Genomic DNA, 280,246 nt, shown 5'->3' on the forward strand with positions numbered 1-280,246 from the left:
CAGGCTGGGTGGGGAGAGGTTTTTTCTATGTTCGGTTTGCCTTTCACAATATTATAAATTCAGGTCCTGTCTGGACCCAGAGACTGTCTGGAGGCCAGAGGGCACTGCGGCTGCCAGCAGACGTGAGGTGAAGGAGGGGCAAGATGGATCCTCCATGGTGAGCCAGGCACAGAAGAGGGCTCTGGCAGGGCAGACGAAACCCAACCTGGTGCCCTACTACGTGCTCACCCTTAATGCAAGAAGGGGCTGTCTGGGGAGGGCAAAATCCCTGGGGAAGGGGGTTGGGAGCGAGGGATATGTGGGGCAACCAGAGGGCTCAAGACTGCACAGAGAAGTGTTGGCCATGCCAGTCTTGGAGCCTCTGTCTACGTTGGGGGGAGCAGAGAAGCAGGAGGACCCCCGGTCTCTGCAGACCACGTCTCTCCTAGGTCTGCTGCTGCCAGTCCCCAGCTGAAGTCTGCCCAGCTCAGGCCATCTTGGCGGGAACTGTCTGCCTCACTAATTTAATGAGCCCCTAGCTTAATGCATGGCGAATCCTGACATAAATAAAATAAAACATGTCAAAGTGGAACTTCTTTCCAATTACAATTCATTAGCGAGCTCTGAGCCGTGGGCCTGACCACAATCAATACTCTTGGTTGGGGAAAAAGCAATTTGTATCCCTCCCCGGGGACCTCGGGAGGAGGGAGGTCCACCCCACACAGGCACGGTCGGAGCAGGGCCTACCTCCGCTGTGGGGTCCCGCGTGGGTCCCATCTGGCCTTGGACCTCTGTGTGTGGCGCAGGGACAAGGACACGGTCCTCCTTCCCTCGCCTCGCCCCTCCATGGTGCAGGAACGCACCCGCTGTTGGGCTCTTGGTGTGACCTGAGGTGGGTTGGCCGTAGAGGACGTGGGCTCCTGACAGCTTGATGGGGACCTGCCTGGGCTCCCCACGTACCCTCTTTTTGTAGGAGCTGTTATACGACTGAGGAGCTGGTGTCAGGCACTGCCCACCCAGATGTCTGTCATCCCCTGTCCACTGCCTTCCTGGACAGCCCTGGGAAGGCTTTTGGCCATTATCCGTTGCCACGGCCACTGGGTGAGGAGGGTCCAGTGGCCTGATCTTTTATGAGTGGGGCTGTTGTGTGCGGTGGCTGAGACATGGACCTCTCTGCTACCCGGGTTATTTGGAGGCTTTGGAGATGAGAGATGGGGCCAGAGGGCCCAACGCTGCTCTGGTCAGGAGCTACTTTCTGCCAACAAGTGGGGAAGTGTCTCCTTCTTGGAAAGCTGAGGTCACTCTGTGGAGCACAGCGTGCCAAGGTGGGCTTGTGGACATGTAATTGCTGCCTGTTCCTCATCAAGCACTGTCCCTGCAGACCAAGAGCCATTGCAACCTGTGGTGGCCCGGCTGCCCTTGGGCAGCGCTGGATCCAACCGAGGGCATCGTCCCAGCTGTCCTGGCTGTCCCCTGGGGTTTGCTGGCTGGGGAGCTGGGGTGTCCCTTGCCTGCTCCTGTCCCTCCTGCCTACAGACTCTGCAAATGCTCCCATTAAATTCAGGGACAAAGTCATTGGGAAATGGTGGTATCTCCTGCTAAAGAGGTCTTCAGATCTGGATTAGAAGAATTTTGGCAACAGACGTCTTGGCCAGTCATGAGATAAGTAGGTGCCTGGCCCACATCATATGGGAGGTCAGCCTAGATGATCTGCTTGTCCCTTGTGGCATCAAGCACCACGACGCCGTCAACACGTAGGGGTGGTCTTGAAAGACTGAGGAGAGACGGGATAGGTCGCCATCTCAGACCTGCCCATGCTGTTATCTCCAGGCACGTAGGCCTTTGCCCCGCTGATCCTGTCGTGTTTGAGTTTAGACGGTATATTTGCAGACCAAACACTTCTCACTGAAGATTTTTTTTGTTCAGCCATTTCCAAGTTTTATGCTTGATTTTGATGCAATGTGATGATCAGGATAGCTCTTGCACATGTCCCCAGTGACTCCCTCCGTGCACTTTGGTCCTTTGTTCCTCCACCAAATGGCATAGATTAGGGATGCAGCCCGTGCTGCCAGATGAAATTGTCCTCTCTGGGCTTTCTGGCACAGGGTTGTTTCTTTCCAGACTTGAGCATACAAAATGTTCACTGACAAATTACAGCTACAAGGAAAGTGCTGTGCCAAGACCAATGCCTCAACCTCGTTTAAGAACAGTTCATTAGAGGTGGAAGTTTTTTTGAAGGAGGTGTATTTCATCTCAGGAACGTACCTGCCTGGCCCAGGTACAGGTCCATGGAACAGAATTGTTCTGTGCTGTCTCTCAAGGTGCTCGTCTCATCTGCCAGAGCCTCTGAGGTGGGTTCATTTTTGCAGTGAGTGACTCCAGAATGATTCTTCTCCTTTATTAGATCAGCCCAAAGTGCTGTGAGTTCTCCCTCGGTGCTACTGAAGAGAGTAGCAGTAGGTTTAGCCAAGCTCGTTGGAGGAATGAGTTACCGGGAAATGTGTGGATTCTTCTGACTGTGACTATACCCCCACATTTAAAAAAAAAACAACAAAATAGCTTCTTTAAGGCAAATGCTTTAAAAACACTTTCCCCCTGCCAGAAAGCATGGAGAGGAAATACCACTTTGAAAGGTTCTTTCTGAAATGAAGCATTAGCGTGGGGGAACAACTTGAGGTGGGACGGTGTCTCATTTACACGCGGCTGAGCTCCGTGAGCGCGGGGAGACGGTTCCCAGTGCACGAGGGCGTTTTGAAGGTGCGTGTGTTAAAACGTGCAGGCTTTTAAATTGCGGAGTCACCGCTGTGACTCCGGCATGGCATCAGCAGAGAGCCGGTAGCACAACCGAGACATGGAACATCATTAAAAAAATAGCCACACTCCAATTGTCAGCTCTGAATTATGATCTGGGCAGCTGCTGCAGATGCCATCAGCAATTTACTTTCCAGAGGGAAAGTGCTCAGCGCTTCCAAACATCACATCCACGTTGAAGTGTCTAGAGGCAGATGCCCCAAATCAAAAGCATCCTGACACAGCATGCCTAATCTGAAGCAGGTTAGAGCACGTGGCTGAATATGCTGCAGCCGGTATCTGTCAGCAACAAGACACAAAAAGCTTGCAGACACCTTTGGGAAAACTCCCAAGGATGTCCCGGGAGCGGAGAGGAGGGCTGGAAGAGACTTGGAAATCCCACAGGGAGGCAGGATCCAGCACATCTGTGTTACCCCTTAAAAGCCATCCCACTTTCATGTAATTTTTGTGCTGCTGGTTTTCAAAACAACTCTTAATAGAGAAATGACTACAGATTAAGAGATGAATACATTAGTTTTATTTTGTCCTTGATCTAAATCTCGTGTTTCCCTGGTAAGCTTTCAACGGAGGTGTTTTTCAAAACGGCTTTCGTTCATTTTCACTCTGCTGCTGCAATACTACTGATTGGTAACTGGAACTATTTGATGGGATTTACATCTATTTTGAAAGAGAAAAAGAATAACATCCAAAAATATCACAATTTTTAAAACGCAAATGCAGCAGGAACTTAATGAAATCATTTTCTTAAAATACACTGAAAATATCCTATGATTTTGAAAGAATCCTCTCTCCCAGAAACGTTTGCTTTTGGAAAGGATGCGATGCGAGATTCAAACATCCTGACAAGCTCTAATTGTAGCGAGGTCTGTAACTACGCAATAACTGCCCAGGCAGGAGCAGCTCTTCAGCACACGCTTAAATTTCCCCGGCAACACGTGCCAAGCGTTTGCGGCAGCGGGTGGTACTCGTATTTCCCTGCCAGGCCCACCTCACTCCCTGTGTGTAGGATGGTTTCTCCTCCAAATGGCTGGCATTTGTTTTTATCCCCATCGGTTGCTGTGTGGGTCTGCACCGAGCATCCAAACTCTGCCCTGACGGAGGATGAGCTCCTGCAGTCTCTATTGACACCATCACGTCTGATTTCCCCAGTAACGTCTTACATCCTCTGACACGATCTCCTGTAACCATAGATACACAAAAGCGGTGCACAGCAACACTTTTCCACGGGTTTTTTTGGTTTTTTTTTTTTTCCCCTCTTAGATGCTGTCAGCCTCCTCGGGTATACGATGACTCGGGCTGTTCCCAGAGCAAGGGCTGAAAATTGTAAGCAAATACAAACGGTGGATTTTTCTATGCAATGGTGGGGAGCACCCTCTTAAAGCTTATCTTTGCTCTGAGCATCCCACTGCCTGTGAAGCAAAGGTCTCTGTCTCACCAATGGGCACCTCTTCCCATTTAATGAGAAGCCCATAATGAACTTCTGACCCAGGCTTTGCTTTGACACATGCAGCCCAGCGGCTTCTCTCCTGGCAAGCCGGTCCTGACAGCCTCAGGGCAGGATGAAAGAGAGGAGAGGGCAATATGTGTGGTGGGAGCTTTGCTGTGCTGCACATGGGGTTTTAGGAGCTGCAGACAGCTGTCTTCTGTGACTTGAGGGGAAAACATCACCAGCGTGTCCCAAAGCTTGTGCCAGCAAGAACCTCCCCTCACCTGGTCAGTCCCCTAAGAGCTTTGGAGAGTTTTCCAAAAGACAGGGCTCTTCATGGTCCTTCCAGTGTTGGGGACAGAGGTTAAGGCTCCCCAGATCCCAGCAGGAATGGTTTCTCTTGGATATATCATGCGCCAAAGCATGCTTGCTGGGTAAAACCAGCAGGGACCCGCAGGAGGTGTGAATTTTGTAGCAGCTGTGACTCATCCTGGCCTTGGCAAGTGCAATGGGGACGGATCTCAAACGGCTCCAGAGCTCGCACGGAGCAGGCGCCAGCCCTCGAGGACACCTGGGAGAGGAGGCACACGGCTCCGGCGGGCTCCTGCCTCTCCTGTTTGCCAGTTACATCCCTGCACCTTCTCCTGAAGGCTGTGCAGCCCCTGCAATGCCTGGGAGATGCAAGAGGAACCGGAGGAGGGGAGTAAGGTACGATTTGGTCTGAACACATGATGGTCGCTCCTGCCTGTGGCTTCGGTGCCAGCCCCAGCCTCCAGACCAGGCTGGCATGGTAACTCCTTTGCAGGATCCCAGAATTTTCTTTCCCTCCGTGGCACAGATGCAACTGTGTTGCTCTGAGATCGCCTGTTTTCAAAGCAGACTCTGGGGCTGCATTTATATCCTCTGCACCCGGGCAGGGGAGGGCAAGGAGCTGGTGCTTTTGCCCGCTCTCAAAGCCGCAGGAGTGTGAGGCAGGAAGACGCGGCCCATTTGTCCTCCCCAAACCAAGTGTGCCCTCTCTGCTGAGTGCCCAGAACATCCTTCGGGGAGTGCCCAGGACCCACCCTGGGGAAGGGACCGGCTCCGGGGAGCTGTGATGCATCTGGCAGTGTGAACCCAAACCTCCCTGGGAGCTGCTGCTTTACGGAGGGGAAGCAGAGAGAAAGCGGCTCCCCTGTGACAGTCCCCTGCCAATGTGGTTGTGGCTTCATCCAGGCGCTGCTCTGGGAGGGTTTCAAACCCCTCCCCGTCCCAATTCGTCTGTGCATATCCGACGGTTCCCCGAGCTTGGTTGGCCAGACGAGGGGTAACACCCCACAGGTCCAGCACGCAGCGAGTGCTTAATCTGCTCTGCAGGAGCAAAGAGCTTGGAGAAAAGGGCCTTTGCAGGAAGGCGTCTGTGCTAACGTCAGAAGCGACACAAAGAGCACTGCACAGGCTATTGCAGGGACCTTCCCTGGGCACAGCTCAGGGTCTCAGCACCCAGTGCCACAGGGATAACCCCCAGTGGTCCCCAGAGCCAGCATCCCCTGGGAAAGAAGCTGGTGGGAGGGAGCATCATCAGCTGCTGTCAGTGGTGAGTCCAGCACTGCTGAGAGTGCTCGGCTGGGCGCTGTGGCTGGGGGTCCCACTATGGGGACCATTAGAAGAAACTTGAGTGTGTGCGTGCAGGACACAGGCCCACCAGCATGGACTGAGCATCAGCAGAAGCTATGCTGACCCCATCCTGCCCACCAGCAGCGCCCACAGCTTTGAATGCCCCTCTAATACATTTATGGCTCTGTCTATCTATTCTGTACCATTGCAGAGGACAAAAGTCCAAGTGACACATTCCAGCCTGAGAAGATGCCGGGACAGGAGATGGGAGCATGCACAGGAGGCTCGAGAGCTCAAAGCCCCTTTAGGCTGAAACAAAGAAAAGGGGAGCACGGTCACCCTCTGCTCTGCTCCTGGGCTCGTGCGGGAAGCCAGCTCTGGTGCATTGCTCAGGAGAGCAGGAGGGATGGATCCAGCCAGGGGATGGCTGTGGTGCAGTAGCAGCAACTGTGCTTGGCTGCAGGGATGGTGTGAGGGTGTGCTGGTAGCACTTAGCTAGAGAGGACCAGCAGCTCCATCACTGCTCTCCTGTCCCTGCTGTCACCTCGTGCTGGCCCCGCAAGTCCCCTGGAGATGCCCCAGCAGGACAGGGGAGCTCTGCTAATCTTTGACAGCAGAGCATGCTCCCAGCTGGTGCTGAGCACAAGCAGCAGCAATGCTGTAACTCCCACGCTGGCATTTCACAGGGATCTTACCCTGACCGAAAAATCCTGTGGGGCCTTAGCCTGGATCCCTCCTGCCTGTCCTAGCAAGTGGTCTGCTTCAAGGCCGTGTCCCCTTCCCCGGCATCCCCTTGGCTGTGCCTCCTCCCTTGCCCCTCTGCTGCCCAGAGATGCCACCCACACCCTCCCGCTCTGACCTCTGGCAGCGACATCACCCCCTTTGGTCCTACAAATACTGTGGTACCCCTGGGACACTGCTCTGTGGCTCCCATGCACTGTCCACCTTGCACAGCCACCCCTCCTCATGGCACCCTGCCGCCCTGCACCCTCCCTCAGGGCCACCATCCTCTCCGCAGCACCACTCCTTGTGCCCCCCTGCACCACCGAAATTCCCCTGCATCCTCAGAGCAGAATCCCCCCCCAAGCACTGCTCCCTGCTCCACGACCCCCACACCTCCCGTGTCCCCACAGCAATCCCTCAAGTCACCACGCTGCCCTGCATCCCTACTCCTGCACATCCCCACAGCGCTGCATCCCTGGCACCCCCAAGGCCATGCCTGCCCCCTGCACCCCATGGGCACTCCCCACGGCACTGCCATCCCCCGGGCCATCCCCCATAGTAGCGCATGCCCCTGCAGCCACCTTACCCCCCTGCATTTCCACAGCAGCCCCATGGCACTACTCCTCCCTGCAGTGTCCCCCCCCCCCCGCTGCCTCCCCAAGGTCCTCCTACAGTACCGCACCCACTGCAGCCCCCGGCACCCTGCAGCCCCACGGCCCCCTGTAGCACCACATTCCCCTGCATCCCCCCCCACCCCTGCATGACAGCACATCCCCATGCATTCCCCACACCCACTGCGTCCCCACGGCCCGCCGGGGTACCACAGCCTCCTGCATGTCCCACACCCCCTGCAACCCCCATTGCACCTCATCCCCCTGCGTGTCTACACCCTCCCGCACCCCCCCCACACCCCCTGCATCCCCAGGGTACCCCATCCCCCTGCATCCCCCCACCACCCTGCATCCCTAGGGTACCACATCCCCCTGCATCCCTCCGGCATCCCCTGCATCCCCAGGGTACCCCATCCCCCTGCATCCCCCTGGCATCCCCTGCATCTCTAGGGTACCCCATCCCCTGCATCCCTCCGGCACCCCCTGCATCCCCAGGGTACCACATCCCCCTGCATCCCCCCGGCACCCCTGCCTCCCCAGGGTACCCCATCCCTTGCATCCCCCCGGCACCCCCTGCATCCCCAGGGTACCCCATCCCCCTGCATCCCCCCGGCACCACATCCTCCACACCTTCCTGCATCCCCCCCGTTATCCCATCCCCCTGCCACCCCCCATCCCTCCCCTGCATCCCCACGCTCCCACCTCCCCCGCATCCCCGCACGGCCCCCACACCCTCCTGCCTCCTCACAGCCGCTGCATCCCCCCCCCCCCCCCCCCCGCACTACCACACCCCCCGCATCCCTCCACCTCTCCCGCAGCCACACTCCGCCCCCCCCCCCCCGCTCCCCCCTCCCCCGCCAAATCCCGGGCCCCACCCCGGCCCCCCCCCCAGCCCCCCCCTCCGCCTTCCGCAGCCCAATCAGGGCGGCTTGGACGAATTCAAACCCCGGCCCCGCAAGCGCCGGCGCCGGCTCCGCTCCGTTCCCCCGGCCGGGGAAGGCTGCGCCGTTAAGCGGCCGGGAACGGGGCCGGTCCGGATGGGCTCGGGGAGCCGCGGGGCTGGGTACGGCCCCCGCCTGCCGCCCGGAGCGCAGGTGAGCCGGGGGGGGGAACCGTGGGGAGGGGGGGGCTCCCGGGAAAGTTTGATCGCGGTATCACCGGGGCGGCGGCTGAGCGGAGCCCCGGGGCTGCACCGGGCACCGCCCGCCAGCGGCTCCGCAGGGGCGGCGCGGAGCGGGGGGGGGAGAGCGCTCCCGGTGCTGGCTGACCCCCCCCCCCCTCCCGGTGCTGGCTGAGCCCCCCCTCCCGGGTCTGAGCCGCCGCTGGGTGAGGCTCCCGGAGGCTTCGCCCGCCTGCGGGGCACCCTGCGGAGAAGGGGGGGGGGGGCCGGGAAGATGGGGTGGTCCCCGGGGTGGATGTGCTCCCGGGGGTCTGTGACAGTCTGGGTGGAGGGAAAAAAAAAAAACCAAAAGGGATTTTGGAAGAAATATCGCTACTAGAGGAGAAAATCGGGATGGGCATTCTGGGGAAGAAGAAGTCGAAAACAGGGAATTTCTGCAGCTGCTGCAAAACCGCTGATTTTAGAGTTCTTACAGCAGGAAGCGATGGGGCGTCTGCGAAAGACCCCTTGTGCTGAGGGGCCTCGGAGGATGCCCACCCCCCGGGTCTGGAGAGCTGGTGTGGTTCTGAGAAACTTTTGAATTAAATCGAGCTGATTTCTCCCTTCTGGAGCTGCGGGTCTGTGCGGAAGCAGGGGAGAATTGCACAGAGCCTTGGGACAAAGGAACAAGCCAAAGAGCCAAAGCAGCCCCACGAAGGAGCTGGTGTAATTTAAATCTCAGGCCCCCTTGGGAAGAGTTGGAGCTGCGGGAACTCGCCATGCGATGCTGGGAGTGTCGGTGAGCCCTGCCTGTGGCAGAGGGAATTCAGCTCGCCCGAGCCCTGGGAAGACTGGGCTTGCCGGAGACAGTTTTTGGTGCAGAGCCTCATGTTAAACATGAGGATAAAAGCTGTTACCAGTGGCAGCTGTGGATTTGACAGTGGTTAGGGGCTCCCCAGCACTTGACTCCCATCCTTACCTTCCTGCCATTCCCAGAGATGTTCTGCTTTCTCCCAGCTATGATTATTTGCCATAAATTTGCCCAAAAGCAGAGGAGGTAAAATCCTTAGGCTGGCAGGGCAGACCTGTTTGCAGTACGTGCGGAAGCATGACTCCAGTTCTGTCTACTTGACCAGTCTCCTTCTGTACGCACTGCAAGTGCCTCGTCACCCCGAGCTCGGGCTGCGATGCTGTAACAAGGCACTCGAGGCCTCCGATCGCCTTCCCCAGTTTAGTACCTGTCAGCTTGGGGCACAGACCTTGAGCTGAACAGAACCGCCGCACCCAGTGGGAACTTGTTGTCCCAGTAATGCCCAGTTTGGGGCTAGGCAGGCAAGGCCCCTGCAAGATAAAAAAAAAAAACAATGTGGTGGTGTTCCTCGCTGTTAATATCGTTAGGAGTGTGCGGGTCCTTGGGTTTGCAGCTGGGAGGTGGCAGAGTTGCAAACATCCTCCGGTTTTGCCCTGCGGGTGGTTCTGGTGGTGCCTTGGCCGGGCTGGTGCCTGGGACGGTAGGTGGGGAGGGTTGTCCTGGCAGGCAGACGGGGTGGAAGCAGGTTCTGTCTTCTTGCACCTCTGGTCTTGCCTTTAGCAGCACAGCCCCAGCCTGCTCCTTGCGGGCGGTAAATGTGCAAATCTTTGGGTGAGGCTGTGCTCTTCCCTGAGCTCCAGGGCACCCCTGGGGAGCCTCTGTGGGACACGTGCTCAGGACGGCTCCCCACGGCTCTGGTTCCAGGAGGCGAAGGGAGAGACCTGGCATCATCTCTGCAAGCACATTGCATGGGTAAAATGCCCAACCTGCAGGTCCCCCTGGAAAGGATTTGGCATTGCTCCGGGGATGCACAACCATGCTGTCTGCCTGCCAAGCTGCTCCCCAGGCTGGGAGAGGCCGGCTGCTCTCATCGACGTGCCGTTCACTTGTTGCAGGTGGCTGGGCAACGTAGGCAAGTCCCGCTGCCTTCCTCGCTGTGCTTCTGCCAGAGAAATCTGCTCTTTTTTCCCTAGCAGTTGGCCGGCTCTGCTGCGCTGTCTGCAGCGTTGCTGGGGCAGCCTTCCCAGTCCTCAGCGGGGATGAAGTGGGCTGCACACCAGTGACCAGCGCTTCCTCGGTGAGGACAGGGCTGGAGCAACGGCAGGCCGTGGGCGGATGCCGGAAAGCCGGAGGGTTATAGCAGCAGACCTGTTTTATCGGCTCCGTGATTTCTTCACGGAAGCTGACATGGGTGACAGAAGCGGGTGGCATCCTCTGGCTTGTGGCTCTGAACTGTCTCGTATTGCCAACTGTCAGTAAATCCTGAGCCGATGTGTTTTCTGAACAGCTGCTCCTAGGAAGAAAACACTGTTGGGCTGTCAGGCGCCTGGGAGCTGCTCTGATTTTACTGCAAATATTCTCTACAAAGTAAAATTGATGGATCTGAATCTAATATTCTGAAGGGGAACTTAATGGCCATTAGGCTGTTTCTCTCCAGCTTTGAGTGCAGAGCTGCGCCATTTAACTGAAGGATTAAAGGCATAAAGACAAATGAAGAGGGCTGCCAGATGGGTGGAGGGTGGCAGGGGGCTGGCTGCTCCGGGGCACGGGGCCAGGAGATGGAGCACAAGGACCTAGAGCAGAGTCCGGGGAGGCTGCTGCGAGGTCTGTGGCAGGAGCACTCGTGTAAGGAGGAGCTGCTACCTGCCAGGGCAGAGCTGTGGTGACTTCAAGAATGACCTGTAACGTGGGTCTGAAATGGCCAAGCCTCCAGGGATCAGCATCCCTGAAGTCCCTGGTCCTGGCTCTGCTCTCAGCGGTGTTCTGCTTGTGGCTTGTGGACCCTTTTGGGGACAGGAGTCAGTCCCAGACCTGCTGCCCATCCTTTTGGTTGCACTGTTGAGACAAGCAGACCAACTCCTTGGGCAAGGCTCAGGATCTGCATGTGCCAGGAAAGCCAGCATAAACTCTCTTGTCCTGGGCTGTCAGTTGGCCCCTTCCAGGCTGTGCTGTGGCTCCTGGAGTGGCTGTACGGTTCTCTTCCCTGCTTAGCTGGTTGCCATTTAACTGGCTTTGAAGCAGAGAGCTTAGCCCAGCTTCAGGCATGTCTTTCGCCCACTCCGATCTGTCCCTGCTTGTTGACGTCAGGCCAGTTCTTGTTCGTGCTTCCCCAACTAAAACTGAAACGTGCCCCATGAATTTGCTGTTGTCCCTGTGAGTATAATCGGGGCTCTCGCCTCCCCTTCTCTCTACAGCACCCTGCAGTCAGGAGCAGACTAGCAGCACCCCATGTTCCTCGCCTACCCCTGCGGTCACGCTCTTTCCCCTGGGGATCACTGGCAGCCCTTCCCTGCACACCTCCATCCCTCTGGGCTGCCGACCCTGCTGCAGCGAGTGTCCTGCCGGCAGGGCTGCGGAGCTGAGCTTGCAGCAATTTCTCTTCTATTTAATCAGGAAGGGGCAGTGGCCGTTCCCACTGCAGCCTTTGCCACCCAGCGTGGTGCTCGCAGCATCCATACAGTTGAGAGTGTAATCGTCTGAGTCTGAAGCCGGTGGGGAACCTCTGGGAGTCCTTGCCTGCCCACTGCTGCTGGCTCTGCTTAGGCAAGAACAATCCCAACCCAAAATACCTTTGTGGGCCAGGGGCTGGCCTTGACGGCAGGGCATTTCCCCAGCGTTTCTAGTTGGGCAGTTCAGAGATCTGTGCTAGTTCACTGAAGTGCTACAGGGTCATCTTGGAGACCTGGTGTCGTGGTTTAACCCCAGCCGGCAGCTAAGCACCACGCAGCCGCTTGCTCACTGCCCCCCCACCCCTGGGATGGGGGAGAGAATCAGGGAAAAAAAAACCTCGTGAGTTGAGATAAAGACAGTTTAATAGGACAGAAAGGAATGAAAAACAATGATAATGATAATAATAATATGACAATAGTAATACTAAAAGAATTAAACTATACAAAGCAAGTGGTGCACAATGCAATTGCTCACCACTCGTTGACCGATGCCCAGTTAGTTCCTGAGCCGCGATCCCCCCTCCCAGCCAGCTCCCCCAGTTTATATACTGGGCATGATGTCATATGGTATGGAATAGCTCTTTGGCCAGTTTGGGTCAGCTGTCCTGGCGGTGTCCCCTCCCAGCTCCTTGTGCCCCTCCAGCCTTCTTGCTGGCTGGGCATGAGAAACTGAAAAATCCTTGACTTAGTATAAACACTACTTAGCAACAACTGAAAACATCAGTGTGTTATCAACAGTATTTTCCTACTAAATCCAAAACACAGCACTATACCAGCTCCTAGGCAGAAAATTAACTCTGTCCTAGCTGAAACCAGGACACCTGGATGTGGGGGGACTCGCACCCTGTACTGATGTCATGTTTGACCAGTGCGACAGAACCTGGCCACCCACGCTCCGGCAATGCGTGATGCTGGCTCCCGAACAGTTATACCTGTGATAATGCTGGTGTTGGATCTGCCTTCTCCAAGGTCTGTCTAGAAGACCACTGGGCACACCTTGGGCATCCTGAGAGGGGAACTTGTCAGACCATTCTGCACCCGCTCTCCAGCATAGGCTGAAGGTTTCTGTTGTGTGGGGAGGCAGGATGCTGCTGTGAAGCTGAGGCAGAGCTGAGGTGTAGACCTGGAGCCTGGGAAGCTGCCAGGATCCAGCAATACAGATGTAGCTGTGGATATTAATGGCCTCTCAAGCTCTTATTTGCCTTTCTCTTCCTATCCTGGCAGGGCTTACTGCCTATGGGGTCTTTACATCCCAGACACCAAGGCAGAACCTCCTTTGGGGAGGATTTGTGTAGTCTAAAACACTGTATTTGGAAGCACACTTAGCTGCTGCTTGAATTACTCAGTTAATGTAAGTATTTAAGAGCAGAAGGAGTTTGAGCAGAGATCATTGTGCCCACAAGAGAGTGATCACTTGAGTCCATGGAAAGGAACAAACAACTCCTGGGAGCTCCAAAATAGGCAGGACATGATTTACTGAACATCTCTTCCAGCCTTGTTTGGGCTCTGTAGCACTAAATGCCTCTGAGCAGCGTTAGAAGGCTGTAGAGCAGAAGCAAGCTCTGTTCTCCTCCCACATTCCAGGGGTGTCACAACTCACATGCGTAATATCTGGGGGAAAGGAGGTGCTTTGGGCACGGGATGCTGTCGGTCTGTCTGGCAGTGTGCTAGCACTGTCGTTGATCTGATTGTCCAGTCTTGCTTTCCAACAGAAGGTGCAATGATGTGGGTGCAAGGAGTTTGCTACAGCTTCACTTGCTTTTCTGCACCTCTGGGTGGGATCTGAGGGTAAACTGCGTCTGGTCCGGGTCCTCAGAGCTGGGGGTCTGAGGAGTCTCCTTCACCTTTGGGTGTGACTGGCTTTTTGAGGAACCTGGCCATGTCCAGACCTGCATTAACACTCCTGTCCCTTGCTGCAGGGGCTCTGAATGTGCAAGGTGACAAGGCAGCACGTGTGCTTGACACAGCTCTGGACGTGGTGCCATCGGGATGCTGACCTTGCTCTGCGAGTCCCTTCAGCCCCACTTATGCCCAGAGGCTCAGGGAACCATAGGGCAGTGCTGCTTACAGCTCCTGCGAGCCAAGGCTCTGTTCCCAGCGTCTTCAGCATAACTTGCTATAGCCTAAAAAAGGAGACATTGCAATTGGGCAGGGATTCATGCCACAGCAGCCTCCTCTGTGAGATGATGGTCATCTTCAGACTCCTCTTAACAAATACCATGGCCTGGAGCAGCCTGCCTGATGGACAGGCTGGTGCTGTGGTGCTGCAGCGGGGACAGGCACAGAGCTATCAAGGACACTTTGAAACAGAAGGTGGTAAAGTGCTGGCAGGGCCCTAGATTTGGGGCAGCACACGCTCTCCTGCCCTTCCCTGAAGCCGTGTTATCTTCGAGAGCAAGGGCCTGGGGATGCTCAGCCCTGCTCCTGAACAGGGCCATGGACACCACACTGGTAGGACCCCCACTCTTTGGGTCCACAGTGTCCAGGAGGTGGAGGGAGGTCCAGGTCTCGCCTTGCCTCTTTCCTGCCTGCTCAGCCCCATCTGCTAACGATGCTGTTCCAAAGCATCACCGGTCAGTCGGCGCTGAGGCAGTGGCTGAGGGGTAAAGGGACAATGCTGGCCATGGGAATGTATTCCTGACAGTTGTTTCTGTCCACAGCACAGATCAGGGTTGGAGCCGCGGCTTGATGGCTTTGGAGGAACAGGGCAGCAGTGTGGGACCCGGAGTCTGTGGTGGTGGGAGTCTGTCCTGCCTGCAGAAGACTGGGAGGTGTTGCCCACACACTCTCAGGGACTGGTGTCTGCCACGGGTGTCTGCACACCTTAGTGCCAATTTTGCAAGGGAGAAGGGCGTGAGCAACAGGACCTGGAACTCCCCATCTGGCCTCCAGTATGGAGATGCTGGAGATGCCAGCACTCCTGTCATGCTCATCCCGGGCGTGGGCTGCGCTGATCTCATCTTCAGGCTCTTCAGTGAGAATCTGGAGCAGCCTCCAGTCGGAGCGCTGCCTGGGGAGGAACAAGCTGGTTTTAGGCTAGAGTGTGGAGTTCCCAGGAGGGATTACAAGGTATGGTGGCTGGTGGCCAGCAGCCCCTTCCAGGGCCAAATTCCTAACTCCTGACCTGGAGAGTGGCTAGCTCTGGGATAGGGCTAGATCACTGGGATAGTGTTATCACAGCACCTGGATCTCTCCATGGGCATTTCATGTGTCTTCGCTGACAGCTGGCAGCAGTAGCCCTTGGCTAGCTGGACGAGGTACCCCAGATATAGGCTTGTGAACTGTGCCCACCTCCTGGGGAAGGGACAAGCTCTGGCAGCATCACATGGATGTCACCCACTCCCTGTCACGAAGTGCTTTATGATGTGTGGCTCCACACAGTCGGAGCCCTTTGCCTGGAGGAGCTCTTCCTCCTGGTTTGTGGGGAATGAGCTGAGGCAGCAGGGATCCGGACACACGGAGAGTCAGAGCTGTCACCCCTGGGCTGCCCATGCCAGGCTTGAGATGCCTTCTTAACTGTGATGTTAGGAACTCTGGCTGGGGACACTGGTGGCCAGGTTTGTGGTAGCGGGGACACCACCTGCACCCCTGGGATATAGGGGGTCGGGCTCTGTGTGCAGCTGTCTCTGAGGAAGGGCAGGGTAAATGACAGGCAGAGAAGCTCTCCTCCGCTCCCTCCATCGGGCTGGCCATAGCACTCTCTGCAAGCAGAGCCCGTGCTTCGAGTGGGACAGGATCCTGTCTCCCCATGGCCCCAGCTGCATCTGCAGGTTGCCTTTCTCCAGCACCGATGGTTGAAGTTGGCACCAGCTCTGAGCAGTGCCAGCAGCTGCTGCTGCCCATGCTGAATCTCCGTCCGGCAAGGGTGCTCTCAGGCCTGATCCTCAGCGTATCCGAGTGGGTAGAGCTCCACTGGCTTCGGGGGAGCTGAGTGGATTGACGGAGGAAAGATGCTCCTGACTGCTGGATCTGCTGGGATGGGCAGCGCGACCCCCACGGGATGACAGAGGGTGTGGGTACTGAGAGAGATGGGGGTTAAAATATAGCCGGTGCTGGGGATCAAACATCATGAGTTCAGGTCCCAAAATCCTGGAATGGGCTTAAAAAATCCTTTTGCCTACAGAAGTGATCCAAGCAGAGTCTACTGCCTGAGGCTGCTGGGATCATGCTTTTCTTGCCCAGCCATGAAACGCTCCCTTTTGTAATGATAGTTGATATTCTTAGTACCAGGAGCCAGTACGGATACTAAAGCACCAGCTCTATAGTCCTGGGAGCCGTCAGAAGCAGCATGCCGAGTGCTGTGTGTGGCAGATGCATGGGCTAAGGCAGCCCTCTCCTCCTGCTTTACAGTCCTGCAGTTGCCACGAAGAGATGAGTGTTGCCCCAGCCTGTCCTTGCAGTTGCTTTGGTTTCTTGTGCTGCTGGAGTTGAGGGGGATCCGAGTGACTTCTTGTACCTCTGAGAACAAAGGTTCTCCTACATCCTATGCAACATCTGCTGAAGGTTCACCTACATCCTACGCTTCATGTAGGATCTTCCCAGACTAGTTTGGGCTCAGCAGTGGGCTCGGAGCTCCCCGTGGGAGCTGCTCTGCTGCACAGCATGGGGAGGCATCCCTTGGCATGACTTTGCATGGCCAGGCTCTCCTCCAAGCAACTACTTTTTGCTGTGCTGTGCCTTTTCATGTCCCATGAGAAACCCTATTCCTTCCCCAGGTATGTCCTTTCTCTTCGGCAGATGTTGCTGCTTCCCTGGAAAGGCAGGAGGGACGGGGGTGGGTGCCGGCAGCGAAGCCACAGAAGTGAGCACATCTCTCAGGGGATCCACGAAGACACAGGGCTTAATGCCATAACAGATCTTGAGCAGCCTTATTTCCCTCTTCTGTAGATCCTGTGGGACCTGTTCGCTTGATTTTTTTTTTTTTTCCCCCTCCCAAGATCTGCAGTGATAGCAGCTTTGGTTTGTTAACTCAGACTAAGTGCCTCTATTTTGCCTCCAAGCTTCTGGGTCCCCTGCAAACAGCAGTTACCTCACAGGCTATTTCTCCAAGAAAGGAGACCGGTGGTGTTTCTCCCCGTAAGTTCTGTCACTCACAGTCCTCATCTCCCTGCTGTCTGACTGCCTCCAAAACAGGCATCGTCCCTGTTCGTGTGTCACGGGGGTGTGTGGCTGCTTCTTGCGGCAATGACCGCCTGTCCCCATCACGCAGCTCTCCTACCCCAGCAGCAACAGCAAGCCAGACCTGCCACTGCAGCCCGCACAATCATCTGGCAAGGTGGCTCTGAAAGCATCTCTAAGTGCCGATGCTCTGAGCATATCAATTCTTCAATGCATTAAATAAAATAAAGAAATAAATCCAAGGGGATAATAAAGCAGAAAGTGATAGGCCAAGAACAGCAACAATAAATGGATAAACACTCAGCCTTCGGGGAGAAGCAGAGCCATTCATTACTCTTCAGCGCACATCTGAGCGGAGGCATGCCGGGCACGCGGGCAGATATACATACCCATAAAAACGTACATAGGTATCTGTGGCAGTGCATACATGCGTGGTCACACACCGCCTCCGCAACCTGTCCAGGGGTGGCTTTGCCATCCCTCCTCATTCTCCAAATTTTCACCGTGGCATTGAGCTCCTGGGTAGCCCAGCTCAGGGGGATGCGGGATGAAGGCTCTGCTTGTGGGCTGTGAGATCTTGGGGTGGTGCCAGCTCTGGCAACGCTCACGGAGTTAAGGTGAAAAAGCACTGTGAAGCCCACAGTGCTCTGCCTTGGAGGAGAGATTTTGCCGGTCTCGCTGCATCTCTCCCTTTCCTGCAGCCTGCTTTGTACCTCACAACTCTGGTTCATGTTCATGCTCCTGCCTGCATATGCAATGGGGTGGACACAGAGCCACCCTTGCTGCTGCAAATCTGTGATCTCAGCGCTGCCTGGGGCTGCCAGTGGCCAGCAGCACCCTGTTTCTAGCCCCTGCCAACATAAATGATCGCAGACAGCTCTGCCCGTTGAGCTGGTGGGCACCTGGGAGGGATGGGGAGCTTGCATGGGTCAGCCAGGGCCAAAGGCTGCAGGTTCTTGGTGTTTTCGACAAAGTGTGGAGGTGACAGAGTTGTTGGCACAGTTGCTTAAGGCACCGGGAGATGTGCTTGCTGAACATGGGATGCTTGGGTAAGGGGGGCCATGGACTCATCTCCCACCTCCTGGCAGGGACTGTAGGAAAATACTGAGGCAAGATGTAATGGCACTAGCTTCAGGCTGGGATAAACCTGCCAGCAAGTTGTTCTGCATCTTGCAGGGTTGCAGGTTCTTAAGGCCAGATGGGACTGCCCCAAGGAGCCGTTTTCTTTTGCTGTGGTATGTCGCTTTTTATTATTTGTGTTGCCATGGTGTTTAGAGACTTAGCTGCAGCACAGGGTCCCGCTGGGGAAAGCGCAGGATGCAGGCACAGAGGAGGCAGTCCGCCCTGGAGAGCTGGTGATCTAGAAGAACGAGGAGACCTACAGGCCACCATGGCAGGAGCGCAGAGACCAAATGACAGGAAAACCATCGCCTGCAACCCCCACCAGCCCCAGCACTCAGTCTCCTGTCTGCCCTGTCCTCATCGCCTTGGTCATTTGTCCTGGCCTGTTCCCACCACGACACCGTCCCTCCTGGCACTGGTCACACCTTCCGCATCCGTTGCCTGTCCCTTTGCTCCTGCTGGTTGTGTGTAACCAGCTCCAGCTCTGCTTGCCCCAGAGACCTCCTGCGGCTCGGCCAGCCTGCTCCCATCCCTCCTCAATGCTTGGGGCTCCTCCACAGAGCCCAGTCCCCGAGCGTGGGGGGCAGCTGGACCTGGGGGCCAGCCCCATAGAGCTGCACCGCATGTGAAGTGCTTCTCAGCTTGGGAGATACCAGTTAATGCAGAGATGAATTCACAGGACCCTTTGTTGGCGCAGACGGTCTGCATTGCAGATTTGGGAGTTTGTCTTTAATTGTATCAGGCATGTGTGCTAACGAAGGGATTAAGGCCTGGAAGGGTGAGCAATGCGGGCCAACTTTTCCTTGCCTGTTTCAAGGTCTTGTGTTTTATAATATTCTCTGTCTCTCCTCTCCTTTCCCTCCCTCATCCCTGTCCTCTGCCTGGAGCAGCCTCCTGGTTTCCCCCCCCCCACTGGAATCCAGGGATGCTGATCCATGTGCTGGATATGGACCGCTTACCCCAGACCTCCTTCCCCCACCAGCTGGCCAAGCCTTGCCCATGGACAGAGGGCCACGGGGACATTTTGCATGAATCTGGGCACCGTGTCACTGAGGTGACAGGGGAGGAGCAGGGTACCACCTTGCTGTGGCTGTACAGTGGGTCAGAGCAAGGATGATCCACCTACAGACAAATATCAGAGGAATAATGTGACCAAAAGGGTAAAGCGGGGAGGATGGAGGCTGCTCGGGCTGTCCTACGTTATCTCCCCTGCTTCCAGCCTGACTAGAAAGCCATGCCCCGTGGCTCCTGCTCTGCTCCTGCCGTTTGCTGTGTGAGCTGGACCTTGTTATTGTGGGAGAGGTGAGGACTCTCTTGTAGTGCAGCACCGAAGGAAGGGAGATGTCTGGACATAACAAGGTTCATAGCCAAATGCAATATAATGCTTGTCGATCCCTGCTCTAGAGTGCAGAGCAGGGGTCACCACGTCACTGCCCGTCTCTGGTTCTGCAGTCTGGTGAAAGATTAGCTTGGAGCAGTGACTGAGGACAGAGCTGGTTTCGGTTCGGAGTCACGTTCCCATCTGTCCTGGGACTGCTGCGAAAGAATGTGGTGCAATGTTTAACTCCTGCTTGGGTAGACCCAAGTCCCTTTGTATGCTTCTAACTTTGGCCAGCAATAGGCTAGGTGTTCCCTTCTCCCTGGTTTCTCCATTGTGCATTGGCAGCTTGGAGCACTTCTCCAGCAAAAATCAGGATGTACTCCAGGGCTGGCCGTGTTCCTGGGAATGGGAGAAGTGGTCAGTGATGCTCTGTCTCCTGTGGGGAGCAAGGGCTGCTGCAAAGGAGGCTCTCTGACAGCCTGCTATGTGCTGCGGAGAGCCACAGAGCAGGGAGCTGTTCTCATTGTCCAGCCACGAGATCCTCTTCATTCCGGGTCAGGAGTGCATGGGATGCCACCAAGGCTTGGGGGAAGCGTCAGCTCCTCCGATGAACCCACTGGGGAGCTGGATGGTGACTGAGAGCTGCTGCTGTGGGTACAGTTACACCAGTAGACCTATCTACTGTCTTTGCTTGATGGGGCTGGCGTAACCGATGGTGGAGACTCAGGAGCTGGGGGGGGGGCAGGTGGATCAGTAACACTCCCCGGAGAGCAGAGCTCAGCTCATCACAAGGGAGAGAACCTCATCCCCATCAGCCGAAGGAACTCTTGTCCTTCCCTGGAGGTGCCAGGGTTTAGGGTAGAGACCGTGTGTCTCTGGGTTGTGATGCTCTTTTCCAGTAAGAGCAGTCTCGCCAGAGGACCCGGATCAGCCACCCTTCCTGGTGTGCCAACATGCTTCCAGGAATGAGCACGAGGATGCGTTTCTCGGCTGTTACATGGCGGGGAAGCAAATCAAGAAGCAACGATGACAAGCGCTTGGCATTGAGATGGCACAAAGTGTCCTGGCACAAGGGGAGTACAGACAGGACCAGCACTGCCCTCTGAGCTTAGATATCTGGCACTGGGCCGGAGCCTAGCTCAGTGCCAACCCAACTGCCTGCAGCCCAAAGCTGGTGGGTGGATGGGACACAGGTCTCCACTGAGCATGGCCCTTCTTCAGCAGGGCTGATGGTTCATAGTTGCAGACAGGCAGCCCTGTCTCTCCTGTCCGTCCCTGCCTGTCATTCCTGCTCTGCACACACAGAATAAGGCTGGCACAGTGGATGTGGGAAGGGGGAACTGTTTCAGCAGTGGGCTGAAAGGATTTGGGGTCTCTGTTGCCTGAGGCTCTAGTTTGGGGGATGCTCCTTCCCTCCCACCGCACCTCGTGCCCTGTTTCCCAGGCTCAGAGATACAGGTTTGACCCTTCAGGAATATGGGACTGATCCTGAATTTCCCCTCCCTGGTGGGAAATGGCAGCAGTCACAGGACTCAGGGTAAAAAGCAGCATGACCTGCAGCAAAGCTCTCCGACAGTGAGTGTTGAACTTCGGGAAAGGGCTCCCGGTGGTGAACCCCACACAGAAGAAAACATCAGACAGGAGCTAAGTGCCCTTGGCTGCTCCGCAACGTGTGTTGGCTCCATGGCAGGGTGCCCGATGCGATTCTGGTGAGCCTGGGCTCCTGATGCGGACAGCCTGTATCTGCTGGGGGTCTGGTAGGCAGCCTGACGTGGGGGTCCCTGACTTGTGACCCAGGTGAGAGAGAGCTTCAGTGATGCCTGTGCTGAGCTGCAGGGCTAATACTGCTGCTCTGGTCCCCCAAGCCAGTGTCCCTGCTCCTGAGAGGAGGGCAGCGTAGTCTTGTTTCCCCCTGATTTTACATGCTAAAGTCCAGAGATGCAGAGTCCAGCTGTGAGAGCAGCAGTGGGATGCAGAACTGTTGTCTGTGGCAGCTGGGTGAGATATTCCTGGTGCCAAAACTTCTGGGTATCAACCTGGGGAAGGGCTGGGTCCGTTCTGAAACCCCGGGTCTTGCGGTGAAGAGCCTGTGTGTCTGCTTGGCTTCAGCGTGAGCCTGCTTGGCTGAGCTCTCTCAGCAGTACTGACCTTGAGGGAGGCAGGAGGGCTCTGGCGGGGGCTAATGCCGGTTCTGCGAGCGGTGGGCTCAGGAATTGTGCAGGACCTTGTGCACCAACCAATAAGTACCTGCAGATTAAAATGTCTTGACAGTGCTCCTACCAGGTCTAGGGCAGGGGGAAGTGACTCCATTGTAAGGCTGCCTTTGGCAATAGTAACAGGACAGCTGAATCTCTAGGAGCTAGCAAACTCTTTCTGGTCTGAAGGTGATCTTTTGGTGCCTCTAGAAGATCCCCGGGGTTCATTAGCACCAAAATATCTGCCAACAGCAGATGAATATAGCAGGCAGCATCAAACATCAGGGCTATCTTTTGTACTGCTGAATAAGTTCACAGTAGAGATTGCAGAGCCTTGCCCTGTGCTGGGTGGATATCTGAGCTGGCTCTAGTTAGAGGTTTACAAAAGCAAGGTCCTGGGCCTCCATGAGCACTAAAAAGCCATCAGCCAAGGCAGGAGGGTTTAGCCTGGCTGTCCTGTTTGTGTCACTCATCCCACCATTCCAGCACAGATGCATCCTTGGCCATGGTGTCGTACGCTGGAGAAGTCATGGGCAGCTTTGGCTACAGCCTGGGGTAAGGAGATGCCAATGGGTCACAGGGATCTGCTCGAGCCCTTGCTGTGATCCAGGGCAGTGCTGTGTCTGTAGCGGGTTCATGGTTGCCCTAGTTCTGTACATCTTGCAGCTGGTTTCTCATGCTATATATCAGCTGTGTCCAACTCCCAGCACATCCCTGGAGCAGGCTCTGGATCTGGTTAGACTCAAGAGGCTCAACAACCTCAGGGCAGCCACCTTGATCCACACAGTAGCTCCCAGTTCCTTTGTCTGCATGGCTAGTTCGCTGCTTGTTGAAGTATAGGTTGGGCTAGGGGAGTGCTTCAGACGCTGGGAACTGTGGCAGATGCTGGGAACTGTGGCAGAAGTGAGATTTGATTAGCACCTTCCCTAAGGGAAGCAGAAATGGGATACCCTGGCTTCCTGCAGCTCTGTGTCTCTTGCTGCTGATGGTAGATAACATTACTTTGAGTTAGTAGCAATCTGCTCCAGTCACGGGAACAGCATCGATCTACACGAGCTGGAGACCTGGCCCTGGAATCGATCTGCATTTTTATCAGCTCATCTCAGCTGACTGGAGATGTTCTGACACTGCTGCGGAGGAGCTCTGTTCTGGGATTGCTGTTGTTGGTTGCCTCAGCTCCTCAGGTCTTCTGCGGGGTCCTGCAATGTCATGCACCTGCCTGCAAAAATTGGGAGGGATGTTCTCCAAGTTAGAACTCTCCCAGAGGACTGCAGTTTGGCTGGCAGCCCCCACGCCCAGCCTTGCAGGCTGTTAACAGCTGTGGTGCTTTGTGGAAGAGGTAGACCAATTCCAGCAAGGTTTTGCCTTCACTTTTCTCCCTCCCTCTCCTGCTTCCATTTGTCTCTGAACTGTATGGGTGGAGGGGATAAATTCCAGAGGATTCAACTGCCAAAGGCAGGGTGTTTGCTTTTTTTTTCTCCTGTGGTGTTCCTTAATGAGAGCAATTAGCCCATGTCGGCATTTGAAAACTTCATGCTCCCTTTGGATTTATTATTGTGTGGGGATGCTGGGTTGGAGAGCACTTGTCAGTCCCATGGCAGAGGAAGCTCTTATATGCTATTTCATCAACTTGCCTCTTTGTAGGGCTGTGGCTGTGCAGTTTGTCTGCTGTGCCCCCTCCAGACCTGCCCTGTCCTGGCTGCTGTTTTCTTCTCTTCTCGCTGCCTTCTGAGTTTGGCAGGAGCCACTTGGAGCTGGGTTGAAGCCATTATTGTCCCTGCTGGAACAGATGGGATAGTCCTCTCCAGTGGAGAAGTCTGAACAGGTCTGTGAGCCAGCAACAGGGCTGGACTTCTCATTTGGAGAGCAGGAGCCTTGGGAATTTAATACCAGGACTCCTTTCCAGTTTGAGAGGACGCACTGCCCATATGTGGTTCCACGAGTGTTCCCCTCTGTTCAGCAGTTGCCTCCCTTTACCTCCTGGCTATGCCCTTTCTAATGCAGCCCAGGATCCAGGATCTGGATCCAGGAGCTGAGTTACAGATGAGTTCCCCAGCACTGTGGTGAGCTCCTCAAGCTGGGTTACGGCTTGGCCATCTGAAGATGTCAGCAGTGTAGGGTGGGCTGCAGCCATGTATGTCCTGAGCTGTGGATGTTCATCTCCCACCACAGCCAAGAGTAAGGGTGGGCTGACCTCAGCCCAGTGTGGGCAGGATGGGAAATGGCCTTGGGTGCCTGCCATTCTGGTGTCTGCTCTTTAGCTGTCGGGAGCCCCAGGAGATGTTTCAGATACTGTGTAGATGCCAATAGTGGCCGGACCATGGCTTGGGTGGATGACATGGAGTTCTCAGCTCTGCTGTGGTGAAGCTGAGCTGCTGTGGTCCTCAACGCAAGGACAGATGTCAAACAGCCCTCACCAGGGCATGTTCCTTCCTCCTCCTGGTGCCTGCTCACAGCAAGTGGGCAGCAACTCTGGGCTGGGATCCTGGCCTGGCTTCTGGAGGCTTGGCTTTTGGACCCAGCACTGCCTCGTGCAGGCTCTGTGGAGCTGTGCATGTTATAACAAAAAGCAGAGTAATGTGGGACAGCGGAGTTAGAAGACAGAGCGGTCTGGGAGACTAGGACTGAGGAAAGCCGGTCCCAGGACAGAAGAGATTTTGCTTAGTGAATCGAGGACAAAGAAAGGGTCTGACCACCATCTTCAATGGGCAGGGCTATAACTGGCAACGGTAGGCAAAGGCTAGTGCTGGCAGAAGAGCAAGCATCACAGCCTTGCTGCGAACACCTTCTAGCTGGAAACCAGCCCATCCAAACAACAGGTTTTGGAACAGCCTTGGTGAACAGAGGCTGAGCTGGGTTTGACAAAGCAGGATCCATTTCTGGAAGGATTTGTACAACCTTTGATTGCACCAGGCCAGACTGGCTGGCTCCTGGGTCCCTTCCAGTCCCAGGTTCCTTGTTGCTGAGCAAAGGAATTACAAGAACTCCCCAGGAGCTTGCTCTGCCACAGCCCTTGTTTTTGCTATTACCTTGGGTTGAGCCAAGGGGTGAGGAGGCACAGTCCTCGCTAGGAAAAGCATCCTGTGCAATTCCTCCTTGTTCTTTCTCCTGCATGCTCTTGCCTGTCGGCAGATGGGAAGCCCAGAGCAGTGAAAGGGGATGGTTTCACATGCTGCCATCGCTGGAATGGATAAACGGAGCACCTCTGGGCAAAGCTTGAGCTATCTTGCCAGGTCCTCAAGGAGATGCTTGCTGATTTGGAAACACGTGCTGATGCACAGGGCTGAGGGGTACCACCTGATGGGGGCAATGCATTAATTTAAGGCTGCCTCTGTTAATGTTATCTTTTCTCCTCTGAAACTGGAGCTGCAGTCGAACACGCTGCCTGGCAAGCGCTGGGGTGGTGATGCTACTATCCAAGCAGGAGGCTTGTCAAGAAATGATCCAATTTCAGCCCAAGAGCAGACACTGCCAAGCTCCAACTCTTCCCCTCTGACTGACCTCAGAAGGAATTGTCTCCCCTGCACAGTGTGGTGCAATCCAGCCCTGTCTGGCTGCGTCCCAGGCGAAGTAGAGTCAGCCGTCCTTCCACCAAGCAGGCTCAGTGCTGTTTGGGATGGGACAGGATGAGATGAGATGGGATGCTCCTCTTGCAATTGTTATCTTCTTCTTGGGTTGTCCCACATTCCACCAGACCTGAGAAATATGCTCTGCAACTCTGGGAAGCCATGTAGAAGGGTGGAAGCAGGAAGCCTTGGCAGAATTTTTCCTGGGTGGCCTGGTTCCTGGCCTGAGATGCATCCCTCTGCCATCTTTCTGCAGAGCCCTCTGTGTTCCCAACATTCCTCCCACCCTGCCGGAGAAAACAGCGGGACTTGAGAGAGTTAAGAAGGACCAGGAGGGCTGACAGAACAAGCTGAATTTGATTAGCAAAGAAAGAGAGTGAACTCTTCCCAACACATAAAGCTGTTATAAAGTGATCAATTGTTCTTTGCGTCAGCTGGGACAAGATGAGAAGCAATCAGTTTAATTTGGAGCTAATGAGATTTAGGTTAGATATGAGTGAGATGCAGACTGGCAACGAGGAAGTTCTGGGAGGATCCCCTTCGGCTGCGTTGTAACGAGGAAGTGACTCTTCTGAGCATCCTTGGACTTATTTCAGTGCTGGGGGCAGGTGGTTTTTGGAGATCCTCATGCTTTCATGAGTCCAGGACGTTCCTTGTTTAAAACCTTGCTGACGATAGCTCTAGGGTATCTTGTTGCAATTTTGTTGATGCCAGCTGCACACGTGGTCCTGTGCAGACCCACGGTGCTGCAGGACGGCAAGGGAGCTGGGCAGGCTGGGCTGGGCGATCCAACTCCTGCATGTTAACAGCCAGCCTGGATTGTTCTTCTGGGGAATTCAGCTCCATCATCCACAGAAATACCCAGGCACTGCTATGCATGCTGTTGCACATGGATGGTGGCAGGCAGGACAGCAACCCAGACAAAGAAATAATTTAAAATCACTTAATTGCAGCAATGGATTTCTTTGGAGTAGCGTATTTGCCCACTTGCTAAATAATTCATAGGAGAGCCTGGTAATTAAATGCTAAAGACCTGATTTGCTTAGCATTGTTTGTACTTATATTACTATTTAAATGCAAGAAATTACCAAGTCATTTAATTGCTAATGAAAAATAATACGGTTACTTACCATCTTATAAGAATTAGTCAGCATTTCTGTGTATTGTTTGCACAGAGCATAAACACTCATACTCTTTTTTTTTAGGCAGTTATCTTGTAAACTTATCCCTGTATTTGTGCTGATGGAAGGCATGTACCCTATCTAATTTTAATGGCTATTAAAAACACGAGGAAAAATGCAAATTAAAAAAAATGAAGCAGTGCAGGCTGCCTGTTGAGAATGCCTAGCTCTGTTCCCCATCTTCCTCTTTCATTTCCCTGCAGAAGGTCCCCTGGACGCCAGCCCCTGCTGCACCTGCACTTATACAGCTCTCTGGCTGTACATGGCCTTGGATGGTGTGTAACGCACAGCACTGGGATGAAGGTCCTGGAGAGAGAGCAGTCCTGAGCATCCAAGAAGTTGTCTTCAAGTTGGGAGTGACAAATAGGCTAACAAGGCATTTTCTAATCCCTGAGAACTGAGCGTGTTGGGAAAGGCCCTGGAGGAGGCAATGGGATGTGCTGGGATGTTCTATATTGTGCAGAGGCGTTAGGATGGTGAATTAGATGTAAGACCCAGGGGCTGGAGGGCCCGGTCTTAGGGAAGACTCTCAGAAAGAAAAAAAAACCCAGGGCTGCTGGATCAGATGAGGGATTTGGGTGCAGATCAGTGGTGCATTGGTCTGGGCTGTCCAACGAGTAGCAGTCTGTGTAGGCATACCGGAGTGTGTGTGTACCCATCGGGGATGCGTGGGAAGGAGAGGATGTATGTGTATGTACGTGGAGGTGGGGTATGTACTGCATATGTGTTGCATGCCTGCCCGCATATGGAGGCTGTGTGCATGTGTGGTGTATACAGTGAGTGCTGGGAGTGTGTGTGTGTGTGTGTGTGTGTGTGTATCGGGGGGTGTTTGGAGCATGCAGGTGCTTTTGGGGGTGGATTTGGGTATTTGGATAAGGGACTGTGTCTGTATTTGTATGCGATCCCCAAGAAATAATGACTGGTTCTCAGCTCTTCTGAAGGGAACTTGAGGGATGTGCTAAGGCCTTGCTCCGATGAACTCATCATTAAATATTTGTAATGAGTCACACGCTCCCAATCACGAATGCTTACTCAATGTCAGTTCATTACCCAGCTTCTTCAAATGATTCACTCGTAGCTTTTGATACTGGGAGGAGGACAGGCCACATTCACAAGGCCAAAGCAAGGCTGGGTCCCTGCAAGGCGAAGTCTCTGTGTCCCCTTTCTGAGGTCTTCCATGCACGTATGTGCAGACATGGTCGGTACGGGTGGCCTCTGCTGCCTTTGAGAAAAGAGGGCAAGTTCATCCCTTCCTCACCTGGGGTGCTGTATGGCTGACCTGCTCGAGGGTGCCTACCTACAGGGCATCTTCCCCACATTTGGTGGACCCAGTCCAGACCTAGAGTGGCTTCTCCAGGACAGAGTGAATTAGTGGTAGTGCTGGAAGAGGGCTTGCATTTCCTTAGACTCCTATGGATGAAAATTTCCTGGCAATATTTTCATCAGCATCCTGATGTTTTGGTCAATATTTTCCATGGGAAAATGTTGACTTGGAGAAAAAAATGCTGTTTTCTTTTCTGAAAGAAAACATTCAGTTTCAAATGTTAATTAAGATGACAGGGATCTGCTTTATACAACATTTTATTACAATGTTTAATGCTGAAGTGGGGACCAGTTTTGTTCCTGTTAACAATGGGAATGTTTCATTCTGGGAATCTGCATGTGGAAATGTTTCTCTCCCATCAGGCTGATTTCACTGGGGTCTCTGAGGACATCAGCCCTGTCCCCAGATGTACTCTTGTCCTGTCCTTACACCTCCTCCCAGATTCAGTTGTCTAGAGCAGAAAATACGGGTATCTGTAGCCCAAAGAGGGGCCTGGAAAGGGGCTCTGAACTGGCCAGGGCTCCAGTTTACTGAAGGAATCAAATAATCGCTAATAAGTCTGCCAGTTTCTCTTAGACTGGGTCATTTCCTTCTATTAAGTGATAATCAGAAATTTGAGATGATGCCTGTCTTCTAACTGCTGTGTGCAAGCAACTTTTGCGGAAGACAGTTTGCTTTCCACCCTCTTGGGCTCTGACCAGCAAAGAAGTGACTGGGACTTCTGGAAGGGGCAGGAGAATTGGTCCTGACCACAGCGAGGTGTGCTGCTGTGTGTTGTCCCAGGGCAGCGGCATTTCTGGAGGCTTTAACTGGTAGTCTGAGTTCTTGGAAATTAGTCCTTTAGGTCTGGCACCCTCTGCCCTTTCTACTGCTCCCTCATTTCACTTGCCAGTGGAGCTCTTCTCCTCACCTATGTTTTGGTTGATGGGTTCAACTGACGCCTCCCCTACATCATACAGCAGTTGGCCTTCATCTCCTCAAGGGCATACAGCTGACTCCTGGCCAACATGTCCATCAGGACCTCCATGTCCTCTGCTGCAGATCTGCGTTCCAGCCGTTCGGTCCCGGTGTACAGCATTATCCTGGCTTGGTGGCAGGACTTTGTATTCTGCTGAGGTTTCTGGTAGTTCTTTCCTCCAGCTTTCTGAGGTTTTGAGATTACATCCGCACCAGTATTGCCCTGTGCAAAACATCACTTGTAATCAACTGCCTGTTCCACTTAAACAATTGACCTTTGAGTCCAACAGTCCGTGTGATTTTTCACCCACCCCGCTGTCCACTATTCAGCCCACATCTCCTCAGTTTGTTTTCCAGAACACAACAGGAGACCACCAAAGATGAACCCTTCCTGTCTGCATGTTAGCTAACTGTGAGATTTCGCCCAGTCGGTGATGGTATCACAGCACAGGTATCCCATGTGGTATTGCCTGGCTGCCATAAGAACCTGTGTTGGATGCAGTGGGGGTTAGGCTTTTTCACAGCTGGATCAGCTGGAGGACTTCAGAGACACCCCTGAACATGAGCTAACTGAGAAGAGAACTGATGGACTTCAGGGGGCTGGGCTGATGCTCTTCTGGATGGACACCAAAAGCAGAGGATGAGTGGTTACTCTAGGCTGGACACTCGTGCAATGTATTGATACAGGCTGAGAAATAGGTCTGAGAGGTAACGACCACGGGTGGACCAGCACCGAAGACTCAGCTGGGTTCTGCAGAGCTGCTTCTCCTCGGTGATCAATGGCCTGGAAGAAAACCAAAATGTGATCTCTGAAAAAATATCTGGTGGATATAAAGACTGGGGGAGCTGTATATATGTAATTAAGATGGCAGTTCAGTGATATAGAGAGTTGGATCGCTCGTTCAGCAGTGCACCCAGCCAACGGTGTGTGTTTTGTTAAAAGAGGTTTGGGGAAGCAGGGTGAATACCAAATGGGATCCGGACTTCCAGCGTGTGGCCGTGACTGACGCTCAAATGAGATCCTTGGCTGGAGAATTGCAGTCTTGAGCAATACTAGGGCTATGACTTTACTGCCATTAGTCACCGGGGCTGATCAGAAGGACGTCAATAAATTGGAGAAAAGTCAGTGAAGAAACTGACTGATGAGTGAAGATGGGAAACAGAGGCTTTACAGTGAAAGCTTGGGTTATCAGAGGTGTCCTAGTCACAGGGTACTAAAGCCTGGCTGGAGAACCACCTTGTTCTACCCAGCAAAGCTGTACCTAAGCCCAGTGGCTGAAAGATGAAGCTAAATAAGCTCAGGCTAAGTACAGGTGCAGGTTTTAAGGATATTATTCAGTTACCAACAGCACAGGCACTTTTCAAAGAATAAAGAAATTCTTAAATATCTGCTATGAAGAGGAATTACCTCAGGGCAGGTTAAGCACTTCAGCTTCCTGACATTCACTTGGCAACAAGCATATACGGAAAACAATCTACTGAGTGCTTATTTGTGGTCTGTTTTAGCTTTGTTTCGTATTTCTAGCTGGACTCTGACAGCTGGTGCTGGTTTTAAAAAAACCTACAAACAAAACATCTTCCTGTGACACCAGAGGCCTGGCATGAGACTTCTGGCATCACAAGAGGTACGAGGAAGTGGTGAGAACTGGCAAGTACTTCTCGCCTGAAGGACCTGAAAATTGGGAACCAGCGTGGGTGTGATTCTGGGCTTTCGGGAGAGCTCTGGCTTTGCATGTGCTTCCTCTTTCAGTGGGTTTCCTTTCCCCTTGCCAAGCTCAGCCATGGGCTGAGCAGAAGCTAGTTCTGCTCCTGCCTTTGGAGCTACTCATCCCCTGAACTCTCTGGATCTGATTCCACCTCCCCCTTGTCATCCCCTGCTCAGAGAGGGACACCTGCGGGAACAGTTTTATTGGCGTTGTGGGGGAGCTAATCTCCTCGTACTGCCTTGATCGCGCATCCCTCTTGCTCTTATGTCCAAGGTGCTCCTGTGAGATGGAGCCGTCTCCTCTCCCTCTCCTCCTAAAAGCTGTCACTGCTGTAGGATGCTTGGGGTTGCAGCCTGAAAGACTGATTCCTGCACTGAAAAATCTGTGTTTTGGGGCTGGTGGGGAAGACCTGAGATGGGCATCCCTCTGGAGAGCTCCTGGGAGCTCAGGAAGTGGATTTTGGCTCTCCTTATGCCAAGCCTGAGGAGAGGGCACTGCATCAGTTCCTCACCTGCAGTGTAGTGGCAGAGACCTTCCCTGCCAGCACGCTCATTAGGGTGTTTTAATTATTGAGACACTCATTCTAATTGTGTCCCCTGGTTCCTGTTCTGCTGAGATTACATCTGCTTCTCATTTTCTGCACGCTGGCTCTTCTCCAAGCCACTCCGCTGCGCACATGGAGCGTGCACAGGGGAAACTTGCCCAACAGACCAGGGAGTGGGATGCTCATTGCCCTCCTCCGCCTGCCGATAACCACCCGGGAGGAGAGCTGGAAACAGTAGGGAGGGCCCCAGTACAGCCCTGGTCATGGCTTGGTGACAACTCCTGTGTCCCCATGATGGCCTTGCCGACCGACCCTCTGCTTGTGCGTGCAGCTGTATGGTCCCAGTAGAGATGCAGCCATCCTTGAATGCAACGCTGCTGTGGTACTAGCAGACCCTCAGGAGAGATGCAACTTCTTCTGAAGGACAAGGAGATTTTGCAGGTGCTTTGTATACCCAGCCCTAAGAACAAGACCAGGGTTGTTTCTTTTCCTCTGTGACCATCTACATTTTCAGTTCCACTGCTACAGTATTGTCAGCTAAGTTGTCAGCATCTGTTTTATGCTCCTGAGTGCCTTCGCTTTGCTGACAAGGGTTTGGAGTGCAGACTGCTCTCCGACATTGAAGGTGGATAATGGGGAAACAGCTCAAGGTAGGAACATCCAAACCTGCCGTCTGCTACAGGTGGTTTAGATGGGTCTATTGGGTTCATTCAGGATCTTCTGGGTAGCAGCCATCATCTGCGTCTCTGAGGCATCCGAGGCATTGGGAGGTACCTAGAGAGACCCAGCAGTGTCCAGACACGCAGCTGTGTGTAACCACCACTGCCACACCAGAAAATCTTTTTTGGTGAGCAGATCAGGGTTCCTGTGCCCAGGTCAGGATGTCCTCAGGATGAGGAGGAGTGCTGTCTGATTCCAGCTGAAATATTTCCCTGCTGGCCTAGGACAGTGTGCTTGAGCTACTCTTGGCCGTTACATTTATCAGCACTTCACCCTCTCTGCTCCTTATTCTCTAGTGGGTTTTTTTAGACAGCAGTCATTACCTCTCTGCTGTTTTTTCACTAGGCTGAGCTCTTCTGGTCTCCTATCGTAAAACTTCACATCCCATTGATGACCTGCACAGCTTTTCCTGCATCCAGCCCTGTTTGAGACCATGTTTTGGACCTGCACACACTTTTCCAGATGAGGTCTCATAAAGCCTTACCCTTATTGCTTCTCTCATCTCATTATCCTGGTCCTTCAGACCACCTCTTCTTTATGGCTTAGGCTCCTCGATGACCCTATGATCTTTTCCAGTGATGTCCAAGTCTTCCATGACCTCAGTCATGCCTCTCAAACTGCCATCTTCCATTTTTTTTCAGCACATTTCTTACTTGGTTGTGTCTGGCCAGTAACAGAACCTAAATGCAGTCCGTCTTCAGGAATGGGCTGTGAGGAACTCCATTAGAAACATCCCTGCACACTCCCTTTTCAGCAACCCCTCTCACATCTTCCTCTCTGGCTGACAGCTCATCCTATTTTGTTCACCATCACCCCCAGCCTGACTACGGATTTCTCACTGTACCAAGTGCTTTGCTGAAATCCTGGTAGATGACATTAACTGGAATTTTTTCCTGTAAACAGTGATCTTATTGAAAATAACCGTCAGCTTGCCTGGCATGGGCATGCTCTGTTAGTGCTGCAGCATTTTATCTTATTTCACATATATGTCTTTGTTTTGTTCCCAGCTTACTTTAGAAACCTTGAGTGCTGTTGTAGCTGGACTCTATGGAGTCTGTAGTTGCTTGTGTATCTATTGTTCTTTCTTCAGTCCAGGAACTATATTTGCTGTTCTCCAGAAAGAGAAGGAGAGTAATCAGTAGCCTGTAATCACATATCCTGACTCAACATAGCCATTAGCAATCCCAACTAAAGATTCCTGACTCTAAGCACTAGTTTTCCAAGGGAAACACGGCATGGATTATCTAGTCCTGCTGATTAAAATGTGTTAGATCTCAGACTGATGCTCAGCTTAACCAAGCTGTTCCCCCTGGCCCAATGCCTGTCTCTCTCTCTGAATTGGCATCCTTTTTCTGTCCACCTGGCTGCAGCTCAGGTTCCCAGAGCAGTTAAGGTGAATGCACGAGCCCTTCGCTCTGAAACCCAGCAAAGCCAAGGTATCTGTGCCTGCCGTGACCCAGCTGGTCCACCTGCCAGTGAGATTTGCCTCTCCGGTGATTTCGAGGTAATCTGAAGCAAAATAAGGCACCAGCTTCCCTCCCCTTTGTCGAACAGCTTTTCACTGAAGTCCAAACTCTCTGACTCTTCTCCCATTGGTATTGCTGAGTTTCTGGGAAAAGGAACCATAGCCCATAGCTCTCTGTGGTTTCTGGAGTCCACAGGACATCATAAGCACATGTTGGGTGGATGTGTAGGAACCTGAGTTTTTCCATGGGTGATCCAGAGGAACTGCACAGGAGCAGACCCATCACTGTTGGGAAAACTGGGTAATGCTGGGGAATACTGGGGTTGTTTCTTAGCTCCTTGAGCATGTTGCTCTATAGATCAAGGCCCTTTTGCACGATGAAACTTTGATAGACACATTCTGCTGGCACCAGCCCTCACTGTAACGATGCCTGCACCTCTGGGAGCTGCAGGCAGGTGCAGTCCCTCCAGTATCTTTATATTAGGCACCCTCCTGCTCCTGGAATAGATTCCCAGACAAAACTGGGTTATGATGCAATTAAGACTGAGAATATGAATCAGTGATTTAAGGGGGAAAAAAAAATCTAGTGAGGGAGGTGGCAGTGATCCCACGCCGAGCTCTGCTCACTGTTAAGGCAGAGTAAACTGTATAGAGACAGTGGTTAGATCTGAGCACCTTAACTCTGCCCGGGAGCTGTGCCAGGCTATAGCCAGGCATTGAAGACCACTGGGCTATAGCAGCGAGATTAGAAAAGCCGTGCCGTAACCTTGCGGTTAATGTCGATGCAGTTAAGGTACATTGCGGGTACCATGGCAACCTGCACTGGCCACCGGCTTGCTCTCGGAGTCGGGATGCTGCGGGAGCCGGCAGGCTTAGAGGTAGATGAGCCGGGAGTGCAATTGCACTGGTGAAGCGTCAGCAGGGTGCAAAAGCACCGTGCGTGGGTTGGTCCCCGCCAGAGGTGGGTTTGTCTCCCCACTGATGTGGCTGCACTTCTCATTCAGGCATGGCTGTTAAGTGTTTGAGGATAAATAGTTCAGAGCACTGGACTGGATGAGCCCTAAATTGACAGACAAGATAATGGGAGAGGTGAGGCAGCACGGGCAGGTCAGAGATCAAGAGCGAGTGGCTTGTAGCATTGAGAATGCCCACATGCTCCCCACTGGCAACAGAGCAGCAATTTCCCTCATGACATTAGGAGAGGTCATGAGGTCTTCAGGGTGGTGGAAGTGTCTCTGCTGTGCCTGAAGGAAGATGCTGAGGTCTCCGGTTGTATCGGGATACAGACAGAAGACGACAGAGGAGCAGAACTGCCAAAGCCGAGCAATTAGCATCAAGAGCTTGCAGTGCTCGCACTCTTCCAGATTGCCAGCACAGCCCCGAGGAGCCAGCTTGGCAGTCAGAGTCCCGATCTACAGAAGCAGTGACTGTGCATCTTGGTTTCACCACCGAGTTTAATGAGGCTGAGTGCACCTATCCAGGGCTGGAGCTCCCATTGCCTGGGGCTGGGTGACCCCCTGCTCCCCCTTGGTCCAAGACTTCTTGTTCCCGGTCAGGGCACAGCAAACAAAAGCTTAGCGTCTGCAAAGGTTGCTCCTTCTCCTGGGGAACTTGCTAATGAGATGGTGAAGGGCTGTTGCTTTTCAGAGCAGATGTTCACTGGGAGCTTTTTTCAGCCAAGGAATTGCTGAAGTTGTTTTACACAGCCCTGCTCAGGGACATGGAGGTAAAAGGCAGGAAGGTTCCTGTAAGCAATTTACCCACTGTTCTCAGCCAGCACAGGGTGGAAGTTAGCTGGTTTTGTACCAAAGTGGTGGAAGACCTGTTCCTTGTCATTTATGGGGTGTTTCCATGCTTATTCGTGGGTCCTTACTGGAGATGACACCAGCTCCAACCCTGGGCTGAACAATTCCCCAGGTTCTCATCCCTGCTCCTCTGGGTTCAGCAGAGATGGACGCTGGAGCTGGTGGTTTTGGTGAGATGTTGCCACAGTTTGTGGCACAAAGCCTAGTTAAAAGCATAAGCTTCCTCACTGTGGGCCTCAGAGGTGCCGCTATGAAGGAAAGGTTCATTAAATTGTGCATGGGCTGATCAGGGGTCTGGCAAAAGCTGGCAAACTATCCTGAAGCGTTGGAGACGGCTGTTGTCCAATGTGCCAGCGATTAAGTTCAGAGAGTTGTTGCCCTGGCCTTGGAGCTGGGATTGCAAGTCAGAGAGTTGAGGAGAGTGAAATACATTTATGTAGTCTTGGCTGAAAGTCCCCTGGGGAGCTCTGTAGCTGGGTTATCTTCATGTGGTCAAAGCTATAGGCATGAAGAAGAGCTATAGGCATGAAGTGATGTGCAAGATGCGGATAACATTTGCTTATTCCCAGCTTGAAGTTACACTGAGCTGGTTTTTTGCTGCCTAAGCCCTTCCATCTGCCCTTTCCTCCTTTCATTCCCAAATAACAGACTCTAGAGGCATCTCAGTTCCTTCACGTCAGAGCCAGAATCTGAATTAATAATGTGCTAAGAAAATAAAGATAGTTCAACAGACTTTAAATCAAGGAGAACAGCATGTTAAAGAGTTTGAACAAATCACATTACTTTGTGTGCAGTTTTAAGGCTGGCAGAAATAAATCTCCCAGCAATTTATTGATGGTGACAAATTCTTTCAGAAAGAGCCTGCTCAGGGAATGCTTCTCTTTATCACTAGACTCTCTGTGTGAATTATCTAGGACCAGATTAATGTGTCCCTGTGAAGGTGTCAACACAATTTGTGTCCCGGAGCCTCCACGTCACCTGGGCTGACACATCATTTGAATGTATCTGTTGAAAACCATGTTGCTTTTCGAATGCTTCTCCCTCCGCCGTTGTGTGGGCCTGGGTTTGGCAGAACCATTTCCAGAGCCAGGCAGATGGGTCTCCCCAAGTGGAGGAGGATGGGTCAAGGACACAACCTGTCTTAGCCTGGACAAGAAATCTACTTGTGTAGACCCATGGCAAGAAAAGAACAACCAGAAAGCTGCAGGGTTTATGGCTCGGTTGCTGCCAATGCGTGTCTGACAGAGCCGGTCACCAGGGCTGTCCTCATGTGGCTGGTGGGACCAAGTGCCTGGACCCTGGTTGATGTTGCTGTGCCCATGTCCTCCAGTGCTCTTCGTCCCTCTGCACAGCCAAGACTCAAGGAAGGACTGAGGGGCAGGAGACACCCATGTAATACTTGGGTGTGCCATTGGGAGCGGGGCTGGCTGGGGAGCAGCCTTGCATTCATTCTTTTTCGTTTACCAGCAGGTCTATCAGAAAACCACTCTGACTCAACTAGAAAATGGCTGGTTTTGACTGAAAGCTGTAGGAATTTGTTCTGGAGGTTGATTGTCTGCAGCCGTGGGTGCATTCCCCCTCTGTTGGTCTTGCTTCAGCTCCTAGTTCCCCTGTTAGTGGGCTGTCTGAGGAGACCTCAAGAGTCTTCTCCCTGGGAAGGTCTGGGTTTCTTCCTTATGTTTGTCTGCGTTGCCTGGCCCCTGGAAACTGTTGCTCCAGGACCTCTTTCCCCTTCTCAGCCTCCTCTGGACTCTTTTCAGCTTCTCAGCTTCTAGCCAGTGTTCACATCCCAGCCCAAGACAGACTCCCCAAGCAGGGACCCTTGCCCATCACATGAGGCCACCCCTGCACCTCTGGGAGGAGCGCAGGGAGACATGGGGACAGTTTGGGGCAGCTCTCTGTGCTGCTCTAACTGGTGCTGCACGTTTGATCCGGTGTCTGAGTAGAAATGGGGAGGTAAATCCATCTGCATGAATGAGTTGGGCTGCAAGGCATGAAGATGCTTGAAGATGCTTGTTCAGGGTGATGGTGGAGAGCACGTGTGCATCCGTGGTTGTGACAACGAGGGACAGGGAGACCCCAGAGGTGCCCAGGTTCCTGCACGTCTGGACTGCAGACCTGCAGCATGGCTGGGCAGCGAGCTGAGGGAACCCAGCAGAGACCTCCAGGGAGCAAAATTCAGCCTTCATCTGCTTCAGAGCCTGGCCACGGGGGTCACAGGCTGGGCACTGTGTGCCTGCCCAGAAACCACTATTTGCTCAGCAGCTACACTCCAGCTTAACGGGGAGGAAAGAAGAGAAGTTAATTTATTACTGCAAATGACTTTGAAGTAATTAATTGATCTTGTCAAAGGCAAGGGATAATTCCACGGCTGTATAATCCCAGCAGAAAGATACTTCTTGTCCCCTGACAAGGCAGCTTTGATAGAGCTATTTCACTAACACATGCTGAAGTCAGGAAGGGGACATTTTATTTAATGATTCACACTAATTAGAGTGAAGCAGGCGTGCTCCCTCTCTGCCCCGCAGCACAGCAGTAGCCGGGTGTTTCACATCAGCCCTGTGGTGCCAGCCCCATTCCCCGTCCTGCCTGCGGGCACGCGGCTCGTCTCAGCCTGTGCCACCCAGGAAGGAAAGGTCCCTGGTGACCAGCAGGTCTGGGCGTCTGTGTATGGACCTGCCCGGGACAAAACGGAGCTGGAAATGAGAAGGTTCCTGACCATCCGATGAGGGGAAGGAGGATGAAAGCAACCTCCCATCTCAGGAGGAGCGGAGCTGCTATTTCAAGGACTGTAGCAGATCCATCGTGCAACGTGGCACGTGCAACGGGGCTCCTGCAGCTCTGTCTTCCTCAGCAGTTACGTGCGCTAGATTTGGGGTAAAAAGACCAAGCCTTCCCTCGTTTTCCTGTCTCTTGTATAGCCAGGGTTGCCTAGTGGCTTCTGTTGTAAAATCATATATTGATTGCTTGTCATTGTACCCAGCTCTACCTGTTTACAAGAGCTTGCTGTGGATCTACCGCAGGGTACATTTTTTTTTTGGAAGGAAAATTTCGGCTTAAATGAAATTGGAAGAAACCTGTGTTTCCTTCTTGTTGCAGTTAAAACCTCTGTCTTTTAGAATAGAACCCGAAACAAAACATAGTGATGATTACCTCTTCATTGGCCCACATTTGTCCCATGGGAAGAAAATGTCAGTTCATACATCTGGCGAGATGAGACTGAAACCAGCAACACATTCCTCCAAACCCCCCGTCTGTCCTCACCCTCTGTCCTGGGGGGGTGATTCTTCAGCGCTCCTGGAGCTTGAGTCCACCATAGCAATTGCAAAGGGGTTTCAGAGTCTTGCAGTCCAAACAGGGTTGGATGGAGCATGTAGAACAGCAGGGCCAAACAGTGAAAAAGGAAAATAAGCAGAGCCATTGAACAGCTGCCCAGGCATAGGAAGAAACAGGGAGTGATTTTGTCATTAATTGCTGTATCATAATGCTGTTACAGAAGGGGGCCTAATTAAAGTGGCTGAGACAACCTTCTGTCTGACAAATCCCAGCTTTCAAGTGGCTTGACCTTGCAACATCAATAACATTCCTTCGCTGTGGATTTGGGGACTTAATTCAGCAGCTGCCAATGACCTGGCCAACCCCTCGGCATTGCTGCTTGGTGAGGAGAAGAGAGTCACTTCTCTGGACACCTTTGGGGGTGCAGGAAGGGCTGCTTCGGCTTTGGCTATGCTGAGTCCAAGGGATCTTTTTCCCAAAGGAGGGTCTGCTTCAAAAGACAGCAAACACTTACTTAAAGCCTGCTCTTTGTCTGGTGACAGCTCCAAATTTGCATCCCAGCCTTGAGTCGGCCCCACGAGCCTTTGTGCTCTTTCTCTTGGTGACTGGCAGTGGAGCAGTTTATCTTCAAGAGAATTCTATGGACCAAGCTGGACAAACTTAGATGATCAAGTAGGAGATCTCGATAGTCCATCATCAACAGTCTGCTGACCGATGCCAGCCATCAAAGCCACAGCAACTGGTGACACATCCATCCTGAATTGTCTTAAGACTAACTATGTCTCTTTTAGGCAGAAGTTGTGACAGCAGCAGCCCCTGGGAGCAAAGAGGAATGACCTTTGAGATGCTTCTGTCTTACCCGATGCAAACAGACAGGGAATGTGCGGGCTTGGGGCCCAGGGCAGCCCAGAGGTCTTACCACCTCTGCTTTGCACTGCACTTGCCTGTTCAACCTCCAAGATATGGCCTAGGAACCGTATCCCCGTGCCCTTTCCCTGGCATGACTTGGTCATCCTCAGGGCTGACTGTGACTGTGGCAGTCCCTGGCTGCAGAGGACTCAGAGATGACACTGTCATGAACTCTACAGGTGCTGGAGTATCTGAAGGACCACGGTTCTTCTCCTTTCCTCTCCCTAAGAGTTAAGGGAAGCTCTTGGTAGCTGCTGGGGCCAGGAGGCTGTGCAGGGAGAGGTCACAACACTTGCAGATATCAAAGAACAGGCCAACTATAAAGCATCATTCATGTTATCCCTAATAGCTTTGCAAAGCTGAACTTGGCTCGCAGGAAAGAGTAACGAGGTGCAATTCTCTGCTTGATCAGCTGCCGTTACGGAGGAGTCAGCTGCTCCCGAGTGCTGTGGATGAGCCTGGGAAAGGACACTCTCTTCCCTCATTGTCACCCAAGCATGCTGAGAAATGTGTCCGCAGCCCGCGGAAGGAAGGTTCAGGTCAGCACTCGGTACTTTCCAGGAAAGGGGATGGGAGCGTGCCACCAGCCCTGCCAGCCTCAGAGGATTAAGAAAGGGAGTCGGTGCATCTGACCTGGCTCCGTCCTTACCACCTCGCTCCATGGCAGTCTGCAGCAGCTCAGCACATTGCCTTCAGACCAGGGAGAGGCGAGAAGCCTTCCTGATTGTCCAGCCCTTCTGAAGCAGCAGCAGCAGCAGCAGCAGCAGCACTTGCTGCAATCCAGTCTCACAATAAGTCAGAAGTTAATTTTCATTAGTTGCCATTGGCAGTTAAATTAAAATCTTTAATTGGTGAAACCTGCATGAATAAAGAATGGTTTTCATTGAGCCATGGGCAACTATTTTTGCCTTGAAATGAAGCATCCAAGTGTGCGTTTGTAGTCACTGTCCTCAAAGACAAAAACAGTCATTCCATGCCACAGGGTTTTACCCAGTGCAACCACTGCAGTATTTTACAATATCACTTCATCAGCACTAAAAAAAAGTGCTTAGATCCCTTTTTGAGATTTATTGCATTTCATAGGTGAATAGATTTTTGATTAGAGAAACACTCTGCTTTTTTCTTTCAAAAGTGCTTGGCCGAGTGGTGAGATAATGCAAAGGCTGAACCTCATTTACTTATCAAGTCCTTTAAGTCCAGGCAGAACAATCTCCCTTGCTGTCTCCACAGTGCAATTAGTTTAGCATAACCTACAGCCTGGACCACCCCTCCTGGTGCTTTGCTGGGGCAGTGACTGTGCAGGCTGCGGTGCGGTATTAAATCCGTGCTCTGAAGTGCAGTCAGGATCGCTATTTCTGAATGCCAGAGCCTTCCATGTGCCTCAGGGAACTTGTGTCCCGAGTTTCCCTGAGGCTCATCCAGCTTTTTCTGTTGTAAGAGGCAAAATCTTCAGCAGAAGGATAACCTCCAGCTCTGAAACCCTCCCAAGAAGTGAGGGCAGAATGGGAAGCTCCCCACATAGCGATTCCCCCAGGCATGTACTTTTTAACAGAGACTTAAAGAGAGGGGGAGGAATTTCAAGACAAAAGTATTAGAGCAGCTGGAGTTAAGCTTCCAGCACAGACACGGCTCCTCTTTGTCTGCTCAGGGACGGAGGAAGAGGGTACGGTGCTGGGAAGGGCGAGGATCAGTGCAGGACAGCAAAAAAAACTAGGGGAAAAGAGGACTCCGTGCTCTCCAAGCCTGGGACACGTCCTCGTGTGCGCAGGCTGGCCGGGTGCGTGCGCTCGTGGGCTCAGCCGTGCTGGGGGCTGCGGGAGATGTGCAGATGGCGTGAAGGGATTGCCCAGGGGAGCAGGGGAAGCTCTGCGTCTCTCAAAGCTTGGTGGGCCACGGTCCACATGTGGACTCTGCCTGCTCCAGTGTTGCTCTTCTCTTCGTGGGGCTTTTTCCACCTCCTGTGGCACCAGGCGGAGGAACCCCCAGGCAGCAGCTCCCAGGATGATGTTTGTCTTAGGCTAGGTGTAGACACGGTGGCATTGTCCACTCTTGGTTTCCCAGGCTCTAACGTTTGGTTGCCGCAGTGCAGCCCTTTCTGGTGTGCAGGTGCCAGCACACGCTACGTTGGCTCTCAGCTGCAGTCCACAATGCAGTGTGCCTATCGCACTGGTTCCACATCCTGGTTAAGATGTTTCATTATTTTGTTTCGTTATTTTTTAATGCTAATTGTTGTAAATGTTTCCCACCTGTCTGGAGCATAGGTGGCCAGCTCAAGCAGTGATACAGCTGAAATCTTTACCTCCATGCAATCAGCTTACACCTATACTCATCCAACTGCCTGCAGGTGTCCTGGGAGACATAGGATAGATATTCTGCATATGCTACAGGTCTTGCTCTGTGTTCTGTAGGGCTGCTATCCTGTGTATACTGGACCTGGGATCCTGTGTACACTATGGCTTGACTATAAGGGGATACATGGGGGACTTGCCCAGAATCATTGGTCTTGGGGAATCCGCACTTGTAGTCACTAAAGCCATTTTGTGCTTATCCTGCTGCCAGCTCCTTGAAGGAGAGAGATCTGCTCTCCCCACACAGACCCCAGAGCTGGGGGGTCCCAGCACAAGGGCTGTTGCTGTGGTCAGGAAGCCTTGCTCTGCCGGGCTCTTTGCCTGCAGTGCTGGAAACTTCTGGGCCAGAGGAGACCTGCTTGGTCTCTGCAAGATGCCAACAGTAAAAACTGCTGCCGCTGTTGCAGCAAGGAGTGACCCCCATGCCTGGTGTGGTTTTGTGCTCCTCTGGGAAGACTCCAGAGCAAACCAGGTTGCAATAGCGAGGGTCTTCGCTGCACCCAGGCTCTGCTGCTGCTCGCAGATACTCTGTTATTCCCTGTGCTTTTGGGAAGGTGTGGGCTGGGAGTGCTGCACACCTGCATGCTCAGCACTCTCCCTGCTCCTCCTGGCTCTTCCTCAGCGCGAAGAGACCAGTCGGTGTCACAGATGCAGCCTGCTCTGCTGGAGACAATCCCAGCAAGGGAAATCCTGTCCAACCCATAACATGGCTCGGCTCACGGAGAGCCCTCAGCTGAAGTAATTGTGTTTGCACAAACAACCCTCATCAGTTTAAAGGAGATAAAATCAGCAGGAGCTCATTGAGATGCAGCCACAGTCTCCACCATGGAGCAGAGCTGCTGTCACAGTCTGACACAGGAGCGGCAGGACAGAGGATGCCCTGGGGCACGGGATGGTCCTTTCTGGGCTGCTGGAGGGTGCTGGCGGGAGCCTGGGTCTCCACAGCAGCTCTGTGCATTGCACCCGGCTGGCTTCTGAGAGAGGAGAAAGGCTGGGGGAGGCGTTGAGGACCCCTCTCCACAGATCGGGCTTAGAAACAGTAGCACAGGCTGGAGCAGACCTCTTCACAGAAAGCATGCAAACTGCCAGGGCACCTGGAGAGGGCTTGGTTTGCGCTCCCTTGTCATCACAGCCCAACAGCCTGGGGCAAAGGGTGACCGGGAGAGACACAGTCACCGGGAGAGGGATGGGGCGGTGGGCAAATGAGCCACGGGGAAGCTTGCAGAAATTTGGGTCTGAAAAACAAGCAACAGCTGGAAATGATGCAAACTCGTGCCATCATCTCAGGGACCAGCTGCTGGCACGAGTTTGGGCACTGTGCTGGTGTGCGACCAGCTCAGAGGTCTCATCCCGGCTGGGAGCTGTGATGTTCAGGACGTGGCAAGGTTACTTGGCTAATCGTGGTGCATGAGACACATGAAAATCATGGCTGTGGGGCCAAAGGGAGGGTTAGATGAGGCTTGACTGGGCTGGACTAGACTGCATTGAGCTAGGCTGGGCTGGAATGGACTGGGCTATACTGGGCTGAGGTGGGTTGGGGTGGTCTGCATGGAGGGAGGATGCTCTGCCGGTGGGTACCCATCAGCAGGGGGGCTCCGAGGATCCTCGACACGAGCAGGTCCTGTGGCTTGCCAGGGACACAGCTCCACAAACAGTGCAACCACAGAGCACAAAAGGCTCCCATGACTCTTCCAGGAGGGGATGTGAAGAAGGCCCGTAGGAACTGTTCATTCACACACTCCCAGTCCTGCCAGAGGACAGATGACTAACAAAGCAATATTAATTTTGCAGGGAGGCCACTAATGTGGCCTGTTTCCCCTCTGCCCCAGGCAGTGAGCGTTCCCTGCACTGATTAAGTGTGAGAATGCTCTCTGTAGGCACCTTTCAGAAAAGCCATTTCAATTAGCAGCTAAGATGGATAGCGCAGGAAATTGGGTGGTTATTTCCAGATACTTACAACGAATCCCCTCGTTGTAGGAAGGGGGCATGCTGCCCGGTGCTGAGGGGGCTGGGGATCACAATTATGCTCCTCTGGTACCGTTACACATAGAGGGGTTCGCTTTTATGGTTTGGTGATTAATTTTTGCAGGATGAATTTTTGCACTGGGGAAATCACTGAAATTGTAAAGAGGAAGCAACATGGGGAGGGACTGCATCAGCTCCCAGCAGCTACATGCAACCTTGGCATCTAATCCACATTTCTAGGTGCCTCCAACAGCCAGTTGGAGTCTTTTCTGTCCCCTCCCGAGCACCTGGATGAGGAGGGATGAATCCTTTTTTCCCCAGAGCAGGTAGCAGTGGGTGTTCCCCCTGGTTTCCCTTGCATGTCTCCTCCTCCTCCTGCCTGCCTCTATCCCCTTGGGGTTCCTGTACACCAGGACCTGAGCTCTCTTCTGTTCTCTCTTTCATGGGGATTTGCATGTGCAATGATCTGCTGTTCAGCAGGTGCCATGAGCAGGTCCACACTGTGGACAGACAGAGGTCTTGGATGTCTTGGAGTGATGCAGGCGCGTTGCCCTGGGGATTAGAGGGGCTTTTGGGGGGGAACACAGGGATCCAGGAGCCGTAGCCTGGGGACGGGCAGGCTCAGCCCCCAGCCCTGCGCTCTCCCACGGTCTGACTTTCCCAGGCAGGCAGCTCACGAAACTTCTCTCATCTCCAATTGCTGTGCTCCACCTTTTATTATAATTGATTCTGCATCGCCATAGGAACCCGCTCCAGCGTGAGTGAAGAGCAGCTGCCTTCCCTGTGCGCTCTCCAGGAGAGAGGCGGCTGCTCCTTCCCTCGAGATGGCAAGTGATGGAGCCGGGAGTCCATGCCAGCCAGGTACCGTCCATGCCCCGTGCCCTCTTGAGTGCTCACGCTGTGGGGAGCAGAGACAGGGAGTGCAAGGGGGGGTAGTTCCCTCCGCGCTCGACTGCCAGGGACCCCCCCACCCCTCACGGTGGTGGGCTCAGGAGATGGGGCTGGCTCTGTTTGTCTGGTGCTGGGGTCCAGTATATCTTCTGATGGTGGTTGTCAAGTCTGGATGGAGAGGGCAGGAGGCTGGGCTTTGGGGTGGGACGGGTGGAAGCAACCTTTCCTGGGGGTTTATCTTCTTCCCGGGTGGCTTGGTTTGGCAGTGGTGGGATTTCCATGTGTGCTGGGATGACCGCGGAGAGGAGGCATGTGGAGGGTGTGCTGCAGAGCCCTGCCCTTGGCCGGGCTTCCCGTGCCCCCCCAGGGGGACCAGGGATGACAGAGCCTGGGATTTGGGGGCAAGCATCTCTGCTTAGCTGGGGTGGGCTAAACCTCCTCCTTGGCTGAGGGGCTGCCCCCTTCACTTGCATCAAAGTGGATGGGACGTCCCTCACATTCAGTGTCTCACACTCCTGCCCTGGCCTGATCCGCTCGGTTCTCCTCTCCGTGTCCATGCTCTGCTCATCTTCCCCCAACTGCTGGACACGGCTGCAATCCTACCCGGCAGAGCTGCCTTGCTGGGAGAGCCCCTCCACGGTGGCTGCATGGGTCTGGAGAAGCGGTGGTGGAGAAGGTGGCCTTCCCGTTAGCCATGGGCTGGTTTAGCAGAAGACTGGCCAAGCTCTGACATCAGGGTTTGGGGTACAGACGTGCTGGGCTGGGCTGGAGTCCCAGCCTGTCCTGCCATTCCTTGTGGTGGAAGGTGCTTGAAGAGAGATGTTGCGAGCAGGCTTTAGAGCATGAGGGGACGTCTGTCTACATCAGACCAACTGGGGAATCCTGCTGAGACTTGGGATCTTCCTTGGGCATGGGTCCTGGCAGTGGGTCCAGACCCATGGCAGGATGTCTCCCGGGCCCCGTGTGTCTTGTCCATCCACACGCTGAGCCCTGACAGGGCCAGATGATGGAGAGGGGCTGAGAAGGTTTATGAAGGAGCCCCCAGGATCCTGCTGTAGGTAACAAGGATTAACAGACAGGGAGCCCAGCCTGTGGTACCTCGGCAGAGACCGGCACTGCCTGTCCCTGGGCAGCTGCCTGGTGCTTGCCTGTACAGCCAGGGTGAGATGCACTCCACACGTGGTTCAGACACAGCTAGGCTGAAGGCGGGGGGGGGTCTCAGCATCCCCCCTGGGGCACAGCATTGGCTCTACAACATATGTACCCACCTCGGCCAGGGCAGGAGGGGCTCTCCCTGCCAGGGACGTTCAGCGGAGGGTGCTGGGGTTAAGGCTCGGGTGCCTCCCTGGCAGCAATAAGAGGGAAGCTGGGAAGGCGAGGTTGCACACGCTGCTCTCCCGGCAGACTGGATTCCTGAAATGAGAGACAACTTTTTTCCTGCTGGGCCTGGCTGTCTGCTGAGGAAAGACAGAGGAGACGGCCCCTGCGTGAGCCCTGCACCAGCAGTTGGTGGCAGAGACAGGAGCAGATTTCCAGGGACAACGCAGCAATTTGGCTTTGGGATGCATAGGAAGGGAAGACAGAAATATATCTGGATAGTCCCAGCCCTGTTTGCTCACAGGTCCAGGGTGCATCCCATAAAGCGGCTGGAGAACACAGCCCCGTGTTCTCAGCGTCTGCCAGCCAGGAGGTTCACAACGTGCTTTAATATGGGGCAGAAATACCCCTGAGGACGCAGTGCAGCTCTTCGCTCCAGGGGCCTGCGTCCCGTTGGCAGTTCAGCTTCCCCTGGCAGAGCCTCTGGTTGTGCTTACGCTGGCAGCCGTGCAGTAAGTGACCCAGTGAGATTTGTTCGTTTGACCCAGCAGCAATGCTTACTGAAAAAGGCAATGTAAACCCTGCAAAGAATTCAGCTGCCTCGTGAGCTCCATGTAACGGTGCCAAGCACAAGGGTGCACTTCCCAGAAAGGCGTCCAGCCGCCTCCGTCCCAGCAGGGGCGAGCGGACTCGCCTCGGACAGATGGACCCTCTGCTTTGGGAGCTCAGAAGTGGAACGACGGAGGGAGCACCAACAGCCCTGCTGCACTTGCAAGTAAAGCCTTTTCCCATCTCTAAGGAGCTTAGGTCCTAGAAATCCTCCTGCTTAGGCAGAAACTTGTTTGCCTGCAATCCTCGCGAGGGCGTTTGCTTTCCTATCTCCCCGGCGATTGCATTTGCTGTCTGGTTGCAACAGGCGGTTGTGCACCGTGTGCAGCGATGCAATGAATGTTAACCAAGGGGAGCACGCGGAGCCGGGTCCTGTGAGACCCCTGGTTCCCACGGAGCAGCAGATGTGCTCTCAGCCCTTTGCCAGAGCCCTGTGTTAGTGCTTATGCTACACTGCTCCCCTGCCCTGCTCATTTTGACCACAGAACCATCTTTGTTAGACATTCCCAGGACCCTGGGTGCATCTATCTGTTGAATTTTTCTCCTAGATGTCTCAAATAGATTTGTATGGGGAGCAACAGTGGAGCAGTGCTTTTCAAAGCAGGGTTATTTTAGCACCATCCTAATGAATTTGCTCCGGTTCTTATTCTGTGTGCAGTCATTTTATTCTGGTCTCTACGAAAGCTTCATTTGAATGTAAGCATTTTAGCCCCTCCTAGCTCTCCTCCATCAAAACTAGCTCCGCTTTCTCCTTTTAAGACATTAGTCTCATTTCTCATTGTTATATAATTGTAAATGTCTATTTTTGGTTATAAAAGTACTAAGTTGGGTATATTTAAAAGTGTGTAAACTGAGTAATTCCCTAGTTGTTGGACTGCATCCACGACACCATGCAATTAAACCCCGCTCCACTGTGGCTCATGTCCTGTCATCCTCTGGTTTCATTCTTAGAGCAGATCAAGCTTTTCTGGTGCAATTCTGCTTTATTGTGCAAATCATGTTGGTCGTCTTTAATTCCTGCTGCTAAAATGCACATCTTTCAGTGCCAGGTGTTGCAAAGCTGACTTTTAACCTCCCAGCACCCTGAGACAAATTTACCCATGACTTGGGAAGCTACCTTGTCACTTGGACCCCGGATCCAGAGCTGGGCTCCCTGCTCGCCGTCCCCTGCACGCCAGCTGCACGGAGCACGGTCTGTGCACTAACGCAGAGCAAAGCACGGCTATGCCAAGGCTCCCGGCTTCATCTTTTCTTTGCTGGTGGGAGTAAACTGTTTGAAGGAGGAACAGATTTTTTTTGAGCAAGGTTACGCCACTGTAAATTGGAAGTAAGCAATACCTGCAATGTTAGTATCCAGAAATTGCTTTCCGGCTGGCACAGAAGACTTTCTCCAGTTGCTTTCCCTAATTAGGCTCTGATTCTGCTTTGGACGCTTCTTAGAATCACAGAATGGTTTGGGTGGGAAGGGACCTTTAAAGGCCAACTAGTCCAACGCCCTGCCATGAGCAGGGACATCTTCAACTAGATTGGGTTGCTCAGAGCCCCGTCCAACCTGACCTTGAATGTTTCCAGGGATGGGGCATCTCCCACCTCTCTGGGCAACCTGTGCCAGTGTTTCACCACCCTCAGTGTAAAAAATTCCTTCGTTGTATCTAGCCTGAATCTCCCCTCTTTTAGTTTAAAACCGTTACCCCGTCCCCATCTTTCTTATAAGCCCCCCCTAAGTATTAAAAGGCTGCAATAAGGTCTCCCCGGAGCCTTCGCGTCTCCAGGCTCTTGTGCTTTCCCATCCACTACCTATCTCTAGGTCTTGACTCCTGGTCAAAAACCTGCAAGGACTTAAAGGGTGGAATAAGCTGGCGCGAGCAGGAGTGTCTGGGCGCAGTCCAGAGAGCAGGCTGAGTCATGCCAGTGCTGTGCAGCCCCATCCCTGCTGAGAGCCCGTAACCTGCCTTCACTGCCCACTCAGATTCCCAGTTTGGAGGTGTCTGCAGTGGGAAGGGTGAGCCCTCCATACCAGATGGCATCCTCCATCGGTAAACGCTGCTCCGTACTTCTTTTTAAATAAATCTCTCATTAGATATTTGCCATTCCCAAATTAACATTTAACTCGTGTTTCATACCCAGAAAAATCTCACCGCAGCGTTGCTGAATTGTTGACAGTGATCCTCTTCCTTTGTGAGTTCTGTCCCTATTAGGCAATTTCCTTGCTCATGTATTCTTTTTAGTTACTAAGGGAACATGAATCTTAATAAAACTCAATCAAATGTTCCTTAAATAACAGCTGCCTTCATTTAACTGTCTTATCAGCGTTTTTTTGCTCTGCTCCTCAAAATTCCCGGGAAATTAAGATCTGATTCTTCACACAGTAATGAAAGAGCAACACATCCCAAATGTGAGAGCAATCCTTTATCCTGGATACTCTAGGATATAATACTAGGGATACTATTGAGCAGAAAATCCTGTATGTTGTCCTGAAGGTGCCTGTTCCTCCCTGCCCTTTTGCTGTGAGTCAGCTGGGCACCTCCAGATACATGATTTGTGCTTGGGTCACTTATATTGCAGCAGGGCCTTTCCTGAGCATCTCTGGCACCGAGAACCATGAAGGGAGATTTTCTTAACCCAGCTGTGTCCGTGGGAAGCATGAATCTTCCCTGAGCACAGAGGAGTCCAGCGGAGAGGCAGCGATGCCCCGGCAATGTAATGCTTTCAAAGACCAGGGGGTTCCTAAGGGCTCCCAGGGCACTAGGAGCTCTGTGAGGAGATGGAGGCTGTAGAGAGCTGCGCCTGTCCCCAAAGACCTCCGTGGAGAGGAGCGGGATGCTCTGTCCCATCAATGCTCCTCCATGGGTGGGTATTCCTCCCCTAGATAGGGCCACATGGAGCCATCACCTGCTGGCTGGGGACAGGAGACCCAAGTGCTCCTCCCTGCCTAGGTAGAAGCTCCTCCAGCTCAGTTCACTCATCCCCATCCTCCTGCCCTCCCGATGTGGTACTCGTGCCGTGGGAACCTTATCTGACTTATCCCTGCACACCCTGCACTCCATGCTCGGTTGGGGATATAGGGGGTGGGAGAGATAAACGCCAGCATGATGGAAGCTTGACAGTCTGAGGGGCTTCTGGATGGAGTCACACTAGGGGTGGCCAACTTAACGTGACGTGGGATGTAGGTACAGCTTCCCTTTGGGGAATTGCACTGGGTACCTCCCTGCAATCGGGTACGTATGACAAAGCAGGGCAAAGCCCCCCGCTCAGCCCCAAAGGACACCTGGAGCCTCAGCAAGTAATGGGGAAGCTGGTGTTAGTGGAAGTGCCAAGACAGCTGTTTTGGGGTGGTCAGTGTTTGGGGGTTCAGAGATACCCTGGCCAAATATTGATGCAGGGATGCCAGCTCAGGGCTCGCCACCCCCATGGGCAGCGGTGTTACGGTGGTGCTTTGTCCCAAGGGAAAGCAGGGCTGGATGGCCTAGTGCTGTACAGACACCGATCAAGAACACCCCGTGTCTGGTCTAGACACGAGAAGCCGTGTCTGGGAGGGGAGAGTACCAAATAACGGGGGTGAAAAGCCAGAGAGCAGCTGTGCTCACCTTGTTGCTGCTCTTGCCCTTTGTTTTGCTGCTGTTATATGAAATTATTTTTAAAGCCTGCAAGCACTGTTCTTCATGGTGTCGCAGGAGCTGCAGATAAAGGAAAGTGAGCAAGTCCTCAGCGTGAGTGAGACCCATGCTGAACCTGCTCTGGTCTGTATCTGGGTGCCTTGGCCTTGGGACTGGACTCTGCCTTTTACTTTCCCACTGATATTGCTCCCAGACAGAGACAGTATTGCTGCCTGGGAGGGCAGGGGATGCTTGGGCTGTTTCCTGATATCTCCCAGTGGGGCTTTTTTTTTTTTTTTTGGAGTCTCCACAGCACTGAGAGCACTCGGGCTCCAGGATTCTGCACGGGAGGTTGGTGTGGATGTTCCTCTAGGTGAACTCCATCCAGTGCTGGTCTGACAGGAGACACTGAGAGCTTCAGAGGTGCCTTGTGGTGTTTTGCTACGGCTCCTAGTGACTGTGGTCCTTTTAACCGCTTTTGCTATCTTTGTCCTTCTGCTTTGCATCCCTAGCCCAAGAAAGCTGGACCCTGGAGATCTTTCCTCAGTGATGTGGCTGTTTGGACACAGCCTTCTCCTCCTTCTGCTGCAATAGCAATGCTAGTGTCCCCATGCAGCTGCAGTGAGGTAGGTGCCCTCCTTCTCCATCAGGACTCAGCTCCTTCTAGACCTGGTGCAAAACCAGAGGCAGTCACTGTGCTGAGGGAAACACAGCAGCTGGACACGTGTCCCTCAGTAGGAGTGGGCAAACTCTAAGCTTGTGTCCATCTTGGGAGAACTTCAAGACCAGACTAGATAAAGCCCTGAGCAGCCCACTCTGACTCCACAGCTGAGGTCCTTCTCAGTGTGAATTTTCCTATGATTCAGGGTACCTGGTCCATAAAGGGTCCTGCAGCACTGGCCTTGACAGGCGGGCACCCTCTCCAGAGGATTGCTGGGGATTTATGACCGGAGAGGCAAGCTCTGCACCAGTGCCCTGGGCTGCCTGCCCATCCCATGCCTTCATGCCCCTCATGAGTGGCTTCTCGAGCTTGCTAGAAAACCAGGGATCCACTTGTGCCCTTCCCTGCCCCTGGTTATTTAGCAGAGTTGGTGTAGCCTGTGGCCAGTTCCTCCTCCCTCACCGTCTCTGCTTTCCCCCCAGGAGCTCTTGGCTCGGGCAGGAGCGAATCCCGAGCTTGGCGTAGCAGCGCCGGTGGCTATGGAGTAACCTGTGCTCTGGGTGCGTGGGCACAGCGGGAGGCTGAAGCTGGCTGCCTGGGCACCGGGGCGGCCGAATGCGCCCTGCCCACACGCTCCTCGCCTCTGCCATGAATGATGCATCGACGATGGATTATGAACTGCTCTCCCCCTCCTTGGTTGAGCACCCAGCCAGCACTGCGGGTATGGATGCTGAGCAGAAAACCGTCTTTGCCTTTGTCATCTTCCTCCTGGTCTTCTTGGTGATGCTGATGGTGCGCTGCTTTCGCATCCTGCTGGACCCCTACAGCCGCATGCCCGCCTCCTCCTGGACTGACCACAAGGAGGGGTTGGAGAGGGGCCAGTTTGACTACGCCTTGGTGTAGAGGGCAGGGATGGGGCGAGCCTGGGTGCTCTGTGTGCCTCCCACCCCAGCTGGCCCCGGCCCCGGCCCCCCCTTCCTCTGTGGTGTTGCCCCGGGCCAGCAGGGATGCTCTGGGCAGGGAGGTGAGGTCGGGCTCTCGTCCGGGGTGGGTTTTCTAGGGGTTTCTCTCTTTTCTAAGCACTTTTCAGTTCTCTTCGCAGTCTGCAGGACTCTTGGAGAGATGTGTTGGAGGGGTGATGTGACTCGGTGTGGTCCCTGCTGCCCACCGTGCCCCCGGGCAGCGTCGCGTGCTGCAGTGAGGGGCAGGAGGCGATGGGGCAGGGCATGGCGGGACCTGCCCTCAGCCACGGCCCACGGGGCTCCTGGTCTGGGTGGCTCTGCCTGGTGCCAGGCCAGAGCTTTGACCCCCACCTCCTCCTGCCCCCCATGTCGCCCTCGTCTGTGTCCTCTGGGGAGTGCTGACCGTGGTCCAGTGCGTGTGTGTGTGTGTCCCTGTAGCTGAGCTGTGTCTGTCAGGGGGTTTATAGGCACCAGACCCAAGTGCTGGCTTTGTTCCTCTCTGTGTGGCAGCCCCAAGTGCCTCCCCCCACAAGTGAGGGGGAGATGGAGACCCCCCCATGCGCAGCCCCCTTTTTGGCATCCAGCCCTGCAGCCTGCTCTCCGCTTTACACCGTAGTGACCTGTCCCTGCCCAACTGGTGAAAATGGTCTGAGCAAGGTGCAGTCATGCAGCTACCTGCAGACCTGCCTGGGTGGCCCTGCTGGGATCCCAGGAGGGATCAAAGGTCCCACACGACATCTGGGAGATGCTCCTCAGCCAGCCCAAGCCTCCCACCGGTATCCCATTCCGGCCAGTCCCTGCTCCAGCAGGATCTGGGTGGCCTCCCCATGTCCAGGGGGTTGCTGGGGGTGGCCAGCCCTTCCCTGGGCACCCTGCATCTGGGTATCAGAAGGGCTGTGTAAGTAGCCGAGGGGAAAACAAGGCTGTCCTCCTGCCCCTCTGTGGGAACAATACCTGTTGAGTAGGGGTGCTGCAGCTAGCCACAGGGCTAGCAAAAGCCATGATGGGTTATGGCTGTGGGCCACTAAGAAGCTTTGTACTGAAGGATTTGATCCCATGGGGGAGAACCTCTTCCCTCACCATGGAAATAAAGCTGCACTGTGCTAACCCCACACAGCTCTGCCTCTGCTCTTTGACGCGTTCCCAGCAGGCACTCGGAGGAGTACCGGCAGTACACACAGCATGCCCAAGCAGTGATGGGCTGCCCCGTCTCCCTCTGTCTGACCCAAGACCCCCCCACATCTCCCAGCACAAGCTGGAGCAGCTCCAGAGGGGATGGGTGCCGTGTGGGACAGGAGCATCACCACCAGCCCACGGTGCTGTGGGTGCTCCGTACCCAGGCACGTGCTCTGCCAGGGACATGCAGAAGGTGCTCCTTGGCCACAGCATGGCAACTGGGCCGGTGTTGCTGGTCAGGGACAGTCACAGCCCGGCCACGTCTGCTGCAGGACCTGTGGGCCGTGCCTGGCTGTGTCTTCTACATCAGCCTGGGTCTGCATGACAAGTGCAGCCACGCAGGCACAGCAGGCAGCAGCCTGGTAGGTTCTGCTGCATCCAGAGCAACCTTCTGGATGTGTGGGTGCAGGTCACCCCCGGAGAGGGGCCGCATGAGCACTGACATGGAGGAAGTTGCAAGGAGTCACTGCTGGGTGCCGCAGAGAAGTGACGTGGCGGGACGTGGGTACCCAGGCCCAGCGCACCCCGCTTCTGCACCTCCTCTGGCACCACTCTTCCCAGTGTCGGACGCAAGTCTAACACCACTCACCTACTGCAGAGCCCAGGAAGCTGTTGGAGGGACGGTTTCCAGCTGTCTGAGCTCAATGGGAGCATGTTTTCCTCTGCCCAGGTTTGATTGCGTGATTGTCCCCCCCCACCCAGTGGTGCCCCTGCTCTCCCACCACCCAAGACGGTGGGCTCCCTCCCGGTTGCAGGGATGCTGCGGGCCTGCCTGCCCTCTTGTGGCACATGGCTCTGTGTCCGGAATGGGAGGCCAAGAAGAGCTTGCTAAAAACGAGAATGTCAGCCTGGAACTAGGGTTTGAGCTGACCTCAACCAGCTGGACCTGGCAGCTGGACCTCCTGGACACATGGCACAATCTCTGGCCAAGCGACTGCATCATTGTGCACCCTGCACATCATAACGTTCACTGCACGATCTAGACAAGCCCTGCGTTGCACGATCTCTGCTTTGCACAACCACTGCTCAGCAAAACCACCGGCAAGCAGCAAGAGCGGTGCTGCTCCTCAAAGGGGGATGAGCCAGGAGCCAAGGGTGACCACAGCACAGGCAGAGGCAGCGTCTTCCCTGACCACAGCACCAGGCAGGGTGAGCAGGGCAGGATCGGTGGTAGCAGTAGGTTTGCCTCCGCTCTCCTGCATCCCCTCTGTCTCCTCTCTGCCAGCCCTTCTTGTGCCCCCCCCCATCCCTGTCCTGGCCCCTGTAACCACTCCACAGCCCAGCAGCAATGACGGGGTGCAGACACCCCTCCTCTGGGCTCAGCGATCTGGTCTCCAGGCTCAGCTCTCCGGCGTCGCTCTCCTTCCACTCCCCTTGCTGGGAGAGAGCAAAGGATCAGGAAAGACTTTGCTGATGCGTCTGTCCCTCCTCCCTCATCTGCCTTTTGCTCTGAGGCTTTGGGAAGGACCCCAAAGCCCCCACGGGTACTGAGTCATGCAGGGGTGGGAGAGCTGGGTGAGGCAGTACGAGTGAAACTGTCCCTGAGGAGAACAGAGAAGAAACCAGCCTGGGCTCTCTCCATGTTGGAGCTAGGACGGGTCCTGCCACGCTCCCAGGCTGCCTCCAACGTGGCCTCCCCGCCGCCCCTCGACCCCGGCAGGTGAGCACAGTGCTGCCGCCGCTGCGCCCAGACGAGGAGGGAGACACAGAACCACTTAACCCAAAATAATTTTATTGTTGCTGTTGCTTCTGATACAAAAAGGAATTCCACAAAGAGCCACCTCTCTGTGCGGGACAAGGGGGCACAGGTTTTGGGTTTTCAACGCTTCCCCAAAAAACAACCAGCAAGAAATGTCAATACAAAAAAAAAAAAAAACACCGCACCAGAGAGGAATGAAGGAAACCTTGAGCTTTTTCATTTGAGACTTTTGGCTCAACACACACACACAAACCCATCTCTGCTAATTTATTATTATTAATAGTTTTTTTTTTTAAAAAAAAAGCACCTGTTGGAAAAACAAAACAAAACAAAACAAAATAATAAAAAAACCCCCAAACATCAGGCCACCCATCCTGTCACAAGCTCTGGGACTCTTGCAAAATCCAGAGTCTGGAGCTGCATTATGCAAAAGAGTTTTCAAGTTTGACATTAGCCCAAATACAGTATACATACACTTCCCCCACCCCATGTGGTGGCAGCGTACCAGGAAAAAAAAACAACCCCCCCCAAGTACCAAAAAAAAAAGCTACAGGAATATGCACTCCTCACAACAACGAGCAATCATAACTTTGGTGGTTATACATAAATATGAGAGGGTGGATGGATACAGTGCACTAACGCTGACGATTCAATACCAGCACCAGCTTCTGAAAGCTGAAAGCACCTTAGATGTGTCGATAAGGTAGTCTTGTGTGTCACCAGAGTGAATTAGCACCTTTCTTTCCTGTGATGATGCACAGGGTTGACGCAGAACTGAAACCAGATTCATGCAAAACTAGGAAATGGCATTGCAGAGACCAGCTGTGTGAAGAACACTCTTGAGGGAGGAAGAAAAGCCCACCTGGACAGAACGGTCTGGACAGGCTACTTCAGGCAGCAGGGAGACCTCAATTCACTGAATTAATATTTTCCAGACTCTTTTTAGTGCATTTCGTTTGTCTGCATTAACCAGAGACTGTCCACCTCGGTTGTCACCTTGGACTGACCAAGATGTATGCGACAACCAGAGGGGAGTGACTTGCAGCCCCCGTTTTCAGAAGTGCTGCTGACTGGGGCGGGGGGGGGGATCTGGCCATAAGCACCAGAGTCACACAGGTGGGGTGGCTCGGAGTCAAGGACTATTTGCAAAATGAAGCTCTGGCTGTCCCTGCCTCTTTCGTCCTGCCAGGCTGCAGAGAATCCCCTCATCCCCATCTTGCTCCTGCTGGTGGGAAACTTTTCACAGGATTTTCAAACACTCACACTGGTGGTGGCCGGGCAATGGGCCCCTGCAGCGTGCCACATACGCCCTGCCAAGCCCTCCATCCCCTCTGGCACGGGAAGCATCCAGATGCTCTCTACCAGACTCCTGACATTTTTCCTGCCAGTGTAGTTTGTCCAACCACATTCAACAATGCAATTATTTGCCTTTTCCCAGAGCTCCTCCTCATTTATAGAAGGACACCTTAACCCCTGGACTTGCTGGAGCTCTGGAAAAGCCCTTCCAGCTCCAATCTTTGGAGGGCATGCACGTGTTCAGCATACCGCAGTGTGAAAACCCTAGGTTCCCTACAGGAGCCTGTGGTCCCGTGGCCTGGCTGCTTCGTGATGTGAGGTTAGCAACCTGAACTCAGAGGTGACCTTTTCTGTTTGACAGAGGAGCCCAAAAGGACCAGAGGACGCGGAGAGGACAGAGAAAGACAGAGCACAGCCAGTGTAGGTATGGGATGGTTTCTGCAGCACCATCATGACAACGCAGAAGCAAAGGAGGAACAAGAGCTGTTGGGAAATGCACTAATACCACACCGTGCCATAGCTCCTTCCACAGCTGCCCCCAGCCCCCCCCTCACATTTCCTGGGCTGTGGGGTGGTATATGGCCTGTGACCATGAAGGACAGGCAGCTTCCCCATGGTACCGCCCTTGCCAGCTCGGACTAACAGTATCTTGGTTAAAGGAGACGGGCAGGAGCTGAGCGGAGGGAGGGAGTCCCTGCTAACAAGGTTTGAACCTTTGGCAACGCTTTCAGGAGCTCTTTTGCGGTGTGGCTCGGTTTTGACTCAAGCACCCCATGAAGCGGAGTATCCCTGCATGGCCAAGGTGAGTGCTGAGCCCAGAGGGACATTTCCCATCAGTTGTACAGTGCAGTGGGGGAGGTGGTGGCAGGGGGTGCAGCGAGAGAGGAGGCAGTTGTTTCCAGGTGTGGATGGCAAGGCTAAGGACTGTACTGTCGGTTGGGTGGGTGGATCTCGTGGATGTTAGTAGAGCTGGAGCTGGAGCTTCATCCTCAGTGCTTGGCCCAGCTCCCCTGCTAAGTAGTTGAGGTGGTTCTTGGCCTCTAGTTTCTGCAGTTCCCTCTTGCGGTACAGGGGCACGCTCACGATTTCCAGCAGGTAGGTGCCAGGCACTATTTTCTTGCGGCCGAGGTGCAGGTAGCTGAGCCCCTCTTTTTGGTGGATGCGGAAGTAGCCATCCTCATTCCCGTGGGAGATCAGGTACCGCACACGGTTCTCCAGGGGCTCCACAGCTGGCAGGAGCTCCAGGATGTGCTCCTTGTGAGCCAGGTCAGAGAGGTTCAGCATCATGGACAGAGGAGCATCCACATCCATGCTGGCCAAGTTCACAGTATGATCCTTCGAAAGGAACCAGGCATGTTACTTACAGATACCAAGAAAAGCTCATGGCTAGGTGGAGGACTTGATTTAGAGGAGTTCTGCCCCATGGGCCACCCCAAAGCAGCTCTGAGAAGTGGCTATGACTTCTACGGTCCTTGCTTTCCTTCAAGTGTTTCTTGCTACCCTGTTTGTGTCTCCGAGGCTGAACCAGCCAGTACAGAGCCCTCATCTTCAGGGGAAGAACCAATAACTTCCAAGGCATTTTCCTCCCAAGGCCTGAAGGGCCCATAATGACCTCCCAGTCCAATCTGTCCTTCCCAGGCCTGTGAACTTCTTGGGGGAGCCTTGGACAGAGGCCAGAACTTCCCTCCAAGGAATAACCTGTATTTATAGTGACAGGTCCAGTCTGGAGCCAGACAGTAAGTGCTGACAGTCCTCTATGGCCCTATGGGAACTGCTCCCCCGTCAGCTCCCCTTGCAAGGAAACGTGTGTGCTTTGTTTCTGGGTTGCGTGTATCTCCAGACATTTGTGGCCAAACCACACAAGTGTGTGTCACTTAAGATTGTCCTCGCCTCCTCTAATGTATTGTGAAAGACCTTCCATTTCTGCAGGACTTCTGGACTCAATAGCATCCACAAACCCCCAAGCACCCAGCATGGGCAGGTACAGAGTGAGCTGCTATCTCTGGCTGGACTGAGGCAGCCCCACAGGCATGCACACTGCATGGGATCCACTCCAGGCAGCTGTCCCCCAAGTGACCCAGCTCTTGCCTTGCTCCCCCCCATCCAGGATGCCATGGATTTCTTACCTGGTGCTTCTCAGTGCCATTGACACTGCGTCGCTGCCGACCCCTCTTGGGGTAGCCATTTATCTTGCACTCATAACAGGTTTCGGGGGAGAGCAGGTTGTCTTCATCCTCTTCTTGCGGGGCAGGAAGGTAGGAACCTTTCCCAAAACCCAAGCCAGAAATACAGTGTCTGGTGGCAGAAGAGCAGAGAGACCCATCTCAGATTCATGCTTCAAGAAGGAAATCTTACCATTGCCCTCACAGGTTCTCCATGCGGCACCCAGAAACACATGGAGGACCACGGCTGGTTATAGGACATGGCTTGTACAGAATGGCTTGTACACAGGACATGCCTGAGAGAGATCAGGCCACATCTTGTTCAGACGTGGCCAGTTTAATCTGTCTGCACCCTGGACTAGATGGATCTGCAGAGCATCTGCTACAGTGCTAGCAGCTGCACTAACCATTGGATTAGGGAAATGGAAGAGGAGATGCACATCAGCATGAGGATCTTGTGATGGGTGAGGAACAGTCTGGCATGGAGAAGCTGAGGACTCATGTGGGAATGGGAGCTTACTGGCTCCTGGGGCTCCTTCAAATTGTATTAGTGGCAGAGAGCAGAAGTGTGGTGATGGAGCATGTCTGGGGGCACCAGGCACTTGGCAGCCTGCAATATCCCCTAGGAATGTACAGGTGCCTGTGGGGACTACCTGCTGCCTGCTCTCTTACCCTTGTCCTGCTCGGAAGTAGCCTCCAGGACAGCCGCAGAGATAACCTCCGTCTGTGTTGGAGCAGCCGTAACTGCAGGGGCTGCCGCCCGCTGAGCATTCATCCACATCCTGGCACCCACCAAAGGCTTGGTCAAAATCGAAGCCGGATGGGCAGACGCACTTGAAACTTCCCAGAGTGTTGTAGCAGGAGGCAGAGCCGCAGGCAGTGGGGCTGGAGCACTCGTTTTCATCTGCACCCAAAGACAGCAGAACTTAGTGTCAGAAACTTAGTGGAAGGGAGCTCCTGTGCTGCTGGTGCTCCCCACCCCGCGTGGCCAAGGGAATCTGCCCACGGGAATTGCTGAGCTGGCAGCAGGCTCCCTTCTCCTGGCTGCCTGTGAGACCTCATCCCATGCAGGTCCCTGAAGGACCGCCTTGGTTGTTTTATCCTCCTGCAATGCAGGGAGCTGCTGGCGTCAGGGGCGCTGGGAGCTCATCACTCTGCAGAGCAGCTTCCTGACGTTCCCTGTTGCAGAGAGAACCTGGGGCAGTGCAGGTCAGGGCAGGGGCACCGTCTCTGGGCACGGGCACCGTCTGTCTCTGGGGCAGGGCGGGAAGATCAGTGCTGGGTTAGCAGAGATGAACCCAGAATCCAGTGTCAGAGATGGCCAGGGGTGGTTGGAGAGGGACTTGGGGGGACTTTAGCTGCCCTCTGTCCCCCATCCCACAGCTCTAGGGTACAAGAGCCCCCATCCCACACTCACCCACACACTGATTCCACTGGTAGTGCTGCACGTAGCCCTGCGGACAGCCGCAGCGGTAGCCTCCGAGCACATTCTGGCAGCCGTGCTGGCACCGATGGTTTCCATCACACTCGTCCACATCTGCAGCAATGTAACACAGATGGTGGTGAGACAACTTCTCCCTGTCTTACGGGCAGCGCTGGGTGCACAAGAACCATGTGCACATGGTACCTGCCTGGCAGCCAACATCCTTGAGGGTGCCCATGTGGGTGGGCGGTTCTTCTGCCTAATTATGTCTCTGCAGCTTGGAACTGAATGACACTCTCAGCCCCAAGGCCCACACACATCCCCTTGCAGCCTCTGCCTGGATGTTTTTGGATTTAAGGTCTGGCCTGGACCGTTACCAGGTCTGCTCTGCTTCAGGCTGCCTGTGCTGAACATAGGCTTTTCTTTAGCATAGCACATGGTGGGTTTTGGCCGGTACGAGATCTCCCCTGATGAGATACAGGACCATTCCTTTCCCAGCCTTGGCTGCTACGGTTGCAGCACTGAGACCTTCATCTACTTGTCCACGAGCCAGTGTTTCTCCAGGCAGGTCAGGCACTGACCTCTCCTTTGCACCAGGGCTTCCCGTGTGGGTTTCTGGTGCCAGACAGTAAGGAGTAGTCCCTTCTCAGCTGGACTGAGCTGCCTTAGAGACTGTGAGCGAACTAGGAACTCTTCTACATGAAACACGTGTCTGTCAAAGCCCCAGAGACACAGACCCACCTTCACAGTTGACACCAGAGCTGTCCAGGGAGAATCCTTTCTGGCACTCGCAGTTGTAGCTGCCTGGTGTGTTCAGACACTGTCCTTTGGCTCCACACAGAGAGGGCTGAGCTGTGCACTCATTATTGTCTGCAAAACACCAGCGGCCGCTTGTAAGTCCATCCCCAGTGATGTGGCTGTGTGCAGCTTTGCAGACAGCTACCTTGCATCGTGGACCTTAGCCCAGTCTGAGTGGCAGACAGACAAGTCAGATGCACAACCCCAGGCCGACTGGAGAGGGGCAGTGCTCTAGAGCCAGAGCTGGGGGGCTGGAAAGACTCTCCTGGGCTTAAAGCTAACCCATGGGGACCTTGCTGGTGCTGTCTGGCAGAGCAGCGAATGCCTCTACTCACCGATGCAGGACGAGTGGTGCTGAGTGAAGCCTGGGGGGCATTTGCAGTTGAATCCTCCGATAATGTTCACGCAGAGAAACTGGCAGTTGTGCTGCTTGGTGGAACATTCATCCAAGTCTAAAGCAACAAGCACAAGAACATACGTCTCAATTTATCTTACTGAGATATCTTATCTTTGTGGTCTGAGTCTGTGACACCCGCATGTACACGGTGACACGCAGTGGTCCTGGGCAGGCCAGGACCTGACGTAGACCACCTCAGGAACAACACGCACAAAATTCTTACATGAGAATAACAAGTCCAGGGAGTCTCTCCCCACCTCAGCTGCTGATCATATACAGACACCCTTGAAAGATGCAGAGATTTTTCTCTGCCTCTCCTGTAATCCACAAATCCCAGACTCTCCCGGATTCTTAGGCCGCCCTCCTCGCAGCCTGATACACCAGTACTGCGAGAGGTGGGCAAAGCCCCAGCCTGGCAGCTGCCAGCACCAGGAAGGAGCCCTGACGGTGACTCGGATGTGCACAGCCCACTCGTAGGAGACATGCAGGTTCAAGGCCCCTGATGCTCAGCACAGCTTGGGATATGCTGTGCAGTCTGTAGGAAAGGGCAAGAAGTATTGGTTTTTTTCCTGATGAGACAGGTCTAGAGTGTCTGTGGAAGGATGAAACCCTAATGCATCAGTCCACGAGGGTCCAGCATGGCGCCTTTTCCCACATCTAGCCTTGTCCTGTGGCCGAACAGAAGGACCTGACTGTTCTGTCACACGTTACTCAGCTCTTGCCATCCCCCCTGCTGCCAGAGATGAGGCAGGGTCTCTGCTGCCTTCTCCTGGGTGAATACCTTTGCAGATCTTCCCATCTTCTTGCAGAATGTACCCTCGGGGGCAGGAGCACTGGTAGCTGCCTTCTGTGTTCTTGCAGATGAAGTTACATGGCTTAGGGGACTGGTTACACTCATCCAAATCTAGACTCGAGAGACAAGACACATCAGCATTCACGGGTTGTGCTGCTGGACTGGGTCCCCACCACCCCTTGGACCATTCCGTCTACCAAGGGGCTTGTGAACACAAGGTGATCCCGGGTTTCATGGCCCCACATAACTACGTGGTCAGATGGCCCTACGGATCCTGGCACTCCCTGCCCCAGATAAATGCATCTTTTCCACTCTCCAGGAAGCAGGTGAGCGGAGACAAGGGCTTTGAGGGAGCACCTCAGTTTGAGCCAGCACAACAAATCTAGGAGATCTCCTGCAGGAAAAGAGCTGAATCACCTCCCTGCTCAGGCATGGGATGTTGTATGACCTGGTGGATCTGAGTGACATCTTTCCCAGCCCCTTCCTAGCTGAAGAGATGGGTAGATGCTCCTCCTGAGTTCTGGGAACATCAGGGATGGGGCCAGCCCTGTACTTCTGGAGCTCTGTCACCTCTGCCCAGCAGGGAGTAGCAGCCATGGCTCTGACAAAGCCCATAACTTTGAGCTGGGCTGGAGGACACAAAGCTGGAGAAAGGGCAAGGATGTTTAGAGAGGAATCCTGTCCTGGTGCTCAAGGTCATATGTGCTCTACTCCTGGGCACAGAGCTTGGTTTTCGGGAGCCAAGGCCCCTTTTCCACTCTGTGTCTAGGACACACAGCTGCTGGCATGGTCCTGAACACCATCTCAATACTGGAAGTACGGCACATCCCCAGATGCCTGCAGCTGTGATTCCAGGGGTGCCTTTTATGTCAACATCTGGATTCCCAACGTGGCACTCAGGCTGGCTAGAACCAGCTGCCCTGCCAACGAAAGGTTTGGCTGCTCACAGACTTTCATCTCTGGATCGCACTCCCTGCCAGTCCCTGTGACTCCTGGGGTCAGAGGCAGAAGACAAGGACCCTCGGTTTTAAGGAGTTAAACAACATGGAGTGACGACTTTGATGTATAGAGGACCATGCAATAGGGCAGAGTGTCCAGCGCCCTGCTACGGATATGCAGGACAGTATGGCCAGAGGTGAGGGCAGGTCCCAGGTGGGGGTTACAGGACCCTCTCTTGGCATGCTGAAAAGTAGTTGTGGAAGCCTGCCAAGGCCAAGGGCTGTCCCGAGACATGGGTTTCCTTCTCCTGACTCACCCACACAGGCTGTGCCTGTGATATCCGCGGTGTAGCCCAGCCTGCAGTGGCAGCGGAAGGAGCCGATGCTGTTGATGCACTGTCCATTCTTGCAGAGGTTGGGCAGTACCTTGCACTCGTCGATGTCTGCAGGAGGGAGGGAAGGACCTGTTAGTGCCCATGCTGCCTCTGTCCCCATGCTTCCATGCCAGCACTGTGCCAGGGCAGCTCAGACTCTCCCAGGGAGCCAGAGACTCCATTCAGGGAGTTGTAAGATAATGCCGCAGAGGCTTCTTGTCTGCTGCAGGCACTGCGTAGGTCTGTCCCAGCCAGTTCCCAGGGGAATTCTGCCTGGACCCACATCTCTGTTTTCTCCCCTCTGCATTGAAGGTGATTTGGGCCCCAGCTCACCTCTCCCATCAGTGGAGTACCCTGGCCCATGAGGACACATTTTCTTGTACTGGGCAGTTCCAGGAAGGGGGCAGAGCTCACACTGGGGGCCCCAGCTGCGCCCACTGTTGCAGCAGCACTCGGATTTGGTGACCAGGTTGCGGTTGGTGGAGGACATCTGGCACATGGTTTGTAGTACTTCAGTGAAGCAGAATCCTTGGCGGGTGTCTGGACAGAGAGAGTGGGGATACAAGTTCAGGATCTGAGCCAGTGTCAGCACCAGGGATAACAGCAGCCTGTCCAGCCTGTGCCAGTTCCAGCATGGAGGGCAGTGTGGTTTGGATAATGCTAAAGGTAAAGGTGATGCCCCAAGAACCTTTCCGCTCAGAAACCGTCAAACAGCTGAAAAGCATCATCTGCTACTAAAGAGAGGCTGCTCAAGACCCACCAGGACTTGGTAATTACCAATACACTCTGTGCCAGAGGGGCTGACTTCAAAACCTTCGTTGCAGTCGCAGCGGTAACTTCCCACCGTGTTGATGCAGCGGCCGTTGGGGCAGATTCCAGGCTTGGTGCGACACTCATTCTCATCTAGAAAGGAAGGAGCCACAAAGAGCTGCAGTGAGGCACAGGACAAATTTCAGCTTTCCATGAGTCCCCACGCTACCGCTCAGTTTGAAACGCCCTCACATAGTCCTTGAGGACCACTTCCACATCCTCAGGCAGCTGAGAAACACATCCACCTGCCCTGGACCTCTCCCAAAGCACGGTGGCTGAGTCCCAGGCTTTCCCGATTTGCACATTCTCCACCTGCAAGTGGCCAAGCTGCTGGGCTAGGAGTGGAGCTGGGCTCGCTCTGCATTCCTGCTGTGCCTAATACTGTGCAGGTCCGAGCTGTCCAGTGCTGGCCCTTCCAAAAGCAGCTCAGTGCAAAGAAGCTTGACACAGACATGGAAAGACTCAACAGAAAGGACACATGGCATGATGCTGTGTCATCCTGTGCTGGAACTGTGTAGACCCATGCGTCCAGAGAAGAACAGAGGTTTTGCGTGTGTAGGCATCTAGTAGGACATACAGGAAGCTCTGACACATGGGAAATGCTGGGGAGGAGCTGTTTGACAGAAGGACATAAAATAAAGCTACATGGACAATGCCTAGAAGAGGATGGTCTCCAGCCCCACTGGGAATCCCTCCCAGCCTGGTCCTTGGTACCTGTGCAGCCCTCTCCATCGGGCCTGCGTTGCATTCCTGGTGGGCAGATGCACATGAAGGTGCCAATGAGATTCTTGCACAGCATCCCTCGAGACTCGCAGTCGTGCAGTCCCTCTGCACACTCATCCAGATCTGCAACCGAGAACCTCATGAGATCATCTTCAACCTGCCAGCTCTGCAGCACTGTGGGGGCAACTAGGAACTGAGCGCTCACATCTGCACTGCTCCACCAATCCCTACTGCCTTGGTCCAGGCTGGCTGGCACCCAGCATAGACACCAAGGTAGGTGAGAGTGAGCACAAGCCTAGAGATGCCAGCTTAGAAGTCCTGCCTTCTTTCTGTACAGCACCAGAGACCGGCTAGGTGCAGGGGGCTGGGGAGAGTGTGGGAGCTCCCCTGATGGGCACAGAAGGGGGTTTTACCTCTGCACATTCTTCTGTCTTCTCGGAGGGCGTATCCAGATGGGCAGGTACACTCGTAGGAGCCAAAGGTGTTGATGCAGCGGAAGGCACAGAGCAGGGGATTCAGTGCGCATTCATTGATATCTGGGAGGCAGGAGAGAGGAGAGAGCTCGACTCTGTGCTCTCAGCAGAGTCAGCTGGGCAGTAACGGTGGTGGACCTCCCCAAGACAGACTTCCCCCCTCCCCATACATTCATCTCATGAGAACTGTGTTCCACCAAGGCTTCCTGTCATGGTCTTCAGGTGCAGAGGGACAGACACCTGGTGTCTCAGCAGCTTTGATGGGGACAGGGTCCTGGCTCCTTGGTGAGGCAGCTCCTGCATTTAGGCAGGTCTCCAGACCTCCTCCTGGGCTCCAGCCTCAGAGGAAGCCGAAAGGGACCAGCACTGATGTACGCACTCATGTGGAGATGAGCCCCAGCCAGCTTTTCTGCACTGTCCATTGGAGGCTGACCTGACTGCTGCTCACCCAGGCAGTGACCCAGTGGGGTCACACACATGGCCCTGTATGCAATGGGGGTGAAGGGATTGCCCCACAGCAGCATTACCTTCGCATGTCATCATGGGACCTGGCTCAAAGCCCTCATCACAGGCACACTCGAAGCCTCCCACCACGTTGGTGCAGGTGCCGTTCCCACAAGGGTTGCCAATGGAGCACTCATCGGTATCTGGAGGAAGCCGAGACCATGTTAGGTGGATGAGTTAGATAGGAAAGGTGCAGGCTGGTCTCTTCTTGCAGCCAGAGCATTCAAACAAGCCCAGCAAAGCCAGGAGCCAGGGGTAAAAAGCAAAGGGGCAGGGGAGAAGCAAGTTCCTTCTCTCCACACGCACACACACACACATGCACGCACATGCTCATAGCCTCTGACGTGAGGAGGATAAAAGCAAGAGGGAGCAGGTACTCCCCATGCAGACCCTTACCCACGCAGTTGACTCCTGTGTAGTCCAGGTTGTACCCGAAGGGGCACTCGCAGCGGAAGGACCCATCGGTGTTAATGCAGGCCCCATTTATGCAGACACCCAGGTTCTCTGAGCATTCATTAACATCTAGAAGGGAAACCAAGGCAATGAAACCTCATGTGAGCATGTAGCCAGAAACATATCCCTGTCCTCTCAGGACTGACCCCGCAATCTCAGATACTCCCTCTCCAGAGCTGGGGGCTGAACCTTTGGTGAGCAATCAGAGACCATGAGCTTGGGAAGGCACCCAGTCCTACGTCCCTCCCCTCCTGCCACTGGGATTCAACCCTACTCTGCAGATAAGCCTAAGTTTGGTTGCTTCTAGGCAACCACCCCACAAAATAAATTTCTTCTCATCCCTAGATCAGACCTTACCTTCTCGGGTGTCACCTGGGCCTGGGATGGCTCCATGGCCATAGGGACACAGCTCCTGGAAGGCAACTGGAAGAAAGCAGAAAAGTGAGATATGCTTACACGTGCTTCTACTCACGGAAGCTGAAAGGTGCTTTGGAGGCTTCTAGAGCATGACTGAGAGCTTGACAGCTCACTGCCCGTGGGAGGCCACAAAACACCGGCTGGCTGGAAAACACCTGGGCTTGCCTTGGATCTGGAGGCACTGAGATGCTTTTGCCTTATCCAAAGCCCTGCAGAGAACTGAGAGCAGATCCAAAGCAGAAATAAGCCTGACTGTGGTTGCTGGAGACCCAGGGAATACTGCAGTCCAGTAAGGGCTTCGAGGTTTCAAGGCAGTACACTCCAGATGGAGGAGCCCACTTTGCTGGACGGCTTGCATTGCTGGTTGTCTTGCCTGACCCGCACACCTTCCCCACACTCTGCACATGTTGGAGACACACACGGCCATCTCTCCCGTGGAGCTAGGTCCCGGCACACCTACCGTTTCCTTCCTGCGGGCACAGCTCACAGGGGTCTCCCCAGCCTTCTCCTGGCATCTTGCTGCAGCAACACCGAGCCTTGGTGGTGTTGAAGGCCTTGGGGACAGAGCACTTTCCATTGTCAAAGCGAGTGAAGCAGAAGCTCTGGCGAGTATCTGTAGGAGGATGGGGAAATGCACAGACATCCAGGTCGTTGCAGACATCCAGGATGGTTATGCTCCCCTCCCCACCACGATGAGCTGCACTCACCAAAGCACCGTCGGCCGTTATCAGACAGCACAAAGCCTGGAGGGCAGACACACTGGAAGCTGCCAGGGGTATTGGTGCATGTCCCGAAAAGACAGATGTTGGGCTCCTCTTCACACTCGTTGATATCTGGGAGCACCGGGGACATACTACTTACAGAGCAGCCAAAGGTCACTCCTTTCCTCATTGCATTAAAACCAGCTGAAGCTGTGATGTCTGGGGAGCTCTGATTCCTGCAGGACATCGCCCCGGCCCTAACCCTTAACCCACCCTCAGGGCAAATGGGACAATGAAGAGGCCAGGGCACAGCAAAACCCCTGAGCCTCCTCCGTCATGGGAGCAGGCCTTGCCTTGCTCTGTATCCAGTTGCTTTCAAGAAGATATTTGGGGGTGGTGATGCATGCCCCAGCCCACTCAGGAAGAATATGGCTGTTCTGGGAATAGTCCAGGGTGACTACATGCTGTGCTGGAAATGGAGGAGGCGGAGAGCCAACATTACCGATGCAGTTGTCGTTCTGCACCTCGTACCCGGGCGGGCAGATACAGCGGAAGGAGCCCTCCAGGTTCTGGCAGGTGCCCGGGGAGCAGGTCCCAGGCAGGCTCACGCACTCGTTGATGTCTGCAGAGGAGGGGAAATAACCAGTGATAGTGTCTGTGCTCAGCTCGGAGGACTTGGGTGCAGGGTACCTTACTGCACCCAGGTCCTACCTGCAGCTGCACCCTGCTTTGCCCAAAAGATGCAAGGGAAGCAGATAAGACATTTTCCAGGATGCTCTACCTCGTGTACCCTGGGAACATGGACTCAGCCCTGCAGGACCTGGTGCTGCAGGAGGCAGAGTGGTGGACACAAGTAACGGGAGTACAATGTGCCTGGCTGCCCTCACAGCCCCTGCCTGCAGGATAGTTCCCAAGGCATCCCTGGTACAACTCTGCATGCTTTAGGGGCATGGACAGGACAACATTTCTCCTCCCTGCCTGCAGGTCTCAGCACACGGAAGGGGACTGGCTTGACTGTTTCCTGCATTGCTGGAAGGGAGATGCAGGCATACTGGGGCCCAGTCCAGCTCTCCATGGGCAGTCAAATGACCAGGCTTTGGCTCCAGAGGACCTGGGGCCTTGTGAGTAGTTCTGGAGAGTCCACTGCTCAGTTGCCTTTGATGGGACCAGCTTGGGGACCACATCTCATAGCACTGCACAGTGCCAGCCACACCAACATAAAGCTCAACCCACTGAGAACGGCCAGCCTGCTGCCTGGACACTCACCTACACAGTTCTTCCCATCAGGGGTCCGGTCATACCCCTCTTGGCACAGGCACTGGAAGGAGCCGATGCTGTTGATGCACTGGCCGTTTCGACACACCTGCCCCACCAGGGATGAACACTCATCAATGTCTGTGGGAGGGAAATGATAAGCACAACGGGAAGAGATATGCACAGCATGTGAGTGTCAGTGTGCCACCTTAGCCAGCCCTACACCTCTGACACGTACAACTACCCCTACAGCCACTGCCAGCTGACACCCAGAGCTGACCCCCTGTATGCCACTGTGTGACACCCCATGCCCCACAGCCGTGGCCACACTGACCCCAGTCAGCAATCCATGTGGTCAGGATTTCATGCAACTCACCCATGCAGTCGTTATTGTGTGTTAGCTCAAAGCCAGGGAAGCAGAGGCAGTTGTAGGAGCCAACCGTGTTCTTGCAGGTCCCGTTTCCACAGGGCTGTCGGTCACACTCATCAATATCTGCAGAGAGAAGGTCACAGCTGATTCAGGGGCTGAGTGAGCCGAGAGCCACTGTCTTGGGTGTGCAGACAGGGTCCAGGCAGCAGCACAACACCCCTGTGGCTTGCAGGGGCAGCCTGGGATCAAGAGGACACGGTGGCCCTTGGCTGTCCTTGGCACTGCCCAGCGGGTGCTGGAGAGAGCTCACGTCCATCCTGATATCTGATTCACGGCAGGGCTGTGACAGTCACACTGACCCATGCACATGGTCTGCTCCCCCGTGGCCTTGAAGCCGTTGTGGCAGATGCAGACGTAGCTGCCCTCCGTGTCAACGCAGTCCCCGTGGCTGCAGACATTGGGGATCTCCTGGCATTCGTTGCGACCTAAAACAAAGCAAAGTGGGCACTAGTGAGCAGAAGGGATGGACCAAATGGGAAGAGCCGAGGCACCGGCCTTCTGCAGACCCCTGCCTGCTGGTGGGAAGCTGTGTCTGTGAGCAGCAGCACAGCAGAACAGGGTCTTGGTTTTCTGAGAGGTGGCTTCACAGAGAACAAGATTTATGTGCTGTAATCTCTAAAAAAATAAATTTCATTGGAGAAAATGGCCTGAGCTGCCAGACTAAAGCTGCACTTCACAGTGACCTTTTCTCATCCCTCAGGAGCCCACAATCCCTGGGAAGTGTTCCAAAAGTACAGGTATGCCATAATCACAGCACAGCCAAGTCATAGTCCCCAGGCTTGACAAAAGACCAGGACCCCATGCATGAGACCGCCATGTCCTTCATCCTGTCCTTCCTTGGGTCCACACATGGCGGACAGCAAAACCATCTGAAGAGCCTAGGCAGGGGTGTCAGCGCCTCGCACGCGTGTCTCTGGAATAGGTAGCAAAGAGCTCCCATCTTACCCACGCAGGCTCCGCTAGGCGACAGCTTGTATCCGGTTGAGCATTCGCACCTGTAACTGCCCGGGATGTTGATGCAGTCGGCGTTGCGCTGGCAGAGGTTCTCCCCGCTGCTGCACTCATCGATGTCTGTGGGAGGAGAGCAATGCAAACCTTGGCTGTGCGGAGCGCCAAGCGCTCACCAGGCACCATCATCCTGGTAGGGCTGGAGTGGCTCAGCGGAGGCAATGGAATTTTAACCCTTGGTTTGCTCCAATCAGGGTCAATTTTCAACCTTTTTCTATTGCTTTGCAATAAAATAATGGGAATTTTAGTTGCAACTCAAAACTTTGAAACACTCACATTTGCAAACTTTTTCTAAAAAAAACCCAAAAACCAGAAGAAGGGAAAACCAGACAGGAATAGGAATGAAAATCAGCAATTTTTGTCCAACCATTGATGCGGAAAATGAAGATTTCAAGAAGGCTGAGAACATGTAGACTCTGTCCATGTCTGCTGACAGCCCTCACCCTGGTGCCCCACGAGGTGGGGAGATGCTAGTGCCACGCTGAGAACCCCCACCCTCCTGGGTGCCCTTGGCGGCATTGCCCCGGCTGCCCCGTTACCTTCGCAGATGAGCAGGATGTTGTTGTAGCTGAATCCAATGGGACACTCGCACCTGAAGCTGCCAATTTGGTTGATGCAGACACCGTTCGTGCAGATAGCAGGGATCTCACTGCACTCATCAATATCTGCACACAGACAACATCTCTCAGCATCCCGGGGAGGCAGCAGGGAGGAAAGCTTCCCCCATAGCTGGGAGACTGCTGCCCTTGTTCATTCTAAAAAGAAGACTAGCAGGAAAAGGCCACCAGACCAACAGTGGAGCAGCTCTTGGGGGACTGATACTGGATCCTGCAGATCACACCAGGCTAGGGCCGCTCTGCAGAGGTCTGGGTACACAGCCACACAAGACTCCAAGTCATAGGAGCCACGGGATTGCTGGCAGAGCCTGCACAGCACATGTTGGGAGGGATTCTACCCAGGACATCCACCTTGTTTTCTCCCAAGTGTGTCTCTGCAGTAACATGGACGCTTGCTCAGGCTCTGGGACCGGGCTGCAAATGGGAAGTCCAGGGCGTCACTGAAATACTGAGATGGCTCCAGGGTCCCTGACTCTGTCGCTGTGCCCAGCACAATCCACCACCAGCCCTGCCAGCCCTGCACTGGTACCCTCTGTTACACTTTCTTCCTGGGAGCAGAAGATTAACTCATCTCCCTCCTCTTCAGTCCCCTTGTTGGCACTGCCAAGGCCAGGTGAAGCAATGATTAACTCATCTGTTTGTCTCACAAACTAACACCGAGTCCATCTTTCAAGACTGCGAAACATCGGTAGACAGCCCACAAATCCCAGGACTTTCAACAGCTCCTCTGGCTTTCCATCTACCAAAACACAAACCCGAAACCTCGGCTCTCAGCGGTGCCCTGCTGCTGTAGGGCCGGTGCTGCTGGCAGCGTGAGTGCCAGGGCTATCACGGGTCTGGATCTACCTGGCCACTGGCCACTGTCTGTGGTCACTGGCCACGTGTCTCTCCAGCTGGGACAGAAACCAAGGCACAATTGCAAATGCGGGGAGGTCCGAGCAGCCCAGCCACTCAGGACATAGGCTTGAAGGCTTGGCCAGCGGCTTGCAGTCATGTCTGCCACCGCTTTTCCTTGTCTCTCCTCTGCTCAGGGCTTAATTTACTAAGGGAAGGGAAGGGAACAAGCTTACAAGCACCGTGGGAAGAAAGCAGAGGGGCAGAGAGCAGACCTGGCTCTGCAGGGCATGGGGGCTCTACTCACCGATGGGCTTTCCTGTGTGGATGTCGATGATAAACCCAGGGGCCTGGTTCCCACACAGGATCTGGTACTCGGCTGGAAGGGGAACACCAAGGTCATGGCCATGGCCGGTGGGCAGAGTGGGGTGCAGCGAGGGACAAGAGGGACAAGGGCCAACTATGGCTGGAGTGAGTGAAGAGGGGGTCTGACAGGCGGGAGGGGATCTGCACAGTGCTCGGCCAGGAGTTGCAGGGGCCGGCACATGGGGAACCCCAAGAACACGTATGGCACCAGGCAAAGGGCTTACACGTGCATGCACTGCAGGGCACGTATACACACACAACAAGAGGCATGCAGACACATGGCATCTGTGTGCCTCGCAGGCAGGTACAGACTCACTCCTCCACGCAGTGCATGGCCAGCACTCCCCACTGCAACGCAGCCACCCACACCCAGCCTGCCCACGCAGCCCAGACCCACTGCCTCCCCACGCAGCCCACACATCATCTCCTCTCCGCAGATACTGTCCCGGTCCCCTGTGTCCTTCTAGTGCAATGCATGTCCCCACAGCGCTCACCCACAGGTGCCGCCTGCCAGACACGATGCTCTCCCTTCTCTCCCTCTGTTTTGTTAGTGTCTGTGCCTCAAAGTGCACGGGATCGCCGGAAAAGCGAGGGGGCATCCACGGTATCAAGATGCCCTTCCAGAAAGGTTGACTTACGGCTGGCTGGTGTGGGGCAGGGCTCGCATGGCTTGTTCCAGGCCTTGCCAATGTTGTAGGAGCAGCAGCACATCTTCTTGGTCATGTTGAAGGAGAGCTCATTCTCACACGTGTCGTTGTAGTTGCGATAGCACACGCTCTTCCTCATGTCTGCAAAGGCAGCCCAGACAGCGTCTCGTGCCAGCCCCAGCAATGGGCGCTGCCAGCCCCAGCAGTGGGTCCTACCAGCCCCAGCAGTGGGTCCTACCAGCCCCAGCAATGGGTGCTGCCAGCCCCAGGGCACTCATTGCTGGGGATATGCCACCCTGTCCTGTCCTAGCGCTCAGGGACTGCAGGTGACACACAAGGGAGCTCAGCAAAGCGCCTGCAGTGATGGGCTAAAGCCCTGGAGAGCGTTAGGTCCTGCCCCGTAGCAGGCAGTGGCGATGCTCTGCTGGGTCTCTCACCACCCCATGCCAGCTGCTCTCCCTATAACTGCTGGCAGGGCGAGCGTCAGCCCCTCCGGCACAGGCAATGTGCACGGCGTAGGGGCAGGGATGCGGTGAGGCACTGGCGAACTCAGGCATCCCGAGTCCCAGCCCCTGCTCCCAGCGCTTCTGCTCTGTCCACTCAGCCACGTTGCCTACACCGTGCTGCCCACAGCACAACCCAGGGGTTGCGCACAGGCAGGGCGCTGCCAGACCCCTTCCCGCAGATTTGGACCAGGCCGTACCCATGCAGTTATTTCCTCCGTTGACTTGCATGTACTCAGGGGGGCACACGCAGGTGTAGTTGCCGAGGGTGTTGTAGCAGGTCCCAGGGCCGCAGATCCCAATGTGAGCAGAGCACTCATCAATATCTGCCGAATAAAGGAGACTGGAGGTCAAAGCACTGGGCACAGGTAGAGAAGGGCCTGACGTGGGGTTGGGGGTAGGCTTGGCACAAGGTATGGATGGGCCTGGCACAGGGACCAGGCTGGCCTGGCACTGGGAAAGGGGACAGGGTTTGTGATGAGGATGCGAAGTCTGGAAGAGAAAGGGGAAGGGATTCTGCCAACCACTCCTCGGGCAGCCCAGATACACGCACGACTCCGTTGCACACACATGCACACATGCATGCACACACGCGTGCCATACACGCCAGGCACACAGACAAGCACAGGCACCACGGTGCAGCTACCTTCACAGATGCGTGTGTCCTCATTGAGGTAGTAGCCAAGGGGGCACTCACACTGGAAGCTGCCAAAAGTGTTCACGCAGTTGCCGCCCTGGCAGAGGCCCGGCAGCTCCTGGCACTCGTCGATATCTGAGGAGGGAGAGCAGCCGGGCGGTGTTCACTGCCTGCTAGACCAGCCCGGGCAGTGCCTTCACCCCGGGATCTCTGGTGGGTTCACCCCACCACCTCCAGCCCCTGCTGGTGCCCGAGCGGCTCGGCCAGGCGGCCGGAGCACGTCCGAGGAGAGCACACACTCGCTGTTTGTCATTCGGTGGTCAGGGGCTCGGCGGGCACCCAGCCAGCCCAGTGCCACGGCAGACAGTGCCCGTGCAGGGCTGGGCTCCTCCAGCACCCAAGCTCCTGGTGAGGGGGCATGGGGGTCGGGTCGGCTTACCTTCCAGGATGACAGTGATGGGGTTGGGCCGGAATCCTTCTCCTCCAGGGCACAAGGTCTTGTACTCGGCTGCGGAAAAAGTCAGTCAGGGGGATCCTGAGCTGAGCGGGCTCCCATGAAACAGGAGGGATAGGGAGAACCAGGAGAAACCCAGGAGAAACAGGCCATGAGGATGGTGACAGTGGTCCAGATGGAGCAGCCTGACTCCCATCGCATGCCAAGCCAACTTAACCGCTCTGTCTCTGCCTGCCCACCCTTGAATGGGGTTATTCCACATCCACTGCCCTTCCCCAGCCCACTGGACTAGGAATGAAGGATCCCAACCTGGATCCCCCAGGCACAACCAGCCTGGTCTCCCCCACCCCACTTCACCTCTCCCCTGCCCTCATCCACCTGTCTAGCCCTGCACTGACACAACAGGGTTGCCTTCTTCTCCCTCAGCTTCCCTTGCTCCATCGTGATGATAGCATATCCTGGACCCAGGACCCCCAGCCTGAGTTGAGAAGCCATAGGGAAGCGGCCCCGTCTTTCTTCTCTGCCCTACGCTGCCCATCCAGCCCATGCCCGCGTTCACCCCAGACATTTTCCCAACTCACTTGTGTTGGCTGGAGGACAAAGCTCGCAGGGGTTGCCCCACGCACGACCCAGCGAGCAGCAGCAGGATGCCCGAGTGACCCCAACTCCAATTTCTGCGCTGCAGGAGATCCCACCATCTCCTCGATCCTGGGTGTCCAGGAAGCAGTTCCCAACACGGGTATCTGCACAAAGACAGTAGTGGGTGAGCAAAGCCTCTCCAGTAAAGACTTGTGTGCACAGGAGGAATGAATGGCACTATTGCCTCAAGAAGTAGGCAGAGGGATAAGGCCCCAGTCCTGTCCCAGATGTCCACACTGTCAGCTACCTGTGTTGTAGTAAACCACATCCAGACTGTCCTTGCAGCTCATGACTTTGGGAACCCTTCAAGAATAAAGTGTGCTCAGCTTGTCCGGTAAAAGCCACACTATATCACACAGAGGTCATAGCATGGTGGCCTCTCTTCTGTACGGCTAGGGAGCATGACCCAAATAATGCTATCAGTAACCCAGGGCCTTTCAAGAAATAGACACTTAAGAATAGCTCCAGAGCTCCCAGAAATAACATTGCTTCAACCAGGAAAGCACCCACACTGGTGACACAAGGTGGGCCAGGCTTAAGAGGAGGTAGGTACTCTTCAGCTGCTGCAGGATTAAGTAAGTCCATCATCGACAGCCAGGTATCTGGCAGGGCAGATAGTGGTCAGCCATCCCAGTCTCTGGTAGTGGCCAGTTCCAGCTATGTGGGACCAACAAGAAGGACCACCAAGGTCTTGGATGGAAGATGTGCTCTCCACACAGGTCCCCACTCACCCACACAGCCCACACCAGTGGGGTTCAGCTCGAAGTCCTGTGGACAGTTGCACAGGTAGCTGCCAGGGGTGTTGACACACAGGCCGTTGATACAGTTCACAGGGTCTGCACATTCATTGATGTCTGAAAGGATGGAAAGATGAAGACTGAAAAAAAAAGATGAAGACTGCCACAGAAACCACAGCCCCAGCCCTAAGCTCTGTGCTGTGTGTTCAGGGTGTACCCCCACGACTGTGGTGGTTCTAATGCTCTTCATGTGATGGTAGGCAAAGCCCTTCTAGAAACAGACCTTGCCTTGTCCTACCGCACACCACCCTGCCCAGACTCAGAAGAAAGGAGCAGAGCCACACCGAGTTTTCCCTCCTATCCACTGAATGCCCACCTTCCAGCAGCATCGAGGCCTTGCCAAGAGCAAAGACACGTCACCACATCACACAGGGACACTTAATTGGCTTTAGGGTGCTACTGCCACTCCCTGTCATGGCTGGGGCAAGCTCACACCAGCAGGTCACAGAGCAGTGATCGTCATCCAACAGCCCTGTGAAAGTCCTGTACCTGTGCAGTTGCCTCCACTCCTGTCCAATTCATAGCCATCATCACAGGCGCAGCGGAACATCCCGGGCAGGTTCTGGCAGGTCCCAAAGACACAAATATTCTGGAAGGTGCATTCATCAATGTCTGCAAAACAAGGAGAGCTGGGTACTCAGGATCTGGCAGAGTGAGGGCCAGGACAGGCCTCTCCTGCTCCCATCTCAAAGTAGAGCCACAGCCCAGCTGCAGTTAACTCATCTCAGGATGGTTCTAGTGCCATGGGATACCTTCTCCTGGGTGAGCAGGACCAGGCATGCTGTGTGTATGCCCTCTCCCCTCACCCCTGTTTTGCTGATTGTCCACATCTTGCATGGATCCTTGGCTTAGCCCAGCCTCTCTGCAGGCTGGGGACCCACTCCTGTAAGTGGAAGAGCTGGCTTCTCAGGAGCCTTGCACCACCAGGTGATGGTGGGTCTTGCTTAGGTGGGTCTTGCTTAGTAATGGATCAGGTAGTGACAGTGCAGTGGAGAGACCAAGGCCAGAAAGGAGGTGGACACTGGATCTCCTGGAGCAGCAGTCAAAACTCTGGGCACTTACCCTGGCAGGCCTTGCTGTCCTCTGTGGGATTGAAGCCCATCTCGCACTCACAGCGGTAACCCCCAGGTGCATTGAGACACTGTCCATTCTCACACAGGTTCACATTGTCCGCACACTCGTCCACATCTAGAGAGAGTCAAGCACGAGACTGACACGGCGTCCACCCGAAGATGGGAGCTTCCCTCAGCTTGCCCAGGAAATTCCCACAAGCTTGTTCCCACCCCTCTGCTGGGAGGCTCTGAGGAGGGGGCTGCAATACTTCTCATTGCCTTGATCCTCCCCAAACACCTGCTGAGAAGAAGGTGGATCTCTGCTGAAGGTATCTGAGCAGGCTGTGGTGCAGGGCAGGCTGCAGTGGCTTTTGGGGGACATCTGGTTTGGGGAACCCCAGACAGAGGCAGCCAGGTCCTGAGCCAGGCTGGTGGTTAAGAGGGGATGACTCCATGTCCCAGCAGGATGCCCAAGCCACGTTCCTGCTGCCAACTGAGTCTACGGGCCTCACCTGAGCAGGAGAAGCCATCCCCGTTGAAGCCTTCTCGGCAGGCACAGCGGTAGGAGCCTGGTGTGTTGACGCAGTTGGCATTCAGGTTGCACTTGTGCTCTTCAGTTGCACACTCGTCCAGATCTGGGCAGGGAGAACACCTTTGTCAGTGTTTTGCCTCTGGCCTTTCCTCTAAGCCTGGGCAGCTAGTGTAGGGTCCAGGGGGGCACGCAAATGGCCCAGGAGACTGCAGCCTCCAGGTACCTGGAGCAGTCATGAGGCTCCAACACATCTCTGTGAGCCTCTATGGCCATGACACACTCCCCTGGCAGCGCTGACACAGACAATATGGCAGTGAGACACTTTCACACACACCCCCCCACATTCCCTGCACCTCCCCAGTTCAGACACATGTATCCATACACATACCCTTACATCCCTTCATACACACCACACACGTGCCAGTAAGTCCCTGCACGCATATACACACACCATATACACACCAACACATCCCTACACGCCTCCCACACCCGTGTATCCTTGCACGCATACTACACCATGCCCCAACACATCACCACACAGCCACATCGCTAATCTGACAATGACATTCATCCACACACATCTCAATACCATGCCCACACACTACACATCCCACAAATACGTGCCCTCGCTCCCACACTCATGGCTCATATCCTTCACAGACATGGTTGCAGAGCCTGTCAGTGCAACACCCGTACGCCCACGCCTACAGTCGCCCTCTGTCACAAACCCACATTTCTCCACACTTCCATAAATCCTCGTGCAGCACTCCTGAGGCTCAAGAGCATTTTAAGTGCAGGTGCCAGCTCAGCCCAGCCTTCATAGGTACCCACAGAGGACACACAAACTTCCTCTCCTGGGATGAGAACTCACCGTTGCACTTCAGCCCATCTCCAAGCCAGCCTGTGCGACACTTGCATTTGAAGCTCCCGGGCACGTTGATGCAGGAGGCGTGCATGTCACAGTTGTGAGCCCCGATCTCACATTCATCAATGTCTGCAGGAAGGAAGGACATCAGAGCTGACGCAGCTCAGCTCCCCCAGGAGAGGAGGGGGCAGCCAGGTACAATCCTGCTAACAGGTCTGGGTACCAATGGCTCCTGGGAGTCCGAACCCCAGGGGATGGGAACGAGGTGCTTTGGGGAACGGGCTGCCTGGAGTTGTACCCTTGAGCTGAAGAGCTGATCTGTGCTCACCCCTGGAAGATGAAGACAAAAGGAGGGGCAGGCCCCTGGCTTGGCTATAAACTAGGAAAGTATCAATTCCTGCCCACAGCCTGCCTTCCTGGCAATCTCTGCCTGCCCAGGAGGGGCTCCCAGCACACAACCACATCCCTAGGTGTCCACAGCATCCCCCAGTACAGGGATGGTGTTCTCTCCATGGCAGCTGCAGGAGGTGTTTGTGAGGGCTCCCAGCAGCACCCCTAGCTCCAGGGCCGGTGAGTTCCCACCTGTGCAGCCTGTGGTTCCCTTCTTGACAAAGTAGCCCAGCTGGCAGTGACAGATGAAGGAGCCCTTCGTGTTTTCACACTCGCCGTGCAGGCAGATGTTAGGGTTGAGATCACATTCATTCACATCTGCAGGAGAAAAAGGACTTGCTTGGAACACCACAAGAACCATGACGTGACTCTGGGGCAACCCTCTGTATCCCTTCCTCTGTCCAACAGCAGCCTTGTGAGGCAGCGTTGGCACATGCCCAGGGCACAGCCTTGTCCTCACCAATACAGGTCTTCATGTCCAGGGATGCCATGAAACCATCGAAGCAGAGGCAGCGGTACTCCCCAGGGATGTTAGTGCACTGCCCACCGTCACAGATGTCTGGGTTATCCTCACATTCATCAATATCTAGAGAGAGGAGACCATTGCCAAAGTAAAGACGTTAGAGCCAGTGAAAGGGTATTGTGGGAGTGGGAGGGGGCAGGAGGGAGTCACAGGAGGGGCTTTGCTCCAAATCATGTAGTTACAGGACTCTGGAGCCTGTAATGAGGGGCTGGACATCGCAGTGCAAAGCAAAAACATCTGTCCAGGGAAATCACCTCTCTGGAAGTGACTTAAAAATGAGGTCCCCTCACCCTGAAGCCAGCACTATGGCTGACTGGCAACGGACGCAGATGTCCCTGGGGCAGCACCTACGAGAGCCAAGCTGACCGCTCACCTGCACATGATCTCTTGTCTGGCATCAGTGCGTAGCCTTCACTGCAGCTGCATTCATAGCTGCCCTCCGAGTTGGAGCAGTGTGTGTCGCAGCCGCCGTTGGTTATGGTGCACTCATCGATGTCTAGGGGAGAAAGGCGAGGTCAGGCAGCCGCTTGGGTCGCGGGCTGGGATACGTGCCTTGCAGCAGAGCTGCTCAGACACAGTGCCAGTACACAGAGACAGGGTGGGAGAGGTGCTGAAGAGGAAAGAAAGCTCCCCCAGCCAGAAGAAAGCACCTCTTGCCTTCTCTGCCAACCACTTGCAGCTCACAGTAGTTTCACAGCTGGTGACAGCCCCCTACCAGTAGTGCCAATCCGGCTGTAGCTCAACCAGGAGGTTCCCCCTTTGCCTTACCCTCAGACACCCCACCAAGCATTATAAGAGGTATGAGGCCAGGAGGGTTCTGGATGCCTACTGGGGTCTTGACACGGCTATTTGGCGAAGGGGAGCACTCACCAACACAGCCTTGCCTGTCCAGCGTGGCCTGGAAGCCCGAATCACACGCGCACTGGTAGGTACCAATGACGTTGACGCAGCGTCCGTTGCGACACAGGTTGTCGCTAAGGGAGCATTCGTTGATATCTGCGGTGGGAAGAACAGTCTGAGCCGCCAGCCATGCTGATACCACGTTAGGCATCATTTGGTACCCACCCCTGGATACCCCCCACCTACTGCTGTCTCCAAACAGAATGTGTCATTGCCCCATCGGTCAGTCTTCAGCGAACAGCAGGTAGAACAACAGACATCATAAATGCGATGAAACCCTGGGCATCACCTCAGTCCCTCCTGGATGAGTGTGTTCTGCCCACACATGGGATTGGAAGGAGAGATTCATGTGCCCAGCATGAGATCCAAGTCTCCCTGTATCATTACCCTTGAACAGGCTCTGATCATAACATAGCTTTTCATCATCTCACCTATACAAGTGTTCCCTTCAGAAGTCAGCTCGTGTCCAGGGGGGCAGATGCATTCAAAGCTGCCATCTGTGTTCATGCAGATCCCACCTCGGCACAGCAGTGGGTCCCGCTCACACTCATTGATATCTGCAGAGAATGACATGAAATACGGTGGATTGTCCTCTTCGGCTGGGTTTTCCAGATAACGGGGTGGTGCTGGTGCCATGCACCACAGTCCCATCACCAGGATATATCCCAAAAGAAAGGGACTTCACAAAGTTAACAGGGCAGCGAATCCCAGGGCTTGGGTGAGTCCAGTGGACTTATGGTTGAAGTATGCATTTTGGGAAATGGCAACTCTTGCCTTGACCTCAGTAGAACATAAAGTGTAACATCAGGAGGAAAGGAGTTATTAGCTTCATGCAAATTAGCCAGCAAGGACTAGAAGGATAGTTCCTAGCTCGCATCCCACCTATCTTAGTACATTTTCACAAGTCCCATCAGCAGAGGGAGAGTTCCTCGGAAAACGTGTGGTTTGTTTGATGGAAGACTAACAGACAGGCTTTCTTGGTAATAGCCTTCAGAGTAGTTCCAGTATCACACACAGGGCTAGGAAATAGTCTGTACATTTCTGAAAAAATCATGTATGGACAAAGGGATTGAATTTACTAGGAACTGGAGAAATTCCTGAAATAGATTAAACTGCTGTGAGAGAGATGTGATCCAGCTAAAGATGAAACCAGGCTGCTGGCATTAAAAATGAAGGGCGGGGGGGGGAAGTGATAGAAAAGTTTATAAAAGCCAGACTAAAAAACCCAAACAAGGGAAACTACTGGAATGGTGCACTGGTGATGGCTGGAAACAAAAACCAACAGAAGGAGGAGATGAAGCACTGCAAGTATCAAAACTGGGAAGCCTTGTTATCGATTCATTATCTATGGCCCCTGGAGAAAGGTCTTTGTGATCTACTACGATATTGTAGAGGTAACAGTCTTTGTGATACTTGTGGTGTTTCACAGTGCAAGTTATGCTCTTTGGAAGGGCAAGTGCTGGATGAATCTGATCCGCTAACTTTGGAAACAGGAATCTGAGAATGAGGTTCTCTGTTTTGGTCCCAGAATAGATTCAAAAGATTTTGCATTCTTGCATGCCCCTAGAATTGACTCAAGATGTCCTGCACTGACACTATGAGAGCAAAAAAAGGGAATCCTCCCTGGAACTGCTCAGAGGATTCATCTGTCCACAGCTGTACTCTGAGAAATGTGCATTCAGAATACAAAGCCACTGGGTGTAACATAAATGAACTGAGGGAGCTAAAAAAATGCCCCCAAGAACCCCTTAGTGACAGCAGACAAAGGGAGTGATGTCAGATATATTTAAAGAACCCATTTTCTTCTCATATCTTTATTTTACTGATTCCAACCTTGTAATTAAGAATGGAATCTTTCACCTTACTTGAATAAAACACTGTGTTGAGATTTTCAGCTTATCTACAGCTAAAGTGGACTGGAATACATCTGACAACGGGGGTGACGGGCCCCTATCAAACAGTGCCACAGGACCCATGCCTCCGGTTCTCCATGGTGGGAGACTGTTCCTAATGAATTGTAGGATGCAGGTTCAGTGCTGATGTTGTCTACTGCCAGGGGCTGGCAAGAATTCCCCCCTCATGAGGCTGAAGCCAAGTTCTTTTGCCAAACACAGGCAGGAAGAAGTTAATCCTTGACCACGGGAAATGCCATGGTGTCACAGCACCCTTTGGGGTGAAATGACTCAATCTCCTGTCAGCTAGAAAAAAGGATAAGGTGGAATTGTGCAGATAATAGTGACCATTAAAAAAAAAGAACAATGAAACACAAGATCCTGATATAAAGATATCAGAAATATCATTACTGCAAGAAGTTAGCAGGCCATCAGTGGGGACTGTGACATTCTCAGTATCTCAGAAATGGAGGAGGAGAAGGAGGAAGATGCTCAGTGTGAGCTGTGGTAACCCATGCTACAAATTGTATGGAAAAGGCAGAAAACCATGCCAGTGGCAGGGCGGTGATATATTTTAAAGAACCCAGAGAATCAAATATGAAAAATAAATAAATGGTATTGAATCATACCACAGATTGAAGTGGTTTGAAAGTCCAAGCCAAAGCAAAAAGAGTCGAATATTAAGACTAGGTCAGTCAGACAAGTTAGTCTGGCTAGACAGATGAGAAGAGGAACATGGTATGCCAGGAATTAGAGGACAGCAAGAGTCTGGCTGACTTGTTGGAGACGAACTGAGGTACTGAGGTCATTGATGGGATTTTTTAAGCTACAAACAAGAATTATTAAATTGAAAACAGATGAGAATCTGACAGAATAAAAACAAGCATTGGCCAGATGGGAGGAGCTGTAAAGAATTATCTGAGGATAAAGGATGATTAAATGGGCAGGTGAAGGGGAGCCCTTACAATTATAACTGGAAATGGAGTCGGGTAGAAGAAAGCAGATGGTCTACCAGAACTACTCATGAAGGACTTGATCTGTGCAAATGTTTGGGGAACTGGACAGGGGCCTGATGATTAATGGTTGAGGCTGGTATGAAAGTGCTGCAGATCCCAAGGAAAGGTGCAGAAACAGCAACAGTTGATTAGATATCACATATAAGTGAGACCAAGTTGAGAGTCATTTTAGAAAAGATTCAGTGGAAAGCAGCCCAAGAAAAATTGGATGAATCAGCAAGATTCAGAGCTAGAAGAGACACAAGCTATCAAATGGTGAACCTCTTGCTCAGCAAGGTATATCTCCATGTTCTCCTGCCAGCGGAGGCATTTGATTTAATGGCACACGGCTGTAGGACGTGCAATGACAGCAGGAGACCAAGCAGTGCTATAAAGACCAAAGCTTAATATGTCTCCTAATATAGGAGTGGAAAGAATAGGTCTACTAATCTCAGCAGTGATCTAATGATGGTATAACTGACAGCTACTTGCAAGGAACATATATTACCTAGAAAAGGAACCAAGCTACATGTAACTGGATTAAAATGACTGCTGTGGTATGCGAGACATCATTTAGGGCAGGGAGATGAACCAGGTTAAGAAGATAACTCTGGTGGCATGGATAGGGTACCACACAAAAAGTTCTACAAGTTGAGAAACATTCTGCAATGGTGTTTGAAAATACATGGTTTAATGTAAGGGTTGAACATACGATATTAATAATGTCTGGAGATGGGTGTACGTTTAGAATGTGGATATGTAAATAATCAGTGGCAGAATAAATAATAGATGGGTAACACAAGGCTGAAAAGAAGCAGAAGGAGATGAGACGTCACACAAAGGAAACAGCCAAGTGTGTATGAGAATTGGAGCTCACAGCCATTGAGTTCAAGCTGCCGGCCTGGCAGAGCTCCACTGTGTACTAGCCAATCCCCAGTATAAAGGTTGCCGTCTCCCTACGTAGCAGGAATGAAAATACCAGGCATGGATCCTGTCCCAGCTCAGTGGCAATGCCAGGCTCAAGCTCCAGCTGCTGGTGGCTGAAACAAGAGGAAAGGTTAGTGGCCAAGGTTTGGTGCAAGGGAAGGTCCAAGTGAAGGAGGAGAACAAAATGAAGAATGAACATTGTAGAAGTACACGAACAAGTACAAGATGAAAAAGGAAATATGAGGCCTTAGTCTTATGAAAAAAAGGAAGGCAACATTGCACTGGGATTGCAGGGAAATGCCCTTTGGGTATAGCGAGCAGGAAAGAACTTGAGAAAAGCTGGTTGGTGGCCCCATGGGCTCCCAGCATGGGCTCCCACAGCTGAGGTAACGGTGGCCAGGAGGTGGCAGGGCAGGACCAAGGATGTCCCATGAGTGTCATGGCAGGAAGAGCCCAGGATGCTCCCCTGGGCCTGGCACTATACCCAGAGTCCTCCCTGATGCTGGTCTGGGCTGCCAGTCTCCTTCCTCAGCTCATGGGGCACCACCAGCCCAGGTGCTGGGCACAGGCTCTGGCCTCTGCTCCAGGAGGTCCTCATAAATAGAGGTCTCTGAGGGAAGGCTCCCAGTTTTCCCCCAAGTCTGGCAACCTTTTCACAGTCTGTCCTTGCTCTGCATGGCACAGAGCCCTGGGGCACTGCTAGCAGAGACAGCATGGGGCCTGTCACTGATGTACTATTGGCCCACGTAAGGCACAGCATCCACGCCGGAGGCAGAGGCTACAGTTCTGTCTCTTTGCCCTGCTTCTCTGGAGGGGTCTGGGGCTCAAGCCAAGCCTTGCTGGGGACATGGCCTCTCCCTTTATGTCCTCCAGCTTAGAGAGCCTGTGCTGTGTCTCATGAACCCCTGACTTCACTTCGCATATGCTTTGCTGTTCTCCCAGGGTTATATCTACATCTCGGCTACGCACACAGCATTCCTCTCTCTACATGTGCTGCCCTTCAGCCCAGCTCTGCCTTTGCAATCAAAGCAAGGCAGAAGACTCACTACCCTGGGGAGAGCAGAGGCTGCCAGGGCTCTCTGCAGCACAGGGACTCCCACAACTCCCCCAGAGGGCAATGAAGAGATTTGACTTGATACCAGGGAGCAGAAAGCCAGGCAGACAGGTAGCTGGAGAGCCAGATGCCCAGAGAGCAGCTTGGCATGAAGCCCTTTGTCAGATCTGGCACCAGCTACTTTCTTCCCTGTTGCGAAAGAGTAAGGGCGCTGCCCTGCCCCGGAGACAAGTCCTTACCCATGCAGTTCTTCATCATCATGAAGCCACTCTCGTAGCCTTCGAAGCACTCACACTCGAAGCTGCCTGGCGTGTTGACACAGGTGCCATGGCCACACAGGTCTGGTGAGATGCGGCACTCATCGATGTCTGTGGGGATGAAGAACCAGCTAGTGGAGGCAGGACAGACTACAAGCACCACTACAGCTGGCACTGGACTGCCTGTACTGCACATCAAATTCAATGAACAAGAACTGACACGTCTGACCCAGCAGACCAAGGAAGTCCTCTTCCCGAAGGGAGAGACAGAACTTAAGCTTTCTCTCTGGTGCAGGACTGATCCTTCATCCCATGAGCAGGAGGAGCCTTCTACTCATGGTCCTGCCCTTGGCTTCTCAGCATGTCCCTAAGACAACTGCCGTGACTCCTCTGGGTACCACCATCATGCTAAGCATCCCACAAAGCAGGCAAGGCAGCAAGATGGGCAAGAGTGGTCCGGAGTGGGGCTACTCTTCCCTTACCTGTGCAGTTCCTTTCTTCAGCATCCAAAGCAAAGCCATTGCCACAGATACACCTGAAGCTGCCAATGGTGTTTCGACAGGTCCCGTGAGTGCACAGGCCAGAGAAGACCTTACATTCATTCACATCTGTGGGTGAAGGCAGAACAGCAGTGATTCAGGGAGGGGATGTCTGCAATGAACCTAGGGTCCCAGGGCAGGCGGCAGGTTCCTTGGGCTGTAGCCGAGATGGGCTGAGCACAGCCCACCATCAGCAGCTCCCCTCTTTCTTCTCACCTTTGTAGAAGGGCCTTCCTGAAAGCACGTCTCCTCGGTTGGCAAAGCCAGGTCCCCTTGGGCAGATGGCCTTGTACTCGCTGGAGCCGATCTTGGGACATTCTTCACAATCGATGCCCCAGGCTGAGCCCACAGAACAGCAGCACATGTCGATCCGGTACTTTCCTGGCAAAGGCTCCGTGCACTCGTCTTCATCCCACTTCATGTAGCACTGTTCCACACGCACGTCTGGTGAGAGAGCAGAGCTGAGCCCTTGCCTGCAGCACCTAACCTCTGGTAAAACCAGAGATATCGAAGGTTCCTGGAACAGGTTTGGCTGGGGCATCCTCCAAACAATGCCCAGGTATGGGCCATTTGGATGAGGCCACCGTGTTTGGCATGCTATGAGAGATGTAATAGTATGGACATGGCCAACCTGTGACTGTTGGCAACAGGGCCAGAGAATGGACGTGTAGTTAGTAGTGCAGATAGCCCCAGTGAAGGGCAAAGGTTTGTCACTGTGTGCCCAGAAAGCAGCCAGGAGTTGTTTTAGGGCTGCTGGGCCATGTCATTAACCGGTTAGGTTCTCTCTTTGGCTGAAGTCCACCCAAGGAGAAGGACTGCATTACTGGCTGGACCTGGGGACATGAAGTTATGGCAGCCTTGCCTTCGTTAGGCTGCTGGGTTTGGCAGCCCTTACCAGGTATGACGTGCCATCACTCAATTCCCAAGACTGCTGCATGTGGTGGGTAGGGGGTGGTTGGACCTCTGTAGAGAGAGCTGAACAGAGGCCAGGGTCTGGATGAGATGAGGTGTCCTTACCCACACATGTCCTAGCAGTGCCGTCAAGGGTCAGTCCTTCTGGACACTCGCACCGAAAGGAGCCAGCCGTGTTCACACAGCGTCCGTTTGGGCAGACGCTGGGGAAGACCTCGCACTCATTCACATCTGTTGGCACAAAAGCAAGAGACAGGCATGAGAGCGGCACATGGCCAAGCCCAGTACGGCCTTGAGGGGCTCCTGGAGGAGGCAGAAGGAGCCCAGAGCTGCCCACCAGACTAAAACTGGCAACTTCTCGCAATGAAAAACACGTGCTCCATGCACAGCCGCAGCCATGCCCAGACACTTTTGCCAGGAGGCTGCATTACAAAGCCTTGTCAGAGACAGACAGACAGACAGACAGGGTGGTCCTGTTGCACACGTCCATAGTTGGCACAGCACTGACAGAGTGGCACCAGGACTCACAAACATGAGTACTGCTGATGGAGCAGCTAAACCTGGAAACCCATTTCCAGGCACATGAATGACAAGAAAAGCATCAGCAGTAGTCGGCGTGGATTGACCAAGGGGAAGTCATGATTGACGAGCTTGATAAATTCTACGATCAAATGACTGGCCTGGTAGGCGAGGGAAGAGCGAGGGATATTGTCTACCTAGCCTTCAGTAAGGCTTTTGGCACTGTCTCCCATAAGATCTTCACAGACAAGCTGTTGATGTAGGGGCTGGTTGAGCAGACAGTGAGGTAGATTGAAAACTGGCTGAACGGCTGGGCCCAGAGAGTGGTGTTCAATGGCACAAAGTCTAGTTGGAGGCCAGCAACTAGCGGCGTACCCCAGGGGTCAATACTGGGTCTGATCCTGTTTAACATCTTCATTAGTTCTCTGGATGATAGGGTAAAGTGTATCCTCAGCAAATTTGCCGATGATACAAAACTGGGAGGAGTGGCTGATACACCAGAAGGTCATGCTGCCATCCAGAGGGACCTTGGCAGGGTGGAGAAATGGGCTGCCAGAAACCTCATGCAGTTCAACAAGGAGAAGTGCAAAAAGCCCTGCATCTGGTGAAGATCAGCCCCATGCATCAATATACGCTGGGGGTCACCCAGCTGGAAAGCAGCCTGGCAGAAAAAGACCTGGGGTCCTGGTAGCCACCAAGTTGAACATGAGGCAGCAATGTGCCCTTGCTGCAAAGGCGGCTAATGGTATCCTGGGCTGCATTAGGAGGAGGGTTGCCAGCAGGTTGAGGGAGGTGATCCTTCCCCTCTACTCAGCACTGGTGAGGCCACAACTGGAGTAATGTGTCCAGTTCTGGGCTCCTCAGTACGAGAGAGAGATGGACATACTGGAGAGAGTCCAACAACGGGCTAGAAAGCGTAGATCCCCCACCAGACTCAAAGATGCAGGATAGCAACAAGCAAACAATGACCATGTTCCCAATAAAAACCGTCTTCTGTGTCCTGCAGCACTTTACCTTCACACGTGACCCCCTTCATCCTAGCATATCCCCGTGGACAGGCAGTATCTGCAAGAAAACAGAGGAACGTCAGCAAAGAAATGGGCTGCCTCCTGCCTCCCTGTTCTCTGTGCCGAGCAGAGCCTTACCGATCTCACAGCGCTCACAGGGGCTGCCCCACGCTGCCCCCAGCGTCGCACAGCACTCCGATTTCAGCGTGGCCCCGTTGATGTTCACCTCGCAACGCCCATCCTGGATGTTCAGCCAGCATGTCCCTTTCATGCTGTCTGTAGGAGCAAAGACAAGGCATGAGTGAAGAGCTGCTCCTTGACGGAGGTCCCAGCTTCATGGAAACTAGGCTGCCACGAGAAGCAGCTAGGTGAAACTGTCCCTGAGCTGCAATGTGACTATTGCTCTCCGGCGTCACTTTATCTTTTAGGCTGTGGGGCCAAGCGCTTTGCAACACGACACAACTGTGCTGGTCCCCAGAGTCCTGTCCCACTGCTGTGCTGTGGAGCAGCATTTCCGTGCTCTCTGATACAACTGCTATTGCGTCCGTTCTGTGTCCTGCCCTTTCCCTACTCCCAGCCTGCTCCTCTTCTGGGCAGAAATAGCCCTTTCTCTCCAGCTGCCCCTGCGATGCTTTGCAAGGCCCTGACCATCTAGGAGTGGGAAGTGGTACCTTCTTATCATCTTGATGAGAAGGGATCTACTTCACCTTGATGTGCCTTAATGTCAGCACACTACAAACCCACCTGGTGAGTGAGAACCCACCATCCTGATGCCCCGCAGGATCCCCTGGGACCCCACGTCTGTGCTTTGTCTTGCTGCAGCACAGTCGGGGATTTCTGTGTCTGACACACACTGCTCAGAGCACTGCCTGAGGTTGCAGCTTTTCAGGCTCCCTGGATGCGTAAGAGAGACGTTAATTGTTACCAACAACCAAGGAAACACTAGGCGAGAGAGAGAGGCCTCAAAGGATCCCCATCCCTAAGGCAGGAGTATGGGACTTGCTTCAGATGAACACCAAGGGGTGATGATGGGCACCGCTGATATCAGAGCTGCCTGTAGAAGGCCACATCCTTACCCACGCAGATGGTGCCACTGGGGTCCAGCTTGCTGCCTGGGGAGCACTCGCAAGCAAAGGAGCCGGCATTGTTCCTGCAGACACCGTTCACACAAGGGTTAGAGGTGCACTCATTGATATCTGTGGGAAGAAAGGGACTGTCACTGTAGCGAGTGCCATGGGACCCAGTCTTCTGGGCCAGAGACTGGGCGAGATGAGAAGCAAAGAACATGCAGAAAGGAGTTTTTCAACTGTTCAGAGGATCACCAGTCCAGGCCATGGGAGTCCTGCCTGTACAACTCAAGTATGCACCATCTTGAAGGGGATGGGCACGGAGAGCAGACACCAGGAAATTAGTGAGCTTCTTCAGGATTAAGGGAATGGAGGGATTGAGGCTGGTTGGCGCAACTACTGGGGAATGATGGATTTGCTCGCTCAGGGCTGCTCCTGGCTAAGATGGGAGCAGCCACAGTGCTGAATATGGCCTTCATGTACCTGTCTGAACCAGATGTGAGGCTACAGAGCATTTGCCATTTTTCACCTTCTTTACAGAAAATTAGGTTTTTTCTCTAAACAGACGTTTATGTGCAAAGTGCCAGTTCTCAAACGCTTGAGGACTTTGTGGTCAGAAAACAATTTCCCCCTCTCCAAACTGTAAGCTTTCCATCAAATCCCCCAAACTTGCAATTTTGGTCAGGTTTTAGCTAAAATTTTGGGGGCCTAGAGGAAATTGTTCTGGTTTTCAGTCACTGAAAAGCCCACATGTTCTGGGTTTGGATGTCCACTATTTTGAATGAAGTGTGAAATTTCCCCCTAGGAAAAAAAAAACAAACCCACAAACCCAAAGCCTGGACCTGCTCCAGTTCAAACCACTGCGGTCAAAAGGAAACCAAAGACACGTTAGAGCTTGAGCTCCCTTTCAGGCAGGACCTCAAGCCACAGTTCAGTCTTTACATCTTGTGAAGATGTTCTCCGTTGCCTTCAGAGTCACATTACCTTCACAGGTATCTGTCTCCGTCCTGAAGACAAAGCCCTTGGGGCAGGTGCAGGTGTAGCTGCCGGGTGTGTTGCGGCACAGTCCGTTGTCACACAGCAAACGATTGACAGTGCATTCATCAACGTCTGTGGGCAGAGAGATGGGGTTTCTGAGCTACAACACCAGCGTCCACTCTTCTACTCTGCCAGCCCTACAGAGCTCTGGCAGCCTGAGAGGCACAGAAATACAGTACCGTCCTCAAAGCAACACAATGTGGAAAGTATGTTAAATCACGTATGTGTAATTTCTTGCATAGTACCTCCTGCTCTTCCATGTGGACAAGGTAGCCCTGAATGGGGACAGTGCTCGAGGGCATCAGCTGCTGTATCATCTCAGGCTCGTGGAGGTGTGCAGCTGGCTCCCAGCCTCATACGCCCAGTGCATGCCACCCTCTCTCCACCAGCACTGAGCTCCTGGTTCCCTATGCCACACTGAGCCTGGGCTGCCCTGAACTCACCCACGCAGTTCTTGCCCGTGGGGTCTGACTCGTAGCCCAGGTTGCAGATACAGCGGTAGCTCCCACGCAGGTTCTCACACATGCCATTAGGGCAGATGTCTGGGTTGAGGGCACATTCATTGATGTCTGCACAGAGAAAGAAGTCAAATTGGATGGACCACGTCAAACACAAATACAGAAAACTTCCACTCCCTAATTCTTCATTGCTCCTTGGTGTCAATAGCCAGCTGGGGCACCCCTCTGCAGAAATCCCTCCTTCCTGTCCTACCTACCCTCCTGGTTTGACCCAGTAGGTCCTGGAGAGCCTTGTTCCTCTCCTCCTGGTGCTGTGGAGCTGGGCATCTTTGTCCTGGGGATACACAGCTGATCTAGCATAGGGCTCTGAGCTCAGGAGAGAACTGGATAAGGAGTTGAGATAAGCCCAGACTCAGCTCCATATTAAGGGCTCTCAGGTCCTTCTGTTACGTTCCTGAGTCTCCTTACAGTATCTCTATCCCAGGTACTCAGGTCAGACCATTTAATTATCCCTCCTATTGGAAAAGGTGGAAGGAAGAAGCTGTTTGTAAGGTGCTGTGAGCAGGACACTGGGGCCAACTGGGGTAAGGGCAGAGCGTGATGGACAACCTGCCTGTGCATACACAGCCTCACCACTGGTGACCATTGCTGGGGGCAGAACAGGGCAAGGGGTACTCAGACGTATTGGAGAGCACGCTGTGGGCAGCTGGGCTGGCAGAGGGTCACATCCGTGGCTAGATGGTCATAGCAAAGCCCTTCCGATGGCAAAGTGCCTGTATCTCCTAGGCCAGCCATGGTCCCCAAGCTGAGAGCTTGCAAAGACTCCTTGACCACACAGCTGCCAGGCTGGAAGAAGTCCTGATCAGGCCAAAGTAAATTTCCTTTCCCTATTGCTGACATAAAGAACTGTCTGAAAGCAGCTTGGGCAGCCTGGAAAGAGAGAAGTGAGGACCTATGGCCTCTGCCTGGTTCCTGGCCCGGAGAACGTGTGGCGGTGGTGGGGCAGGGCTAGAGAGGAGTGTTATGTTTGGGTGAGGGCAGGGCCTGGGACAGGGGCCAAGTCCTGCAGGGTGTCAAAACCTCAGCTTCAAAGACTTGCAGAGTGCTTTGGACAAATCTGCCTCAAACCGAAAGATTTTTGGGCAGTTCTGCAGCAAGGTGCGGTGGGTACCACAGCCCCTGCTGCTCATGCGCATGGTGGTTGGGCTCAGGTCTGCAGGGTGTCTGGCAGGGAGAGCCATGAGCATCTCTGCCATCACCCACCTCCTGCCTCCCTCCCCTGTCAACAGCACTAAGTGCCCAGTGCCCGTGGACAGTAACCCAGAAGAAGGGTGGCAGCCAGGTGGGCAGCATCTCTTCCTCTGCATCGGCATCATCTCACTGCCTTTTTGGGGTAAACCTCTGGTGCCCAAGCAAAGAGATTTTACCCTGGCAAGAACCAGCCTCCCCACAGAACAGGGCAGGGTTGTGTTCGTACAGCAGTGTCCTCGCAGTGTCATAGTGCCAGATGGCAAGCAGCCCAGGCCAGGGCTTCCCAGACACTGCTGGCCTTTGTCTTCATGCAGCTGGAGTTCAGTTACATCCCCAGGGAAATGCAACCCCGGAGAGCACTGAGTGCATACAGTCCTGGCTGCGGGCAGCGACGGGCTGACCAGAGCATGTCTGACGTTAGCTTCTTGCTAGAAAGCGTCTTATCGTTAGCCTGAGGCTGACTTCGGCCAAGACACGGTGCCCTGGAAGGAAGCCCAAGAAGCCACCAGGGTTTTGCCTCTGGCTCATTCCCATTTGGAAAGTTTTGAAAGGCCGTAGCTATCTGGCTGCTTTGTGCTCTTCCTGCTGATCCAAGCACTGCCCAGGGCTGGCAGCGCAGCCGCCTGCCTGACCTCTTGCGCAGCTGTCTAATTCAAAGCAGCCCCTTGGCAACGCATCCCAACACGCGCTTATCACCTCCCTCTCCCTGGGAGACTACGAACCCTCTTCTCCCGCGACCAAGGGAGCTGGAGGGCAGAGGAGGGAAACAAGCAAGAGGATGCAATTGGTCACGCTATTCATTCCCATCAAAGCAGGGAGTAAAGCCAAACTCTGCGTGTGCATCCCCAGAAATGTAGTTCCCACAGGGTGCCAGGAATCAACCGCTTGATTCAATACACAGTCCTCAGGGATGCTTGCTCAACATTAACTCGTGGTGCCTTAGGGAGGAGAAAAGACACACAGCACCCCTCTCTCCCCCTGTGCCCAAGCTCACGTCCCACCCACAGACACTCACTAACACAGAGGTAAGTTCTTGCATGCGCTTACACCCACCCAGGCTATGCAAGCTATCCTGCGCTTACTCACAAACAGGGCGTAACGTGCTAACTCTCCAGCACACCCTCAGCGGTGCCAAGTCGCTCATGGCACACGCTCCCACAGTCACACAGATGCACGCACACTCCATTAAAAGCAGCTGAAGGAAAGCCGAGAGTGACATTAGATGTGCCTGTCTAGAATCTGGTACATGGGATGCACATACCTCTGCCGTCAGCTGTTATTCCAATGCCGCTGCTGCAGAGTGCCTGGAATTCGGCTGTGTAGAAAGCACAACAGAGCTGTTAGCTTTTCTAGACAGTTCACACACAGTGACATTAATTCTGGATAGCGTTGGATTTATTGTTTGTTTGTTAAAATGTCAGCTGTGGGCTTCCAAGCAGTGTCTGTTTATACTTATGCAATGTGTATTTTAGAGCTGATACTCGCAGTTAGTAGTCCAACACTGTGAGAATCCCTGCAATGAGATCAGCACCAGATTGTGGATCCAGCGTGAATTTGTTGACTGCATGGCATCCCTTTCCCCCTGCCTATGGCTTTCCCATGTCACTGCCAAGCTGCCTAGGCCATCTCAGGGACATGTCAGGGACCCAGAATGTCCCTGAGCACCTTCCGGGCTTTTCGCAAACTGAGATGGAAGAGGAGCTCACCAGAGTTTTTGGCCGGACAGGGTTGGCAGGGCTCTCCAAAGCCATGGTCTGGGTTAGCACAGCAGCACTCAGACTTGGTGACTGCTCCCGGAAAGGGACGAGCACACGTGCCCTTTTTAATGCCTCCATAGCAGGTGCTGCGCATGTGGGTGTCCACACAGACTCGTCCATCCACCCCGATAGCCAGGCCCCCGAGGCACTCGCAGCGGAAGGAGCCCTCTGTGTTAATGCACCAGCCATTCATACAGATCCCTGGTGTCTCGCACTCGTCGATGTCTGAAAGAGGAAGCACAAAGTGGCTGTTACCCACCCACAGGCAGCAGGACACACAGACAGAGGCTTTGGACTACTTGGCAGGGAGACTTGGCGACTAAGAGGGAGCCAGAGGTGCAGTTCAGAGCATCACATCCCCTGCGTGCTCTGCTGGTTGTCCCTGATGGTTCAAGGGAAGGAACAGGGATCTGGGCTTCTTCAGTCTCCTGAGACCCAGCCCCTTCTCAGAGTAGCAGGGTCTGGTCTCTGCTCTGTTAACAGGGCAGCGACCCAGAGAATTCACCCCGTGTCACAGCAGCATATGAAGAAATGCTATGTTGTCCTCCTCCTCCTTTCTCCACTCTGCCTTCACATCCTAACCTTCCTGGCTTTGGGAGGTGGCACACAAACCGTAGTGGAATGTGCTGTAGCAGCTGGGAAAGCTGTGGAGATGACTGCTGCCAGCTCACATTGGCCATACAGAGCTTCACAGCCCTGCTTAACCTCCTTCAGAAAGAGGATTTAAGCTCCAATTTGTGCTGAAGCAGTGGAGGTGCAAGAACATTTTCCCTTGTGCCCATTCTGCTGCGAGGGGGTAATTTTGGGTGGCAGAGCAGGAGATGCCTGGCAACAGCCTTGGTTCTTCTCAGCTCCCCTTGGCCTCAGACACATCGCAAGTCCCCAGGAACATGGACAGCAGGCTGGAAAGAGGGCAGAGACCAAGCTCAGGGACCTACGCACCGACACAGTACCGCCCGTTGGGAGCCAGCACAAAACCGGGCTTGCAGATACATTTGAAGCTGCCGTCCTCATTGATACACATCCCGTTGAGGCACATGTTGGTCGTGGCACATTCATCATGATCTGGGGAGGACAAACAGAAAACATGAGCTCAGCCTGAGAGCTGCGGCAAGACTCTCCTGTGCTCAAAAACTCTCTGTTCCCCATCTCATCGTCAAATTGCTTCTTATGGCAGTGGGTGCTAATCCTCAAGGCAGAGTTCCTACTGCTTCTCCTGGTGAGAGCTGTCCTGCTGCGTCCCTGCTGCTCTTGGTACCCTGGTCAGCCGGTGCAGCTCGTAGCAGGACTCAGACGCTGGCTGCTGGAGAATGTTCTGCTTCCAGACCCAGCCCTGCTCATGCTCCTGGACCCCAAAACCTACAGAAGGACTCCAGGAGCACTAGCACCCTTATAAAAACACCTTCCTATTTCAGTCCTCTCACTTTAAGATGCACTCTGCCCTAGAGATGAAGGGAGTACAGCACAGATTAAAGTAACCACCAGTCCCCAGGGAGGACATAGTCTCAGCTCAGTCCCAGCCTTCTTCCCAAGGCACATCAGGAAATAGCTTACCAACACAGTTCTTGCCGTCAGGGGTGATTTCAAAGCCAGCGTTGCAGATACACTGGAAGCTGCCATCAGTGTTAACACAGCGGCCGTTCCTACACATCACTCCGTTCATGATGCACTCATCAATATCTGGCAGGGAAATAAACATAAGAAAGTAGCAGCAGGTGGAGGGAGAAGCAGTTCCAGCTTAATACGCTCCATGAGAAAACCAGGCAAGTGCTCTCAGACACTCAGAGCGTGCCCTGCTCCAGGATCACACTCTTCCCCTCTGTACAAACTACAGGAGATGGAAAAGATGGGGGAAAAGCTTTCTGCATGCTCTGGAAGCAGCACGACATTTGTGAGGTTAGAGCTCTGGGATCTCAGACCCTCCATGACGTCTTTGTCAACCTCCTGCCTTTGCAACTCAAATTATCCTAGGGCTGTTCAAGTCCCTAGTAGACAGCAAAAGCCCTCAGACCAACAGCCACGGACTCAGGCCTGCCACAGAGACGTGGTCCCAGTGCCTCAGCAAAATGAATTCCAGGACAGAAGTTGGGGTACAATATGACTGAAGTACGGCAACAGGGGAGGTGCTGTGTCGCACATCGAGAACATGATGTCCACTTGCTCTGGGAGACAGGCCACTGAATGCCTCTGGGTAAAGATGAAAGAAGAAAGGAAGAGGGCTGTCATCTCAGGTAGGGGGTTGTTACCGACCCTTTGTCAAGAGCTGCGGAAGACAGGATGAGCTATTTTATGAGCAAATTACTGAAAACCAGCAGTCTGGCCCCAGCAGCAATGGATGATCCAGACACTTCTCCTAATGTGAAGAAGTTAGCTTGAGAGCAGCCTGGCAGAAAAAGGTCTGAATCACAGATGAAATGGGGTGGCCCTGCACAGAAGGAAACCTCTTTTTGGGCTATATCAACAGAAGAGCTGTGTGTTAGTCACATGGGAGAGCTTCTTGTCCTGACAGCTAGAGAGGTCACAGCTGAAGAATGACATCCAATTTTGGCACCACACATTAGAAAAGATAAAGACAAAATGGAGGAAGTTGAGAAGATAAAAACAAGGACAATGAAAAGCTTAGAAACATTACCAATGAGAAGAGATTAAGAGGCTTGCATTTGTTTAGTCTAGGAGGGAGATGACAGGGGGTTACAAGTTGCAGTTGCCCAACATGTAAAAAATGTTATAAAAGTGATGAACCAATTTTCACGGCCAGAAAGAGAACCACAAGAAGAATTCAGCTTAAAAGATTTAGTTTGGAAATTACAAAAGCCTTTCACGTTGTCAGGCAATTGGAGGGTCCTTTGGAAACCCCTTCATCAGAAATCACTCGACGGAAAAATAAAAAAATCAAAGCTCAGGCACTGACAGGGAAATCTGCCTTTGCTTCTTGTTCATGTGGGACATATTACCTTCCCATCATTCTTTTTGAGCAGTCCCTCATCTAGAGCACCACCTTGCTGCAAGGCACCGACAGAACAACTTTGCTAGAAATCACAATCCCTACATGGATACAAACATGCCTCAAAAATCCTATCTTTTGTCAAAACAAAATGTTGTCACCTTTAAATAGAGTTCTGCTCCTGAAAAGGACTCTGTAAGTTCCTTGATTGCCGCTAGCCAATTTTAAGGTAGATAAAGGTAGAGGAAACTTCTCCTAGACGGATTTCAGGACACTGCTGGCAGCTCAGCTAGGTTGTTCTGAAATCCTATCACGCACCTGGCTGGGAGGTTGCTTGGTGCTGGGGACTCCTCACTCTGTTTCCCCTTTACAACCATTTTCCTTTGGATCCTAGGTCTCTGATAACCCTGCTGACACTCCCGCAGCACACTGCGTCCTCCCAAAAGGAGAGACAGAAAATACTTACCGATGCAAGCCTGCTTGGTGGGGGTGCTCTGGAAGCCTTCATGGCACTTGCAGTGGTAGGAGCCAGGTGTGTTCACGCAGTCGCCATGCACGCAGGGGCTGCTGGAGCACTCATCCACGTCTGCAAGAAGAAAAGCCTAAACCCGTGAGTCACCATTATACACAGCAAGCTACCAGGACAGGCAACAAAGGCTGCCTCCTGTGAGCTGCTGAGCCCGTCCTTTCAACTCCAGTGCTCAGCATCCTGACAGCACGGCCAGCAAGGTCCCTCCGGATGGCATCTCTTCCCTCGAGTGAATCAACTGCACCGCTCAGCTTGGTGTCATCTGCAAACTTGCTGAGGGTGCACTCAATCCCACTATCTATGTCATTGATGAAGATATTAAATAGTATTGGTCCCAGTACGGACCCTTGAGGGACACCACTCGTTACTGGTTTCTACTTGGACATTGAGCCGTTGACTGTAACTCTTTGGACACAGTCCTCCAGCAAATTCCTTATCCATCCAACAGTCCATCCACCAAACCCATATCACTTCAATTTAGAGGTAAGAATGTTGTGGGGAACTCTATCAAAGGCCTTACAGAAGTCCACGTAGATGACATCCGTAGCTCTTCTCTTTTTCACTGATGCAGTCACTCTATTGTCAAAGGCCACGAGATTAGTCAGGCACAATGTGCCCTTGGTGAAGCCATGTTGGTTGTCTCTAATCACATCCACGTTCCATGAGTTTCAACATATCTTACCTTCTAAACAGTTTATAGCCATCAATTGCAGTGCTCCAGTCGTGTGACTAGTCCCACCCCATTTCAGTACAGCTTTCTAGCTGCACAGTGGCTTCCAGCTCCTCCTGTTTGGTACCCATGCTGCATGCATTGGTATAGAGGCACTTCAGCTGGGCTATCAACCTTCTCACCTTTTTAGAGGAACATGCCCTAATTCCTTTCAGGCATTTCACAAGTGTTTCCCTGTTGGTTCCTAACACATCAGCAGCCCCTGGCTCTTCTTTGTTGCGCAAAACTCCATCCCCTTCTCCCACTAAATCTAGTTTAAAGCTCTCCTTATAAGTCTGGCCACTTTTTTGGCAAATATCATCTTGCTCCACTTGATCAGGTGAATCCCATCAGCTCTCAACAGACCCGGCTTCTCAAAGGTAGATCCATGATCATAAAAGCCAAAACCTTGAGTATGGCACCAGGCATGGAGCCAGTCATTCACCTGTTCAATTCCTCTCCTCCTTCCTGAACCCCTTCCTCTGACTGGGAGGATAGAGGAGAACACCACATGTGCTCCAGATTGTTTTAACACTGCTCTCAGTGACATATAGTCTCTTTTGGTGGTTCTAAGTTGCCTTGTCGCAGTATCATTAGACCCTACATGGAATAGTAGGAGTGGATGATAATCTGGAGGGTTCACCAGTCTTGGCAGACTCTCAGTGATGTTGCAAATGTGAGCTCCTGGTAGGCAGCAAACTTCTCTAAGAGAAATTGGCTGGATGGCAATTGAATGCTTTGGTACCTCTCAGTAAGGAATCTCCAATTACTATTACTTTACGTGCTTTTCTGGTGGCACTGGTTCTAATGCATGGGGGGGGCTGGATCAAGGTTGCATGGTTGGCTTTTCCTGGATCTTGTCCGTTACCCACGTGCTCCTCATTCTCCAAACCCAGAGTGTCGTATCTCTTACGTAGGGGCACTTCAGAGGAAGGTTCTTCCTTCTGCCCTCAGCAGAGACAAGGGTCCAGTCTCCTTCATCTTATGAGTTACTTGTGCCAGTCAGCTCAAGGTTGAATTCAGGCTTACCTCCCCCTTGCACAGCCTTAACGTAGGGCTGTCACTCAGCCTGGGACAGCACACAATACCACGTATCAATCTCTCACATTCCTGGATACTGCGCTGCCTGTTGAGCTCTTCTTATAACATAGCTACTTGTTTGAAGAGTTCTAGCTGGGCACACTTCCAGCTATGACATCCACCACTGCGTTCAGGTGCTAGGAGGACTTCCAGGTGCTGGATCTCCATACAACCTAAGGTCTGGACAGTTAATTCAGCCCTTGGGAGGCCTGGCTGGGTGGAGATGTCAGCATAGGAAGGCTGTTCTTCGCAGATGCAGTGGGTGGACACCATTTTCTTTCAGCAGGACACGAGACTTATAGTTCTCAGAAAAAATAGCCCACTTACTTACTTATAAAATGGTAATTCTTTTGAAAGATGCCATCCTTCTAATTCTAATTCCTTGGAGAACTCAAGCTCCTGAATAGGCTTGCACAGCCACCAGCTAGCTGGGGTGACCGTCGGGGCTGCAGCCTAAGCCTGCAGGGTAAGCAGAGCAGGCAGCAGCCCAGTAACTGGCAGAGCACGCTGCCCTTCCTGCTGCTCCCTGATCCCCGGTGTTCCCCAGGGGCTGGTTATATGGGGCTTCCCAGGGTGTGAACTGGCCACGGGGACCACCGGCACTGCCTCGGTGCTGGGACTCTGTCCAAGCAGTGACAAGCAGCTAAGGCAATGGCAATGTTGTGGCTACCACAGGAGAGTTGTCACCCTGAGTGTTCCTTTCAGGGCAGACATATCCTTTCCGTCACGCTGCTTCGTTACCTGACACGAGCCCTCTATCTCCAGCCTCTTGTGGGGAGCTCTGACTGGGATGGGGGCTGTTGGGGCAGCAGCTCGAGGTGCTGTTAGGAGCAGGCCTGGGGCACGGTTGGAGCTGACCCGTGTGCGTGTCAAGCAGAGCCTACTCACCAATGCACTCCCCACGCACGTCCTGCTTGTACCCCATGTTGCACTCGCAGCGGTAGCTGGATGGGGTGGGGATGCAGCGTCCGTTCAGGCAGAGGTTAGTGAAATGCTTGCAGATGTCAATGGTCTGATTCAAAGTGGCGGTTCCTGGAAAGCACAGAGACAGCATCAGGTAGAGGATTACAGCTCCCTTGGTTGTCCCCAGGAGGCAGGGTCGGTAAGTCCAAACACCGTGACAGATCAGTAATGCTCCTGGGCCCTGAACAACCATGGGGCTGCAGACACAAATTCAGCTGCCTCAGAAATCTCTGCAGGGTGCTGCAGTACCTGGCATGCCTCTACCCCACTGACATGCACAAGATGGCACAGCCTCTCAGAAGCAAGGTGGGAATCAATATATTTATTGACATCCAGTGCATTTTCACAGGCTTCAGCCCTTAGCAAGGCGCTATATGGGGATGGACATGAGCGGGGTGTCCAGGGTGCTGAGAAAAACAGTTTTGTTTTGGGGAGGCAGAGAGTGAGGCGGTGACGTGAAAGCTTCATTCCTATTTGGTAATTAGAAAGATATTCTGCACTGGAGCTAGCCTCAGCTCCCTTGCTCTGCCAGCAGATGCTGTTTGATCTGCTTCTGGGCTCAGCATCCTGCACAGCATTAGTGTCACATCTCATCACTCCCCCCGTGTCAAAATAAACCTTGTAGCTGGCTAAGAGCACGGGCGCTTTGCTCATGTGTGCACAGCTCAGAGAAGCGGGCCGGCATGCAGGCAGACACGCTGCCTGTGTTCTGAGACAGGCAGCCAAATTGGGTCAGCACAGTAAGAAAGTCATTTTAATTACCAATGCTTGAACTTCCTGGGCCCATTCCAGGCAGACCTGGGATCCCGCCTTGTCCATTTGCCCCATTTGGTCCAATGCCTCCAGGCCCGTTGAGTCCCGGCCCAACACCATTGGGCCCGAATCCAGGAATTCCTGGAAAGCTCCCAGGGAACCCTGGCACGACTGGGAGTCCTTCGATGCAAAGCCTGCGGTACTCATCTGAAACAAAACAGCTGCCTTAGCGCTTTTCCAAGAGTGCCTGAATCCCCCTCCTGCCTCTGCCAGAGTGCAGAGAACAGAGGGATGGAGACGGACCGGCAGGGAGCAAAGAGGGTGGGTGCTGATGGGAACAGGGCAGATGGGTGAGGAGGGCTTTAGCACCCTTCACTCTGGAGCAGATGATGAGACACAGCTTGCCAGGGTGTCTGGCAACGGCTTCTCGGGGTGCGTGGGACAGCTGGCACCGTGGGCTCCCTTCATGCAGGAAAGGACAGGACACAGGAGGGTGCCAGACACTGTAAAGCTCTGCCCTGCTCAGAGCTGATGATGAAAGAAGAGAGGCAAAGAGATATATCTACAGTGCTGTGCCTCCTCAAGGCCTCCTGCTGCCTGGGCTCACCCTCATTTGGCCCCGAGGTTCAATTATGGTGGGAGCCAAAGAGAGCTGAACGGGTAGGGGAAAGGGATAAATTCTTGCCTTGGCTGAACTCATCTGGCTCAACTTCAGATGAGACCCAGGCAGGAGAGCCAGCATCCCCGTGTGACCTTTCGCTGGGTGTTGATGATTCTCCACGTCAAGCCTGGGGTACCACTAGGGCCATCAGAGCCACAGGTTGGGCAAGCAGGAGGTGGAGGTCCTTTGTGTTGCACTTACCAGACCCCCGGACAGGGCACATCTCTGGAGTCTGACCAATGGCCCAACAACGCCCTGAGTCACAGCAGCACTGCATCTTGGTGTACTGGCCAGGAAGGTCCCCAGCACAGCGGCCCCCGATCAGAGCAGAGAAACACGTCCCAATCCTCTGGTCTGCAGAGAAGGAGAGAAGAAGGAGATACATTCATAACGTGCCATCACCACACTCTTGGTCAGGTCCTGAGTGTCCATTCCCAATGGTGTCTCTTCTGGCCATCCAATGTCCCAATCTGACCTCCTGTTCTGCCTCATCCTCCCAGACCACGAGGTTCTCCAGCACTTCTGTCTGGAGCACATCAAGGCTGTAGGGCCAGGCCTCATTCCCCAGCATTAGATCTCACATTCCCATTTAGGCTCCTAAATACTACAAGCAGCCTGACCAAGAGCCAGAAACAGGCAGTCGGTGGGCAATCCCTCTCCATCGGATTCTCCATCGGGAGCTGCCTTCCTTGCCCTGCAGGAAGGACAAGCTGACCCAGCAGATTACAACAGTAATCCAGTAACCCAGCAGTACAACAGGCCCTGAACTTGGCCATGTGGAGGGCAGTGTCTTCTCCTCTCTCGGGCTGTTGGACCCAGCATGATATTTTTTCCTCTAACTTCTGCCACTAAAAACACTTCCCTGTGATAAAAACAATCCAGCACTGCCTGCTACTATTTTGAGGGTTCCCAGACAGTGAGCGGGCATTCCCCAGCCATTCCTGCTCTAGGCTGAAGCCTTGGCTGCAACAGTCCTTTCCCTTGTTGTCACTTGTTGCAGGACAGAGCTGGCAGACCAAGGTGGTCGGCCATTTCCTACACCACTTTGGTCAGGCTGGGGATCCAGGTACAACCCTTCGAGCGTTAGTCAGTGATCCCCGATGCTGTGCTAAGCAAGGACCTTTCCACAGCCACCGCTGTCCAGTGTGGCCCTGCACATCTCAGGCCTGGCAAGGACCTGCCTCTCCTTCCCAGAACTGATTTAATGGCAAATGTCCCACGTCCCAGGCTTCCCATGAGGAAGGATTCCCTGCCAGGTCCCAGTGGTCCCAGCATCTCTCGCTAAACAAATGGACCTGTTCCCAATTCCACATCCCTCCAGCCCAATCACTCCCATTCCCAGTGGATGCCTGTTTCAGGTCATGGGTTAGTTCCCACAGCCTGGACTGAGCTGGGAGGAGAACGAGCCCTGGATGGTGGTTAAAGTCCGCGAGCCTGGCCAAAGCCACAGACACCAAGCCTGGCACCGGTGTTTGGTGTGTGTGGCTTCTGGACAAGGCCCAGGAGACTGAGGGTTTTTCACATGTCTAGCAGGCTCCGTCTGGCACCAAGTCCTCTACGAAAACCTGGAATCTTCCACTCATTCATCTCCCGTCCTTGTTTCTCAAGTAAATTAATGAGGGGGAAAGTCTAGTCTGATTTGTCATCTGTGCCTCTAGACTGACATTAGCCAGCAGGCTGACACTTTCCTGAAATATAATTGAAATTAATTGCATGGAGCTGTTTGATCTGTGGGCTGTGGTTACATTTCTTCTCTAATCATAGCTCAGTGACTTGCAGAGGACAGTGACCCCATTCAAAGCCAGGGTGACTGAACCAGCAGGTCTCTTCTCAGATACATCCTTTCCACCATTCTGCAGCACTGACTTCAGCATGAACTATTCCCTTTTTGGAAACTTTATCCACCAAAAAGAGACTTGCAGAAAGAAAGACAGACTAGAAGAAGGGAAACTTGAGTGAGGGGACAGAATGCAACACTGGATTAGCTCCTAATCCTAATGAAGGGAAGTACAAACCACATGGGTGTTTGGGTCATCCCAAGCCCTTGACTCCAGCAAGTGGCAAGAGTGCAAGAGCAATGCCCACGTCTCTGCAGGTTTCAGCAGATGCTGGAGTGTAGAAGAGGGCTGTGTTTCCACAGCACGTTGGCAGGCTGATGTTACTTAGCATCAGCATGTAGCCCCCTCTTATTCCAGAAAGAAGCTGCTCTCTGAACAAGCCAGGGCAGGATAGTGGGGCCATTTGGAAAAGCTGCACCTCAAACCCTTGATGGAAGTTTAGCTAAGTGAGGGCTTAGGGCTGAGCTTAAATGAACTTCTAGATCTGAGGGTGGTAGTTTGGAATAAACTCTTTGGACATTAGAGAGGACAGATCCCACCCAGCTCCTTGTGTTCTTCTGTGGGATGCTCGCAGTCCCAAAAGCTGTGATACAGGGTGACGGCCAGCCACTTAATGGGCAAGGAGTGACTTGGGGAACGCAACCTCCTTCCCCACAGACAGACATGTGCTGACAAGTTTGACAAGGCAGGGAGGTCACAGCAGTTTGTGTAACGGAGGGAATGGTCCAGCCCTTATTCATCTGGACAAATGTTTATTAAGTTCAGCTGTCTTTGCTGCAGTTTGTAATAATCTCTCTCAGAAACGAAGGTCAGAACTAATTGAAAACTCATCTGGAGCTGCCTTGGGCAGAGAGAGGGGTGGATGGAAAGAACAGTGGGTCCCTGCAGTCCCTCTGTGACCTCCTGCAGGACCACCCACACGCTGGAGGTACGAGCACAAAGCCGTTGTGGTTTTGTTCTGCCTTCCTCTGCAGCTGTTAAGGGAATAGGTTTGCACAATAACCTCAGTAAATCAGACAACGCTGCAGGCGAGAAAGGAGGTAAAATTCCACATGAGATTAGACAGCACACAGAGGTGGGGGATAGAGCCACAGGTCTGTCGGAGGTCTCTGATTCAGAGAGGCTGTGGATGCTTTACAAGGTCCAGCCAGGAGCGGTAGAGCAGGAGATGGAGTTTGGCCTGCTTATCATAATGGGACAGGAGCGACTCCAAGCTGGACCATCCTGGGGTCTGGCAGGGTCTGCACCCGTCTGGCTGGGCCATGATGCCCCGGTGTGTGTGTCCTGATGCCCAGGAGAAGCCCCCCACCAGGAGCTGCACCCTCTGAGTGACGATCCAGCATGGCTAATCTCCATCTTCCCTTTCAATGTGGACATCCTCTTTGTGGTCTGCACAAGGTGTCTAAGATCTGTCATGCCCCTGCAAGGGATTTTGCAATTTTCATCTTGATGAAAACCTGGTTTGTTTCTTTGGTGGTGGGGTAGGGGCAGGGAGAGATGGAGGAATAGAAAGTACTGGTACTGCTTCCCGGGAGAGAATTTTAAAGGGTGCCTATTATTTCTCTCACTTTGTGTCTTGTCATGGACAGAAACTGAGAAGCTCAAGTGACCAAACCCAAACAAACTCGTGGTTGCAAAAGGCAGTTGGCTCTGACTACAGAGGACCTGAGGGCTATGAGCTCAGAAGGGAGCTGCAACACAGCAGCATGTAAGCCAAAGGTCTCCCACCCAAGATGTCCAATGGCGCTTGGTTTGCAAGGAAGAAGGGTGCAAAAAGGAGCCTCATACTGTGGTGAGGACAGTCAGTCTGGACCGATGATGCCATCATATGTTCTCCGTTTCTGGAAAACTGACTGATTTCATTCTTGCCTGGGTACGATTAGATGGTGGTGTCTGTCTCAGTGAAGAGTCGTGCCAGAACGAAGGCACAAAGCATCCCTCTGTGCACAGCTCCCACCAAACTGCAATATCCACGGCACACCTTGGCCACCAATGCTTCTGCTGTCTCACTGCAGGAGGGCTGCAGCGCAAACAGGGAAGCTCTGGGTGTTATTGCAGGACGGTTTCTTTGCTGGGAAGTGCTATAATAAATTCACTCCCTCCCTGGCTGTTCACTCTTTTCCAAATTCACCTCCCAGTTCAATGGTTACAAGGTTGAGGTATAAATGCATCCCTGAAATGATCTCATAAAAAATGATTCTCTCTAGGGGGAAATGCTTTACAAATGTGGACTGAATGGCCCGGTTTGCAGTCGAGGTTCTCACACAGGTTCACACTCCGGAGCGACTGTGGAGCCTTTCTACACCCTCTGGTCCCTGCAGATGCCCAGGCAGACCTCTGCTTGGCAGCATCGCCAGCTCCCTCGATGCCTTGGGAGCTGTTGAGGGGGCTCTGCTCAGGGTCCCTCCCCAGCTCCTTATCAATCTGTTTGGAGCCTGTGACCCTCACACCACTTCCCTTTCGTCATTTCTTGCCCTCATAAATATCTCCTCATATTTCCTTTTTCCTCTTGCTCTTTCCTTTCCTGGATAATGACCAAAGAGGGCAAAAAGGGTTCTCCAGGCAGGTAAAGTCCTCAGTAACACCCTCACAAACTTCTCTGAGCCCCGGACTTTGCAACGATAAGCAAGATCTGGCCCTACCTGGAACTTTAGGCAGTAAATCTGCTGATGTTGCCCAAGAAGAGATAAGACCGAAATCTCTCAGAGCTTTGCTGCACTATCAGGGAAAAAGAGCAAAGAAAGCAATGTGCAGGAGTGCTGACTTGCAACGAACAAGGGAACACCATGTGCATGTCTGGAAATGCATCTGAAAGGCCATTTTTCTCATTTGAAAATTACTCTTTTAGGCAGTTCTTGAAAAGCAACCCATCGTACTGAAAAGAAAAAAAAACAACCTCACAGCCTGCTGGAGCAGATCCTTCTGCTGCCTGCAAAACACTGAGCCTGTCTTTTACAAGCATAAATGAATGAAACTGTTATGAACATGTGTGGAACTGGATTCTTTGTGTCAAGCACAGGTGGTTGAATCATTCAATAAATGTTCGTTTCAAACTATGACGGACTTTCTCCAGCTACGCTGCTGTTTGCATTTTACTGCGGAAGGCAGTGAAAGCAGCTAATGAGATTTGGGATCAACTCAAGCTCAGTGTCTTGCTGTTTCAGCTGCAGAAACTACAGGAGATTATTCAAATGCAATAAAAAGGTGTTTACTTTACTAAAAAGGGAGGGGAAAGGGATGGGAATATATCAAGGCTGCCACCATAAAGTCACCACATAGCCAGTGCTGGTGCCCCATGATATATGAGACACTGCGGTCACTTCCAGTCTAAACGTCTGAGAGGTGGCAATGTGACAATCTCTTCTACTCTCTCCTGATGCTGCTCGTGCTTTAAGGGTGGCCAGATTATTTATTAATTTTCAATTTTACAAACTATTTATTTGATTTATTTCATAGGACGTAAATTGTGCGCTTAAACTACCATAAACTCTGAAAACGAGCACGAAAACTCCCTCAAACGATAGAAGCAGGGTTTGCAAAATATGGAACCTGGGGCAACAACACCCCAATAGTAACTGTGCATTTTGCCAGGAAAAATATTGTCTGTCCCAAAACGTGACAGCACACTAGCAGCCTATTAGCTCAGGGAAATGGCTAGAGCATGATGTATTGAGTTCAGATGCAGTCATAGTCCACTGCAGCTAACTAAGCTCTGGACTATTTTTAAATTTGGGCTTTCTAATTTTATTTAGTTTTTCTTTCTTGAAGCACTTGGTTTCAAGGAAAGTGGGGAAATGTCCATATGACTCATCCGACAGCCGTCACACCCCTCCGGGCGTACAGCAGGGTCTGGGAAACAGGGAGGAAAAGAATTTCATTCTCATTAAAATCTATCAGATTCCCAAACAAGGTGACTCGTACATTATACTTTACAACATTTTTCTTTCCAGAACTAGAACATGATTAATTTTTACTCCAGGTTCTGTGGATATAAAAGAATTCGGAAATGATTTTTTTCTGTATTAATTTCCAGGACTTTCAACAGAAAGCTGTACCTGACATTTTCCATTACACTAACAATGATCTTTGCCTTTTCTGTAACAGTTCCTCTTTACAAACCCTTGCATCCTTGCCTTTCTAAAGGCGAATGAACTTTCTGAACAGTGAGACAAACCCTGGGATTCATTTTGACTAAAGTAAGTGCCCCTGCTGAGAGCAAGTAAACAGAGAGCCGATCTATTTATCAAAGAAACTGTTGTCTGTTACAAAGAGAAATGGACCATCAAATATTTACAAGGCTTGGAAAGGAATTTTGATCTGTTAAACATGCAAGATTCGCTCCAGGCTCTGTAGTCTGGAGGCAGGACAGCTCGTCAGTCTGGGGAAAGCTTGCCTGGACTCACGCCTGTTCTGGGAAGCTTTGAAATACAGACACCTTGAGCCAAACTGAGCCAGGGGTGAACAGGTACGTCAGAGCCGGCGGAGCGGCGCACGCCAGCCCCACCAAGCCCTTCATGCAGTCTGCAGGATGGGGACTGCAAGACTGTGATTTCCATACGAGCCTGGGAGTCATTTTGTTGCCAGAAATGGGACACTGTGGGAGGAAGGCGGACTACAAGGTAATGTGCAAGAGCTCCCACGACAGCCTTGTAAACCTGCACGTTCAGCATGGGTGCAGGAATAGGTGTCTGCAGTGCCCTGTGCTGTGCTTGGGAGGCACCTCCTTCTCTCCACTGGGTACAGAGGGGATCCAGACAACCAGCTCAGTGCAAAGCAACTCACTCCCAAAAGGTTGAGTTCAGTGAGATGAAGCCAATTGAGTCCACAGCCCTACTGATTATTAGCTTGGGGCCGTAGGGATTTATGAGCCATTACCTGTGGTCTAAGCAGAAAGGAGGAGGAGATGATAAAAGTCACCATTTCTTTACATTGGTTATGCAAACACTTGGAGTAAACCTTTCCTCCCTTCAGCTCTGCAAAGCAAGCGGATGAACGTGCAGTTGTGGGATGTTCCCCATCACTGGGTCCCTCTTTGCTCCAGGAAGGCTTGCAAGCTTCCCTTGGACTTACACGCTCCACAACCACACACCCTGCCTGCAGTTCAGTTGTAGGGGGAGTACTGGTGTCTCTCCCCGGCTGACATCTAATGCAGGAGAAAAGGGGTAGCGTCTGGGATTCTCCCGCTAGCTGGTGCAGTTCTGTGAGTAGGAGCACAAGGATCCTTCCTCAAACAGACCACTATCCCAGCCAGACACTTTCCACCCTAGTCCTCCTCCTAGTGTCCTCAGCAACCCCTTGTCAAACACTTCAAGCACTGAGGCACCTGCAGCCCGAGTTACGGAGACGGAGAAAGCCCTGGTCTGCAACAGCATCAAAACCTGTGACCGGGAGGGACCATGTCAGCCATGGCACATGCAAGGACAGCCCACGGAAAAGAGCATTTTCCAGCTATTGCAGGAACAATGTGCCCTTTGATTTGCAAATCTGGTGATCACCAGATAGTGATTTGCAAATCACCAGGTCTGGGTTTCAGAGGGTGATCTCTTCCTGTATCTGTGGTCCTGAGATCTAGTTAGCATCTTACCAATGCAGCGTGATCCATCAGGGCTGGTCATGAAACCACGTGGACATGTGCACACGTAGCTGCCTGCTGTGTTGGTGCACTCGCCGCCATCACACACGCCAGAGATTGCGCCACACTCATCCACATCTAGAAAAGAACAAACCAACAGTGATTACGTTTCCCTGCAAACCATCTCCTTTCCTGTCTGCAGTGTGGATCCAGGACCAGAGCTGGGATCACAGAGGACAGTAGCTGGTCTTACAGGCTGTCATGGGATGCTTGAGACCATGAGTGGCCTCCTAGCAGTGGATCAGTATGGAAAACAAGGGTGATACAGAGGGCTTCATGGAGTCCTCTGCTTAATCTCTGCTGATGGTGTAGGTCTTTGGGTAGGCTGATCTAAATGTTGAGCTCCCTGGAGTACAAAGGAAGCTTCAGGACAGAAACATGTCTGTGCAGGTGCATGCCTGCCTGGGCAGCAGGTCCCTCCGTGTGGCTTGGAGGCCTCTCTGAAAGCAGAGATGCAACATCAGAGACAACATCACGTTTTTAAAAAGCACTGGGCTCATGCATTATTCGCCAAATTTCTCCATACAGGAGGGATTTGGTTCAATTTTAAGTACATTCAGGCCTCTCAATGCAGGTGAAAAGGCCTCTGTACTATCAGTTAGGCAAGGGGGGTCTGGACATATCATTCTATGGGTTCAGCTCCTCAATCAGCAGTCCTATTTTAGTGTGAACTGATTTGCATAACAATGCCATAAGCATGCCATAGTTTGAACTATTTATCTCGTCACAGGGAAGATTAGTGAGATAGAGATATATTGAGTCCTTGGAGAGATCACATCTAATTATCCATGGCAATCAAAGAAACACCATCCATGTTAGCAAGCCCTGCCACACACCACTTCTGCAGCAGCCTGCTTCTCCAGCAGCCCACTGCCATGTGTGTGACAATATGACATACCAGTGAGGTGCATCTCTCTGGATTTAGGAGCATGGAAAAGAAGGACATTGCAACAAGATTTCGTCAAGCGCATCAGCTGGACTCAGACGTCAGACCAGGCAGCCCCGGTGCCCAGACATACGATAATAATTGCAGAAAGGTTACAAAAGTACCAAAATTCAGAGGCAATCACCCCAGTCTTCTCCCATTTGAACTCATGATGTGCTCTACAAAAATCTGTCTCGTGTGGAGATATGGCAGACCCTCACCACAAGCTGAACGTGGAGACTAGCCCCATTGCCAAGGGTCTGGATCCTGAAACAGAGCATCTGTATTTGAAATCTTGCTCAGAGTTAGATTTTAATCCACGCTGGAAGAACTGAGTTGGAAAGATGAGACACTACAGGGTTTGCTTGAGAACTGTAGAGTTCTCCAAACTTTCCAGGCCATTTATATTACAACCTTGAGACAATTCTTGAGCAGAAAATTCAAGAAGTACCTATAGAGACGGCACAGAGAGAGACAGCCTATAACTTTTGTGCGCAGCTATCATTTGGGACCTGAAACTTGGAAAATCAAAGGGAACGGAGTGGCAAATCAACTATTTTGGAAAGGGCAATCTGTTTTCAACAAATTTTGACCAAAACATCAATATAATTAAATGTACAGGGCCGAGCCATGTTTGTGGGGCACTTGACTCTAAGGACTTGTGTGGGAGCAGGGTTGTAGATTTTTTTCTATTGCCAACTGAAATCTGTTTCAGAAGCTGAGATGGAATTAGATCCAACCTCTAATTAATCCACCCAAAGCAGCCAGTTGGTGGTCATGGTCCAGGTGGTGGTAAAAGACAGAAGGAATATTTGCCCGATAGCTTTTATAGTGGCAAAAAAACCCCGTGTCTTGGCAATTGGCAAAATAAATTATTTCTGCTAAGCAACTTTATTTATTGTATTTTAAATCTATCATGCTGTTGTGAATGGATAAGGAGATTTTTATATGCAATTCAGATGCTGCCTGGGGCTGGCAGGAAAGTAATGAAAAGGAACTGGTCAAAGTCTGCTCCTCCGAGGGGATTTTTCTGATGTGAACAGCACAACAGCCTTGCACAGCCTGATGGCATTAGCATGCGTGGAGGTTAGAGTTGCTGCAGGGCAACGACTAATCTGCGAAAAAAAAAAGGCAGAACAGCAAAGAGCTCTCATCTGGGAGTGGGGATGGAGGATGTCTTTGGAAGGGCTCATCTAGCAGACCTCAGTGATGAAGGCAGCATATACACATGGGAAAGAGTTACCTGAACCCATCCCATCAGGGGAAGGGAGGGACCAGAAGAAATCTGTGCTGGGAGCCAGAAGACCTGGCTCTGACGATGGATATGAGCCACAGTGACAGATCTGAGAAAGGGGCAAGAAATTTCTGTAAGAAACGGGTGTGGGCTACCCAGAGGGGTGGTGAGCTGTGTCCTGTCCAGTGTGAAACTGAGAAAAACTTGAGTTAGGAAGGAAATGTCTGACTGCAATCTCACAGTGCCATGCAGTGGCTAGCGATGCTAGTGCAGCCCTGAAGATGTATGGGAGAAACACTGAGCAGAAGCAGGTAGGTGATGTTACCTCAACTAGGATTGTTCCTGGATGCCACAGCTCTGTGTGGTGCCAGCTCTTACAAGAGGGTGTTAACAAAATGGAGGGGTTCAGAGTCTAGGGAGACGACTCAAGGCCTGGAAAAACGTGCCTGACATTAAGGGACTAGCAGGACTCAATTACATTTATCCAAGAAACTGTGAGGATGTGATGGGATCATAGAAAAGAGACACGCAAAGATGATGTTGAGAGCGCAGTGCTCTGCAGTCTCAAAAAGAGAAGATGAAAACTGAAGCTGAGACATTATAAATTCAGGCTGGAATGAAGCGGACAGATTTACACCAATGGTAACTAATCTTTGGCCTATGTACCCAGGGATAGGGCTAGTTCTCCAAGGCTTGGGATGGATTCAACTCACCTAACAATGTCTGTAAAAGGATTCCCTCGCATAGGCACAAATCCAAGGGAGGGCAAGGGGGTGTGAAATCTGGCTGCACAGAGGTGACTCTCAAGTACTAAGCGTTGCCCTCCGTCCTCCAGAAACATCCTCATAAACTTCATCCTTCTCTCTAAAATCAGAGAGGCTGCCAGGAGCCTTCTGCTATTGCATCCCCGGCACTGTGACTCCACTACACCAGCCTTTGGCTGCAGGGTGGGACAGCCATGGACATCTGATGATGACAGTTAATTCGCATCACCCCAAAGCCCCCACCTTGCTCTGAGGGAAAAGAGGTATAAGAGGGTCTACACTGTTAGACCTCTAGAGGAAAAGACTGCAGAAATGATCTGGACAGTGGTGCACGTTCAGTTGTGGTCCGATGTGTTAGATGGTTACAGAGCAGGCATCTCCATCAGAGTTTTTTCTAGATGCCATTTAAACTCAGCAGAAAGAGATAATCTCATCCAGGCAGTAATTCATCACATCTGAATGGAAATGTCGAAACAGAGCAGAAGAGTTGTACCCTAACAGTGATGATTTTGCCCTGCAAAGTGAGGCACAGTGATATTCATCCCACTCGGCTCAGCGACAGACACGGACAAGGTATGTGTTTAAGTAAGATGAGCTGAGCTGCCTTTTGAAGTGAGGCATATGGTACGGACAGAGACCCCCCACGGGTGCCTCATGTGGTCAAAGAAATAATCTTCAATCTCTCCTCCTTCCTCACACAACCTGTTACAAACACAATTATCTTCTGTTTTACTTTGGCTGCAACGCTGAGTCCTGAGGAATCAAGTGAAACCTCGATTTCAACATGCACAAAATTAAGCTCAAGTGTATAGGGCAGGTTATACACTCATATATCAAGAGGGGAAGATGCATTCCTGTTTGGCTTCTTAGGAACTCTAAAATTATGCTTTCAGCTAGCCAAAGATTTCAGCCGCCTTTTGCGAACAGCAGAGCTATCGCCTCTGTCCTTGCAGTGCTCCTTTAGCTCTTTGATGCTCAGAGCCCCTCCAACAGACAGACAGGACTTGAAACCTGGCAAGGCAGCAATGCAAATCTACAGAAAACACTTCCCCCACCTGGGCCCCTGCAGCGAAAGAGATTTTATCACTACAGCCTGCCCTGTCATTTAATTACAGGCCTGTGTTTGGTTACAATTTGCAGAACACTGGAAGGGAAAGAGCTTTATGAAGCAAAAGCTGGTTGTACTGTTGGAAATAACAGCTTAAAACTTCTGCATAGCTCTCCTCAAGTTTGTTGTATCAGAGATCTGGAGGCCAGCTGACAGGCAGGCATCTTATTAGATCAATACTTATGACATAGCGTCAGTCCTCCAAGAAAAAGTGTACGTGTTTGTGGGGGCAGCAACTGCATTCCATTCTTGAGGACAAACAGAGTTAATTCAAAAGGTTAAATCAAACTGCAACATTTTTTTCCCCTTGAAAATCCTAGCTCAGATGAGAGCAGTGTTAGCAACCCAAGAAGCAGAAAAAAAGCCAGAGTTTCTCAAGACCACTCGCACATCCTGTACTTTGAGAAACTGAGCTCTGGGCTTTGTTGTTGTTTCAGTTCTTCCCCACCACATTTGCCTTCTTTATTTTCTCTTTGTAAAGTGTCTCATGGTTTTGATTCATTCAGAGCTGAAGTCCACGGAGAGCTTGACACAGTGGGACGGATACGTACACCTCTCATTAACACCCAGCTGCCAGCTCTGGGTAGGGAATTCTTCCAACTCCAACCTGGCTACTTCAGGACTTTTCCAACTCTCTGTTAAAAATTAAAGCAATATTCTGTGTACTCTGCTCTTCAGACAATGGCAGAATTCAATGCAAACGTTGATTTTGGATCTGCTCTCCAACTCGCTGGGTTGGAGTTGGCCTGATCATTAAGGCTGAAAATGCTGGAAGCCAAAGGCTACAGAGCTTCAGAAGGAGAGTTGCAGTCTGCAAAGCCCATCCAACACGGGTGCCCACAGACATGTTGAAACCCCAACCTTTCCATCTGCTAAAAAAACAGAACTTGATGGAGAAAACATCTCTGTGTCACGTAGCAGAGGTCATGTCTCATCAGCCCTCTCTCGTGCAGCGCACGGGACTCTCAGACCTTCCCTTCCAGAAAGCACAAAGAAACCACAGAGGAGAGTAATGGAACCCTCCAAACCACACCAAATCCATGGAAATGAGCTTTTAATGGATCCAAACAATGAGCTCTTCTGTAGACATTTTGTAAGAAAATTGAAAACACGCTAATAAAATGGCTATCGTGTTCCATTCGTGAGGAAAGTGGGCCAGCCTACCCGCTCTGCTCATGGAAAATGCAGGAAAGCTCCCTCCAATTCAGAAGCATGAATGAGATTCAACAGAGTAAAAAACAGAGCCTCGTCTTCATTAGAAAATTTGGAATTTTGGGTGGTGGTGACAAAAGACTAGCCCGTGGGGACATAAGTAGCATCTAACATGTCACCCGACAAATACTAAATAGAAAGGGGTGAGGAAAAAAGAGGTGAGATTTGTAATTAAAGGATTTGTTCTCTCTTGGCAGAATCTGTCTCCTGGAGACGCCGAAGATGGTCAAAAAGGATCTACCCTGGATGGATTTGAACAGAGCTTGTTGCACAAAGCCTTTCACTCCCTTGCCTGGTGTTTCTCCATGTACTTTTTTGTATCTTGTATGTTATCATCCTGGAACAGTTTTGGATGTGAGACACTTATTCCTTTCAGGGCATTGGAAAGCATCCTGGGTGAGGTACTGGCATTACATACTTCACTGATAATGGAGCTGGCTTAGCATTTTGTTATGCAGTAGAGGAAGGGCTATTAAGAAAAGAAGTTAAATTATTGGCAGAGAACCACTAAAATTATGGAAGGAAAAGCTTTATTCAGTCAGTGATTCCACCCTTAAGAACATGCCGTGGAATTGTTCCCTTAAGTGTAATTTTTATGGTTGCTTCCAGGATAAATTAAAAATGTCACTCTGTGTAACAACCCCCCACTTCCCTGCGATTTATTGATAACGGTCTCTGCATCAGGAGGATGTGTCTGATTTCAGCTTTGATGTCTCCTTTCCTCATTTTGCACCGTTAGTGCCAGGAGTGCTTTCTGGTGTCCTCCTCAAAAATTCTTTTCTTCCAGCAGCATTAAGAAGTCAGCTGGATATAAGGATACCCTTCTCTCAGTGCTCACACACTCCTCATCCCTCTGCAAACCTCAACAGATCCTGCTCTTCTCCAGTTTCCCCATAAGCCAGGCATAGTATCTGTCAATTTAGCCCTAAGCTGGCAACATCTGCCCTCCTTGCTCATCTTTTCATACAAACACAATATCAACGCAATCCTTTGGCACTTGCAAAGCTGGCCTTGTCTGCAGTGCTGGTTAAGAGAGCAGCCTTCCCCTTCCCCACCCTCAATCCACCCCCCGATCCCCCCTGCTGTGTTTCATAGACTGCTTCTATCTTTCAGAAAGTGAGCAGGCAACTCTCTGTGCCAGAAATTTCTCATTATATGTTGCACAGCCCCAAGCTCAGGAACTCTCGATCCCTCGAGCTCCCTCAGAATACAATGAACAAAGGCATAAAATAAGCCACTATTTGAAAGTGTCACATTCATTAGAGATGAGCTGCAGAAATAACTCTGGAACTGAGCAACCCTGAACTTGGAGGATATTTAGGTTCAAATCCAAACTTGATGTCGTGTGCAAGTTTTCACATTTTGCAGATAGAAAAAGGACATCATTTTCCTTCTGGGGTTGACCAAAATTCATCCAGTGTATCCAGCTGCAGCCCCTTCACATGCTTGGGAAATCAGGGCCTGAGCCGGCCTCCGTTATCAGCGTAGAAGATCTTGCATAAGAAAAGCATCTTTATTCTTCAGGGATTCAGGGACGGAAAATGGAGCCTTAATTCCAGGTGCCATTTGTGTTAAGAGATAAGTATCACTATGGGAAACCAACGACATTATCTCTACTCCTGCCTATTCCCACCAATAAACAGCCCAAAGAAGATTAGTGGTACATGCTGCTGCGTTAATGAGGGAGACATCATTAATCAGCAGACACAGTGACACGGGCTCTGACCTTTGGCTCAAACGCAATCCCATCTGCTGACTTCACTCCCCAGGAGGAATCTTCTAAGCAGAAAATACAAGCTCCTGGGAACTAGGGAAGAATTTAACATAGACATTTAATCTAGTTTTAATATTTCCTGGATGCTAGGCTTGGATAAGGAATCTGAAAACAAGAGGAAACCATCTCCTCTTCCTAAAGCAAGATGGTCTCAGTGCAAGCTGAGAAATCACTCCTTTCGCCAGCTATAAAGTTCGCGCAAACAGACTCAACAAGGGAACTCCTGCAGCTTTGAGATTTTAGGCCTGGAGCACACCTGGATAAAGAAAATATCCTCTTACACTTGTGGTCGTTATTTTGATTAAAACCCTCGGCTCAGTGAGGAGGTTACTTGGACTGACACAGCTACTTTGGCAGGACAGACAATTTCAGCAAATCAGGAATTCGGTGCTCTATCATCAGCTGCACCAAACAGTTCGCTCCTGACTTACCAAAGCATGCAGCAAACTCTGAGACAGGGCCCAGATCCTCCTATGTTTATAAAGTGTTAGCATCAGATGAACCCCTTACAAGACGCTGGCTCTCTATTCCCCTATTCACATAGTTTTAGTGACTCACACGGGGTACGTGTCCTAGAGGGGAGCAGCGATAGCCCAGACAAAGGTATATCCTCTGCACCTTCTGACTGCCTGGTGGGGACGTGCTGGTGATTCACATCTGGGAAACAAGCCCTCGAAAGCTCTCTCAGCCCTGTCAGTTTAGAGCATCCCTCATGTTTATGTCATTCTCACAGAAGGACCCCTAGGTCAGGAAATCATACCAAAGGAAAGCATCCTCTTTTGGTGGTCTTCTTAGCAATTGAGGTAAGATAAGTGATGGAACAGACACCGTAGATGCTGGAGATGTCTCTTTTTATGGCCATCCAGGAAGGAGAGTGAAAGGAAGCTGTTTATGGCCATATCATGCTGCTTTTGCAGGCGTTCTGGGAAGTGGGGACCCATGCAGAGGCCCCTCGCATCTGGATGACAGATTCAGACAATGGATTGTTTTTAATCTTGGTATATAGGAGATTCCAGCTAAACTGATTTCATATGTGCTTTGCCTGGTCCCCAGCCAGCATGGGTGAGGCAGACCAAGGCAAGAAGAATTTTCTGCGTTCTGAGGACGGGCCCATGGTTCCAGTGCAGTCCAGCCTTTGCCCATTGGCCAGCCAAATTGCACGGGACATCACTGGATTTGGGGAACTGGTTCTTCACCCGAGATGTGTGTAAAAGGGCTGGTTTGGATTCTACTGGTTCCAAGTCCTTGGACGCCGGAGCGCTGCAAGAAACCCTTCTGTTAAAATTTTAGAAAGTCTCGTGGCACCCTGCCAAGGAAGATCCACAGACACAGATGTCTTCTCAACATAAAAGAACGTCCATCCCCCACCGAAGGATTAACCTCTGTAGCTGGTGTCTCGCTTTGGAAAAGTTGTTCTGAAGGGCTGAACCCCGGTCACGCGGCATGCACTGACACAGAGACTACTAGAATTATCCTAGCAAGGAAAAATGTCTGGATTGCAGGAAGGTGGGGGTATGGGAACAGTCACCTGGAAGCAGTGATGCTCCTTTCCCTGAGAACTGACTGTTGGGAGAAATCCCATGGGACAACGTACGCTGTCAAACCCACAGTGCCATGGAGGTGCTTTAATGCTTCTATGGTGACTGCTTAAGTTACCATGCTTCTGTGGTGGCCGCTGTAAGTGCTCTCTCTGTGTAATAGTTACCTGCCTGCAGTTCTGCCACTGTAAATAACTTTGCCACCCGGAAACAAATCCCAGGTTAAACGTCTGGATTCTAGTACATTCTTCATTCCTTGTCTTGGTTACCGCAGAACCTTGGAGAGGAATGGGAAGTGGAGCTCCTGAAGCCCAGCTCCCAACTCCACTTGAGAAGTGGAGTTCCTGAAGCCCAGCTAGGTGGGACGCAGTCACACCAGCACAACAAACACATTTCAACCCTAAAATGGCAAACACAGGCCAGCAGGGTTTCATTAGGGTATGTGGGAAAGAGCTTTTACAACCAAGGCAGGAAAAGTTTAATGCTGTTTTCCTTTTCATTTGCCAGATGTTTGGAAAATACAACGAATGTTTATTCCCCTACTTCTGAGAGGTGCAGCCTGCCTGGCAAGGTATGCATCTGGCCCACGAGAACTGCTGCAAAATGCTTGGGGAGAGCATGTCCTTCCTACAGAGGTCTGCACACCTCGGAGACATGCCGAGCAGTGATAAAGGAGATACTGAGACTGGACCTTAAGGAGCTGGAGCCAGACTCTCAAAATAGCATGAAGAGTGCTCAGATTGGTGGCACTGTGAATGTTTAACATACTGACTGCACCTCACCCTGCCTGAGCTCCACACTTTACTACAGAAGTATGTGCCTTACGGCATGGAGCAAGACATTGCCTTGCACTGCCTAGGTGAGTCCTGAATTTAACTAAGACAGTGGACCAACTTATCCTGAGTCTGAGAGCAAAGAGCAGTTCCAGGGGCTTCCAGAAGCAGGCAGAGTTCTGCCTTAACTGCCACAACTAGTCTTAACATTGTTAAGTTTTCACACCCCAAATGAAACTAGTCCTCTGGTCTGAGCATCAGGTATTTGGCCATTTCTAAGAAACTCTGCTAACCACCTGGAAAGTATTTCGCTTGAAAACGGCGGAGCTCTCTGCACCATCTTACCAGACCCTGCTGAGCTGCTGAGACCGATCCTTTCTGTTTCCTGCAGCCCTACCTCCAGACGTGGGGGTCTGACTGCCGACACTGCAGATCAGCTTGCCCACACGTTCAGAGCGGAGTTGCACCTGCACATCTGGGCAAAGCATCTGGGTCCTCCGCTGAAGTGTTTTCAGAAGGTAATTAATACTTAAACTCCTCCAACTTCTGTGCTGAAGAAGAGGCAAAGAGTAGTTTCTGCAAAGTCCCTTTCCATCGGGTTGGGAACTTCTCTAGGGAGTTTGGAAGTTGACTGCACTCCCCAGGCTGCCCACAGCACCAGGCTAAATGCTGATGCTGCAAAGAAGCAGCCTGCATTCCCCGCTGCTTGGCTTCAAGCTACAGTAGCTCCATAGCTACTGCGAAGGCAGTAATGTTTTAGAGCATCCCTAACTGTAAGCACAAACCATGCCTCTGAAGCACTGTCTCATTTCCAAGAGAGATGCTGAGGCTGAAAAGGTTACTCCCATTTACAACTCAGTTGAAGATGAGCACGGTGCATCCTACAAAGTAACCAGAAAGACAGGAAAACCAGGCACAGCAGGCAGGCTGTCTGCAGACAACCCTGGACTGGCAGGGAGGTATGCTTCCCCTCTGGGGCTGGGACAGTATCAGGCCGCTGGCTCAAAGGAGGGATGCTCACAGGCATGCTGCTGACTGGCATTTCATGCCTCTAATACCAAATTTTCATTTGTGCCTGCTTTGTGCTCAAGGACAAGGTTCAGGTTCTGGCCAACTTGTCAGTATGGAAAAATATCACCAAGTCAGTGAAGCAATACTGCATTTACTTGCTCTATACCCTCATCTCATGGAATCAGATCTTCTGCATTGCACCGAGAGCCATGGCGTTGTTTCTGGTTGTCTTACTCCATCACTACCCCAGCTAGTCAGACTCCACCCGCTTTGCCTGCCTTCCAGTTACTCTATTGAACTAGAGGCAACAAGTTGCAAGCTGCCAAAAAGATAAATATCGAGTGAACATAAGGAAAATATTCCTCACCATGACAGTGGTGCAACCCTGGGACAAGAGCCCCAAAAGAAAAAGCTTTGAGTTTTCAAAACTTGATCAGACTGAGCAACCTGATATAGCTTTGAATCCAGTCCTGAACTAAGCAGAAATCTAAAGCCCTCCAGAGGTCCCTTCTGCTCAATGACTCTGTGTTGCCATTAAAATATCTTTCAGAAAACACCTGCATGAAAAAAAACCTCTTTCTAGTTTAAGAGAAGATCAGAAGATCAGGCAAGCTCTATTCCTCATTTCCTTGCCTTGGACTCTGGGAAGCAGATAAACAGATGAGAAATTCATTTTGCAGTACATTTTCTAACATGATTTGATGGGATCAAGGCTGGCATGGGAGCTCTTTCACATCTCTACTTTGCCAGCCTTGGAGATGCCCTGTGAGCAGAGAGATTCTCAAGTTTTTAGATGCCCTTGTGCTCTCAGAGTGTGTCTGGGAACCCAGTGCTGAGCAGTTTGGTGAAGCCGTGCAGAAGTCTGCAACCTTACCTTCACATCTGTGGCTGGTCTCGCTCTGCTTGTGTCCCGCAGGGCATTTGCACTCGTAAGAACCCACGGTGTTGATGCAGTTACCACCTTGACAGAGGCCAGGAATGGCTTGACATTCATCCACATCTACAGGAAGAAGAGCAAAGATGTTAGAAAGTGCAGCCGTTGCAACAGATGAACGTTCAACACCAGCATGGCCCGAGTGCTATGAGAAAGAAGAAGCTTTGCTCCATTTTGTAATGCAATTACCCATCAGATTACATTAGAGATAAAGTGAGGGACAGAAAATGGACATAAAGGTATTGCTGGCTTATCTACACAAGCAAGAGGGAGACAAAAGTATAGTAATGCTTTCCAAAGCAAACATCCATGTCTCTACCCCCCTGTGGTTCGTTCCAGGCTGGTAGCTGAGTTGGAGAGGAGAATTGGTTTGGCGGGATGTCCTCCTGCTGCCTTCAGAGAGCAAGATCTGCTGCAGGGCAGAGAGGGGAACCTATGGACTGTAAGGTGTTACTCTTCAGCCCCATCCCAGGAAGGCTCACCCTGCAGCCATGGTCTCCTCATCGGTGAAGGGACCCTGTGCTTTCCAAAGCACCTCAGGAAGGCCTCAGTACTTGCTGCTAGAACCAGCATGCTCATGTGCTGCAGACATTATTTATACTCCAGTTCTGCTTGCAGTAACAGTGAGTGACAAATCTATTAAATAGGCCAAGCTCTCCTGAAGATTACAATAGACAGCAAGAAAGGTCTCCTCTTCAGCCTTCCCAATTTTGTCCTACAGGCACTGGCCAATGTGGGATTTGGACTGCAATTTTGGCTTTTGATCATGGCAGGTAAAGGCTGGAATTAGTTGCAGATGCAGAAAGGAATTCATGCAACCCTAAATGGAGACCCCTGCAACCCACCACTAGGGAGAAGCAGTGGCAGCTCCAGAAAGGCTGCCAAAGGGATCTGCTGATGGGAGCTCAGTGGACCATTCTGCTATTTTTGCCTGGGTGTCCCAGACATTGAATGCAACCTCTGAGCATGTGAATTATATATATTGTAATTGCCTGTGTGATCTTGAAGGAGTCATGGCCTCTGTTTTGAACCAATAATACAATTCACAGAGCGCTAGCCACCTGATATAAGTGCTGATCATGTTCCAGTGCTGGGACAGAAGCTCCAACAACAACAGCAGCACCACAGAATGAGGGCATATGGAAGGCTGTAACTTAGTTTTAAACCTGGAGAAACACTAGCCTGATTCACTACATCTTGTGGGGTGGAGGATGTCACCTGAGAACCAAAGCATGGCCAGAATCTTTAATTGAACTAAGATGATCTTAGATGATCCCATGGGAGACCCAAGGTCCATGGTGATGCTCTGCAACATACAGTGATGGATTTAGCAAAGTTAACACAGAGAACTGTTCTCTGTATCGGGGCTCCTGGCAGGCATTCATCACTTGCCCTTTCAGCGCACATCAGGATGGATAAGGGAACATCCTTCAGATGTTCATGGCATTTACCTTGGCAGGCTCCAGTACGAATGTTGGGAATGAAACCTCGGCGGCAGGGGTGAGGTTGGGCAGGGCACATCTCACATGGGTGACCCCAGGCCCGTCCAATGGTGGCACAACACATGGTCTTGGTGCAGACGATCCCACTGAGCTGGCCCTGGCACATCTGGTTATTTACTTGGCTAAAGCAGGGACCAGTACGATAGTCTGAAGGAGAACAATAATATCCACAGGTTAGATCAAGACACAAACACCAGGTTTTCTGTCTAACACACAGAGTGCCTATTCCCCTTCCTACCAGCACAGCCATTCAGGTGCAAAGTCAAACAAGTTCTGGGGAAAAAAAAAAATCTGCAATCATGAAAAGAACAAAAACTTAAGACCAAGCTGGAGACCAGTACTGGAGGTGGTGACCTTCTTTCTGCTGTGTGTTTCATGTGATCATCTAGAGGTTCTCCAAGCCAGCTCTTCCTAGTGTCCCTCAGGCTCATCCCATGAACTATACTTATTCTATGCCTTGGGTCACTCCCTTTAAGTACTGGCCCTAGAATGAACTCAAAATGTGAAGTCAGGCAAAGAGGCAATTTCAGGGCTGCAAGTTCCCCTGTTCTGTGGAACTGCTGGTGTCAGCAAAGCAATCAAACTTCATTTTAGTTAGGGGCAAAGATGCATATGGAGATGACGTGGTACAAGCATCTCTCACGGACAGCCTTAGGGCCTGACAGTCCATATAACGTAAACATAGAGGATGACGGAGATGTCTTGCTGTCAGATGACTTCTACTTGGCTTGCAGAGTAAGAGTCCTAGATCTCACCCACAAAACATTCTGGGAGAGAATTCCCAAACCTCTCCCCATGATGTCTACTGTAAATCCCACAAAGGGATTTCTACCCTCTCTGACAGTCTCTGTAAAGCACCTCCTGCAGTAATACACGTCATTGTGATTAACTTCTTTGGTTTAACTCTTAAAGGTCCCCTTGCAATTTTAACTAGATCTTTAAAACCCAGATGCTGCAGAAACAACCAGCCTGTTTCCCATTCCCAACAAGGATCCTCCTATCCCTTAAAACCAAAAAGATTTTGAAGGGCTTGTTTGCACTAAGGAATGTGGTTTTGCCACTGTCTGGGCTCTCATGACCCTTGATTAGGGATATTAGCACAGCAGGCATTCATCAGGAAACAAAATTCTTAAACGAGTTTTTTTCCTGCTACTGGGAATAGATGATTGCATGCAAGTGTTTGATCTGTGGCTGGAAAAAGGACCTTTAACCATGTTACTGTCAGACCAGAAAATTCCACATTAACTGTCTAAGGAAGTTAGGTGTTGGTCAAATAGCCGTTATTTCAGATAGTCTGGCTGAGATTTGCAAAGCTGCTTAGGGAATTTTGATGCTGGAGTGCCCAGTAACTAGTCATTGACTGTGAACCCAAATCCCTGCATCAGTACCCAGATTAGCCCACAGCTGTCTTTGCAGCGAAACGTTTGGATTTGACATGTCAAGTAACAAAAAACTTGCGTGGAGGGTGGTTATACCTAAATCATGAGCCACGGGCAGCACTGGCACCCACATCTAAAGACTAATAGTTCTGTTTCCAGAAATGTCTTAGTATAATACAGACACTCAACAAAGCAAAGCTCCACTTCTTGGCCTGCAAGTTCGCAGATATAAGTCTTTCCACACATGATCTTTGCAATCAGCTCCCTTCTATTTAAATCCTGACACACATGTGCAAAGAATAAAAAGCAAGGAAAACCATTAAATAGAGGGTTTGAGACAGAAAGCTTTCTCCCATAGGGTATGTTTGCATGACAGCCACATTGGCAGAACCTACATTTGCATGAAACCATGACAGAATGCCTTTATCCCGGGCTGTAAAAGATCATCTGGAAACGCTGGCAATTACTGCAGGCTTTAGACTGCCAGTGCCTGCGCTGACGTGCCTTCCTCAGTCCTGTGGCTTGTGCTGAGTAAAAACCATGTGAGGTTCATCTGTGTTACAACTGTCCCACCTAGCATCAAGGTAAGCATAAGCTACATGAAAACCACACAAGAAATCCTCCTCTGTCTCTGGGAAGGAATCAATTAGCACAATAATTGCTTATTTCCAGCTTAATGCTGCCTCTGATTTGTATTTCTTGAGCAGCTGAGAGCACAGTCGTACTTAAAAACTAATCCTGATAAAAGTGTCAAAAGAAGTTTGGTCTGTGGATGTCACTGAGAGGTAAACAGCAAGAAGGATTTGAGAAAAAAAAAAGGGCAATAATTTTGAAGTTACATTGGTATAAAGGTGACATAATCTCATAAAAATGCATTTGTTTGGAAATCAGAACAGAAATATGCACTATGTTTGCAGTGGTGAGTTACCAAATAATCATAATCTCTTTTTGACCCAAATTTTAACAAGATACCAAAGCACATGGTCCTCATTAATGTCTCCTGCCATGCCAAGTTTAATGCTTTAGTTTGTTCTACTTTATTCCTAGAAAAGAAATCAACAAAATTTGAGTTGTTTTCTCACCCATTGTCTTTTTTTTATAAAACTGAAAGGCTCTTGCTCAAACTTTCAACCTGGAGGAAAAGACCAAGGAGAGCTCTTTGCAACCACACCAGTGAACCATTTAAATCTTCTCAACGATCATACCCAAAAAACTACGAAAGAAATTGCTTTGTGATCCTATTTCAATGGAGCGATCGACTCAGCAAAGACCAAAAAAGCTAACAGACTGTACGAAAGTATTAGGAGAGGAATGAAGAACAACAGAGAGAGCATCATCGCTGAACTCACGGTTTGCTTCCAGCCTGAGGGCTGCTTGCAGCCCTAGCCCCCGACTGAGAAAGCAGCTAGCAGAATTGGGAAAGGAGCAGACAAGGGCAACAAGGACGATCAAAGGTGTGGAAGGGCTTATGTATGAGGGACAGCTGCACTGGGTAGCAGTCCTCAGTCTGAAAAAGAAACACCTGGAGGAAGACCTGATAGCAGAGGGTACAAAATCACGAGTGGCCTGAGGAGGAATGGTCTACTCACTTGCACAGCCAGAGCCAGGAGGCACCGCAGGCAGATAAGAAGTGAGGCTGGCTCAAAATAAATGGAGGAAAGCGGTTCTTCAGGCAACATATAAGTTAAGGGGAATTCTCCTAACAGAGGATGTTGTGAATTGTCAAAGATTATGAGCTACAGGTGCCTGGTGCCCAGGAAAGCCTTACAGAGGAGGATCATATAGGATTGCCCTGTTCCTGTACTGTTCCCCAGACATTAGCTTATGGATGCTGCCAGAGCTTTGAGGTACAAAGTCATCTCAGGCAGGGGCCCTGAATCCACCCTCTTACCGCTTCGTAAGCCATCCAGGCAGTTAAATTTTAGAGTTGTTTTTGGTTCAGCATTGTGCTGCAGCATCATTGCAGCTGGAGCCTGCGTGTTAGATAACTGCGGTTAGGTGGGCTGCAGCCGCGGTTAAACGTGGCAGTGCCTATGTGCTTCCAGTGCAGTATCATATATTTTATGAGCTATTCTGAAGCCTTGTTAACCCTAGGACAATGCAGAAACACCTAATAAAGAGAGCGTGCTTTCCCTCTTTCCTAGTCAAAAGGAGCATGGAGAAGAACACGTGGCTGATGTCACTGTGGTTGTACCTGCAAAGGGCTCTGGTTGACTTAGAAGGTCAGATCACGTAGATGTATAACCCAAAAACTGAGGCATGGCAGCGCTGTACAGAGAGGAAAGGGGTAAACTTGCACCTCCCACGTTATCCTGCTGAGGCATGGCTGGAGGCGATGCAGCAAGAATTCCTTGAGATTGATAATGAAAGTGCGATTGTGAGGAGAACATCCCCTTTTAAACAAATAATTGACAAAAATAGATTTTCATATGTAGATTACTTCTTTGGAGGGAATGAAGCCAAGGAAATTGCAGTCTGGAGTCCAGAAAGCCTGGCTGCATTCCAGCTCCCATCTGTTGCTAATTTTAATGGTCAAATTATTAAATTTTTAATGAGGCACCAATCAGATTTTATTAAGGAAATATGCGCACTTAGGAGATGTCTAAAGCCCTTTTACAGTCTATGTATGGGATCCCATCTTCCAGGAACCCTGTTGCAGGTAACTGTCCTTCAGAAGTTTGGTCTTTGCTGGTACATTTCTTGGAAACACAGAGATGAGGTGGCTTCCTCGCTGAAAGCTGCGATTTCTGCCTGTTCCCTCTTTCAAGCTTCCTCAGTCTTACAATAAGTGTCCAGTGGTAGGATACGGATGAGTTCCACCTTTCCGTCTGCAGGTAAAGTTCTCATTAAAGAGATCGCAAGAAATACTGGATCAGGCTTTATTTTGGGAATCAGTCAGAATCTTTTCACCTCTACAGAAGAGACCTTTAACACAGCAGGGCCATGCATATCTGAGCCTTTACCAATCACTTGTAGCTGCAAAAAACAACGTGCCAGCTCACTGCCTGACTTAACCTCTCCAAATACAGTTTTGCAAACAGTAAACACACAGCATAGGACAGACATCAGCTTCTCTCCCAGCATCTATCATCAGCCTCATCCATGCACTGATCTCATTTTTCTTTCTTGCCCCATTAATTTCCAAGTAGACCGTGCTCAGCACGTTCAGTCTGTAGATTTCTTATCACTGTAGAGGTAGATTAGGTTACTATTCATGCCTACTTGTCTTGAGCAGCCAGCAAGGAGAGAGAGCGCGCTCAAATTGCAAAAGGCACCACGGAATCAGAGTTGAAGCATCAACGTGTTTGCATTAACCACAAGAAATCTGACTCCTCGCTATGCTCTTTGTTTTCAAACCCTCGCCTCCCCCCACGTATGGCTTTGAAGCACCACCTAGCCTGGACTAGGGACTTTTGCAGATGCTGCAAAGCCATGCTGGGGCTACGGTGAGTCTTATCTACTCAATCCTGCAGCCAACACAGGCCCCAGATGTGCTCAGAAGAGGAAGCGTAACAGGAATAGACCTCATTCCCAGTTTCCATGTTTGGTTGGTTGCCATGGAGATCGTTAGGAACCCCTATAGCTGATGAATGGTCATTCCCGACAATTCCAAGCCGCAAGCCCTTGGGGAGTTAATGGGTGGGATCCATGCCATTACACATGCTCTTACACTGAGCCACGCTGTTCCACTTGCAAGCAGCTTCCTGCAAATATCCCTGTAGACATTTTTAACTTTCCTAATTAGCGTGTCTAGGATGTAAGTGGAGGAACACTTCACGGTTGCTGTGGACATCTGCCTTCACCCACGTGCTGCATGGAGACCTGCTGGAAGGGGTGGGACATTAAAGTGCAGTAAGTGGGTTCAAGTACTTCTGGTTCAGCCACGCCAGCACACAAAACCTCGTTGTTTCCCGTTTCCAGCACGTCGGGTGCTGTGCTGACCAGGGATGCTGCCCTGGCTTTGCCTACCCTACTTAACCCAAGCGTACCTTGCCAGAACCTGTCTCACCTCCTACAAGAGGTAATAAAGAACGATGCACTACTCTTTGCCAGCCACGGCTATAATTTATGCCAGAAATGCAGCTTGGACTCATTAAAAGAGAATAATCAGTTTCAGACTATTTAAAATTACCACTCTGAGGCTATCAAACATTTATGTACAACAGTTGGAAGGCACTTTCTCTATTGCTCAGTTTCCCCAATGCTCAATGAAAACAATGGAAACCTTTTGTAGGGAATGTTTCCCTGGGATATACAGCATAACTCAATGCCATTATTTTGCATGGAAACGTTAATTTCAGCAACTCAGACTGATTTCTTTGAAGGAGATCTCAAACGGAACACTTCCATAAACAAGGGCATTTTTCAAATGTTTTGTAACACCTGGATTGAAATAGTATCTGAACCTGAAATATTTACAACCTTATTTCATATCCAATTTAAATTACTGCTTTGCTGTGGGGGGAAGAAAAAAAGGCATTTCAAATTAACATTTTACTCCCTTTTAACTGGTTCTTACTGTTCCTTTGGGAAAATCGGTAGTTTTTGACAAAGAACTTCTGAAGAGAAGCATTTTGTTTGAAAATTTTCACAAGAAAAAGGATAGCTTCCTCCACTTTTATAACATCCAGCAGAGTGTCACCGAGTAAATTAATGCTTGCAATGGGAATTCAGCTCCCTGGGTAAAGATGCAAAAGCAGGAACAATTGCACTACTTTCCTTGCTATTTAAAACACAATCCTAGAAACACGAATATGCCTGACCCCAGCCGGGTAAGCAGATCTGCAGGTCCAGGCTAAAAGGAAGGCGAAGGGACTGAAGCTCCTCCGCACTCTCACCCTGCCTTTCAGCCTGCCATTTCTCTGGCACCATTTGGCTGGAATCCCCTCGTGAGACAGGCCGTGGGCTGGGTGAATTCCTTCTTCACAAACTAAATAAATAGAGCAGCAAGGGAGAAGAGATTTTTCTTTGCTAAAAATCAAATTCCTTCTCATAATAAACAATGCTTTCGCTGAAGGCTTTTTCTTAAAACAGTAAGGACAAACGTGGCCTGTAAGTAATCCCCGGGGAGCTACAGACCTCGCTGGGATGAGGTCACTACAACACATGCCCCAGGCTTTGGCAGGCTTCCACGTTGCTTTCCAAAAGCTCCGGCAACCGAGTACAGGAGAGCAAGGAGAGTGGATATCAAGCCCGATATCTATTTTTCTATTTTCAATGAATGATTTCCATCAGCAGGAGGCTTGGTCCCCCGGCCACGGGAGCACAGCCTTGCAATTCTTTCTGTCTGTAACCTTCTGGGCTTTTGGAGCAAGACAAACGGCCAGCTCTGGGAGTGAGCGAGAGCCGATGCAACCGAGGCAAGGCACTGATCTGGCAGATCCCTCTGCAGATTTCTACCCAAAAAGATTCCCACACAAACTCTGGCTGCTTGTGATGGGGATGTTCCCTGGAGAGCCCACGGAGAAGGCTGGCTGTGCCCTCTGGGACCTGCCGGGAGAGCTGATGATAACTTACAAATTAAATGCTTAATGGAGCAATTCATGCCCTGCTTCTAGAGAGACCACAAACGTATGGGAAAGTACACAGGGGAACAGGATCCAAAAGCCACCAGCCAAACAACCAACTGAAAGGAGCCAAGCAAAAATCCTGCGATTATTTCTGTTGCACTAAATGTGAATGCAGAGATTTTACAACATTGATCGTAGGTCTCGGCACACAACGCAGCTCTAAATATCTGCTAAGCCTCTCAGGCTGTGTCGATACGTGACAGCTTTGGTGGTGGGGGGGGGGGGTGGATGCAGGGAGAACAGGGTGAGGGTCTCCGTAAAGGGCTCCTTTCTCATGGAATACTTTCTCCACCTAGTCATTTCCTTACCTCATACAAACACAGCCACATTCCTGATGTTTAACTGTTTGGACTTTTGCAGAAAAGAAAAAGCTGGCTGGGGCAGTTTATAAGGCCAGACATTCCAAGTGCTGAAAAAACATATTCAAAGGAAATAGTAAAGGGAGAACTTTTTTAAGTTTTCCTGTCCTATTTTTACAGTTTCCTGTCAAAGTCTTAGCCTGATGAAACCTGAGATAGAGCCCCACGCACAACCCTCCTCCAAGGGCTCTCCACTGCAGCAGCATCTGAGGCACAAAGCACACACACGGCAACACGGGGCCAGTAGTTCCAGCAGTTGTAGAAATGTCTGGGAGGGTTGGAGCAGGGGGGCTGGCACTGCCACGCTGTGTCCTCCGTCCTGGAAGAGACCACGGGGTCAGAACGCTGTGGGCTGTTGAGGAGCTGCCTGGTCAGTTAGTGCAGAGATGGAGGTGCAGGAATGGAGGTGCTGGGGGTGGCATGGGGGTTTGGTAGCTCCAGACTCTTCCCCACACACACGGCTGCCCCAGGGGGAAGCCTCGCACCTCTCAGACTCCTTTGGCAGAGATCCTGGCTGTGGGCAGGCTCCTGGATATCGGAGGAAAGAGTATATGGAGATGGTGGCTGGGCTGGGCTGAGCTGCGACTGAATTGGGGGGGATTCCTCCTGGACAGCTGATTGTGTGTTCCCGACAGGACTGAGTAAGGGAAGGAGAAATTGGTGTCTGCCAGGTGGGAAGCATTTTTGGGCAGAGGGTTTGTGGACTTTGCCTACCTTCCTTCTGGGACAATGAGCTGGGAGGAAATGACGGCAAGGACAGTACTAAAGCAAGGACTTCCAGACAATGTGGTTGGTTCTACAGGTCTTGCCTGATTGTATCAGTGTTGCCGTGCATAAGCTGCAGTCATCTTCATCTGTTCGTTGCTGCATTCAGCAAAGGTTCTGCATTTCAAAAGTAGCAATGCAATGCTTGTGCTAGGCAGAGCAAGGTGTTCTTTGGAAGAAGCTTATCCGCAGCTAAAGTATCTTGAAATAGAAGGAGGAAGTCTCAGAAATGACCAAGCAGACACAAATAGCATGTTATTAGATTCTTCTCAGACTCAATTAATGGAACTGGAAACATTGCGCTCTCCTTAGCAACCCTTATCCCACTACACTCTAGCAGGCTTTGCCTTTGCATTCAATGGGAAGCGTTCCAAGTCCCTGCCACAAATGGGGGCTGTGGGCCCTGCTTGGTTGGACAGGCCTGGAGCTGCTGTGCCACCATGAGCTGAGTGCCCATTCACAGAACTGCCCAAGGGTCTTGAGTAGATGTGGACCAAGCAATGCCTCTCCCGCCAGTCTGCGTTCCTCCTCGTCCATCTTCATGGGCTTACAGAGAACAGAGGGTTGATGCACAGCCTTGATGCACAGCTTTGGGTTGGTATCAGTGCACGGGAACCGCAGCCGTTCATGCATCTACCTCCAAACACGCTCCACGGAGCCTGTGACTGTGATGTGATGGCCCATTGCACTCCTCACAGCCAGCTGGCAGAGGGCTGCTTACAGCCCTTGCAGAGTCTCCAGATTCGGATGAAATGTGAAAACAGGCATTTATCTTCACGCCACTTTTCTCCCACAAGGATCAGCAGGTTCAACAACATCAGGATACTCTTGCTCATGGACACCCCTCCCCGCAGTGAGAATGAGAGAAAGCCACACGTCACTGCATCCAAGAGCGATGAAGGGTCAGAAGATAAGACAGCCACCTTCCTGCTCAATCCAGAGCAGGGAATGCGGCGCCAGCTGCAGAGACAAGAAGGTCCCAACCTCTGACGGTCCAGCCTCCTCGGCTCACTCAGCTACAGCTGACTCAAATGCTCCTGTGTTTCTCAGTGGCAATGCAAATGGCTTGCCTTTGGACGAAGCCGACTCGTGCATCTCTTTGCAAAGACCCTCTTTGCTATTACTTGTACCTTTGCCAAATTTTACCTACTCAGGCTGAAACAGGTTTGTATCCAGGATAAGCAGTTTTGGAAAATTCCAGTCAAAACATTTCTGTCAGATTTAAAGATAAATCTTGGGAATGCTGTTTCCATGAAGGTCTCTGGAGGAAATTAATTCTGATTCCAGAGGCTGGTTCCCATTGTGCACAGTGAACTGGCCTCTGAGCCACAGGCTCAACACCAAGCAGCAAACAAAGGTATTAAGTAGCTGTGCTTTGGGAGTGCTGCCCACCCTCTGGCAGGGGAAAAGTAGTATGTGATTGTCTCATTAAAGATTGTACCATAAAGCCCAGGGGCATGCAGGAAAATTATATGTGCAGGATGTGTCTACATCCCACCAGTACTCCCCGCAGACTATGATTGGCTTTCCGCAGAGATCAGAGGGAAATGTGGTTTCACAGAACTGTAATTATTTTATCAAGTAAACCTGTCTGCAGGAGGAAAATGGCAGCCTACAGTTGAGTACAGAGTTGAATTCCACCGTGGTGAAGTTTCTGCCAGACCTTTCTGCATAAATGCAGGCAAGTTGTAACAGTAGATGTCAGAGCTCTTCGGACTACAGTTGATTATCAAAATGCTTTTTCTACCATAATGTAGAGAAATGGGAGCTTATGCCTCACCTTTGGAGGCAGGCTGAGGAGAAGGAACCCCATCACATATCTCAGCTACGCATTCTGCTTTATGTCTTAACATCTGGATTAGCAGAGCACTAGGAAAAATCAGCTGAACGCCTGGTTTCCAACGAGGATGAGAAATCTCTTTGTAAACACAGTCTTTTATTAAAAAGCTCATCGGGGGGGGGGGGGAATCTTAACCACTGCCAATAGCATTCCTCTGTAAGATTTTTGGTTGAAGTAATTTCAAGCTTAATCTGGAACTGATAGGAAGAAGGGCTTGCCAAGTGGCCGGCAAACTCGTGTCTCGGCTGGGTGGTACTATACTCGCACCACCCAGACGGCTTTGAGGGGGCACGGCAGACAGGAGCCACCACAGCCAGCGCGTTCCCTTGCCTTTTTCCTACCCCAGAGAACTGAAACCCAAGAAATGAATACGAGTTCATGACACCCTGGAACAGCCTTGCAGCTCCGGGGATGCATGTGGAGGCCCAGGCAAAGCGAATTTCAGCTTGGTTTCAGGAGCCGCATCCTGGTCCATGTTTCTGGGATCTCTCCATTCCTCTGGGATTGTTGCTGTGTGTCGCTCTTCTTTCAGAAGAGCAGCTGGCTTGGGGCTCAGTTTCACAATGTGCATGGCCTTCAGGCACAGCCAGAGGTTGTATGGAGGAGATATTTTCGCTAACCTGACATTTATCCCCAGAACACAAATTCTACTGGGCAGCTCAAATTAAGGAATTTCATCTGAAAGGCAAAGGCTGAGATTGAAGACCTTTCCCAGTTATCATCTCAGGTATCACTGAATTTCCATGAACTATTTGCGGTCCCTTTCTTGCTAGCATGATGTACGCTCTTGTGTGCCTGGGCTCTGGGGGAGTTTCCAGCTAAAGGTATGAAATACATACATCCCTACTGATTACTTCACTAGGAGCAGCATTTGGGAAGTTCAGGACTGTGACCTGAGTTAGGAAGGAGCGAGGAAAGGGACCGCCTTTACTGTTGGCTGCTTCCTGCTACGGCTTTTGCGTGCACGCATGGGGATCAGACACATCTTGTGTGGCTGCTTCGTTTCTCCTAAGCCTCCAAATCAGACTGAAACTTTAGGAAAAAAAAATCATGATGAAGAGGAAACAGAAAAGCTGAGACAAAGCCACTCTTAATAACTCTTCTCAGGAGGGGGGTTGGAGAGGCCTTACAAGCAAGAATAATGGGGTATTCTACAATATTCCCATCATCTGGAAATCTGAGTGGATTAAAGTGCAGTTTATGCGGAGACACTCACTAACGTCCATCTGTATGTTACAAGATGGTGGTTTGGATCATGTATTCTGTTTATATATGGCCTGAGGTGTCTGTCACTAGAAGGAGGGAACGCTAGAGATCATTTTGGATTTCTCTTTCCCTTACACAAGACTGACTACCAGAATTAGACCTAACCAAAATTTGTATAACCTGCTCTTAAACACCTACAGATATGAAAATCCACAGCCTCCTTACGCAATTCTTCTAGTGCTTAAATATTTCAGGACAATGGATGAGTGGCAGTTAGCCTGATAGAAATCGAATGAAATTATGAGGATGAGAGGAACTGCTGTCCTACACAGTAAGGTTCTTTGATAAATTGATATAGCGTATAAAAATATGCTAATCTGAGGACTTGCATTAGCCTGACTCATTGTTAATGGAGATTTCTTCCAGGACTGGAATTGTATCAGTCAAAAGGAACCCTGGATTCACTAGCAACCCCCTCCCAAAAGGCATCAAAATCCTTTTGAAACTTCGGAGAATCTACAGACACAGACACATTTTGGAGACTCAGAAATCCTCCCTGAGTGCACATCAGAGGAGATTCTCATGTTATGTACATGCTAAAACATAAAAAGCTGTATCTTGATATAAGCAGCATAATGGAGATTCAGGAAGAAAATGGGAGCAGATTAGCAACAGCTTTAAAGTAAAAGGTACTGGGTAGCGATTTAGATGCTATCTGTTCCTTTTCCTATGTACTATGTCTTGTTTACTAGGGGATTGTGTAGAACTTTGTTTCTGAAGCTGCCTGGGACCTGCTTTTGCCCACTCTGGTTATATCCCAAGGTCCTGATACTTTAACGTGCTTTTGGAGAAGCACTGGACATGCAGAACATGATCTGCTCTTCACTGAGTGCTCTGTGGCTTCATCTGGAGACCTGCCACAAAGAGACCAACCAAGGCTCTGCCACGGGATGGGATCAAGCCCCAGACACAGACTCTCAGAATTCCTCTTTGTCATGTGTTTAACTGCTCCAAGCGTGGCAATTTTTGAAAGCCCATATCCTCCTCACTCAATGGTTGACAGTCCTTCTTGAGGTATTTGGAAAGAAATAGGAGAAATAAGAATCTCTTGAAATCAGCAGTGCAATGTTGAAAGACATGGATTCTGTTGGTGAGAAGCTGCTGTTTGGGAGCATTTTTACTTCAATCCAATCCAGTCCTGGTTATGGTTTTGGAAAGAGAGTACTCCTGCGGTGAGGACTATGGAAGAACAGGAGATACTCACTGCCTGTTCCATAGACGTAGCATGTCTAGGACCTGCTGTGGCTCTAATCCTTGCTTTTTTTCATGTGTTCAAAACACTGTGTGCAACAATAGGGCTTTGTTTTCTTGCACTGGCTAATGAAGAGCCAGAACTCAGACGCTGGATATGCCAGTTTTAAGTTTGCTATTACCTTTACATGGACACAATCCCTTCCAAGGCTCTTCATGGGATATGGGACTTGGGAACAACTATGCAAGGCTTCAAGAGCACAGCTGGCTTTCAGCTCGGCCCAGAAGTGTTTGCACTGAAGAACACCACCCCACAAGTCTGTTGGTTAAACTTTTGGAAACCTTGCACCATTAAGAGGAGAGGACACGCAGACATAGCAAGGGCCTTCTGAACCAGACAAATCATAGGAACCACAGACAGTGTCCACAAAGATCGAGAATGTTACTCTAAATATCTTTTTTCCCAAAGTAAAAGAAGACTTTCTTTCATGAGAGGTAGCAACTGGCATCCACAGCGAAGACTTCAGCATTTGGATGGAAAAAAACCCAAATTAAACCTCATCCTTGGAACACAGGAGGAGCTTCCACACCTTCACCTGAGTCAAATGTTGTCATTTTTTACAACAAATTTTTTCCTACTTGAAGGAGGGTGAAATCAGAGACGTGACATCAAAATGTTTCATTTTTCTGTAAAACTATTAAAAAAAAATTGGCCTCTCTCCCCACAGATTCATTTTTTCTGTACTGCAGCTTTTCCTCCAACACTGATGTAATGTGAGTTCATGTTACCAAAGGCTGCTGGCGTTATACAATATATTCACTAGTTCTTCATCCCTGAAGATGTCAAGTAGAGAGAGGAAATGATGCTAAGATTCTTTGAGTACCTAGCTATTAAGGTATTTACCTCCGAAGTGGAGTATTTCCTGAACGAAGTGTGAAGGTAGTTAGATTGCTTCCATTACAAAGCAGCCTCTTACTGGAGCCCTAAGCTGTTGAACATGCAGCTTGTTGAGTGTACGGCAGCAGAAGCTGTTGCTTAGCATTCAGGAATTTAGTTTATTATAGTTTAAAAGTAAAATTATCTCTTTTTATGGTTATAGCAAAATAAAGTAAAATTAAAACCCTAAATAAATCTGCAACCGCATAGATTTGTGGCGTTTGAATGCCTTCCTTTCGTCAACACAGATGGGCGCATTTTTCAGCGCTTGCCAGTCTAAACTGATACCCCAAACCCTGTAGGAAAGCACAACCCCAGAGAGCAAAGGAACAGCTAACAGCCACACTAGAAACAAGAGCAATTGTGCAAAGCTAACGAGCCTTTCTGAGAATCTTGACGCCTCAGCACAGATATTAGCTGGACTAATGCAGCTCTGTTCTTTGAAACAAGTTAGTATCTTTGCGTGGTATTACCTTCTGTACATGTAACAATCTGAGATCATGGCACCACGCCGTGCCTTGCAGCAGAGAGAGTTCAGGCATTTACAGTTTTTAAATCTGTAAGGATGAATTGGTCTGAACATCAAACAAGCCAGTGCATGACAACCAGAGACTCTTGCCTATACCCTACTACATATGGATTAGCCACATCACATCATCAGAAAGCCCTTCCCTCTTGATCTGAACACTCCAGAGATGGGATTCCCTTATTAAATGTAGAGAAGTCCATAGTCCATATGTCTGTGGCAGAACTGATCACCGCTCTGTATACATTCATCTTAAAGTCAATGTCTGCATTTGGTCAGTGAATCCTGCCCCTCGTGCTGTTATCACTCCATCTATAAGGTTTCACGGCGTGCTGTGCTCAGCTGGACACATCTACCCCACAGAGGTCTAAAGTGAGGCTATGTAGTGCAGGGGGTCCAGCACATTCCTGTGGAAGACAGCCAGTCGAAACCGACCTCCTTGTTAAAAATATGATCTGGTTTTTCCAATTTGAACTTGTTTTCCTTCAGCTTTCAGTCTCTTCACCTTGCTTCAGCAGAATGACCTGGGTCAGTCCCTGCTTTCACAGCTCGTCACATTCTACAACAAGACTTCTCTGCTAAGGGACACCCCACCCTCCCGTGACACTGTCAACTAGCCACTTCTGCCAGCGGATGCACTGCTGATGAGGGTACAGCCCTCAGGCTATAGTGTGCTTGACCAAAGACTATTCCTGAAGTAATGGCACCATTTTATCCAGGTGTCCTTGCAAAGAAATGTCCCTGAGGAAGACTGGCACTTCAGCTTGGACAAACCACTTAGAGATTTCTCCTGGGTGAAGGAAATCCCTTGGGACTCTTGGTTATGCCTCTGTTGAGCTCAAGGGGCTTCTCCTACAGAGCTCTTTGGCAGGGGAGCAGATGAGTGGCAGAGGAGCAGACAGATGAGGTCCCCAAATACGATAGTAAGTTGCAAGGCCAAAGAGTCAGCAGGTCAGGGTCATCTATGTGCTAGGTATCATCTGGCCTGCTTCTGCTACACTTGAAACACGGACACTGGTGAATTTTGATAAAGGGGGGCTCTTTAAAAATGACATTTCCTGGCATTTATTTCAGGCTGAAAATAGTCAGTGCCTTTTCTTAGGTTGAGGTAACATCTCCACCTGTAAAAGCACATCATCAAGCATCCAGTGTGTCTGTGCTGGCTGAAGGCGAACCAGCTCTTGGTCCAGAAGCCAGCCAGCCACAGCAGCATGAGCTGGAGCGAGTCCATCCTTCCTAACAGACTGGTCTCTTAACACAACTTTTCAGTCTGAGACATCTTATGGTTTATTTAAGACTGTAGCTCCAGCCAGGAAGTGGCTTATTTGGGAACATCATCAGGCGCAAACGCACAGTTGACTGTATCTCAACACACAGTCCTGCCTCAGTCGTGCTCTTATCGCTGTTAGCAGTTGATTTACCACCCCTCCTGCAAACGCTGGGGTGCTGCAGCAAAATGTCTATTATTTTACAGAGACATAACAGGGTGATGTAATGAGCTGCCCAAACAAGCGCAAGCAGTGGGCCAAACTCAGGATGGAGCAGCAGAGCTCATACTGCTTTGTCCTATTGCTCAGAACATAAAATCTCCACATTACCCAGCTATGATTCAAACCAACTGCCCCATTTCAGTAATGGGGCTGGGAGAGATGGAGAGATGCATCCTACAACACGTCCTCTCTTCTGCAGGCTGAGCGTGGTCTGATCTGCCCATCCAGATGGTTCCTATCAGTAGACATCTCACAGCACAGTACTGAGGGAAATGACTGTACGTATCACATTATCTCTGCTTTCTTTCCTGAAAGGCAGTGAAAGCCAGCTTAAACTACCTGTCATTTTCTTTGGACTCTGTAGCCAGGACAGTCTCTCATTTTGTGCTCTGGAAGCAGCAGACAGAAGGATGCTAGAGTGCAAGAGTGCATTCTTATTGCCTAATGCCAGCACGCTGCATTTAGCAGTTAGCAATGGTTCCCCCCTGAGAAACATCACAGTAGCTACTCTGTGTGGGAAGGAGGAAGGTGAATGATCTCTCACTAGACAGTAACTGGCATTAGCGGAAGCTCTCTGCCCACAGAGATGCAGGCAGGAATCTCAGGAATTTCCAGAGTACTCAACCAGGTACCCAGCTGTGCTATGAGAGCATCACCACGGAGCCTTGGCCTGAAACCTGGACTTCCTACATATGAAGCCAGTGGGTTTCAGGCTCTGCTTTGAACTAATCTTTCTTCAGAAAAATCTTCAGGAACGAGACTCCGAGCTAAACTGAGAGCTATAGATGATCCATGTTGCTTCCAAGCCTGCTACTTGAGTCTCCTGTTACTGGAGACTCCCAAGGATGCTTGTAAACGTGTCAAATACCATGGCTGCTTTAAATGGAGAAACTGAACAGAAATTCAACAGTGGCCGTGTCTCAGTACGTCTGGTGCTTAGGGACTTCATCCTAACAGGCCTAGTGATGGAGCAGGAATTCATTTTCTCCTTGGAAGGGCTAAGCTCTTCGCTCTTACGCTAATTATTCTTGGTAGGTCAGTCACAACCACCTCACCTGGCTGCAAACTCCCCGACTGCCCAGCCAGGAGCCTCTTTGAAAAGTGTAACTTCTAACATCTCTTAGCAAAGCAAGCGCTCTGTTTGTCTTGGCAGGGAAGACCTGTGTATACACAGCTGGAGAGCTTGTTTTGTCTCTTAGTACAAGTCTGGACTAAACCAAATCTCTAAAGGCTTTGTAAAAATGCTCTCTTTATTTAAAGAATTTTATACATTACAAGATGTCTCCGAAGTCTGCCCCTGCTCAGACCCCTTCTTCCCCTGCCTCTTCCACTCTCTCCTACCCCCTCCACTACCACGCACACAGAGTCTGGACAGTCGGATTTTTCAGTCCCTCCTGACACTGCTGTATCCAGAAGTTTCTTTAAGAAATTTCCAGCTTTCTTTTCAAACACGGCCAATGTCCGTATTGATTTATGAATCTCAATACTTCAGATCCCCATGAGCTAGAAAAAAAGAAAGCAGCTCTACAGACACAGTTCTGGAGCTTGGGTTTAGGGTTTTAGGGGAAGGAATCTTGCACGGTAGAGCCTTCAAAAGAGAAAGGCTGTTATCGTAATACCTTTCCATAACTAAAGCAATGAATATCTGCATGTGCATGTGTGTGTGTGTGCTAGAAAAAGGCAGGGAGAGGGCTTAAAGAACATATAACTGCAGTGCTCGACCGATACCTGTGTTTGCAGGAGAGTACAAAGACGGAGACTGGAACAATGAAAGGTTACTTCAGTAAATGTGTGTGGAGGCTTTTAAAGAGCTTTCCCTTCTCTGCATCCAATAAATGTGAGGCTCAAACCACAGCAGAGGCCTTTTATGGGGCACCTGCACCATTAGGTTCGGTAGATACTTTTGCAACCAGGGAACATTGCACAACTATGTTGAGTTCTGCGTATTTCTGCTGGCCGCTGTTCAAGCAGGGCTGACTGATGCCTGGGCTACCGGAAACCAACTGTTATTCCTATCTCACCCTCTAAATCACGTTGCCAAGAATTCCCAACTTGGAAAAAAACACTAAAGGCAAGAACAGTCCAATCCTTGGACATGGAGTTAAAGAGAATGAGCCCAATCTCGAGAAAGTAAGAGGCTAGAAAAGCCGAATATTTCCAGGGTGCTTTGATCTTAATCCTGGGAGTTTGCACATTGGCTTCGTGTTTCAGTTTCATTTCTGCTCTGTGCCACTCTGACCCTTGCCAAAAATCATATCAGAGCAGTGTCGTGAGATGTCCCTTTAAGCCAACAGGAAAGGGAGAAATTTCATGTCTCAGCCAAAACCTCAGTCATACCCACACTGCCCAAATGTAAATCTGATCTAGCCACTCAGCACATGCGGGCTGGATGAAATACAGCAAAGCTACATGTCACTAAAAGCCATACGCTTAGCTGGTGAAAACTGTGGTTCGTACTGGAGCTGTTTCGATTCATACTGGATGAGCAGCTGGCATCGAACTGCGTGAGGTTTACAATAAACCAGAGTTGGCTTATGTTTCCCTTCGAAACATTTTTACTAAAATAAGGTTCTTTCATGGAAAACCTTAAGTTCTGGTCATAATTTTCAAGGTTTGTCAAGTAAATATACTACTAAACCATAAAAATAATTTTGCAAAGGTTGGAATATTGACTTTTGGGGTTTCAGGTCCATGTTCATTTGAAAATTATCGGCTGTTAGCGTTGGTGACATCATTAGTTTTAATTTTTGATGGTACATGGTATTGACCTCCTTCACCCAAAAGTAACTGTCTCCTGAAGCACGCAGGACATGTCAAATTCAGGCAATAAATTGAGTTGCTGCAGGAATTCGATTCTATATAGCGAGAGAGGCAGGAGGCTGCAGAAATGGTCTTACTGATAGGGGAGCTGAGTGCTCGCCCGGTGAACTGCCGTCTACCCATGTCTGATGGAGTTCCTGCGCGAGCTGGCCAAGTCCTTAAACCACCATTTTGCATGCGGTCCCTAACTGCGTGTGGTCCCTAATTCCTTAGACATCACTCCTCTGCAAGAGCTGCCGTGAGTCGTACTCGCGGTGCCGAGCAGGAACAGTGAACGCTGAGAGTCGCAGAATCATAGAATCATTTAGGTTGGAAAAGACCTTTAAGATCATCGAGTCCTGCAAGTCCAGCTCAGGATAACTCAAGATGGGCACCAAAATTAGCTGGCTGTATTGGGTCTGACTGGGATGGAGTTAACTTTCCTCATCGTGGTGCTGTGGTTTTCTTTTGTAGCTAAACCAGTGCGGGGCTGTTGCTGAAGAGTGCTTGTACAGCGTCAAGGCTTGCTCTCCAGCCCCAGTTCAGTAGTCTGGGGCTGGGCAAGAGGCTGGGAGGGGACGCAGCTGGGACAAGTGACCCGAACTGACCAAAGGGATATTCCATGCCATATGATGTCTTGCTCAGCAATGAGGGAAATCAAGGAAAGGAGGAGGAAGGGGGGATACAAGATGGTTATGGTGTTTGTCTTCCCAAGCCACCGTTACAGGTGCTGACGTCCTGTTTCCTAGGAATTGGCTGGACGTCTGCCCGCCAATGGGAAGTAGTGAATCAATTCCTTATTTCGCTTTGTTACCACGCACAGTTTTTGCTCTCCTTATTAAACTGACATCATCTCCATCCATGAGTCTCTCTGACTTCCTTCTATCTTCTACCCATCCCAAGGGAGAGGGGAGTGAGACAGACGTAGGATGGGGGTTTGGCTGCTGGCTGGGGTCAACCCATCACACTGGCACGTTTGAAAATTTTGGCTTACGTTTCTTTTCCCTTCTCTCTTAGTTTTTAGGAATGGACTGATGGTGCCACCTTCCCTTCATGAGGACGCTGTGGTAAGGGGCTTCCTGGCATTTCTAAGCCACTCACAGGTTATCAAGACAAGAAACAGGGAAATGCCCAAGAGAAAAATACCCTTTTTGTACTCAGCACGGGGGGTTATTGATGTTTAACAAACAGCTACAAGGGGCCACATGCGGCGAGGAGGATCCAGAGACACTGAACAGCCATGCAGTCAGTAGGCACTTCGCACCCTGCACATGTAATAACCAGGGATCTCAGGGAATGCTTCGGGCATGGGGTTGTCATTACAGGCTGTATCATCAGGCAGAGGAATTGAGCAGAAATTCACATAAAATTTAGTATCTTTAATACACATACTTAAATATTCAACTCCTGATCCTATGCTCTGTCAGTGATAATATCATGAAAATGTGTTCCTTACCTCTCTCACACTGGGGACCGGTGAATCCATAGACACAAGCACAACGGTTTGGCCCAATGCATCGACCTCCATTCTGACAGCCATTTTCACAGACAGCTATTTTGAAATAGAAAGAGAAATCAGTGATTTCTGCTCTCAGTGAAACCACAGTGTGAGACGTGTGGTGCTGGCAGGACTTGGAATATCACCTACTTCGTGTTGTTCACCCGTCAGGAGTCTCCTCCATGAACTGAACGTACAGAGAAAAGTCTGATACTTTTTCCTGGCAAATTACTTTCTGTTTATGAATGAACCCATTTACAAAAAGGCTATAAACTCTTATTTCACTTGAGAGGATTTCCTGCGCTCTGGAATCTCAGTTCATTCAGGTCAGCATTGGGATTTAAATGTCAAGATCAAGAGGAACTGATACAAATGAGAAACTGCATAAAGGAAAATGTTTAACGTACGACAACAGTGAAATGTGAGGAGAGGAGACTAGTCAGCCATTTAATCCCACGTATCCAAAGCAAAGAAGAACCAGTCTGATAAGCACACAAGTATTCCTTGACTTAAAATTAGACCTGCTACCCTTAGTTGAAAAACTGCAGTCAATAGTCTAGGACTGAAGTCCAAGGAGTAGGTTGCTGATTAGGTCCTGGGCTGAGGCTAAGCTAATTGAACGGGATGTAGGAACACTTCTGCACATGACATGAACAATTGCTGGTTGTGACAGATGCCATTGACCTATTAAAATCTCAGCAGCTGTAATGACTAATGAGATTGCGATGACTGTTATGACACTTCCTAAAGTTCCTATACAGAGCTTCGCTCTCCGAGCTACTCGGTTGCCCAACAACACCGGCGCACTGAAGATGAGAAGAATATAATCTCGTGAAAGGTGAGGTCCACAGCAGTCTTGTACGATACCTCAGTGTGGCCCTCGCTCGGTCTAGTGCCAAGCTCTGAGCTGCAGAGAGGCCAGGTACTGCTGCATTTCACAGCCTTCAAAGGCTACACCCATCTTCGAGCCGAGGAAGCCGAAATCTGCTCTGCTGGGATGCTGCCAGTGGGACTCTCCATTGTTCCCCACCCTGTCAGTGATGTCTTGCCAATATCTGAACCATTATGAAAACTCTACTGAGGATATTATAGGTGGAGCTGGTAGCAGCACATAATTAAGGTTGCCTCGCGCGTTCCATTATAAGCCCCGGGTTGCTGTTACTTATAATTTTCCCAAGCTTTAGCTGTTCAGAATGAAATTTTCCATATGGCGTGTCTGCCTTTAGTTGAACTTTTTGGAAAGTTTCAGCAAAAATGAATCAGTCATAGCTGAGGATAAGTTTAGGGGAAACATGGTGTTTTGCCCATCTTTAAAAAAATTCTTATAGACTTCGCTGAGAACTTTAGTGATTCTCACATTGATACAGGGATTTGAAATTTGCCTGGAAAGTTCCATTTGATCAGAGATTCTTTCAAAACTATTGTGCATACTTGCTTACTAGACACTTCTTAAAGATGGCACTTAAGTTGTTTGGTTGTTGCTTCTACAAGGTGCATGAGCAAAGATTTAAAATTGCCAAATATCTTTCATGGGAAACTAGGGGAAAATTAAATTTCTCCCTATGAAACGTATAGATGCTTTGAAGAAATAGAAAACCAAGTCATAAAACGTTGTAAAATTTCTTTCAATGACTATATTGAGGTTTCCCTATAGAAAGTCAGTGTTGTCAAATAAACAGAACTAAAAATTGAACCCCCCCAAATGTAACCAGGCATACTTTATAATGAAAAAATGTTGGTTTGTTTGGGGTTTTTTGTTTTTCTTCTTCTAATTGAAAGAAGACTTCATTTGAGCTAAAATGAAGGTTTCCCACAAAAAGCCCGTTCCCAGAGAATATGCTGTTTATCTAAAACTATTTACAGAGAAATGATATCTAATATACATATACATGTATATATATTTATATATATATTTACAGTGGAAGTATATCTAATATCTATATCTCTATATAGATATATATCTATACCCCCTAAGGAGAGCGGGCTGAGATTCCAGCGGAGAGGAGAATATAGTGATGACATCAAAGAGCACATCAGCGTGCGCAAGGTGACCTCTCTAGTCATGAGGCTGCATGAACCTAGCCTTGCCCTCCAGCCCACGGTGTGTACAGCGGGTGCTGCGGGTACTTACGCTGCCCACAGTACGTTCCAGTATAGCCCTTCTGGCAGAGGCAGGACTCCTCGTTGCAGCTCCCGCCATTCATGCATCTCACGTTGCAGGTTTGGACTGCGGAGAAGAGCCGGGAAATATTACACGACAACGCAACAAATACTGTCTGTGACAGGAGGTGAACACCTCACATGTCATGGATGTTCAAAACTTTCTTGTCTCAGTGCAGAATCGAAGGGTGACATTAAGTGGCCGGTTCCTTCAAGTTAAATGGAGAGACTGCTGACTTCCCATGTAGGATATGAATGAGCCCATGGTGTGGTTAAAGGCTTGCACTTCTACTGTGCTATAATTACCCCAGAGTTGCTTACAAAAGTAAATACCATAGTCTGTTCTTTATTCCCCAGACGTCAGACATATTTATTGTTCCTGTACCTGGCAGGATTGAACTGTTCAGATAGGGGAAAGCCATGAACACGATGGGCAGTGTGAAACTAGGAGCAATTTCGGGGACGCAATTCTTCAAGTCCATCTTATACAGGGCAAGGTATCATTGTTCTCTTATGGCAAACAGTTTTTAGAGTAATATAAATAGACCTCATTCCACAGAAACCAGAGACACTCATCATTTTACTTCGTTAAGGAATCTACCCCAATTAAACATCTGCAGCTTTGTCCTTTCTACAGGGTGTCCTGCCATAGCTCATGTGACTGCAAGTAAGGGCATGTTTCCTGGTATCTCCCTTTCTTTGATAACTCTGTCATTCTAAACAATTCTTTCTTTTAGGATACTACACTGTTCAACTATTTTCATACCATTTTTATTATTCTTTTAGATTATTACTCCATTTTAAAACCACGCTTTTCACATTCTGAGCTGCCTAATCTTTAAAATGCCTTCATATTAAAAGACCTACAAGATGTTTGGGGGGATAGAATTTCTTTGGTGCAGGAAAACGATCAACTTTTAAGATATTTCTCTTCCTTTTACAATTACTATGTGGCCTTATTGTTGAGGTTCATTTAATACAAGAGGGCTTTTTTAAGAAATCTGAAAAGAAAAGCACGTATCATCTATTCTTCTTTCTATGTTAGAGTTCAGCTTTCACACTGATTATGACACACTGAATGTGACTAATGTGCTGTAGGAAAACAATAGCAATAAATAAGAGTTGGGAAGTTTTATACTGATGTAGACACAAAGCCAGTATTGGCTTTAACTGTTTCATCGCTATTCAATGTTTAAGGAATGTGGTATTAAATTAGAAGAGCCCAAAAGGGGAGGTTTACTGCTAAACATTGAGTTACAAATACAGGTCAAACAGCTTTCATTCTTTACTGAAACGCCTGGAACAATGCATTCTTCCTTTGTAAGATGTGACAACTCAAATTGCAAATGCCTGAGGTTATAGCAAGTTCTGTGAAAACTGTTTTTCAGCATGTACACCACAGTTCATGTCTGCCAGGGATAGGAGGGGCCGTGACTTGGCAGCTCGAAGAAGGTGGGGCTGGAGAGTGCATATGTGAGTGGATGCTCAGCTGTGGCTTGTGTCTTCTCTGTGCATGCAACATCAGTTCCAAGCAGGGAAGAGTTGGGGCCAGTGCAAGTGAAATGTCTGTCCAAAAGGTAGTAGGACTCAGAAGTGTCCAAAAGGGATAATTACATGGTTGACGCCTTGTTCATAGGGAGCCTGAAAGGAAGGAGGAGCGGAATGGGAAGTCTCGGAGCTTTGCATTCAGAATGCTCGGCACATGTGCTGTACATTTAATCCATGCATTGCTGGTGTGGTTTGAATTAGTCACGATGTCTACTATTCTTCCTATTGCTCTATGGCCAGAGATCAGGCCAAATTTAGATGAAAGCTTAATCATTAAGGAAACTAAGCTTGAGGCTTCAAAGCATTGCCCAGATTGTCAGACATGAGACCAGTCTCTCTGGGAAAAGGCACTGTTTCCAGCACATGCTTACCCTACACCCCTCGCTACAATTAATCAGCCCTGGGAAAGCAATTACATACAGCAAATCCGGGAGGGCTGCCCAGAGACAGAGGTAGCTAGGAAGTGTCTGTCTGTCAGAGCTGTCCATCCGTCAGAGCTCTTCCCTACACAGCGTCCTGAGCCTCGCACCCAATGCGTTCAGCAAGGGGTAAGGTTTAGTGAAGCTGAGAAATTTGGGGAGTTCAGGGTCTGGACATAAGAAGAGCCCTGATGCTCATCCAGAAACTTTCCAACTAATTGGCAAAGACTATTCCTGGACCTGCACAGAGCAGGTCCCATTTCTTACTCCTGCCATGATCCCAAAAGCCCTGAAGTCCCATCACCATCTGGCTTATCTCCAAGGCTGGCACTGTTAGAACCCCCTGCAGATTTGGAGCGGAGAAGAACATCTTTCAACCAAGAATTTAAAGGCCTGTTACGCTTTGTCAGGATTTTCCAGGGTAGCAGAGACCAAAGTTCTAGGAAAAAGAGAATGACATCTCGCCCTAGTTAACTTTTCCCATGATTGGGTTGGATTGGATTAGTTCTACAATTTATTTTAAAGGATCAGTGGCTGCAGCTGTTCTGCCAGCCATCAGCAGTGGAGTTTGCAGGCAGGTTTTCTGTCTGCTTACTGACTACTACTATCTAAACAGTCACTTGCAAATTACTCCTAAAATATCTTTACTCCCCGAAGTAGGAAACCAAGCTTTTTGTTATGACAGAGAGAGGCAGAGTGGCTTTTATTGCCTCTGGAATGCACAATTTGTCTGCTTTACCTCCCTGAAGCATTCATGATAAATGCAGATCCAAACATCCCCACAATGAATGCCAGATTTGATGAAGCCCCTGCAGAGGAACCCACCCCGTCGTCCCCCCCCCCCAGTGCACGCTGAAATCCACCCCAGGCTCAGGGGAATGCCAGGTCTGTGCCCAAATGTATATACTGCTTACAGCATTCCTCGCATTCCTCCGTGATTGCTAACATATGGACCCTCACTCCAGAAACTTTTGTGTTTCCAGCACCTTCCTCTCAGCGAAGCACGGGGAAGGTCTGCGGAGCCGTGCACACATAGGCTCTGGTGCTGAGCACTCGCTGGGGACATCTGCAGGGCTGTAGCACAACGTGGCACTTTGGAATCAGATTCTGGGAATTTCCTTCTTTGAGTCACACCCTGAATGTGGTTTTGAGGTTTGAGGGGGCTAGTTCTCTGGCCTTCAATCAGATGCCTGCAAGTCACTTTATTAACAATAGCTTGCCTACGGATGGGCAATAATGGAAAATAAATTTCTGGGTTGTCGCTAGCAATGGCCATCTGAGACCTTAAAAGACTCCATAAAATCCCATTAATTTCTGCATTTTACATAGGGCACTAGCAAAATCAGCCTTCTTAAAACAACACTGTGTCACAGCTCTGTTCCTTCGCTTGCAGGTTTGGTTTTTTTTTTGGCTGGTGTGTTTGAGTAGTGTCACCATGTATGGGTGGCCTGCTTATACAGTCAGGTGCAAATGGTCACCCAGTATCACTGCCCACATTTGGAGATCTAGAGCGCAGGCCAGCCCCCGTTCACACACTGCTACTGGCTTTAGAACCAGCTGAAGCCCTTTCGGGCAGACCTGTTGGCTCGTGCGTAGCCCACGTTGACCCAGGTGGGTCTCTGTGCTGGCTTACAGGAGCGTGGGTGGAAGGGCTTGCTGGACATCTCCATCTAGCCTCCCTACAGATCAGGCTGGCTATGACTTTGTCTAGCTACGTCTTCAAATCCCGCAAGGAGGGCGATCTGGTTACCTGTCCCAGCACTGCACCACCCTCCAGTGTTAAGAAAATTTTCTTCGTGCCTGAAGAGCCCAAGCTTGAACATCCCAAGTGGCAACTTGTGGCCGTCGACCTCTGTTACATGACTATTGACTCATATCCAGCCTGGTGTCTGCCATAACTCCCCGGTCCTCTCCAGCAATACAACCCAGCGGAAAAAGGGGCACAGAGGAGCAATAATTCCCTTCCAGAAAGTACACAAGACCATTAGCTATCAGGATTTAGACTCAAGCAAGAGAAGTGTTTTCTGTGCAGAGCCATGTGCTGCAGGGTAACGGAGTGGTTGCAAGCAAGATCTGGTCTTGAATACATCCTGCAGGGATTACCAGAGGGATATGGGAATTGCTTTCTGGATATGTGACTGTCACGCTGCTGAGTCCTCCATAGTCTGTTTTTCAGGAACCTCAGCCACCCAGTCCTCTTCCCAGAGCTTTTCACATTTCTGTCCTGAAGGTCCGAGACGGGAGAACAAAGAAGAAAAAGTGGCAATGCCGTTTCTGCATTCCCAGCTCTGCCAGTGCGCAACTTCATCGTGTCACTGCAGTTTGCTAAAAATGCTGGGCAATTCTCCCTGACGTCCAAATCACAGCCTAAGCCAAGCTTAATAATTTTTCCATTGGAAAAAAAATATTTATTTGGTTAACAAAAGCAGTGACAGATTTAATTCCACTTCAAAGAACAGCCAGGGGTGGATGGACTCTTTGGCAGCAGTGTCGCTGCTTGCCGCTGTGAGATGTGATTTCTGAGCTGCATCCTGTAAGATTTCTCATACCAAAGTAGCAGAAATTGCAAGCCCGTTGCCAGTTTTCTCCAGGTATTGGGGGCAGTGAGGACCCTTAGTAAAAGCGCCGCAAGAAATGAAAGATTTTGTGACTACTGCCCAATTCAGATTAGAACCTGGCTGCCAAAACACAAAATATTCCAGAGATTTCCTTTCATTGTGACTGGGAAATTTTTAAGAGAGCACTTAACTACTCTGGAGGGAGGACAATCACCAGCAATATTCTCTTACCTCCAGCTGAGCCACAGTTGGGAGAAAGTTGTCCATTGGAGCACGTACACATGTTTGGCCGTGAACAAAATCCATCACCACAAGAATTCCTGCAAATTGCTGGAGGAAGAAAAGGACACAGCGATTAGCACAACGTGCTAGTCCGTGAACTCACTCGCAGATGTGCTTTTGGCTGCCGAAAGGGTGTGAAATCATCTCTTTTAAGAATAACAACCTGGGGAGGAAGCTGGGGCATCTCTTGAGGACCCTGGCACAGGCAGAGCAACAGTGGGAAGGACCCACTTGTTCACAGGGAGTTCCTGGAGACACCTTCCTTTTATCGCAGACTGTGGCTGCTCCTGCTGCCACATTGCTTTTTCAGCAGCAGAGGATGAGGAAGGCACATTTCACTGCTTTTGCCGGCTAAAAATGTTTCTCAGCAGAGACAGGTGACATTCACGCTGAGCCAGGTTGTTCTTTTCCTTAAAATTTTTGTGTTTCCATGAACCATTTTGCAGTCCACGGTCTGGCATTGAGGAAACTGCCTGTTAACTGAGATGCATCTCCTGTTGAATGAGGGGCTGAGCCTGAGTCAGCCAGAGATGCATCAGCAGGATGCCTTCATATCAGTCCCCATCCTTTCTTGCCCGGGACCCCTGCTAATCTCTTCCCCTTTCCCGTGCCATGGGAGCCAAGAGCATAGCTGGCAGTATTGTTCCACCTGTGTAAGCACAGATTTTATTAGAGCCCCATGAAAGTATCTCATCTCTGTGTGTTTTATAAATACAATTACAACACACAGTCCCCCGAGGACCTCCAGCCCAGATGGCATGTTTTACAGTTATGAGAAAAGTCAGCAGACAACCCTGAGTGTCGCTAACCCCGCATGCCACAGAGCAGCTCTTTGGCTGTGAGTTCCTTAACCCTTCGCTGCAGCCAGCATTAAAATCCAGCCTTGTATCCTTGGTGAGGCATCCGCTGTCCAAGGGATGGTGAGGAGGATTTTGTGAGTTTGCCTGTCTCTTCTCGTGGGGAAAGGAGAGGGCGCAGGACTCCATATCCTACCATCACCTGGGGTGAAGTCGGCTGCATTTAACTCTTGAGACGTCATGCCTCTTTATTGCCCTTCTTTTCTGAGTAAAATGCCATACTCTGGGACTGGTGACTCGTTGTGTGCAAGGACACATCAACTGGCCCTGCCACGCATAACGCAACAGACACCATTTCCTTTGAGAGGAGAATATTTGCAGCTCTGGGCTCAGTTTTGTACATTTGAGGTCCCAGACAGCTCTATATTAGGAACAACAAGGTGTTTCTCTCCAAGATGACTGAGTTTTTGACTCTGAAGGTGGAATTACTTCTGAAATATGTGACCTTTATTATGTGGGAGATCCCACTAGAGGAGCCTATTATTTTCCTCAGCTTGAAACCTCCCACTGTCAATTATTTTTAAGAAGTTTTGGAAAAGGGCATTCACATACAATTCCAAGTGTGCTCCAATGCAGAAGATTCATTCAGAAAGCTAAAATACTGGGAGATACAAGCATCCCATAGTGCTGTCTGCTATTCTATATGTCCAGGTTATGGTTAATATCTCCAGGACACCGTGCATTTACTGTGTTTCAGTATGAAGCATGACTAAAGGCAGGTACAATTACCCCAACTGTCTCCAGTGAGAATCTCATTTATTTACTCCTGAGCTGACTTTCACTTCCCATGGGAGCATCCTCCAAAGGGCAGGCTCCTTCATCTCCCTATAGCTCACGCCTTTAACCTACAGAAATGCAAAACATCAGCCCCTTAATGGATTTTATAGGTGTACATCAGCACTTTGAGAGTCCAATAATGCTCTACTCCAACCAGGAAAGCTACCTGCCAAAACAGAGGTGTGATTTATCTAAATCAGCATCCTGCTTTGGATGGCCACTCAAAGAAAGATGCAAATGCCTGCTTGTAGCCACTGTCTCATGACATCGTGTTTGCAATGTCAGCATCTAGCTGTTGTTCTAGCAAGTGACGAAATTACTTCATCTAAACAAGTAGCTCTAAAATAACTTTCTCAGGAGTCACCAATAGCTTTCCTTTGAGGCTAATCTTCTAAAGCAGGCACACAAACTGTCAAGCAACAAGGAACACAGTGGCAATTTGGCAGAAAATAAGAGGCCACGCACTAAATGGGACCAATTGCAACCAATTTAATCAAGACTAGCAGAGATGAGAACTCCCAGCAATCGCTGCTCCTGTCCCAGCGGATTATGAAATGTTCTGTCATCTGCTGAAGTGGGAGATACGCATTCCTTCCCACATGGCGGTTAGTTAGTTCCCTTGGTGCCCTTAACAGGAAAATGGATACTCACGGACAATGCACTGGTTCCCTCCGGGCAGCGTTTTCCAGCCGGGGCAGCAGTAGGAGTGGAACCTCGAGCCACAGACATTGGGTCTGAAAATTAAAAACAATTTTTTTCTTCTGTTTCTGTGCAGTGCCATTGGATAAATTCAGCACGTATCATCGCTGTAGGAGAGCAGTTGAATAGCTTCTTGTGCGACATTTCTCTGCCAAACTCCCTTCCCTCACTGTGAGTTTGAACAAGCCCTGTTTAATTCCCACCAAACGGAGCCACCGTACGTTATTTTAAAACTGACTTCTGACCTCCCTGTGCAGAATGCTTTGGGGCTCTGATCTTACAGTGACCCTCTTAGGACTATATGGAGGAGTGAGGAACTGAGGCACAGCCAGGTCTACCCTGACACGAAGCCACGGCATGGGACCATAGCCACAAGGTTAGACACAGTCAGTTGGAGACCTGCATTTCCATGTGGGATGAGCGAGACCTTGACACCAGACAACCCTAGAGACCACAGGCAAGTGAATGTCTTGATAACCTGAGCAGGAGGAGGACATCTGTCCCTCGTGAACGTAGCTTAGCAGTGCTGTTTATGCATAAGGTGGACAAAGTCCTGCTCTTCCTTTCTGACTCTGCAATTAATAAACTCCTGCCCACTCCAACTTGTCCATCAGACAGGCTGCCCATGGTTTTCTTTGTCTTCATTTGTTTGTTGGATGGTTTAATCAATGTCACATAGCAAAGATGGCAGGAAACCCAGCCCGAGCACATACCTCAGCATGGCATTTACACCATGTTGTGCCACGCTACACATCCATACGTGAACTAGCAGACTTCCCTAGAAAAATTCCCAAAAGAAAACATGAAAACCACAAACCTAGGTAATGTTCATACTCTTGTGACATTGTCAAGTGCGGAGTCATGAGAACGCAGCCCCTTGCAGAGATGCTGGGGCTCTAACACAGGATCAGACAGATGGGGGAAGGCAGCAGAGAGGTAAGTGTAGGCAGAGAGTTTAGACCTTGCCTGGACCCTGGCCAGCAACCCTCCAACCTCTTCTTGGAGGTTTGCTGAGGTATCACATCTTTTAGGAAAGCATGAGAATTTGAACTAAAATCACCAGCGAAAGAGCATACGCTTAGGAGGTTTTCTAGTGAGTAGTAATCCCCACTGTTAAAACTCTATGCTTTATTTTGGGGTCTGAGTCTGTCTAGCTTCTGCTTTCAGCCATTGGATCTCGTTATAGCTTTGCTTGCTGGATTGAAGAATCATTTGTTAACAAAGTCTCTTTGCCCAGCAGACCTATGCAGGTTGTTACATCACCCTTTAATTTTCTCTTTGATAAGAGAAGGAATATATCAGATTAGTTTGTCAGGATCTATTGTCCAAAATTTCTATATCCTCATTCTAATTTTTACTAATTAAGTTTTACATCAACCACTTCAGCAGATTGCCTGGGGCTGGTGATAGTAACTATCATCATCATTGCACAGGCAGGATGGGATTAGGTGAATGAATCAGATTTGGCATTTTCTGCTATGCAGTTTGGGATGTTTCTGAAACACAGGAGGTTCCACCTGAACATCAGGGAACACTTTTGCACCGTGCGGGTGACTCAGCACTGGAACAGGTTGCCCAGAGAGGTTGTGGATTCTCCATCCTTGGAGGTATTCAAAAGCTGTTTGGACGTGGTCCTGGGCAACCAGCTGTAGGTGACCCTGCTTGAGCAAGGTGGTCGGAGCAGATGGCCTCCAGAAGGTCCCTTCCAACCTCAGCCATCCTGTGATTCTGTGTTCACTGTAATTCATTTCATTGTGAAATACACCTCCACAACTATCAGCATATCACAGCTACCTGTAGAAATAGCTCTAGCTAGATGGTGCAGGGGAACAAATTTATGGATTTGGCAGACTGGAGCAACAGCAATATCCGATTTTTAAAAACTTCAAAAGCATTGGTTGATTTGTTTACCTTTTTTTTTATTCTGAAAATGTGTTGATTCATCCCTGATCTTCAGCTAGATCAGCAAATTAATTTCATTTTCCAGGGAACAGTCTCTTTTTATTTCCCTGTTATTCTGCCACCAGCAAGCACCATGCATAAGGCAGGTACTGTCTCAGCGTCCCTTCCTTCCTTTAAAACAGCATCCCAACCATTGCCTTTGGCTGTGTAGAAACTGCTTTAACCACGGATGTTTCTACTTCCCTCCCATGTCATGAAGTGCTTACTGCAGAACTTGTCTTGCTTGTCCTTCCTCAAACGCTGAGGTCTCTGTTCTGGTAGGTGGGCCATTAGTCTGTTTTCCTGAACTTGCCTTTGTTTCTGCCTGGAAAGTTTGCCTGAGTGGTGGGGATTTTTTTACGATTTTCTTCCTCTGGTTGCCATTTTCAAGTTCCTGCAGCAAGCCAGGAGTGGGAAGGCGTAGGGTGCTGGGATGGCTGTGCACCCTGGGCACAACAGCCGATCTCAGCGGCACTCTGCAGGGCCCATCTACCAGATTCCAGTCTGGGCTTTGGCGAGAACTTGTAGTGCTTTAGGGCAGCAGATCCCTTTTCTGGCTGGGAGAGGGTAGCGGATCCCAGAACAGCCTGAATCACTTACCCAGGCATACATGAGTCTTCCACCCTCAGCATGATTGCAGCAGATGCACAGGAGATACACAGAAGATATGCAGCAAAGATGAAGCATGCATACAACATGCGTGCAGAAAACACACAGCAAACATAAAGCAGATACGCAGCAGACACACAGAGGACGCACAGCAGATGTAGCAGAAACACAGTGTCTGTGCAGCAGTCACACCGAAGACGTGCAGGGCACATCCAGCAAACACACAGCAGAGGCACAGCAGACACGAAACAGGGACACAGCAAAGTGCAGCACATGTCCAGCCATATACAGCAGATGTGCAGCAGACATGCAACAGACACACAGCAGATATGCTGCAGGTGTACCTTTCCAAAGTGGAAGAAGTAGAATGCTTTCCCATGGAAAAAGGAACTGGGCAGTGTTTGCATTAATGACAAAAACACTGAGCTGGACTGAGAGCAAACTCTAAGGAACCCTCTACGGAGCAAGGATGTTCCCATGTAAAAGCAATCTTAGCTTCTACTCTTCATGGTGACTAGAAGATCCCTGAGCAGCACAGACCATGTTGGATGACTTTCTGTGCCATGAAGGGTGCTGCTCTTCTCCCAGTTCTAATTTTCCCAGCGGACACAATGACCTGTGTAGAAACTGTGGCAACTGTTTTTCTGTATGTGCCGCATTTGCCCGGTGCTGTGTGGAGCCTCCTTCACCAGCCCTGCAAACATAGAATCAAGGGCTCTGCTAAAACAATTCGGTGCTACGGTTGGAGGTGGAGAGTAAATCTGTATTTTGGTTTCAAAAGAGCCTACGTTTTCCAAAAGGCTGGGCATCTGTTGCTTCTCCTGTGCTTAGAAGTTAAAAGGAGACCTTGAATGCAGAGCTGTTTCTGCTGGTATGGATTAAGGTTCCCTGCAGATGGGGGAACATCTTGGGTTGCAGTTCCTGATTGCATTAGGTTGGATAAAATAGAAAGCTAGCTAGTACTGCCACTGATATTCAAGCGTAAATCTCCAGTTAGAAGTAGACATATGTCTGTGGTTGGCATTAACTGGGAAGATAAGTTCACGCTGAGCAGATAGAGTCCTGTAAAGCCTAAGTTTCAGCCCTCAGATTCCCAGCATGCAGAATGGATGGATGGATGATTTTTTTTTGACACAGGACTCTCCATGCAATGTGCAGGCAGCCCAGACAACTCATAGCCAGACACCAAATACTGCAGTTTGACTTCCACCTGAATCTGACTGCTGGTCCCCCCTTTTCAACACCTGGATGTGAAGAGCTTATGCAAGGAAGGTAGCCATTGACCTTAGTACACTAATGATCTTCACACCCTGACCTCAGGCTACTTCAAGCCTTGTTGAAAATTAAAGAATATTATATAGCCATTTTATGAGGCAAAAGACTAAGAGGGTTTTTTGTCAAAATCAGTGAAGGAAGAGGTACCTGGCATCAATCTCATAGACTAAGACAGAAGAAAGTGGAAGTTGAATGAAATGGATAATGAAGTGGGTATTCTTAACTATGGTGGCAAGTACCCCCTCCTTCTAAAGGACAGTCAGACAAGGATTTCATCAAGCTCTGTGCAGGGATCCTGGGAGAGGTCCTGGGCGCCCTGTTACACAGTAGGCTAAACTACAAGATCACAATTGTTCCTCCAAAACTGAACCTTTATAAGCATATGCTAAAAATTAGCAGAGTTTCAAAACAAAACATGGGGGAGAATCCGTTTTGAATGGGTTGAAATTAATGGTGTCACAGAAATGACCTAGAGGGAGAATGAAATTAGATTCCAAAGCAAAAACTCAATAAGGAGAATGCTGTTTTGTAAGAAAAAAATAACATCCTTGGCAAAGTTGTGACAAAATTGCTGTTTAAAATTAATAGCAGTTATCTCGATCCTGGGAAATACAAGCTGGAAACCCATGTTCTCATCAGCAAGAAGGTGTGGATAAAAGGCATGTCATTTAGTTGTTAAACAGAAAACTGCAACCATAGTTTGTGGTGAAGAGCTCCTTGGAATGGGAAGGTCAAGGTTAGAGGAAAAATCATTTAAGTTCAATAAACTTGCCCACAACATTCTGATTATTACTGATAATCAAAATCCACGGACATTTCAGAACTATCAAGAAACCTCACAACAATCAGTCCTAAATTAAAAATCAGGAGGTTTGGGGGTTTTTTTAGCTCTACTCACTGCCAGCTTTGCCTCCTTGCTAGCCAGCAGTAGCAAGAGGGTCTTATCCAGACATGATGCAGTCCTGGAGAGACATAGTTATACTGCTGAGACGGTGCTAATGCCCACGTGACTTTTCCTTTGGGTGTCAGAGCCATGGAGATAAGAGCTGACGTGTTTGTGCCAGTCCTTTCTAGCAATGTTCACTAGCAAAGGACTGCACTGCTCGTCCACCCCCACGGTTCAGCTGATGCAAAAACAGACCGGCCAAGGTGAGGCAGATCTTCCCTTATCACCTCCTGTGCAGCCTAGGAAAAGGCTGAAAGAGCTCGGCTGCTGAAGAGACCTGTTTTAATGAAAGCGAACATGGCCAGAAGAGTGATGCTAAGAAAGGACAGGGGGAAAAGCAATGCTGGCCATAGCATCTTCTTTGTCCACTTTAAATAAACAATAGGATTATAGAGATAAGCAGGGACAAAGTAAGCATAAATTTCAATTGATGGCACCAAATGCTGCCTGCTGGCGGCGGCTCCATCTGAGAATTGGGAGATGCCAAGAAAAAGCCACTGGAGGAGAGCAGAGCTGTGGCCATGTGATGCGAAAATGCATGGCTGTTCGCAAGAGAAGTCGTTCTCCCGAATCCACAATGGAGTCGGAGGCATGAGCAAGGACTGGGAGACAGTCCATACCACAAGACTGCCCACAGGCTCGGGGTGCAAGCCCGCCTATGGGGACAGAACACAAGCGGCATCTGGCTGTTGCTGCACCAGCCTGTTCCTGTTAGCAGCCTGGGAAAGAGAGCCTAGAGCACTGAATTGTTGCCTGCGCGCTGAGCAAGCAGCCGAAAAGGACTCGGTCCTGCCAATTATTGTCAGATGCCTAGTGTGACCCCAGCAGAATTGTACTCATTGTTAAAGGTAGGAGAGGGCAGAGAGCACAGCGTGTGAAGTCCAGGCTGAGAGCGCTTTGCAGCCTCAGATGCTAGCCAAAAACTAAGTCAAGTCACTCGAGCTTCCTGCTCACCCACTGCTGTGTCCTCAATACATGTGCACGCACGCAGGTCTTTGTCCACTCCTCCAGCCATGGGAGAAAGAATACTCAGCTAGAATGAACTCTCCAAACGTTCTTCAGAAAGCTCTGCACAGTCACTAAAGGGCTGATTTGTGTAACAACGGCAGCGTCCTGCAAGGAGCACTTCTCCTGCTATCCAGCAAGACCCACAGCTAATGAACCCTTGGCTACATGTAGTGTGTGCTTTCCAGACAGCAGGAACAGCAGCCCAGGATTTGTCTCCCCTGTCATGAGTAATCAGCGTACCTCAGTTGTCACTGGCCTTCAGAGGTGGTATTTCCATTCCTTAAATTAGAGGAAGAGAGAAGTGAATGAAAACTGGTGGCTTGCCAGGGCTGGGGTAATTGTCAGAGCGGCTCCGGTCTGCACAGGGATTGCTCCCCTGGCTGCTCACATGTTCTCCTTCTCGCTGGCCTCATCCACGGGGATTCAACATATTAATTCAGGAAGAATTCGCTATCCTTCATTACTTTGGGCCAATTTCCTGCTCTTCTCACCAAGTGGAGACCCTTGTCCAGTGACTGAGATTCCCTGAGCTGTGATCCCGCAACTCTTCTGCTTTGGTGCATACTCAGTGGTCCAGCAAACGCTTCTCCCAGCTCATTGCTTTCTTTGTGTCTGCCTGGAAAAGTTTGGACTGGGTATCTGCTGCCTGAGCATGGGGACGCTTTTCCTTATTTATCACAGTCATTCTTTATTTCCCTCCTTGATACCACCTAAAACTTCTTCCTGCTGGGTGAAAACAGGTCCTCAGTGCTGTGACTGTCTCCTGAGCACTACTTTCCAGGTATTCTCTGTTCAATGGGAAAAGGAATCTGAGCTAAGAGGGTCTGGCTGCTCTGAGCAATGGTTCTCTGGACCAGTTTGAGTCTCTTGGTAAGGGCAGAGAGGCCAACACTTTACATCTCTTGCAGGTCTTCTCTGCTCTCTTGATGAGAACAAGTCAAGGTTACAGAGTAGGTGCTCTCAGAAATTCATACTGCTTCGGTTTTTTGTAAACTAAGACTTTGTTAGTAGAAGTATGGCTTGCACTTTTATCAGGCCCCAGATGTAAGTCAGGCAAGTGACCAAGCACAAATTCCTTTTTCTCTAAGTGTTTCAAACAAAACACTCAGTAAAAACCCCCCTCCTGCCCTGCCAAAGTACAACTGTGCAGGCTAGTAGTAGAGCTGGAGCCCAGTGTTTTATGAAAGGGTGAGCAGCAACTTTCCCACCAGCACATGGGATCAACACCTGGTGATTTCAGGATGAGAAGCACCACAGCTTAACTCTCCAGCCACAAACCTAATGATCAAGACAGAAGAGACTTCATCCGTGATACTGGTCCTCAACCAGTGTGGGAGAGATTCATCACAAGAGCAACCCACAAGAGCAGCAGACCACATCCTGGGCTAGAATAGGAGAAGCACGGCCGGCATGGCCAGGGGAGCTATTTCCCCCTCTTCTGCTTGAGCACAATCTCCTAATTTTAGGAGTCCATTAAGCTTGCCCAATCTTCTCTATTTTTCTTCTGTTCTTCTCTCTTTGTATTGTCCGGGTATCTTGAGAAATGTGAAAATCCCTCTTCTGCTCTGCAAACACATCCAGTTTGGGGTGCAGCAATGCTGACAACTTGCATGGGATGAATGGAAACCCCCGGCATGCTTATAGTCGCTACCTTCCCTGTCCCTTTCCTTATTTTCAATTTTTTTTCTGTCTTCAAGTTTCAGCTTAGAAATATTCATGGGGAAATCAAACCATCCAGCAACAGATTTAGCCAATTCTCAACATCCTTCTACTTGTTCAGCTTTAGGAATTGCCATCAGCCCAAATGCTGCTCTAGATTTCCCCAAGCCATTCAGAGTTACCCTTTGCTGTAAATTCACCAACTCAGTGAAAATGTAGCTAATGCCAGGCTAGTGAGGATCTCTGATTTGACACTGCAAACAGGAGGGCTGCCTGCTATCCACAGAAGAGCTATTTTAGAGAAGAGACATAGAAGTTTCTTTTTAGATTATTTACCGGCCCCCTGCAGCCCTCCTCTTATCAGGAAACTCATGCCTGTGCAAAGAGTCAAATAAAATGAATGTGTATGAATATAACCACTACATTCTCTAGTCTTATACGACTCAGGCATGTGGTTTTTCCAGGGACAATGATCCTACCTCTCCATCTGAGCCGGAAATTTTTCCTATAATTCAAGATTCTTTTTGGTTTTGATCTTAGCCTGATTCTTTGCTGGGCCCCAGGGCTCATCTCTCACAATAACTGGGGAACATCATTGCAGGCATCAGTCACCCTTGGCCTCAGTGGAGATCACCAGGGGGACAATAATTCCTGCCAAATGTGATAGCGGTTTTTAGTAATGCATCTCCCCACCCAGAGGGATTTGGGATTGTGTCATGGCGTGAGAACAGATTTGGAACAATGCTGACTTTTGGATCCTTGGCCTAAAGGGGAGCATATTTGTGTCTCCTCGTTCTTGACTTACCAGATCCCTCAAATGTACTGCAAGTATTTATTTCAGTGACTTATCGGTTTTACGAGTCTAGGACTGTGCTATCTGTATGTTCACTGCTTACTTCCCCAGGCCTATATGTGTTCAAGCAATGTATACAGTTGGATAAGTAATTTGCAAATGAGAAAGCAGAGCAATACCACCGGAGAAGCCAGCTGTTCCTAGCCAGGCAACCCCCTCTTTAATGTAAGGATATTGATGGGTCCTGCAAAGGAGGTGCGTAATTCCTCCCACCTGAAACATCATCCTCGTGTTCTGCAAAGCAGCCCAGCATCTGTTCAGCTTTTAGGAATGAGTTCAAGTCGCAGTGATTTCAATTATTTTTGGTTCTAAGAATGCGGTTTTAAAGCTGCAGAGATGCTAACTTTCTGTTACCACCAGCAGAAGCCGCACACCTTCAAACTGCTAACAGCTATTTTGCTGGGTAATATTGCAAGTGCAAAAGTATTCAGAATTCAGCACATCCTGAAGTTGTTTGCTGAGCCGAGCTATGGATCGCTTTCCTACGGCTCTCAGCAACACCTGTAATACTCGACTCAGTAATACATCTGTAGCAACAGAAACATTTTTCTCTCATCTCTCCAAAGCCCCAGACTTACAGTGTCTCTCACATTCCTGCTGGAGACCCTTTACTTTCCCTGGCCCCGGAGCACCCCTACCTCCATCCCCAGGGATAAAGGTGGTGGGAAGTGGGGCACAGCTCCCTCCTGAGCAAACCCTGGTAGCATTACTCTCATCTCTGCTGCCCAGCAATGCTGACCTGATCTCTGCTTGAGCCCCGACTGAGTAGCTGGGACTGAGTAGACCTTGACATAAGATGCACAAAGAAAGCTGAGCCTTTCAAGCATCTGAATTCAGCTGTTGATCCTCCACTGCAGCTCTCCTTAAGGCAACAGGGAGGTCTGGGAAGAGGTGGAAGGGTGCATCACTGCCTGCTTCTCCTCTCAGAACCTAGGAGGGGCTCTAGACAAGAAAGATTGGTTTAAGTGAACAGAGACTATTTTTTCTTGGTTATTTTACTTAACAGAAAGGAAGCCTTAATTTAAGCAGTTATTTTAATCTCTGTTTTTATGTTTTAGTTATTTTTTCCTAGAGAATGGATGACCCGAAACTAAAGATAGCCTTGCCACCTAATTTAGCACTTTCTTTAACCAGGAAAATGCATGATAGCAAAATATATGCCTTTTAACTGAGCAATTATGTAGTTTCAAACAAAGTTACTCAGGTGTTTACTGTTTTCATTTTTATATTATTAGAAAATGGGGAGAAATTAAATTATTTTTTCCAGATGGTTATTACATTTCTACTTCTAATACATATTAAATTCTCTTTGTATTGAAATTGAAACAGCATTAAATGGGCCTTTTTAATGTTTGATGGTACTTCTCCTGTCTCTGTGCCCAGGGTTGAATTTCCCACCATAATTCAGAGCAGAGGGCAGCTTTGGGTGCCTTGGGGACAGGCCATCTCAAATACAGAGATGCAGTCTTGAAAGATTACAGAACTCTGTATCTCAGCCCCCTTTCCTTTTCCTGCTGAGATGCAGCTATCAGTAAGGTCACCAGCAAGGTGATGGAGCAAGAGACTACAATGAAGGGAAGTCCCATCAGGGCCCTCTGGATTCCCAGTACAAAACTGCAGCCCCGGCTCAAAAATCCTCTCTGCGCTCAGGCAGAGGTCTGCTAGGACCCCTTGCACACGTGGACTCCAGACACAAATACACGGAGAGAAAGCCACGCTGAGCAGGTTGCCTGAGAAGGTTGCCTGGCTGCCACCAAAGTGACTAGATCACACCAAAATAAATCTCTATGCTTACAACAAAGTACTGCCCAAGTTTAGGTGACCCGAGCCGTGCAAAGCCGACTCCAGGGTAGACACCTGAATTTTAGCTGAAAATTAGAGGGGAAAAAAAACAAAAAAGAGAGAGATGGAAATAATTTTTAAAAGATGCATGATTATTATTCAGTTTCATAAACGGAATGAAGCAACATGCAAGGAAAGTCTTACAAAGACTGTATAGGTTTTGGATTCCATCTACTTAGGTTAATGCCAAGTTCAAGCCTAATAATGCTTACAATTATTTTTTTTTTTTTTTTAGCAAAGGGGTCTATAAAATCTTTCATTATACACCTTTTCTTTGTCAATAATACTATTTTCCCCCTTTATTCAGATCTTCACACATTTTGTATGAGTGATGGTAGGGAAAATCTGCCCTTATTTGTGCACATTTAAATTTAAATCCCATATATCAGCAAGGAACCATAGAGAAGACTTTCCTTTGAAAAAGTCTAAAAATGCAACTGATTTCCAGGAACTGCTTAACACTTTCATTTGGAAAGCAGCATTACCAACTCTTCCATCTTTTTTTTTCCCCCCCTTAAATTCTGAAATAAATCAAAACTTCAAATACAGTTCTTAAAACTTCCAAACAAAACCCATATAACCTATTAACTTCTACGCCAGATAATCTGTTGCCATGCCAATACTTGCCTTCATGTTTCTTGCCAATAACAAGAGAAACCAGCCTAGGCTAGAAGTCCAAGATCAACCATTTCACAATATAAATCAAGACACAAGGAAAGTTTAGGTACAAGAGTCTTAAGTCAGAAGTTTCCAGCTGCTGCCTTAATTTTGTTCCTTCTGTTGTTTGTAGTATTTCACCTCTGGCTTTATGAATAAATATCAAGGTTTACATGTGTGGAACACGTGGACCCGGAACCAGCCGAAATGTGCTCAAGAGGTGACTGGACCACAGTGACAGAAGCTCCAGTCGCACCGTTACTGAAGTGATGTACGCTCACTCTAAACTCGGCTTTAGCAAGCCTGGGAGCACGGAGACCCACATCCTGCCCAGGGCAAGAATGTGGTGGGGGAAGGCAAGAAAGATTTGCTACAGTTTGACCATGCTCTTCCCTGCCATGTTCTTCCTTATCGTTTCTAAGTGGAGATGCCCCAAAGCTGCCTCCTTGCCGATGGAGAGTCCTCTGTGCATGCATGAACATGCATTTCACCGTCTTGTAAGAAAACCAGTATTTAGAATGGAATAGAATATTTCAGTTGGAAGGGACCTACAATGATCATCTAGTCCAACTGCGACGGCATGTGGGCAACCACAAGCAGCACAGTCCATTTCAGACAACAATTTTTAATAAGTCCTGCAGTGCAGTTGTTACTCTTTGGCTACAGGTGCTTGTAGTTTCAGTTGGTGTAGTTAGTGACATACCCCACAAATTTGCTTTTTTGAGTATTTAAATCACCATAGTTACTGGCTCTTTTTCACAAACAACCCACACAATCAGTACAAGAGAGTCTGGTTGCCTAAACTATAGGATTAATTTAAGAAATGGGACACTTTAGCTTCCACTGCCTCTTAGTAGCACCTTGGTTCTTACTCTAAACAGGATCTCATTTTCAAGCAAGTTTTCTACAACTTCGAGGCCAAGAAATCAATTTTTTTATAAGGAATGAAAGCTGAACTTCTGCATTTAAAAGACTTCACTCTGGGACGTTGAGGAAATCAATACCTCTCACTAGATTTACAGTAGCAGCAGAGATGGGAACACTGCAGAAAAGATTTGCGGACTCCCACTTAGGGCTTATTCCTTTCAACGAAGTCAACTAAAACGTTATGCTTGAACTTGGCAGAGGCAGAACCAGGGCCTGAATCATGAAACATCTGACAGTGCTGGTTGTGTTTTGGGCATCAGCTCTTCTTAAAGGCACATGTTTCCGATAAACCTAAAGCGAGAGTGAAGAAAATTACAATTGCTGCTGGCCCAAAAAAACCTTTCGTAATTCCTGTACTAAGATACCTGCGGAACTGCAACGTCAGGGATGGAGTCGGATTAAAAAGCTGCTGGAAATCATCTGCTCTCTGTGCACATCTCAGAATAAACTGCGAAAGTGGTGAAGCTCGTCTCTGCGATGTCCAGTCTCCCCTTGACATTAAACATCATCCCAGTGTCAGCTCCAGTTTAACTCGGTGCCATGTGGCCCAGAATCCCAGCCTGTGGCTTTCCCTCTCCACGGCATCTGAGCTGCCAAGCTTAGGGTGGCGGATGGAGAGTTCACCTACGTCCCAGCAACTCCTCCTCTGCTGGTGTTTTGCAGTTGCAATGTGCCTTTCCTCTCCATTCCCCAGTGTCAAGTTGGAAAATAAGGAGGTGTCAAAAATCTACGGGAGAGCAGCTTGGAAACTCCTCATATTCCCCATTCCCCACAATTAATTTAGACACCTCTCTCTCTTTTTGTAGAAGTCAGAGCAATGGAAGAGGTATGACAAATGCCTCCCCGAACATCCTCTCTTCATCCATCTTCTCAATTGCAGTGGCCATTTCATAATTAATGGGCTTGACATAATTAGTTGTGCTTAAAGTCAGGCTATAGCTGAGCCTTTAGTCTTCCTTGAAAAAACAGGCAGCCATGAACTTACAGGAAATCATGCTGCCAGCACACAGCTCAGCTGGCTGCAGACTAATCATCTTTTCTTTCCCCTTTGTTAAACACATTCTTGCTCTTGGAAACTGTTCAATAGTTCATTAAACTAATAATCCCATTCAAATCCTGCCTCATAAATGGATTTGTCAGTGCTGTTCCTTTCAGGAGACGGTCATTTTAAATTGTCTCTACTTTAATGAGTTTAAGGACAGATTAAATCATGGCTTTGGCTGTGATTTATTGCTCCACATTACTTTATTAATTGTTATTTGTAAAAGCATTGATGAATAACAGGCTTGTTTATTTTGCATTTATTTCATACTTTGTATTTATTTCATACTTTTCCCTTTATTAAAGGAGACCAGGATGGGAACAGAGCTCCAAATAAATATGTTTCCAGCAGAAACACATACAATCTTTCCTCCTGCATCGCTGAAGCCTCTTTTACCAAGAGACATCTACAACTCTCCTCGTGCACAGCCAGTTTGCTCCAGACATCAGCAAGGAGAGCTTGTGTTGGTCACCTTGGAGCTACTAGAGAGCAGTTTCTCACTATGAGCTCTATGATATTAAATGATTCTGGGTATTTCTGTTAGTACTAATTGACTAAGACTTCACACAAAGTAACCTGCCACCAAAAGCGAACAGATATCCTGTGCTACTTGGGCTTACTCAAGACTTTCCCGGGAAACCCACAGGAAGTTATTTGTGCTATGTATGTGCTACGTGTAGGAGTGGAAGATATTTAAGAGAAAATGAAGGAAGGAGCACCGAATACGTTTGGGTATTTGATTCTTCCAGAGTTGGTAAAAATTCCCCTATAAAGATATCTGGGTCACACTTCTCTGTGCAGTTCTGGTGTGATTCTATTTTCTTGTCCAAATTGTGATATAACACAATTTAGAGGTGGAGGGAATCCGTGGTTCCACCCACCAAAGAGAAAAGGAGGCACATACAAAAATAAATGGTTAGAGCAAAAGCCAGATCTAGCTTGTCAAGACAGGTGACTGTCCTTTGAGTCCTCTAATGTATCTGTCTGTCTGTCATAATCTATTTTGGGAGCAAAAACCTTTCTGCCATGGACAAAGTGATCTGTGAATGGCATGTTAACGTTGTAAAAGGCTTTGAGATCTGGCAGGATAGAAGGTCCCAAGCATAGTGTATGAAAGGAAAACACTTATTAACTTGTGTTAGGAAAACAAATTATTTCAAGGAACAAATAAGACAGGGCTACAGACAGTCCCGAAGCCCTGAGCAGAAGGTTTCCACAAAGGAGAAGAGGAAGCAGAAGTTAGGACTCTGCACTGCTCCATCATTAGATCTAACCAGCAAATCCTCAAAATCTGATTGTCCGTTGCCTTCCATTCAGAACCGACATACAAACTTTTGAACATTCTCCCAGAAACCGGAGTGTTCAGGACGGTGGCTGGGGGTGGTGGCCCAGGGCTCACCAGGGAAGCTGCCACTTCAGGCCCATGCGATGCAGCTAAGCTTTGCTGTATTTTAATTCCAGTTCTATTTAAACTTCTTTCATGCAAGCCTCAGAACCAAAGAAAGTCTCAGAATCTAAGATATTTCAGATGAAAGTTGGATTGAAATTAGTCTATCTCTCTGAAAAAGAAAGTTGTGGGTCTTTGAAAGCAAATGCCAAAGCAAATACTTGAAGTGGTGTCGTAAACATTAAAATAGACACCACAGATAAACGTGTTTAGAGGTTCAGATGTGTGTTTAGAGGTGTGGCATTACAGAATAGATGATTCCACAAATCGCAATAGTCAAGATAAGCCACCTGCGTGCCTACATTGTAAAATAACACCAAATTTAAAAAGACAGCCCTAGCTTCCTTTACATTTAAAGCTGCACCGAGAAAACTCACTGTTCATTCATTTCTTTTGCTACTGCAGTGCTAGTCTGCGAGTGAACCAAACCTTAAAATATGACTTATCCGATTTTCCCAAAGAAGTGTATCAAACTCAGTTAAATTTCACAGCAGCGAAGAATCCTGATACCTTAAGGCAGCAAAACCCAGGTCAGGGAAGATGTTGATCCACAGCTGCAACTCTCCACAATTGTTTCAAGCCAGAGCATAAGGACGAGGGACTAGCGCCGTTTGGGGAATCTACAGCAAAAATTACTGGATCTGTGGCTCTGCGGGAGATGGCTTTCACAGGCTGCCAGACCCATCTACAGCATTGTAGCTGGTGACATCTGTAGCTGCTTTCTAAGCCCAGTAGAACATTATTTAAAACATCACTCTTCAATAGATTTCTCATCTCAAGTGGTTTTCTTTGCTGGTAAAATAGAGGTTTTAAAGAGATAGATTGCTGAAGGGCTGGAAATCCTGAAGGAGAGATTTAGACACAAAACCCAGGAGACTGTCAGGGTCACTTGACACAGAGCATGGGAAGCGCCTGGGGCAGAAGCTCCAGCCACTCTGAGTTTTGCCAGCTTCCCCTGTGTTGCCCACCATGATTCCCTCCCTTGAAACAAAACTGCTCTCCCAAGGGCCAAGAAACAATGATTCTTCAGTTGTCTTAAATTCTAGTTGCACAGACTTCCTTAAACAGACCTTGCACTTATCCCAGTGGGTTTTTTTTTCTTTTCCTACAGCAATTGCTTCAGAGGGCATGAGGAAAGCAGAAGAGAAAATGAAGGAGGTAGCAGTGTGGTCCTCAGCTCTCTGCAGGGGACTGGGAGCCAGACACTTCAGCCCTCATTCTGGTCCCGCCTCAAACTTACTGTGTGGCTGCTAAGAACTTACACAACCGATAATGTGGTATTACTTTACTTAAATGTTGGTCCATGTCTGAGGCTTTAAAGTACAGAAGGGTTTTCCGAAGTAATTTCTGACTCGGGAATCTGGGCTTCATTGTTAAAATGCACTTGGGAATTGGACCCTTCAGACTCACCAAAAGTCAAAAGGATTTAAGCTGTTAATCATTTTTGAAAACAGGATCTGGTCACCTAAGTCACTGAGCGCCATAAGACCACTGGACACCAGTGACCTTCTCTCGGGTCCCGTGGGGAATGGCAACACTCATCGTTTCCTTGCTCTGCCCTTCCTTTCTCTTTACAGGGCTGCGTGAGACGGCATTATCCATGCACACATCAACTCCTTCCAAACCTTTCTATCCCTGTTATGAGCGCAGTAATCAATCACATATAGCCCTGGGCAGCCAGGCTGAACAAGAGTCTCTGGATCTGGTAGACTGTCATCCCCTCCTTTTCAAGAAACGGCTTTCATCCCCATTAATCATAAAGATTTGGGATGTTTTATCTGAGGGATGGTGGACTCAAAGAGAGGAGCATGGTGGAAGTACTTCTGGGTCATATTGGGGGAGACATAGGGTGTCCCTACCTTGCGAGTGAGCTGATGGCTGCTTTTGGTAGCTAATTTTGAGAAGACCAAACCCCAGGACAGTTGCTGTCCATCTTTTCCGAATCCGCCGTAGCAGGAGGGAGTGGCCACGCACGTTTGAATTCCAAGAGCAGATGCCGCCAGCCCCACAGCCCTGCCCCTGGCAGCTCGACGGCCAGGCTCTGTGTTCCAGCTCCAGCCCAAACACGGCACATTTGACTGTCTGGGCTGAAAGCACGGCACTCCATCCCATTCAAGAAGCATTCCCCAGCAAGTGCCGGAGGACTCTGGCACAGCCCAGGCTTCGCGCGTGTATCACGTTCTGCTCTGATTCTGCCCACTGACACAGGAACACTTTCCAAGAACTACAGCCAGGCAGACTTAAAATAACCCAGAATCAATGCTGGGGCCAGGAACCATCTTGAGAGCATGCAAACACAGCTGAGCTCCAGCACAAGCTTCAGGATTTTCTAGCTGAGCCCTGTCTCCCTCCTCAGGTGGAAAACGCTCACGGGTCCAGCTCTCACACGGATTTGTCTATAGATGAGACCACAAGCCACAACTATGCTGCACAACAAGGGACTTAGCGTGACACCTTCCCGTTAGCAACAATCATCATGTAAAAGCAGCTATCGGAGGCAATGACCTCTCAATACAGCCCAGAGCGCTGACTGGTAGCAGACAGCCGAAGGCGACTCCAGGGTCAAAATCCGAGTTGACAGCATCCCCACTAGCGACGCTGGAAAGCCCGGCCGCAGCCATCACTCCAGCTAAACGCGCAGCATCCCTCCCACAAACAGGCAGGCTGTGGATGTCTAGTCATAGGCACTGGAGGTGAGCCCTAAGGTGCTGTGATCCCCTGAACACGGCAGCAGAGCTCAGCGCGCAGCGCTCTGCTCGCATGGGAGTCTGCTTCCTTGTCCCCTGCGGCATGAGCTTTCCTCCTACTGTAGGTCTGCAGAGCAGACTCCTTCCCGAGCTCAAGGAAAGGCAATTCTGAAAGCATGTCTCTATGTGCTATGATAATAACCCAAGCTCTGCTTTGTAAAATAGAAAAAAACATTAAACGTACCCTCGTAAAGTGTCTTGGCCTCTTCTTCTCACTCTGTTTGCTGGCTGTCTTTCCTCGTAGCCCGCAAATCTGTCTGTCTGCAAGTCCCCTTCATATTGACCCTGGGCTTGTTCCACGTACATAACTGCTGTACATCCCAGCATGAACCTGGCCAGCCATAATACCCCCATGATGGCACGGATTCCTCGATTCCCCCGGCTGCCCCGAAAGCTTCTTCCAGCTGGAGGGTCCCTGCTGCCTTGGTGGAGGATGGTTTTTGGCAGCAGCCCCTATGTGCCAAGGTGCTGTCCTGCCGTTCCCTTTCTAGAAGCAAAAACAGAGGAAAGAGAAAGAGAGAGACACAAGTGTTCTTAAGGGCTTTCACATTTTTTAAATGATTGATCATCCCGGGCGGCCCGCCCCGGAGTTAATACAGTGGGGTCATACAGTCACACCGAGTTTGGCGCCTTGTACATGCAGCCAACATGTTCACACTGTCATTCCCTACCACAGCACTGCCAAACCTTTCTTTCCCAAGAGCTGGAAACCAAGAGAAGATCTCCAAGAGTCATGGTTCTGCCCTTGCATCTATTTTCCTGTCCTCCTGATGGAGGAAAAAAAAGAGAGTGACAAAAGCCCACCTGCCCTGGGCCTGCCATGGTGCTGGGTTACGATACTGACCTCGGCATAGTGCCTTGGTTCAGAGGAGCAACAGGAGATGCAGGGCTATGAAGCAAGAGGAGAGCTTCAAGAAAGAGCAGATCTTTTTTATGGACCATCTTCCCAGGTCCCACAGCTCTGTTTTACTGCATCGTATTCCAGATAGGCCATGGCACAGAGATCAGTTGCTGGAAAACAACCTCCCAGATACCTGGGAATTCTAGCTGGCTGAGGGGAGTAGCCTGCTGGCAAAGCCATCAGAGGGACATGGACACCAGTGCTGAGGCAGGCAAAAGGGTCGTCGTGGGCTGGAGTGAGATGGAAGACTGTGAGCTGGGGCTAGAGCATGAAGACATGGTGCATTAAGCTAAGCCGGGTTTCCGTGGAGGGTGAAGGGACAGAGGAGCAGGTGGAGGGCTGGGCACGCTGGAGGGATGCAGGAGAGCGCCTGAGCTGGGACAGGCAGCCGAGCACGAGAGGCCATGGGGAGGAGGATGATACAGGGGCCTCTGTGGAGGGCACGGAGTGGGCCGATGGAGGCAGCGAGGAGACCCCTCACACCTCTGGCTGTGGACTCACCTTGGGGTGAGCACAGCATGGCCAGCTCTCCGGGGCTGGGGCCGCAACTGAGCCTACGAGACGGCCATAGCTGGGCAGGGGCCAGATCCGGAGTTTGGCCCTGAATCCACACCAGGGCAGGTCCTCAGCCCCCAGAGACTTTCTGCCCTGAGCAAGCCCGTCCTGACGAACAAGGTCCCTACCTGGGGAAAAAAGGCACCAGCCCTGCTTCCCCCCGGGGGTAGGTGACATGGCGGAGGGGTCCCGTGGGCCCTGCCTGGGGCCAGCACGAGCAGAGCCGAGGGGCAGAGCCCAGAGGGAAGCTGGGGGTCAGCCCGTGCCATGGGGCACCGAGGGGAGAAGGAGCCCACAGCAGACTCTGGAGCAGCTTTATTTTAGTCCTTACAGTCGTCCTGGGTCTGAGAGACTCTGGGCATGGGGCGGGGGGCAAAGGGAAACAGCCCTGGGCAAGGGGTACGGACCCTGGCACACCACAGACCCCCGCGGGAGTCACAGTGCCGTCCGGTGACTCCCTGGGGTGGCCGCCTGTGGCGAGGCAGACGGCCTCAGCCTGAGGGTGCTAATGTGGGGTGCCAGGAGCAGGCAGGGCTGTGAGGCCAGGCTCAGGGTGGGAGACCAGGGAGGCTACGAGAAAGCCCGATGAAAAGGCTCTGTAAAATGGATCGCGGAGGAATGTGCTCCACAGAGTGTATCCCCTTCTCCTGCTGCCTCTTCTTCCTCCCCCCCCACCCCATCGCCCCCCCCCCCCCCCGACTCCCCAAATCTCCCAGCTCTGCCTGTGCAAATGGGGCTGAGGAACCCTTCCTTCCTCCGCCTGGCCGGCGGAGGGTCAGAAAGCATCTCTCACCTCCAGACCCCAAAAGTTTGTTCCGTCAGGGAGGAATCCTCACGGGTCTCCCCTCTCCACCCCAGAGTGGAAATAATCTGCTGCTTCTGCGAGAGGCACGGGCTCCGAGTCCACTCCTGCGGGGAGGGACAGGGCCCCCGAGCCTCCCCTAACTGTCCCCCTTGCTTTCCCACAGCAGCACTTTCCCGTTCCAGCCCAGCCCCAAAGCAGGCAAAAAAAAAAAAAATCAGCCCAGACAAGACAGAAAATGTGTCTGAACCAAAAAAGAAAAAAAAAAAAGAAAAAAAAAAAAAGAAAAGCGCGCAAAAAAAAAAAAACCTCACTGCTCCCAGTGTCCCGGCTGGGAATCTCTCAGCTCTTGAGGGCATGCATTTTTCAGGCTCTAATATTTCAAATGCAGTGAATGAGAAAGACAGAGTGGGAAGGAAAAAGGCAGGGCTGGGAGCAGAGGCAGAGACAAAGAAACTGCCCTTCCTGCAGCCGTAAGAGCTCTGCTACTTCGCTACACACGCCTGTCTGCTGAAGGCTGGGATATGATTATCTTCAGCGAGACAAAAGGGAGAGCGTTTCCTCTGCTCCCAGAGCTCCCGAAGTAGAGAACAGATGGAAAAAGAAGTCGTAAAAAGCATAAAGTTTTGCACTTCAGGAGATTTGGAGCCTTCGCGCAGAAATGTAAACTGAAGAAAGTCCAGATGCATCCATTTCCTCACGGAGAAATTAGAAGCATGACAAATGATCGATACACAGGCAGGCACTCTGAGAGCGTTCACACAAGTCTTACTAAGAGAGTATGGAAAAGTCATTTACACCATCAAAAGAGAGTTTTTTAAAAAAAAAAAGCTCAAAAATTATTTTCAGCTCTGAGAAATTCCATCAAACATCACTTGTAAGAAATACACTGACAAAGCAAAGAGAGAATCAATCACTAAATCAGATTTTAAACTGATTTGCACGTTTGGAGGGAATCAGGAAAGACATTTCAAAACTGTGCCTTTGAGTGTGCAAATTAAATCAATCAAGTTAAAAAAAATGTGCAAAACACACTAAAATACAATTAAGCAGACAAACAATTAGGCAGATAAAGAGAAAGAAATCAGCTCTTAGCTATGCAGCTCTGGATTTAGTCCGAAACTGTTTAAATACCTTTAGGTCCTGGAACTGGTGATGTGCCCAGAGCTCCTTTGTTTAGTGGAGATCTGGGCAGAAAAGAAGGGAATAAAACCCTCACTCTTGAAGGAGAGAAGAAAAGGTACAGCCTCATCCAAATTGGACAGGGGGAGGGCCTTGCGGCGGAGAAAGGGGTGCAGGAGGAGTGGGAGTAGCGAGAGGACAACCCTACTGCATTCTTCAGCCAAAAGTTTTCAACTTCAAGGAGGGGCTGGGGGAGAGGTTGGGTTTTAGCAAGAGCCGTCTGAACGCAGACATGATTATCACCTAACCATGCCTTCTGAGCCCAGGGCTCGTTTGGTTCAGTTAATTAGGGAACGCTTTCAGTTCAGCTGGATGCGGTGGCTGCTTGTCCCAAATGTAGGCTGGAGCTGCGGGAGGCAGGAGGGCATTAGTAACAGTGACTTCACATCAAAAGAGTTGGTGAAAAATAATTCGTTTTCAATTTGGGACTGACTTACTCTTAATTTCTTTTTTTTGAAAAAGGATGGTGTGTTAACAGTAGCAAAAAAAAAAAAAAGATTTCAAGTAAAAGGCACTTTTCTTGCTGATCATTTGCCTGTACTTAGTACAACTAATGTGAAACAATTAAAGGAAAGACAGATGGCTTGAAGGATAGGTGACCCAGCCCAGGACCTTCACGCTCAAAAGTTACCTCGGCTCCAGAGGAGAAAATCTTTGAAGTTAAAAGCATTTTCTCAAAATAAATATATTTAAAAAAAAAAAAAGTATGTTGGTGATATTAAGTCTTTCTTCTAAGGAAGAACTTTGTCTGCATGTCAGCTCTGAGTCTAATTCCACTCTTTTGCTCTGTGCAAAAAAATCTTTCCTCTGCCTCTTGCTTTAGGAATCATAACTGATGGCTTTTCTTTAAATAATATATAATAAAATGCACATGGCCCTCCTCCTCTCTGAGCTCCCTCTGCTCTGTGCCACTGCACACCCACGACTTTTCCAGGAGGTGGAAGTCCCCCAGCCTGGATGGACGGCGTGCCAGAAGTCTCCCCGGAAAGCCTGGACCAAGCTGCTTTTCAGGTCAAAGAGGTTCAGAGAAGTTTCTGCACCAAACGGAACCCAAACGGCTGTGCACAACGCACCCGGTGAGCTGAACGCCTCCCTAATATCCCACCATCTGGCTTGGAGCTCAGTCACCTCTTTACACCCAGCGGATGAGGGTTCAAATGCAGCTATCGGATCAGTTCACAGAGGTGCAGAAATTCCAGGGCAAGCCCCAAGCTGACAGGGAGACTGTCATCTCTGCTCCTCCTGCCTCTCTTTGAAATGTCCTCGCTGCCTTCTTTGTTCTTTGCGCTCTTCCTAATCAACCCCCTACTAGCTTTTATAGAAGTCAGAATGATGCTCAGCCTAATTAACAGCAAACTTGTGGAGACTAACGGGGAAAAGGCAGAGCTCGTTTTCACAGGCAGCCAATAACGGAGCATTGCAAGGAATGCAGCTCTGTCAACACGTCCGCAGTGCTCTGCAGAGCTCAACGAGATACAAAAACTATTTCCTGGGCCCGATCCTGCAATACCTATTTCAGTTAAAATAAATGTGGACTTTACCTGGTTGAGAATGGCAGAACTGGGACATCGTACAGAGCAGAAGAGCAACGAAAGCACAAGAAACTACATATTCCTCCCTCTCAAGGGCACAGCAAGTTGGTGACAACTGCTGAGGCAAAAGATTAGCGTCCCAGTCTAGTCTAGTTTAATCCTTGCTAACTCGTATATTGTGATCATCACGTTGTCTATGCGGGCACTGGATAGTTAAAGGTATTCTGACACCTAAAAATGCACATAGGGTCTTTGCTATATTTGCAGAAGCTCCCAGAAATCTACCTGTGACTTTTGACCACCAAATATTTTTAAAAACCAGACTTCCAAGTGGCCAGAGCAGGTGATATTACATAAATGGAGAAGTTTCTTTGTTTCTTTTCCAGGTGCTAAATCAACCACAGAACTTTACTTTTGGAAAGCATTTGTAATGCCAGTTAGATTTTATTTGGGTCTACAGTTTAGGGTATCCGGGCTAGTGAAGACTGCTCTTTGTGCTTAGAATAGATGCTGTCCCGTGTCTCACCTCTGGCACGATCCTGCTCAATCCACTTCCTCTATTAATTCACATGTAAGCCATCTCAGAGAACACATCTAATTAACATTTCCCGGGTACATCTGCTCTCCTCCCTCTGCAGCCCCTCTCTGAGGGCTGCAGCGGGACACAGCCCTACAAAAGACCGGCACGCGAGGGAAATACACTCTTTTTTTTTCCCCCTGCATTCCACTTGGGAGGGTTAAGAAGCATTTTAATCCCTCCGACATACGCAAACCTCTACGAACACAATGCTTTTAGCTCCCTCGCTGATTTTCTAGAGCAGGGCTTTTCAGCACAGCTGCGTGTGCTTAGGGCGCAGCAAACCCCAGGATCCAGGCATCCCAGCAAGATCTCCTTCAAAGTCTCCGCCAAGCCTCCAACCCGTTTTTTATTTCCCTGCCATCAAATGCTCGTTGCTGGCCACGGGGAGTTACAAACACTTGTATACGTTTGTTTAGCTCCCCTTCTGTTTCCCCCCTGGGTGGCTGGGTGGTTTGGCATTGCTTTTGTGCACAATAATATATTCATCCCAATCGTTCCTGGGTCTACCTGGTCCCAGGCAGCGTGGAGAAGGCAACTGAATACCTAGAGCGTGTAACCCACCTCTGCTGTTTGCGTCCAGTGTAACTTCATAGCAGACCTCAAGCTGGGAATGGGAGAGGGAGTCGGAGGAAAGTCCGTCTTTCAGGCACTACTGGGGTGTGTGTCAGCCCCCTGAGAAACAAGGAGGGGTGGAACAGTTGGTGTTTCTCAGCTGGGTTGTTTCACAGTCCACAAAACTCTGCGAAGGAAAAGCTCTGAAGTGTGAGGAGCAGTAGGATGGCTAAATACACTCCCAACCAGCCCACGTAAAATTACCCTAAATAAAAAGCAGCTGCCCTTCTGCAGTTTTTAAGAGTCAAATGGGGAACTCCTGTTTGTAGGAATAAAGGCAGATAATAAGTATCAATCACACGACAGATCTCTCTGGAGCAAAGTTTGCTATAGGACAGAAACAGTAGCCACTCTTTTAACTAAGGCTGCCAACTGACAAACATAATTAAGTTACAGAAATTTTCTTAGCTTGGCCATTGTGGCTTCCAAATTGTACCCGAAGAAAATTCCGAGGGCCCAAACTTCTTTGAAAGCACATGAACTGCTGTAAAATTAATATCATAGAAAAAAATCAGTTGCCAGCCTCTCAAAAGTAGCGAATATTTTTTCATGCCAACTGCACTGTGTTTAAGATCCCTGCCTGTAAAACAGGATAATGCCTCGCCTTAGTTCACAGGGCTGTCATGAAGATAAACGACTTGTGAAGTGTTTCAGTTTTAGTGTGTGAAGCATAGTGGAAAAATGCTTGTAATTAATTATTATTAATTATGTGCTTAGAATAGAGCTGTACAAGTAATTGATTTTGTTGCTGCACTGGACAGACAAAAATAAAGGAAGAGAAAGGAAAAGTCGTTTAGGGCTGATTTGATGGCCATTTTAGCTTGACATGAACATATAATTTGACTTTAAACAATGCATTTACCTTTGGTTTTGGAGCGGTTTTTAATTAATTTAAAATTATTATATTTATTCAAGCTCCTAAAATGTTGTTTTGAAAGGAGAAAGTACAGCATATAATTTTACGGTAAGTGAAATGAAAGATTTGCAAATAATTAATTATCATCTGTCAAAACTATTCAACAAACTTCGTAGAGATTTACAAGTTTTTCATAGTATTGGTCCAGGAATTTTTGCCACGTCTCTTGTGCGCCTGGACTGAGCTGTGGGCGATAACTAACGCACATGGCCATCTGACAGGGTAGAGAAAAAGGTCCCATCTCTTCATTTTGGTGAGCTCCAGGTATCACATGCACTGCATGTGACAATCCTATGGGAAAATAGCAGGAGATCCTCATTAATTAAAGTCATCATAATCATGAAAATGCACAGGGGAGGATGTTTAACGTTACCTAGACGGTTGTTAACGTCAACATTTTCTTTTTAATGCTTGGCTTGGCTATCTCATGGCTCTTTCTCTGGGCAATACATGATATCAGGATCTTACGAATATAAGTATAATGAAAGATGGGAATTTGGTGCGTCAGTTCTGATGTTACGCATCATTACACCTCTTTCCTGTATTTCTGCATAAAAGTGTAGGGCTGATGTCTTCAGTCATATCAGTGACTGTCAAAAACATATAGCAACGCTGAGTTACAGTAGCTTTAACTTTTCCATTTCTGACTTCATTGAGTGTAATCTAAAAAATGCCTTTGCTAAAATTAGTACACGTTGCTTCTTGCAAGATGACACAATTGCTGTCAGGACAGCAACAGTTCTTAATCGTGATGTCATTTAAAAAAAAAAATCAAGATCAGGCTCTCGTGTTCAGATTCTTGCTGAGAACTGAGGTCAGGGAATGTGGGATTTACGCTGCTGCTCCAAGCTCCCTGCAAGGCTGTGTCCTGGCAAGCCCACAGCTGCTCGCTCCAGCTTTGAAACAAAGAAATTAGCGATTTTAGTTAAAGGGAATGGTGTATAATGGTCTGAGGATGATACGGTGAAGTGGACATGGCTGATAAACCTGCACTACCAGAGAGCTTTGTGGTGCCATGGTGTGGGATGCTGCCAGCGGGCAGAGCTGTGATCACGAGGACCAGCTACTCAGATGATGGTGATGGAGGAGGCCAGGAGAAGGATCCTCAGAAGCCACATAGCCGCGCCTGTGCAAAGGTGACTGTGGGCTCCACTCCTCCTTGGTAGGGAGCCAAAGATGTTCTGTCCTGGATGGAGCTGTAACCCCTGGACTCCTCCTGGACGACAGATGGATGTTCCTCGGGCCCAGAACAACCTGCAGAGCATCCCTTCCTCCTGCAGCTGCTCCAGAGTGGCAGACTGTGGCCAAGGTCCTGTCCCTCTAAGAACAGGACTTGTCCAGAGATAGGCCAGGCTCACATCAGCTGGGTAATGGAATGGGAAGACGCATCCCCTGAATCTGCTTCACTGCAAGCTAACAGAGCTCCAGGGTTGTCTTCCAGGCTGGGTTTGCTGGCAGTACAAACCAGTAACCCTGCAATTCAGGCTCTGGTGTGGCAGGAGCCATGCAGCCATGCATGCAGGGACCCGTGTCCAAATAAACCTGGCAAAGTAGCAGAATGTCCGATAGTCTGGGCAGATGGCCTGTGGGCAGTCGGCAAGGCAGACACATGGCGAGGGACATGTGCTTTTCCTGTAGCAAGAGCCTTCTCAGCATACCCCAAGAGCATGAGTGCCACATAATCTTAATATTACCTAGCCCATACGCTTTTGATGCTGTTTCGGGGTGTTCTCCAATATAAGTGATTTCTGTGAGATCAAGACAGAGCCCAAGAGACAAGTTCCATCTTTCTGCTGAGAGACAATCACGATACCTCTCTGTGCTTCAGCTTCTGTGCCCCCAGACCGGGGCATGATGCCATCTTCCTTCGAAACATGCTTCTGCAGTGAACAGGAGTCAAAAACAGATGCAGGGAATTTCCAGGAACTTCTCATCAAATTTCATAACTTATGTAAGATCAAAAGTGGAAGCCAGCAGCACCGCATGAAGCATTTAAAGACAGTCAGGAACAAATTCAGACAAAGGTTTCCTCAGGGAAATTGTTCTACAGCATTAACTGTTTCACTTGCTTTCCAGTTTAGCACACAGTCTAGCATGATCAACAGGTTTTTAACATCAAACCAGACTGTTTTATCATCTTATCTGACATTCTAAATAATGCAGCCCAGAACATTTTGCTGCCTCACCTTTTGCTGAGTCCAGTAACATTTGTTTGCCTAAAACACATAGTAAAAAAGGTCCCGTGTGGACATCAAGGCACTAGGATTCATGACACGAACTTTCTACTCACGCAGGCAGCGGAAGGGAACGGATGAGCCCTGGGAATAGGTGATTCCTGTTTAAGGTTTAAAAGAGCTGGACAAGCTGTGCTGCGCACTGCTGCCCACAGTTAATGCCAGAGCAGTGCAGCCTGTGAGGGGAAGGGTTAAATGATGTTCCAGTACCTTGCCTTTGTCATGAAAATGTGACTCTGATCTCCAGAGAATCTGCTACCACCCCCAGAAACGTTCTCCCTCGCTAATCACCCTCTGATCAGGGTGGACAGTCAATAGGAGGCAGCCATCTGCTGAGGTCGATGACAGCCCATGCCCCAAAAAGGACGCAAGTTAGCCCATCTACTGACAATGGGAAATAGCAGTGGCTTTCACCTCCTAGAATACTGCATATATCCGCTCCTGCACGTTGTCTAGACGCCCTTTAAAATTCACCAAAAAAACCCCACACCCCAAACCCCAAAACATCCCAAGGGATCACGCTGTGGCTGATAAAATAACCCAGGTCTATTGCACCCTGGCGTGGAACAGCACTGTAAAGTCTCCAGATCCAACCCTCACTGCCTGGAGGGAGCCCTGGAGGTGCTGCCCTCACAAAAGCAAGTTTAGGGTTTTTTTTCCCGAAAAAAATGCTCTTCAATAAGATCTTCTCCAAGGTAAGAGGATCTATAGCAGGATTTATGGGAGGAGGGGAATCTATTATTGCAATTGTCCCCACCGGGCACACTTTACCCTTAATCATTGTAATTCTAGAAAGCCACAGTTTGCTTGGTGTGTTGCAAGGGAAGTCCCAGGCATGAGGACAGGCATTTGACTTCCAGCACAGCAAGTGACAGGCAGCAGAGGGGCAGGGGAAGGGACTAGCAGCCACCTCCGGCTGCACTGAGCAACCCAGTCACTTGGGGCATTGGCGGGGGAGATGGTATTGCAGGTGCTGGTAGCAGTGGGAGAAGAGGGGAGAGGAGTCAAACCTGAGGAGAAAGGAGAGGGCAACAGTGGGAGAGACGCAGGACAGTAACGTGTTACCAACAGCTCACAGCCATCAGCCTTGCTCTTGCTCACAGTTCCCAGAGTGGGATGTGAAGAGTCCTGCTGCTGCTGTGCAAAAAACAAGAGCATTTTAATAGTTAAAGTGGCCTTTTGTTTCATAGATTTCCCAAAGCAGAAAGGCCTGATAAAACCGGAGTTGCTGAAATGCCAAACACGGAGCAGTGGACGGCACTTCCTTATTTTCTTTGCCCTTTGGATCACATTGTCCAGATTTTATGCTCGTTCAGGAGGGACAGAAGAGACTGAGGTCAGGCAGAAAAGGGCGGCTGTCTTCTAGACATCCAGACCAGGAGCAACCCTCTGGTCTCTGCTCACGCTGTCGGCACTCAGCTCCGACCTGGCAGAGGAACTACCACTATTTTGGATGGCCCACAGACAGCAACGGAGCCTGGAGCAGCCGTGCCCTTGCAGTAGGGCTGGCCTCGCTCAGGTCCCGCTGGAGTCATTCCAGAGTGATGAGAAGAGTCCAAGCTTCCCGCAGCAACGGGACAGGATCCCACCTGGGGAGCGCGTGCTGGCTAGCAGGAGACAGCCCTGTGCTCTGGATGCCTGGGCAGATGATGCCAACTGCCTCCTTCCCTGGGCTTGCCTGGTTTGCTGACGCAGAAGCCTGTGACACCAGGAGGAACAGAGCCATGGGGCCATGCTGACGCTGCTGTCACACTGCTTCGCACGAGCCCAAAGAGTAGCGTTACCTCTTCGGTGGGAATGAGGTTCTCATTACCAGTCCACCTCTCCACTGAATCAGCCTTCTGGGGCAGATGGAGGAAAGCTGGGTCCAGCTGGGCTGTGAGCCACTGCCCGAGCACCAGCGAGATGCATTCTTGGCTCTATCAGCTTTGCCTGAGTTCAGCGCGGATTAACTTGGATGAGAGTCTGCACCCATCCGGAGACTTCGGGTTTCAGTCAGGGGCGTTTAGACAGGACCGGGTCAGATGCAGATCCTGATGGGTTTGCCTCTGGAAGTCACGGGAAGATCTGAGCTGACCTCAGGGATGGGGGCAAGGGGCCAACAGAGGCGATCAGATCCTCACTGCTTTCTGCCTTTCCCAGGGTTCTAGAAATATTTCCTAATTTTGCACACACGTGTGAGGCATTATGTTCCTGTGGGAACTGGGATGGGTACCGAACCGGACAGACCCGTCTGCTTCGCTGGAGCCAACGGCAAGGTCAAACCCCAGGTACCCACTCACGATAAGCTGCTATCAGTGTCCTGCTCAAGCCAAGGCTCCCGTCTGTGTGTAAGATTTGCAGTCTTAGAGCTTGTGACCACAGTTGCAACATTCCTTTTGTTTTCTAGGAATTCGACTCCACCAAGGAGGGAAACCACAGGGAAATTGTTTCAGTGTGCGCTCTGGATTGGGAGAGAAGGGATGGGGCCGAGGCATGATGTATAATACACAACTCAACAGCCAAGATGTTTAAAAAAACACACTTTTATTTAAACCTAAGGAAAGTAACTTTTTTTCTCTTTAGCTTGGCAGGCAGCAGCAGCCGTGCTGAGCCCAGGCAAGTGTAGATCAAAGCCAGGCAAGTCTGCTGCGAAAAATCAAGCACTGGACATTTATTAAGATTTTATTCATAAAAAGCCATGCAGTGAGTGCAGTGGGATTTCACTGTGGAACTTTTGACATGGGAGCTGCCTTATTTAGAATGAAAATTGCCTCTTTCTCCTGCCAGGAGTAAGGCGATCCCTCCATTTCCTGTGAAATTCAAATCAGGGATACAAACACCTTTCTTGTTGCCCTCAGGTGGGCTGGAGTCTGCATCCAGCCCTTGCTCCAGGGGGTGGGGAACCTCACAGCCACGGAGTGGTCATCTGCAGGCAGATGTGAAGTCTCCCCACCACAGCTGTCTGCTCTAGCCCCAAAGAGGCCCACATGATTCTCTTTTCCCTTGGTTGAATTCAAAGTCCCCCATTTTCAAACCTTTCTTTCATTTGTAGCTCTTTTCTCCCCTTTGTGCAATCTGTAGCACAGAAGTTTAACTTGGCAACGGTGCTGGAACAGATGGAGAACACTGGACCAACTCCCCAGATCCCAGGAACTACTGCTCAATGCCGTGTGCAGGATTTCCAGCCACTTACTGCTTGGATCTGCCAAGGCAAAGCCTAAGAACAATTTTCAGATAGAGAAGCTGGAATTTTCTTCAGGACATCAGCAATCCACAAGTCACCACATGAGCGTACTTCCCCAGTGGAAGGTCCAAAGTCTGCAAATTCCATGTGAACTAATTTCAAGTGAAAACAAGAGGATAATTTTAGGGACAGCTGTAATATCCCTTCCTACGACTCGCTTTGTGGAAGTATCGGTGTGGTGAAGTCCACAACTAGCTTATCTTGAAGACGAAGATCAGGCAGAGCTCTGCGCCTGCCTTTCAAGCACGTCCACACGCTTCTGAGCCCAGCCGCGAGCAAGGCACAGGTTGGAGTCATTCCTCAGGGGAGAGAACGTCCTTCTTTTTTCTTTCAGTGCAAACAAATGAGTAAAAAACATGTTCATGCTGATGAACGTTGTGCACAATCCAAGCCCAGAGCAGCCAGTTGGCGCAAGGAGACAGAGAAAAGGAATGAACCCACAGGGACTGGAGAGGTTCAGGGAGGGAGCAGAGGGCAAGAGCTCCCTCTTTTCAATTGTCAGGTGGTTACTGGTCTTTTTACAACATGCGACAAAGGACAGATTAGTTAAAATTACAATAAGGACAACTTCATGAAGTTTACAAACAAATCTAAAACGGCGATGGGCAGAATTTTCCCGTGGAAAGCAAATTTTCTAAAAGAAGTATTGTTTGAAGTTCTGGAATCATCCACAAATTCTTTCAGTCAAAACAAAGACAGACATATATTTTTTGGAAAGTGAGAACTTCAAGTTTTGATATTTCTTAGACTTTTTTTTTCCCCCCAAAACAAAAATATGCAGGGGACCAGATTGGATGCATCTGAAGGTGCTGATGGCGCTGGCCGAAGTCATTGTGAGGCTGCTCTCCATCGCCTTTGAAAGACCAACCACATCCTGGGCTGTATCAGCAAGAGTGCAGCCAGCAGGTCATGGGCAGTGATTATTCCCCCTCTGTTTGGCACTTGTGAGATCACATCTGGACACTGTCTCCAGTTTCTGGCTCCCCAGTACAAGGAAGACACTGATGTACTGGAGTATGTCCAGCAGAGGCCACCGAAATGGTCGGGGGTTGGAGTACATGATGTGTGAGGAGAGGCTGTGGAAAATGAGTTTGTTCAGTGAGAAGAGAAGGCAAAGGGAGGAGGATCTTGTTACTGTCTACAGCTCCTAACAGGAGGGCACAGAGAAGACAGAGACAGGTTTTCTCAGAGGTGCACAATGAAAGACCAAGATGCAATGGACACAAGTTGGAGCGAGGGAAATTCTGCTTAGATATAAAACCTTTTTTGTATAAAGACTGGTCAAACACGGTGAATAGGCACAGAAGGATGATGGAATCTCCTTTCTTGGAGATAACTCCCACTCGACGTGGACTGACAAGGTGCTCAAAGTGGACTTGCTTTGGGCAGGTGGTTGACTAGACAACCTACACAAGCCTATGGTTTTAAGACTAAAATGACAGCTCCATCTCAAATTTTGCCTGTCTTGTTTAGGGTTGGTAAAATATAATGTGAAACCAAATGCATTATTTCACTTCAGGTCAAAGGGCAAATTTCAGGTTGACCGAAGGTAAAACCAAAAAACCAAAGGCTGAAGAGCCGCTGGCAGTTTTGGGGGAAGGATTAAATGAGAAGTCTTGACTGAACTATGTGTCCTGTCAGGGTTCTTGGGGTCTGGATAGAACTGCTCTGTGAACTGGGCCCGGGTCCAGTTATGGTGACCTGTGCTATAGAGTGGAGACTCTTCTGACATCCCTGTCATGAACATCACCCATGTTGGAGAGGCAGGATTTTAGGTATTTCAGGACCTTCGTGCTACAAGGGAGTTCTCACCAGCCTGCAGTCCTGAAGGCTCCTGCCAGAGGGTGTCTCACAGGCATCTCAGTGTTGAGCAAGAGCGGAGCAGAGACAACCACAGATTCAGGAAGTCTCCTGTTCACGTCCTGAGCCAGGAGCTCTCTCCCCACTGGCGTTCAAGGCTCCATCAGTTTGTGTGACTACTGAGTGCTTTCCAAATGAGGTGCCTCCTCACACATTGTCCAATCCCACTTCCAGACTGAACTCACCTCCTCATGGATTGCAGAGAGGCAAATAAGAAGCATCCCATTACGTAAAGGTGAAAGCAGCTGGGTTAGTTAGCTATTTATTTGGAGAAGAAAAGCTGTCCTGCGTATGATTTTTTTTTTTCAGATGGAAAAGACCTGTGAGGTCACCTGTTGTGTTCTCTGCCAACGCACGATGTTATATTATATTTTGTTTTCCTTTCTCAGTAGACAAAACAATTCAGGTTGGTGGAGACCATTGAGCGCTGGTTTAGTTCTTCTGTCTATGTTTGGTACTGCACTGTTCAAACAAGTGATTCCTCAGGACTCACAAAAGCAGGAGCAGAGTATGAACTGTGCAATGTGAATGACGAGCCATGAGGGATGTTCCCACTATCCTTCTTTGGACTGGCAACGGGTGTTTCAAACACAGACATTTTCAACCCATCTCAACCCAGTAAATTCTGGAAATGTCACTGAAAAGAATGTGTCCTAACGCTCTGACCAAGCACTGGAGCTTTCAGCTGACTAGAAAGTCAAGGTCTGTAAAGGGCTTTACAAGCAAATATGAAGCACAGCATATTTATGTTTATTAATTTTTGCAGTTATGCAGAACACTGTGTTAAAGCAGCATTGTTCTTCCTTGAATAGATCCCGCCCTGTAATACGAACTCTTTCTGGGGACCTCTACTCACTATCAAGCAAAGGCAGGATGCCTTTTAATAATTTTCTTTCACATCATGCCTTCTCGAACTCTGTCCAAGCTCTACTCAAAGCAGAGAGTTTTAAAGAAACCATTTTTGGAGCTCTATGTGTGCACACGGATGAACACTAGATGAATCCCTGGGTAAAGATGTGGATGTCCTGTGAAGGTTTTACACAGTGCTTCCTACATGTTCACACGTGGAGGAGTCCTCCCATGTGCCTATGTTCTGTCTTGGCTTGTCTTCAGTCCTGCCCGGTTCTAACACAGAAGATGGGAAATCCTGTGTGTTTTCATTCAAGTCTTCCCATCTCTGAGCAAATTATTTATACCAGAGATTTCAGCTCCCTGACCATGGCAAGCTAAATAAAATTATACTTGTAAACTTCTATTGCACATATGGCCACCAGGCTCCCACATACCACCAAGACTGTCAAAACTTGTTAAGAGTCATTCTCCTGTACCCAACAAGCAGTCGGTTTTCAGCAGCGTGAGTAATGTTGACCAATCACACTAAGAGCGGCCTAACCGCAATCCAACTTCGCTATCAGCACCTGCTTTTTCCCCAAGCACTTCTTTCTGCATCTACTTCTGAAACTGAAGGCAATGATCTATGCTGTCAAATAACTGCAGTCTTCTGCTTCAGAGCTGGCTATATTTTAAGGTCAGATTAAAGTATTTTTGCATACTGCATGGGGCAGTGAAAAGCACTGCAGACAAGCACTAAATGTGTGAGCCTATTCTTTGAAAAAGCCCAAGGAAAGACTCATCGTGAACTATCAAATATTTAGTCCAAAAACTTCATCTAACAATGTACAGACAGAATGGGATCATCTCTGGTTTTGCCAGGTGAGCTTTTGTTTTCACCAGCTGAACTATCATAGCATCTCAGCAGCTTACAGCTACAGAATACAAGAGGCAGGCCCTTCCATAACCTTCCTGAGTAACTAGAAAGTCAAGAGACACATCAAAGTGGACGTACAGCTGGGTTACCCTCCACAGGTTTGATGGGAGCAGGTTTAAACGTCCAGTGAGGAAATGTAGGAGAGCAGAAGGGCAGTGGCAGAGTTTTGCATGGCATTTCAGTGATTGAATTCAACTGCAGTGCATTTTACTTTATGCGGAGAAGGACTAGTCCAGAAGTTTCCACGTGAAATTTATGTCAGTTATTTCTTGCAGCTGGAAACTGTATATAAGTTCTCAGAGGCTGTGTCCGTATTAGCAGCTAAATAAACTAGGCACTATCCTTTGGCCCCAAGGCTAAGCGGTGTGGCTTGTGTCGAGTACTCTATTTCCAAAAATCGTGTGGCTGCATCCAAAGGGCTGTTGGAAAGGTTGCGGGACAAGTTAGCCCGGCTGAGAAGCACGGTATGTTCATTCAGGTGGAGCCCTGCACTGAAGTGCTTATTGGGCTTCTTATATCTAGTAGGGCCTGTAGTAATAGGACAAGGGGTAATGGTTTTAAAATAAAAGAGGGGAGATTCAGACTAGTATAAGGAAGAAATTTTTTACCATGAGGGTGGTGAAACACTGGACGAGGTTGCCCAGAGAGGTGGGAGATGCCCCATCCCTGGAAACATTCAAGGTCAGGTTGGACGGGGCTCTGAGCAATCTGATCTAGTTGAAGATGTCCCTGCTCATGGCAGGGGGTTGGACTAGATGGCCTTTAAAGGTCCCTTCCCACCCAAACCATTCTGTGATTCTATGATATACCAGCCAGCTCATCCATCACCGACTGAGGCGTCATGCATTGCTTCATGCGGCTGCATTGCCCTGGACAGATACTCTTTAATTCTTCTCCAGTGACATGTCATCTGTAATACGGTGGTTGGTTTGCTCTGTTCAAAGGAGGTCTGCAGATTTTGATTTGTTTGCCTGTGCAGAATCAGTTGGTAAATGCAAACTTATCTCAGGTTTCATACTGCCCGGGCATTCTTTTCTTCACTTCTTGTCCCAAGATTTGCCTCCACAGAAGGTGCTGCACAAAACTACATCTGTATTGCGAACATTGCCAGACCACACAGGCAACATTGGAGCTGGAACAGTACAGCGTGTGCTGGAACAGTCTTACCATCGCATAGCTGCAGTCCAGTGCCACAGACAACAAACCATCCCAAGCAGCAAATTCAGTCCTGAATTCTCCCTGCAGTAAACTGCAATACTTGAAATGCTTGAGCAAAGCCCGACTCTGCCACCCACGAGTCATGTTATACCAAAAGAAGGGGGAAGCAGCTCCATTCAAATTAGTATAACAGGGACTGTTCTCCTGCCCTGAAAACAACTATCACATCATGGATGATGTCCAGATCCTTAAACTCTCTTCCTGCCCCAGAACAAGGCAGTGACATCTCAACTGGACCATGACGTCACTTATCCCCTGAACAGCGCATGGTAATTGGCTGGAAGACTGTTCATTGACTTGCTCCAAACCTGGATACTAGCGGTTTATCAGCTTGGACTATCACAGACCAATGGCCAGCCCCATGCAAGGGTCTGTTTGGTTACTGGTCTAACCCTGTTGTCTAAGAAGAATCCAAAATCTTCAGGATACGTTTGAAATGAATTACTGAAAAACACAGCAAGACCAAAAGCGATGAGAACAAATTTGTGTCCACCTATCACTCCACTGCAATGGCCATTTACAAACGGCTAGCAGCACAAGGACACAGGATTCCTGTCTCAAATCATGAGATCAGTGCAGCCTTTAGCATCCTCATAAGAAACACACACAGCAGACGTCTTTGTGCCTTGGGCTGTCTGGCAGAAGATCATTCTGTGTCTCCTGGGAGTTGCATCATTATTTTGTCCTCTTGCAAATATTATTAATATTTCAAGATCTAGGGAAATAGATTTTCCTTTTTATTCTTTTGGCTCATTAACAGACTCTGCTTGTCAGGGTCGTGTGCGAGTCACCATCACCCTCTGTTATGAGTTAGTCTATCAGCTGATGTCATTGTTTGGCCATAGTAACCTGAATGTCTTTAGTCCGTCGCCTGCAGGGTCTCTTTTCCAGTTCAGTGTAATGAGAGAATAAACCAAGAGCCAGCAGCAAATCTGTTTCCTTTTAACATACACAGATCCGAGCTAACAGTTTAGCTCTTACTTCTTTGCCTTCCCTGGGAGGTGCAAAACACCCTCTTTCTTCTCAGCTCTCTCTGCCTGGTGCCAGCTGTGAACTAACAGTAGAAGCAAATTTTCCTCGGTGCCAACACCTACATGACTTACTCACTTGAAAAAGGCAGTTCACGGCTGACGTCTGACATGGTGCAGGCGGTGGACGTTGGCCTCAGAGGGCTGGTGCAGCTGGTGGAGGGACCAGGAACTCTGCCAGGAGAGGTGCTGGTGTGCGCCGACACCACTCCCATGAGCCTTTATTTTTGGTACATGTTCAAGATTTTCACCGAGACGGGGAATTAAAAGCCTGAAGGAACAGAATGACAATCAAATTTGACTTCCTGAATAACACAGGCTTAACTGTATGGCCTGTGTTGCTCCCTATACTGTCTGTAATAAAAATCTGTGGGAGTAATTTAATGACAAGTTAAAGGGTAGCGGTTCAGCTAATACCAGTCAATACAGTTGAAGCTTGCTGGACTAGTACGGTTTCATTAAAAAGTTTGGTTTAAGGACAGTGTGGATGTAACGGGGAAGACGCTGCCAGAGCAGATATTGCACGAATGGCATCGGCAGGGTGTGTACTCAACAGGTTAAGAGTTAAGAAAGACAGTTATCGATATGGACCATGAGCATGCAATAGTATTTATGGCCCTGTGACCTTTCATGCTTTCATCAGAGGCACAGAAATAAGTGTAAAAGTATGGCTAGGAACATTTGCAGACCCCAAATTGGACAAGTTTTCAACAAGGATAAGGACCGGGCCATCAAAGGGAGTGAGCTGAGCCACAGAGGCTGTAAAACAGAGCTACAAAACTGATCAAAGGCCTGAAGAAAGTCCCTGGCCACACGGCTGGCAAGGCTGATCTACTTGGTTTATCAAAACAAAAGGAAGTCTGAGGGATAAATTGGTTGCCATGCATGAATACCACTGGGGGAAGGGGGGAATGCGAGATAGAAAAGAGCTCTCTACCATTGGGGAAAAAACCATAATCAGCTGGATGCCAAAGCCAGATGATTACAAATTAGAAATAAGGAAAGCATTTTTAAGAGTAACGGTGATTTGCCATTGGAACCAGCTGCCAAGGAAGTCATGGATTCCCCAGTCCTTGATGCCTCTGAGCAAGTCTGGATGTCTTGCAGGAGGAAATGCACTAGTCAAATTGAGTGAATAGGCTCAGTACCAGGATAAATGGGTGAAATTCAGTAATCTCTGATATATATGAAGTCACTTTAGATGATCTAATGTCTCTTCTGGCCTCTGGCTCTGTGAAGCTGTATCACCATGCAAATGTCATCACACCTGCTCACTATATGTGTGATGACTTCCCGGTCCTTCCCCAGGCTGTTCATCCACATAAAAATGACAACTATGGCATTGACAATTTGAACTAAAAATATCTGAATACCCATTTCCCCTGGGTTTCCTCCTCTGAACCTATTTCCCTAGGCATTCCTGTCCAAATCCGTACTCCAAACTTTCTCGGTATGCCCGTATTTTTAATAAAAGACTAAGACCAGACTTACCAAAGCTGCTGTTGTATCTACGATAGCAGTAAGTGTATCTACTTGCTCAGTAAGTGTTCTGCAGCATGCAGCGGAGCCTGTCAGTGCTCATGAGCATCCCTTACAGTAGCACGGAGCAGGGAGCTGAACAGGCAGATTACCAGCAAGTTACCCACAAACGCTGTTGGCCACATCTTGTGCTAATGCCCCAATGGCTTCAGACAGATTGAAGACCTCTGTTAAAGACCAGAAATTCTTCTTTGCTTGTGCTACTGAAGAGTTTACAATGAGCTCCACTGTCTTTCAAGGATCAGCCTCCTCATTTAAGAAACAATGATGTTCCACGTGTGTGCATTTCAGCACAGAGGTCTGAGATACTTCCAAAGCTGCCACCTACATGGTCCATCACACCTGCCTCAGCAAAAAGCTGAAGTCTGAACCTCCCTGACGCAGCTCTGAGCCATTCCCGTGTGTCCTATCACCAGATCCCAGGGAGAAGAGCTCAGCACCTCCCTCTCCACGTCCCCTCCTCAGGAAGCTGCAGAGAGCAACGAGGTCGGCCCTCGGCCTCCTTGTCTCCGAACGAGACAAACCCAGAGTGCTCAGCCGCTCCTCAGAGGACATCCCTTCCAGCTTTGTTGCCCTCCTCTGGACACCTAATGGGTGGTGGAGACCCCAAGACCTGCTGACTCTCCTGTGGGTCCCAGCAGAAGGCGAGGATGATGTGCTTAAGCCATAAATATACATAGCCAGTGGCCCAAGCCATCTCTCTGCCTCCCTGGATGAACCCATACTGGACAGCATTGCTCCAGATTCACATGAGCCTTAGGGGACATCTCCAGGGAAGACTCTCAATCCAGAGCTTGAATTCACACTTTCTGCAATGAGCCAGAGGACAGTTTTCTCCTCTTTTTTTCACCCTGGAATCTTCTCTTCCCCCATTTCCTTTCAGTCCAGTCTCTTGCGTTTCCTTGGCTGTTTCTGCAGGGACCGACACAAGCAAGGCCATTCTGCAGGAATTTTGTGTCTTTCCTGCAGCTGCATATCACCCAGTGTGTGCAGGGTTTCCTGGTCCTACTCGCTGGAGACATGAGTTCATTCAGGCTCCCCCCAGCTAATCACTAACAGGCATGGAAAAAAAACCCTCACACACCAGAGGAGAACATAAACATCAATGTGATGTGCACAAGCTTATGAAGACAGGACTATGTGAAACACATGGTTCCATTTTAATAAATACTCTTACATTTGCAGTGCCTTTTTTTTTTTTTTTTTTTTTATGGCTTGTTACTGAGCTGTGAATAGCAGCGCTTCTTTTGTTGTTATTGTTGTGTTTTATCAGGACAATACCATGTCCATAGCCGCAGACATCAGATATTTTGGTGGTGAAGATAAGCTTCCGGCAAGAGCTCTTGGCTCCTGCCCAGGTCTCTATTAACTCCTTCTGGGATTGCTCAGGGTCTGACAGCCGGGGATGGGCAACAACGGAGTGGTCAAGAAGCCCCATATGCTCTGAAATATTTTATCTAATCTTCCTTCTTAAACAATTTCAGCCCCTACAGTTGGATTCTTCAAAGTCCTTCATGCTTTCTTTGTGCTCACAAGCAATTTCCTGACAGCCCTTGGTGCGCAGGGAAGAGGCTTATCTGCCCAGCTGAGACAAAAGAAGGTGGACGTGTGTAGCATAAAGGCCCATATAGCTCATAAATCTCTGTGAGCACCTGCCTCAATGAACTACCGTTTGATCAAATGTGAGGGTGGATGGGGGAAAGTAACAGGGAAAAGATAAACTTTTCTCCTTATACAAACACATGTAACCTCATTAACAGCCTCTGTAGCTACAGGGATGAAGTTTGGAAGGGCAAACTGACACACGGCAGGACCAGATGTGTGGGCAGGACTCAACCTGCCTGAGCTTCAGCATGGGGGACTTGGTGTCTCCAGGTGTGAGAGCGGTCTTGCTCTCTTGTCCAACACACCCCTCCAACACAGCACCCGACCCCTTCCTCCTCTACAGGTGTCCCAGAGTTTATTGCAGGCATGGGCTAGGAGCAGGTTCCTCTGAGTTGAACCCCTGGATACCTGGAGACAGTGCTGGGAAAGGGAAGATGGCAGAAACATGGGCAGAAGGCAGTTCAGTGAGCTGGATGAGCAATGTGCCAGAGCCCCCAGCAAGGCAGCTAGACACAGTCCTGCTTGGCTTGTCCCAGTAAACGTCGATCACAAGGCTCAGGATGATCAAGCCTCTTCTCCCAAGAAGGGGACACACACCTTGTGGTTGCCTCTGTCAGGGAGCCCGGGCAGTCTATTTTCAGGTCATTTGCTTTATCAGGATTTGAACTCTAGATGACATAAATGCATGGACTGGTTTTTTGAGGGGAAGGGAACTCAGCACGCTGAAGTTCAGGATGGCTATTTGGGTACGAAGTCATAGGACTGGCCTGTTCCTCCTCCTCCTCCTCCCACGCATCTGGCCATTCTGGGTTTGCCAACCTCCTCCATCACAGCAGCATTGTTTCCACTTCAAAAGCCCCGCCAAATACAATCCAGCCTGCATGGGCCCTGGTCTACAGCAGAGTGTAAACAGGCAGACCTCCTTCCAGGCAGGGCCAGGAGGCCAATTTGTGAAGACATCCCAGGGCAAAGGAATCCTGCCTGAGGGCTAAAGCTTCCATGGCTGGAGGGGTGGAACCCTAGAAAAGTCACGTTCTCTGAAATGCTGTATTAATTGTTGCTGCTTTTAACGCCGGGGCATGAAATATTGTCTTTCTGGGTTGAGATTAGACAAGAGTTTGCAGATAAAGACCAAAAGGAGAAAGCGGTTATAGCCAGTGGAGTAGGACCGTGGGACAGAAGGCCAGAGGCTTTACAAAGGTAACAAGGCTATCAGACAGACACATCACCAGCACAGCAGCAGAGGGCATATGCAGGGTGCAGAGCGCCTCGCGTATGCCTGATTACAGATTCCTGAATATCCCTCCTTGCCATTTCTTATTTAGCAGCCAGCCTCCTGCCGTGTGCCTGGGATTCCAGCTGCTTGGTGAAGTGAATGAGCATGGGCGTTCAACAGAAAGAAAGAAGTACAGTTCAAGCTAGATCTAATCCCACCGCTTCGGGACTGCCTGAATCAGCTCTGCCAGGGGCTTGTAGAGGATCATGGGTTACTTCTGCATACTAAAGGCTGAATCCACTTTCAAACCATTTATTTATGGGTATATATTGCTTGGGGAAAGGAATCAAATGAGGCAAAAAGCAAATATAACAGTACGAATTTAATCTTTCCCAGTGGGTGGATGAAACCTGGACTAACACAGAGAGAATATTCAGATGCCCAGAATATTCTTGGAGATTTCTGCACACTGTCATTCCACTGCATGCATCTTCTGCAAGATCTTTCACACCCACCAGCCTCTTTTTCTGCTTCCTGTTTTATTCCTGTTACATTGTCTTGTTCGTAAGTAAGGAAATGAATCTGCTGTAATTGCTTATGTTTTCCCCATCACTAAAAAGAAGCGCCCTGGAACAAACCCCAAATGCTCAGCACTGATCGTATGGTGTGTCTGCCCAAGTAAAAAGGGAGAGAAATCCCTCAATAAACACTCCTAAGGCTGTAGGAGCTAGAAAAGGACTCGGGTCCCATCCCAGCTCTGCCGACTCCTTTGGTATTTTACAGCGCTGCATCACCTCCAGCACTCGCTAGGCTGGGATATGCAACCCTCTCCTACTGCGCTCCTTTTACAACCGAGCCCCATGCTCTCCCCCTTCTCTCTTCCCTCCCATGTTGGACAGTACTATGTTTATTTTGGTATTAACTAGAAAAGCCTGTTTTCTGCCGGCTGCAGGGAAAGAGGTTTGGTTGAATGAGAGGGAAGGGGATAAAGAGAGGAAAGCACGCAGGTTAAATGGGGGGCAGTGGGTCTCCTAGCCCTAAACATCATCCAAACATCGTGGGCTGCTGTGCCACACTGGCATTCTGAGAGACGGCAGGCAATCTCAAGGGGAAATCAGGCTTGTCCAGCTTTCACCAAAATCAGTAGGATTCTGCCCACTTCCTAGAACATTCCTGGAACTGAGGATTGCAGAGGTGCAGTTCTCCAAAGCCGTCACGTTCCATGTGGAGAGCTGCCACGGCGTTGAGCTCAGGGCTGCGCTCCACTCGGAGCCCAGGACTGCTTCCAAGCTCTTGGCCACTTCCCCACTCCACTCGTTTGGATCTGCTGGAGTTAGTCTAAGCACTTCTCCCTCAGTGCAGGGAGAAAACACAGAAGTCCTGCTTTTTTTCCAACGGGCCACTGCGAGTTGGCAAACGAGCTCGCAAGCGATGCACAGCAAGTCCCTTCACAGCTCAGGTAGGGAACAGCCTGTTGCGGCTCGAGGAGCAGCAGCCGCAGGTATTGCCGCCTTGCAATTACACTACACAACCTCTGCGGTGGCGCACGCACACAGCCGAGATGGCTGTTCCTGATCCACCTTGACTTCAATTTAAAATAACCCCATCTTTAATAATTCACACGAGAACACATCCTGTTGCATACATTGGGAATTTGAGAAATATGATAAATACAAATCACAGCCTGACACACCAAGATGTGTTCTGCACGTCAGTTGCTCTATCAACGTACTTGTAGGTACTGCTGCAGCGGTAGAAAATGGGCAGATAGATAGGAAATTCGTTCTGTGCCAGTCTGGGGTGCAGAAGGACTTGTTGCGTCTATCCAAAGCGTTACAAGCTGGTGAAAAAAAATTATAGGGTCAATCTCTCACTTCCTTTGCCACTTCCAGATCTCTTGTATTACTGCGTCGGATTTCAGCCTCCATTGGAGCAGGCCCTGGTACGCAGTTTACACTCAGCCACTGCACTGTCTCCTTTTCTTTCCTTAAGTCAGCTGATGGGAAATTTCCAGCACTAGCTCTACGCACCTCTGCAACCCCAGGCAACGAGAAGATTTACCAGCCAGTGATAACCGCGGCCCTGGGCAGGAGCAGAGCATACTAGATAATCTGACAACTGTAGCCACCCTTAACAAAGCAAAGGAGGCTTTAGAAGAACGTGAAGGAATAGGGGCCCGTGAAAACCACCCTGACAAAGCCATTTAATTGCCTTCATTCACAGAGTAAAAGCTTAGAAGAGACAAAATGCACTGGCAGTCGTATCTCTCCACTTTATTAGAGTGTTTGATATGGTTCATAGCCTTGGAAAGAAACCAGAGAAATATCTAGCTACTGTAAGATGGCTATGAAAGAAATTAAAAGAGTGAACACAGAGCAATTGTGAATGGGTCAGTGTGACGCCAGGAGAGGGAGCTGGGACAATGACGCTGCTGGAGGGATCAGAGGATCTCGAGAGTTTCAGGTTCACATGCGATAGAGCAACCAAAATCCACTTGGGTTTAGCGACTGGCTTGGAAATCTCCCAGGAATCTCTGGTTTCCGGCAAGTTGGAAATAAAACAAACCATTCTCATGGTATTTAGCCTCTGCGTTCAGACAAAACTAAGCAGTAAGGGAGCCTGAATTTGCTATTTGCATAGTGAGTGAGCAGAAGTTTTTCACAGCCCAAGAACGCTGCATTTCTGGTCAAAGCTTATGCCAGCTTTTGGACTATTTATTCTGATGCAAATTATGTATTCCAGCTACCGTGCTGACAGACTCAGTTATTCCCTAGAAGGAAGGGTTGGAGTCAAACTCAGGCTGACCCACGGAGGCAGTACTAAGAACACAAGAAAAACACAAAAACCCCACTGCATTCAGTACAGCTGAGGCATGCCAGAGAAATGGGAGAAGTTGGAGTCCAGGAAAACTGGGTAAGGCATGCCCACTGACCAGGAATATCCCTATGAAAATAAACCTGAAAGTAGCTACTAGCCATGTGGCCAGGACTGCCAGAAACCACCAGTTGGCCACTACTGACAAAGTAGCTGCCGGATCTGGAAGAAGCGATAACGTGAGCAACACATCTCCTCTGCCTGAAGTGTTGCCGTGCTTCCTCCTCAGTGCAAGGTCATCTTTTGATTGACTACTTATACTGGTTTTGGCTGGGATAAAGTTAATTTTCTTCATAGTACCTCGTATGGTGTTGTTTTGACTTGTGACTAAAACAGTGTTGATAACACACCAATGTTTTAGTTATTGCTGAACAGCGCTTACCCAGCATCAAGGATGGATTTTTTTGTATGTGATAACCAGCCATGAGCACTGCTTGGTTCTTCACTTACCCTGCATTTCTAAAACACTGAGTGTCCAGTTGCACTTCTAATCTCTTAACAGGGCAAATTTTTAAAGTGGCATGATTTGGAGAATGGGGATAAGATCATCTCTGTTGTAAGGCTGGATTTCACTTGGTTAATCTATGACTGTGGCCTTTCTTTTACTTCTAATATCACTGGTTCTGGTATCAACTGGTTCACAATGTAAAGTTAACAAGTTGGGTTTGTTCTCAAGCTGATGGTCCGTGCAGTTTCTGATGTTACATTTTTCTTATGAAAAGTCACTCTTCCAAACTTCTCCTGCCCGTGATCCATGCTGTGCACACCTGCATATCCCGAAGTTATACAAGCCATTAGAGTTCTTGCATGTTTGCAAATGTTGTACTTTGTCTGGCACTGTCAGCCACAGCATGGTCCATCTGCTATTGACTTTGAGTCACTAATGGTTTTGGTGTCATACCCTACTACACTGGAGTTACCCATCATGTAAACCAGAGTGCTGCCCACCCTTCTGAACCCTTAATGTCCATTGGAGAGTTTCCTTTGCATCAATTCTCATGACTTTATTAAACGTCCTCCAGCAGTCACTGTGTCTAAGGTTCAAGCATCGCTTAAAATCTCCTGCCATCGTCCTTCACACTCCCCAGACTGCAGTTCTGGCAACGCTTCTATCCATTGCCTTTCTTGACCTAGAGCACTGCTCTAAGTTGCTTCTAATTAAACAGAGTTGTGTTTAATTCAGCAATTGCTCGGCACCTGGCGGGGCTGCTCCGTTCAATATCTAGGCTCCAGCTCATCTTCATCATGTTACATGGGTCACTTCACCCCCTAACAACCTGTTTCCAGCTAGAGAGCACCCGCCCTCCTCAAAGGCCAGCTGCAGGGTGGGAGGCTGCAGGGTAACGTGTCCAGACAGTCCTACAAGATGAGGAAATGGTGCTCCCAAGAGGCCCGGATGAGACACACCTTCAGAAATATGTATGAGCAAGACTAAGGTCATGATATATTGTACACCTTAGCAAAAGGCTGATGAAGGAAATTCTTGGCTCACCCTTAAGGCACTTTTTCCAAAGCGTTTGTCACTGGCACTCCCATCAACACATATTCAGGGTGGAAAATCTGTCCAACATATAAAATAACGCTGCATCCCCTCTCTGTGTTTGTTGTTACGTTGTTCTGCTTTGGTCTAACTCTTAAATAATCTCCTCCAGTGAGAGAGGCTTTTATTCAGCTTCTCTCATATATGGAGACCTCTGTTCCAAGTGGAGCCCAGATCTTTCAGGAGGGAGAACTCATATTTGACTAACTTGTTTGGAAAAAAAGTAAAAGCTATAACAGTCTTGGAAATTCTGAAATGCAATCACCACCCACACATATACACAGATGAACACACACTCTGAACCTCCAATCTGCAGGAAAATAAAGGAATTTTGGAAATAGCACTGGCACTTCCCTTGGTGTCTTTAGTGAAAGCACAATTTTGTTTGAACCTGGTAAAAAGGAAGAAGGAAAAAAAAAAAGACACCTGAAAAACCAAGAGTTACAGGTACACAAAAATGACCACACTGAAATCCACCCAGATCCTCCTACTGATGGTGAAGAGATGCCACAGAGAAGGTGCAATCAGAGGGATGAAATACGATGTCTCCTCAGTGCCTCACCCACTATAGCTCTAGAAAGAGTTAAATCTGTTCAGGGACTCTCTGAATCTGTAGGTTACACTATTTCCTTACTAAAATGAGAAACAGCCTCATCTCATGCCCCAGACATGTTTTCAGAGCAGTCACCTCTAAATTGACTAACAAATGCAATCAAAAACCGCTCAGAAATTATTTTCCAAAGTCTCGGCTAAGAGATGGTTACTAATGGCGAAAAGAAACTCAACAGAAATTCATTACTGGCACCACTCTAAATTCAACCAGATCCTAGCTCACACATAGAAGGTTGCAGCAACTTGTAACCACAAAGAACAATCACATCTCCAAGACACTCTAAATGGAACAAATGTAATGATGCCTTCTGCATGTCCCCACTGCAAGAAGAACATCTGTTTCCTATGCAGTGGGGAGATATCCTAGGATCTAATAGGTTTCGGAAGATTAGAAGGATAATAGAAGACATTTGCAATTTCTGAGTTTCCTAAAACTTTACATTTTAGTTTCAGGAAGCCTGAAAGGAAGGGGTTGAATTTAAGTATGAATGTGTGCCACACGCAATAAAATTGGACTGAATAAAGGTCACCAGGAATCACAGAAAAGCAGGAATAACTTACATATCCCTTATCTGTTGGAAAACACTGCATAATCTGGACCTTTCTGACACCATCATTAGCTTTGATCCAAAGTTTCTGCACAAGGAGAGGTGAGCTCAAACGGCACTCCATATCTTGGAAATCGTAACAGTTCATGAAACATCCAGTGAAGCACCAAAGGTTGGGAGACTTGCCACCAATTTGTGGAAGGTATCAGTCCCTAACCACAACCTCCAGCAGGAAACATTCAGCCTAAATTTGGAGATGTCCTGGCAACATCCACTCCACTCATTCCCTAGCTGACTCTTGAGCACCCATATCCCCACACCTCCTGTCCTCCCAGATGTGATCACAGAAATCAAATCTAAGAAAATATGGCCCCTTGAGAACTCTAGAAGGGGCTCCATGAGGAGGAACAGCTGTCTCACTAAGTACAAGGCAGGGTCTCCCCAGATCCCAGCCCAAACCGCAAGCTGGACGAGGACACAGCTCACCGCATCACTGGAAGCTAGAAACTCGCACAGACCTGCAGTGCTTGTGGACAGCCAAAACTTGGCTGTAAGGGCAATCATTCCTGTTGCTTCTGACATGCTGAAGGATCAGAGCTCCTGTGTGTGGAGAGAGCCATACTGTGTGGTCTTACTGGGCTTCCAGCTTTCTTTGGAAGATGTGTGATGGTATGCAGAGAGAAGACCCTTACCTTCCTTAGGGCTCCTTGGACTCCATGCGCATTTCACGATGGTCTTAAGGGTCTTTTCCAACTTAAATGATTCTATGATTCTCCTCTTCTTAGAAGAGGAGAAAGAAGCTGGGAATGGAGGAGAGATCAATGAAGTGGCAGGTGGTGAAGAGAGCGCAGACCATGAACAGGAACATTAGAGTAGACAAAGCCCAGGTCTGAGGCCAGGCCACCCGTATTTGGACCTGGCTGGACTGAGCTGACACACGTAGCCACATCAGAGGTGCAGAGCCAGTCCTGCAGCCATGCCCCCAAAAAGTCAAGGAAGTCTGTCAGCTTGTTGGGCTCCCTTCTTCTGCCGGTGGCCGTGCACGGCACACCCTGGGTCGAACAGCACCCAGAGCTGAGCGGGGTCCTTGCCCCTTTCCACTGCGTCTCAAGGGTCTCTTTGGCCTCTAAGCAACTGAGGCTGCCACTAGAGAAGGGAAACTTCAGCTCAAAGTATGTCCAGGCTGAAGCTGGGTGTTGTCAACTGTTTCTCTGCTGAACCCCTTTCCAGAGACATCTGTGCAGGTGAAGTGGGTCCTAAAGAGCTGTTAGCTCTGCTTATTCTCTACTGGAACATTCTGTGTTCTTCCCATCCATCTTCCCTATTTTTCTGCCTTTTAATAAGTAGATGAGCTAATTTCTGCACTAGAAGGAACAGCCTGGGTGGAAACCTTGCGTCAGAGAGCGCTGAACAGAGCAGGAAGGGATGTGGCGTCATTCTTGCTGGTGCTGGACACCAGTCTGACTTCATGGAGCTGTCCATGTGTTGGAGAAGACACTGGCTGTGCACTCTAATTCCTCTCTAAATATCAAAACCAGATTAAACAAGCTAAGTCTCACGGCATCCATAAACCTAATCTTGTGAGGGCTGCAGAGTTCTCCCGGTGCCCCAGGCAAGGGGCTCCAGGTCTGCTGAGCCCAGTCTACCACCCAAAATGCACACCAAAACGAACTGAGTCCCAAGACATTCATCCCCCATCGAGGCTGGGGCAATGTCGCCTTATGTTTCCATGTGCTGGGTTCAATTCCGAAAGGAAAGTATGCTACTAAAGCCACACAGCCCTTCTGCTCCTTTTGGGACTGAACCAAAAATGTACCTCCCCTCCCCCTGCATTTCCCCCCGACACACCTTTCCTTCCACTGGAACATAACCCCAAATAAGATGTTGGCCTGACATTAAAGTAAAATGTATAAATATTTTTAAAAAGAGAAGAATTCCTGCCTCTCTAACAGTTTGCTCCAACTAATAGGTTTCAGATGTCTCACATACTTCATTCATTCAGCCCCATTCAGTCTCCTAGGAGCCCCCGCTGTATTTATTAAACACAGCAATTGTGGAATGTTCAGCACTTACAGAATAAAACACACCATTTTTTTTTCCAAAAAAGCGTAATTAGAAAGCTTTGTGAGTGACCTAAAACTGTCATTCTGGTTCCAATCCCAGTGCCCACCCCAGCATTCTGCAGCTGTCCCAAATGCTGTGCCACAGCTTAACTCTTTCTGGATTGTGCAAGCCCCCAAGAACACACATTTTTTTTTCATCCTTAGCAGGATCGTTTCGCTGCCTTCCCGGAGCACCTCCTTTTCACTGTGTTATTATTAAGCATGTACTTTTGGACACTTGGCTCTCAAATACATCTTGTCTCTGCAGTCTCGGTAACTCTTCCCACTGCTAGATGCGAGAGTCAAGCCCTGAAATCCTGCAGGATGCCAGTGCTAATTTCAGCAGCAAAGAGCTGGAGAACACGAGATCTTTCCTAGAGGGATTCAAATGGAAGCAGACATAATAGAAGAGCCATTTTTCATTACAATGCTGGCAGTAAGAGCAGAGGAGGATGTCTGGGCTAGAAGCGTTGTAGAGAGGCAATAGATGGAGTTCGTTCCAGCAAAAGTAACCTGCCAGCACTGGGTGACTGGTCAGAACGGTTTGCTGGAGCCCTTCTTTGGGGAGAGACATATGAAAAGCAGATCTTAAAGGGTATATGAGGCCCTGAGTCTGGGCTGGGAAGTTCTGGCGGGAGCCAGCAGCGGAGAAATGGCCGTTGCTTAAGGCCACATGCAGTTTGTGTGACCGATGCGTTTCTGTCAGGGTCTTGAGGGCACTAATAGGACTTAATGGCCCCCCGCCAGCCTCACCGGGGGCCTCTGGGCCAGGAGGTCCATTTCAGCTCAGTCCTGCCTGAGTTACGTCCAAGGTGAGTCTGTCCCCAGCTCTGTCACTGGACTCTGGTGACCATCTCCGTCTGGGCCCTGGTGGGTGCGGACCCTGCCCGGAGAGCTGTGTTGTCCTTCTCACCTCCCACCTCTCTGAGCCTTAGGGAGCAGCCAACCTTCTCCCAAGCAATTTGGAGGTGCAGAGGAGGCACCCTGAACGGGCAGTGCAAGAACCAGGACACGGGAAAGCTGGCGTCTAGGAGTGAGCGTGGCTGGGATGGAAGCAAAGCACTCGGCTGAGACTCACTAGACCTGGGAAGGCCTCAGCAGTGACAAGGGGGCTGTAGGCACTGCCCTAGGAAAGACCCATGGCTATACAGCTTCTGGCTCTTGCTGTTGTCTCCAGACCCTGTGGGATAGAGCAGGATTTTGCCACACCATCAGCAAGACCTGGGGAAGTCAATATGTACAAAAGGATTTAGGAGAGCTGCGATCTCCCCAGTCTGCAAGTTGCTGCCTATGAATGTCCTCGCAGAACTGCGGAAAGTGCTTCTCCGCTGTCCTTCTTTGTGTGACTGGAGGAGACTTCTTCATCCCCTCCACCTCCCCTTTTATGAGCTCTGATCACCACGTACTGTGCCACTGCTCTGGGCTTTTTCTTCCTGCAGTGGCAGCAGTCTTGCAGTAACAGCCGAGCCCTAAACAAACACATCATGGGAAGACTGACCTCTCCCCAAAGGTGTTATGATTCATTTTTCACCCTTTTTTGGCTGAAGAGCTCCACACCCATGCCCACATGGGAGACCCCCTAGTTCATGGGAACTGTACTGGTGTCACAGTTTCCACATTACTGCCCACTTCAAAGACCCCAGAATAAGTCTTGTCCCAGACACATTCCCAAGGGAGTCGTTGGTTTAGAGTCAGGATCCTGGAGTATTAGTCCCACTGCAGGAGGTTATACAGGAATAGATGAATACTCGTGTGCTATAAAATGCACCAAATGTGCCGAGAGTCACTTCAGAGCAATCTTAATGCTTCATTACAGCACTCGCTATGGAAAGTACATCTGTCACAGCTCTCTGCTTGGGTAGAAGGACAACCCCTTGCTCTGACCACTTCCAGGGGTTTCCCATCTTTGCTATACTTTTCACTGTCTAATTGTACAGAAGGCAAAATAGCCCTGGGAGCCCTGGTTCCTGCAGTATTGCAAAAGCTCTGGCTTGCTCCCTGTCCGTCTATTCTGTTTTAGCACTGCCTGGTAGCATCATACCAGCAAACCCTTCATTTCTCCTCAGCCAGTCCCCTTCACGCCTCTTGGAGTGTTCCTTTTCCTAAATTTCACGTAACTATAAGTCAGGTCTCACCTAGCCACCACTTGCAGTCAACATAAAGGAAGTAGCAATCCAGATTAACTCCCTGGTGGGTTCAGACCCTTCCAGAGGCACCCATTTCTACTTATACAGAGTGTCTATACACACCCAGGTGCCCAGCTAGGACCGGGATATCCCAGGTAGTGCCACGTATCCTGCTCTTCCCATCAGTATTCTTTCCCCCGTTAGATACTGTCTCCTTTCTTCAGGGCTTTGCCTATTTGCAAATAACTCCCACTCCAGTGGGAGTTACGGTGTAACCTGAGGCAACTCGGTGTAGCTTTATGTGAGTGTAGCCAACGTCACACGCTCACATTAAAGTCAATTCGCTCGTGCTCTGAAAGATGGAAGCAGTGCCACCGCTATCTCTAAGTGCCACAGAAACTAAGCCCTGGAAGAATAAGCTAGGGCTTAAAGAGGTTAAGAAAGCCATAGAGTGCAACATCACCCTGAGATCCCTGAGTGACAAGGATGGAAACACACAGCTTGTGACCTGTTGCATGTTGCAGGGAAGAAGCAGCAGGAGTCAGGGAGACATTCTTGGGGGAGAGAGATGGCCTGGGGATATACCAAGGCAGGATCATGGGGCTCAGGAGTATTTTCCTCTGGAGAGTGGATGAGGCAGGAGAGTAGAGGGTTGGCTCGCTGCAGCTCAAGCCAGAGCAGGGAAGAGGTTGCAGACAGGGTCCTTTTTTAAAGTCAGCTCTCCGAGGACCCTCTTATTTCAGCAGTCTCTCCTCCCATGCTAAGATAACAACTGTGTGCAGGGAAGAGGGTGGCATGGTTCGGAAGGCGGTTGGTTCACAGACAGGTGAGATGCACAGACAGGACCGGGTGTAGTTCCCAGCTGCCTGCAGTCTTGCATTTTTCCTTCCCGGCTGCCCCTCAGCTCTGCCTCACTGCCACCAGGACTCGGGAGTCCAGCCCCTTCCAACAAAATGGACTGGAAAATACCAGTCTCTCAAGTCAAAGGTTCCCACATTCAGCTCACAGAACACAGTTCTCCAGAGATCTTCTGGGGTTTCCACTGAATTCAGGGCCGCCTTAGCTTCCCAGAAGTGCACTTGGCAGACAGCTCCAAGGATCTGTTGCCCCAGAGCACACAGGCGTCTGTCAGGGCTCCAAAAGCTTTAGGAAACCCCAGACTAGCTTAGGGATCTGAGAGTCTAGATTCAAGGATCTGGAACAGGAACCCATGGAGCAATCCAAACTTTCAGCTCGCCATTTCAAAGTTGCTCCATCTTGAATCGTTCCCTGATACTTCCGTGCCAGGCATCTATGTGCTCATGGCATATTTACAGATTCTCTGGAGAGATGCCCAGTCCATGAGCTTGAACCGGTGCCCCAGTCCGAGCATCTGACCATGTATTGGAAAAACCCCTAAGGAAGATTCCTGCCCATTCCTGAAACTTGGTGCCTCCGGGACAACAATACTCCCCATCCCATTACGGGTTTCCAGCCTGTTTTGTGAGGCTGGCTAAGCATCTGCTGGTGATTAAGGGTTTTGTCATTTGAAAAGAGCTGACAATTACCTCTAATTATTCAAACTAGGTCAGGTTCTTCAGCACAAGTTTATGTGATGACTGTTGGCTGGAAATTAGGCTTTCAAACCCCAGTGGTCACTGGAGAGCAGAATCCACCTCTCCTCTCTCACATTCAGGAAAAAGTTTCCTCCCATAAATAACAGGTCCTGGTCTCACAGGACTTGACCTGTGTGTGTCCCTGACCTCCTGAGCTGAGCTACCGACCATGCTTTTGTACAAACCCTTCAGGTGTTTTGGAGTTTACCTGTAGAATTACTGGTGAGAACAGAGGACATGCAGCGGGACCCAACAGATGAACAAAGAGCACACCCTTCCTCCTCAACGGCTAAATACCTGGAGAGATTATGCATAGCCTGGGCAGGCAGGACAGGAGGCTTCTGCCAGCTTTGCTGAATGACTACATGTATTGAGTCTGGCTGGGATGGAGTTAACCTTCCCCACAGCAGCCCTCAGAGTGCTGCACTTTGTATTTGTAGCTAGAAGGGTGCAGGTAGCACACCCACGTTTTGGCTACCGCCGAGCAGTGCTCCCAGCATCACGGCTGTCTCTCCAGCCTCAAGGGCTGGCTCCTCTCAAGGGCCAGGAGGCTGGGGGTGGGCAAGAGGCTGGGAGGGGACACAGCCAGGACAGCTGACCCCAAGTGACCAAAGAGATATTCCATACCATAGGACGTCATGCTCAGCAATAAAAGCTAAGAGAAAGGAGGAGGAGGAAGGGGCATTTATTATTAAGGTGTTTGTCTTCCGAAGCAACCGCTGTGCATACTGAGGCCCTACTTCCCAGGCAGTGGCTGGACGTCACCTGCTGATGGGAAACAAGAGAATAAATTTTTTTTGTTTCCTTTGGTTCTGCGCACGGCCTTTGCTCTTCTTTATTAAACTGCCTTTATGTCAACCCATGAGGTTTTCATCTTATTTTCTTCCCCTTGTCCCGCTGAGGAGTGGAGCGATAAAGCGGCTTGGCGGGCACCTGGGGCTACCCAAAGGTTATCCCATCAGACTAGAGAGGCTGCAAACAGGTCAGGGTTCACCCTCCGAGCACAGGAAAATCCCGGAGGGAGTTTTTGCTGCATCCCTTCGCTGGGCAGCCTTTGTTACACATAGTTTATCTGCAAGGGAGTCAGTCCTGAGCCCCAGCATTTCAGACATTTGTAAGTCTGAGATGACCACAAATCCCTTTGGGGACGAGTGTGTGGGCCACGCAAATGTGACTACGAAGGCTCTGCACTGGGACACAGGACACGGACACTCCATTCTAAAGGCAAATCAGTTGATTGCACAAAAGAATGCTATCTGTGCAGTGCTCTGGACATACTCATATCTTCACATGAAATTCGGTACCCAGGGCCACAGGAGAAGAATTATCCATGAAACCAGCATTGTCTCCAAGGATAGCACGGACTGGGAAACCTCATGGTTGGATATCGCTTCTGTTTACCTGTGTGATTGGGTTACCTAGGCCTGGAAACCCCAATGCTTTAAAAGATGTCTTTGACTCTCCAGGTAGATCCACCAAAGGACCCAGCACCACCCTGACCCTAAGGGATGCTGGCACCCAAGAGAACTCCCTTTTGCAAGCCCACGCTCCTGACCTGTGTGCAGTGCACGGAGGAGGTGGTGCCTCAGCATCCCGTGCAGGATGAGCAGCCATGGACACTGCCAGTAGGAAAAGGTAAGGAGCAGGGCATGTCCCAGCTCCGTGCATGCCGCTGGCTGACCCTCAGGTGTTGACATGAGCTGCAGTGTCACTGTCTGGGTCCCCTGGCATTATTATACCTGCCAGTAGTGGCAGGTCCTGCAGTGCTAGTCCTACCTAGTCTCCTTTGGCTGCACTCTCCTGACTTGCTGCATGGAGAGATCTTCCTGGTATCAAGAACAAACCAGGGAACACTTCCACCCTGCCTGTCCTCTCTGCTTCAGGCACCAGCCTCCCACTGCCAACACACAGAGCAGGACAGCAGCAGCCGCAGCCCGTGCCTGTAGCAGTCCCTTCCCAAGTTGGTCCCACAGGCTGTTTCGATGCTGCGGGATTTGCCTGGCAGGTCGTGCTTATGCTGACTGCTCAGCTTCCCCTTGCTTTGGAGGCAGCCTATCATCCGAGGCATTCCTGCTGTGCTTGTTGAGTTACAAGAGAGGTGACATCCAAGGTGGTGTCTTCAGAAGCTCTGTACGCTGCCCTGGGAACTGCGGAACAGGTCTAGTTCTCCAGAACTAGACAAGGGAGTGAAGGGGATTTCTGGGATGCTGGAGGAATTTCAAGGACAGACTTCTCATCAAATTTTCCATGTCAAAATTCCCAGATTGCTTGGAAATGTCCTCTGGGGCCTCAGGTGCAAGGTGAGAGCATGAAGACGGCAGTTTTAATCCCATGGATTATCCCAAAGGAAACCTTATTCCTTTTTCTCAGGGGCTCCTGGTATCTATTGTCCTGGACGGGCTTTAATTTCACCCTGAGCTGGAAACTTCTCTTTGGTTCACCTTTGTCTTTAGGTGACCAGCGACCACTTAACAGTTCCATTTGCCAGTCCTACAGGGGCCTTGTCAAGCTGCGTGGCTGGCCCCCTTCTCCTGGGAAAAGAACTCCTGCACAGTAGGATGCGGGAACGGACGCTAGGGACAGCACAACAGTGTCACAGGGGAAGGGTGTTCCCAGGTGTTCCTTTGAAAAGCTATGAGCTTTTAGTTGTTCCCAATGCTCATTCAGGGCTCAACATGCCTGAAAAGCCTCCTCAGGAACCTTCTGCACAGCAGGGAACACTGGAAGGTGGAGATAGCCGAGAACCTGAAAGATCATTTGGGGCACGGCCTGTGCCAGGCTCTCTCCTCTTCATTCTGTCATTGACCAAGGAACAGGAGCGATAACCAGGTGCCAGTGCTGAATGCAAGGGAAACCAGTTGAGCCATTTCTAACTGTCATATGGGTGCGATGGTGATTATCCTGCTTGACTGAAAGGCTTTTACTCCATCTTGCTTTCAGATATGAACAACGTTCTTCCCAGAAAGGGTATGGCCATTAATTGATCACAGTGTAGTCTATGACTATTCCCTCCAAGAACTGTGGCAGGCCCAGGGAAGTATATAACGAGTTCCTTATATACTTACCTCCCTCGAAAAGTCAAGCCAGTGATGCCATTAGGCACAACTGCAGGAACAGTCCAGCACAGGTATCTCATATCCATATCCCAGGCAGTTTGTAGACAGGTTTTTGGCAGTGCTGTCTACAGAGAAGATTCCTTTGAAGACAGGAGCAAGTCACACAAACCCCAACACGGAGCACAACCCCAGTTAATGAGATAGTTAAAATGGTACAAACACAACTGGAAAATATGCTGCACTGAAAGGCCAGTATATTCAAATTCCTTCTCTGTAATTACATGTGATTGCTTTTTGGCAAGCGCTCAAGCTGCCAGAGCAGTGAGGTTTTACAAACATTCACATAGGCATTAGATCATTGTTTGAATGAGTTATTGGCAGCCCAAATCTGAAGTAAAAACATAGTTTAAAGACGATCATATTGAACAGGGTGAAGCTGTCTGCTTTCATGTCTCCTGATTGTCTCTGGACACCCAAGATCCCCTCTAGCTTCATGTCACTCCCATCACAACAGCATTCACGGGTACGAATGTCATGCTTTTGTGGTGTTCTGACACAGACTTGTCACTCGTGCAAACAACAGGCCATAGACGGATGGATTCCTTTGCCTTATTGTAGAGTGGAAATGGCAGGTTTGAAATTCATGTGGTGTTCAGGGAGGGTGCTGTGCGCACCCAATAGTTGAGATGGCTCAGAGCACAAGCGGCTACGGACAGCGACTATAAGCGCATGCCGACGTACACTGGTGATCTTTGCTGATCTGCCCATACACACTTGCATTATACCAGTGGTACGACCATATTAACACTTAAGTCTTCTCTGTATTACTAAATAGAAGAATGCCCGTGTCCTCCAGCATCACTCACCATTTTGAGGAGGAAGATGGTGCGTTACGGTAAATATCACTGAAAGCAAATGTCATTGGTGGGAAAACAGATTTCTCTGTATCAGACCTTTCCACACCCAAACATTGCCACACATTCGGAAAGAGGCCTTTCCCCTCTGTAATTTAATAGAGTCTTTTTGCTTTGCTCTAGTGAAATACGTCCTTGCCTCTGCTGGAACAGTTTGACAACCGGGATCAAAGCGTCTGAGCTCTGGAGCACTACATCATCCTCTAGCAAAACCTTTGAGAAAACGCAGGTGGTAACTCAGCCCCACGGCAAAGGACAAACAGGAACTAACACAGAATCCAGTGGTCCCTCAGGTCAGTACCAATGCCTTGAGAAAGCCACCTGAGGCAAGAGGATGGAGGACCACAAAAGGAGGAGACCGCAGATCCAGTGGACCAGACTGAAGAGGGTAAGGTGACATTGTACTAGGGCTGGCACCAGAAGAGCTTTGTAGCACAAGGCTTGGGCTCGAGCCTTTCTGTTTGCAGTGTCCAGTCTGTTCCACTACCAGTGCCTGCTGCTGGCTGCTGCCATCAGGGAGTCCCTGCACCACTCAGGAAGAATTAATGCCTGTTGTAGAGGCGAGCCTGCCCTCCACAACACTCAGGTGGTGCAGAGCTTGAGGAGAGCCTCTGGCATCTTGGCTGGTGGATAAAAATACTCTGAGCTCTAGCAGCCGACCAGCCTAGAGTACTGCATGGTGTGGCTTCCACCCCAGAGGCCCTTGCAGGACACCCTTGCCTTACATGGGCTTCCTAAATTAGATCTCCGGAGACCGACGTTGGCTTTTTAAGAGGGAGGTGAGCTTGTTAGTAACCAACGTTATCCATTAAACGGGAATCCGCAGCTTTTATTAGACTTCGAAGTGCTGTAAAAGGAAAAGAGGGAGGGTACAACATCATGAACCCACTCACCTCCCCAGTGGAGCCCCTCTGCCTGGCACAGAGGGGTTTTCAGTCAGGCATTCTTGCAGGTTACTGTAATTGTTAAGTTACCTAATGCTGCTAAGTTACAGCAAGCCCCAGACTAAACACAGGAGCCTTGTGAAGGTGCAAGAAGATAGAGACAAGGTTTGTAAAGGGCAGCTCCCCAGTGGGCCCCTTCTCCTGAGGCCAACGAGAGAGAAAAACCCAAGCTGGAAAGAAACTATCATCTGAGGACTGCCAAGCTCTCCACCCAGGAAAGTCAGGGTATGCAGGCTCTTTTTTTACCAAATCATAGTTTTAGTTACACACTCCCTGTCTGCCACCAGCTGGGTTGCTGGCACACAAACACCCAGCTAAATCACATTATGACATGGGAGCAAAAAAAGCACGTGCACAGTCACAGTGACCCTAGTGATTGCCTTCATGCAGGTCCCTTCCACAACATGCTCAGAGATAATCTATACCTGCTGGAAAAGGATCTCATGAAACTTTGGTCCACGGTTTCATTGACTAAGAGGGCTGGTCTTGTAGTTGCGTATGTTCTCATCTTCCCAGAGAGCTACTGTTCCAGCTATGGAGATATGAAAACCAAGCACACACCAACTGCCTCAGATCGCTGCCTTGTACTCCAAAAACTCAGCCTCCACAAAGAAATTAATAAAAAGTGGTATATTTTGGTTACAGAGAAAACTGCAGAAATAGAATCTGAATGTAAATGATGGAGAAACATCTGTGAAAGTTTTGAGAGCTGCCAGGCAACAATAAAAAACTGCCCTGCCAAGGACATTTTTTAATCAGAATCCAAATTCAAAGATTTCTTATTAAGAAGGTATGAAGAGAAAACAAACAAAAACTACACACGATGTTCAGACGACAGGAACCATCCTGTAAAAGCTCTCATGAATTTGCCATCACATTTTAGAAAGAATGTGGAGTTTATGCCGTTTTAAACTGATTTTAGAAAGCAAACCTTGTGTTGCAAGCAATGGCTTTATTAAGATCTGAATCAACAAAAAGCTTAAAGATCTTTGTGAATATTAACTAGTTCCACTCCAGCATCCTGTGAGGTAGTAGTTATTACCATCATGCTAAAGATACAGAAATTTCACAGCAAAGCTGATGTCCTTCCTAAGGTCATGCTCTGATGCAAGTGACAGAGCCAGGAAGAAAAATAATTGGTCTTGGCTTTTAAGTATTAAGCAACTCTGCCTCCCTGAAATAAGTAACATAAAGAATTCTTTTTTCTTGCTCAAACAGCAGAATCCACAAAATGCACAGAAAACCAGGAGGTGGACTGTTGTCCCCACACGTACAATCAATTTTTGCCATTGCAAGACCTTGTAAACATGCATTCCTAACCTACACACGTTACTGAGCCATTAGTTGCTCTGAACTGCACAGACTTCCCATCCCAGAGACCCGATTTCACTCCACACACCACAGTATTAACTCAAAGGCTGTTCGCCTTACACAATTGCACCAGGAAAGCCCAGGTGTTCAGCCCAGCCACTTTGGAGTCTCTCTTAGCGCGCTTTGGATCACCGAATGGACACACAATGGCCGATTGTCAGCGTGAGGCCAAAGGGAGCTGACACTTTCCCAGAGAAAAATGCCTTTGCTGTGTGTTTAGAAGGTTACACAGCTGTAAGTCAGACACAGAAGGAGCTGAAACCCTGGAGGGATTATTGCCTCAAACACACATGTGCTGTGGAAGGAAGCTCTCCTGTGGACTGACATACCATTAACTCCTGCTGGTGGGAGCCCATTCCTATGGCTGGAAGTCCTTTACAGCCTCAAACCGCTGGTTGCTTGTCCTGCAGATAACTCTTGTCTCATCTCTGACCTAGTGACTTGGCCTGGCTTGTATTTATTTTCTCATTTTATAAGAAACAGGCTCTTCTCTGAACTCATTATTGGTGGGAATACTGGGGTGGTGCAAGGCTGAGACCCACACTGTATAATATCAAATACTCGAGCGGGAGAACTGGGGCTTTGTCCAACATGCCGTCTATCTTCCTGGGAAAAATCTCTGCTCTACACGCTCCCAATCGTGCCATCAGCTGGAGCAAGATGGAACTTCACTGCACGAGATGAACGAGCCCTGCTCCCAAATGCCCTTGAAGGACAGCAAGCGCTGCCCGCGCCCAGGCAAAGCCCAGTGAAGGCTCTGGAGCTCTCTGGAAGGCAGTAGGACACTGCCCTGGCCCCTCCAAAGGCTGGCGAAGGTGCCAAGAAAATCTGGAGGGCAGCAGGGCACCGGCAAAGCCTGGCAAAGACCCCGGAGCTCTCTGGAGGGCGGCAGGGCTCTGCCCGGGACTCGGCAAAGCCCAGCGAAACCCCCTGGGCTCTCTGGAGGGAAGCAGGGCTCTGCTGGGGCTCCGACAAAGCCCGGTTAAGGCTCTGCCGCTCTGGAGGGCAGCAGGGGACTGCCCGCGTCCCCAGGAAAGCCCGGCGAAAGCCCCAGGACTCTCTGGAGGAGAGGAGAGCCCTGCCCTGGCTTTGGCTAAACATGGAAAAGGATCCAGGGAATTCTGAAGAGAAGCAGGGCTCCTTGCAGGTACCAGCAAAGCCCAGCAAAGGCCCTGGGACTCTCTGGTGGGAGGGAAGCAGGGCCATGCCCGTGCCCTGGCAAAGCGCAGTAGAAGCCCCAGGGAACACTGGAGGTCAGCGGGGCCTCTTGAGCACCCTGGAAAAGGGCTGAGCCGGGGTGAGGGTCTGGGGGAGGTTGAGGGTGCTTGTGGGGCTCTGCGCTTGCTCTACCACCTAATCCTCACCCTCACCAAGCCCCTCAGCCTCGCCAGAGCCCAGGTCCAAAATGGAGGCCCGCCACCTAAGGGTTCCCACACAGAAGTGGCCAGGACTGAAAGCTGTTGGTGGCCCTCACCTTCCCTTGCTTGGGGAAACAATGAAGAACTCAAGATGGGATCTGAGCAGAGTACAGATGTCGTCACAGGGCAAGGGACTGAATAGAGTTATCCTAGATAGCAGAGGGGATGAAAACTGCTCCGGGGCACAAAAAGAAAGACCTCAGGGGGGGTTCTGAGGGAACACGAGGGCTCCAAAGGCAGCTACAGAGATAAAAGATGACTGTGGGGCACATGGAAGAACTCAGCAGGCCTTGTGACTGAAGGAGAGAGGTCCTGAAGGGGCCAGAGACACAAAAGGCAGCTCAGAGAAAAGAACATGAGGGCCTAAGGAGGGAATCTGAGAGAACAAGAGACGTTCAAAGAGGCCAAAGACTACAGCTCCGGAGCTGGTGTGCAATGTTCCACGGCACCCTGGAAGCCCAGTGCCAGACGCCCACAGCTCCCGCCATTCCAGGACCAACGCGGCCCGCTGCCTGCACGGGCGCCGCACTGCGCATGCGGGACCCTGGCGGCGGCACTCCTGGCACCCCGGCCGCAACGCGCATGCGCCGTGCGGGCGCCTACGCTGCCAGGCCGCCATCACGCGAGGGCGGCAGAGCGCCGGCAGCCTGCCGCGCGCATGCGTACGCCGCCCACCCGCGGTACTGGCGCGGAACCGCGGGAAGGCGGCGACGAGCACGGCCGCTCGCGTTGCGCATGTGCGAACAGCGCCGCCTGGCTGCGGCGCCGCGTCACACCACGAGGGGGCAGCACCGGGTCCTGCAGAGCCCCGGGGCTTGGGCCGGGCTTAGCCCGGGTCACGGGCTGCCCTCCGGAGAGCCCCGGGGCTTAGGCCGGGCTTAGCCGGGGTCCGCGGGCTGCCCTCCGGAGAGCCCCGGGGCTTGGGCCGGGCTTAGCCGGGTCCACAGGCTGCCCTCCGCAGAGCCCCGGGGCTTGGGCCGGGCTTAGCCGGGGTCCGCGGGCTGCCCTCCGGAGAGCCCCGGGGCTTGGGCCGGGCTTAGCCGGGGTCCGCGGGCTGCCCTCTGGAGAGCCCTGGGGCTTGGGCCAGGCTTAGCCTGGGTCTGCGGACTGCCCTCCGGAGAGCACCGGGGCTTGGGCCGGGCTTAGCCCGGGTCTGCAGGCTGCCCTCCGGAGAGCACCGGGGCTTGGGCTGGGCTTAGCCGGGTCCGCAGGCTGCCCTCCGGAGAGCCCTGGGGCTTGGGCTGGGCTTAGATGGGGTCCGCAGGCTGCCCTCCGGAGAGCCCTGGGGCTTGGGCCAGGCTTAGCCTGGGTCCGCGGGCTGCCCTCCGGAGAGCACCGGGGCTTGGGCCGGGCTTAGCCTGGGTCTGCAGGCTGCCCTCCGGAGAGCACCAGGGCTTGGGCTGGGCTTAGCCGGGGTCCGCAGGCTGCCCTCCGGAGAGCCCTGGGGCTTGGGCTGGGCTTAGATGGGGTCCGCAGGCTGCCCTCTGGAGAGCCCTGGGGCTTGGGCCGGGCTTAGCTGGGGTCCAGGCCAGACCCTTCTGCACTCCAGAGTTCCCCGAGGCCTCAGCCGGGCTTTGAAGGGGACCGGGCAGGGCCCTGCCGCCCTCCACAGCGCCCCGGGGATTTTTTTCGCCAGGGATTGTTTCTCTCTTCCTTTTCCCTCTCCTTCTGCATCGTCTTCTCCTCTTCCTCCAAGACTTTCTCAGCTCGCAAGTTGCGAGTAGCTCCGTGCTCCACGGTGTTCTCAACATCTAAGGAAAACGCAGGACAGCAACGTCATTGTATTGGGACAATTCAGCTCCAACCATCCCGTCGCCACTTCCGTAGCTCCAGGCGAACGTTTCCCGATTTCACTCACATCCCGGGGCAGACCGACACCCACGTCCCTTCATCCTCCTCCAGCTGACGCGCTGCTGCTCCCTGCCCATGGACGGGCGAGACGCTTTAGCACTACGAACTGCCACGAAAAGGGAAGAGACACCAAAAAGCACGGGCTCAGACTCGGTCTTTGCTGGGACACCTCGTTCCCGTGAGGTACGGGTAGAGCCCGTGCTTCCACTGCTCAGCGGAGTCCGCAGACCGTGCAGCCTCCCCAGAAAACACAGAAAATACTTCACCTTGAAAGTGACCTCTGCCAGGCACCGTAGAAGCGGAAGATGGGAAGTCCCAAGTACACCTCATTCTGAACAGTCTCCTTACGAGCATTTCTTCCCCTTAGAGATGCATTCACCACGCGTCTTGCAACTAAAAAAGAAGAAAGAGAAGTCCATAACACATCAAAAGAAAAGAACAGAAAGACCAATAAAAGTCCAAGTGATTTTCAAGCTGTGTCAGCCCAGGTTCTGAGCAACGGTTATTTTCGCCTTTGGAAATTCAGTAGCTACTCTTCAAACAACTCCAAAATCACCCCCAGCACCTCTTCCCTCTCCCTCGCCCCTTTTCTTCTGGTCTGCGTCACCTCTAACGGCTGCTGCCAGCAGCTCCCCTGCAGCGTATGGAGGCTAAATAATCCCCAGGCAAACTCCCCTCTCCTACAGCCGCTTCCTTCTGCCCAGCACAGCCCCTCTTACCGCACGTTGGCCGGGGCCATCAGCCGCACCACGTACTGCCAGCACTTGCGGAGTTTGACTTTGTGACTTAGCGGGATCGAAGTCCAGCGGAGAGCATTCCCGCAGGGACCTGTGTGTACCCAGAGGAGTGTGAACCGTGGCAGGGAGGCTCCCCCTTGCCTTACCGGCCTCAAGCATCACCTCCACACAGCAGGAGCCAGCGTGCCCCTACCAACCAGGCATGCTCTCACGGGCCAGACGCCCGTCCACCACCCCCTGCCAGCTCCAGGCCGCGGTGTCCGCCTGTCTCCGAGCCCTTAGCCCAAGCTCCCCCCCCAGCCCTCACATCATTTTAGGGCCTAACCCGCTTGCCCAGGCAGCCCCTGCCAGTGCGGCCAAGAGCCCCAGCCAAGCACCTCCCAGCCCAGCCGTCCCGTCCCCCCCCGCCCCACTCTGGGACCCACGATCAGCCCCAGACTCCCCGCACCCACCAGCCACCCCTCCCGGCCCGCGGACCCCCCCCTCTCAATCCATCAGGGCTCCCCCACAAGGCCCACCTCAGCCTGGGGACCCCCCTACAGCCATCAGGAACCCTCCAACCTGGGAAGCGCTGGAGATTCCCTCAGCCTGGGGACCCCTCCTCAGTGATCGGGGACACCCCCCCGCCCCAGCACCCCCGGCCTCTGTACCCCGCCACAGCTCAGGTCCAACACCTCCCGCTCCGACATGGCCGCACACCCCTCTCAGCCCCGCGGCGACCCGCCACTTCCGGGAAATAACCCCGCCCTCCTCCACCACTCATTGGTGACACGGGCCAAGGCCCGGCGGATCCTCGCCTGCTACTGGCTGTCTCTGCCGTCCGTCAGCGAGCTGTGCCGCCGCCAAGAGCCCGCCCGCCCGCCCTCGGGGACCCAAAAGGAGGTTCCGGGGGCGAGGGTCGGACCTCGGGAGGTCGCCGGGCGACCGGGCTGGGCCCTGGGGGCATCCTGGAGGCCACCTCAGACCATGGAGGGGGACCACACAGGCCTGGGGGGGGCCAGTCTGGGCCATGGCGGGGTCACAAGGGCCAGCTGAGCCCACAGAGACCAGCCAGGGCCTGGGGGGGGGGGGGACGGATACAAAGTGACCGGTCTGGACCCTCCACAGGGACCAGTCCGGGCCATATGGACCAGTTGAGGTGACCGGGGCCGGTCTGCCCTCCCCTCTGCCCATGGCCAGGGCCAGCCTGGCCCCGTCCGGCCTCACAGCCAGCAAAGGGAGCAGCCCCAGGGGCAGCTCAGCTGCTTCGTAGAGAACATCACAAAAGCGGGAGGGGGACCAGAGCCTCAAACTGGTTTATTGCCTGTTTCTGGTGGGTCCCTCCAGTACTGGTGGCTCCATGCTGTTGGGGGCATGGGGACAGAGAGTGGCTGGGGCGCGTGGGGTCCCTCGGTGGGACAAGGGAGAGGAGCAGGATGGGGAAGGGGATGCTGGCCCTGCTCTGCCGGTCACGGCTCCATCCAGGGCGTCCCCGAGGCCGGCAGGCTCCAGGCGCTGAACTCCCCGGAGTCTGTGAAATCCTTGGCGGCCACCTGGATGTGGTGGAGGGTCCCGGGTCGCACTCCCGTCAGGGTGTAAGATGTCTGCTCGTATGGCCCGATCTAGGGGGAGAGCGGGGTTAGGGGCACCCATGGACTGGGGGACCAGGACACAGCCTTGCTCAGGGATGCGTCCCTCAGCTGTGCCTCAGTTTACCCCGTGTGGGATGCAGCGGGGGGTGGGCAGTACCGTTTTGGTGACAGAGCCCTCCTCCCGGGCATAGCGGATGCGATACTTCAGCGGGAAGTATTCCGGGAAGGGCCAGGACCCTGGCGGGCTCCACTCCAACAGCAGCTTCTTGGTCTCCCCAGGGATGGGTGAGACCCGCAGGTCCTCGGGGGGGTCCGGCTTTACTAACGAAGCAGGGAGACAATGGAGGTGCTGGCTGGGGGATCCAGCGCGGGGCCGCTGGGGACAGCGACGCCGTGTCCGCCAGCCCCGTTGACCGAGCTGTGCAATCCAGGCTGCAGAGGTGGCCTGAGACCCAGCAAATCATTGCACTGATGTTTCCACGTCCCAAATAGGGGAGCAAACCGGAGGGGAAAGGCCCAAAGGAAGCCCCAGGGCTGGATTAGACCCAGGCACGCTGCTTGGGAGGTGGGGGGGTTAAGAGCGAGGGGTCTGCGGGGACCCCGGCGTCCAGGCCCATCCCAGCAGCACTCACTGATGTTCTCCAGGAGGAAGGGCAGGAGCCTGGAGGCAGCGCCCAGGGGGTTCACGGCCGTCACGTTCACCACGTAGGGGGTGAGGGAGAACATCTGCACGTCCCCGAAGGAGCAGCTCCGCGGCCCCGTGCGGACGCACTCGCCCATCTCTGTGGCCCTCCAGACGCCATGCCTGGGGGGGGGGGCAGAGGGGAGAGCTGGGCGAAGGGCGGGCTGCCCTGCCTGCAGCCCCACATGTGACGCAGGCATGGGGCGGGGGGCTCAGCCGGGGCTCGGGGCCCCCCCACTGACCTGTACGTGGCCACGAAGTCGGTGTCCAGCAGCGGCTCGGGGACCAGGACCCAGGAGCAGTTCACTGCCTGCGGGTAGCTGATGGCCCAGCACTCGACGGCAGGCAGCGCAGGGGGATCTGGGGCAGGGGACAGTCATCATCCCACTGCCAGCCTCCCCAGGGGACCCCCAGCCAGCAGCGGGGGCCATGGGGGGGGCCAGCGTCACTCACAGCCCAGCCGCAGGCAGACGGTGGCCCAGGTCTCGCCGGTGCCAGGGTGGTGGCAGCTGTAGTGGCCCTCGTGGGCCAGGCTGGCGTTGGGGAGGGCCAGCCCTGGTGCGGGATACGTTCCCAGGATGGTCCCCCCCGGCGCCACTCAGCCGGCCCCCCCGCTGCGGCCGGGCATGGCAGCAGCACCTTGGTGCCCAGGGTGCCGTGCTGCAGGGCGCAGCGGCCTGGGGGACATGGCAGTGGGCATGGGCTGCACCCCCTGGCACAACCCCCCCCTTCTCCCCACTGCCGTCCCCAGTGGGGGGGGGGGGCAGGGAGTGGTAGGGGGTGCCGCTGGCTCAGGAAGGCTCTGTGCCTCCCTGGGCCCCCCAACTCCGTTCCCAGCACCCCGGTGCCCCTCCCTCCCCAATACCCCCAGCCCCCCTGCCTCTGTCCTTGGTCCCCTCATGTCCCCAGACCCCCAGCGTCCCTATTCCTCCATCACCAGTGCCCCCATGCCTCTGTCCTCAGTCCCCCCATGTCCCCAATCCCTCCAGTGTCCCTATACCTCTGTCCTTAGATGCCCTGTAATTCTGTCCTCGGTCCCTTCAGTGTCCCTTCAGTGTCCCCAGTCCCCTTTGTGCCCCTATACCTCCATCCCTGCTCCCTCCATCTCCATCCCCAGCGCTCCCAGTCTGCCCAGTCCTGCTGTCTCCCGTCCCCCCAGAACTCCCCATACCTCCATTCCAGCCCCCCAGTTCCTCCCCAGTCCCCACACCCCATACCTCTGTCCCCAGCCTGCCCGTCCCCCAGGTCCCCCCATACCTCCATCCTAGCTGCCCCAGTCCCTCCATCCCCAGTCCCGCATGCCCCCATACCTCTGTCCCCATTGTCCCCGTCCCCCCATACCTCTGTCCCCAGTGCTGCCCGCCGTGCCGTTGTAGGGAATGGTGTAGGTGGGTGCCACAAAAGCCACCACCCAAAGCCACTTCATGTCAGGGAGACTCAGCGGAGCTGCCCGGTTCCAGGGACCTGTGGGGACAGGCAGGATGGTCAAACCCCAGGGCAGGGGACAGCAGGGACACCACAGCCACAGGTCCCCAGGTGGTCCAGGGACATCGCCCTAAAGCCAGGGGTTCAAACCCGCCTCCGGGCCACCCCGCAGTACCGTGCCTCAGTTTCCCCTCAGGCCTTGTCACACGCCCTGGGGACAGGGGATGGTTTCTCGCCGCAGTGGCCGGATCCTGCTGCCAGGAAGGAGGAGGGGGTGGAGGCGGGAGCGAAAGCACCCTGTGTGACCGGGGTTTCCCATGGGGACCTGCAGCCGCCCCTGCAGTCCCGTGCCCGGAATCGGGGTTTCAGGTCACTCTGGGCCTCGACCAGGGAAGGGGCCAGCGCACCCGAATGGTCCCCACCGCACAGGGCATCTGGGGAGGGACTGTCCCTCACAGAGACCCCCCCCCAAAACCCAGCCTGGGGGCTGAGTTCCCTGCTGTGACCAAGCCCAGCACCACAGGGATAGATCCTGCCCTTGTCATCGCCCACCCTGGCTGCGGGCTGGCTCAGCCCCGGAGCGGGGACATGCCTCGCTTTCCCCATATCACGGACAAGGGGCTCCCCACGGTGCCCCCCAGCCAGGTGCCATGGGGCCACCCCTAGCCCCCGACACCCCGCTATGTCCCCAGCCCCGTGGGGAGCCCTGTCCCCCGTCGCGCTCACCGCAGCAGGGCCAGGCATCTGGGACCAGAGGCTCTGTCACCGCCGGTGCGGGAAGCCGCAGCCCCGGCCGGCCTCAGCCCACTTCCTCACGCAGGAAACGCCGTCCCCAGTGGGGACCCACCGCCCAGCGTGGCTCCGCAGGGATCCCTGCACACGGGGCCCCTGCCTGCTGCGGACCCACAGGAAAGCGGTTTCGGCTCTGGCCAAGAGGGTTTCAGCCGTTCCTACGCCACCACCCCGCTTCCTTCATCGTCACCCGCTGCTATCTGGGGACATCGGGGCTGGAGAAGACGATGGCACTGATCCCCTTCCATCCCCAGCTCTGCCAGCCTCCCCCACAGCCTCCCCGTGTCCCTGTGCCCACCCTTGTCCCCGCCAGAGATGAGCCGTCCCCTTGGCGTGAGTATAAATACTTTATTGCTGCTGTGCTGGGGTGTGTGGGGCAGCAGGGGGGCTGGCACAGGCCCCCAGGGCCGGGTGGGTGTGGGGGTGCGTGTGCCAGTGACAGGGTGCTGCCCGGAGAAGCAAAGGGACGCAGAGGGTGCTATCACGGGCCTGGCCCCCAGCCATGTCACGGGCTGTGCCACCGACCCCCGTGGCACTGCTGTGCTGGCAGGGGCTCATCTGCCTTGCTCCTGCAGCCGCTGCATTCTCAGGATCTGGCACAGGAGTCTCTGCACGTCCTCGTCCATGTGGCCCTGGGGTGGAGGGGACAGTGGTGGGGACGTCAGAGGGGACGTCAGGGAGTCTCTGTGCGTGGCCCAGGCGCCCCTGGGTTGGCAGTCCCTGGATCCAGCCCCTTGCTGCCTCCCGCGTGCGTGCGGGCACTGACGTGTGGCTGGCTGGTGCCCCGCTCCCCCATACCGGTGTCCCCAGTTCCCCCCCAGCCACATCCCCATCTCACCTGCACTGCATAGAGCAGATGGCTCCGGTACAGCATCACCACCTTGCCGTGCCGCATTTCTGTCTCCTGCAAGAGAGTGAGGGGGTTTGAGCATGGGGCCGGGGGCTTGGGGAAGCCCAGAACCTACCAGGTGACAGTCACAAGAGCCCTCGGTACCCACCGCCAGCTTCTCCTCCAGCGCACAGATCCTGGCCTGGAGCGTGGCAGTGTCGGGGGGTGACTGCGGCGGTCCCCGGGTCTCGGGGAGGGCGTTCAGGGCTTCCTTCAGCCTGAAGACCTCCTTAGAGAGCTCAGTGATCTGCACAGCGCGCCGAGGTTACGGGGACCCAGGGACCCCTCAGCCCCAACTCCCCTGGGGTCCATCCATGGCCGTGCCAGCTGCCACCCCCGGGTGGCCCCCACGCCCGGGCAGGGGCAGAGCCGGGACTTTCCCACCCCACCCTTTCTGCCTCCGGTTTCAGTCTCGGCTTGGGGAGGAAAAAAGGGGAACAGCCGGGAGAGCGGCAAGTCCGCACGCAGGGGTGCGCATGTGTGTGTGTCCATGTGCGCGCTTACACGTGCAAGCGTGCATTTATGTGCAGGTACATGCGTGTGCAACCACGTGCACTTGTGTGTGCGCATGCATGTACACACATGCACGTATACGCACGTGTGCATGTACACGTGTGCACACATCTGCGTACATGCGTATGTGCTTGTTCGTGAGCGCGTCTCCCCTGCGACCCGGCCAGCTCAGCTCACCCGAGCAGTGCCCGGGCCACCACCTCCCCTCCCAGGAGCCCCTCGCCAACCCCCAACACCTCCTCCCTGTCCCCTACCTTCCTGTCCCTGTCCCTGACCAGCCGGGCTGAGTCCTCGGCGTGGCCGTGGAGCTCCCGCAGCCGCCGTGCCTCGTCCTGCGCCTCCGCTAGCTGCTTCTGCGTGGCGGCCAGGCGCTCCTCCGCCGCCTGCCGCTCGCTCTTCATGAAGAGCGCCTGCCGCTGCACCCGGAACACCTCCTCGCACGTCTTCTCGTGCCGCCGCGTGAGCTCGCTCAGCCGCTGGGCCAGCGCCGCCGCTTCGGCCCGCAGCCCCTCCTGTGCCGCCTCGTGCTCTCCCCGCGGCACCGCCGCCGCCAGCTCGGCCTCCAGCCGGGCGGCCTCGCGCCCCTTGGCCTCCGCCGCCGCCTCCAGCTGGGCCGCCCGCTCCCGCAGCGCCTGCGCCTGTTCCTCCAGCGTCGCCGTGGCCCGGGCGTGCTCCTCCCGCGGCACCCGGCCCTCCACCTCTGCCTGCGCCTGCCGCAGCCGCGCCAGGGCCTCCTCGTGCTCCCGCCGCCCCACCGGCCGGGCGGCCAGCTGCTCCCGCAGGGTGCCCAGCTCCGTCTCCCTGCGACCCAGCGTCTCCCGTAGCTGCCCCAGCTGGGCCGTCACCTCCTCGTGCTGCCGCACCAGCTCCGCCACCCGTCGCTCCAGCAGCCCCGGCTCCGGCTCGGGACCGCCTGCCGCCCGCCAGTCCCGCGCCTTGGCCTCCAGCTCCCGCCGCAGGGCCTCCGCCTCTGCCTCCGCCCGGCCGCAGCGCTCCAGCAAGGCCTCCTTCTCCCTCGACGCCTCCTCCAGGGAGGCCCCCAGGGAGGCCGTCGCCTCCACAGCCTCTGCGCCGGCCTCTAAACGGGCCTGCAGCTCCTTCACCCGCTGCTCCCGCTCCTCCAGCGCCGCCTGCGCCTGCCGCAGGGCTGCCCGGGCCTCCGCCAGCTCAGCGCCGGCCTCCCGCTCGGCCGCCGAGGAGGAGGTCTGCGTGTGCGGCACCCGCAGCTCGCCCAGCGCCGCCTTGCACTCGCCCCAGGTCCAGGCCGGCTCCTCGTCGAGCCGCTGCGCCGCACTCCCCTCCACGATTTGCTCTGGGGCTTGCTCCGAGGCACCGGTCTGCCCCTCCAGCTGCCCACCGGCCTCGTCCCTTGCATCCGTGCCCCGCAGCGGCTCCACGCGCTGCGCCCGTAACCGCTCCAGCTCACGTTGGAGACCGTTGTAGACGCTGGCGGGTACGAAGTCCCCCGGGGTGGAGGGGCTGCTCTCGTCCCGCTCGTAGTTCTCCAGCACCTGCCGAGGAGACGGTGAGGGCACCAGGGGCCAGGGGACGGAGGCAGGGAGGGACAGATGGACAGACGGGGACTTGCCTGTATTTTCTCCCTCAGCTCCTTGTTCTGCACGGTGAGGGACTGCACCTGCCCCTGCAGCGTGGCCAGCAGCTCCTCGGCCGAGGGGCTCAGCGTCTTCTTGGAGAGCAGCAGCTCTGCCCCTGCGGGGCACAGGGACTCCGGTGCCATGCCTGCCCATGCCCCTGCTCCCCGCCGCAGGGTGCCGTCTCCCGAGGGCTGCCCAGCCCCACGGGGGCCCTGGGAGGCGGGCAGGGCCCTACCTGGGAACTCAAGCGGGTCTCCCTCCTCGTCCTGCAGTGTCTCGATGTCATAGCTCGTGTTCTCCTTCTCGTTCTGGGGGTGCAGAGTGGCGGTCAGCCCCCACGCACCCCAGTCCCTGGTGCTGCCAGCTGCTACCCGCACCTACCTCCAGTGAGGACAAGCGGCTCCGCAGAGCCTCCACCTCCTTGCCCAGCCGCTCCTTCTCACCATCCCGCGCTGCCAGCCGCTCCTCCAGCTCCTGGATCTGTGGGGCAGGACATGGGCACGGGGTCTCCTTCGCTCCCACCAGAGTCCCGATGGCATCCCGAGTGCCAGGACCCCTCAGAGACCTGAGGCCACCCATGACCTCTTCGCTGGCCTCACCTGCTTCTCCATGGAGCGCAGGGAGCCCTCGTCCAGCTCTGCCCGCTAGCAGGACGCAGAGAGAAAACAGGGAGGGATAAATGCTGTCCCCATCCCTCCCATCCCCTCCGCTCCCCAGGGACCCGGTGGCATCTCCCCGGCGACCCCGCGGCTCACTGGTACCTCCCGTCTCTGCTTCTCCTGCTGCTCCAAGCCCCGGATCTTCTGTAAGAACTGGGCCCGCTCCTGCCGCAGCCGTACAATCTCTTCGTAGGCGTCCCGGTCCTCCTGCAGACGAGCGGCTGCCAAGCCTCAGTGCCAGGCACTGCCAGCCCCCTCCCCACCATCCTCACCAGGGGGGCTGTGGCAGGCTGAGCCCAGCCAGGCTCAGTGGCAGCTCTCCAGGCACCACGTGTCCCCACGGGCGAGCCATGCTCCGGGGTACACAGGGCGCTTTTTGATACCAGAGAGAGAAGGAAAGGCTCTGGCAGGGCATGGACCCCCCCAACGCCAGCACAGCCCCCCAAGCGAGGGGTGTGTTGGGCCCACAGGGTGGATAGAAAGGGGCTGATAACCCCTGCCCTGCCGACAGCGGGGGCTCGGGGCCTGGGGTGCTGCACGCACCCCGGGAATGGGGACAAAGACTCCACTGCAGCCCAGGCCAGCCCGTGAGCATCACCTCCACTGCAGGGGCAGGCAAAGCTGGAGAAGTTTGCCTGAGCCGGCCATGGTTTCGCTGCCCTGCGCCTGCCAAGCCGGGTACGGACGTGGAGCTAAGGGGGACCCCTCTCTCACCTGGCTGGGGGTGCCCAGGGGAGGCAGAGGGGCTTTCCTCTTCCTCGGGGTGTTGCTCTTCTCCCTGACAGATGACTGGCTGGGCGAAGACGTCTGCGGAGACACCAGGGCAGAGGGGACATCACATATAAAGCGGCCTCCCTCCTTCCTGACCCATCGCCACCTTGGAGAGCCCCAGGGCTCCTGGGGACCCCCACCCAGGGGCTGGGGCCAGGCCAGCCCTGATGAGAGGTGGGCAGCCAGGCAGGCCCTTACCTGGGACGTCTGCTCAGTTGACTCCTCTTCTGTGGGGCAGAGCGGGAGGAAAGAGAAATTGGGGAGGTTTAGGGGATTGTAGGGGTGGGCACAGCAGGCAGAGCCCGCGTGGGTGCAGGGGCACCTCTGAATGTGCTCACACAGGGGTGGGCACTCGGGGGGCACACACACACACATGCGTGCACAGGGGGGCACGTGTGCATACAAGGGGCACACATGCAGACAGGCAAATATAAGGATATACATGGATGTGTAATTGCAGGGATGCACACACGTGTGCAGACACGGGGAGACACATGCACACAGACATCCATGCGCAGACACACGTACAAACACACCAGCTGATACACACACGCACTTATACCTCCATGCTTGCGAACACGTGTGAACACGTGCATGCAAACATGTGCAGACACTGAAACAGGCAACCGAGGCTCAGCACCACCCCGCAGCCCTCGGCTGGTGACAGCATGGGCAAAGGCACCCCCAGCACGTGGGAAAAGGGGACACGTGCCCCCCAGCCTTGCTCAGCCTCTTCCAGCCATGGGTTAGACAGCCTGGCCCCAAAGCACCCTGCAGGGTGAAAACACCCCCGTGGGTCCATCCCCTGCGGACAAGGAGCACCAGGGCGGCACGGCTGCCTTACCGCTGGCCCAGGACCGGCGCTGAGCAGCCTCTTGCAGGAAGTGCTGGATGAGAGCGTTGCCCGTGGCCAGGCTGTAGTGTGTGGCATCGTGACCTGTGGAGTCCACCACGGCCACCCGGGCACCGGCGTTGACGAGCACCTCCACCGTCTCCACGCTGCCGTTCTCGCAGGCCAGCATCAAGGCTGTCCTGAGCAGAGTGGTGAGAGCAGAGGTGAGGGGGCCCATTCCCTCCGTCTTCCCATCCGCCCCCAGTCCCCACCAGTGCAGACTCACCTCCCCTGCAGGTCCCGGCTGTTGACAGCCGCGCCGCGGTGCAGCAGGTACCGGCACAGCTCTGAGTGGCTCATCTTGGCAGCAAGGATCAGCGGCGTGGAGCCGTCCTGTGCAGGGTCAGGTTGGGTGAGGATGTGCAGGCGAGGCTCAGATCTCCCCATGGGGCACCCCATTCCCGTTACCTCCCGGATTTCCACGTCCCACTTCATGGTGTGTTTTCACCCCAGGAACCCCAAGGACTGCCAGCTGCTGCGTTCTACCCCAGAAGCTGCTGCATTTCAGAGGCAGCGCCAGCCTGGCCCCTTGCTGCTCTGCACAGCGTGGCAGGGCGAGGAGCAGAGGGATCTCACCTTGTCCTTGATGTTCAAGGGAGCCTTGAAGTCACAGAGGATCTCCGAGCACGAGATGCAGCCGCTGACCGCTGGGGAGAAGGACAGAGGCTGAGCACTCTGCCTCCCACGGGGACATGAGCAGGACAGGGCTGGCACTGTCCCCACTCACCTGCGTGGTGCAGCGCTGTTCGGCCGCTGCCGTCGGCCACGTCCACAGGGCAGGAGGCCTGAGGGAGAGAGCCTGGGTTACAGGAGGACAGGGGACAGACAGACAGACTGCTCGAGTGGACGTAGCTCCTTGGAGGGCCGAGCAGGTGCCGGGTGGCACCACACAGCGCTGGGAACCACCATGCCAACCAACACCACTGGTGAGGGAAGGGAGTTCAAGGACAGGGAGGACACCTCGCTGGCACAGCACCCTCCCTCCCTCGCAGCACCGTGCTCCCAGCCCCGGTACCTGCAACAGCTTGCTGACGCACTGTGGGTGGCCATGCTTGGATGCCAGGTGCAGGGCAGTGTAACCTGGGGAGAGGGACAGACGGACGGGTCAGAGAACAGACAATGGGTCTGTGTCAGAGGGGACCGGACGGGTGACGGACGGACGGGCACACAGGAGGATCTGCTGGACTGGAGCTGAGTAGGAAGGGAACATCCCCAGGAGCACCATCGGTCAGTGCTTGAGTGCCCGTAGGAAGCTGGGACAATTTACAGCCCCCAGAAGTGTGGCTGTCACCTCTGTCCCCTCAGCCTCAACACCCGCTGGCAGGGTGGGAACAACCAGGGAGCGCAGGTGGCCCTGGGTGGTCCATGGCATTAGCTGGGGGCGCGTGGCGGCCATGCCCTCACCCGAGCTATCCTTGATCATGGCATCCACGCCGTGAGCCAGCATGGCTTCGAGGCAGTCCACGTTCCCCCGCATGGCGGCCAGGTGGAACCTGCAGCAAGATCGGGGGCTGTCGGACTCACGTCCCTGGCCCCCAGCCGCGTCCCCAGCCCTGCGTCCCCAGTGTCTCGGGGACGTGGGTCAGCACTTACGCGGATTTGCCCTCCGAGTCCAGCTTGGTGGGGACCAGGCCCTTGCGGACGAGGAGGGATGTCACCCTCCCGGCATCGTTGTAGTCCACAGCTTGCAGGAGCTTCTCATCGTTCTTGGTCCAGTCCTGGCTCTGCAATGAAGCCAAGAGGAGGCTGTGATGGGTGTGCTGTCCCCAGGGATGGGCAAGGTGCTGGGCTGGGCTCGGGTGCCTATCCTCATCCCTATCCCTGCTATCTTCCACCCATCCCTATCCCTTGGGGTGGCCATCTCTGGGCCAACCCCTTTCCTGGGTGCTGTGGTATCTGACCCCCAGGTACGGAGGGTTTAGCTGGGACAGCTGACTGGGGTGAGGATCCCCTTCAGCCTGCCCCCCCCCCCCCCCCCCCCCCCCCCCCGCCCCAGTTTGCAGCTCACAGACCAGGAGATTTTACAGAGCTGCCCCAGTTTAGCTGTGGATGGGCCAGGCTGTGACCAGCTAGGATTTGGGAGCGAGCCGACGCTGCCTGGTTGCCCCTGTCCCAGGGTTTGCCCCTGCCATCCCAATGACCCCAATGCTAAACACAGCCAGCACCCATGAGGGACCTGAGCCCCATCCCTGCCCAGCTCTCCCCACTGAGCCCGTTCCCAGCCCTGCTTTGCTCCCCGCTGAGGAAGGGACCAAGCCAGGGCAAGCACAGTTGGCAGCGAGAGCAGGTCCCCCAGGATGGCTCCAGGCTCCCTGGGATATATGGGGCACAACGCTGTCCCCACGCCTGCGCAGGACTGGGGCTGGATGGGGGCTTGCTGACCCAGTGGTCCCACACGCCCCCATCCCGAGGGAGCGACCCGCAGCGGGACAGGACCAGCATGGGAAGCCCTGGGTTCACCCCGCAGCCCGTGACGACACACCGGAGCTCGCTGCGGCCGCAGGAAATGGATGTCACCTTTCGGGAGCTGCTTGCATCCTGCCCCTCGCCAGCCTGGTGCCCGGTGCCAGGCACGGGACCTGTGCCACTGTGCCCGCCTCATGCCCCTGCAAGCCCCTCCAGCCCTGCGGGGCGAGGGGACCCCGTCCAGGTGCAGGGAATAAACCAGTCTCCCAGGGTTACTGGGCAAACTGGAAGGGTGGTGCCCGCTCCCCCCCACACCCTTGTCACGCAAGGACAAAGCAGGTTGGAGAGGACGCAGCCGAGCCCCGGGATGGGGATGAGGATGGGGATGGAGGGGGTCCAGGTGGGGTGGGGGTGACACGGCTTACCCCGGAGGACGTGACCAAAGGGGACGGGAGGTGGAGGACAGGGACGTACCGCGAAGGAGGCGGCGGCACAGAGGCAGATCTGCTTCATGGTGTTGAGGAGAAGGCGGCGGGCAGCCATGCATCCCTTGCCCCCCGCCTGGGCGAGGGCAGGCTGGGGTTCCAGGCCGTGGACCCCAGACCCCAGCTCGGTCCAGCATCGCTGCCCGGGAGCGGGCCGGGTCCTGCCGCAGTGGGAGCCAGGATCCGCCTCCCTCCATCCCTCCGTCCCTCCTTCTTTCCCTCATTCCCTCCCTCCTCAGCATCCAGAGCTCCAGGCATCCCTGCATCCCTGCCACGGAGCAGGTACCAAGGTCCCAGTCAGGGATCAGCACCCAGGCTGGTCCCAGTTAAAGTGGGAGGCGTTGGGGAGGGGGGGCAGCTTTCCCACCCCATGCTCAAGGTGAGGCAGCAATGCACCCCCAAACCAAGGGGATGAGCATCCTCCTGCCACCCAGATCCTGCTCCCTGAGGAGGGGGACGTGGGACTCCCTGCCCTGCCCTGGGGGGCACAGACTTACCTCCCACCACAGCCCTGGGGCCAAGGAAGGGGCAGGACCCCCTGCCTGCATCTTGGGGGCTCGGCAAACTCCTCTCAAGGAGGGAACCCCAAAATGCAAAGGGTCCCCAGGCAGCTGTCCTGGAAGAGCCCCAGGGGTGGCAGGACAGCAGGAGCCTCTCACCGCTCCCCACTCACAGAAGTGTCCAGGGCAGCATGGGGAAACTGAGGCACAAAGCACCTCAAGCAGGGCAGGCCCGCAGACTCCACATGGGGGGCTTCAACCTGCATCCACATGTCCCCAGCCATGTGTCCCCAGTGCACACGTCCAGCCGGTGCTGCCATGGGCACTGGGGACAGCACTGTCACCCTCTGCCCGGTGTGGAGGATGGCGAGAGCCTGTGGCCCCGTGCCAAGCTGGTGCTGAATAATTGAGGAGCATCGACATGGTGGTTCCACTGGCTGTGGCAACTGGAAAGCTGGCAGCCGTCCCCAGCAAGGGAACAGGGAGGGGACCCGGGACCTGCTTCCCTCTCCCTGCTGCTGCCTTTTTTCCTTTGCTCTGCCCCGCTCCCAACGATGGCCCTGGGAGCACCCTTGGGTACACTGGGAGCTCGATCCCACCGGCCAGGGTGGCAGCGCCGACCTCCACGGGGCTGCTATCCCCATGGTGAGCAGCCACCCCATGTCCCAGGGCAGGTTGCCACGTCCCTGTGACACTGGGGACATCCTGGGGAAGATCCCCATGTCCCCACATCCCTGTGAAACTTGGGACATCCCAGGGCAGGTCCCCATGTCCCTGTGAAACTTGGGATATCCCGGGGCAGGTCCCCATGTCCCTGTGGACATCCCGGGGCAGGTCCCTGTGTCCCCATGTTGCTGGGGATGGCACTCACGTCTGCCTTCTTGAACTTGGCCTTCAGGCTCTTCATGGTGGCTCCAGCGTCAGCCCCGTGGCACCTGGACGGGGGACGGCCGTGCTCGAGGGTCTCTCCCCGACCGATATCGGCTCAGCCACCCCCAGATCCGCTGCTCCCAGAGCCCCGTCCTCGCCTGCCGTCTCCCCACCAGCCGCCGCGCCTGGAGAGGGGGGGACCAGACGCGAGGGAGTTGGGTTACAGCCCGGCTGCGGTTACAGCTGGCAGCACTGGGCGGCCGGGGGGGCTCTGGGGGGAAAAGCCCCGTTTGGGAAGGGGGTCTGCTTGCACCCCTGAAAATGCCCACATACAGGGAGGCAAGGGGACATGGCATGGCAGGGCCAGGCCCGGAGGGGGAGCTGGGGGGTCTGAGGGCAGCAAGGTTGGGCTCCTTGGCCCTCTTGGGGGTCTGGGGCTGCAGGTAGCGTGGGGCCCGGCTGGGCCCTGACCAGCTAGCACCCCCTCCCCTTCCCTGCCAGTACCCCCTGCCCTTCCCTGGTATCCCCTATCCTTCCCTAGCACCCCCTTGCCCTTGCTGCCCCCCCCCCCGCCCCTTATCCCAGCCCTGGGCGGGGGGGGGGCAGTCGAGGCCTGGCAGGGTGAGGGCAGCCACCCCCACCCCCACCACCCCAGCGCCCTTTCTCGCCCGGCACAAAGATGGCGGCGGCGGCGCCTTCCCCAGGGCGTGCCCGCGCGTGCGCCCTGTCCCCCGCGGCCTCCCTGCGCGCTTCCGCCCGTCCGCGGGGCTGGCAACAATGCGCGCTCCGGCGGCCGGGGCGGGCCATGGCGGTGAATTACGCGGCCGGGCTCTCGCCGTACTCGGACAAGGGCAAGTGCGGCCTCCCCGAGGTGAGCGCGGCGCGGCGGGGCCTCCCGGCCCCACCCGGGGCCTGCTCCGGCCTGGCGGGTTTCTATGGCAACCGAGCCCTCGGCCCCAAGGGTGTCTTCCGTGGGGAACCCAGCACCAGGGACCCCTTTGTGTGTGTCCGCAGGCTCACCCCACGGCTCCCTCCATGTCCCCCCCAGGCCCACCCCACGGCTCCCTCCTTGTCCGCCCCAGTCTCATGGTTCCCTCCTTGCCGTTGTCCTCCAGGCCCAGCACTATCCCCCTCTGTTGTGCCCCCCCACCCCACCCCACCCGGGGGTCCCAGCCGTATGGGGACCCTTCGTATTCCCCAGCGGGGATCCCCAGGGGATGGGTGCGAGGGGCCTGATCCCGGCCTCATGCCCCAGCAGTGCTCGGGAAGCTTAAAACAGGTTTTGGGGTGAGGGGGCAGGGACACGCAGAGGCCTGTCCTGAGCCTGGGGGGGCGAGGGGACAGGGACACGCAGGGGCCTGTCCTCAGTCCCTGTCCCCTGGAGACCGGGCTGGAGAAGCATCTCGCAGAAATGAAATCCTGTGCCCGTGCCAGAAAGCCGGGTGGGCACACGGTCCCGTCCAGCCACAGCGTCCCCGTGTCCCCCACCTCCGTGGCTTGCCGTGCAGCTCGCCGCCCCTCGGCCCGCTCCTGTCCGCAGAGCCGGTGGCTGTGCTGGTGGCGGCTGGAGTTGAGCACACGTGGGGTGGCACCGGGTTCGCTCCTGTCCTGCCGCTGCCCGGCACTGCCCTGAACCCCAGCCACTTCTTGGGGCATCAGCTGCCTGTCAGTGAGAGCAATAAATACCCTCGTCTGCATTAGGTGTTTTAAGCCCTTATTCTGCATGGAGATGGTTTATACAACGCTGTTTCTCTTTGATTAAAGGCTTTTGTCATTAAGGAATGTGAAATCTTCTTTCCTTTCGTGGATAAGAAAGAATTGTGGTTTACTGGGTCTTTGTGCCGGGAGGTGTGTAGGATCTATCCCTGCATCTCTCCATTCCCATGGTGGTTTGTCTCTTCTGCTCAGATTTTTGACCCGCCGGAGGAACTGGAGAGGAAGGTGCGGGAGCTGGCAGACTTGATCAGGAGTTCCTCCAATGTGGTGTTTCACACGGGGGCTGGAATCAGCACCGCCTCGGGGATTCCCGACTTCAGGTAAGGGCGGTGGGCAGCAGGCGAGGGCTTGGGAGGACGGCACCTCCTCCGAGTCCATCTCACATCTTGTAAAGCTCTGGACTGTGCTTCCCGCTACCCCGGCCAGACCTACTCCATCCCTCCTGTCTGGTCCTGGATCCAGCTGAGAATACCCTTTCCCTCTTGCACACGTTTTTGACGTTAAGCCGTACCCACGGAAGCCCTACGTGCGCTCTGCTTGCATCAACAACAAAAATCGCTGGTGATCCACGACCTTCATTTAGCAGTGCCTTGCTCATCCTCCATTGGCAGGGCTTCTGAGAGCTTGAGCTCTCAATTCTCCCTCTTTCTGTCCCCATTGCTGCAGGGGGCCCAATGGTGTCTGGACTATGGAAGAGAAGGGGCTCTCCCCAAAATTCGACACCACCTTTGAGAATGCCAGGCCCTCCAAGACTCACATGGCGCTGCTGGGGCTGCAGAGAGTCGGCATCCTGAAATTCCTGGTCAGCCAGAATGTGGATGGCCTTCACGTGCGTTCAGGATTCCCACGGTACTGCCTCTCCCGCCCTGTCTCCGGGTCCCTCATGCCTTTCCCACGTGGCTGTTCTTGCTGCCTGATTAGCGTGGCCTCGCGTGCAAGCGTTTGATGCTGGGGCTTGATTTCCAAGACTGGCTTGGAAGCTGTCTGCCCACGGATAGGGGGAGCGGAAACTGGGATGCGCTGGTGTAGGAAGGGGTACATAAGCCAGCTTGAATTTAGAGAAGAGAGATTATGGTGATAATTCAGAGGGTGATGAAATGAAGTCAGCCTCAGTTGATGCTCTGTAGAAGTACACCCAGAAGCCATTCGGTCACAAGAAAAACGATCAGGCCGCGGTGTTGGGCATGTTAGCACCCATCAGCTGAGTGGCTGTAGATGTCGGTGCCGCTGTGAGCAGCCCGGCTGCGCTGCGTGGCTGCCTGGGGGATCATGGCCCAGGGAGTGAGACATCGGCTTCATGTAGGGCACGTGCTCCTGGGAACTGGGCTCAGAGCTGCGCTCAGGACAGACGGTCCTTTCCGCTGCCTCTGTACCCATCCAGAGGGGTAAAGGGACAGGAGGGAGGACGAGAGCATCTGAAACTGCTCCTGCTGCTCGCAGAGACGCGCGTCGCCCTGTTTTACCAGCATTGCTAGAGCCGTCTCAGAGCACTGGATCTTGTGCTATTTTACAGTTTGCTTAAATTGAATTTCTTGAGAGAAAATAAAGGCGGTGCTGCCCCAGTGATGAAACCATGCCTGGGCCCAAGATAGCCTTCAAAATTATTTTGCCTCTCAATAAATTTGCAAAACTGCAAGGGCGGCAAGACGGAGAGAGAGTCCCGCAGTTGGAACTGGTCTGACTTACCGGCTGTGGTCTCTTGATTTCCTCGCCCACTGCGATGAGGTCAGGGATCCTGCGTAGCCGTGTTCCCTCTGCGGGGAGCCGCGACGTGTGGGAGCCGAGGGTACAAGATCTCCGCTCCCTGCGTGGGTGGGGACTGAAGTACATTTAGCAGCGCAGTGGCCGTTTCAAAGATGTCCTCAAAGGAACCTGCCTTTCCATTAGCACTTGCGGCAAGAGGCTCTTTTCCCTTCAAGAAACTTCAGCCTGTTATAAAACCCATTCCCAGCACTTAAGACCAGCGAGCGATTGTCTTGTGAGGCAAGGGAAAGGAGAGAGCAGCTGAATTCAAGTAAGAAAATAAAATGAAGGGAGTTGGGATGAGAACGAGGAGCATGAATGGGACCTCGGAGAAGATGCGTCTCAGAAATGTCTTCAGCCATCACTGGCTGAGCAGAGAGCTGCCTCCAGGGGGTATTTCCTATTATTAAAAGCCCTGAGTCCTGGTTCCTGCTCCTAGCACCACATTTGTCTTTTTAAATAAACAACCATGGGAAAAAGAATAGAAAATAATGACCAGAACTCAGCTGTGCTCCCTGCAGCCTAGTGCCACTGGCTTCAGCTCTGGTTTAGCACAGCTCTTCTGCCCAAGTGAAGCATGTGCTTAACTAAGCATGCCGCTGAACCGGGGCCAAAATGGGGGAAATCGAGTCAGTCCTGTCTCCATCTGCCTTGGAGGAGGTTCCCAGTCACCGTGGGGCTCGTAGGAACATAGGGAGAGTGTGGCCTTGTTTTCTTCTAGCTTCTGCGTTTCTGCAGGCTCGTGCTGAGCTCGAGGGGAGTTTTAGTCAAAACAAGTGGCAAAGGGCTGGAACCCATGCAAGGATGGAGAGAAACACTGAGTGCTGAAGAAAAGCAAAGATCCTGCTTACTACCAGGCGCAGAGATTTGAGGCTGGGTCAGAATAGGGGCTAGAATTGGTGCTGCGGATGAAAGCATTTAAAATTAAAAAGCCAGGACGTGCTGTCCCTCCCCTTAGTCTCAATTGTGGTGGCCATAGCGTAGTGCTTTCGTGATGGAGATGAAACTGTGGCGCAGAAGGCCTCTCGCCAGGATCTGAACGTGTCCTCTGGGCCTCCCCTGCCCCGCGAGAGGGACAGCTCTGCCCAAACTCCCTTTGAACAGTATTTCTTGTGTTAAATGCACAAAGTGGTGCTCACTGTGCCGTAGTTTTGCCAGCGCCCTGCTTGCCCTGCACGTGATGGCCACGCTCGGCACAGGGAAGCCCCCACACTCGGTGGCCGGACCAACGGTCTTCTCTGCCGGACCAGCTGCCTCCCTGCAGCAAGGCCAGGTCGTTTTGTGGCACCCAGTGCCCCCAGAACCTGCCTGATCCTGGTGCCTTGCTCTGATGCAGCCATATTTGTCTGTAATTAATATAATTCCCCTCAGTGCTGACCCTGTGCTGGGGCACTGTCCCCAGGCCATGGCGGAGGGTCCCTGGCCACCCCACGTCACCTGGCAGGTCTGATCTGGGAGAGCTGGAAAGCGGGGAATCCCTTGAGGTGCAGGGCCCCTGGTGAGGAGGGGGGTTTGGGCAGCTTTCCCTGTTGCCCCAGGACTCTCCACCCTTCCCCAGCTCACCTCTGCCGTTTCTCCCGCAGGGACAAGTTGGCTGAGCTCCACGGGAACATGTTTGTGGAAGAGTGCGTGAAATGCGGCAAGTACGTGAGCCCTGAGCCTGGGGAGGGTGTCAGCGGGGTGGGGGGCTTTGTTGCTGTCCCCGGGGAACGATGGAGGCCCTGCCTGTGCCATGGGGCTGTCTGCCTGGCAGGTCTCTAGCGCGGTGTGCGTGGGGTCGTGGACAGATCTGTCCGTCTGAATCCTAAACACTGTCAAACGGAGGGAAATGAACATTCGAGGAATTCTCCGTTGCCTGGGAGGCCCTCGGCAAATCCTGCTCCTCCTGGCAAGGCGGATGTGCCAGCAGGGCTGCCTGCGGCAGGGTCTGTGCCTGCCAGCTGGAGAGAGGAGAGGAGGTTGCTACAAGCTGGGTTTTCCATCCTGGTTCGTGGCAGACCTCTGGGGCTGTCGGTCAGAGCTGCTGTCAGCAGCGCCCGGTTAGAGACGCAGGCAGAGATCGATGAAAGACTTGAGGTGCTCCCGGCATCGCTTGTGGCTCTGAGCCATCACCCGCTTCCTCCAGTGCAGGGTCTGTGGCGTGAGGTGTGCCGTATCGGCGGGCGGCATTTCCCAGCGGGTGCCACCTCCCTGCGTGTTTGGCCCTGCATGGCACCCTCTCTCTTGCAGGCAGTACGTGCGGGACGCAGTCGTGGGCAGCATGGGGCTGAAGCCGACGGGCAGGCTGTGCAGCGTCACCAAGGCCCGGGGGCTGCGGGCCTGCAGGTACGTCTGCTGGGACGCTGGATGGGGGCTCCCGAGGGGACGTGGGGTGGCAGGGACCCGTTCACCCGAGCGAGTGGCTTTGGTGCGCAGACTTGGCTTTGCAGGGCTGGGCCGACAGTCCCTCCAGCTCAGGTGAAGAAGCAGAGGGTGTAGTGGAGATCTCCAAAGGCCCAGATAGGAAGCCAGCACCCACGTCTCCAAGGAGTCCCAGCCTGAGCATGTCCTGGTGCTGGAGAATGCCCTGCTGTGGGATGGCAGCTCTAGAGAGCCCCTTCCCCGCCAGCAGGATACGGCCCCTGCGCTGCCCTGGGGCTGCTTGCCTTCAGCAGGGAGGCGTAGAGAGTGTTTCCAGCTCTGCTGCTGGAGGTACCCTGAGGTGATCTGGCATCCAGACACGCTCCACATGCCCCTCGTCCTTCCTCACCCAGGCTCACCGGGCCCGGCCCAGCTGCTTTTCTCATCCAGGCCGGTTGCAGAGCCGGCACAGCAGAGCAGGGGCTCCGGGCCTGAGCTCTGCTGGCTCAGCTCTGATGTTGGGGAGTGAAAGGCGCATCCCAGCTCTGAACTGGGACAGCAAAACAGCTGGGGCTTTGGTGGCGTTGCAGCACCAACCACAAAATCCCTCACGCAGGTGAATTCTGTGCCTTCCCTCGCCTGCCGGTGAATCCCCTTGGCTCGTCTGGGCTCTCTCTGTCCCTTCGCGGTGCTGGGCCAGGGAGGGTGGGACAGGATTTGGGTCGCTGTCCCCTCTCCCAGGGCAGCTCTGCTGCCTGTTCCTGCCTGGCAGGGGAAACCATGGTCCCTGTGTGTGTTTTCTAGAGGGAAGTTAAGAGACACCATTCTGGACTGGGAAGATTCCCTGCCTGACCGCGACCTCACGCTGGCGGACGAAGCCTGCAGGTACTGTGCTTGGGCTCTTCACACCGTGGCAGCTGCCGACGCCTGCGGCTCGCGGTGCCCCGGGAGGCTGCACGGGCTCCCCGTCCTCTGCCCGCACCACGGCAGCCCTTGGGCTGGCTCTGCCTGGCTTTGTTCATTGTGTTTTGTGCCTCGCAGCCCTGAGGCTGTACCCACAGCACAGCAACGCCCGAGCCTTCTCCCCAGAAAGTGGGTGAGAGAAACCACTGCAAATTCTGGCCACAGCTTTGCTTCCGCCTGGGAAGCTTGTAGAGTCCACGTTGGAGCAGGGCAGGAGAAGCAGCCTGCAAACAGCCACGGCTTTCTCTCTGCCCTGGATGTTTTGTCTCCTCCCTGCAGGAAAGCTGATCTCTCCGTCACTCTGGGGACCTCTCTGCAGATCAAACCCAGCGGCAACCTCCCCCTGATCACAAAGAAGAGAGGAGGGAAGCTGGTCATAGTCAACCTACAAGCAACCAAACACGTGAGTGAGAGCGTCCTCGCTGCTCCGCGCTCAGAGCAATTTGCTCTGCGCTGCTCCTTTCCCCTCGCGTCACTTGTTTCAGCCCCATCACAGGTTAGTCCCTGCACATCGTCCCCTCCCAGGCAGCCAGACAGAAGAGTGGCCTCGCTTAGCGAGCAAACAGGCTGGGCTTCCCTTCTTGGAGGGTTTAAACCTGCAACTCCCGATAAACACCTAGAAATGGAAGGTAAATCTTAAGAGCAGAATAAAAACTCAGCCCAAAGCCTGACGTATCGTCCAGTGAATTACAGTCCGATGAAATAACTGCACACATGTAACCCATACCATGGGGCAGAGGAGTTCGGTTTGTGTTCAGCTCTGGTTTTGGTGCCCTACTTGTCCCAAGTCTTTTGAATAACCAGAGCTGGGGGCTTTCTGGGATGTCATCAGAGCTCCCTTGTCCCTGTCCCGCTCCGTCCTGGGCTCGCTAGCCTGGCTCTGCATCCATGTCCCTGTCTCTGGGCTGTGTTTGGAGGTGCGACTGCCTGCCCACACCCTGGTAGAGCCCTGTCAGCCCGCGGGGTAGCCAGGGAGCGGTGCCAGACGGGGTCAGTTGGTGTTCCAGCAGGGATGATGTCTCGGGGACGGGAGCCCTGGAGCCCGCGTGCAGCTGAGCCATCACCCAGGCCCTGTCCCCATGCGCTCCCTGGGAGGGGACATTTGTCCCCGCACGCTATGTTTGTCCCCTAACGCCGTGCTTGCCCTCACTTGCCCCAGGACAGACAGGCCGACCTCCGCATCCACGCCTACGTCGATGATGTCATGACGAAGCTGATGAAGCACTTGGGGCTGGAGGTCCCGGAGTGGACGGGGCCGGTGGTGGTGGAAAGCGCTGAGCACACCAAGCCCGAACAGCTCTTCAAATTTGACCCCGGGGCTCGCGGGCTGCTGAAGGAGGAGCCCCTCTCCCAGCGCAACGGCACCGGTGGGCTGTGCCCTGACCTTGGGACCACGCTGGTGGAACGCCGTGACAGTCTGAAGCAGGAGTGTCCCAGCCCGGACATGGGGCCAACAACAGTGAAGAAGATGAAGGTGGAGCCTCTCCTCACCTGACCCAGACTGTTCCCTCTCTGTCTAGACACTCGTCCGTGGCGCTTTTCCTACCGACTTTTTTTTATACCCTTAAACATTGTCCCTTTTTTTATGCAAGTATTAAATACACTCGAATCGTGTGTGTCGGGGCAGCTGCACCCACCGGCCCAGGAAGGGTGTTGCCTACTTGAAACGGACCGAGTGTCTAATTCCTTCTCTGCGAGGAGATGGTGGTGGGGTCCGGCTCTATCCTGCAGACCTCGGAGGGGCAGAGGGACGAGGGTGCTCGCGCTGGGGCAGTGACACAAGGGGATCACTGGGGCAGCTGATGCCAGCTCAGATGAAGCTGGGGCTGGGCAGTGATTGGGATGAGCCGCTGCGATCTCCTGACTGAGATCTGCCCGCGGAGCCGGTCCCGTGGGTGCTGGGGAGCTGGGGGATGTCGCTGGAAGGGAAGGGGACTGGGGCTGGCCAAATCCCGGCCTGGCGCAGGGCTGGGAGCTGCGGGATGGTGCCCCGGTCCCGCTGCCCCGGTCCCGCTGCCCTCCCCTCTGCCTCCTGCTGCGCCCACGCCTCCCGGGGCAGCCCTAGGCTGGGTCTGGCCACATGTCCCTGTCCCAGCTCTGTTGGACCCTGTTGCCTCATGGCAGCTGGGCTTGAGGTGTCCCTGGCCCAAGGATCCCTGAAACCTTGTGGATCACCCCATATTAAACTAAAGCAGGTGGATTTTTTTCCAAAATACCTTGTATTTAGAGATGAAAATAAAGCTTAAAAAAAAAAAAAAACCAAAACAAAAACCAAAACCAACCAGTTGCGACATCAATAGCCAACCAGCCCAGGTCCCTCATCCCCATCCTGAGCGACCCCGTGTCTCTTCCGCAACTCCTGCTGCACCCGCGGGGCAGGAGCAGCCCCTTCCCTCCCAGTAAGGCCAATGGGAACTGGTCTCATCTTCCCAGTTCACAGATACAAGCAAAGCCAAGCGGGTCCAGTACCTGCCCACGCCTGGAGGCAGATCCTAGAGGGGTCACCCCGAGGGCTTGTCCCATAGGGGATGAGGTGCTGAGCCACCCCATCGCATCCCCCGTGGTCCCTGGGTGCTGCTTAAAGCTCCTCAGCCGGCTCCAGCACCGTGGGCCTGCCGTGGCCAGCCTCGGTCCAAGCCAGCGATGCCAGGCCATGGTGCGGTGCGGTGCCGTCCCCCAACATGGCATCAGCTCGATCGCCATCCCCACGGCTCAGCCCCTCCGAGGCAAGCGGCTGCGTGCCGTTATGGGGGGAGACTTTGTCCGGGCGTGGGGTGAATGTGTGGCCACTGAAGGCTTCGTGCAGGGTCTCGGGGGCTTTGCCCAGGTGCTCTGGCCACAGCGGCTCCAGGGGCTTCTCGTCCCCAGCTTGGGGCTGTGTGTAAGCCACGCGGGAGGCAGCCGCGTTGTGCAGGGACCTGGAGAAAACTGAATGCAAAGGAGGGTCAGGGCCCACCCCAGTGCCCTGAGCTCCCGGGGCAGCCCCGGCGCAGCCCTCACCTCGCACGGGTCTGAAGTCGCCTTCTGCCTCGGCCTTGCTGGGGGCAAAGGGGCTGATGGAGGGGAAGACGATGAGCGTGAAAGAGAGCAGCAGGACCTGGAGGCAGAGGGGGGACGTCACCGTGCACAGTGGTGGAGGGGGACCAGGTTCTGGGACACGGCTCCCAGAGAGGCGGCTGGCGGCAGAACCAGGACAGCGTCCCTCCATCCCTCCCGGTGCATGTGCCCCTGCCAGCACACCTCCATCCATCCATCCATCCATCCGTCCATCCATCCGTCCATCCATCCGTCCATCCTTTCCTCCATCCCTCCCTCCCTTCCTCCATCCATCCATCCTCGCATGCCTCCATCCCTTCTTCCATCCATCCAACATCTATCCCTCTGCCTTAGCACACGTCCATCCCTCTGTCCATCCTTCCACCCACCCCTGGCCAGCACATCTCCATGGGTCTGAGCGTCCCTCCCTCCCTCCCGCCCGCCCTCGAAGCAAGGAGGCTGTGGGGGGGGGTTTGGGGGCTCCACACACCGCGATGCAGGTTCCCGTCTGCGCTGCCTTGTTGCTTGACTGTACCACGAGGGCCTGGAGCTTCTTCAGCTGCTCCAGGAGAGACCTGGGGACAGGGAGAGCCCGTTAGCACCTCCAAGCCCCTCTTGCCCCCTAGCAGGTCTGGCTGGGGTCGGGGGTGGCAGTCCCAGCCCCATCCTACCCCCCCTTGTCCCCATCCTGCCCCGGGGACACCTACGAGTTCTGCTTCTCCAGGTGCAGGACTTTCCTCTGCAGCTCCTGGTTCTGGGCCGTGCACGCTGACATCCTGGGGGACAGGGAGAGGGGGGACAAAGTTGGGGGGGCTGGCAAGGAGCATCGTGCCCATCACCGGCCAGCCGGGTGCCCCCAGGGTGCCTGGGGTGGGGGGGTGGGTGCCAGCCCCAGGGGTTGGTGTGCAGCTGTGCCCAGAGCAGGGGTTTGGGGTCCGTACCGGCTCTCCAGGCCATCGATATACTCCTTCTTCTTCTTGCGGCTCTCCTGAGCCGACTGCTTGTTCCTGATCTTCCGCCGGATCTTCTTCAGCACCCGCTCCTCGTACTGGAGGAGACCGGGGTGGGGGGGGTCAGGGCCGCTGGGGCTGGGACCCCCCCCACTCCGCACCCTTCCCGGGCACGGTGGGACCCACCTTGGTGAGGGGCAGCTGCGTGGGCAGGGACACCCCCTCCTTCGCCAGCAGCTTCTTCTCATCCTCCGTCAGCACCAGCTCCTGGAACTGCGCCTGGCTCTGCCTCAGCAGGGAGCTGGGCACCTGCGGCTGCTGCGGGGCCACGGATGGGTGACGGCCCTGGGCGGCAGGGTCACCCCACGCCTGACCCCAGGGACCACGGCGGGGAGCACGGTGCGGGGATGAGGATGGGATCGTGGTCCAGGAAGGGACAGGGATGGGGCCGTGGTGTGGGAAAGGGGACAAGTGTGGGGATGGGGAGGGATGGGGCAGGAATGGGGAGGGGATCAGGGTCCAGGAAGGGACAAGGCTGGGGACCGGGAGGGATGGGGACACAGAGGCAGGGACTCACGGCATCAGAGCTGCCTGAGAGCAGCAGGTCCTTGACAGTGAGGGTGCAGGATGCGGGCGGGGAGACCACGGGCAGGTCCTGGCTCTCCTCCAGAAAGAAGCCGGGGTGCCACATGTCTGGGTGAGGGGAGAGCAGAGGCTGTCAGCAGTCCTGTGTCCCCCTCTGTCCCCAGTGTCCCCAGTGCAGGACCCTCACCCCTGCCATGGCCCCAGAGCTATGGTGACTTGCTGCCACCTACCAGTACAGTGGCCCCAGACTCTGTCCCCCCCCAGCTGTCCCTCCGGTCCTGCCCCAGTCCCCCCAGAACACCCTGCACTGCTCGGCCCACCTTCAGCACCCCCAAATCTCCCTCCTCTTCCAGTCTCCCCCACCAACGCCAGTCTGCCCAGTTCACTCCAGTTCCCAAGCTCTCCCCACTCCCCTTGGCTCCCCCCGAGTCCTCCAGACCTCCCAGTTCTCCCCACTCTGCCCATTTCCTTTCAGTCCCCCCAGCTCCCCTAATTTCCTCACTATCCCCGAGAGACCCCAGCTCCCCTGTCCCCCTCAGCTCCCCAATGTCCCCAGTCCCCCCCAGTCCCTCCAGTGCCCCCAGCCTGGTGCTTTGCCCAGTCTCTCCCCTGTGGCTCACCCAGGTCGATGGAGACCTCGGGGTGCAGGACCCCAGCCCCTCCCGGGAGGGACAGAGCCCGACAGGGGTTGGCGTAGGGGTACACGACCTCGCTGGGACCCCCGTCACAGCACCTGGGGGGGCTGTCGAGCTGGTCAGAGGGGGGGTCCTCGGACACCCCGCTGTCACTGGTGGCCGGGGACCAGCTGGGCGAGTCTGACGCTGAGTCCCCGGAGCCCAGGATGGAGCTGAGGAAGTCCTCGCTGTCTGGGGCATGCTGCAGGGACACAGGTACCCATCACCATGGGGTGCCCGTCACCCTGGGGTGCCAACAGGAGCTGCCCGTGCTGCAGGGCGGTCCCAGCTCCCGGGCAAGGCGTGGGGATGGGGCTCTCCTGCCAGACCCAAGGATGAGGTGGGGATGGGGCCCCCCCAGCCCAGGGGACTCACCCCGTCCTTGTGCCAGGCGCCCGGCGGTGTCCCCAGCTCCACGCCGCGGAGGATCCCATCCTGGCGGTCGAAGAGGAGGTCCAGCAGGTCGAGGCTGTCGAGGCTGCCCACGCCAGAGGCCATGGCTGCGAGGTGGCAGGGTCAGGTCCCTAACCCAGTCCCCGTGATTGCCCCCCATCTCCCCCCTCCCTCCAAGTTGCATGGTGCCAGGGACACCCCGAATTGTGGGGCGGGCATGGGGCTGGTGAGAGGGAGCAGGGAGCATATTTGGGCATGGGCATACGTGTGCGGGACGCTGGGGAGGTGTATCTACATGCGTGTGCACGTGCGTGACTGTGCGTGTGACCACATGGATGTGCGCACAGCTGGATGTGCACATGGCCATGGTGGCACATGCGTGTGCAGAGCTGGGTGTCTGTGCAATGACATGACCGTGCAATGTGCATGTGTGTGCCCACGCAGACACGGGTGTGTGAACGTGCACACACGCATGTGCCAGCACCTGTATGTGAGCACATGTGGGCACATCTGGCAAAGCCCTACGTGCACGCATGTGGGCGGGAGAGCACAGGCATGAAGGGGCTCAGGGGCATGGCAGTGCCCCCCCGCCACCTCCTTCCAGCAGCTGAAACTCCCAAATCCTCTATTTTTTCCCCCAAGAGAACTGCACAGCCAGAGGGTCCCCGCAGGCACCCAGCTGCCCCAGCCCCACTGTGCCCCCCAAGTGCAGGAGCAGGATGAGTGCCCAGACCCGAGGGCTGGGTCAGCTCCCCCATCCAGCCCTGTCCCATGTGTGTGACCGCTCCAGAAGATCAGGTTAATCATTTTGGGTGGCAAGAGGAGGGGGAGGAGACTGCTGCCACCGGCCAGCCCCGAGGAGGGGACTCAGCCCCACCCTGCCACTGCCACCCCAGGCACTGCTCGAGACCCCAGACTCAGAGAAAACCAACAGGCCAACTGACCAGTTGCCCAACCAGCCAATCAGCCGACTGGCAACCCAACTAACTGACCAGCTGACCAACCAGTTGACCAACTGACCAACCGGTTGACCAGCCAAATCAATGAACCGATCAAGAAACAGACCAAATGGTCAACCTGTTGGCCAACTGACTGACTGACTGGCCAAATAACCAACCCACTGACCAACTGACTGACCAGTCAACTGTCTGATTGATCAACCAACCCACCACCCAACCACCCAACCCACCACTCAACCCACCACCCAACCACCCAACCCACTCCACCCAACCACCCAACCCATCACCCAGCTGCTCTTCCCAACCTATTAAGTACTGACTCAAGTGTCCTTCAAGCCAGGTTTGGGGATGGTTGTCATGATCATGATGTTTGGCTGGCCAACCCAGGCAAGGGGCTTTATTGCACCCTGTCCTTCATCCTCAGTCATCAGGGCTCATCCTCAGTGAGCCCTGATGGCCCCGTGGGACCATCAGGTAGAGGGACCTCGTTGAGCGCCGGCAGCCAGGACTTACCTGTGTGAGATTCCACTCCCCCGGATCCGTCCTGTCTTCTCAACCCTCTCGGTGCACAAGGGAGCAGGGCGGACGCCAAGCTCAGCCACCTCCTCCTCCTCCGTGGTGCCCTGACCCGAGTGGCAAAGTTTAAACTCCAACTGCACAGAAATAATATCCCGGATTGCAAAATCTCCTGTCCCTGATTGGGGACGGTGGTGAGTGATGGCAGGGCCGCCCCGGGGATGGACCCGCTGCGCTCCGTAACTCATTAGCCAAATGTTTTTGTCCTCCTCCGCTGAGCAGAGCAGGAGGGGCTCGGGGCTGGTGAGCGAAGTCCGAGCGCTGTGATTGCCCGTGAACTTTCACCCAGTTTTGGGGACAATTTCCCTTTTTTTCAGACAAGCGTATCAGCATTAATCACATTTTATAGGTGTTGAGAACAGCATCCAGGGAAGACATTGACTTGGACTCTACCACTTATGGCTTCCTCCACAACAAACCTTGGTCGCCTCTGCTCCCTGTGGCCAGGGCTGGCCCGGGTGCCTGGGTTCTGCTGCCTGCCCAGGCGCTGCCTGCCGGCAGGGCTGCCTGCACCCTCCCTCCGTGCCTCAGTTTCCCCTGTGGCTGTCTGTGGGCCGAACACGCTACGGTTTGTTGGCCGCTGCGTTCATCCGTCCCCATCGCGCCGCGGTGAAGGTGTCAGCCCAACGCCTGTCACCCGCGTCACCCTCCAGATGAGCCCTCCCCACCAGATCCCCTGGGATCCCCCCGGATCCCCTTCACACAGGGAGGGGACGGGTGAGTAAGGCGGCGTGTGACCGAGGCGTGGCGCGGGGACAAGGCCGCGTCCCGTTATCTGCCGCTCGACGCCCTCTGACCGGGTGGCAGCGGCGAAGGCAGCTGCCCGCGCTGGGGTGCCGCTCCCTGGTTTATGGCCCCGCAGCGGAGACGGGAGACCCTGGAACGGAGCAAAGGGCGCCCGCCCGCCCGGCGCCACGGTCCCCCCGGGGCTGCTAATTGCCCGGCTTCGTTAGGGCCCTCGAGCATCCCCTGGGCCTGCTGCCTGCGGTCAGGCAGGAGGGCGGTGCGGGCAGGGGATGGGCAGGGCAGGCAGGGGCTGGGGGGGGCTCCTGCTAATTACTGGGTCGCTAATTACTGACAAGGCAATTAGCACTGGCTCCCTCAGCACAGCGGGGGGGCTGCCCGGTGCCCCCAGGTCTCGCCCCGTCGGCCATGGCCGCCCCGGCCTCCTCCCTCCCTCTCCCCCTCAGCGAGCTCTCGCGAGACTCCGCGGCCCCGCCCCCTCCCGGCGGCTCTCAGCCCCCGCCCCTTCTGCCTCCCCGCCCCTTCTGGCCCCGCCCCTCGCGCGCGCCCCCGCGCCATGCGGCCGCGCCCCCGATAGGCCCCGCGCGGCCCCGCCCCCTCTGGCCCCGCCCCCCGCGCGCCCCCGCGCCGCGCGGCCGCGCCCCCGCTAGGCCCCGCAGGCGCGGCCCGGCCCGGCCATGCTGGCCAAGAGGAAGCCGGTGCTGCCGGCCCTCAACATCGCCCCCAGCGCCGCCGAGGGGCCGAGCCCCGACGGCTCCGCCGAGTGAGTGAGTGGTGGCGGGGCCCGCCCAGCCTGCGCCGCGGTACCGGGCCTCGGGGCGGGGGGGGGGCGTACCGGGCTGGGGGGGGGGGGGGGAGCGGGACAGCCGGGCGGAGCGGGACAGGCCGGGCACGGGGCCTGGGGAGACTGCGTGTGCCGGGGCAGGGCGGGCACCGGGCCTGGGGGGCCAGGGCAGGCCTGGGGGAGCTGGGACAGGCCGGGCCTGGAGGGGCTGGGTGGGCCCAGCCTGAGGGTGTCTGGGGGGGGGAAGGAGTCGGGGAGTCAGAGCCGGGGAGGAGGGGGCAGGTTGGGGGTTAGGGGGCTGGGTGGGCTGGGGGCAGGTGGGGATGGAACGGGATGGGGCAGGGGTGGAGGCTGGTCTGATGGTCAGGTTTGGTGGGGGGAAGGCAGGGGAGGTTGGGGGAAGGTCTGGGGGCAGCTGAGGTCTGGGGTGTGTGGGGACCGGGCGTGGGCACACAGGTTGGGGCTGGGATGGGGACCTAGGCTTGGGCGGGGAGGATTTGGGGCGGTAATCAGGGCTTGGGGGCAGGAACGTGTGGGGTGAAGGGTGGCGGAGAGGGGGCATGGGCAGTGCTAAGGGGAGGCAGAGCGATTGCGTGGGGGTGCTGGGTGGAAGGAGTGGGGTGAAACCGACCCGAACCGCTGCCCTAGGTGTGGGTGGTGGGTGATAAGGGGGGTGGGCAGTAAATGGGAGAGAGCAGCTGGAGCCCGCGCGGGCGATGGGAGCTCCGCAGCAGGTGCTGGGGGAGCACAGACACCCCTTTGTGCTTGGGAGCGTGGGTTTGGGGGGTGGCGAGGGGGGGTTGTAACGGAGCAGGGGTTGCTGGACACCGTGGAAAGCCCTTCTCATGTTCCGCAGCGAAACCCAAGCTTGGCTTCCCGTGTTGGGAGAGGTTGCTGGTGCTGCTGTTCTCTCCGGGCTGAGCTGTGCTGCCTCTTTAAGGGTTGAAGAATTTTCCCAACTCCTTGGCTTTCCCAAAACAGCTGACTGCACTAAAGCTCCTCTCCAGAGGAGATGTGCGTGTTGGGCAGATATTGCACCATGGGTCTCACTGTCCGTGTGACCCTGTCAGCACTGGAGCTGAGCCCTGCCTCTCTCCAGAGCTTTGCTTTAGTCTTGCTGCTCTATCAGGGGCTGAGTACGTGTCAGACGATGGTTTTCAGTTATTTCCCTCCACTTCCCTAAAAAAAAAACCAAACCCCTCTTTCTCTGGCACTGCCTTCGCAGTCTCCTGACCGTTCCTCCTGTCTCCTCCTCCTCTCTCCAGGGCGAACCTGGTGGACCTTCAGAAGAAGCTTGAGGAACTGGAGCTGGACGAGCAGCAGAAGAAGCGCCTGGAAGCTTTCCTCACGCAGAAAGCCAAAGTGGGCGAGCTGAAGGACGATGACTTTGAGAGGATCTCCGAATTGGGGGCTGGCAATGGCGGTGTGGTCACCAAAGTGCAGCACAAACCCTCAGGGCTCATTATGGCACGGAAGGTAACGGGGGAGCAGGAGGAGTGGGCTGTGGTGTCGTGCTGGAGAGCGTCCGGCACTCGCCCTGGCTCTGGGAGAGCCGGCTTCGATTGGGACCTCTCTGCATGACCTATCTGCACCCTAACCACATCGCCTGGGTTGGGACCATGGTCCCGGCTGCCCCCAGCTAGGTTTTACGTGGAACCTCTTCTGCTTTATCTCTGAGCTGCCCTGCCTGTCTCCAAGTCCTCCCCTGGGAGAGGCCATGCTCTCTGCGACAGGTCCCTGGGGTTTGGAGCGCCTGGTGTGAAAACATAAGTTTATTCTTTTTTTTTTTCCAGTGCAGCTGGTTTTAATGAACTCAGCTAAACTGGATAGAAGCAGTAGGAAGCAGATCTCTTGAGGATCCTCGGTCGTGGCTAACGAGGACTGGTAGTTCCAAGAAGCTGGGACAGTGGTTCCTCTCAGACGTGGGTTTATGGGCGACATCTTCGACTATAGTAGAAAACTAGGAGATGCTTCGTCTGCCTGTTAGAAAAGGCAGTGCTTGGCAAGAACAGTGCAGCCGCTCATCTGTAGGACAGCTTCCTTCAAAGTCTCTGGTCTCGCCTGCTGTTGGGATGGTTTAGTGGGTCTCAGGAGTAAATCCGCTTCTCTAGGTGGCTTCACTCAGAGCTGAGTTCTCAGAGTCTTCCAGGGTGTTTGATTGGGGAGCGTTGGGTGTCACTGGGTGGTTTTGAGATTGTTGGGAGCTCCGTGTTCAGAAACTGAAGCGAAGGCAAGCTGCAGCGCTGCTGTCCTTCCTGCAGAGACCGGCCTTTGTAGGTCTGTGGGAAGGACAGACGTCCCTGGCGTTGGGTGTCCTAGAGCTTACAGTAACAGTGGCTCTTTTTTCTGACCTGCCGTTGTATTTCCTAGCCTCTGGCTTCCATACCCACAGCTGTATTAACTGACTCTACGTGGAGCCCAAGGAATAAAGCAGCTGCTCTTTCACATGCATAATTTTCATGGGTTTTTTTTACTTTCTGTGGTTTCCTTGATATCGGAGCACCTCTTCTTACAACACCTACAGAAATTGTGAAAATGGTCCCGTCTGCTGAGTCAGATCTGCATCAAACTTCTGACTTGTCTTTCCGCTCTGTATCCTGTGCAATCTCCGCGTGTTACATGGCCGGCAGTTGCTTCAGTCACTAACAGGCTGCACAGGGCTCTTCCTCTCCCTTTATCCTTAACGTTAGTCTGCAAATGGTAAAAAGTCTACGCCAAAGCAGAGCTTCCCTTGAAGATGTTTTTTTGATTCTTTCCAACACTCAGGACTTGCTCACATGGTTCCTGTCAGGTTTTCCAGGTGTTACACCTTGAATATTTTTTTTCTTTCTTGGCAGCTGATTCATTTAGAAATCAAACCGGCCATCAGGAATCAGATTATCCGAGAGCTGCAGGTGCTGCATGAGTGTAATTCCCCATATATCGTGGGTTTCTATGGAGCCTTCTACAGCGACGGAGAGATCTCCATCTGCATGGAGCACATGGTGAGTCCCCGTTCCTCCTCTGCAAACTGCTGCTCCTTGGACTGTTCTGAATTGCATCTCCCTGAGACTTGAAATTGCAGGTGAAACGGGTTAGGGTGCTGGCGGCCACGATGGCTCCTTGCTCTGGCTGCAGCAAGGCCACTGTGCTCCTGGTAGGAGCTGCCTGCTCCTGCTTAGGCATCGAAATGACAGAGAGATCGACTTTTTGGAAAGCGGAAGCAGAGGTTTGGGGGTTGGCCAAACGGAAATGTTGTAAACCTGCTGCTCGACAGAGCTTGCTGTGAAGCACGATGTGCGTATTCTGTTGTCTCTGGTGGAGAATAGCGTTGTAGCTCCTCCGGATCGGCACTGACAGCATCATCTTTGCATTTACCACTGAGGGAAAGGAAGCGAAGAACTAATAGCAAGAAGTAGAGCTGATAGAAGATAGCATTAAAATAGTTTTCAGCAAGAAGCTTGAGCTCTGATCACCAGATATCTTTTTTTCTGCTGTGAAAGGAGTGTGCTCGATGCTGAGGCGTTGCAGGCAGCTGAGCTGGGATGCTCTGTACTGCTCATATACCGCTGCCCTCCCTGGGCATGCTTGCCTGTACAGCCAGCTGCTCTGTTTTCCTGCCGGGGATTGGTGTGTTGGTCATTTCGGCATTCTTTATTTTAGGATGGCGGCTCTTTGGATCAAGTGTTGAAAGAAGCCAAAAGAATTCCCGAAGAGATCTTGGGGAAAGTCAGTATAGCGGTGAGTTACGGTGGCTCCTCAGGCTTCCAGAAAGGATTTGCTGGGCACGGTTTGGGAGTAATGCTTGTGTTGCCTTAGGAAGCTCGCTTCGTTTCCCCATACGTGCTTTCCTGTCCTGACGTAGGGCAAGAGGCAGTGGTGTGTGCAAGAGGGGAGGGGGAAAGCAGATTCCCAACCCCTCTCCGTAGCTCCGACCCCTTGCGTTGCACTGGCTGGTGTTGCCCTCTCCTGGAGAAGATTCGGGAGAAGCTTTCTTGGGCGGTAAACCCAAGATCTGTGATTGACTTGGTGATAAATTGCAAACCCTGAAACACGTGAATACTACGGGGAGGCTTTCCTCGCCAAGCTGCAGTGTGGCAGCAGCCGGAGTTTATGCAACGTGTCCTGCTGAAGCGAAAGCACTTTCCTTCCCAGCTCTGATCTCATCCTGTCTTTGGTTTCCTTCTAGGTTCTGAGAGGCTTGGCGTATCTGAGAGAGAAGCACCAAATCATGCACAGAGGTGAGATGAGGAACCTAAAAATAACTGCCTGCGGTACAAGAGCCCTGTATTTTACCTAGAGTCGCGTTTACACTCTTCTCTCTTGCTGTTGTCAGATGTGAAGCCTTCTAACATCCTGGTTAATTCTCGAGGAGAGATTAAGCTGTGTGATTTCGGGGTCAGCGGTCAACTCATTGACTCCATGGCAAACTCTTTTGTGGGAACTCGGTCCTACATGTCTGTAAGTTCCTTTCAACTTTCGGCTGGATTTTTTTACAATTTGCGTTCAACTTGGCTCTTACAGAATCAGCGTGTAGTATCCGATTTGCTCATGGTTTTGCTCTGTGTTTCCATCCTCATCCGGACTGCCCCGTTCCTGGTTCACATCTGGGATGAGCCCAGTGCTTCGAGGCACTCTCCTGTGCCGGAGAAGCAGACAACTCCGCATCCTCTTGAGGAGTTGGTGTCCTGTCAGCTCTAACCTGTGCCGAGCTAGCAGTGCAGAGACTTGCAGGGAAAGATGTTTCAGATGCTACAAATACTTCCATATTTTATTTTGGCGAGTGTTTGTGGGTTCAAAAACATCATCTGTTTCTGTATGCAAAGCTCTGTCCAAAAAAACTGAGTGCGGAGGGGACGCAGGTGCTGGTACACAGACCTCCTCTGCTGCTGTGACCACGTGCATGTGCTGACAAAATGGGGGTAAAACCAGTTTAGTGCAGCTGGGTTTTGGTACAGGCTAATGGGAAATTAAAGCCAAACTGGAGTCAGCCAGTGAGAGTGAACTGCAGGAAGAGCTGATTGTGCCTCTCCTTTAAATGAGAATTGTAATCAGCGTTAGCTCAACTGCAGATAATATGGTGTCCGTGACAATAAAATTACCTCCTGGCTGGCTCCGAGTGCCCAGGCCCTGCTGGCTGAAGGGCGGAGGGTAGGTGGGGGTCTTCTCCCCCCACCACGTGTGGTCGTGGCTGGGAACGAGCGGTGGGTTATTAGGGAAGCCATCAGACTACGCTTCTGTGCTCAGGTCTGAGCTGCTCTCATATTTTGGGAATGGTTATTCAAGTACAGTTATAGTTAGACAGCGGCTATTTAAAAATATTATCTCTTTTGCACTCAGCCGCTGGGTCTGCACAGCTGTCTCAAAGCTGCTGGTATGGATGACTTGCGTTGACTTATTTATTTTTAATTTTTATTTTTCCTTCAATGGTAAGAGCCTAGAGTGGACTTTCTGCCCCTCAAATTCCTCTTGGGTATTAACAGGAATGAGCAGGAAAGAAAAATTTTTGTTAATAAATTGAGTTCATTTGATCTGAGCATACAGAGAAATAGATTCCTACCGTGTACTCTGGACTCCTAAGTATAAGCAGCTGTAAATGCTGCTCAACTGTAAGTGTTGATTAGATGCATACAAGTGCTTTATGTTTGCACATGATCTTTCTTTTGCGTCCCCTTCACACATGAGCCCTTTGGGACGGTCCTTTCCCTGGAGGGGTGGAGAGCCGAGATGGAGAGGCCATCAGGATATTGAGCCTCATCTATTTAATTTCAGTGCATATTGAGCCTCATCTATTTAATTTCAGTGCATATTGAGCCTCATCTATTTAATTTCAGTGCATATTGAGCCTCATCTATTTAATTTCAGTGCATGATATTTATGACTTTGCGTATTGATATTCTAGTGTCAATGTGTGTTTCCGTGGTCTTTCCTTCCAGCCCGAGCGGTTGCAGGGCACCCACTACTCGGTCCAGTCCGACATCTGGAGCATGGGTCTGTCGTTAGTGGAGCTGTCTATCGGAAGGTACCCAATCCCCCCGCCAGACTCCAAGGAACTGGAAGCAATATTTGGCCGTCCTGTGGTGGACGGGGCAGAGGGAGAGTCTCACAGCATCTCGCCGCGGGCCAGGCCCCCAGGACGCCCCGTCAGTGGTAGGGGCTGTCGTATGCATCGGAAACAACACGCAGACGTGGGGGAGAAGGGGTCGGGTTTTGTTCGGTGTGGCTGGGTTAGCCAAAGGCCGTTTTGGATGAGGTTGTGGCGGGGAGGTGAGTGTTTCTAGGGAGGCCCTCTCTGCAGAGCAGACGGAGCCGCATCGGTGCTCCGGCAGAAGCCACTCTACTGCGGAGGTTTGTAATTCCTAATGAGCGTGGGTGGGAGTCTGGTCTGGCATGGGGAGGTGAGGAGATTGCTCTCAGGATGTCAACCAGGGTCTATTAAGATTTTGAAGAGCTCAGTTTATCTGCCTTTAGACCCTGCTGTGTCCCACGAGAAGGCTCAAGCCACGCAGCAAAGCACCCCGTGCTGGGGACGGTGCAGGCTGTTGGGATGCGGACCCCTTGGAGGAGATGCTTTGAGGGACACTGTCACAGCCCCTGTTGCTCCTCAGGCTTTGCCCATGCTGCCAACAGGTTCCTTTCAAGCTAGAGGCAGCTTTTTGGAAAGAGCTTTGCAGGGAGCTCTCGTAGAAGTACCAAACCGGCACGGGTGTTTGAAGAAGGCTCTGCTTGAGCCATTTGCTTGGAAGCAGAAGGCTCTAGAAGCGCTGCCAGCCTGCCACAGCAGATGGTCTGGTATTCTCCAAATGCTCCAAGCTAGGAAATAAATCTGGACTATAGGCACGGTGAAAGAAATCTGAAATTTTGGAATGCGTTTTGGTTTTCTCTTCGTTATTTTTTTTAACCATGAGTCAGTTCCCAATGGGTTACCTCTGCCTCTCCCAGCAAAAGTCCCACAGCACACATGCTTTTCACACGAAATGAGGCCCCTTGCTGTCCCTGAACAGTTTCTCACCGCTGTTTTTTGTCATCTTAACCACGCAGGCCATGGGATGGACAGCCGGCCTGCGATGGCCATCTTTGAACTGCTGGATTATATAGTTAACGAGGTGGGTATTTCTTTACTGTCGACTCTGCCGGACTTCCCTGAGGTAGCACAGCGTTGTGTCCACTCTGCTGAGTCAGGGTGGACTCTGAAACCTTTGCTTGAACAGGGGCTTTTCCATACAGAGCCCTCTGAGCTGCACTGACGTCCTTTCCTTCTCCCCTGTTCCCTCTTCCCATCTCTTTGTATTGCAAAAGTATCTCTGGTTTTGGAATAAGGCTTTGCTGTGCAAACCCTTGAAAGAGGAGAGCAGTGAGGGGAGCTCTTGGCTGGAATGATCTGCTCCTTCTGCAACCGGCCATTTCAAACGTGCTCCTCCCTAGATGAGCAAAGGATGAACGCTCCCTCGGCACAGATGCTGAGGTCGTGCACATTTTCTCAGATGAAGCCCTTTGAATGAGGGTGACCAGTGCTAAAATCCCAGCCTGAAATGTCCTACCAGACTTGCAAGGTAGGATCCATCCCACCAGCAAGTGGAAAGAGCAGCTTCCCCTTTCAGGGTGATAGGAGGTGACCCCCAGTTATCGTTTCTGGATCGGCTTCGTCCGCCGTAGGCGTTGCCAGAGCTGGGATTTGCGAGGCTGGATCCAGAACTGTGAGGCTGCAATTTTGGTTTCCCAGTTTTGGCCGTGATTCAGCGTGGGGTCCCCCCAGCCGCACATCGTGCTGGGGCAGCAGTTTGCTGCCAGCCCAGCCACGTGCTGCCAGGGTACGAAATGGCAGGGAGCAGTTCCCTGGTTGTAAAGGGCAGCGTGGAGGAGGAGGAGGAGGATAGCTGCAGAGCACAGCTTTTCTGCAGCTCATTAAAGACTGTAGGTGACACTCTGATTTTTTTTTTTTTTTTTTTTTGGCCCATTAATACACAGTGATGCAGAAAACCCTTCTCCTTTTTCTCTGCAGCCACCTCCCAAGCTGCCGAATGGAGTTTTCACACAAGATTTCCAGGAGTTTGTAAATAAATGGTAAGGATTTCATCTTATGGCTGAAGGTGGAGGCCTGCATGTACTCCCTGACAGCTCTGCAGGCTGCCGCTCCACCCAAAACCTTCAGCGTAACGCAATGTTCTCCATGCTCTGTAGGTGATCTTTCCCTGGCTGCAGTGTGATCCCACGTTGTGCTGGGAACTCCTGCCCTGGGAAGGCTTGGAATAAAAGCAGTTTATTTGTGGTGATGCTTAGCAGTATCCCAGCACCTTCTAAATATGAGCCTGGCAGGGGGATGGTGGAGCAGATTGCTGGGGCTGTGAGTCACCCCGCAGCCTTGCAGGCACCAGGCATACACCATCGACTTCCAGACCTTCTGATGCGGTGGGGGAGCACCTGAAGTTGCTTCCGCAGCTCCCATTAAATCACAGAGACTTGGACGTTGCAAAAATCACTCATCCCTGCCAAGTGTTAGGTCCTTTTCTCTATTTGCAGGGCGCAGTTCATCCGCACGGTCTAGAAGAGACGGATCCTGCAGCTCTCCCCAGGAGCTGGGCTGTTGGAGATGATGCTTTCTGAGCCGTTTCCACGCTGCCAGGCTCCTGGGGAAAGCAGCCAGGAGGCCAAGTGGCTTTCGGTGAAGCTGGAGACCTCTCCAGCCAGATAACTGGCTTCCCACAAGAAATGTCTCAGCGTTGTCTTTGCTCTCTTGTTCTTCTCATTTCAGCTTAATTAAAAATCCAGCAGAACGGGCAGATCTGAAGATGCTGATGGTAAGTGGGGAGAGCAATTTTCTTTCTGCAGTGGGGTGGCACCAGATCTGCAAACTGCTGCCCCGTCCCTCTGTGCCTCTCTTGCTCAAAAGGCTGGAAACTCCCAGGCTGAGCTTAAGATGAGCCAAACAGAGCCTGGGAGAGGGAGTGACTCACTCACCTTTGGTTCAAAGGCAGTGATGGTATCTAGCCCATGCAGAGTCCGGGATGGGAACCACCCGGCTGTCCCGTATCCGTGGAGGTGCCTGGGACAAACCTTTGCCTCCTGAGCTGGGCAGATGAATGGGATATATGGGCTGAATATGAGATGGCAATGTGCGCTCACAGCCCAGAAAGCCAACTGTATCGTGGGCTGCGACAAAAGCAGCGTGGCCAGCAGGTCGAGGGAGGGGATTCTCCTCCTCTGCTGCTCTGGTGAGACCCCACCTGGAGTCCTGCGTCCAGCTCTGAGGTCCCCAGCATGAGAAAGACATGGACCTGCTCAAGCCATGAAGATGATCAGAGGGCTGGAACACCTCCCCTGTGAGGGCAGGGTGAGAGAGTTGGGGTTGTTCAGCCTGGAGAAGAGAAGGCTCCGGGGAGACCTTATAGCAGCCTTCCAGTACTTAAAGGGGGCCTACAGGAAAGCTGGGGAGGGACTCTTTATCAGGGAGCGTAGTAATAGGATGATGGGTAATGGTTTTAAATTGCAAGAGGGTAGATTTAGATTAGATATTAGGAAGAAATTCTTGACTGTCAGGGTGGGGAGGCACTGGAACAGGTTGCCCAGAGAGGTTGTGGATGCCCCATCCCTGGCAGTGTTCAAGGCCAGGTTGGATGGGGCTTTGAGCAACCTGATCTAGTGGAAGGTGTCCCTGCCCATGGCAGGGGGGTTGGAACTAGATGATATTTAAAGTCCCTTCCAACCCGAACCATTCTATGAGCCCAGTTTAACCATGTTGACCTCTGCTTTCCTCCTCGGCATCATGCTGAGCCCCTGACCTACATCTGGGTGCTCCCACGTAGCCCTTGCAAAGGAGGTGGCCTGTGTCCTTGTTGCCCCATGCCCTTGTGCGAAGGTTGTCCGGTCCCGCCTGTGCTTTTCTGTTGCTTTCTGCCCCTGGGGGAGCAGGGTTTGCCGGCCAGGGGCAAGCAAGGACCCCGGGGAGTGCAGGAGCTGCAGCACCTTGCTCTGCCTGCCTGTACAGAGCAGTGTTTTGGTCTGCTCGCAGGCAGGGGCCAGCAGGCCTGCTCTCCTTTAAATCTTCCTTGCTCCCATGCTTGTGTGTCGACTATGTGGCCAGCACGGATTAAAATCCCAGCTACAAGGCTGCAAGGAACAAATATTTTCTCAAAATCTGCTTTCACTGCCTGAGAGCAGCCTGAGCTGTAGCACCAGGATCTTCTCGCTTCTCCGGGTTCTAGCCCACGGCACGGCTGGGTTTTGGGAGCCGGGGAGCAGCCGGCGATGCTCCTAACCCTGTTTCCCTTCGCTTTCAGAGTCACACCTTCATCAAACGCTCTGAAGTGGAGGAGGTGGATTTTGCCGGCTGGCTGTGCAAAACGCTGCGGTTGAACCAGCCCAGCACACCCACCCGCGCTGCCATGTGAGGGCCGAGCCGACCGCCTGGTGTCAGTACATCTGCCTCTGTCACCATTTCCTCTCCTTCAGTAAATGACAGAACTGCCCTCCTTCCTTCTCCCCGGCCCCTTCTCGCCTCGCGTCCCAGCGGCAAAGCACCGTCCCCTCGGAAGCGTCTTTATCGGCCGACCCCCAGCCAAAGCGGGGTTGGTTTCTTTTGATGTGGGGGTGTTCCAGGCCTCTGCTCCAGCTCTGGAGCTCCTGACACTTGGGAAATGTGGTGCTGCTTATGTTAATTTTTCTCTTTTTTTTTTTTTTTTTTTTCCGAAACATGTTCACTTGGGTTAAAAAAAGAAAAGAATTGTGTGTGTGCACGCTTGCGTGTGTGTGAGACGGTGGCAGGGGATGGGGACGAGGGGCTGCACAGCAGACGCTTCACCTCCTCCCTGGTTTTCACAGGGGCTTCGAGGCGGAGAAATCAGTGGGGCCAGGAATGGAGAAACCCTGTCTAGGGTGGCCCAAAACAGTGTCACTGTCCTGCCCGGGGCGGCCGGGGACGAGGTGAGCGCCCTGCTGATGCGGGCAGGAGGTCTGCGGGATGATTTATGGCTGAGCTGGAGAAGAGCGTAGCGGTGAGCTCCCTCCCGGCCTGTCTGCGGGTAGAGGAGAGGAGAGATTTGTATTTTGTTTTCCTTTTTAAACGGTTGTTTTAAAGCCTCTTCTTGTCACGCACTGGATATTTAGTGAAGGGTCCTGATCCGTTGAGCGCAGGCCGAGCTCTCGGCTCGCAGCGGGAGGGAATCGGGTGGGAGCTGCGGGGCGGGTGCGTGAGCGGCTCCCCCGGGACGGTGGCTTGCCGGCGCGTCGTGGCTCACACCTTTAGGTGCTGAGGCGAGGGGAGAGCACGGGCTTTCCTTCCCTGGCTCCTTCCAGCGCACAGAGGTGGGAGGCAGAGCCCGGTTGTTCACTCTGGCCAGGGCAGAGCCGGGCTAGGCCGGGAGTGGGGTCCCTCTCCTGACCCCACCGTCTCCGGGGGACGGATGAAACCCCTCCAGGCTGCAGGTTTTCCCCCTCCAGCTGCCTCTCGCCTACCCCACGAGTGGCCTTGGCCATCGTGGCTGTAGCAGAGCCCCAGGGCTCCCCGTTCGAGCCCCCCGCTCCCCTCGGCCGGGAGGTGCGGGGTGCCTAGGCTGGGTGTTGCAGGGAGGGGATGAACCCCCCCCCCCCCAGCGAGACCCGCGTTGTCCCGAGGCCACGGGGTTTTCCAAAGGCCACCTCGGCCTGACCGTGGCTGATGGTCCCTCCCTGCCCAACGCCTCCCTGTCACGTCCCCTCCTGCCTGGGAAGGACCTGGCAAAACCCGCTGGGGTCCACGAGGGCTGAGCCCCGGTGGAGTGGCCGGATCCCTCCAGCCATCCGTGGGGATGGCAGCTCCCCGCTGTCACCTCATTTTCCACCACACATATGTATTTTTGGGTGACTCGCTCCCCTGCGCCTCCCTGCGTGGGGCTCTGCGATTCCTCCATCATGAGGAGATGATTTTTGGAAGCTTGGTGGGATTTTTTTGTGTGTGTTTTTCCTTCTTTTTGGGCTGGGTTTTTGTTTTGTTTTGGGTTTTTTTTGCCCCGTTGGGCTGGCAGCTGACATCCCCTCTGCCTGCGCTCGGGTTCCACCCTGACAGCCCCCCAAAAGCAAGCACCCTGACTTGGTAACCCCAAACCCCTCCTACCCTTTTCTTTCCCCTTCCCCAGGAAAGGACGAAGGCGCTGCCCTGCTCGGGGCAAGCGCCGGGGGCAGCCGCGTTCCCCCGCCAAGGCAAACCCGGGGAGGGGGCTCTGTGCTTGCTGCTGGCTCAGCTCCTGCCCGGGCAAGGAGCCGCGGGGACGCTCATCGTTACGGTTTTTGCCTCTTTAATTAAAGTGGGAGGTGGGGAAGGGGAGAGTTCATAAAGCTTTCGGTTATTTTTCGGTTGGTTTTGGTGCTGGGTTTTGGAGGAGGAGGAGGAAAAGCGTATCGAGCGTTTTGTTGGTGCAATTTTATTTTTATTTTTAAACTCGGTATTTTCATCATGGGGGGGGGAAAAAAAATAATAAAAAAATGAAATGGCACTTTACATTTACAGGCCTTTTTTCTCCTTGGTTGCGCCCCAAGTGGCTTTAACCGCTGCAGAGCCGGGACCCCGGCGTGTCCTCCCTGGATGGGAACGATGTCACTGACCGTGCTTAGGGACATGGCTCTCGCCGGGATGCCCATCGGCTGCCTCCAGCGGAAGCAGGCGATAACAGAATTATCTCGGCACGAGGCAGCCCTGGCCGGAACGGATGCGGGGTCTGAGGACGGCACGATGCCCTAAATCCTGCCCCAGGGGAGCTGGGATCAGCTCTGAAATATTTGGGGTGAAATAGATGTGGTGTTTAAATATTTGGGATGAAAAGAAGCAGGAAGAGGTGACGCTGGGCTCTGCCACCCTGGGGCGGCGCTGGCAAAAGCAAAATCAGGCCCAGAATTGAAAAATAACTTTATTTTACGGAGTTCTTGTGCCATTAGCGATGCCAGGGCTGGGGGGAGGTGACGCTGGGCGCCCGCCTTCGTGCGGCTCCCCCCCCCCCTCGCCATGGGGTCCCTGATGCGAAGCTCCATTGGTGGCACTTGGGGGGGGTCCTGGATTTGCTTCTCCTGGTGCTTTGAGGGTTCCCCCGGGGGTCTGGACCGTCCTGCAGAGACCAGGCTAAACTCAGTGCACCCATGGGAGCTGCAGCAGGTTTGGATGATGTTGGTTAGGAATCCTGGTGGGGGTCTCGTGGGGTCCCCGGGCTGGGCGTGAGCACAGCCCCTGCGGCACGGGAGGGTTTTGGGGGTGCAGGGATGAAGGGGGGGGGGGGTCCAGCCAGGGCTGGAGGAAGGGGTACCCCAAACCCCGCTTTTGTGGGACAGGATGGGGGTGTTTGGGGTCCTCCCCCCCCCCCCCCGACATACGTGGGTGCTCTCCATATCTGTGTTGCAGGTGGTTTTGGGGTGACCCCTTTGGGGGGGCCAGGGGGCCGCGCTGGGGCTTCATCTTTGGGCGGGGGGGGGCTCTGGGCGTGCCCCCGGTCGCGGCGGGGGAAAGCGAAAGCAGCCGGCGAGCGTGTGGCCGCTGGCGCGTGGCAGGGCCCGGCCCTGGGGTGCAGCCTGGGGGGCCCCCACCCCTGCACCCCACCCTGCCTTCCCCCCCCCCCCCCCATGGTGTTGGGGCCTGGGTCCCCTCAATCCCTGCTTACAGCTGGCTTTCCCTGTCCTGCCTCAGTTTCCCTACCTGCAGAATGGGGTTAATGACACTGAACCCCTCCCCTAAAAACCCTCGGTGGCCCCCCAGGGCTCCCGGGGGGCGGTGGGGATGTGGGGGGGGGGGTCGCGGGGTGAATGCTGTGGGTGAAGGCCTTGGTGCCCCTGTGAGGAGCTGAGCGGGGTTATTTAAGGAAAAAAAGGGGAGAAATGGGGAAATCCCGGGGGTGCTGGCCTGCGGAGCAGAGGCTCCTGGGAGCCCCGGGGGGGGGTCTGTTGATCAAAGCCTTTTCTTTTCTTTCTTTCTCTTCCTTTAATTAATTTTTAAAAAATTATGATTAATTCAAAATCTTCCCTAAAATCTTGCCGGGGCTGGGTTCCCCACGGCAGCCGCTGTTCCGTGTGGATGAACCTGGCAACCTGCAGGAAACCGGCCTTAAGGAGCCGTTCACTCTGGAGCGGAATGGTGGGTATCTATAAAAGACCTGGTGCTGTGGTCATGGGTGGGTGTCTGTGTCCGTGTCCCTTCCGGGGCAGGCCTGGAGGTGGTGGCTCCGGTGGGTTTGTCCTGTCCCCTGTCCCCACTGGGCTGGCTCCCAGCCCACCGCTCACCCTGGGCAGAGCTGCTCTTTGTGTCCCCTTCCCAGCGGGGGGGGTAGGGGGGGGGGGCAGGGGACAGTGGGGGGATCCTGAGGGACACGGAGGGGGAGGGGAGGAGGAGGAGGGGTGACGTGCAGGGGGGCTGGGGTGACACAGGGTGATGGGGGGGGAGTGAGGGCACAGAGAGGTGCCCGTGGGGTGACGTGCGGTGGGAGGGGGGGGGGGCTGTGACACGGGTGGGTTCGGGGTCATGGGGAGGTGCCCTATGGGGTGAAGGGGGGGAGCAGGGGCGTGGGGAGGTACCTTATGGCGTGACACGGGTGGGTCCGGGAGTGCGGGGAGGTGCCCTATGTGGTGACACGGGGAGGGGGGGGCCAGGGGCGTGGGGAGGCGCCCCATGGGGTGACACGCGGGGGGGGGGGGGTGGTGGTGACACGGAGGGTCCGGGGAGGTGCCCTGTAAGGTGACACGCGGGGGGCCGGGGCGGTGACGCGGGGGGCCGGGGGCGCGGGGAGCGGCCCACGCAGCGGGGGGGTGCGGGGGCTGTGGGGGCTCTTAAAGGGGCCCCGCGCCCCCGCCCTCCCTCCCCCCCCCCCCCCCGCGCCGAGCCGCGCGCTGCGGGGGGCGCCCCCCCCGGCTGGGAGGCTGCGCCCCGAGGCGGCGGGCGCGGGGGGGCGGCGGGCGGGCGGGGGGGGGGCGGCGCGCGGCCCCTTTAAGAGCGGGGCGGCCCCGGCCGGAGCAGGAAGGAGCCGCATACGGGCCTCGGCGAGCAGCTCCCGCGGGGCGGCCAGAGCCTGCTCCGCCCGCCCGCACGGCTCGGCCCGGCCCGGCCCGGCTCGGCACGGCGCGGCCCGCTCCGCTCGCTCGGACCGCTCGGCCCCCGCCCGGTACGGAGGGGTGGGGGTGGGGGGGGGTGCGGGGGGGGGGGGGTCGGGCCCGGGGGTGTGGGGGGGAAGGAGGCCCGAGCCCTCCCCCCGGGGGCAGCACTGGGGCTGCGGGGGGGTGGGGTGGGGAGGGGGGTCGGGGGGGTCTGCGGGCCGGCGGGGGCCGGGGCCGGGCCGGGGCAGTTGCCCCCCCCCCTCCCCCCCCCCCCGTTTCTCCCCCTCCTCCCCCCGCCTGCATACGTTGTACTTGGCCGGGCCGTGCTGGGGGGGGTCGCGGAGGGGGGGGGAAGGGCTCGGCGGGGGGGGGGGGGGCGGCGCGGGGGCTCCTGGGAGTTGTAGTCCGGCGTCGGCGCCGCCCCGCAGGTGCGAGGGGGCGCGCGGACTACGTTTCCCGGCTTGGCCCGCGCGGGCGGCGAGTAGGAGGCGTGTTGATGGGCAGCGGGCGGGGCCAATCGGGGCGCGCCCTCCGCCCCGCGCGCCCGCCCGCCGCCGCCCGGCCCAATGGCGGGCGGCGCGCGGGGTGCGGGGTGGCCGAGGACAGGCGCGGCGGGGCCTGCGCTGCCTCCCCGGGCGGGCCCGCGCCCCCGGCCCCGGCTCCGGCTTCAGCTCCGGCCCCGGCCTGCCCTGCCCTGCCTGAGGGAGCCCGGGCGGCGGCCGCGGGGCCGGGACCTCGCCTCGGCGCCCCCGCCCCCTCCCCCGCCCGGCCTCCATTGGCGGCGGCCCGCCCGGGGGAAGGGGTGGGGTCGTGGCGTCCGGCCAAGGCTCCCTGTGGGCCCCGCCGCCAGCGGGCCGCGGGGGGGGGGGCGGGGGGCGGCCCGGCCCGGCTCGACCCGACCCGGCAAGGCGGGGGAGGGAGGGGGGGCCCGGCTGCTGGGTGGGGTCCCCCGGGGCGTGCGTCCTGCCAGCCCGGCCGCGGCTAGGCCGACCCGTGCGGGGGCGCCGGCCCGAGCCGCTCCCTCCCTCCCTTCCCCGCCGGGGCTCCCCCTCCTGTCCCCGAGCACCCCAAGGTCGTCACCGCGGGGAACCGGCCTGGGGGAGGTCGGCCCGGCCTGCCGGCTGTCCCTGGCTTCGTTCTGCGGGTTTTTTTTTTTGTTGTTTTGGGTTTGTTTTTTTTTTTTTTCCCCCCACCCCTTCCTTATCTCCCCCCGGCCGGCTCCGCACCCACCCCCCCCCCCACGCGGAGGGGGGAGAGGGAGGTCGGGCAGCCGGCGGCGGTTCGCAGTGATAATCCCCCCCCCCTCGGTGGTTGGGGCCCTGAAAGCCGTTGGCCGGGCCCTGCGTAGAGGGCTGCCCTGGAAGAGCCGTGCAGGATAAGCTTCTCTCCCCGCCGCTGGACCTGCGCAGCAGTGAAGGCCGGCGAGTTGCTGCGGAGGTTGACATGAGGGGCAGCATCCCTTGCTCGTCGCAAAGGGGAGGCCTCTCGGCTTGGCCAGGGTCGTGACGCTTCCTTGTCTTCACCGTCCCCCGTCTCAAGGCTCTTGAGTTTGAGGCGGTGGGTTGGGAATCGAGCTTGCGCTTCAGGTACCCAAAGCTCCTGGGCTGAGCCACCCCGAGATAGAGCTGAAGGTTACTGCCCGCTTCCCCAGGAGCGCTGCGTTTGTGAGGCTGATGGCAGGAGACAAAGTCAGGGGCAGGTTGCTGCGGTGACCGTGGTCTGAAGGTGGAGGCAAGCTGGTTGCTGCCTGAGGAGAGGGCTTCGTTGCTTGCCTTGTTTCAGTAGAGCGGGAAAAGCCCTCGGACCCACGCGTGAAGCGGGACTCCCGGCACCTGGGGCTTCCTCTTACCAGAACTTTTAAATCCCGGCGTTCGTATGTTGAAAGCAACAGTTCCTGTCGTGCACCCGCAACCGATGTGACTGGTCGTACCTCGTCTGGCTCTCCCCATGTTCTCAGCTCCTGGAGACCCGCTTACTTGCAGGGCAGCAGGAGGCCGGGCAGCAAAATTTTCTCTCGGCTCAAGGACCCTTGGTAAGAGTTTGCTGCTGGTCCGAGTTCAAGATTAGCCGTGTTCCCCGTGCTGTTAATTGTCTTGGCTATCGAAACCATAACTTATATAATAAGTGCTTTATAGACGTGGGTAGAGAAGGTCTCTGCCTGGAAGAATTTACAACCTAATGAGGGTTGAAGTTGTGTGCAGCAGAGCTAAAAGGTCATCCCGTCATTTTAAAAAGTGTTGGGTTTGTGTTGGTTTTTTTTTTTAAGGAAACATTTTATTTTTGAATGTTTCTGCTGGTCCTGGTTGGAAATTGCAGTATGTGGGCACTTCTGGAGGCTGATCAGGAAGAGAGAGGCTGGCGTAATTCTGATGGTTTGCTGGAGATGTTGTATTTAAACAACTTTTTAAAAAAAAAAAAAAAAGAGAGACAGAGAGAAACTGAGCAGTTTATTAGAGAGGAGCCATTCTTGTTTAATATTCATTCTGGCCCCTGTTTAGGCTTGTTCTGGTGAAAGAGGGAGTGAAGAGGCGCAACCCAAACATGGGTGAGATGGTGGGATTTTTCCACCGAGCCTTAATTGCGTTAGTAACTCAGGGGAGGGTTTTGCAAGGCATGAGCTCTTAATAAACTTGGTGGTGAATGAAAGTAGTTCTTCATTTTCTGCTGATCTGCAACTCTTCTTATGCCTTTTTTGAAACTTTTATTTATTTTTTGCTCATATATGCATCTTGTTGCATTGTGGTAGCGGGTCCGAGGATGCTCTTTAGCCGTATTGTGGGCTTAATAAGGAGCTCTGCTTTGTAGAGGTGCTGGGCCAGCTGCAGCTGGGTGGAATTAATTTGGCACGGTGAAGGCGGTGGGTTCGCTTTGTGTTTCGTGACTTTTAAAGCAGAATTGAAAATTACAGTTGTTTTCCCGGCGTGAGAATCTGGGTGTCAGCATGGGACGCAAATCAGGGAAGAAATTTATGCTTGTATCAAGGCGCTGCGATGGTTTGGTTGTGCTGCCTGTCTTACTCGAGACCTCGTTTGGCGGATGAAGTGCCGCCTGAGTACTGGGTTTTAACTCTGCAGAATCGAGTCCCCTGCAGGTGTCCAACCTAAAAATTGAGAGGGCCTGTGAAATTCTTGGTCTGCATTTGAGACAGAGCCTAAATGCTTGAGAACAGTGGTTTAATCTTGATTAAAACTGACACTTGAGGGTTTTTTCCCAGTCTCAGGATGCTGCTTTTATTGAAAGAGAAGACTTCTGTGGCAAACAATTAGAATCCTACTCGTTATCTTGCATAGTCAAAGCAATAAACAGTTGCTCTTAACTATGCTCTCAACCAGCCTTAACCTCAAATTTGAAGAGACTGGTTTCAATCTGTAATTAAAAGCCCTTTGAGGAGCAAAACTCGGGGAAAGGGAGAAAGGCAGTCAGTCTCTAGGATGTAGAGAAGCATTTGTACCCAATCCCACGACCCTTTGATCCAAACTGGTGCATGTTTGTGTTCGGTGCTGCCTCCCGATCGGTGTGAGCCGGTTAGCCCTGTGTCCGTCCCGATACCTGTGCCTGGAGCATCCCGCTGATCCCGGAGGAGCTCCAGTAGGACGTCATAGCGGGAGTAAACGAGGTCAGACAAGTGTCGGGATCCTCTGTGAGTATCCAGGGACAATTGTTTCTCGCCCAGCTCCCTGGCCGTATCGTCTTCCCTCCGCGCATAGTTTCAGTTTCCCTGCCTCCCCGGTGTCATTGCTGGCTCCTGTAGCAGAGTCCGGACACGACTTCCACAGTGCAAACGGAGCAAAAGTCGTTCTGTGCCTCGAATCGCAGTGGGGCTCCTTCCCCCACGGAGACCTGGCCGTCTGAGGGACTTGCAAATCTTCCTGCGAGATCTCGGGCAGCAGCCCCGGGCTGCAGGTGGAAGGAAACTATAGGGATCAGCGTCGTCTCTTAATGTGACAAGGTGCGAGAAACTGGAAACTGGTGCGAGCTGCCCCGTGGCTGCAGGTGGGAGCCAAGGCCACGTCGGTGAGATGAGCCGCAGATCCCCTGGCAGTCAGTGGCTTTCCGACGCCGTTGCTTCGCCGACCCCTTAAAAAAATGCGTACAGCCGGACTGTCAGGAGCGTGATCTCCCTGACAACAGCCTTGCTGTCTCAAATACTTTTCGCCGCTCTCTTCGAAGCCGGGCACAGATCCGTGCGCCCTCGTGGGGTGCAGGGGCCGGGGCAGAAACACACGGCGCTGGTGCTTGCTGCGTGGTTTCTTTGCCTGTGAAGGGTTAGCACCTTCAGGACCGTTTTCCTCCTGCTTCCCACCCCTGCAGTTCTGTAATGCCCATCTGAAACTGCGTGAGATCTTCTCCCTGCTGCGGGAAGGACTGCTGCCCTGCTTTTCTTCACAGCAGAGGATGCTCCCAAGCATCCCAGCGCTGCATTTTAACTCCCTCTTGCCTGCTGTTAAACTGCAGTTGTGCGCCCTATTTCCTTCCTGGTTCATGCACCTACTTATTTCCCACCGGCAAACTGGAAACCAGTAAGTACATTTCTTTTTTTGTTGTTTTTTGGGGTTTTTTTTGTTTGCTTGAGTGCCTATCCAACACAGAGCTGGGCAAGCATCGAAGGTAGACTTGTAGCTACAGGTTGCTGCTCTCTAGTTACTCGGAGCCTCTTGCCCCAACAGGCAGAGTACATGCGGTACCGGTTCAGCGTTCCCTCCCTTCATCCCCGTGCTGCCCGGTCGTGCGCCGAGGAGGGAAGGAAAAGAACTTCATGGCAGGACAGCATTGCCGGGGATGAAGCGCGTGGCATGCTTGCTCTTGGGATTCGCTTTTGCACGTCGCGTGGAGTCGAGAACAGCGAGACGAGCTGTTTGTTTATCCACAAACTAGGAATTACATAAGGGACTGCCCTGCCCGGTATGCTCTGCTTTGTCAGTAAACTCCAATCTTATTCTTTTTTTTTTTTTTTTTTTTTCCCCCCTTTTCTTTTCCCCCCCTTCCTGGTATGGAAAAGATGACCAGTCTTCGAGGTGCCATTTGAGGCAATTATATTAATGCTAGACCTCCGACATCGAACGCTGAAGGCGGGGGGAGCGGGGCAGGAAACGTCAGGCTCGTCGGAGGGGGAGGACGCGGAGGCTGCGAAGGGGAACCTGTGACATGGCTGCGGGGTGGGAGAGGGACGGGTTGATTTTGGGGCTCGGGAGGAGCTGGGCTGGAGAGCCGGGCGTGCAGGGAGCAGGTCAGGAAATGGAGGGGCACTGGGGCTGCAGGAATGGGGGGATTTGGGATATGAGCAGTTCTTCTGGTTCTCTCGGTTTAGGAGACAGAGGGAAGCTGCGACAGGGAAGGGGGAACGTGGTGCGAAGGGGGCAGATGCTGTCGGCCTTTCTCGGGGAAAACGCCAGTGGTTACTTGGGGGGATTTTGGCTGGAGTGGGAACTGCAGGATTTGGCCTCTTGCTGGTCTGTGGTCATGCCTGGTCTCTGAAGGGGAGGAGGGTGTAAAACTAAGACCTGTTTTCATCCAGTCTTGAGCGGCTGGGACATGCCGGTGGCCCCGCAGCCCCTGCTCAGCCCTCGTGCTTTGCCGAGCAGTGGGTTAACACTGGCGGTGGCTTCGTTTCTTCGTGACGAGTCTTCAGTTGCTCCCTTTGGCGCAGGGGCCGAATGTTGCCTTTTTGAAATACTGGCAGCTTATTTCTGCGTGGATCTCAGTGCCCCCAGGCTTACAGGGCTTTCGAGTTGAAAAAGAAACCTTCCCCTTCCGTACACACTGTGCTTCTCGGCAAGGGCTGGTCCTTTAGCCAGGATTGAAACACACAGTGTTTCACGTTTTGTGGGTTTTTTTCCCCTTTGTGTGTAACTTCTGAGGCTTTCTAAAGTATTTAGGAGAACTAGGGGCTGAACAGCAAGGGCTCGGTATTCTGCAGGATCTCCCGAAAACCCCGCCGTGGTTTTGCAGGGAGCTGCTCTGTTGCTGTACAGCAACAGCGAAGCTATGTGGGAGAAAACCCGTCGGAGGGCTGCGGCAACAGGCGTGTGGGCACACTTGGGCTTGGCTTTTGAAGAGTTTGTTTCAGCAGCAAAACAAGCAGCTTCCATTAACGCAAGGGTGGCTGGCCTTCCCGGACCCATAAGCCATGCTTGGACATTTTCAGCAGGCTGAGGGCTGCGTGCGTAGGCTGCAACGGTTCAGCTGAGGAGAGGACGGAGGCCTGGGAGCAACTCACGCACAGCCTTGCTGGAGTGAAGGTGGGTTTGCAGCAGGGGCTGAGGGTTGCTGGGCGGCTTTCAGCCTTCTCGGTGGATGGTGGCTCATTTCTTCTCAGTGTGGAGAAATTCATGCTGCCCAGAGACAGTCCCAGCACGAAGACCTCGTGTGATGGACCCAGGACCATCATGTTGAGAAACTCCGAGGCAGAGCAATGGTGCCGGTGATGGGAGGCTTCTGGCACGAAAGTAAACCTCCGCACGCACCGAAGTTCAAGGGACACACGCTGGCCTTGGGTCTGTGACTACACGGGCTTGAACCAAGGCACATTCCTGCTGGATTAAATACGGTCTCTGATGACAAAGGAGAAAATTGGCAAGGAGGTCTGGGTGGAGTAACCAGTTCAAGCTAACCTTGCAACATAAGAGAAGTTTTAGTACGTCCTGGTTGTTGCTGTCAGCGGTGAAAAGGGCCGCGTGTTGATCCGGCGCGGGACGGTTTTGGAGGGGCGGCAGGTTGGCCGCCTCTTTCGGATGTGCCATAACAGGTCTGGCGGAGGCCGGGCCATGGTGCTTCGCCATGTGACGTGGCAGGCAGGAGCAGACCGCTGCCGTCTAGCGGGGTCTAAGTCAACTTCTGGTTTTTGCTTGTAGTTGAAGCTGCAGCGGAAACCGAACTTCCCCGTGCGCTGTGCGAGGCTGTGCTGTGCCCTGGAAGGAAAGCCCTTCCCAGTTACAGACGTCGGTAGGGATCTGCAGTGTCACAGAGCGTGACGTTTGGTCGTCCCTCGTCTGTTTTCTTAATTGTGGAAGTTAGCTACTGGCATCTTGAGAGACGGAGCTGTGCTGTGTCTCTTCTCTGGGTGGTGAATGCTATTAGGTTTATGTGAAAGCCATAGACCTTGTCCCGGGAGATGCAGAGTGCTTGCCCCCCTCCCCAGGCACTCAGGACATGTTGGGAGTGGGCCCTGTGCAGGTGACTTTCCCTTTCCTGGTTTTAGTTTAATTTTCCTGGTCAATGGTAGTAATGCTGTGTTGCAGTTGTGCTTAGAGGTCAGAGTTTGGATCAAAATATGGAGCCTGAATGGGGGAGGCAAGGAGGGAAACAGGGATGGGATTGCTGAAGGGTCAGTCGGTTGGTCAGACCCTGGATTTGGTGTTAAAGCTGGTAGTTGTGAGCCCTTTCCTCAGCGGCACTTGTCCTTTCGCTGTCCATGCAACTAGAAAAAAGCCGTGTCTGACGTGTCCTTTCTCTTCTGGACCAACATGTGAAAAGCACTTAAACTCAAGCGGTTTTGGAAAATGAAGAGCAACAAGCCATTTCTTCCTGGTGCGCTCCGTAACAGTGTCCCTAATGATTTCGTCTAGCGTGATGAGGAATCCCAGACCTCTAGCATCTCGTTAACAGCACCACGGAGACCACCTCCACCCGGGTAGTCGTTATCTCCCTGCTCCGTCGTGGTCACACCATCTCTGCTGCTGCTTGCTTTGGAACCCAGTGCTGCAAGAGGAGTTCGGGAGCCCAGTTCCAGTTGCTCTTGCTCTGGTTCTGGCTTGGCACAAGCGGTCACTGTTACACCACCGAGGTGTCTTGGTGAAGTTCTCCTTCACTTCTTCCCACTGCTGACACAATGGTAAGGGCTGGGAGGGGGGTGGTTTTGAATACTGAAAAGATTATAAATGGGTTGAGGTGTAACATTTAAATTGATCTTTTGGGGGATACCTTCAATCAGCTGCCACGGTTTGCCTGAGGTAACAGGGAGATGCTGAATTACCCCCAAAACCTGTCTGTCCAGGAGCTGCTAGGCGATGTGTCACCTTGATGAGAGGCTTGGTGGTCATCCCTTCATAGCCTGGTTTGATATCCGAGCTGAAACGCTGGTGTAACGTGGGCTTGGGACTTCTTCATCCGAATTCTTCAATGCAGCTCTTCCAGCCCGATTTAGATTCTCTGCCAAATATATCAGACCTACGCAGGCTCCTCTGAATGAGCACAGGATGCAGCCGTTCCTGAGCGAGGAAATGGCTGGCTGGTGTCTGGGGGAGGGCTGTCCTTGCTCCACCGGCTCTGCAGATCTGCCCCTTTTGGCCAGCCCGAGGAGAGGAGAGCACCACGGCAAAGCCAACTCTTGGCACCGCTCCTACCTCTGAGGTGCTCTGCTGTGGGAGGGGATTTTTTAATTTCATTTTATTTTTTTTTTAATACAAAGGAAAATCAAGGTTCTTTTATTACTTGTGGTCATTAAAGTTCCCATGATGCTCATTGAGGGTCCGAGGGGTGTTCAATTCCAGCGCTCCGTCCAAACTTCAGTGGGAGCAATTACCAGCTATTCTTCCTACCAGAGTTTCCTTGGCAGCGGTAGCAGGATGTGGGATTCTCCTTTCCTGTCTGAACTTCTGTGCTGCTAAAGCGTTGTGTGTCCTGCCCCAGAGATTGTTGTTTCTGTGGTGTATTAGGTGTTTCTTCCCTGTCGATATATGGCTCGTAAAGTGCTTTGGCTCTTCTAAGATGAGGGATGTGGTGTTGATCTATGCTGAAGGATTGGCGGTTGATGTACCTGCAGGTTTTTGGGTGGATTTCCTTTTACCATGGGCAGCTGCTTGGTATGAAACAGTCCTCGAATGAGGGTTGACTCTGTGCTGGAGCTTCCTATGCTGCCCAGGCATATATTTCTAGACAGCAGGGAGAGGCAAACCCCCCTGGCAGGTCAGACCTGGCAGCGGCAAGGAAAGCCCCAGCTATTTTGCTTACCTGATAGTGGTGCGAGTTCATCGAGTTGGACTGAAACGAAGGGTGGTTGCTGTAACTGAGGAGCTCGGGCTGCCTTGTCGGATATTGTCATAGCATCTCAGTTGTTTTTCCGCTTCACGTTAAATTGGAGACATTGAAACGGGATGCTCAGAAAGCTCTGATCTTTGGAAGGATCAGAACAAAACTGAGGAACCAGTGGAGTGGTAGTTTGGTCCAGTTGTGTGATCAGGAGCCCAGTGGCTGTTTGGGAGCCGACTGAATCCTCATGATGTGGTCAGTCTCGTTCCTTAGATCAGCCTTCATGTCGTGAATCCGGTGATTAAAGCTGCGGTAGCAGAGACCCTGCATTGAGAGCTGTGGCAGAGGCGCTGGGGAATAAGGTGCTTCCCAGAGTCAGTGCCTTCAGACGGGGATTTGTAGGGGGCTGGAGGGGATGCCCGTTTGCAGAAAACAGAGGCATATTGTCCACAAAGAGGCCGCAGATATGTGCAGGATGCTTGTTCGGCTCTGATCTCTTCACTTCAATAGCTGCGTGATCTTGGTCATGCCGTATGTGTCCTCTGGTGTTTTACCCCAGATGCGATGTCCAGTCAAGATATGAGAGCGCTTGAATTCACTCTTTTTGCCGTTGATGGCTCAATTACCCGCTAAACACAAGAAATTTCTTCCCATTGCATTATCAAAAATTTAGAGTTATTAAAAAAAAAAAGTCAGCGTGCTTTTATTTTATCGTAATTTTTTCGTACAATGCAGTTTGCTTCTGTTGATATGCAGGATCTTCCTCTCAAGAACATGCATCTGGTTTGCAGGTCCACATAATTCTGATGGTTTGGCACTAAACTGCCGACAGCGCATTCCTTTTAGAGAGCAGTTGCATTTTAATAGCACCATAGAGTGGTTGAAATAGTGACTTCTCCCAAGCAGGCAAAACACCCTCCTTCATTTCCTCCTGCCTACCATCTTCCCACCTTTTTGGCTTTATGCTGCTGCGTGCTAGGTGTGTTTCCCGAGGCCTCTGCATAGTTTAGGGTGGGTCCTGGGCAGAGGGAGACCTGCTTGGGCTTGTCCTTGGGATGTTGCAGAGCTTGGTGTCAGCAGAGATGATGGCTCATGCTCCAAATGGCCGGAGAGCTGTGTTTTATCTCAAGGGATCCAGGCTTGCAGATGTGTCCATGCAGCTGGAATAAGGAAGGGGGAAACTGGGATGATTGCTCCCTAAATACAAAGTGAAGAGACAAGGACTTGCGTTATGTGACCTATAATTGGGGTGAGCTATTCGTAGGGAAAAAAATGCCTATTTCTCCAGTCGGTGGTGAGTGAGGCTAGGATAACATTTGGGCCTTGGGCAGCAAACCACTGACTTTTTTTTTTTTTTTTTTTATATAGCAACATTATTTTAATAATTATTTTCTAGCACACAGCAGTGCTGCTGCAGCCTGCCCTGACACTGTCATATGTGCATTTCCTCTAAGAAATTGAGCATAGCAACTTGTGATCTCCGTTCCTTGGGTACCTTGAGCTGCAAGAGGCCAAATAACCCTGTGCCGTAGCCCAAAACGCAGTTATTCCCAGGAAACATTGCATTGTGGATTGTAGCAGTGCCCTAAAGCCATTTCGCCTCGTGCTCGATGGAAAAGGCGATGATAATTTTCCCTTTCTGCCTCGAGCAGATGCGTAGCGTTGCTTAAGCTTCTCATCTGTGCTGCTGGAGTGGGTGGCACCTCTGCGGGAGAGGAGAGCCCTGCCTTTGTAAAGCGATTTGGGATCTTTTCCGGATGAAGAGCACATTGAAAACATTCGCTGTTACCCGACTAACCAGATGTGACTTAGCTCTTACACCCGATACCTGCATATTTCAGAGCCCTCATAAGCTGCTCAAGTTCCTCTGTTCACCCAGCTAAATTTTAAAGAAATGCAAAGAAGCAAAAGAGAAAAAAAAAAAAACCAAAACCAACAACCAACCCCACTGAGGTTATGTGGAAAACTAGTAATTAAGCAGTGTTTTGTCAGCACTTTTGGTTGTGATCCCATCTTAATGTGGTCATCTCATTTGAATGTAAATGTCAAATTCCAGAACTCCTGTAGGAAAGCGATTGGGTGACATCCCGCTGGACTCGAGGTGAGTGAAGTGCAAGCTCAGGGGTTTCAGTTAACGCTCTGTTCTGCTCTTTTGCAGTTCGTCTGGTAGGTCTGAAAGGAGCGAGTTGATAATTTGAGCTTAAGAAAATAACCTTTTAGTGTCGAGGAGCAGCACCAAACTACAGTCGGCCTCAGTGCGAAACCAGTCGGATGTGCAACAGCCGAGATTGCCGCGAGCAGCAATCGGGGAGGCGGAGGGCTTCCCTCGCTCGCACACGTGTTCAGCAGCGCTTCTCGCACAAAAAAATGACATTTTTTCTTGCCTGGAATTGGGCTGTGTTTGTGTCGGGCTGTCCTGGGGAGCCGGGGATAGCCGAAGCTCGGTTGCGTTGGTGTTTTGGAAATGCAGAGCGGGCTCAGCACCGACGAAAGGAGAGTTAGCTGAGTAGTTAGGGATGTGCGTCGTGTTATGCCAGGTTTGTAAATAAGGTTTGTAAATAAATTTGAGAGCTCTGGTATTGTTGTAAACTCTCTCTTTCAAATGGACTGTATTTTAAGTTGACGGTGCCCCCTCAGCTGCTACGAGTTATATGCAAGGGCGATTTCCTAACTTCTCAAACGCAGCCACTTTGGGATGAAATGTGGCATCTTTGCAACCCTGCAGAGACGTGCAGTCTGGGACAACAAGTGTGTAATGCCTGTTCGGCGGTCGGAGGGTGTAGAGAGAGAAAAGAGCTGCCTGGGAAATTTAGGTCAGTAGTTGAAGCTCCCCCTTGGTGGCCCATTCAGACCTTATTCTTGCCAAGGAGGGGACTAGCTGGCAGTCGTGCCAGCGGCTTTTGTCACTTGTCACCTGGCCGTCAGGAGCTTTCCAAGCGGATTTCATCTGTCCCGCCGCCGTGGCGTTGCGCCCTGTGCCTGCTCCTGCCGCAAGCAGGTGGTGGGGTTTGGTTTTTTGGGGTTTTTTTTTGAACCTGTAAAGGTGGAAGGCTCTGTCTCTTGTTACTAATCCCCAGGCTTTAATACTCTGGCTGTTCAGCCCCCTGAAAAGGGAACAGGGTGTGATTTTTTTTTTTAAGGGCTGAGTCTCTGGCCGTGGCTCGAGCGTCTGGGTGCCGAAGCCATTCCTGGGGGGCTCGGGGCAGCCCGTTTGCCCCTCGATGTTCTCGGCCACCGCAGATGAGGGACACAAAGGGCGTGTTGTGCGAGGAGAATGAGTTGCGGAGTTGTACAACTTTCCATGCCAGCCCTCGGCAGTCTCATGACCCTGCAGCCGTTCCCACACTGTCCGGCCGATTGTCCCAGCCCCCTGGCCGGGGCGGGGGGGGGTGACCTTGCCTGCACGGCCTGACTTGCTCCCCCAGGCCCTCTTGGTCCCCAGAGCTGGGCACCGCAGCCGACAAAGCCCGGTTGTGTGGGTGACGAAGCTTGGCTGCCCAGAAGACTATTGCCTGAAGCTTCAAAATGCTCCACGCAGCTCAAATTCTCTTTGGGGGGGGGGAAAGGCTTTGTAAAGCATCTAATCTAGAGGGGGAAGGTGGGGGGAAGGCTCTAATGTCATTTTCAGGGCCGGGAGGCATTGGGGGGTGGGCAGGGGTATCAGACCCGCTTTTCTGGGGAGCGGTGTGCCGTGGTGGCTCAGATCGGGGGTTTCGGGGAGCTCTGGGGCTGCCCTGGTGGGAATGGGGCAAGCGATGCTGAGGCAGCGGAGGCCTCCCCTGTTGTAGCCCAGCCGCTCGGGAGGCTGGGGGGGGGGGGGTCCCTTGGGCCCCCTGTGGATGCAGAGATGGCGGTGACCTTGCCCAAGGTCACACCTGAAGCCAGTGCCCGAGTTCGGAGCGGTGCTGGCTTTCCTGCTCCCCAAGCTGCGCTCAACCATCGAACAGCCTTTTCCTCCCTAGCAAGGATCCCTTGTTTTAAAAAAAAAAAAATGTGAAATAACGGCTTTGAGTTCCAATCCTGCCACTGCAGCAGCCCAGGAGGCGGCTCTGGAGTTGGTGCCCTTGCTCCGGGTGTCTCGGGAAGCCGCCTTGCTTCGGTGCTTGGTCTTGGTGGCAGGACTTGCACCGGCAGCCCTGCACATCCAGCCCAGCTCCTCTGGTTCTTTCCTCCCACCCTGACCCCCCCATCACGTTGGCGTGATGAGCTTAAGGCTGGTTTATGCATTACTGTTGTGTAATATTGAAGGGTTTGCTTCAGATTGGTGTTTCACGGACTCGGGACTGCCTTGGAACTGCCTTCTCCTATGTTCTCTTTGTATAAAACAAGAAGGTGCAGAAATTCCTTTTTTTTTTTTCCTTGGATTAATGAAGCTTTTTAAAAATAAGGAAATATGAAGAACTAACTGAAAAATCTGCTAGCAAGCCCAGAATGGGGGTGGGTGCCTGTGTCGGGAAGCGAGCGTTGTTTTGCAACCTGGTTGCTAGCTCCCCATGCTCTAACGCAGCGCTGGGAGTTGCTTCCTGTATAATTACTTCTGTTCTGGATGTGCTCCTGACTCATCCATCCCCCCCGTGTCGCGTGGGGCAGGCCACTTCCCGCTGTGCCTCAGTTTCCCCATCTGTAAACTGGGGACTTTGATACTTATGCTTGTGCCAAGGTGGTTTGTGAATCAAATTATTTGTGTGTGGATATGCTGTGGGTTGTGTTAGCCCCTGCTTGGGGGGGGGGGGGGGGGAATATATTGATTTACAGGCAGACGGCATCTCTGCGGCAAGGAGTAGAGGGGTTTGCTGCTTGCGACGGAGAGGAGGGAAACGTTATTCCCAGTTTTGGGGATCAGAAGGCTGGGCCTGGGCGAATTAAGGGGCTCGTTCAGGGCAGGCAGCGCAGTGAAGCCGGGCAGGTTTTGCTCTTGCCTGCGTTTGGCCCCGGTGCCCCTCTCCCGGCGAAGGGGGATCCCTTCCGAACGGAGGCGAGCCAGCACTGGGCTGCTCGGTTCACTCTGGCTTTTTCAGCCTTTGAAGAGAGGATGTATTTAAAGTCAAGTGGATCCGTTTCTGTTGTGCTAGCGCATCAGGAGTGACTTATTTATCTTTTCCCAACCAAACCCTCGGCATTGGAAAGAACTGCTGCTTCTGCTGAAGCCTTTCTGAGATGCGGGGGGCTGATGCCAGGTCTACTGCCGGCGCTTCGTGAGACCAGTCTCCTTTCCTCTCCGGCCACCGCAGAGGCTCCTGTTCCTAGGGAAGGTGCAGCGGGTGCCTTGGGTTTAAGCGTTTAAGCTCGGCTCTTTGTAAAACGCCCTTAGCAGCAGGCTGGGGTGGTTGGTGCTCCCCTGTTCCTGCGCACCGGTGCCCTTGAGCGCTGAGCTTGCTGCTGTGCCCTTTCCAAAGAATGCTTGCTGCCAGCACCCTGCCTGCATCTCTCTGAGAGCATCTGCGGACCCTCGGACCCCAGGGACGAGCGATGGGAACGGTTTTCCCAGCAATTACGTGATTGTATCAGGAGTTTGGCTGGGCAGAGCGAGGCTGAATGAGCAGCGGACGTTTCCAGTAGAAGTGGTGGGATTGGGAAATACTCCCAGAGGTGGACTGGGGTCCGCTGGTGAGGCTCAAGCCACTGTAGCCCAGCGTCAGGCATGCCTGCCAGCTCGGTCCAGATGCTGTCTGGCTGTATTAACCCTGGTCCTTGCCAAGGCTTGCCAGCTCTGGCCCAGATCCGTGCTAATTCAGCTGTTCTTCCAGACTATAGCTTGAGAGCACCTGGGCTATGTTTCTCCTCCTCCTTCCGAGAGCGACGGTAAGCACGGGTCCGTCCCCGCCTGCAGATGGAGGCATGTCTTAGATGCCGGGCAGGACGGTGGACTCGACAGTGGTGTGGAGAGGTGCAGAGAACGTGCAAGCCGATAGCTAGTGCTTGCTGCAGAGCACGCTGGCATCGGCGGACAGGTACCTGCTCTGCGTTGGGAGTTTGCCCGTGCGATGTGATGCCTCCAAGCAGCCAAGGTCCCTGTGACTCATTGCGCTTTCCTTCTTCTCTCGTAGCCTTTTGCATCGAAGATGGCGGGTGGCGTGGACGGCCCCATAGGGATCCCGTTCCCCGATCACAGCAGCGACATCCTCAGCAGTCTGAATGAGCAGAGAAACAACGGGCTGTTGTGCGACGTGGTCATCTTGGTGGAAGGCCAGGAGTTCCCCACCCACCGCTCCGTCCTGGCGGCGTGCAGCCAGTACTTCAAGAAGCTCTTCACCTCAGGGTTAGTGGTGGACCAGCAAAACGTGTATGAGATAGACTTTGTGAGTGCGGACGCCTTGTCGGCTCTGCTGGAGTTCGCTTACACCGCGACCCTTACTGTCAGCACTTCAAATGTCAATGACATCCTCAATGCCGCCACACTGCTGGAGATCCCGGCGGTGAGGGATGTTTGCACGGATCTCCTGGACAGGAAGATTCTGGCCAAAAATGACCAGATGGATACAGTAGATCAAATTGATCAAAGGAACCATCTCAGAGCAAAAGAGTACCTGGAGTTCTTCCAGAGCAACCCCGTCAATGGCCACCAAGGCAGCTTTCCGTGGACCAACCCAGAGTTGAGAGACCTTCAGAGACTGAACTTCCGAGGCCAAGAGGAGGAGGAGGAGCCGGACTGCAATGGCATAGACTTCTACTCGCAAGCCCCCCTAAACGAAAGACCAAAGGCGAATGACTGTGATCCTGACAGCAACCCAGCCATGTGGCTGGACAGAGAGGAGGAGGAGGCGGCTCCTGGCTCCTTGTTTTCACCTTCTCAGAACGGACATTACAGCGGCCGTGGCCTGCCCACACCGGGAGAAGAGGAGGGGACCCTGGGGGGGCCTCTGGACCAGCAGGAAGCCGGCGACTCCCCCAGCTTCGTTCCTGCTGGAGCGGAGACGGAGGATGACGCGAGGGAGGTGGATGGCTTGGCTGCTAGTGCCCTGCTGCAGCAAATGATCAATTCCGTGGGGAGACAGCAGCTCGCAGAGGATGACCGAAAGGATGACGATGGGGTCATGGATTATTACTTGAAATATTTCGGCAGTTCGAACGAGAGCGACGTCTATCCGTCCTGGTCCCAGAAGGTGGAGAAGAAGATCAGGGCAAAAGCATTCCAAAAGTGCCCCATCTGTGAGAAGGTGATCCAGGGGGCTGGCAAGCTGCCGCGCCACATCCGCACCCACACCGGGGAGAAGCCCTACGAGTGCAACATCTGCAAAGTCCGATTCACCAGGTAAGGAGCGGGCGGACGCTGGAGGAGAGGGGACTGTCACACAAAACCGGCTCTTGGCTTTCCCCGGGGGCCGTCGCGGGGCTGGTCTCGTGCTGTTTTGTCTTGCCTGCTCGACTAATTTCCATCTTAACAGGCGAGCTGGATATGAAGGCCAGATTTTTCCAGAGAGATGAGTGATTTGGGTGTCTGACTCTTGGGATATCTCAAGGGGCCTGTCTTGATAGCCAGTGCCACACCATCCCGGTGTCCTGAATTGCTGAGCTCTGCTGGAAACCTGGCCAGATCCGGGCTTCTGCGGAGGCCAAGTAACGTGGTTGATGAAACAGAGCTGCAGCCCTTGGTGTGTCCATTGTGGCCGAGGAGCCCGGGGTTGAGATGAGAGTCAGAGAGCTGTTGAGAAATGGCTCCACGGGATGACTGAAGCGCCGGTGGCTGGTAGTCAGGTTGGGAAGAGGCTGAACCCCGCATCGCTCGTGTCCTCTCTCAGCAAACCGTGGTGGCTGAGCGATGGCTGCCCCAAAAACCACACAAACCCCGGTGCCTTGGTTCAGCTCCCCGGGGGTGTTTGCCTCGACGCTGTTTCTAATCAGGGTTCCTCCACTCCTTCCCTCTGCCACGGGAACGCTGAAGAAAGGGGATATTGTTTGGATTCCTCCGGTTCACTCGAGTCCACGCGTTGCAGTGCCGCCTCCTCTCTCTGGTTTCTGTGGCTGTGATGGCCGAGCCGGGGCGGGGGTCTCACCCTGGTCCCCCCCGCCCTGCCGAGGGACTACGTGGGCTGCCTGGCAGAGGAGCCAGACTGCCTGCCCTGCCTGCTCTCTGCCTGCTGAAATATTCCCAGCTTCGCAAGTGCCGACTGCTTCGCTGTCAGGGCTGGCCCTTCCCGAGAGCCTCTTCCTTGGGGAGGGGGGGTTCCATGAGGCTGTACCCCGCCATGGGCAAGCCCGTGGACGTGGCAGGTGGCTCCGGCGTGAAGCCGATGGGGCTGGGACGTGGGCAGGAGGCCGTGTCCTGCCCCACGGCGCTGCCGGCCCCCTCCCCTCCGCACGCCGTGGCCGCACCCAGCCCCACGTTGGATAGCTGAGGAATGCAGATAATGGCGGGGGCAGGATGCCAGCCCTCTGCCGCTCCCCCAGCGCCCGGCCCTGTGCGACTGGGCCCTGCCACGCGGCACCTCCCTGCCCCGTGCCGGATCTGCCCCGCGTGTTCCGGGGGCCCCTGGGTGCTGCGCCCACACCCCTGGGCAGAACCCGGCCGTCCCACCTGAGCGGTCCAAGGTCCTCGCGTGGCCGGTGAGCCGGAGGATGCGGAAACGCCGTGGGGTCCCTGGCAGCCATCGGCACTGGGGGTGGCGACGAGGGGAGGCCATGGGGCTTTTTAGGGGAGGAAGAGGAGGTCGGTGGGTCAGTGCGACCTCATCGCTTTTTGATCTCGCCCTCCTCCTGCAGGTTTCGGATGGGGACCTGCTCCCTGCGGGCCTGGCACTGCAGAGAATGGGGTGGAAACTCTGTCTCCCAGCCCCTATAAACAAGGCCCTTTCTTAATATACCAGGGGTGTGCTATTTTCCAGCCAAAATACATCCCCCTCCTTCTTCTGCAGCCGGCGTTTGGGCACAGAGAAGCCTGGATGGGGACAGGGAGCTGTGCTCGGCCTCGCTGTGCCCCATCGCATGTCTTCGGCTGCCGAGCTCGGCTCAGGCGTTCACGCTGGTCGTGGAGAATCTTCCGTGAGGCTGCTGCTCAAAGTCGCAGCTGGTTTCCAGCTCCCTCTGCCCGTGGCTGGCTCCCCGGGGATGCACCAGCCTCGTCCTCCCAGCACGGCCTGCCGTGGGGTACGGCAGAGTGTGATAAAGTCAAGCTGCCGGCCCAGGTCTTGTCTGCTCTGGGTTGTTTTCGGCGGCGGTGTTGATGAGTTGCTTTTTGCTGCTTCTCCCCCAGCACCTGGGCTGTGCTTGAAGCCTTATCTCAGAGGCTCCCAATGGAAAAATGGGTGCCAACCTGAGCAAGCACTCCATCATCCTTATTTTCCCCCCGATTTTATTATTCTTTTGCATTCATTCACCGTGCTCTCCTTCCCCGTCCTCATCCCATCGGGTGACGGTGCATTGCTTGAAAACTAAATCTCTTCCCTGTGCCATTAAAAATGCCGCGTATCGTGGCAGGCTGGGGGAGCCTGGGGATGGGGAGGCTGCAGAGAGGGAAGCACTCCCCGCTCTTGAAGGAGCTTTTGGGGTAAAGGCAGGAGGACGAGCCAGAACTGTTTTGCGCTGGGTGTTTCCCTGCCACCCCCTTGCTGGGTGGGGACCAGAGCCCGTCGGTTTACGCCGATTTTTGCTCACTTGTGCTTCCTGGTTCCTCTGCGTTCGCAGGGGGAGGAGTGACGATGGCACACTAATAATCTTCTGAAAGAAAGGCAGTGTGATTTTATAAAAATTAGAAATATTTATAAAATTTTATAAATTATAAATATTTATTTTAAAAAAAGCTGGTTTGATGTGCTGCTGCATACCACATTGTTTTAAGCAAGGCCCACCTTCCCAGCCGCTTTGGGAGCTGCACTACAATGAGAGGTGGACACGTCCTTGGTGTTTTGATCCGTCCCTTAAGGTTTAGGACTTCCTGGGGCCTCGTGCTGCCCGCATTTACCCCCACGGGTGAAGGCAGCGGTGGCTGTGCTGCAGCGGGGCTGGGCCCTGCCTTTTCCATAGAGGAGAGCAGAGAGGGATGGGCCCGGATCCGCTTGCCAAGAGGCGAGTGGTTCCCTTGCCCTCCGCCCGGGCAGGGACGGTGCTCCTCGCTGCCTGCGCTGCCCCGCCACGCGCTTCGTGCCTGATTATTTTTTCCTCCAGGAAGAAGCGAGACGCCGCGGCTCACGTGGCCTTGTTGGCCCCCGGCCCGGCTCCTGCAACTGCCCTCCCCTGGCTCCAGCAAGCTGCGGCTGCGCCGGCCCTGCCAGGAGCCGGCCGGCCCCGTACCGGGCGATGCTTGACCTCGTACCGGGCGATGCTTGGCCCTGTACTGGGCGATGCTTGGCCCTGTACTGGGCAATGCTCAGCCCCGTACCCATGCTTGGCCCCATACTGGGCTATGATCAGCCCCGTACTGGGCGATGCTCAGCCCCATACCAATGCTCAGCCCCATACTGGGCGATGCTCAGCCCCGTACCGATGCTTGGCCCATACTGGGCTATGATCAGCCCTGTACTGGGCGATGCTTGACCTTGTACCGCGCGATGCTTGGCCCCATACCAATGCTCAGCCCCATACTGGGCAATGCTCAGCCCCGTACCGATGCTTGGCCCCATACTGGGCTATGATCAGCCCCGTACTGGGAGATGCTCGACCTCGTACCGGGCGATGCTCAGCCCCATACCAATGCTCAGCCCCATACTGGGTGATGCTCAGCCCCGTACCAATGCTTGGCCCCATACTGGGCTATGATCAGCCCTGTACTGGGCGATGCTCGACCTCGTACCGGGCGATGCTCAGCCCCATACCGATGCTCAGCCCCATACTGATGCTCAGCCCCATACTGGGCGATGCTCAGCCCCGTACCAATGCTTGGCCCCATACTGGGCTATGATCGGCCCTGTACTGGGCGATGCTCGACCTCATACGGGGCGATGCTCAGCCCCATACTGGGCGATGCTCAGCCCCGTACCTACACTCAGCCCCGTACCGATGCTCGGCCCCATACTGAGCGATGCTCAGCCCCGTACCAATGCTTGGCCCCATACTGGGCTATGATTGGCCCTGTACTGGGCAATGCTCGACCCATACTGGGTGATGCCCAGCCCTGTACCGATGCTTGGCCTCATACTGAGCGACGCTCAGCCCAGTACTGATGCTCGGCCCAGTACCGATGCTCGGCCCTGTACCGATGCTCAGCCCCATACTGAGCGACGCTCCCCAGCCCTGTACCGATGCTCAGCCCCATACTGAGCGATGCTCAGCCCAGTACCGATGCTCGGCCCTGTACCGATGCTCAGCCCCATACTGAGCGATGCTCAGCCCAGTACCAATGCTCGGCCCTGTGCCGATGCTCAGCCCCATACTGAGCGATGCTCGGCCCCGTACCGGGCGCAGGGATGAAGGCAGACCCCCAGGCTGACCTGCCCCCCCCCCCCTCCCCTGTCCTTTCTCTCCCACGCAGGCAGGACAAGCTGAAGGTTCACATGAGGAAACACACAGGGGAGAAGCCGTACTTGTGCCAGCAATGCGGCGCCGCTTTCGCTCACAACTACGACTTGAAGAACCACATGCGCGTCCACACCGGCCTGCGGCCCTACCAGTGCGACAGCTGCTCCAAGACTTTCGTCCGCTCCGACCACTTGCACAGGCACCTTAAAAAAGATGGATGCAACGGTATTCCATCCAGGAGGGGCCGTAAACCCCGGGTGAGAGATGCCGGGGGTCTGCCTACCACCCCTACGGGGAACCCTGAAGATGGAAGTTTTCAAGCCGGTGGGGAGAGTCAAGAATCAGAGGACACCCTGCAGAGGAACGGCGAGGAGCAGCAGCACTTTGAGGATAATTCAAATAATGAAGCATCAGGATTGAATGTAGCAGGAGGGTCGTCTGAGGGTAACACGCAAGGACTCTCCTAAACCAAAAAACAAAGTGTCACAAAATCTAGTTAGTACTTTTCCTCCGATTTTTCTCTTTAAAGATGTTTCTCTCCCTTTTTTTAAAAAAAAAAAACAGAAAAAAATATATATATATATTATGTTTCCAATCTTCCCATCGTAAGCAGGGCTCCCCCGAGGATCCCTCAGTAGCTAAGGACCTTTTCTTGGAAAGGCAGATGCTAGGAAGCACGGGGTGGGGATGGAAAGTGGCTCTGTCACATGGAAAAGAGCTTCCATGTAAATCCAAAGCTTTATTTTGTGTCCAAACACACGTTAAAAAAAAAAAAAAAACAAAAAACAAACCTATTTCAGAGAGAGATCTATTTAAGGAAAAAAAAAAAAAGCAAAAATAGAAAAAAAAAAAGTGGTAGGAGTGGAAGGGCTCTTTCAGGGCGGCGGTACACGGTGCCTCGGAGGGCCGGGGGGAGCGGGGCCAGCCTTCCCCCCTCCGCTTTTTGGGAAGTTTAAAGCTCCAGCGGCGCGAGGTGCTGGGTCGTTGCTGCGTCCCGGGGCGGAGACGGCTCCTTCCAGAGAGATCGGGGTCGGTTTTGGGGGCAAAGGGTGTGGGTCCTTCCCACCAGCCCCGGTGTGAAGCCGAATTTGCCAGAGAGGGGAGCTGACGGCAGTGGCTTGGTGTAGAAAATTGCCGAAAAACGCCTAAAATTGCCTAATCATGTGAGCGGACAACCGGGATTTTGCAGGGTTGCTGTTGGCAGCGGGTGTCGGACACCCGGGGCTGGGGACACTCGGGGCTGGGGACACCGGGGCTGGGGACACCGGCTCAGCCAGAGCCGTGCCGGTGCCACCACCGGCAGATAACGCCAGGCGAGGGTGCGCCCATCCCAGCGTCGGTCCCCAGCCCGGGGTGCCCAGCCCGGGGTGCCCGGCTGGTCCCGGGAAAGGGCTGAGACGGATCTGGCACAGCACGGATCCCACCGGCCCCTTCCCAGCGCCCGCTGCCCCGGCAGAATTTGGGGGAGGGGGCCCCCAAACCTCCCCCCCCCGACTCCCCCCAGTATATTTTAGGCACTGGGTCAGCACAGCAGTGTTCCCACATGCCCCGAAAGCGCCTAAAAATGGCAAATTCCTTTTAAAAAAGGTTATTTGAGGTCTCCCTTAAAGGGGCAGGAGGCCTTTGGGTGGGGAAGGGGAGGCGAGCTGCAGCGGCCCCAGCTCCCCCAGCCCCCATTCCCAAAATATATATATATATATAGATGCTATATGGCTCTAGAGGCGGGTATATAACCCTCGGGGTTAGCAGAGGACGAGAAGAAAAGGCACCTTTCAGCTGGTCACCTGTTTTCTAAATGCACATTTTTAAATGAAAAAGAGATTTTAAGCCCTTTTATTTGAAAGCACTTTTTAGATTCTCTTCCTTTTTTTTTTTGTTGTTTTTTTTTTTTTTTTTTTCCTCTTGGTGTTTTGTTTTTACTTTCAAAGCAAGAGCAGGTTTGGCCGAATGTATTTTGGAGAGGGAGTGAGAGGGGAGTGTGTGCTGGGGGGAGGGCTGAGTGGTGGGGGTGGGGGAGAGATGGATGTTTATTTAATGCAGAAAAAGCAATAAAAAATTAAAAAAAAAAAACCATGATAAAAAAATAAAAAAAAAAAACAAACAAAGAAGTCTTAGCACTTTGCGATGGAACGGGTACTTTGAGATCACTTTATCTTAATTTAAAAAGCAAAAGCAAAACATGTTTACAAGTCAAAACCAACTTCTACGGAAAAAAAAATATTATTAAAAAAAAAAAAATCCTAAATTTATTTTTGTAAGAAAAATGTGTATATATATATATATATATTTAAAAAAAAAAAATCATAGGCAGAATCCAAGTTATATTTCATGGAGTAATAAAAGCCGCAAGGTGTCCGATGGGAGGAACGATGCTAATTAGGTTCTGTGACATGCCCTGACACCAGACCCTCCGAAGTCGTTGCACTTCGCGAATTAAAAAAAAAAACCACGGAAGCTTGAATTTTAGGCAGGAATCATGGGGTTTTGTTTTGGTTTTGTGTATTGTTCATTTCTCCCCACACCCTTTTTTTTTTTTTTAATTTTTTTTTTTTTTTTACATTTTATTTCTTTAATGTTTTCTAGCCAGTGCTAGTCCAGACGTCTCTCCCATCTCCACCCCCCCCCCACCCCAGAATGGGGGGGCCGTGATGCTCCCCGTGGGCTTTGCATCCCTCCCGGTCCCCCCGCCCCGGGCAGGTAAATTCGGATCCAGGCATCAAATCCTGCCGGGAACGTGCCGGAGGGACCCGGATCCGGGCCGGCAGCGGGGGCTCTGGGGTGGGGGGGGCTGCAGCAGATACCCCCCCCCCCCCCCCCCCCCCCCCCCCCCCGCCAGCCGATGCCCCAGCCGGGCTGAACCTCTGCTTAGCACTGGCTAATTCTGGCATATGCAAAAAAAAAAAAATCAAGCGTGGATTTGTAAATAGACACTTACTTGAGGTTCTTTATTGTAATCGGAGTTGTGGTATCTCTTTTCTAGTTTGTGTTAATTTTTCTTCCCGGTTTTTCGGGGCCCCCCCCCCAGCTCCTCGCTGCTGCTTTTCTCTTCCCCCCCCCCCCCAACCCCGAAGGAGCCTTGGAAAGTTTGTGGGGTTCTGGGCGAACGGCGCGCTGGCACCTGGGGAATAAACCCTGCGCTTCCCCCCCACCCCGGCCAGCCCTTGGACAGCGGGACGGGGGGAGAGAAGGAGGGAAAAAAGGGGGGGGGGATAAAAGAAGAAGGGGGGGGAAGAAAGAGGGGAGAAAAAAGAGGGGGAGAAAAAAGAAAAAAGGGGGGGGAAGAAAAAAGAGAAAAAAAAGGAAAAAGAGCAAACGGCACAAAAAATAAGAGGCGAGCAAGAATGAGTCTCAGGATTCCCCGCGGCGAGAGCGTCCCCACGCCTGCGACGTCCCCGCGTCCCCGTCCCCACCGGACACCCATGCACCCACCCAGCCGCTCGCCAGGCCCAGGCCTCCCCCCACCCTAACCCCCCCCACCTCACCCCAGAGCGACCCCAGCCCTTGCTGGCAACACTTTAGCACAAGTTTAAGTTTGCACTAGGAAAAGAAAAAAAAAAGGGCAAAAAAAGCAAAAAACCCCCCAAAAACCCCAAACCCAGCGGGTTTGTCCCCATCCCGCAGCCATCGCCTGCCTTAACCCCCAGCGCTGCAGCAGCGCCGAGGCCCCCGCGCAGCCGCTCCCCCCACCGTACTGTAGCTCAGCAGCGAGATTTTTGTTGTTGTTGTTGGCGTCGTTATTGTTGTTATTGTCATTATTTTTTTTTTATTATTTTTTTTCTTTTTTTTTTTTTTTCCTTTTTTTTTCTTTAATTCGGGTTGTGATAAAGTGTTGCCAAAGATACTGCTGAGTTACGCCAGGTCGGGAAAAGAAAGGAGAGGGGAAAAAAGAAACAAGAAAAAAAAATTTAAATAATAATAATTGTCATAACCGGACAAAACCCAAAGGGGAAGGTCAAACTGAAAAAGGAAAAAAGGAAAAAAATTAAGTTTTTTTTTTTGTTTTGGGGTTTTTTTTGGTACAAAAACAGGAAAAAACAACGGCCACCCCCCGCCCCCAGTGGAAGGGCAGTGGGGGGAACTGGTGTGGGGCTCAGTCCGGGGCTGGGGGGGGGGGTCCCAGCCCTGGGGGTCCCAGCCCAGGACACCACGCAGGGCTGGGGGTGTCGTGTCCATGTCCCCCGCCACAAAAGCAGCTGGTGACTGGGGGGGGGGGCACCGGTTGGGGTCATTCCCTGCTAGTTTGGGGTCTGAGGGGGGGCAAAAGGGGTGGGGGGGCTGCAGGGGCTTCACCCCCTCCTGGGGCCGGGGTGGGGGCTGGAGGGGGGGGGGGGGGGGCATCTCCTTCCTTCCCCCCGCGCTGCTTGTAAAGATGCTGCACCCAGCGCCCCCCCCCAGAAACGGGGCCGGAGGGGGTGTCCTGCCCCCCCCCAGGCAGGGCAGCGAGGGGGGGGCCTCGTTCTTCCGCAGGAAAAGGGCTTATTTCTTCTTTCCTCCCCCCAATTCACCTTCAGCACCCACTGGTTAGTGCCCCCCCCCTCCCCGGCCCTCCTGCCCCCCCCTTTGGGGCGAGGGGCCCACTGGCAACGGGGACAGC

General features: G+C 52.6%; 8 protein-coding genes across 11 annotated transcripts; 4 read left to right on the forward strand and 4 right to left on the reverse strand.

The window, feature by feature from the left end:
- Nucleotides 1-8,208: 8,208 nt before the first annotated feature.
- CTXN1 (cortexin 1) lies at nt 8,209-52,389 on the forward strand. Of its 2 annotated transcripts, none has more exons than XM_050910577.1 (3): nt 8,209-8,240; nt 50,173-50,286; nt 50,804-52,389. In XM_050910577.1, the coding sequence occupies exon 3, from the start codon at nt 50,937-50,939 to the stop codon at nt 51,222-51,224; it is 288 nt and encodes a 95-aa protein (XP_050766534.1). In that variant the 5' UTR covers nt 8,209-8,240; nt 50,173-50,286; nt 50,804-50,936; the 3' UTR covers nt 51,225-52,389. The 2 variants fall into 2 exon arrangements, with proteins under 2 accessions (XP_050766534.1, XP_050766533.1); XM_050910576.1 differs by lacking the exon at nt 8,209-8,240 and adding an exon at nt 46,176-46,230.
- Nucleotides 52,390-54,410: 2,021 nt separating this feature from the next.
- On the reverse strand, nt 54,411-172,486 carry FBN3 (fibrillin 3). 2 transcript variants are annotated; one of them, XM_050910372.1, is made up of 65 exons: nt 172,412-172,486; nt 166,483-166,785; nt 149,298-149,380; nt 146,962-147,060; nt 142,177-142,272; nt 140,004-140,099; nt 120,375-120,572; nt 118,864-118,989; nt 107,603-107,728; nt 100,382-100,534; nt 99,529-99,726; nt 98,692-98,835; nt 95,952-96,071; nt 94,096-94,221; nt 93,484-93,606; nt 92,491-92,766; nt 92,046-92,099; nt 89,519-89,644; nt 89,022-89,147; nt 88,047-88,166; nt 87,109-87,246; nt 86,978-87,028; nt 85,550-85,675; nt 84,749-84,976; nt 84,476-84,601; nt 83,976-84,104; nt 79,300-79,425; nt 78,839-78,964; nt 78,342-78,464; nt 77,906-78,031; nt 77,638-77,763; nt 77,062-77,184; nt 76,171-76,293; nt 75,669-75,794; nt 75,096-75,218; nt 74,541-74,663; nt 73,752-73,913; nt 73,156-73,224; nt 72,726-72,851; nt 72,280-72,405; nt 71,568-71,717; nt 70,871-70,942; nt 69,652-69,777; nt 69,050-69,175; nt 68,404-68,529; nt 68,051-68,167; nt 67,687-67,815; nt 66,923-67,042; nt 66,427-66,552; nt 66,180-66,332; nt 65,660-65,725; nt 65,246-65,371; nt 64,873-64,992; nt 64,286-64,408; nt 63,864-63,995; nt 63,117-63,242; nt 62,673-62,879; nt 62,283-62,408; nt 61,016-61,138; nt 60,173-60,289; nt 59,781-59,909; nt 59,034-59,153; nt 58,289-58,520; nt 57,581-57,749; nt 54,411-56,789 (listed from the first exon to the last, which is right to left on the reverse strand). In XM_050910372.1, the coding sequence occupies exons 2-65, from the start codon at nt 166,650-166,652 to the stop codon at nt 56,415-56,417; spliced, it is 8,622 nt and encodes a 2,873-aa protein (XP_050766329.1). In that variant the 5' UTR covers nt 166,653-166,785; nt 172,412-172,486; the 3' UTR covers nt 54,411-56,414. The 2 variants fall into 2 exon arrangements, with proteins under 2 accessions (XP_050766329.1, XP_050766330.1); XM_050910373.1 differs by lacking the exon at nt 172,412-172,486 and adding an exon at nt 169,691-169,736.
- Nucleotides 172,487-212,208: 39,722 nt separating this feature from the next.
- On the reverse strand, nt 212,209-214,439 carry EBI3 (Epstein-Barr virus induced 3). The gene is made up of 6 exons (XM_050910794.1): nt 214,355-214,439; nt 213,467-213,568; nt 213,256-213,373; nt 212,964-213,136; nt 212,489-212,652; nt 212,209-212,361 (listed from the first exon to the last, which is right to left on the reverse strand). Exons 1-6 carry the CDS (start codon nt 214,437-214,439, stop codon nt 212,209-212,211), a joined length of 795 nt encoding a protein of 264 aa, XP_050766751.1.
- A 1,142-nt stretch (nt 214,440-215,581) lies between these two features.
- ANKRD24 (ankyrin repeat domain 24) lies at nt 215,582-223,489 on the reverse strand. Its single transcript, XM_050910414.1, has 20 exons — nt 223,430-223,489; nt 222,143-222,273; nt 221,954-222,042; nt 221,565-221,629; nt 221,277-221,334; nt 221,126-221,196; nt 220,776-220,882; nt 220,502-220,689; nt 219,856-219,884; nt 219,601-219,693; nt 218,989-219,093; nt 218,827-218,871; nt 218,609-218,707; nt 218,463-218,535; nt 218,221-218,342; nt 217,343-218,143; nt 216,887-217,270; nt 216,229-216,366; nt 216,070-216,134; nt 215,582-215,878 (listed from the first exon to the last, which is right to left on the reverse strand). Exons 1-20 carry the CDS (start codon nt 223,466-223,468, stop codon nt 215,785-215,787), a joined length of 2,796 nt encoding a protein of 931 aa, XP_050766371.1. The 5' UTR covers nt 223,469-223,489; the 3' UTR covers nt 215,582-215,784.
- A 2,126-nt stretch (nt 223,490-225,615) lies between these two features.
- On the forward strand, nt 225,616-233,243 carry SIRT6 (sirtuin 6). Its single transcript, XM_050910415.1, has 8 exons — nt 225,616-225,681; nt 226,719-226,846; nt 227,193-227,375; nt 229,853-229,912; nt 230,499-230,594; nt 231,414-231,494; nt 231,852-231,975; nt 232,732-233,243. The coding sequence occupies exons 1-8, from the start codon at nt 225,616-225,618 to the stop codon at nt 233,065-233,067; spliced, it is 1,074 nt and encodes a 357-aa protein (XP_050766372.1). The 3' UTR covers nt 233,068-233,243.
- Nucleotides 233,244-234,038: 795 nt separating this feature from the next.
- Nucleotides 234,039-239,171, reverse strand: CREB3L3 (cAMP responsive element binding protein 3 like 3). The gene is made up of 11 exons (XM_050910484.1): nt 239,165-239,171; nt 238,683-238,792; nt 237,193-237,317; nt 236,764-237,019; nt 236,136-236,251; nt 235,745-235,876; nt 235,550-235,656; nt 235,316-235,384; nt 235,099-235,183; nt 234,573-234,669; nt 234,039-234,500 (listed from the first exon to the last, which is right to left on the reverse strand). The coding sequence occupies exons 3-11, from the start codon at nt 237,313-237,315 to the stop codon at nt 234,151-234,153; spliced, it is 1,335 nt and encodes a 444-aa protein (XP_050766441.1). The 5' UTR covers nt 237,316-237,317; nt 238,683-238,792; nt 239,165-239,171; the 3' UTR covers nt 234,039-234,150.
- Nucleotides 239,172-240,166: 995 nt separating this feature from the next.
- MAP2K2 (mitogen-activated protein kinase kinase 2) lies at nt 240,167-250,718 on the forward strand. Its single transcript, XM_050910483.1, has 11 exons — nt 240,167-240,252; nt 241,539-241,749; nt 243,111-243,257; nt 243,916-243,993; nt 244,442-244,493; nt 244,589-244,713; nt 246,189-246,402; nt 247,294-247,358; nt 248,255-248,316; nt 249,005-249,050; nt 250,530-250,718. The coding sequence occupies exons 1-11, from the start codon at nt 240,167-240,169 to the stop codon at nt 250,638-250,640; spliced, it is 1,197 nt and encodes a 398-aa protein (XP_050766440.1). The 3' UTR covers nt 250,641-250,718.
- A 4,605-nt stretch (nt 250,719-255,323) lies between these two features.
- ZBTB7A (zinc finger and BTB domain containing 7A) lies at nt 255,324-276,885 on the forward strand. Of its 2 annotated transcripts, none has more exons than XM_050910479.1 (3): nt 255,324-255,362; nt 270,309-271,513; nt 275,666-276,885. In XM_050910479.1, exons 2-3 carry the CDS (start codon nt 270,324-270,326, stop codon nt 276,117-276,119), a joined length of 1,644 nt encoding a protein of 547 aa, XP_050766436.1. In that variant the 5' UTR covers nt 255,324-255,362; nt 270,309-270,323; the 3' UTR covers nt 276,120-276,885. The 2 variants fall into 2 exon arrangements, with proteins under 2 accessions (XP_050766436.1, XP_050766437.1); XM_050910480.1 differs by lacking the exon at nt 255,324-255,362 and adding an exon at nt 257,182-257,326.
- Nucleotides 276,886-280,246: the final 3,361 nt, after the last annotated feature.

The sequence above is a fragment of the Gymnogyps californianus genome, chromosome 24 (genome assembly GCF_018139145.2).
Source record: "Gymnogyps californianus isolate 813 chromosome 24, ASM1813914v2, whole genome shotgun sequence".
NCBI classification, from domain to species: Eukaryota; Metazoa; Chordata; class Aves; order Accipitriformes; family Cathartidae; genus Gymnogyps; species Gymnogyps californianus.

Excerpts from the sequence above, each read along its gene's own strand:
- ZBTB7A (XM_050910479.1), top strand. The coding sequence starts at position 270,324 with ATGGCGGGTGGCGTGGACGGCCCCATAGGGATCCCGTTCCCCGATCAC. Across the intron at positions 271,514-275,665 it reads TGCAAAGTCCGATTCACCAG|GCAGGACAAGCTGAAGGTTC; the intron begins GTAAGGAGCGGG and ends TCTCCCACGCAG.
- EBI3 (XM_050910794.1), bottom strand. The coding sequence starts at position 214,439 with ATGAAGTGGCTTTGGGTGGTGGCTTTTGTGGCACCCACCTACACCATT. Across the intron at positions 212,653-212,963 it reads CTTCCTCCTGGAGAACATCA|TAAAGCCGGACCCCCCCGAG; the intron begins GTGAGTGCTGCT and ends CTGCTTCGTTAG. Across the intron at positions 212,362-212,488 it reads AGGGCTCTGTCACCAAAACG|ATCGGGCCATACGAGCAGAC; the intron begins GTACTGCCCACC and ends CTCTCCCCCTAG.
- FBN3 (XM_050910372.1), bottom strand. The coding sequence starts at position 166,652 with ATGGGGGTATTATGGCTGGCCAGGTTCATGCTGGGATGTACAGCAGTT. Across the intron at positions 93,607-94,095 it reads TGACGGCAAGAACTGTGTTG|ATCATGATGAATGTGCCACG; the intron begins GTAAGCTATTTC and ends TGTCCTCCCCAG. Across the intron at positions 56,790-57,580 it reads ATGGCACTGAGAAGCACCAG|GATCATACTGTGAACTTGGC; the intron begins GTAAGAAATCCA and ends TTCCTTTCGAAG.
- MAP2K2 (XM_050910483.1), top strand. The coding sequence starts at position 240,167 with ATGCTGGCCAAGAGGAAGCCGGTGCTGCCGGCCCTCAACATCGCCCCC. Across the intron at positions 244,714-246,188 it reads GAACTCGGTCCTACATGTCT|CCCGAGCGGTTGCAGGGCAC; the intron begins GTAAGTTCCTTT and ends CTTTCCTTCCAG. Across the intron at positions 249,051-250,529 it reads CAGATCTGAAGATGCTGATG|AGTCACACCTTCATCAAACG; the intron begins GTAAGTGGGGAG and ends CTTCGCTTTCAG.
- SIRT6 (XM_050910415.1), top strand. The coding sequence starts at position 225,616 with ATGGCGGTGAATTACGCGGCCGGGCTCTCGCCGTACTCGGACAAGGGC. Across the intron at positions 225,682-226,718 it reads GCAAGTGCGGCCTCCCCGAG|ATTTTTGACCCGCCGGAGGA; the intron begins GTGAGCGCGGCG and ends TCTTCTGCTCAG. Across the intron at positions 230,595-231,413 it reads CGGGGGCTGCGGGCCTGCAG|AGGGAAGTTAAGAGACACCA; the intron begins GTACGTCTGCTG and ends TGTGTTTTCTAG.
- CREB3L3 (XM_050910484.1), bottom strand. The coding sequence starts at position 237,315 with ATGGCCTCTGGCGTGGGCAGCCTCGACAGCCTCGACCTGCTGGACCTC. Across the intron at positions 235,877-236,135 it reads TCTCAGGCAGCTCTGATGCC|CAGCCGCAGGTGCCCAGCTC; the intron begins GTGAGTCCCTGC and ends GTGGCCCCGCAG. Across the intron at positions 235,657-235,744 it reads CGCAGCTGCCCCTCACCAAG|TACGAGGAGCGGGTGCTGAA; the intron begins GTGGGTCCCACC and ends GGTCTCCTCCAG.
- CTXN1 (XM_050910577.1), top strand. The coding sequence starts at position 50,937 with ATGCGCCCTGCCCACACGCTCCTCGCCTCTGCCATGAATGATGCATCG.
- ANKRD24 (XM_050910414.1), bottom strand. The coding sequence starts at position 223,468 with ATGAAGCAGATCTGCCTCTGTGCCGCCGCCTCCTTCGCG. Across the intron at positions 221,630-221,953 it reads CATGATCAAGGATAGCTCGG|GTTACACTGCCCTGCACCTG; the intron begins GTGAGGGCATGG and ends CCCTCTCCCCAG. Across the intron at positions 216,135-216,228 it reads CGCTGGAGGAGAAGCTGGCG|GAGACAGAAATGCGGCACGG; the intron begins GTGGGTACCGAG and ends ACTCTCTTGCAG.